The sequence below is a fragment of the Lemur catta genome, chromosome 1 (genome assembly GCF_020740605.2).
Source record: "Lemur catta isolate mLemCat1 chromosome 1, mLemCat1.pri, whole genome shotgun sequence".
NCBI lineage: Eukaryota > Metazoa > Chordata > Mammalia > Primates > Lemuridae > Lemur > Lemur catta.
Window position 1 is genome coordinate 285035872 of NC_059128.1, and position 281539 is coordinate 285317410.

At 56.2% G+C, this 281539-nt stretch overlaps 2 protein-coding genes and 1 long non-coding RNA gene across 6 annotated transcripts; 1 reads left to right on the forward strand and 2 right to left on the reverse strand.

The window, feature by feature from the left end:
• The first annotated feature begins 38245 nt into the window (after positions 1-38245).
• ADARB1 (adenosine deaminase RNA specific B1) lies at positions 38246-155624 on the forward strand. 3 transcript variants are annotated; one of them, XM_045540835.1, is made up of 10 exons: positions 38246-38381; positions 102863-102937; positions 106785-107716; positions 112258-112372; positions 114352-114520; positions 115166-115314; positions 116416-116584; positions 134240-134421; positions 150619-150797; positions 151722-155624. In XM_045540835.1, exons 2-10 carry the CDS (start codon positions 102910-102912, stop codon positions 151899-151901), a joined length of 2103 nt encoding a protein of 700 aa, XP_045396791.1. In that variant the 5' UTR covers positions 38246-38381; positions 102863-102909; the 3' UTR covers positions 151902-155624. The 3 variants fall into 3 exon arrangements, 2 of the variants coding, with proteins under 2 accessions (XP_045396791.1, XP_045396790.1); XR_006732766.1 differs by lacking the exons at positions 38246-38381; positions 151722-155624 and adding exons at positions 67630-67794; positions 134908-135000 and having other exon boundaries at positions 150619-150700; XM_045540834.1 differs by lacking the exon at positions 38246-38381 and adding an exon at positions 67630-67794.
• Positions 155625-173853: 18229 nt separating this feature from the next.
• Positions 173854-188552, reverse strand: POFUT2 (protein O-fucosyltransferase 2). Of its 2 annotated transcripts, XM_045540836.1 has the most exons (9): positions 188377-188551; positions 186632-186882; positions 184235-184379; positions 183035-183142; positions 178665-178731; positions 177430-177555; positions 176241-176421; positions 175897-176020; positions 173854-175279 (listed from the first exon to the last, which is right to left on the reverse strand). In XM_045540836.1, the coding sequence occupies exons 1-9, from the start codon at positions 188505-188507 to the stop codon at positions 175126-175128; spliced, it is 1287 nt and encodes a 428-aa protein (XP_045396792.1). In that variant the 5' UTR covers positions 188508-188551; the 3' UTR covers positions 173854-175125. The 2 variants fall into 2 exon arrangements, with proteins under 2 accessions (XP_045396792.1, XP_045396793.1); XM_045540837.1 differs by lacking the exon at positions 173854-175279 and having other exon boundaries at positions 175933-176020; positions 176224-176421; positions 188377-188552.
• Positions 188553-220238: 31686 nt separating this feature from the next.
• On the reverse strand, positions 220239-221494 carry LOC123642894. The gene is made up of 3 exons (XR_006736549.1): positions 221198-221494; positions 220541-220708; positions 220239-220388 (listed from the first exon to the last, which is right to left on the reverse strand). It is a non-coding gene; the product is annotated as an uncharacterized LOC123642894 (long non-coding RNA).
• Between the last annotated feature and the right edge of the window lie 60045 nt (positions 221495-281539).

The window sequence follows — 281539 nt, forward strand, 5'->3', positions numbered from 1 at the left end:
GTGTGTGTGTGTGAGAGACGGGAGAGGGAAGCACAATACGCAGAACCGTTTGAAACGGGGGAAGCCGGTACCAGGTGCGGCTGTTCATCGTACCATCTGGTCCACTTTTCTGTGAGTTTGAAATTTTTCAAGGTAAAAAAATAGAGTTTAAAAATCCATAAATTAAACCATATTTTTACTTATGGGATTCTAATGTCTCCTAATTAAAAAAAGGAAAGAAAGTTTCCATTCCTGACCTAAAGATACCCGTGGGGACTAGGAGGAAACATTTAAATGAAGACGCCGCGGAGGGGACGCGGCAGCAGGAGGCGGCGGCCGTGCTTTCCTCCCGCGGGGCACCGTGGCGACCCTGTCGCTGAGCCCGTCGCTGAGCAGCGCGGCCGGGACGGCGGGGAACGTGCGGAGACCCCGCGGGCCCAGCCCGGCCCGACCTTCCGGAACGAGGCGGCCGAAGCCATCTCTGGCGAGAGCGGGCGGAGAGGGAACCTCGCGCCGGAAGGACGCGCAGGAAGGCCCGGCGGGGGCACTGCCGGGGGGGGGGGGGGGGGGGGCACGGCCGGGGGGGGCACTGCCGGGGAGGCACTGCCGAGGGGGGCACGGCGGGGGGGGCAGGGCCGGGGGGGGGCACTGCTGCGGGGGGGTGCGCAGCGCCAACGCCAGGGCTGACTGAGAGGTGGCTTTCTTCCTCCTGACTTCTCCAGACTTCTCAAGCCTTTTAAAAAGTGGACATTACGGCCCCGCGTCCTGGGCGTTGACGGCTGTGGCTGCAGCGCCGGGCGCCGTGGGGGGGCGGCCCTCGGGCCTGCGGAGGCCCCGCCCTTCCCGCCGGGCGGCGGCGACTCGGACGACTGTGCGGCGACAGCGCGGAGGCCACCGGGGAGGCCACCGAACGCCGGCTCGCGCGGGGGAGGGACTCAGCTCGCGGAGGCCGAGCGAGCAGCAGACAGCGGGCGACGTGACTCCATTACACGAGGTTTCGAACAGGAAACGCTGATCTGAGGTGACATATCCAGAGCAGCGGTTCCTTCCGGGCACGGAGAGGGACTGAAGGGACGCGAGGAACATTTCTGGGAGGTGAAAATGTCCCGCATCATGACAGGTCTGTGAGTTGCAGGGGCACGTCCGTCCGTCAGAATCGAACAGCTGATGGCAGGAGGAGGACGTCGCAGGGCTGGCGTGACCCCGTTTCGGGACTGACCGCCGAGCTGCAGTGCCGAGGCCGCGTGGCGCCGCCGGCGTGCACACCGGTCAGCGGCCGGGGCGGGAGCCCGGGACAGACAAGCGCAGCCAGCCGATCCTGGCACAAAACGGGCAAAGACAGTCTGCCCAACAGGCCGGGCAGGGACAGCTGGACATACTCACGCAAAAACAAAGAACCCAGACACACACCATAAACCCTTCACAAAGATTAGCTCAAAATGGATCACAGACCCAAAAGTAAAATGCAAAATGATAAAACTCCTAGAAGATAACCCGGGAGAAAATCTAGGTGACCCAGGGTTTGGTGATGACATCTTAAAGTGCAACACCAGAGGCCAATCCGTGAGAGAAATAACTGATGAGCTGGGCTTCACTGAAACCAAACACCTGCTCTGCCAGGACACTGACGAGACCGAGAAGACCAGACTACGATAGAATAACTGCGGATGGGATCTCTGTTAAAGGACTGCCATCTAAAATACACAAATAACTCTTAAAAGCCAACAAAATGAAAGAACCCAATTACAAAAGTCCGCAAAAGACCTGAACAGACACTCAACAAAGAAGATACACAGATGAGCACGAGCACGTGGAAAGATGCTCACTTGTCATTAGGGAACTGCAGATTAAACAGCCAGTGAAACTACTCGGGATGATGCCGTAGTGGTGGGTACATGTTGTTATGCAGCTGTCAAAGCATATGGACTATGCAACACCACACATGAGCCCTACCGTGAACTGTAATGATGTGTCAGTGCAGATCCATCAATCATCGCAAATGCACCACTGTGGGGGAGGGGGGTTAGTGCAGGGGGAGGCTGTGCATGTGGAGGGGCAGAGGGCGTGTGGGAAATCTTTGCACTTTCTGCTCCATTTTTCTGTGAAACTGAAACTGCTCTAAAATGTAAACTCTATTTAAGAAATTGTAAAGCTAAGATTTGTGCATTTCAATATATATAAATTTCCATAAAAGACTAAAATAGTAATTGAGGGGGGGTGAGAAAGTGAAAGTGTGGATTATATAAGTTGGATGAATGTTGCAAGTGCTGCAGCGCATGTTTCCACGTGCTCTAGTACCTTTGATACTTTCCACTGCACGGTGTTCTTAACAAAAGCAATTGAAGAGAGGATCTTTCAAAGGGAAGACAGTCAAAAGAGACTCAACATGTACACAACTGACTATGACATTAATAATAAAGAGGAAAGTTGGTCTGGCCTCAGATTTCTTTACAGTGACAATTGATACCAGGGACGATGGAACCACCCACGAGCTGCTCAGGGAAAGATAGTCTAAGGCCCAATTTTATATCCAGTTGTATGGTCACAGACACAGAAGGCAACTGGCAAACGTTTTTGATGATGTAAAAGCTCAGGGGACGTGATTCCTCTGAGCCAAGGATAAACTACAGCCAACTAAGAAACAAACTTAAAAACGCTGTCCACAGCGTGAGCAGTACGCCTTGAATCTGTTTAACTATAGGACTAAGGCTAGAACAAACGTGGCTGGAAGACATTTATGAGAATGTAAAGTGATAAATTTCTGACCCTGTGGAAATCAATCGTAAAGCTAACAATGGTTTGGAGCTACGGGGAGAACTAGTCGGGAAGCAGGAAGAGTGGCTGACCTGCTCATCTTTGTGGCCAGGGGCTACAAGACATTTTCAGAATTGATAAAGCCAGTGCTGGAGGCTCATGTCCTGTCGCACTGAAGGGCGGGAGTCGGGAAAGGCCATGGGCAAGTGGGGAGGAGCCGTGCACCACCCCACGACCCCACGCACTGCTCATGGGTGCCCAGGAGCTGCTGCTCACAGATAGAGAATAAAATAGTGTAAGAGTCAAAATTAATTGCTTACATTTTAAAACCAAAATAAACATATTCAAAGTTCTTAAAATAGGAGGTGTTTATTTTACACGAAATGTGAGGCGAGGAAGAAATACTGCCACGTGGATGTCACCCCTTTCAGGCTGGCGGGTGCTATTGGTATCCAAGAGCTACAGTGGTTAAGACGGGGAGCCGGGAACTGTAGCAAAAAGCCACTTCTGTTTTGTGATGGCATGACTATGTTCTCGGAAGAGCTCCATAGCACAGAACCTTAGAGTTTCTTTTACGTCTTTGCCAGAGATTGTGTTTCTTGGGCCAACGTGAGGCTGGAGGGCTAACTTCTAAGATTTTTCTGCAGAATACATCTGAACATTTTTTTAAGTCCTAAGACTGAGGAATTGGCTGCCTGCTACACTAAAACCAAGGTACGGCTTTCTGAGATCTGGTTGTGGTCTCCAGGCATTCCACTATCTAAAGAAAGTAAATTCCTAAAATAGATTCCCATCATTATGCGATACATTCATTTGGTAAGAAGCAATTTGCAAGGAAAATTCCATATTCAATAGCCGCAGTTTTAAAACTTGTTTTTGGGTTCTCCATATTGAAAATATATTGGGTGGAAATTGTTTTCAACTAATAAGGTGATTATAATATTACGCTTATGAACTAAATTATCTCCTCCTGATCAGTGTTTCCCGCCAGATGTCCTTGCACTTGAATGCAGTTTAGATTAGAGGGATGGCTTCTTTTCCTTCCTTCGAGATTCTCTGCATTTCCAGACGTTGGGGACCCTGAGGCCGGTGGTCCACCCGCCTGGCCCCACTGTTGTTTGCAGGAAGTGTTGTGGCCGGCTGGGCAGGGTTCGGACACGTCTGCAGAGAATGCCGGACACTGGCCCATCTGGTGGACATTAGTCTAGGGACTTCTTGGTCAAGACAGCTTTCACATTGCTTTGGTACAACTGAAAATACAGTATTTGATTACAAAAGAATCTAGAAAAATAAGTGTGGTCAGAGCAAAGTTGTAAGGGAATGAAAAAACGTCAAAAACATAGAAAAAACGTTGGAAGGAAAAGAGAAAGTTTTGTTAAAAAAAATTAAAAGCCATTCGAAGATACACAATGTCTACCACAAAAGTTATTTTTGGAAAGTAAATCTTCTATTCAACATTTTTATGGTATTTTTATGTTAATTTTGGTTGAAATGAACTACATAGATAAATACTGCAGTGATTTGTGAGGCTAAAATCATTGTTTTTTGTATTCTTATAAAATAGTTATACAATCTACATTTGTTCATTGAAAGGAAAAAAAATAGTTGATCGATGCCAGATTCGTGGGTTCTGAAATTCCCTTGTTTCCTGATCTCTGAGGTGGTTCCAGTGACCCGCCATGTCCATGGGAGAGCACCTGTCATGAATCATGCCTTATGTCATTGCCAAACTCAAACTTTTCTTAATCGCTTTTACTCTAGAAAGCCCTGCGTCAAATCGCCAGCTGTCAACTGTTAACGCAGCTGATGCCACTGCTGCCACGGAGACCTGCCTCTCGCCTCCTCTGGTGTCGTTCCCAGCCTCCTCTGCAGCGGTGGGCCGAGGCCATGAGTAGGAGGGACGCCTGCTCTGGCTGGGCACACAGCCTCTTCCCCACTTGACCCCAGTAGCCCCCGTGACCTCAGGGTCACCTGTGAGGGGAGCTGGCGATGCCACCGTTAGCCTGTGTCCCTGAGCGTGCAGGGGACTCTCTCCCAACTTACACCTCCCTGTTGTCCCCACACACTGCCCCAGAGCCGGGACCTCCCTGTGCTGCTTGCGGGAACAACACACACAGTCTTATGTGCTCGCCACCGCGCGTGTGTCTAGTTGCCATTAGCCTCCCCAGCAGCCCCGCACATCATAAGATTTCCTTTCACTCCTTTATCCTGAAATATGGCTAAACACGTCTGCATTTTCCATACACCTCGTGATAGTAGCTTCTGTTCCGTAACTGGAACTGCCTGGAAGTGTCACCCCAGATGCCGACACGTGCATGGTTTCTGTCCTGAGCACCGTGTCATTACAGCGGTTTCCTGCAGCAGCGGGTTGATGCCGCTTTCCCAAAGCTCAGCTCAGACTTGCTGTTTTGTATCCATCTCAGGATGTGGACAGGGCATCTGTGCCAGAGTGCCCGTCTGACCTGCTGCTGCAGTTCCAGAACATTCTGTCCCCGGGGGTGTCCGAGCACACAGCAGGTGCTCAATGCGGGCTGAGTGACTGGCTCAGACTCCAGTAGGACATGCTCAGAGAAGAGCGTTTAATTAAATGCAGACTCTTCAAGTGCAGGCTGCTTGCAAGGCCCTTTCCTTTGGGAACGTTCTTTTCCATTCTTGAGCAGAGCTTCGGGCAGGTCAGCTGTTCCCAACCACGCTTCCCAGGGAAGTGAGATCTAAGGAGTGAAACGTAGGTTCTGCTCCCACTGTGGGGAACATTTTTATCACTTTTGCTATATGTTATACGTATTCACTGTAGAAAAATATAAAATGAATAGGCAAGAGAAGAAACAGTCACTCAGAACACCATCACCCAGACGTGGTGATTTACACATCTGTGTAGATAGGGACATGTGTGTGTGTGTGTGTGTGTGAGACTGCGCAACACATGATGTGTTGTATGCGATTTTTCACGTGACGTATCGTTAGCAGTTTTCCAGGGCAATAAATGAAGATCTCCTGGATCATTTTAATGTTACGTAGAATGCCATGGTTTGAGCAAGTTCAAGTTATTAATACTTCATTTTTATCCATTTAGGTTGTTCAGATTTCAGCTGTTGTAAAAATGCTGTGGAAACATTGTTGCAAGTGTATTTTGGGGTGTATCTCTTGTTACATCCTCAGGATTCATTCTGAGACGTTGCACATGCTCTTAAGGCTCTGGACAGGTGCCAGCAAAGTGTCCCACAGGAGAGAGTGACAAGCTCCATGTCCCGTGTCCTCTGCACCGGGAATGGCATTCTTGCTAGCACTTGCCACTCTGACAGTGACACATGGTGTGTTGCTGTTTCTCACGTGCAGTTTTGTTAGTGACGTGGATCTGTGTTCCTGGAGTAGCCACGACGCTGACCCTGTGTTTAGCGCGTGCTGCAGGTGTTTCTCCCAGTCCGTGCTGCGCCTGCCGCCTGCGCTTTGCTTCGCTTCGGTTCACGCCGTCGCCTTTTCTCCTGGTTATGAGCCATGCCTTTACCTTCGGTTATTATACAAGAGCAGGGTTACCGCGTCTGGGATTCTGCTTTCTGCATTCCTCTCTTTAAAACGCGGGGTGCTTATTCCGGTGCATTGTGTGAGGTGAGGCTTCCACAGTAGGACCAGAGGCAGCAGGTGAGCGGCCCTCGGAAGCGGGTGGGCTGCAGGGAGACCAGCCCCCTCCATGTGTGGAGCCTGCTGGAGCCGCAGGGCTGGGGCTGGGGCCCGGCTCCACCGTCCTCTGCCGGCGGCCCCGGGAAAGGCCCTGCCTCTCAGTGTGTGGAGCTGCTCCCCAGAGAATGCAGTTGAGACGGCCCCAGCTCTTAGGGTTGCTTTGAGGGGCGAATGAGAAACTATGTGAAGTACTTGTAACAGCATCTGGCACACAGTAAGCACAATTCTGGGGTGACATCTGTAGAATTTGATCTCAATTTTATGAAGCCATGTGGCTGTTTCATTACATGCAATCACAAATTAATAGTTTATAAGCTCTCCTTAAAATTTCCCCAAGTCATCCGATCCACACAGGCCACACCAGGCACTGCTGGAACCTAACAGCACAACTGCAGTTGACACTCTGATGAACCAGTCCTGCCAGGGTGGGACCTGGACCTGGAGCTGTGAGTCGAGCTGGAGACGGACATGCAAGAGGCCCAGGGGACGTGGCCGCCACTCGGCCACGGTAGGAAAACCGTTGGCAAGGGCAGCGTCCTGAGAAAGAGGAAACCTGGAAGGGAAATCGGACCCTCCAGAGACCGTCCATTAAGAGGAGAAATATCTGTTGGTGCCAGCTTGGCTCTGCAGGCCAGGACGGCCACAGAGCAGAGCGCTGGGCGGCTGCCGGGTAACCAGACAGCACGGTGTCCAGGAACTTCAGTGCAGCCGCAGCGCATCGGCCCAGGTGAGCTCAGACACCTGAGGTTGTAAGATCTTGCTCAATTTGTCACCTTACACGATGCCTCAACTCCCACACAGCTGGGGGCAGCGGGTTCCCAGGCACCCTCTGAGTCCCTCTATGCAGGGGACCCGCAACTGGGTTCGGGTCCTCAGCTGAGGGGAGGAGGCCCCAGCACAGCTGTCTGCCTTCATCACCTGCAGATTTAACTGTTAATATCCCAAAAACACCTTCACGGAAATACCCAGAATCGTGTTTGCCCCAATATCTGGACACCAAGTGGCCAGTCAAGTTGGCACATAAGTCAACCATCACAACACCCACCAGCTACCGGCCCCAGCTCCAAGCTGGCTAAGGGGCACCCACCACGGGCAAGTCCCACAAACCTCTGCCTTCCTTCCCACACCCATCCGAGGGTGGGACAAGCCCAGCAGCCACCACCCAGAGAGTCCTGGGACCTTCCCTGGGCCTTGCTCTCACGCCCCTCATGCCCAGCCATCAACACGTCCTGTTGGTTCCACCACGACTCATACCCAGTCTGGCCTCTGCTGCTCGTTGTCCCCACCCGCACCCTGGCCTCCTCTCGGCACAGTGGCCGTCACAGGCCCTGTGCTCCAGCCAGAGCACTCAGTGGGGCTGCAGTAGCACCCAGCTAGAGACCCCCTCCCCGGCCCCTGGTGGGGAACTGGGTCCCGGCTGATGGGGTGTGGGCGGCAGTGGGGTACCCACCCCAGGTGAGGCCGAGAGGTCTCCCTCCCCTCTCTGCTGGCAGAGGCGGTACCCACGGCAGGCTTGGTGTCCCGACTCCAGCAGCCTGGGACCCTGAGTGGAGTGGAAGCCCCACTCCTCCCTCTTGGAGGGCTGAGCCCTGCTGGGGCCTGTGGCTGCAGTGGGAGAGGGAGGCTACGGGTCCCTGAACTGGTGAGCAGAGTCAGATCAAGGCTCCTCTCACACCCACCTGGTTTCCCAGGTCACCCACCCACCCCTCCACCCCCCCAGCCCTGCTCCTGCCCCAGCCCTGCCCTGGGCTTTCCTCCTTCCCTTTCTGCAGGGCTTGTTCTCCCTTGAGGCCTGCAGGCTCACTCCTCCCCTCAAACGCCTCCTCCCTGAACCACTGCAGCTCCACCCAGCGGCCAGCTCCAACTCCCTGCCCACCCCGCCCCGGCATCCACGTGGACGTGGGGAAGGCCCGGGACAGCTCACACTCAGTTCTGGAAATGTCTGGGTTGGGTCTGAGGAGACTGCTCCCCAGGAGAGAATGACAGGGATACTTCGAGCACGAGACCTGCTTCCAGCTGAGACGGAGGGGCAGTGACCACCGCCACCCTCCTGCCTGAAACCACCAAAAACCCAGAAGAGACACAATACATGAAACAATGGCCACCAGACAACGGAGGATGGTGTCCCTTACTCTCACGGTCGTCACAGTTACTCCTGTGGTTTCCTGGGACCTCTGAACCTGCCTTCTGGTGTCACCACTATTCATGCTGTCACCTGGGCACAGGCAGTGCTCTCTGTCATGCTGTACCGCAGGTCCTGCCAGTGCAATAGGGCAGGAAAAGGAAAGCAAAGGCATGCAGACGGGAGAGGAGGAAGGAACTCTGTTTCTTTTCATAGACAATGTGATTACAGATGTAGATATAGAACATCCTAAAGAATCTACAAGAAAAGTACCAAAAAAAAAGTAAGTAAATATAGCAAGGCCAAAGGATACACAGTCAGTATTCCAAATCAGTTGCTTTTCTATATGCTAGCAGGAAACAACTAGAAAATTAAATTTAAAAATACCATTTATGGTAGCAACAGAAAACATAAAACACTTGAGGATAAATTTAACAAAAAGTTTTTGTGATGGTGAATTTTAGGTGTCAACTGGACCAGATTGAGGAACACCAAGAAAGCTGGCAATGCATGATCTCTGTGTGTGTCTCTGAAGGTGTTTCCAGAGGTTGCATGTGGGTCTCGGTGGGCTCGAGGGGTGGATCCGCCCTCGGTGTGTGCACCGTCCGACTGGCCAGGGCTCAGGCAGCAAAACCAGAGAACAGGCCGACACACTCGTCCTCTCCTGTCCCTGGGCAACAACTTCAAGCTCCAGGACGCACAGCAGTGGCCCCCCAGGTTCGCAGGCCTTTGGCCTTGGGCTGAGCCTTGTGGCCTGTCGCCGGACTTCTCAGACTTCTCAGCCTCCAAGTCGTGTAAGCCAATCCCCTGATAATCCCTTCATCTCTCCCTCTCTCTCCCTCCCTCCTGTTGGTTCTGTCTCTGTGGAGGACCCGACGAATACAGACAGCAGGGCCTTTACCCTGAAAACTGCAAAATGCAGCCAAGAGAAATTAAAGGCAACTGAAATAAATGGAGAGTGTTATGGTCTAAATGTTTCTGTCCCCCTAAAATTCATATGTTGAAATCCTAACTCCCAAGGCGATGGTATTTGGAAGGGAAACCTTTTGGGAGGCTATTTGGTCACGAGGGTGGCGCCCGCATGCCTGGATTACTGCCCTTGTAAAAGGGACTGCCGAGAGCTAGCCAGCACCTTCTGCCAAGCGAGGACGCTGCGAGACGGCACTGTCAGTGAACCAGGAAACGGGCTCTCACCAGACACCAGGCCTGTAGGCGCTGGATCTTGGACTTCCCATCCTGCAGAACCGTGAGAAATAAACTGTGGTTTAGGAGCCACCGGTCTGCTGTGTTTTGTCACAGGAGCCTGAGGGGGCTGAGAAAGGTACACCCTGACCATGGATTAGGAGACACAGCACTGTTAAGCTGTCCATTCTTCCTGAAAGGTCAGCGTCATCCTAAAAAAATTCCAGCAGGCTTTGTTGTAGAAATTGACAAGCTGATTCTAAAAGTTTACTGGAAATGAAAAGGAATTATTAATGGAAGAGGGCAAACAGTCCTGACAAAGACCCGGGAGGAATTGCATGCACCAGCTTTACAGCAAACGACAGTGTGGTATCTATGCTAAGAGAAACACATAGATTAACGGGACAGAATACAGCGTCCAGAAACAGACCCACGACAGAAATCGGAGGAGCGATGTCCTCTTGCTGGACAGCCTGGCTTGGAAGGGGCTTTCTGGGGTGATAGATGTTCTGGATTGTGATTGGGCTTTTGACTACAGAGTGTCCGTATCTGTCACAAATTATCCGACTGTGCACGTGAGGTCCCTGTGTCGTACCGAGCGCCAACTGCGTGTCAGTGCAATGAATCAGTGATTCACAGGGGGCTCTGGCGGGGCCAGGGCAGGGCGCCTGCTGGGCATTGCTGAGGAGCAGGTCAGAGGGCGAGGGCCGACCTTCCCGGGAAACTCCTGCAGGCGGAAATAGAGTAATTGCTGCGGCGAGCACGTTTCTGCTACTTTCTAGAAATGTTCTAGTAACTAAGCTCAAATACTCTGCCGACAAGAACCAGCTGCGATGGAGGCCCATGCGCTGGGGCGAGCGCTGAGCGGGCGAGGCCCTTCCACGCTAACCCGTCGGCGGGGCTGGGGTCAGCTCCTGTGTCGGCTGATGCCAGAACAGCCAGTGTCCACCGCACACGTCTTGAAGGCGGCGGAAGGACGGGCGGCATTGTCCCCGCGTCTGTTTCACAGCAATGTCGGGGAGGGGGCGGGGGCTGGGACCTGAGCCCTGGAGTCCTCATGGGGGGCTTCCCTGGAGTCCCCAGCTACAAAGGGTGGGCACATCTGAGCCCTCATTCACAGCCGCCTGCTGGGATGTGTGTTAACGCTGACGCATGAATAAACAGAACAAAACAAGGTAGGGCTGAGAAAGCGTCTGTGACGTGCACACAGCCAGCTCCGGCTCGGGCACTGGGAAGAGGATGCAGAGTGTCGGCAAAGGCTGGATGCACTTATTTAATGAGCAAGGACGATATTACCAGACAGTCAAGGAAAAAAATGTGTTTCTCCACTTTGGGAAACAGTCAAAGCTTTTACATTCCACCAAAAATAGAAGAGGAATTCTAGAAAGCAAAAATAGGTGGGCTTAGGCATGTCCGCGACTCGAACGAAGGCGCACAGACCGTGAATGCTGTCATCGCTCTGGAATGTGGCCTGTGTTTCCAAGAGGCCGTGGGAAGAGCTGGGATGGGGGGAAGCCTGGACCTGCCCCGGGCCCTGCATGAGCCGCGGTCCCCAGGGCCCCCAGCCCCTCTCCTGGTCCCGTGTCCTCCCCTCGCGTGGGGCTGTCTGGGGCTACCGGGCACTCGCTGCAGCCCCTCAGGTATGCACTCCCTCAGCTCCGTCCCCACGGTGATGGCGAACTGAGCCCCTTCGCCTCCGCAGAGTTCCTGCAGCGCTGTAGGGACAGTGACAGTTTCTCCTCAGACTGGCAGAGCACACGTCCCACCCCACTGTGGGCGGGGGTGGGGGGAAGGGGACGGTCTCTGGGCCTCAGCGCAGGCAGAAACAGTGACTACGTCTGAAGGCACGGTGTACGGAACATTTAATACGGTTAGCTTATATTTTATTTTTACACACTTTGACACATATCTTATATACTCTGCTGACCTGTGATTTTACAGAGATACTATCAGGCGAGGAAACTGAAGCCCAGGGGAGGGACCTGTGTCCAGTAAGTGACCTGTCCTCGCACCAGCCAGAGCTGCCCCCGCCCTCCATAGAGACCATAGAGGCCGTGGCGTCCCCAGGACACGGCAAGGGGCAGGTGGCCAGGCCCCAGCAGCCGCCTCCAGCTCTGGCTGGCGCCCAAGGCTTCTGCACCACTTGCTCCGGGGTGAGGCTGGAGCGGAGCAGAGGGGACTGACTGGAAGGATCCTGGGTGTCTGGGCTTATTCCAGAAACGCGAGGCTGGTTTAACATTTGAACTTCAATCAGCTCAGTTCACCATATGCACAGCAGAATAATCACCATCACCTCACAGACGCAGAAGAGAAACCTCATGGAACCCCACACGCACTCACAGCAGAAACTTTGCAAAGCAGAAACGGGAGGGAACCTGCTCAATCTCAGGGGATACCTATACATAAATCCCTACAGCAACCAGCACACCTCCTGGGGGACGGCTGCAGCTTGCCCTCTGCAACCAGGGGCCCGACAGGGAGCCCAGGGTCAGCACCTCCCCCGCACCAGCCTGCGAGGCTCACTCGCTGGGGAGAAAGCAGAGCAGGACAGAATGACCGGAAAGGAGGAAACAAAAAGCCACTATCCTCAGACAGAATGATGTATGTGTAGAAAATCCAATAGAATCTAAAGATAACTATTACAATTATTAGGTGAATCTGGAAAGATTGCTAGATACAAGGTCAATACACAAAGATCAACTGTGTTCTATATAAACCAGAAACCAGTGGTCACAAAATAAAAACAGAAGGCATTTTAAATTATCATCAAACACACCAAATACCTAGGACTAAATCTGTGTGAACATCTACGCAGCGGCTACACAGTAATGAGAGCAACTGAGGAATATTTAAATGAATGCAGGGACAGACAGGGACCCGATCCCTCATCGGCATTCAGTTCTCACCAAGTTGATCTATAGCTTCCACACAATTGTAATAAAAGTTCTAGCAGGACTTTTGGGGAAAGAGATAAGTCAATTGAAAAAGTTATACGGAAATGCAAAATGCCAAGTATAGCCAAGAAAATCTCGAAGAACAACAAAACCGGAAGATGAGTCTGCAGAGTCTACACAAGACTTAAGAGAAAGTTTCAGCAACCAGGACAGTAAGTGTGGGTGCAAGGACAGGGCAAGCGCCTAGCAGAACAGTCCGGAAGCCAGCAATGGGCCACGCCTACGTGGACCCCTGATTCCTGACAAAGGTGCCAGTGCAGAGCAGCAGGCGGAAGGTGACCATTTAAATAGATGCTGGTGGGTCAGCCGGACCCCACACACGAACACCAGCAGACGAGTCTGAACCCCACCTCGCACTGTGCAGAAATGCCATTCCGGGTGAACTCTTGCTCTAAGTTTGAAAATGGAAACAATAAAGTTTCTAGAAGATAAGAGAAGCATATCTTCATGACCACGGAGTAGTTAAGGTTTTCTAAACAGGACACAAAAAACCCTAACCATAAAAAAAAAGAGTGATAAATTGGATCACACTGAGATTAAGCACTGTGTATCAAAAGACACCGTCACAATCAAGGAGTGGAGCGCCACGGACGGGAGGTGCCTGCAACCAACAAGAGTTTGTGTCCAGAATGTACAAAGAACTTCTATAAATAAGTAAGAAAAAAACTCGCGGCTTCTTCACTGGAGAGGATGCTCGTGTGGAACATAAGCAAATATAAACACAACCCTCCAGTCATCAGGGGAATGTGGGCAAAACCACTGTGAGCTGCCACCACGACCCTCCAGTGGCCAAGGTGAGGAGGACCGTCCTCTCCAGCTGTGGACAGGACAGGAGCAGCTGCAACCCTCGCCCACAGCTGCTGGGAATAGGAAGTGTCCGACACTTTGGGAAATCAACATTCCCTACTGGAGTGGACCCCCTGTGCCCCCGTGACCCGGTATATGCCCGGCAGAAACATGCACACGTGCGTGCGGGAAGGCAGGTGTGGGAACGTTCACAGAAGCATTAGTCACAATAGCAAAGAACAGGCAGCGACTGAAACTTCCATCACCAGTGGAGTGAATAGATACATTTGGAAACGCCAGTCCTCCTGCTGCTTACACAAGGACGGTGGATCCCATAGACACAGCATCAAGCGAAAGGATGTAGGCTGCATGATTTCCTTTATATAAGGTAAAGATAGGCATAATCTACAGAGCTAGAAGTCAGGGCATCGGCTGCCTTTGGGGTGTGGAGGAGGGGACACGCAGGGGACACGGAGGGGTGGTCACGTTTCTTGCCCCGGGGTGAAGGTTTCACGGGCATGTTGACTTTGTCTGATTTGTTCAGAAGTATACTTATGATGTAGGTAGTTTTCTACGTGTACATTATACCTTAAATATCAAACAAAAAAGTCTAAAAATACACACATGTGGTCCCTTATGTAGCACCATTCACAGCTGCCGCATTTCCAAGTGACTTGTGTGTGGCAGCTGGCCTCAGCCCCTAAAATGCTAGTTTAAGACTGTAAACCACGGGATCTTGAATGCACGGTAGTTCAAAGTCCCCTCGAGAGAAGGCTTTAAATAACCTCACGTGCCATCTAGTGTGGCACTAACCAAACTTCCTTACGCACCTGCTCAGCTCCGGCCTCTAGAATAGCTCCTGGAGGAGGGAGAGGAGGAGGAGGAGGAGGAGGAGGAGGAGGAGGAAGGAGAGAGGAGGGAGGGGACAGGGGCACACACATCCCACCCATGGCCCCACCCGCCTCCGCCTCTGGCCTGGCTCCAGCTTTTAATTACCTTTTAGCTTCTCCAGAAAGACTGCTACCGTAATAATTAAGAGATAACTCAGCAAAATAGGGAAAAAAAAAAGCTCCCCTTACTAGTTCTAGCCTATTATTTTAGAGTAATGTGTTCCCAGGAGCTGTACTGTTTTTGCATCTGATTTGTAACAAAAATCTACGACCATGGTGTAAGTTTATTTACCCCCCTCCTAACCCACGAAGAATCTGAGGTGCTTGGTGTGTCTCCACTTTCACTGGCTCTTACAATTTTTTAAAATAATTTTTCTCCTTAAAGGTCATATACTTTTTAGAGTTATTTTTAATTCCTACATTTGCTGCTATCGTATACAGTATCATTTTTCTAAATTACACGTTGTTTGTTGCTGATACACAGAAATCCTTTCTGGGGAGTGAGTGTGTATCAGTTTTATACCAGTGCCTTGCTAGACTTTTATTAAATCTAGAGATTTAGCTGCAGGTTTTTAATTTTCTGCACATGGAACCATGTTTATTCCCTCCTTTCTGATCTTTATGAATTTTATTCTGTCTTTGTCTTGCTGGGTCCACCCGGCCCTACCACCGTGTTAAACAGGACCGGGAAGCGGGTGCATCCTCGCCCTGTTTCTGAGACAAAGAGAATCTTAACGTTTCGAGTCCGATTTTTGTTTTAGGTGTGTTTGTAGACACCTTCTGTCTGATTAAGGAAGTTCCCTTTGAGTCCCAGTTTCCTGAGTTTATTTTTCTAAACATGAATTACGCTGGATTTTGTTAAAAGCTTTTTCGCATCTATTGAGATGATGCTGTGGATGTTCTTGGATCTGTGGATGTGGGATTTACATTAAAGATTTTGCAATGTAATAGAAAGTTAAATTCGGTGAATCCAACTGGGCCATATGTTCCTGCTGCATTTTATGGATGCTAGATTTTGGTGTGCCGGGCACTCGGGATCCTGTAACGCTTTGTTTAGGGTTTGTTGAGCGCCACTCCTCTTGGGTCCCGGAGTCGAGGTCATGCTAGTGTGTGAAATGGGGAGTGTCTTCTCTTTCTAGGCAGTTCTGTCCCCAACACTCCGCAGAACTTTTCAAGGTCACTGTGACCTCTGTCTTCACTTTATTTGGACTCATTGTGTTGCCGACTTTTCTCCTGGAAACACCCTTTCCTGTTGGTTCTCCCGGGTTCTCCAGTGTCCTCTGCTCACTGCTCTTTCCGGGCGCAACTCCAGTGGCTGGAGTTCAGGTCCCTTCCTCTCCCCACCCCCTCCCTAGGTGACTGGGGATCTCCTCCACTGTCACAGGTCTTGAGCGGCTGTCTCCAGCACGGCTCTCTGGACCTTCCTAAGGCAGCCGCCCAGACATCGCAGGCTGCGAGAACTCGGCCCGGCCCAAAGGAAGCCTGGCTTCTGCCCTGTCCCCCACCACACAGCACCTCGCCCTCCAGCAGGGGCAAGCCAGAATCCTCTCCCAACCCCCGCCAAATCTGCCACCGAGTCTTATCCAGTCATTTCCAACAGGATCTGAGTCTTCCTGCTCCCGCTGTCACCACCTGACTCCAGTTCTCTGTGGCTTAGTGGGACACGCACGTCAGCTCCGGTGCAGGCCCCACCGGGAGCCAAGGCCCGTCCCCTCACTAATGGCGCTGCTCTTCGAGCTGAAAGCCAGGGAGCAGATGGCCGTGCCCACCACAGCCGCCGGCACCTCAGTGGAGACCCAGGGCCCCTTCCAGGCACCCAGGTGTTTGACATCGACCGACAGCCAACAGGGGACGGAGGGCTGAGATGTCCGCGGTATTTCTTTGGGCCCACCTCAGGAGACTGCAGGGTTCCTCCTCAAAGAACCTGACCTCCCAGGGACGTGAGTTTGGATCCTGGTGCTCCGAACTCCACGACACCTGGAACGTCCCACGTCTTGGCCCCGGGTGACTGGAAACTGCTTCCCCCCACAGCGGGGAAGAGGGGTCTGTTCTGTGTCCCATTCTCCCAAGTCAGGGAGAACACGATGGGAGAAACGGCCTCTGTGGAGGGGCGGCGTCTGAGGTAGCATAAGAGGAAGGGCCACCACGGGGCAGAGCAGGGGACACCCGGTCTCAGCCGCCACCTTCTCCACTGCTACGAGGGCGAGAGGATGAGATCTGCCCAGCCAGCCCCACCATGGATAGCCGTCTCCCCGCGACAAACCACACCTAAACAAACTTCCGACTGCTACAGCGGTGGCCTCCAGCGAGCCACGTGTCCCTCTGTCCCATCCCTCACATCTGCTCAGGCCTTGGCCATCTCTCTGGCTTCCCCCAATGAGGCACAAGGACATCTGACGCAAGCAGAGGCTGCAGAAGAACGGTGCACCGGCGTCTGCCTTCTCCTGCTGCCAGTGGAGCCCGGCCAGCCGGCTGGTGGCGGGTGACAGGGCCCTCGGCCCACATGAGCGAGCCCAGCAGACACCCCGGCAGGCACAGATGGGCGGTCCCAGCTGAAATGAGTTGGGGGCCCACAGGATCACCAGCAGTTAAACGACTATTTTAAGTTTTGGGGGGCTTGTTACACAGAAATAAACACAAAGTCTATGCACACATTTGTTTATTAAGGATGAATCCCTAGCAGGCATCCCAGGGGTCTTGCTCTGTCACCCAGGCTGATCACGGCTCACTGCAGTCTGCAACACCTGGGCTCACGCCATCCTCCTGCCTTAGACCCCGGTAGCAGGGCCTACAGGTGCGCATCGCCACGCCCTGCTTGTATTCTTTAATCCCCGTTTTACAAATGAGGAAACGGTTGGAGGGAGGGTAAGTGGGGTGCCTAAGTGGCGGAATCTGACGGTGACCCTGGAGTCTGGCCTGCATCCACTGCCCACGCACAGGTGCAGAAGAGCCAGGAACGTTCTCTCCTCCCCAGCACCAATGGGCCAATGGCTGCCCACCCCGCCGCGCCCAGGTACCCACCGCCCCGCCCCTCCGCGCCCAGGTACCCGCCGCGCTGTCCCTCCGCGCCCAGGTGCGCACCGCCCTGTCCCTCCGCGCCCAGGTGCGCACCGCGCTGTCCCTCCGCGCCCAGGTGCGCACCGCCCTGTCCCTCCGCGCCCAGGTACCCGCCGCGCTGTCCCTCCGCGCTCAGGTGCGCACCGCGCTGTCCCTCCGCGCCCAGGTACCCGCCGCGCTGTCCCTCCGCGCCCAGGTACCCGCCGCGCTGTCCCTCCGCGTCCAGGTACCCGCCGCGCTGTCCCTCCGCGCCCAGGTACCCGCCGCGCTGTCCCTCCGCGCCCAGGTGCGCACCGCGCTGTCCCTCCGCGTCCAGGTACCCACCGCGCTGTCCCTCCGCGTCCAGGTGCGCACCGCCCTGTCCCTCCGCGCCCAGGTACCCGCCGCCCTGTCCCTCCGCGCCCAGGTGCGCACCGCCCTGTCCCTCCGCGCCCAGGTACCCGCCGCCCTGTCCCTCCGCGCCCAGGTACCCACCACGCTGTCCCTCCACGCCCGGGTGCGCACCGCCCTGTCCCTCCGCGCCCAGGTACCCGCCGCCTTGTCCCTCCACGCCCAGGTACCCACCACGCTGTCCCTCCGCGCCCGGGTGCCCACCCTGAGCACCAGTGTCCCCAGCAAACCGCAGCTCTTTTCGGTTCCCTCGAGAACAGCCGCAGCCCTGATCCGGCTGTTCTGGCCTTTGAAATGCCGCGCGTCTACACATGCTCATCACCCGCGTAGACGTGTCCTGGTGTAACTGGGGCAGAGTCAGTAACCGGAGAGGACAGGAGCGGGTTTACTGCACACACTGCAAAAAGCTTCAGAGAGCCTTTGCTGCCGACCAGACCCCGCCCTCCCGGGTAACTCGGTCCTGCGGGTCCCGGAGGGTCCCAGCGGACAGGGCGGGGCCGCCCGGGCTGTGGACCGGGCCGGACCCTCCGAGGTCGCCGCGAGGACCCGGGCCGGCGAGGGACCGGCCGCCCGGCGGGCAGAGTCGGCGAGGCCGCGCGAGCCGCGGGTGGCAGCCAGGGCGGCGCTGCTGCTGCGCGCTCCCGTCCGCGCGCTCCCGACGCCGGCCGCCTTGGGGACCGGCCCCGCCGCCGCCCGGGCCCCCACCCCGCCACCGGCGGAGCTGCCTCAGCCGAGCGCCGGCGGGAGGCGGGGGCGCGCGCGTCGGCGTCACGGCGCCGGCCCCGCCCCCGGCGTGCGCGCGGCCGCGGCGGGGGCGGGGAGGGGGCGGAGCCGCCGGCGGCCGGGCTGAGGCGCTGAGGCGGCCGTGGCGGCGGCGGCGGCCGAGCGGCCGGGTGGGCGGCCGGGCTTCGGGCCGCGCGAACCCCCGTCGCCGCGCCGCTGCGCACACGGGCGAGGCGGGCGCCGCCGCGGGGCTGCGGCCGGTCCCGGCGCGAGCGAGGCCGCGCGCTGCGGCTGCGGCTGCGGCTGAGGTGAGGGCGGCGCGGGGGCCGCGGCTCGGCGGGCGCGGGCTCCGGACACGCGGCGGCTCCGCGGCGCGGCGTTTATGTAAGCGCGGGCGGCGGGCGGCTCGGCGCGGTCCCGGGTCCCCGCCCCGCCCGTGCGCGGCGGGGCTGCGGGTGCGGGTGCGGGCCGGGCCGGGGGCTGCGCCCGGGACCGCCCGCGTCTCCTCCCGGCTCCCGGCGCCGCGTCCGCCCGCGGTCTGCGCGCCGATGGTCCTGCGCCCTGGACGGTCCCGCGTCCTCCCGGGGCGCCGAGTCCGCGTGGGACGCCCTGCGCCGCGGGGGACAGCGCTCCCGGGAGGAGGCTGCGTCCCCGGGGAGGGGAGGCTGCGTTTGGGGGAGGGGACACCGTGTCCCGGAGAGGGGAGGCTGCGTTTGGGGAGGGGACGCTGTGCCCGGGATGAGGCTGCCTCTTGGGGAGAGGGGACACTGTGCCCGCGGTGAGGCTGCCTCCTGGGGAGGGGACACTGTGCCCGGGGTGAGGCTGCCTCTTGGGGAGAGGGGACACTGTGCCCGGGGTGAGGCTGCCTCTTGGGGAGAGGGGATACTGTGCCCGGGGTGAGGCTGCCTCTTGGGGAGAGGGGACACTGTGCCCGGGGTGAGGCTGCCTCTTGGGAAGGGGACACTGTGCCCGGGGTGAGGCTGCCTCTTGGGGAGGGGACACTGTGCCCGCAGAAGGGAGGCTGCACCCTGGGGACGGGAGGTTGGCTGTGTCCGAGAAAAGGCTGCCTCTCGGAGAGGGGACACTGCCCCCCCGGGGCGGGGACGCTGCCTTTTGGGGAGGGGACACACTGCCCGGAGAGGGGAGACTGCGCGGGGTGAGACTGCGCGCGCCCCGGGAAGGGGAGGCTGTGTCCCTGGGATGGGGCTGCGCCCTGGACGGTCCCGCGTCCCCTCCCGAGGGCGCAGTGTCCGCGGGATGCTCTGCGCCGCGGGCGGGCGGCCCGGCGGGGAGGTTCCCGCGGGTGCCGGGCGTCTGGGCGATCGGAGCAGTGTGGACCACTTAGGGGCCCGAGGTCACTCTTGACGTGTCCACACAGGGAGTAGGAATGTCACTGCGCGGCGGGTGGGTGTGAGGAAAGGTGTCACATTGGGCTGTGACGCTACAACGCATCGGGGTTCCTATTTACACGCCAGAAAACCCAGCCTACAATGTGTTCCCCTCCAGATTTACACGTCGGGGACCCGCACCGGGTGTTTGGTTCCCAGTTAGTATTTTTAGCCTGCAGGTTTTGGTTGTTGCTTCTGATGCTTCCTTCTTAGGCAAACCATTATTGCGATCCCTTCTCAAAGTATAACGAAAAGCGGCTTGATATCCGACTCTCAGTGCTGTAATTAAGATGATCAAACCGTAGTTTTTATTGGGAATAAAAATATGTATTTAGTCCTCTTTGTTCCCTCTTAAATTTACCCCTCTGTTTTATTCCTTTGAAAGGTGCCACCCAGAGCTGCATTTTCCAAAACACTGGGTTGTCTTAAGAGCAGTTCCTAGGAGATATAAAAGCTAATTGTCTTTTGATTACCAGCTTTTCTGTGGGGCTGAAGCTACTTTACCCTTTTTGCTCCCTGAGGGTTTCCCAGAGGGAAAAGGAAAGGGGGGGAAAAAAAGGCAAAAGGCTGGCTAATACAATTCCTTCTTAGGTAAGAGAGGATGAACTGGCCCTCAGTGCAGGGTTCCTCCGGAGCGCGGGTTCCTCCAGAGCGCAGGATCCTCTGTTCACAGACACCCGCCACAGGGGTTGATAAATATTTGATGACACACGCTGAGCTGGGTGCTGTGATCCTGCCCTGGTGGAGAGGATGTCCTCACACCGGCTTTGAAAGGAACGCACTGTCTGTGAGTAATGCCCTGTTAGACGTCGAGGGTTCCCGAGACTGGGTATATTCAGCCACAGCTACGTCAAATTTGAAGATGTAGTTGGAAGGGAAAAAAGAGGCCCTTCTGCAGGGGCAGGGGCAGAAAGAGGACTGTCCACCCCGAGAAATGGGTGCCGTGTGTCTCTGCTGCGATGTTCTCTTGCAGTTGTTCCTCGGCTGCCAGGGCAGGAGGATTAGCTGCAAAGTGATAACATCGTCCGCAAAGGACATCTTCCCTCGTAGGCTAACTACGTCTTTGTGGATTTATGTGTTGTAAAGCATTTGGACTGCTTTCAGATTTTTGGAATAAGAAAAATTTTAAACTTCTATTTGTCCAGTGAATGTATAAAGCAAACTTAATCCGTTTGACAGATGCTTGCATATGGCCCACGAGGTGCTGGCCGTCCCCATTTTAGGCCCTGGGAGATACGGTGCAAAGCAAGATAGAGTTAAAAACTGCTACTGGCAATTTATTTTATTAATCACTTTAATTTAAAAAATAAAATTTATAATTTTAGTTATGAAATTGTAACATTTTTATTTATAGATTTGAAAAGATAAGCATGCACACGGTACATTCAGAAAGTACCTTCCCCTCCACCCGGCCACCCGGCTCTCTGCCGTGGCTGCGGCGGTTGTGTGTTGTCCCAGCAGCAGTCAAGACATGTACACAGTTGTGTATGTGTTTTGATATGGTTTTAAATGTCACCTATAGTGCTTCAGTGGACGTTCTTATATGTACAAGCAAACCTACTAATTATTTTTTATTGACTATCAAAATTCATTGGCTGTTAGTTTTATTTAAGAACTGGGTTTTATTCCCTTGAATGCTGTGATTAGCTCTATAAGTACTTAGGACCAAAGAATGTAATTTAAATAGGTAGGAGGTAGTTACGCTTTGGAGAGTAATAGGCGAGGTTTTGCATTTACCAGCCAATAAAAAAACTTAAAAAAAATTATCAAGCTTAGTGTGCAATCAAAAAGCGCAGAGGGGTCCAGTTTTATTAGAAAACTTGATGGTTTTCTGTGTCAAATTTCTAAAATAGGAATTTTCAAGTCTATAATTTGGTGTGATGGAAATGGTGGTGTGTTTAAAAACCTGTTATTTAATGTGTTCCTAATATGTGAATAGGAAAAACAACTAGGAAATTTAAAATTGTGCATTGAAGTCATTCAGATTTCTTCCTTATTCCTCCAGTGACTTTTCTTCCCAGCGTCACAACTTTTTATTTGGAGTGTGGTCAGGAAAAGCTCAGTGGCTGGCAGAGGTCTTCATGCTGCCTTGCGTTTGCAGTTCTGCGTCCTAGCTTGACAGCGGCTGGGCTAGGACCGTTGATGCCAAATTACTACCACATGTTCTGCAGGCTGATCAGCACGGCCTGCTGCTCTTCTCCATGCTCTTACATGCTCGTAAGGTGTTCTAGGAGTATACGAAGAAAAATGACTTTGGTTTTAGTCATTAACGTCTTTATGGTGGATTTTAAATCGAGATGGAGCAGGAAGGGGGATGAAAGTAGCTCAGAGATGCCTGGTATTTTCATTGGAAGTACGGTGAGACAGAAGCTCTGCTTGCTTTTAGGGTGATGATTTCTGAACCTGGTTTTGTTTCATTCACGCTTTGGTCCTGCAGGTATTTACCATGTGAATCCTGGAGCCAGGTACTGTTCTGGGTGCCAGAGACATGGGCTGGTTCCTGCCCTGGTGGGGTTCATGTCACAGGGGGACGAGGAGAACAATAGACAAGCACCTGGTGTCCTACTTGCTGTGAAGGGCAGGTGAGGTTGGGTCTGTGGGAAGAGGTCGGATGTGGGGGGGGGGTGGGCGGGAACTCTGGAGTAAAAGCCGTGAGCCCCAGGCTTCCTTGTCACCTGCTAGTCATATCAGGAGGCCGTTGTGGCAGAGGGGGCATGAGAGTGTCAGGACTGTGAGACTGGAGAGGTGGAGGGCTGCATCTTGGCAGAGCACAGGCTGTGGCGAGTTCAGACGTCAAGTGTGATGATGGGAAGCCTTGCGAGGTTGGTCTGTCTGTCCTTTCCAACTTCCTCCCTCCCACTTTCCTTCCTTCCTTCCTTCCTTTATAAATCGATTTTAGAGAGTTTTGAGCAAGGGAATGACATAATGAGATTTGTCTTTTAAAATAATTACTCTGGCTCTTGGGTTCTTAGGAGTTTGTCATGTGCCAGGCTGTTCTAAGAGCTTTATGTATATTACTTCATTTAATTCTTATGATAGTCCAAAAGGTAGGCATTCTTATTATCATTCCCTTGGTACAGGTGGGGAAACTAGGCACAGAGTGGTTAAGTGATTTGCCCAAGGTCACACAGTAAGTGGCAGTGGCAGCATGTGCCCTCGGCTCCTCTCTGCAACGGTGTTCTTCCCATTGGACGGCCGCAGGCAGGAGCGCGTCAGCAGGGAGATCTAGGGGGAGGCTCTGGGGAAGCCAGGTGAACCTGCCCGTGCCTTGGACCAGGCTCCAGGTGGTGAGATCGGATTCGGCTGACTGTATTTCAGCAAGTAAAATGCTGTCCTTTGTAAGTTGCAATGTCATTTTGTGTACTACTAACAAAGCGAAAATGTTGCCAATTAGACTGTGACAACAGTGCTTCCTTATCCATTTGTACTCATTAAAAGAGCTTAGATTTTAAACGCAGACATTTAAAATCATATCATTCTTGTGCTTTCATAAAAAGGAAAATATAAGTGAAATAAAATAAAGTAATTCCAAAATTTAGAACCTGATTCTTCCAAATCAGCTTTTGACCTGGCGTGGAGGCCATGTTGGTGCCATTTATGAGACGGGGAAGTCTGGGAAGAGAAGTGTCTGGCGTGGAAATTAAGAGGTGGGATTTGGATGCGTGGAGCTTGAGACCGTGGAGGGCGGTGAGCTCAGCACTTACCCCCACGGGCGGGCCTGGAGGGCGGGGGTCGTGGTGCCAGCGCTCACTGGACGATCTTGAGCAAGCCGTCTGATCTTCCGGTGCTTCAGTTTTCTGCTCCGTAAATTAGGAAGAATAAAAGCAACTTGTCTCGCTGGGTTGTTGAGTTGATAAACTGGGCTAATGTAAAGTGCCTAAAATAGTACCCGACTAGCAGAATTTAAGAGGGTTTACTTTGCTTATTATTTTTATGATTAGTCATCTGAGTGGAGAGGTTTGGATATGGGTGGAAATTCAAGGTCATGTACAAGAAGAGGTTGGGGCCAGAAATGTAAATTTGGGGGTGATTTGCATATTGCTGATATTTGGGACCATAGGCTGGGCAGTGGGTGTGGACGCAAGAGCAGGTGAGGACTGAGCTGGGGGCTCTTGGCGAGGGGCACACGAGGAGAGAGGGAGGGTCTAGCATCGCCTTCGGAAAGGGGTCTGCTGGAGAAGGAGGGAACCGGGGGCTTCTCGGCCTGCAGTGAAGACACGGGAGTCTGTTCCTTCTTGTTCCCAGTGGGCTGGAGAGTCAGTCTCCCGTTGGCTTCGATAAAGTCGGTGACCTTGGTGGTTTCTGGAATGGCCGGAGAGAAGATGAGTGGAGAGAGGGAGCCGGGAGCCGACGTGTGGACGACTCTTTGGGGTGTTTTGTTAAAAGGGGAGCAGTTGTGGGCCAGTGCCTGGAGGGGACAGGAGCTTAGGGAGGTTTTTACTTATATTTTTAAGGGCAGTGATGATGGCATGTCTGTGAGCTAATAGGAATGACCTGGTAGAAGAGAAGGGTTTAGAAGCTGCCAGGAAAGGGGCTAGTCGTGGGAGCAGAGTCCTTGAGAAGGTGCGGGGGGAGCAGGGACGTCCAGGCCTGGGAGGGGCAGGACTTCTGCCGTGGAGCCTCGATTCACTCAAAGGTGTTTCTGAAGACTTGCCACTGTTTTGAAAGGAGGATAGAAAATAAAACATGGCTTTGTCTTCAGTCCAGAAATGTTGGGAATCGTGCCCTGAGACTGAGGATCCAGCTTCTCACCAGCTTGTGCTGAACATGCCGTGGGGCATCCTTGCAGAAAGATCTATGTGGAAATGGAATTTTTCTTTGTTAAAAAATTCACTTTTCTCTAAACGTATTATTAACTTGACTATAGCTTGGCACATTTATTCACCAAATTCGGTACTACTCAGAGGACTAGAAGACTTGGTCCTGATTTGTCCCTGATTTATCTTAAAGACCCAGAGGGAAATACCAGTTTTACATCGATGGCGAGCCCCCTCCTGCACCCCCAGAGGAGGGCAGATGCTGCTGCTTTGGGCCTCTGTGTTCGTGTGTTTATGCTCCTCGGGGGCAGCTGAACATAGTTGCCCATTAAATTGGTAAAATGTCTTAACCTATATGAGTTTTGATTTGTGTGTTGTGTGTGGTTATTTGACCTTTTTAGGTGTGGAATTTTGAAATACTCATCTCAGCAGTTCCGCCAAGGTGTGAAACGCAGAGAAGCCTTTCTTGACCTGCTTTCGATCTCTCCCTCGCCCGTGCGGTGCAGGGCTGGTTCCCACTGCTCTGGAGCACTTTCCCGTGGCGCTTTCTCCCTGGCAGGCTCTCCCGAGTGCCTGCCCCATGTGAGTCATCATGGAAGGACGCCATGGGGAAGGAGAAGGTCTCTGCCTCTTTGAGCTGACATTCCAGCGGGGGAGACTACACAGATCACAGAGACAGATCCCGTTCTCAGAATTGCAGTTGGTCTTGATTTAGGATGGCTCGACTGAAGACTTTTTTATTTTAGCATGGTACCATTCAATTATTCTGTTTTTCACTTTGAGTATTCAATAAATTGCATGAGATTCAATGCTTGATTATAAAGTAGGCTTTGTGTTAGATGATTTTGCCCAGTGGTAGGCTAATGTAAGCGTTCTGGGCACCTTTAAGGTAGACTGGGCTAAGCGTAGATGTAGGTAGGTTAGGTGCATTCAATGCATTTTTGGCTCATGATCACGTTTTCAACATGTGGGTTTATCGGGATGCAACCCCGTCAAAAGTCGAGGACCTCCGAATCTATCGGTGTGACTGAAGGAAACAGGGCTGAGGTACACAGCGTCGGAGAGTGGCTCCCACTTGAGGTGTGGTGTTCTGGGAAGGCCTCTCTGAATAGGGGTGTGGCACTGAGGCCCCAAGGGAGAGAATGAGCTCGTCACCTCAGGACAGGGGGCACGACCTTCTGTTTGGAAGGGACAGCCTGCCAGAGCGCCCGCTCAGTAGTGTGGCTGAGGACCAGTAGCTGTTGTCCAGTCAGGGGGTGGAAGCTGGGGCTGGGGAGACACAGGCCCGGGTGTGTAGACTGTCAGCGTTTCAGCCGGCGAGTGGAGGAGTGTGAGAGCGAGAATGGGAGGCCCGGGCTGGGGGTTTCTGCCGGGATCCAGGGGTGAAGGTGGGGTGCTGGGGAAAAGAGGAGGTGTGAGAACTCACTCGGTGGCAGGTGATGGGTTGGGACAGGAGATGAGGGCACTGGGGGGTCAGCAGGGCTCTTGGATTCTGATGATGATGATGGTGCTGAGCACCAGGAGGGTGTGCGGTGGGGTCTTCAGTTACGGGCATCATTTTGTCTGACTCTGCAAATCGGTGTGACGTGCAGAATATTTATACATACAGGCGCCCTCTGCTTACGGTGAGGTTTGCAACTCCAACATATCGTAAGTCAAAAATGCATTTAATGCACCCAGCCCTCAAAATTCGAAGTACAGTTTCTACTAAATGTGTATCACTTTCACTCCATCCTAAGTGCCACATTGTAAGTTGGGACTGTCTGTACTTACATGTGGTCTGTAAAACATAAACAGATACGTGCGCTTAGACTTCTGTGAGGTGGAACTGGCCCTTCTTAGGGCTCCTTACGCTTAGGTCAGTCTTTCGTAGCAGTTCTCACTACCCCTGTTTCTCAGAGCAGTTGGTACTGGGAGGCCCGGTGCCTTGCTGGGAGGGCTGGATGGTATTCAGCCAACATTTATTAAATAAACTTACCCTGCGTCAGCCGTGGAGCGACGAGTCTAGTCTAGTGTGGTTCTCGTGATCCTAGCAGATCGCTGTTGTGGGGAACTGTCGTCACCCTTCAGGTGAGATAACCTGGCCTGGCTCACCTGAGCAGCCTCTAACAGAGCTCCTTTCTTCTGCTCTTGGTTTCCGTCAGGCCTTGGCCGGCCGGAGCCAAGCCCTCGAGTGTGAGATGGATCACGTCAGTGCTCACGGCCTGCACGTGCCTCCCTCGCAGAGCCCTCACTGCATCCTCCTCTGCTGTGCCCTCCTGCACCTGGGCCCCGGCTCCAGCCGCGTCGGGGGCGTGTGGCAGCCCTCCCTTCACTCCTCGCCCGCTGTGTGCCCTGCTTGCCCTTCTCATTCCCGCCGACCTATCCTCCGCCCTCCCGCCCACACGGGCCGCAGCCGGGACGGAAGCCCCAGGAGGGCAGCGCTGTTGCTTGGCGTCTGTCCCGAGAGCTCAGAACGATGCCTGGCAGGTGGTGGGCGCTCATACATGTTTGCTGGACGAGCGAATGACTTTTTCTCACTTTTCCTGTAGGTAGTAAGTGGCAGAACCTGCACTGAGTAAGCGTGTCTGCCCCCGAAGATGCGTGCTTCCTCTGCCTCGCCTCGCTGCCCCCGTGTCCTGTCGTGCGTGCTGAATCAGTGTAGATTTACGCCCCATATGTCTGTGTTCTCTCCAGACTTGCACGCTTTTCTTTGTAGACTAGAAACATTTGCAAAACATTCAAAATTGTTATAAAACCGTAAAGTGCGACATAGTAAATTAATCCGTTGAAAACAAAGAATCTGCACCCTAAAAAAAATGGCTCTGTCCTGCTAATATCCTTTTAACCCCTTTTGGTTAAGGTGTAGTTGAAATGCATTCTCTAAAGTAATGACGGTATCTGTTATAGTTGGAGACGTAACGGTTACAACTACGTCTTGATAAAAAATGAATGCTTTGGATAATTCTGGGAGGTTTCAGGAAAAAGCCAAATAAAATGAAAATATATTGTATTTAACTGTGGAAGCTTAAAGGAATTAAAAATTCGGGGAAAGTGTGGCTTATAAGCTGTTTGGTAGAGGAGCAAACGAGAGAATGTACCAGAACCTGGGAAGTTGGGGATTTAGTCCCAGCCCTGCCTGTGAACCAGATGGTCTGTTCACTCCCCGTCTCTGCCGCAGGTTCCTTGAATGTGCAATGAGAGTGGTCGAGTTGGTGGTTTCCAAGCTTCATTCAGTTTCTGGAAGACTATTGTAAGTAGGAGTAAAATAATAAATTCTAAGTGTTTCAAAGGTTATTCACATGTCCAGCAAATATTCATCGTAGAACGTGCGTATAGTCTTGTCCAACAGCAGGTGATGCCATGCCCTGTCACCTCATGGCTGCTGAGATCCGTGCCAGGCGGGCACTTGGCACGGGATCCTGTCCCTTCTCTCTCCACACAGTCACTCTGTTGAACGAGGTGAGGTCTAGGAAGGGGGTGGGCCTTGGGGTCGAGCTGGGAGGGAGGGTCTGGGGAGGTAGAGTGATGGATCCCGATTCTGTGAGAAAATGTGAGACTCTCAGGGATTAGAGGGGACATTATCTCCTTCGTCTTAGTCTTGGGGACCAGATGGTGTTAGTTGTCTTGAATTAAATTGCGCAGGGATTGTTTTTCAGTTCTGTAAGTCTAGAGTGTATCATAAATAGCTAAAGATAATTCAGTAGTAGTCAATATTTAATTAACCCCCAGTTCTAAAATTATAAAGTTAGAAATAGAAGTTGTTAACGTATTTATCAGTCAGGCTGGAGAATAAGTTTGAAAGTTGCATTATATTCCTGTGCCTTTGCTTTACTTAATGGGCAGTGCACATAAACCCACTTCCTTTTTTTTTTTTTTCTTTTTTGTTTAGTAACAGGAAGGTACAAGTTCTCTAATCCACCAAGAGAAAGGAATTTATTCAAGGATATAAAGTAGCTTCTTGTAATCTTTGTGAGGCTCTGGGGTCAGGCACGACAGCTGGTTACCCTGTGGGACCACGTGCACAGAACATGGGTTCCTGGATGGGTGGGGCCACGTGCACAAAACATGGGTTCCTGGATGGGTGGGGCCACGTGCACAGAACATGGGTTCCTGGATGGGTGGGGCCACGTGCACAGAACATGGGTTCCTGGATGTGTGGGGCCACGTGCACGGAACATGGGTTCCTGGATGTGCTGGGGCCACGTGCACGGAACATGGGTTCCTGGATGTGTGGGGCCACGTGCACGGAACATGGGTTCCTGGATGTGTGGGGCCACGTGCACAGAACATGGGTTCCTGGATGTGTGGGGCCACGTGCACAGAACATGGGTTCCTGGATGTGCTGGGGCCACGTGCACAGAACATGGGTTCCTGGATGTGTGGGGCCACGTGCACAGAACATGGATTCCTGGATGGGTGGGGCCATGTGCACGGAACATGGGTTCTTGGATGTGCTGGGGCCACGTGCACAAAACATGGGTTCCTGGATGTACTGGGGCACCAGCTGCTGCCTCCTAACTCCCAGGGCTTGCTTGTCTCATTGTCTTCCCTTTTCAGGAATAGGTTCTACCAGGTACCTGCTTTCCCAAATTTCTCTTTCGCGGTGAGGTGTTGTGTGGGTGCATCAGATTGGCGGGGCCTGTCCCTTACGTGTACCCTGCCTGCCTGAGACCAAGAAATGGAATTCTGGCTTCTGACTTAGGGAGGGGGTCCTCATCCCAGGGGGATGTCCGCACATAGAGGAAAGGGGTTCAAAAGATGCTGGGTGACTACAGGTGTGACCCCTGAGCACTGCATGAAGAACGACGGAAAGCTCTTCGTGTTAATCCACACATTTTGCTTGGCCTGGGCGTAAGCGTGGTGGCCTGAGGCCCCTCCAGACGAGGGGTGGTTTCCAGAGCCTGATGTGCTTGGGCCACGGTTTGAATAGCAGTGATTCCACTGTTTGCATCTGCTCTGCTCTAGACGTGAATGAAACGAGTCACATCAAATGCATATTTATTACTCTTGATTGTTCTGAATTTGATTCCTTTACAGAATAGATAGCTACCCCAAACAATTGTGAGGCGGAATTATTCTTGAGTTGAATTTATCATCTTTGCATTAGGTTTTACAGTTCACTTTTGTGGCATGCTGGAGAGGATTACCCTTGCTTAATACCCTGAAACTGTATTGAACAGCTATCTAAACTTTTACAGATCCTCATGTAATAAATTTTTGTTTAACAGTTCCAAGAAAGTAGTGGCAAGAGCAGTAAACAATGAATAATTATTTTCTGCAGATAGAAGCTGCTTTGGGGAGTTGAGGCTGAAAAATCTTAATTCAAAAAACATGGAATTCAAAGGAATGAATCATAGGATTTCAGAGCTACAACAATTTGGGATAACAGAGTTCAGCCTAGATTTTGCCATCACTGAGACCCTGTGGAAGAAAAGGTCACTTGCGTGATGTTTCAGGTGGTTTTTAGAAGTGATCGGAGGAAAACCCTGTCTCGAGCCCACTGACGCGCCATCCTGCGCGTGTGCTCAGAGTTGCCCGTGAGCAGAGAGGGTTAAACTGACATCTTCCGACTTCTGCTCCAGGATTTCTTCCCTCTGTGTTTTTGGTGTCACGTAGTAGATGATTTTCACCCACATGCAGGCGAATGAGTGGCATATTTGATCATTTCATAGTGAAGCTTTCTGTTCTTGAATTTTATCCCTCTAATGAAACTGTGAGGGAATTGATTATATTTACACAGGAAAGGCTGGCGTGGCACAAACCTGTGCAGGGTGGTGCTGAGCCTGTGCCTCTCCCGTGGAACCCACTCAGGCTCCTGCCTGGCGCAGCTTGAGTCCCCTCACGCGTCAGCTGCGGGCTCCCCTCTGGTGGGCACAGGCTGGGGGAGAAGTGCCTGATGGACTTTAGTTCTGTTTATCCTGGGAAGCTCTTCCTGTAGGAAAAGGGAGTTGTGTTTTTTTCCTTTTCATGGACAGTGATTTTGAGCTGTGCTGTAGACTGGAAAAGGAGTGCCGGGATTCACCAGACACTGCTCGTGGTGGGTGACGCCGGGACAGGAGACCTGCCCCGTGTGCCTCTTCACGTTGCACCACAGGATGGATCCAGGCATGTTGGTTGTTGAAGGAAATGATGCACATTGCACGTACGATCAGATTATGGCTTGAGTGTTCATCTTTAGGGTGCTCTGGGGGACAGGGGCAGAAAGTAACAGGAAAGGTGTTCTAAGGAGGTTTTGTTTTCCTGTGCTTTAAACAGCTGCTGGGACATTCCCCCTCTGTAAGTGGACAATCCGTTGATTTTCTTGAATGTCTCAGTCATGCAGCCATCACCATAGTCTGGGTTTAGGACATTTCTGTCACCCCACGATGTCCCTTGCCTGTTGCCCGGTTGGTTCCCAGCCATGGCCCTAGGCAGCCACAGAGGCAGTCTACGTTCTGTAAACGGCCTTTCTAGACATTTCATGTGAGTGAGTCCGTGCTCTGTGTAGCCTTCTACATCCGTCGTCTTTCGTTTACCGTGTTTTTCAGGTTCACGCGTGCCGCAGATGGTACCAGGAATTTGCTCCTTTGAGCCCCCGCATCGCGATCTGTTGTGTGGATGTCACCGTCTCATTTATTCCTCACCAGGGACGGACTTTGCGTTGTTCTCGCTTCTTGACTATTACGAGTAATGCTTCTCCGAACATTAGCAAGCCCGTCTTTGTGTAGACATGTATTTTTATGCCTCTTAGGTAAATTCCCGGGGGTTCATAGGAGCTTGGAAATGGGGTTGAAGACAGAACATTTGTTTGGTACTGATGGTGTTAGTGGAGATTGGAGATCATTTGTTTGGGTCCAGCTGTCTTGCCCTTGAAGTCTGTCTCTGTGATGCGCTTGGAGCCTGCGTTGTGTGAACCTGCTCCAGCCAAGGTGGGGTGTCACAGTTATAGTGTCGAATAGACACTGCCGTGGCTTCTTAAGGTGACCGCCCTGTGTGCGGTGCACACTGTCACGTCCTCAGCCGATGAACTCTTTCCCAGCGTTTGATTCCCCCCGTCAGGAGAGGAAATCAGTGAAGTACTGCTGGGCATATTCAAAACCACACTCAGCCTACAGAACCACATACGCACTTACCTTTTACCCAGCAATTCCACTTCTAGGAATCTGCCCTGTAGGTACAACTGCAACAACTTGAAAACACATATGGAATAACCTAAATATCCATATGTGGGAGAGGGCTGAACAAACTTCCGTACGTCCACACAACAAAGTACTCCGCGGAGCTGAGGATGAGCTCTGTGAATTGGCTTCAGGTGGGTCCAGGACACACTGGGCGGGAACAGGGCGGGTGCCGGAGGGCATCTGGTGCACGAGAAGGAGATAAAGGAAGACGTGTGCTCTCTGCACACGTGTGCACAGGAGACGCAGGAGGGATGGTCCGGATGGGAAGGAGATTGCTTACCACATGGGCGGGCATGGGGGAGAGGTGTGGACCCTGGGCTGCAGGGACAGGGACGCAGGGCACAGGACTTCTCTGGGGACACCCTTTAGTGCAGCCCAACTCTTGGAACCACAGCAGAATTCCACGTACCTGCCCCCCATAAGTAGTTAACATCAGTGAGGATGCAGGGGACCCAACATGGAGTCCAAGCAGAAGCATGCACGTCGCACCATAGTGCAAACAGCAAAGCCACAGCAAGGGGGGAGGGAAGGAGAGTGTTGCCGTTATTTGGGGACATATACTGACTGGATTCTGTGAGGCTGAAGACAGAAGGACTCCACACCGTACTGTGCTCACAGGGTTACGGGTTAGCCGTGGGGATGGAGCAGGTGGGCAGGTTCACAGGGGACAGTGGAGCCAGGGCTCTGCCCCGGAGGAAGTGCAGGTAAGGGAAGGAGGACGGTCAGGGGAGCCCTGCTGTTGGGTTGGAATCTGGTGCCAAGGGGACCCGTGGTCTAACATGTGCATGTACAGATGGGCTCAGAAGTAAATACAGGGTTGTGTGCATGTGCCGGGGTTCCTGCGTGTCTCCTGGCTTTATCCACTGGGACAGCTAGAAGCAGTGCCCTCCAGCAACCGCGAGCACACGTAAATACTGACATCATTCGCCAGTAAAAATAGGCAGGCTCCTTGGCGAAGATGAGCCTGGGACCCTGGTGGTGCCAGAAAGTGAGGACGTGCTCAGAGAGCATGTGGCACACCGCCAGGGCACAGGAGCTGACCCCAGGGAGCTCCAGTGGCTGCAGCAGGGTCCGTCCGAGCAGGGAAATACGCAGTGACAGGGCGGGCATGTGGTGCATGGCGTGGAACGCACACCCGTTGCTGCTGCCGACACTCGAGAGTAGCTGAGTAAACACACGAGTGAGAGGGGGCAGCTCTTCCCGACGGAGAGTTCCTGTTAATAAGGGCAGCAGGAACGAAGAAATCAAAAATCACCTCAAGCAAACACCATAGAAACAGTTACTTGAGGTGAGCTCCGCGGACAGGTGCTAAGACTAGTGGGCACAAGTTTGAAGAGAAACAGTATATTTGCCTAGTCTCAAAGTATCTCTTCCCCAAGTTATTTATTTATTAAAAGGGGAAAAATAGTAACTTTAGAGTGGAGAAAACCGGCAGACACCGCCCCAGCCAGGAGACGAAGTTTGACGTTACCTGGGCTGAGACGAGCTGCCAGCGTCTGCTCCCGAGTGCGCCGTGGGCGCCGTGCACCAGGACAGGACACACTCGAGGACAGGGACGTGCTGAGAGGTGCTTGGCCAGCGCTCTTCAGAGGCGTCCAGGTCATGAGGGACGAGGGGAGAGACTGAGGGTCCGTGTCAGCCTGGAGAAGACTGAGGAGGCAGGACGACCGGATGCGACGTGGGTTCCGGGTGGGATCGGGGCCGAGGGAGGTCCTAGTGGGAAAACTGCTGAAATTCAGGTTACACCAGTGTTTATTCCTAATTTGGATAAATCCTCCCAGCTTCTCCTAATGCTCACATCTTATAAAATTGGTGATCTTAGGAGATGAGTGAAGGATATGTGGGCGCTCCCTGGACGGTTCTTCAGCATTCCCTTACGTCTAAAATTTCAAAATAAAAAGTTGAAAAAGAAAGCACAGCACAGAAGGTGACAAGAGACCTGTGGGGCAGGAGGAGCCCCTGCCTCGGCCCCCGCAGTGCCGTGTTCACCTAGTTTACCCTTGGTCTTTCCATTTGGTTGATTTTTTTTCCCCAAAACAGAAGTTTTAAATTTTTATAGAGTCAGATTTGTCAGTTTTTTGCTTTATGGCTGTTGGGCTTTGAGTCCCATCTAAAAACATTTTTCCTACCTCAGTGCTCATATTCTTCTGTAATTTCTTCTAGTAGTTTTATATTTTGTTTTTCACATTTAGCATATTGATCTACATGAACTTTATTTATTTATTTTATTTTATTTTATTTTATTTTATTTTATTTTATTTTATTTTATTTTATATTTTATTTTTTTTTATTTATTTTTTTTTTTTAGACAGAGTCTCACTCTGTTGCCCAGGCTAGAATGAGTGCCATGGCATCAGCCTAGCTCACAACAACCTCAAACTCCTGGGCTCAAGCGATCCTCCTGCCTCAGCCTCCCGAGTAGCTGGGACTACAGGGATGCGCCACCATGCCCGGCTAATTTTTTCTATATATATTTTTAGCTGTCCGTATAATTTCTTTCTATTTTTAGTAGAGACGGGGTCTCGCTCTTGCTCAGGCTGGTTTCGAACTCCTGAGCTCCAACGATCCGCCCGCCTCGGCCTCCCCGAGTGCTAGGATTACAGGCGTGAGCCACCTCGCCCGGCCGAAATTTATTTTTGTACCCTTTGACGTCGGGACAGCTGTGTAGCTGTTGCCTGGGTCGCTGAGTGGCCTCCCTTTGGCGGGATCAGAATGCCGCCGTCACCACACGCAAAGTGCTGTTTCAGTCACGTGTCTAGCTGCCCGTGATTGCTTGTGGGAAATCTGTTGGCTTTTTATGTTGATTATGTCACAGCCTGTCCGTGTGTCTCATGTTTTCCAGATAGAGGATCCTAATGTGAACATGCCTCTTCCTTTCTAATCTTGGTACTTTCCCCTTCATCAATGGGCTAGAACTCATGGCGCCATGCTGCGTGCAGCCTTTGGGTGGCAGCGATGCCCAGCAGGCTCTCCTGCTCTTAGCTTTGACCTGAATACACTAGTGTCCTGCCGGGTGTGACAGTGTGTCGTTCTTACATACCCTTTATCTGGCGTAGTATGTCACCTCCTCTTCCTTCTCTGACAGTTCTTCTTAAAATAATCTTTCTCATGAATAGCGGTAGAATTTTACTGTATGCTTTTTCTGCATCTACTGAGATGACCATATGGTTTCCCCCCAATCTATTAATATAGCAAATTTCTTTAATAGATTTCCTGATGTTAAACATTCTTGCATTCTGAAGAAAATCCTACTTTTAACATACTGCACAATAAATTTGCTATTTATTTTAATATCTTCTACCTTTTCAAGGTGAGTCCCTCCTCACCGCCCCCCCCCCAGCTTTTTTGGTTTTTTTTGAGATCTGGTTTACATACTGTAAGATATGCACAGGGGTATAAATGTTTAACACCTGGTTTTACACCTGGGAGGGGTGTAAAAAGCCGATTTTAGCATTTGCCAATTTCCATGATATAATATTCCTGCAGTGGCCTATTGCAAGACACCAGTGAGCTGTCTGCAGGTTCACAAAATTCCTGAAAATGAGACAGTCTTCTCCCACGAGTGGGCATGACTATACCACCTAGTGACTTTCACGTCTGTGCACCAGTGTGGCCGTCGCTGAGAGCAGCCCAAGGCTCCCTCGTGCCCGTCCAGCTCAGCACACCCACCCTCCCCAGGGTCGCCGTCCTGTTCTCACCTGGCATTTATTTTCCAGGCATCCTTGTTTTCTATTCTGTGTACTTACAGCTCCACATTTTGCCCTAAGAACTGCCTTGGCCACCTCATTTGTAAATAGAAAAATGCAGAGTCTGTGTTGATTTTTAATGCAGGGTTTGTGATGATTTTTATTGAAAAGGTGATCATCTGACCTGTGATTACTATTGTGGCACTGGCTTTGTTAGAAAAACAACATAGGTTCTGTGGTTACAGCTTTCCTTAAATATGAGGTCGTCTTACATTCATGCAGCTCTTCGTCTTCCTTGGTGTCGGCTGGACCTTTCTCCATTCATTCATTTGTGCAGTCATCGAACAAGTGTTTGTTGAGCACCTACTCTGTGTCGGGCACTTTGGATGCCAAAAGTATAGCAGCGAATGAAATAACTCAGTCCCTTTCTTCAAGGAGCATCTGCTCTGATACGTCTTTGAGCCCCGTGTTTTTCCTGTTCAACTGTCCTTACCCATTTTCCCCGTACTCAGACATCCACTTGTCTTTGCCCCTGGTGTGATCTTAAATCAACCCTAAATCAATCTGATTTCTTCCACTGCTTCAGTTTTGAAATCCCTGCTTTGATAATAGTTGACGTTTAGCTTTACTTACGTAATTATTTTTGCTTTCACTAACTTCGTATGATGACAAAAGACTTGACTGGAGCTTTTTACATTAGGAGAGGTCAGTGTTTGCAGGGCTGCGGCAGAACAGTGACGGGGGAGCCTGGTGCAGTGACGCTCGGTGGTGCTGGAGCTGCCACAGTGAGGGGCAGTGCGTGAGCTCAGTTTCCCACTGCGGTTCTGGATGCCGCGAGCCCTTGCTCCCCACAGCGAGGCCTGTGTATAGCCCGGAGGGAGGGCGCAGGCATGTGGGGTGCTGTCCACAGCTTCACGGGGTGACTGTCTTCTGGCAGCTTGGCGGCTCCCAGGGCAGAGCCTGGTCGCCAGCCCCGCAGCGTTGCTGGGCACTGTTCCGGGTGCTCTGCTCTCCTGTGGGGTGGAGCTCTCGGTTCTGCTGCGGGCCGCAGTCCAGGGAGCGGCGCGTTTTCCTGTGGGAGAAGGAGCTAGAAGACCCGGATGGAGCTTAACCGTCGCAGTGGGCTTGGCTGGGAACTTGGGTGCAGGCCAGTGGACCTCAGAAGTCCATCTGCTCATCTTCCTGCTCCACTGATTGGGATTTCTGCTTTTTTAATCCTTTGCAAAATTAATTTGTTTTGAATTTAAAAATCAGTATTTTATTATAATAAGAGAAAACAGTTTCATTTATTTGGAACAATGTAAAAGATCCTAGAAATCCACTTTTGACTTCTCTCGCTTCCCAGAGGAGGGTGCTGCTGGGTAGCAGAGTTGTGACAGGCAAAGCCTGGGGTGGTCTTTGCCTCTGGTCCTGCAGCGTCTGTCTGCAGAGCAGGGTCTTTGGGGCAGGGTGAGTCATTCAGCTCCTGGGCGGCAGCCTGGCCCTGAGCAGAGCTCTCCCGCCAGCAGCACCGTCCCCTGTTGTCACCCTGGTCCTGCAAGGCAGCCTTTTCACCAGCTGGGCCCTCTGCTGAGGATGGAGAAAAATCTGTGGTCCTTCTGTTTACCTGGCGGCCTCCTGGCCTCTCTCGTGATTCGTTCTACTACATTGCAGCTAGTTGATGACAGAGATTGTAAAAGTGAACATAAAAGAAAATTTTTTCATGGCAATTTATATTATCTATTTTTTATGTGGTTATACCTTGGAATTTAATCTTTGCAGGTGACAAATTATGGGCTCAGATCTTACTCAGAAAGTTGAATCCTCTTAGAATTCAGGAGCTGTCCCCAAAATACATTTTCCCCATTGTTGTGCTCCTGTTGGATTTTTAAAAATGGATACATTGTATTTGTTGTCATTTACATTTAGAAGTCAGCTGACTAGACTGATACTAATAGTATCACAACACAGGAGAAACAAAACATCTTTCTATGAATATTGAAGTCATGAACAAAATTAGGGATTGTTCCAAAACGCAGAGCACACAGACAAGATAGAGGGAATCAGTGATGCTCTTTATAGCTTAAATCTAACCTTTTACCTGAATAATTATTTAAAAATTGTTTTAATAAAGCCTCCCACTCCTATAAATAGGAGTAATTCATTATTGAACCTTTTTTTTTTTTTTTTTTGTGAGTGGCATCATCTTAGCTCTCTGCAGCCTCAAAACTCCTGGGCTCAAGCGATCCTCCTGCCTCAGCCTCCAGAGTAGCGGGGACTGCAGGCTCACAACACCACACTGGCCAATTTTTCTATTTTTTGTAGAGACAGGGTCTCACTCTTGCTAAGGCTGGTCTCAAACTCCTGGCCTCAAGCGGTCCTCCCACCTTGGCCTCCCAAAGTGCTGGAATTACAGGCATGAGCCACTGTGCCCGGCCTCATCATCCATTTTTTTATTTTTTACTTTTTCTTGAAGATGGAGCCTAGGCCTTAAAGATGTCAAAACTAGTATCACATCTCGCTTTCTGAAGTCAAGAACATCTAGTCCTGTTTCTACAGTCAACAGGGTGATTGATCTGCTACCAGGCCCCTGAAACCCTTCTGATGAGTCTCATATCATCCTCCCACCCCCGGCCCGCCCCCAAATAGTCACACAATAGGCACAGTGAAAACCAGGAAATCAAGGCTCTAAAATAAGCAGCCTGTCAAGGAAGGAAGCGGCAAGGCCACTGCCCGTGCTGCGCCTGGGCCTCGCCCACCTTCACTGGCCCTCGGGAGTCGGGAGTCGGGAGTCCAGTCGTGGCAGTGGCTGGGCTGCCTTTCCTCGCCTGGCCCCAGGGCGCTTTTGAGACTCGGTAGGATCCGTCCGGGACTACGGGGACTCCTCCCGCAACTCCAGGCTTGGCTCTTCCAGGTCTGGTTACGCTCCCGTTGGCAGGTTTCCAGAAGCCTCTGCCTTACGTCCCTGGCAGGAGGAGGAGAGGCACCAGACCCTGGGTGTGAGCCTCTGGGCCACACGGCTGCTGTTCTCTGGTTGGGGTTTTTCTGCCACTTCTTGCGTAGTGAAGGTTCAGGGTGTTGGAAGGTCGTGCATCTGCTGAGGCCGAGGAGCGGCTGTCTCTGAAGTCAGTGGTTGCGTTTACGCTGCGGTGCTCGCACGGTCGCCGGCCGGTCTCCCTTCCCCGCCGCGTTCCTGCGCTTGAGCACAGCACGTCTCCTCTGGGGCCTCACCAGGGGAGGGGTGGGGCAGCTGCCGCCCTGGGATCTCCGGGCAGAGGGGACCTGAAGGCCGGTGCTTCAGGGCAGGGGCCCCTCCTGGATTTTTCGGGGACATCCCAGAACTTCGTTACTTTGTGATCTGCCTTCGGGCACACGTCTCTCATCTGCGCTTTTAAGCACCTTAGGACTGGGCTTTGTGACCCTGTGTAGCACACAGTGGGTGCTCAGAAAGTGTTTGATAAAATTAAATTAAATAACCTGCCGTACGTCACTTTGTTTTTTCTGATGGTTTGTTAGTCATTGAGGGAGGTTATGCTCAAGTCGTGACTCATCTGATATTTGTGTGGCTATATCTGTTTGTACTTCTTTTATTCATAGAATTTTAAAAGATAATTTCTTGATTTTAATGTTATATAGAATGCTTTCTTTCAGAAGATGCTTTTCTGGTGATTTTGTGTTTAAAAAGTGAGGCTCTTTTGAGAAGTGAAATATATGAAAGTATTTGTCTAGAAACATCTAAAAGTGTTCTTTGCAACAGCAGCTGTCTGTTGAAGCATGGGCTTTAATGTGTATTTCGAGCTTTGTTAACGATCCATAGCGTGCGCAGCTCCTGCCAGGGTCGTCTTACTGAGCAGTGGAGTGGCTTCCCCAGTGCTGGGAGCTCATTTTGGACTCAGTACAAGTTTGTTGTCTAAAATTACCTTTACCCTGGAACATCTTGAATTAAAACTGTTGAGTGTTTTTAATTCCCTAGGATGCTTCTGAATTACAGATTTGGGGGGGGTGCATTTTAGATGTTCTGGCACCACCACCGTTAGCCACACCCACGTGCTGCCAGGGTTTCCCACCAGATCCGGACACCCTCTGTGTGGAAGCAGTCCCAGAGGCTGCCAGTCTCTGTCTCTGCCCCCAACCGTTTCTGCAGTCCTGTGTGCGGCCCTGCCGAAGCCCTGTGCATGTGTGAACTCACTTGGGCCTCAGGCAGTGGCCCAGCGGGCTGCGTGTCCACGTGGCTCACCCCTCCTGTCCTCCCTCCAGCCAGTCTCTCTCGAGTGCCGCGTGCGTCGTGTGGGGTGGGGCAAGAGCCGGTGCGAGGGGCCCTTGCTCTCAGGTCGGTGTGCAGTGATGCAGCTATCCGCATATCGCAGTCACACGAGCACATGCCCGAGGGCAGCTGTGATGCAGGAAGGCAGATGAAGACCCCAACTCCGGGCGGAGGGGCGGCTGCTGGGGCGTGGCCAGGTCTGTGTGGCGGCTCTGCTCCCTGCGTGCGTCCTGCGTGCAGCCTCTGCTGCCTGCGTGCCCGGCTCCTGCGCACTCTCACGACTTCCTGCCCGTTTCTCTTCAGCCTGTCTGCTCGGGTTTTGGCCCCACTGTCCCTCTGAAATTGCTCTCCCATCACTGGTGACCTGTCTGTTGTCAAGGTCAGTGGCCAGTATTTGTCCCTGTCCTACTTGGTGTCTCGGTGGGATGGACAGACAGGCCACCCTTTTTGATTATGTAGGCCGTGCTAGCCCAGTGTCCTGGCTCGGTCTCTGTGCACGCCCCACCCCGGGGTGTCACCAGGAGCCCTGGTGGGCCCAGCCGAGGGCCACACTCCCCTCCTGTTCCACGTCCTGGTGCCTCGGCCACTGCCCTGAGCCCCGGGCTTTGTGCAGCAGGGACCTGCTTGAGTTCTGGGTCCCTCCCCAGCCGCCTGCCCCTCCTGTTTCCCACGGTGGACGCTGGCTTGGGCCCCGCCTGGCAGTCTTTCTCTTCCTCTTTCTCTCACCCTGCACGCCCTGTCTCGGCGAGGCCTGTCAGCTCCTCCCCCGGTCTGTTCTGTCCCCGTTGGTGCCCCAGCCTATGCCACCGGAGCCTCCTTGCCAGTTTTCCCAGGTCCAGACTTGCCCTTGCAGTCTGTGCTCCTGTGGTGGCCACAGGGTCCTTCAGGGCGCGGATCCCGTCACGTAACCCCCAGCTGACTCCTCCAGGGACTCCCGCCACGAAGGGGGCGGGCCATTCCTTAGGGGAAAGTTCACGTCCTGACCCTGGCCTGTTTCCCTCCGGCCCCTGGCTTGGTCCGGTGCGTGTGCTGCCCCGTCTGTGCAGAGAGGTGTCCCGGGGTCCTGAGGCTGCCGCCTGCTCCCTGTGCAGTTGTCAGCTCAAATGTGGTCTCTTTGGAGAGGCCGTCTCCGCCCCAGTGCAGTTCCCTTCCGCATCACCCTGTTTCGTGGGCACTGAGATGGCCCTCTGTGTCTGCACCTGTGGAGTCCCTGCCCTGCCAGGTAGCTGAGCATTTTGGAGGCCCCGGTGGAGCTGCTGTGTGCGGCTCTGGTGCGTGCGGCAGGCCTGTCCCTACGTGTGCTCCTGGGCATCCCCCGTGGCCCGTGCGTGGGCAGGGTTGGTGTGGCAGAAAACCGGCTCACGTGGCTTCCATCCCCTTGGGCCTGCATCCTGAGACGTGAGCAGCCTGGGCGGGACAGTGGTCTCACGCTGTCATCGGTGTTTCTGGACTCTTCTGCCGTTCCGCTCCACAGTTTCACAGTAGGGCTTCCGTTCCTGGGCTTGCTCCTCGGGTCTGTCTGTGCCTGATGTTCCCACAGAGAGGCGGGGAGAGGAAAGGGCGGCGTCTCTACCAGGAAAGCAGTAGGAGGTTCAGGAAACCGCAAGCTTCCGTCTCATTGGCCGGAAGAGTGTTACACGGCCCCCCAGTTACCTGGATGTCTGGGGCAGGGTCTGTGCTATCTGAGGGTCTCCCAGGCCAGATCAGCAGGGAGCCCGAGGCTGTAAGTCCTGGTGCCTGATGCCTGCCCAGTGGGGGTGTTGGGGTTCTTCACTGCTTCAAGTTCTCGGCTGTTGAGAGAGTCATGCCCACTGTAGGCAGGCGTGTGGAGATCAGGTGCAGGCTCTGGTGCAGATGAAACTCACTAGAGAATGCAGCTGTCTGTGGCCAAGTGGGTTTGCTAATTCTTTACCCCAAATCAGACAGACTTCCCACCTAGGACAGGCCCCTTCCACGTGGGAAGAGACCCACGCATGTGGGCCTGGGTAGGCGAAGCCCAAGAATGGATGAGGGTGGGCAGATACCTCCTTCTGCAGGGAAGAGCGGGTGGGCTGGATTCTGTCTGGGGGAACGGCAGAGGCAAGGGACAGGGGCCCTCCTCTCCAAGGAAGGGCCTTGCTGTGTCTCCTAGCAGCGCATTCTGGAAGCAGGGTGGTCTCTGCCAGGCACGTCAGCAGTGCTGGGCCTGCCTGTCTTCCCGAGGTCAGGGCTGTGTCTGCCCTCGCTGTGTCCCTGCCGAGAGGCAGTGAGAGGACAGCCCCTGCGCCTCCCACCGTCCCCTTGCCTTTCCCTTCAGGGACAGTGTCTCTGTCCCTGAAACTGCCCCTGGCAGGCCATCCCTCTGGAAAGAGCTGCCAGCGACTCACCCAGTTCTTTGATCCCAGGGCTATCGCACTGGAGAGGGACCCCAGGCCACGTCACCCAGAAGAGCTCCCGGGAGCCGAGGGAGCCTCCGGGGAAGCCGGTTTGGGGTTTGGGGGAAACGGTCCTCTCTTTGCAAATGTTCCCACATAGTTTTCCCCTCAAGTTCAGTTTCTTTTTCCTGTGTTTTCTGCTGGGAATTAGATGTAGGCACGTGTTTCCCTGCTTCCTCAGTAGCATTTCACGTAAGAGCAAGGGGATTGGCCCTTTCAGTCCTTTAAAGAGCATTTTCCACTGTGGCACGGTCACACAGCATCTCTTTGGTAGTGGCGAGCTAAAGAGCAAATGCCAGAAAGCCAAACTTCTGAGCTTTGCTGATGCTGGTTGCACGCAAGGGGTCCAGGGTGCTCTGGGGCGGGGGAACGGGGCTCCCTCTCAGTCTGAGAACCACTCAGGAGGTACTCAGGGCCTGTGTGGCCTGGTACAAGCACAGGGCCTCAGCCCCGGCAGAGAATCGTGTCTTACTTCTGGAAGTGGGGCCACTGTGATTGGGGGGATGAATGCACAGTTGGGGTCGGAAGGGTCCCTGTGGTGCAGGCTGGTGAGCACGTGCCAAGGGGCTGCTGTCCAGGTCGGGGTGGTGGACGTGGGCTGGTGGGGACGTCAGGTGTGTGGGGGTCATGTGGGAAACCTGGGTCCCGGGCTGTGCGGCAGGGTGGAAGGGAGTGGCCTTGGCCGGGGCGGGCAGGTGGGCAGGGTGTTCAGCGTGCTGACCTGGAGGCACGGAGGGGAGAGCTCAGGGGCAGCTGGGTGGAGCCCTTGCTTTTGTCTCCCCCCCAGCCTGCCCGGTGGTCACACGCTTACCTCTCCGGGCTGATGTCTCCCAGGTGTTGCAAGCTGAGCATCTGAAACTGGCACTCTGTGTTTCCAGCCTTCCTCTTCACAGTGCACGTCACCAACACCCACCCGGCTGCTGCAAACCTGGCAGCTGTCCCAGCACTCTGTCACATCCAGTCCCCGAGCATACATTGTGCCTGGTGTCCCCGTGCTCACCCGCACCCTGGTGCCCGCCGCTCCACGTCTCCCTGCTGCCTAGCTGCTGGCAGGCCACGGCCATCACTCCCTGGGCCTCTGGAAGCCGCCACAGGCCCCTGTGCATGCCCCGTTCTTTCAGTGCCTTCCACGGTGGCCAGGGGTCGTTCTTCCTCCTGTGCCTGTGCACCTCAGGACCTGGCCTGGCGTCTGGAATAAACTGTAACGTCTGCGCCCGAGGCCGGGCTGGACCCAGCGCCCTCCCTCTCAGCCTCCCTCAGACCACTCTCTGCTCAGGCGCTGCCCACGGCTCCCCGGAAGCTTCTTGCATGTGCTTCACTCATTCCTGCCGCGTGGCTTCCTCTGCGTGGCTTCCTCTGCCGGGGCCCCTCCTGCCTCCGTTCTCCAGGTGACTGCCGCTGCCCCAGCACCACCCTGACACCTGTGTGCCCAGGTGTGCTCTGGGTTCTCAGTGGAGGGGCAGCCCAGGCAAGTGGTCGTGTGCCTGGTCCCTGGAACCAGGCTGCTGGGTTTGAATCCTTTGCCCCCCTGCCCCCTGCCTCTTCCTAGCTGTGTGATCTCAGCACATGGCTCAACTTGCTGGGCCTCCATTTCCCCATCTGCAAAATGGGAATGCTCATACCTACCTCATTCCATTGAATCCCGTGAGGATTAAATGATTCTATAAAGCGGTTATGGCAGCGTGGGGAATGATAGGTATCGGAGAGGCTGCTCTCGTTGGGCTATTTTGCCACACACCCTGTTAGCTTCTTTAGAGCACTTACTTGTGCCTTTAATCGTATGTGTGTTTGTTCATTGTTCTCCTCTAGGGCAGAGACTTCTCTGGCATAAACTGGGCAAAGGGCAGAGCTTTTCCTTGCCCTGAGCCCACTGCCTTTGCCTTGGAATTGGAGATGAGGTTGGGTTATTCTTAGTATTTTAGGTTTATACGCTAGACAGAGCCCTTCCCCAGAGACAGAAGTGGCCCTCACTATAGGGGCATGTTGTTTCCCCAGCAAAACCAGTGCCTCAGTGGTCTCCCCCGCAGGCAGGTGGAAGCCTGAGAGGTGAACTTGATAGATGCTTGGGACTGAAATCATGCCTCCCATCATACCCTGATGGGGATTCATCCGCGTCTTCCCTCTCGGGGCTTCTCCTAAGGGTGTCGGTTCTACGTGCCTCCTGGGAGAGGTGCTGGGGCCGGTGGCTCAGGAAGTGTGGTTTCCCGTGGGAGAGTAGCATTTTCATTATTCTTTTATGTCAAACAAAGCTATAATTGATCATCCTTTAATGCCAGTATAAACCTAACAGTTAAATTGGGATCTTTTTTATTTTAGATTGCTCTGTGAGCCTCCTTACAAATTAACTTACTGTTTGATGTGAAATAATACCGTATCATTTTAAGTCATGTAAATCAAAGCATAATTACTAAACACAGTGTGCAGTCTAGAACATGCAAGTACCCACCATGTGAAGTGTTGGTTCACAAGCGCTGTTCTGGAGATCGGCCCAATCTAGCGTTCCTGGGAACGCTCTCTGGACAGGGTCGGGGCAGTGAGGTCCTGCGGCCCTCCCGGATGCCGGGGCGCTGGTGTGGGGTGAGAACCAACGCTTCAGAGAGGGTGTCTGTGCCTTGGGGGGGGCGGGTTACCTTCCAGAAGCTACTTGAGGCCTAGTCCCAGGTTCTATCTAAAAAATATTTACTTATACAGGAAGTAGTCCAAATGTGGATTTGTAAAGAGAAAAACACATGTATACAAACTGTATAAAATTTGTGTGACCTTAATGTTGGCAGCTTCTAGTCTTCCCTTTCCAAATACTTTTCCTCCCTCTCATGTTAAAGATTTTAAGATGTATATTTTAAAAGGTCACCTTTAACACAGAAGTTTAAAAGCAGCAGCTGGAGGTTGAGGTTATATATGTTTACGCTTTGAAGTCGGGTTAGAAGTGAGAGCTACAAGGTTCTCCTGTTGAGTGGGGCTGTGTGGGGGAGAGGGGCCTCGGTTTGGGGGTGGCCCCTGGCAGTTACTGTCCCCAAGTCAAATGCAAAGACCCTGAGCAGTAGTGGGTTCCCCGGACAACTCTGCAGGAGCTGCAGGTGGGGACCTGGTGGGTGCCCGCCAGCCCCGCTGTCCCCACTCTCCTGGGAGACGCAGAGGCTTCACATACCACCCAGTCACTTTTGACTTTATAAATTTAATGAAACAAAGTAAAGGTAAAATATCTTCTTTTGATTCCCAAGGTAGTGGTGGGTACCTCAGTTCCTAGACCCCATCTTTAACTCAGTAGGATGTCGCATCTCCCTTGAGTCTCTTCATGGCATCCCAGGAGGTGTAACCTTGGTGTCCGGATGCTGCGACCCAGTCCCGGTGGGATCCTCTGCTTTCTGGACCCAGTGCTGTCAGTGAAGTGAAGGAGCGGAGGCAGCTGCCGGCAGGCGCTGTCGCCAGCTGGGGAGGCCAGGCCCGGCGCGGCCTGGATGCGGCTGGCGGGCGCCCCTACCCGAGGATGGGCCGCAGGGCCAGCGGGGCCAGCAGGACGAGGGGACCGGGCATGGGGCGTGGGCCGCCGGCGAGGAGGTGGTTGTTGGGCGGGGCATGGGTCACCGAGGAGTTGCCGCCCGGGGTGGGGGTCGGGGTGGGCGCGGTGGCCTCGGGCTCCGCGCGGGTCCGCAGGAGCAGGGCCAGCAGCAGCAGCGTTAGCGCGGGTGGGGCCGCCATGGCCGTGCGCTCGCTCGGCGTCCCCTCGCTGGGGCGGCGGTCGCCGCTGCAGCCTGGGGCGTCTCTTCCGCGGAGTTGGCTCTGTCTGCTCGGAGTCCTGTCCGGGAGGTCCGGGCAGCTGCACCTGGCGTAACCCCTGTCGGCGACTGTTAACGGCCGCCCGGGACGGGAGTGCGGGCCGCGCGCCCTCGCCTGCGCCCTGCGCGGACCCGGCAGGCTCGCGGCGCGGTCGCTGCGCTCCGGCCAGCCTTTCCTCCCAAGTGCACGCAGAGGTTTTGTTTTGCAAACCTTGGCATTATGATTACTTTTCCTTTGAGTGTACCTGTGATGTAACTGAAACGTTTTTTAATGCTTCTGAAAAGTTTTGCTGCCATGTAACGCTTAACTTCCTGTATTGCACTACAGTTTGAAGGACACGATGCTTCGCACTCACTCGGCCTTTTGCTTTTGGAGATTGTGATGGACTTCACCATCTTCAGAGCGTTAAAATTTTCCTCCCTAAGCAGAAAGTGTGTGAAATTTTCCAGGTAGTGTATACTGATATGCAAACATTTGGATTCTTTGGGTGCTGGGTATGTTGGCAAACCCGCGTTGCTGATGGTCACGTGGGAAAGGCCTGTCACTCAGAGCTGTGTAAGGGGACGGGCGGTAACATGTGTGCATGCTTTTGCTAGACACGGCTTATTCTAAAGGGAGCATGTTTTGTCCTTATTTTTATTCTAAATCAGAATTTTTAGTATTATCTTCCTTACTTTGATTTGGTATCTACTTGTTATCCACACAAGGGTTTAAAATAATTTTTAGTTACTTGGAAATAGTTGTATAGGCATCGCTAGCTTCCCCCTGCCCCACCCTCTGTAGCCAGCCCTGACAGCCCAGTCAGTGTCGGTGGGAGTGGCCACTTCCTCAGAGCAGGGCTGGGTGCTGCTACCAGAAGGACGGGAATGGATTCAAGGTAGCAAAGCCAGCTGCCTGCCGCAAGGCTGTGACTGCATGTTCCAGAAGACAGCAGATAAAAAGTGAAGAGCAGGGGCTTCTGGGAGAAAAGGCTGATTCCAGGACTGGGTGAGCAATCCTCAAGATGGGCCCCCACCTGCTGGTGGCAGGAGTGCTGAGAAACAGCACAACCACCCCCACCGGGGGGCGTCCGAGGGACCCAGGAGCCCACTCTGAGGCTCCCGGTGGCCGACGCTGGAACAATTTCAGCAACAAAATAAAGTAGCATTGGATCACAGCCCAGAGTATAACATACACATCCACGAGTCCACACGGACGTAAGTAAACGACATAAATAAACGGGAGAGAAGAGCAAAGCTCCTGCACAGGATTCCGAATAATTCACGCGGGTGCGGCGCCTGGAGGGTGGAGCGCAGCGCCCAGCCCTGACCCGTGGGCCGAGCACAGCGACCTCCTTCCAGGGGGACGGCGTGCAAAGGGGGTCCCTGTCCAGGAGAAGCTGACGGACGTCAGCCCGACCAGGGCAGCGTCGCAGGACGAGTTGCGTCAGCAGCGTGTGCCCTGAGACCAGGAGGTGACAAGGGCACGTCCCCTCGGGGGCTTCCTCCCCACAACCCTCCACCCTCCTCTCCATGAGGAGAACGTCAGATGTTCACTTTGGTTGGTGAGGACCACCGCCATCTGCTTCCACTTGGCCTTCCGTCCCCACCTGTCTCCTTGTGGCGGGTGGCCTCGGGTGGCCTCGGGCCTCTTTGCAACATGGCTGAGAAGTTGTGTTGGGGATGTGGTTAGCTTGGGTTCAGTGGGGTCCATTTATCTGTGCAGTGGTCACTTCCGTGCAGAGTTTGGTGGCGTGTGGGTGTCGTAAGCATGCACTCCGGCGTCCTGTGGAGTAGGGCCCATGAAGGAGCAGGTCAGCAGAGAGAGGCCATTGCCCACTGCACTCATGTCACTGGGGACCCCGGGGTGGAGTTAATTCTAAGAAGGAAGAGGGAAGAGTCGGGTCAGTGGAGACACAGTGGGGGTCAAGACAAGGACAGGCCTCACTGCAGCCTGGAGATGCTAGGGGTTGGGGGCGGGCCAGGCAGAACTGGAGGTATTTCTCAAAGAGGATTTCCAGGAAAGGTTTTAGATGAAACTCCTGTCATCCTTGCTAGCAATAATCTAGAGCAGAGTTGAGGTGGCCCCTTTTGGCTGCATCAGACACACACAGTGTTGCAGGGGGACACTGTGATGGGCTCGAAGCAGGGAAGCGTCGGGAGTGGCAAGCGGGAGTTCTGGGGAGCAGGGACAGGCCCTGGCAGCTGGGGGGTGGCCTGCGGGGCTGCAGATGCCACCTGCTGTCCTGGTGAGCTTCCCGACAGGCTGCTCAGGAGGCCTTGCACAGAGCGCCCGCCCTGCCTGCTCCCGGAGGTCTTTTTGGGGTGATTGCTGGCTGCCTTTTCCCTGGGGGGAAACACTCCTACAGGAAGTACCCAGATTCTGAGAGCAGAGTTGGGTGACTGGGTTAGTGTGGAGATGAGGTGGCACGTGAGGTGTGGCTGTACTGCCCAAGTGCTTTTCTGTTCCGTTTCACATGCGTCATCGACCCTTGGTATTTTAATATCTGACTGTATAATTTACGATTTGGAGCTGTGGTTTCGCTTGGCCGTGTAAGTATGATAAAAGAGACCGAAGGCCTGGCTTCTCTGTCTCCTTCAGCTGCCTCTCACTGGTCCCCATCTGTTCCCTTTCGGCTGTGGCAGTTCTCAGATCACAATTAATTTGAGTGTATTTTAGATGAGACAACCCATAAAGGTCAGCCCTAAGAAAGTACTGAATTATTTTGAACACTATAAAAATAAAAGCATTCTTGTGTTGTTTTTAGGTCCTGTATTAAATTTACATTATACAGATGTATATTAATGTAAGTGAGCATATTTCTGAGTACGTAGATCGTTTCAAGAACTGGCTTCCTTTATGTAAAGGTAGCGTGGGTTGTGGGAAGGCGGGGACTCGAAACGCCCACCTGTCTGCAGGAGTGCTGAGAACTCACCGCTGTCCAGTCCTATGACCTTGTTGGGGGAGTTTCCTTTCTATGGTGTGCCCATGTCTAGGAATTTTGGCTGAAATCAGCTTCTTTGCTTTTTCAGTCTGTTTTGTTAGTGAGACTGTTATCTTTGTCCGGTAAAACAGCTGTAGAGGAGTGTTAACAATCTAGTATAAAAACGCTTCTGTGAGAGTGAAAGCTGCCCTGATGTCGTTTCAAGTTTTAGGATTGTTTGCTGCTTAACATGTGGACAAAGTCATCCTTAGATTCTCAAGTGCTATCAGTCGGATTTCAAGCTTTCAAAGCTGTTTGCTTTTTTTGTTTTTCTTTTCCACAGCAGTTTTAATTCCTTTCTTTGCCTTCCTTGCGATTGCATCCTGCGGTGGGCTTATTCAGTCCCACGGAAGGTTTTTTTTATAGGTTTTTCCTCTACTGGGCTGTGTTGCCTGCTGAGTTTAAAGCCTTTTTATGATATTTAACAAAGCCCTCTGTGTTCAGTGTGGGGTGTGGTTGTATTTAATGTTGCAACCTAGAACTAGTGTATTAAGTACAGATATCATCTGTCAGTTATCTTGTTATCATGCGAAGTGTGTTTATCATCGTGTCTCTAGAGCCACCTGTGTTTGACCTGGAGACAGAAGGTACCTAGACGCGAGTGCTGGGCTGGGATCCTGCACGTGCGCTGTCCCAGACGGGAGTCTCCACCTGCAAACCCAGGACAGCTCTAGGGCAGCCGTGGGCCCTGGTGTTTTGCTGTCCCGCCTCATTCTCTTATTCTCCTAATAATGAGTGATTTGAGCATTAATCAAAACAGCAAACTAATTAAAAATGCATTTTCCCAGCAACTTAAAAAAATTTAGCCCACTTTACTTTTACAAACCATGTTTAGCACAGTCTGTGGTAGGTTAGGAACCTTCCAGTGGGAGGCACACAAGTGCTTAAATGTAATTAAATGAGAGCCAGAAAGGTAAGGGAAGTATTGTTGAGAATGAATATGCAGGACGAGCTTTTGGGGTGCTATCGCGTCTCCTCTGCATCTGTGGTGCTTGCCCGAAGTGGGGAGGAGGTGCTGGGCTCGAGTGCCTCGGGGCAAGGCTGGTGGGAAGGCGGGAAGTGGCACCAAGCACAGACGTGCAGTTTCGTTAGTAAATATAAGGAATCTTAATGTACCCCTGGCAAGGCTGATACAGGACAAGAAAAAACAAAAGCATAAAATGTGCAAAAGAAGTAGTGCTGCCTCTGCTGGCAGCGCACCTGGGAGACTCCGGAGCAGCCCCGTCCAGGGGAACGCTCTGCAGCAGTGGGAGGGTCCCACCTGCTGGTGGCCACCCCAGCGGTAGCACAGCCCCCGAGAGTCGGCCATGAGTAACTCGCATCATAAAAGAATTCACCTAGGTAGCAGAAATACAAAGCCAATATGCAAATGTCAATAATGATATTCATATATACAAAAAACAACCAGTTAGAAGATGTGCAAGAGATAACCCCACGGACGATAGCAACAATGGAGACAGAGTGCTGAGGAAGACATGTGATAAGAACTGTTCAAAACCCTGAGTGAAGAAAGCGATAATACACTTGGGAAAGACACGGAAGGAGCCTTGAGCAGGTGGAAAGATGCGGCTTGGTTGGAACACCTTGGCATCATTAAGATGTCAATTCTAAGTTAATTTATAAGTGTAATGTGATGCCAATAAAAATACAAAAGCAATAAAAGTTAATTTTTTTCTTGGGCTGGACATGTTGATTCTAAAATTGAAATAGCATGACCACCTAGAAAACTTAGGGCACGAAAGAGCTAAGAAAAGAAGAACAGCCCTGCTAGGCATTAAAACACGCCACGAAGCCTGTGTGTGGGAAACAGCGTGGTGTGGCGTGTGGACGGCCGACAGACCAGCGGGACCGGAGGCTCAGACATAAGCCTGAATGTAGATGGAAATCTCATGTATGACAAAGATAATATTGCAGATTGCTGGATCAAAGATGGAATTTTTAAAATAAATGTTAGAACAATTAGACACTGTTTTGTAGAAGACACCATTAGGTTAATACTTTATACCGCATATAAGACTGGGTGCCGAATGGAGCAGAGAGTTCCATGTAAAAAGTGAAACTATTCCAGTATTAGATGAAAACAAAGTGAACATAAACCTATGTGTTGGGAAAGGCTTTTTAAAAGTATTACTCGAAGTTTAAGGTCAACAAAAGAAAAAAATGGATAAATTTGACTACATACTGGAACAAAACAGTTTTGTCTGACTTTCAAAAACAAAACAAAAAACATTAAAAGGTCAAAAGACAAAGATATTAATTGTGAGGAAGTCTTTGCAGCTATCATAAATATTTTAAAAATTGAGGGGAAAAAAGACCAAAATCTTAGGAAAATGGGCAAAAGACAACATACACCCACACGTACATAAAAATGGCCTATAAACATCACTAAGATACCATTTCTTGTATATCAGATTGGCAGAAATTCAAAAGTCTCACTTTTGGTAGCTTTCACTAATAATTGCACTATCACTAATGTACATGCTTAGTTGGGAATGATGTGTTAAAGGTGAAGGGCAGTTGCCTTTTCAGCTGAAAAGAGAGCATTGAAGTTCATAATTGCTAATTTCTAAGTTTACTTGTGGCATGCTTTGAGATGGACTCCGTCACAAAGGCAGCAGTAGCTGCCCCTCGGTTTCTTAGGATATAGGTACTGATCGTGTGAGCCGGCGGGTACCTGGGAACCGATTTCTCATCAGGCTCCTGTGTGCACAGCTGCCAGGATGCCCCGGCTCTGCGTGGATTCCCGGGGGCTGTTTCTCCTTCCCTCCGGCCACCTTGCCTCATCCCCAAACCTAGGGGTGGTTAAATTTAGGATTTTCCACCCTGCTACCTTTTTCCTTAAGATGCTCTGTGTTCATCATGGATTTCATAATACATTTGGCTGGAGGGTCTAACGCAGATTAAACGCTGGATTGGGTTAGAAGGGTAGTTTTCCGTCTGTGAAGGCCCTGTGGTGGCAGCCCTGCCAAGCCAGCCACAAATTGGGTGACGTGAGCAGCTCCCTGCAAACACTGGAGGGCAGTGGGTACTGCTAAGGTTCCACTCTTGTAGGTAAATCAGCCGTGGCCAAAAACTTGGAGTGACTTGCCCACGATGGCTTAGCTCTCAGCTGCAGAGCTGGGACTGGACCAGGAGCTCGGGCGCCGGGGTTTGTGTGTGGATCACTCACCTGCGCTGCCACCTCCTCCCGTGTGCCCGCTCTGTGCACCCGAGGGTCCTGTGAGCGGAGTTCCCGCCATGAACTCCTTCTTTCAACGGGTCACGAGCAGTTTCCCGTTTTGTAAGCTGTTCTCCTATGGCCTGGATTTTGACGGCTCTGTGGTCCTCACCTTGCCTTCTCAGCCCCGAGGATGGTTTGCTTTTCTCGGTAGCGTGTGATCAGCATGACACTCTGGCCTCCTGGGCTGCAGGCTCCGCGTGGAAGGGGACTTTGTTCTGACCCATCCTGGCACGCAGAAGGCACTTGAGTACTTGCTGAAGAGTGAATGGACGCACTGCAGTATTTTTACCCTATCACCGCGCCTTTTGGCTGTTTCCAGGTTCACTATTAAAGCCAAAGTTTTGATATACCTCTTAGCATGCTTATGGTTGCAGTTGGTAGAGAAGCAAAAAACGGTTTATTTGCTCCTGATGTTTCCCTTTGGAAACCACAGTCGATAGCTCCACGCACGGAGTTGTTCATCAGTGTGAGGTTTTCAGCCGTGCTGTGCAGCGTTTTCTGTCTTTCCGCCCTTGCAGATATTGGCGGGCAGCTGGGAGTGGCTGTGTGGGCTGCCACTCGTCACGTTCCGGCTGGGAGTGGGGTGCGGACGTCCATTTTTACCCCATAGCTCTCGCTCTGAAAAGTTCTGACCTTTTTTATTTTTAACTTTCACGTTCTCTCTATTAGCTGGTACAGAGAGAAAAGAAGCTCAAATTAGTCAGATTGCTTCATATTTATTTTTACTTGACCTTTTCAGTTCTAAATTTTGAGAAGAAAATGTGAGATTCTTTCCTCTGCATAATTTCCTTCCCTGATGAGAAACCATTTTCAATAATAGACTCTGAAAGTGGCGGAATTAACCTCAGGGTAGCGTGTGTAGCATTTCCCATTCATGAAACAAACCTTAAAATGTTAATCTGTTTATTCCATGAAAAAATGATTACTTCCTTATTTCCGGCTGATTGGAGGGCAGTGCACACCTGGGCTCTGCGGTGGCTGTGTGCTGAGACCATCGTCGGGGCCCAGGGACCGGCCGCAGCGCCCAGGAACACGGAGGAGGCGGGTGCTGAGAATTTGTGCCATCTGTTTCTTGTGTGCTTTTTCCTTCAGGAATTGAACTGAACAATTGTTACTGACAAGAATCCGTTTTAATTCCCAGGAGATTAAACTCCTCACCCATAGCAATTTGAGGAGTAATCCTAATATATTTAAGCACGTATCAATCCCTTTGGAAATTCTAATATTCAAGGAGTTGCCAGCATTTATTGTACTCCTTATACTTCTAGTTGCTGTCAGGATTCATTTTATTTTGACTAGGTTATTTATTTTTTGCCATTATTTTAGAAAGTAATAAATATACGTATTAAATCAAATCTCACGGGCAGTGTCAGGAAAACAGACTCTTGCGCTGCTTCGTGAAAGCAGTTGGGGCATCTCGCGTGGTTCTCATTCTTCTGGAAGGTGCTTCAGGGAGCTGCGCGGCTCCGTGTTTCTGTGTATCGCCTTTGGGCCCTCGCCCTGCCCACGTGCCTGGGTGACGATGCTGTGGCGGGATCGTGAGGGTCGACTGCATGGCTCTCACTGTCTTTCGTCTCCGGCCTCAGCAGCAGTGACTGCCGATGGCTGGCATCTCACAGCTGTTGTCGAGTGGCCTCACACACAGGGCAGGGCACAGACCCCTGCCTGCACAGTGACACATCATGGAGCAACTCGCCTGCGGTGCTGCCCAGGCGGAGACCCAGGGCACTGGCCGCCCCGGAGCCTTCCCCGGGCCCTCCCAGCGTGGAGTTTGGCTGCTGACCTCTGCACATGATAGGTCTGTCACTGGAGCTGTCCTTGGCCTGGGCCATAGGTCTGTCACTGGAGCTGTCCGCGGCCTGGGCCATAGGTCTGTCACTGGAGCTGTCCGTGGCCTGGGCCATAGGTCTGTCACTGGAGCTGTCCCACGGCCTGGCCATAGGTCTGTCACTGGAGCTGTCCCGCGGCCTGGGCCATAGGTCTGTCACCTGAGCATCTGTCCGTTGGCCTGGGCTCTAGGTCTGCCTGTTTGTTTTTAACTTTTTAATAGACTTTATTTTTTAGAGCAGTTTTCAGTTCACAGCAAAACTGAGTGGAAAGTACAGAGATTTCCTACATACCCCCTGTCCCCACACATGCATGGCCCCCCACATTGTCAGCACCCCGTCCAGAACGGTGCGTCTGTTACAGCTGGGGACACCCCGGCCCGCAACTGTGGCCCGGAGCCCACAGTTTCCATCAGGGTTCACTCTGGTGCTGGGCATCCCATGGGTCCGTACACGGTTTTAAAGGCGCGGACCCGCCGTTACGGTACCCAGAGTAGTTCCCCTGCCCTAAACATCTGTGCTCTGCCTGTGTGGTTTTGACTTTATGTCAGTCAATCAGAGGCTGTTTCTCGTGTTTGTTTTCTTTGTTCAGTGTCACTGGTGAGACTCTCCGGTGCCGTGGCGTGTGCTGTGATCCATCTGTGTGGCTGCACACGGCAGTCCCCTGTCCCACCGGGGCACGTGTTGCTTCACTGCACTAAAGATGGGTGTCGCGGTGGTTTCCAGGTTGGGGTGTCTGGGTGAAACTGCCGACCACACCGATAGGCATATTTGGGTGAAGAAGCCCAGGCGTTGCTGGGGTGTGCGGGCTGCCCGCGAGGCACACGCATGTCGGCGGGGGGCGGGGGGGGACGATGCCTGCACAGTTCCCGGAGGGCGCCCCCTGCCCTGTCACACTGTGCCCCCACTTGGCGTCAGTTGTCTTGGGAGTTTCTGTCTTAAGTTTCTGCCATTCTGGTAGGCGCGGGTGGTTTTTCTCTGCAGTGTCGGTTTTCATTTCCTGTTTGTTGGTGAGATTGAGCACTTTATGTGTTTAGTGGTCACTCGGACTGCTCTCGTGGAGGGACTTCCCCATGCCCAGCTCAAGCTGCTGCCCGCAGGGAAGGAAGTGGCACGGGGCTGGTGTCCCTGCCTCGCCTCGTGTCATGCCTGCCTCTCTTCTTCCTCCTCCCTCGCTGCCTCAGCCTGCTGGCTGGGGCCAGGACGCGGAGCTGGGGCGAGCCCCTCTCTCGGGGTTCCTCTCTGTTCTAGACGCTGTCAGATGGGAATGAAGGGGGAGGGGTGGACGTGGGGCGCTCACATCCTCCTGGCCGGTGGGCCCTGGTGTGAGGAGCTGGCAGCCTCCGCAGACCTTGGCTCTCACCTCCAGTTTGGGGGACGCAGGCTTGTGTTACGGAGCAGGGACCGTGTGACTTACCGCCTGAGCAGGAGGCTTTGAGAGGGAGAGGCTGACGTGGGAGCCAGGAAGTCCTGGGCAGGTCGGTCCCGGTCCCCGGAGTGAAGATCTCATCACAGAGCGGGTCTCTGGCAGAATGAGGGAGGCACCGTGCGTTGTGCCGGCCACGGTGTCCTGGGTGCACAGCCCCTAGGGACGCTGAAGGGCCGCGTGGGGACCACGGGAGACTGTGTACTGGAGGTGGAGTATCAAAGCGCTTCACCTGCTGACTAAACTCTGTTTAGTTTTATTTGCCCCGGAAAGGTGAATCTACTTGCCTTGCTTGGATGCCTTCCCCAGGGTGATTTCGGGGAGTGAAATGTGACAACACATTTAAAAATTTCGTAAGGTGTTAATTTTTTCAGCTTTATCCTCAACTCTGTCCTTGTCTGATTTGAAAGGGAACTGAAAGGAAGTGTCTGTAGAGCTTCACCTCTTAATCACCCCTAGGAAGCTGCCCGGACAGCGGGTGTGAGGGGCTCTCTCAGGCCGAGCAGTGGGCAGCCACAGGGCTCTGTCCTGTTAGTCACCGTCTGAGAACTTCTACCGTGATTTAACACGGCTGCCGCCTGGGGACCCCTTCCTCCACGGGTGCAGAGATCAGTTTTAGCTTTGCTACTTTGTAAATTTTTCAGAGATTCCAAATTGGAAGTCACAATTGGCTTTTACTTTTGTAAGCAATCTGCTGAGTATCACATATAAGAAGATTTGTACCCAGTTAAAAATGTTTTTGAGCACCTGCTAAAGCACCAGAATTCTTTTATAAATTGAGGAAAACCCTGTGATTGATCTAACACGTTGCCGTCCTAAGTAAAAACGACTTAGTGGGCACATTCTGGTGTTAGGCAGCGGCTTGGGCCTGAGAATACCTGGAGTTTGTCTTGGTTCCTACTCTTAAAAGGCCGGACACCTTATAGGTGGGACTCGTAGACACGGCATGAATGATGCAGGAAGCCCGGCTACTGTGTCCAAGGGCAGGACTTGTGTCACCACTTGTGCTCCTGGACTCAGGGAAGATACCCCCGTGTCCTTGTGACATATGCGTGTGCAAAGACCACAGATGACCCCGCGGTCCCCTGGTGCCCCAGAACACCTCTGTCATTTTGTCCACAGAGGCTGAAGGGTCAAGCCCACCTGCCACCTCACGGGCACATGGTCTGGGCAGTGGGTACCAGTGCTCGGGGCAGCTTTGTATGTGTGAAATCTTGGGACGTGAGCCAAACATATTTTTTGAAGGTTTGATTATGCTGAAACAAACATTGAAACTGTTCCACATGACTTAATTTATATATTGATTAAGAGCATATCTGGGTTCTCCCATTAGCTCAGTAATTTCACTGTTATTAATAACATCCCTGAAGGTGTCATCGTCACTGTATCATTGTCCTCATTGCCCCAGCAATAGCTAATGTGTGCTGAGTGCTCAGTGTCGAGTGCTCACTCTGTGTCAAGTGCTCACTCTGTCGAGAGCTCAGTCTGTTGAGTGCTCTGTGTTAAGTGCTCACTCTGTTGAGTGCTCACTCTGTCGAGTGCTCACTCTGCTGAGTGTTCACTCTGTGTCGAGTGCTCACTCTGTGTCAAGTGCTCACACTGTCGAGTGCTCACTCTGCTGAGTGCTCACTCTGTGCTGAGTGCTCACTCTGTCGAGTGCTCACTGTCGAGTGCTCACTCTGCTGAGTGCTCACTCTGTGTCGAGTGCTCACTCTGTCGAGTGCTCACTCTGTGTCGAGTGCTCACTGTCGAGTGCTCACTCTGTCGAGTGCTCACTCTGTGTCGAGTGCTCACTGTCGAGTGCTCACTCTGCTGAGTGCTCACTCTGTGTCGAGTGCTCACTCTGCAGGAGCTGTGCCGAGCGCTTTGCTGGCATCATTTCCTTCTGTCTCTGCTGCGGCCTCCTGCAGCAGGCGCTGTCACTAACCCCCTTTTCTTGGAGGGAAGTGCGAGGCACTGCAGGTTGAATGTGGCCTCAGAGGCAGGGGCCGCGTAGCTGGATGTTCATGCAGGCGAACTTCCGACTCTGTGTTCGTGATCCCGGGCGTGGGTCGCACCGTGCTGTGCAGAGGCAGATGTGCTGGCTGGGAGAGCAGATCGGTGAGCTTCTGTTCAGAACAGCAAACCCAGTGGCAAAGCAGTGTGACCTCTTGGGAGGAGCACTTCTCCAAGCTTCTAAGTCACACACAAGCTTTGTGAGCCTCTTGCTCTGAAGGGCCCAGGAAAGATGTAAAGTGATGAAATTTCTGGTGACAAACAATATTTGGACTTCATCTGTTCCTTTACCCCAGAAATGCAAAAATACATGGTTTTGGACATTTGCTGTCATCTGTTGGAGGTCAGGAGGAGGAGGCCCACGTTGCTCCTCACGACTGCCCGTGGGTCACAGAAAGTGAAGGCCGGGCCTGCTGTGCCGTGCTAAGGCTCTGCTGAGTCGGATCAGCAGCCCCCCGGCTTCTCACTTCGCATTAGCTGGTTACAGTGACTGACAGCTGGGTGATGTCTCGGGATCCATCACTCAGCTCGTCTTGACAGAGTGGGGAATAAGAAACCCAGTCAGGGTTCCCAGATTGGCAGTGTCGTCCCATGCCGTGTACATCTTAGTCGAATTAGCAGTCATATCACCAACTTCCTGTAAGTGTATGTCTTTTGACTTCAACATCATCTCTCCCACTCTTTCTGCATCCTTGGCTTTCGAAGGATGTTTACCATGTAAATGTTTACATGTTTACTATTTAAACTTAGTAGTTAAGACATCTTTTTAAATTTGCATCAGTTAAGCCCAAGGATTCTTGCAGAAGTCATGTGCATTTTCTGCTTTCGTCTGCAATGTGTATAAGACGTTATTCACTTGCTCTAGAATGCGAATGTGTGATTCTGCAGTGCTGTTATGTAACGTGTGGTACTGTAGTGTAGTGGTGAACCCGGGAGCTCATGGACCTGTTCAGCGGATTCTAGTGTCTTACCTAAAATCTGGGGCCAGGATATTGCCAAATTAAGCATTAGGGATACCTATTTATCTTTTAAGGAGATTTTTTTTTTTCCTGCAAAGCCAAAATCTGAAGAGATGTATATTTATTAATTGACCGATTTTACCTGCATTGTTCTCTTTACACATTTTTGTTGGGTGGAGGCTAAGTCCTTTGCATGAGGTTGGGGGGCATACCAGGGTGAGAGATAGCTGTTTTCAGTGATGCCAATTAAGATGTCATCTACTGTATCTCTTAGTGTCCCCAGGGTGAAATTCAGGTTTCAGTGACAGGTACAGCTGCTTGTTTGTAGGTTTTTTTCTTTCTTTCTTTTTTTTTTTTTTGAGGCAGTCTTACTGTGTTGCCCAGGCTGGCGTGCAGTGGCATCATAAGAGCTTACTGCAGCCTTGCACTCCAGGCTCAGGTGATCCTCCCACCTCAGCCTCCCGAGTAGCTGGGACTACAGGTGTGCACCACCATGCCCGGCTAATTTTCCTGTTTTTTGTAGAGATGGGATCTTGCTATGTTGTTCAGGCTGGTATCGAACTCCCAGCCTCAAGTGATCCTCCTGCCTTGGCCTCCCAAAGTGTTAGGATTACAGGCGTGAGCCACCGTGCCTGGCCTGAGCTCAATTTTTGTCTTATAAACAGGTTTAGTCTTGGACTTGGCCCTGTGTCCGTCTTTGGTCCCAGGTGGAGCTGGCCTGGGCAAGGCCACCTGTGCTCCGGGCATCTGCCGTCCCCACGTGTCTGCCCTTTGCCTCAACCGCTAAGTCTTTGGAGAAAACTTCTTGCATTTCTGAGTTTCTTTTAGAAGATTTTATATTTTATTTAAAAACAAAATATGTTCATTGTGGGATCTATGTATTTTCCAGAGATGCAAAACCAGGAAGGGACACAATTAGTTCCATTGCCTAGAAGCAACTTTTGTTACCATTTTATATGTTTTCTTTGTGTCTTTTCTCTCATATATATATATATATATATATATATATATATATTTTTTTTTTTTTTTTTTTTTTTTTTTTTTTTTTTTTTTTCTTCTTTTCTACCTATAGTTGAGACGCTCTGCTTGCTCTGTATATTTCTGTAGGCCTCTCAGGTCATTGGAGCAAGATGTGGAACAATTAGCAAATGACAGCTGGCACCTGGAGAAATGGTTTATATATATGTACGTACCATTATAATAATAAACATTTTAAAAATATATATTGATTTTTCCATGATTCAGAACTTCCATAGTATCATGTGTTTCAGGAGAGAGAAGTGGTCTCTGTTTCAGCTTTCACTGTGTCGTGGCATTTTCGTAAAGGTTTTGCTGAAGATGATTTCTGCCCGTGTTGGGGTGAGACCATGTGCCGTAGACGGTGTCGTGGTGCCTCTGGGGTCTCTTCCCCCAAGGAGGAAGGAGGCGGCCCTGTCAGATGCTCTGTGCAGCCGCTGCCCTGCTGAGTCTCCCCGGGGCGTCTGCAGGCACTCCAGGCTCGTTCTTGCGAATCCGTTCACTGTGCCGGCTCTTTAGGCATATCAAGTGTTATGTGTGTGTGTACCATGTAGGAAAATATGGAAGGTCACATACTCAGTAGTTCACGTCAGCACTGAGTCCTGGCATTTGTATGAGGGTTTCCTGTCATGCATGTGGGGTTCATTCCATCCACATCACTCTGTCATGCAACTTGTTAGGACACACAGGACCTGCCTCTTCACAGAACTATTACATTTTATCTTTTCTATTCCACAATAAAAAATAACTCTTTAAAAATTCTGGTGTTATATAACTCATACAATGCCCGTACTACTCTACTTGTTACAAGAGCGTGTAATTCTGTCCTAGAGATGAACTGCAGTTATTCAGTGAACCTGTTGATAAAGATGCCCTTTTAACTGTTAAACAAACAACTGAGTGAAAACACATTCCAGCCTATAAATGGGTGTAAAATTAAGTTAAAGATTCCCTGTTTGTCTTCTAGTCCCAAAGATAAACAATTTACAGTTTGTGTTTCCTCCTCGTGGTTTAAGTTCTTCCTGTAGTCACTGTCATAACTTTGATTCTGTTAGTTTGTGTGGGGAATCAGCAAACCATGCCTCTTGCTCTTAGTTTGTGTGAGTTATGTTTTTAGGTTTATATTGACAAAGTTCAAAACATTTGTAGTCTTGTTTCTCATCTGTTATTAGGCACTCTGTGCTTTTTCTACAAGTTTAGTCTAAAAATTTTAATATAAGGAAAGCAACATTTATAGTATTATGATAGTACAAATATATTTCATTGTAGAACCAAGTGGTAGTATAAAATGTACTTCTGTATCACAAAACCCTCGCCAATCAAAGAAGAATGTTCAACTGGAAACTCTTTCTTTTTAGGTTTCTGTGCTGTTTCTAGCTGCTTCAGTTGCCATGGTTTTTCATATCCTGATGTTTGTTTCTTGCATTCTATTTTTGTTTTGCTGGAGCACCTCCTTAATCAACTTCCTGATGGAATGCATGGCTGACAGACTTCTTGGGTTCTTGCACGTAATGTTCAAACATGCAATTATTTTGTTCTCATACTTGATAATTTGGCTGGGTCTACAATTCTAGGTTCATGTAATTTTTCCTTCGAAATCAGAAATCATTCTCTATTGTTTCCTAGAGTCTAGTGTTGCTAATGAGAAGTCGGATATCAGTGTGATCCGTGTTTTTTGCAAGTAAACCTTTTCTATTCTCCTTCTCTCCCTCCCTGTACTTCAAGTGCTGATGATTTGATTCTCATCATCCTGCACCCTGACCTGCTTCTCGTCCTGGCCCGAGTGTCCACACTGGGATCCCCTCTTGGAGACTCTGTCTTTCTTTGGAGAGTAACTCTCAGGTTTCAGCCACCTCACTCCTTGAGGAGACAGCCCCCCCCAACCTCTGTTCCTTGCCTGCAGTTTCCTCTGCTCTCTGAAGCCCACCCGACCTCTGCCATGTGCCAGATGCCCCCGGTCACTCTCCGGTCCGCTGACCCCCTCTGTCACTTTTCAGCACCGTTGTATGGTAGTTCACTCACTGCCAAAAAGTACCTTTTCTGACATTTTGATGGAGTCTTGGGAAGGATGGAGAGAAGATGCTATGTACTTTATCACCATTTTCAATTAAAAGCCTTTGGGATCACTTTTGGAGGGTGGCAAGATTCTGTGACTCGAGCACCTCCACCTGTGTTGTCCTTGCTCTCCAGTGGAACTGCTGCTCCACGCATCATAGCACGGGGAAGAGGCTCGGGGAGCCGGCTCGTGACTTTGTCTCAGCACATATAAATCCCTCGTGAGACAGCTTGTACTTCTACACGTCATTTCATACAGTATAAGAACGCTCCATGAACTCGTAAATGGCTGGTGACTTTGTTATACTTGCCTGGATAGTGTGTTGCAAGTTAGTTAAATTTCATATACTCTTAGCACATCACCAGTAAATAAAATGTCACTACCTCATCAAAATTTGGGGCAGGTTCTGTATATCTGTTTTGCAGTAAAGGTGGAGATGCGGTATGGTACTTACAAGTTATTAAAAAATTAGGGTTCAAAAAATCTTGAATTTTGATCACTGTATGACCAAATAATCCATATAAAACTAATGTTCAAGTGGTAAAACAAAACGGACATTGTAATTATAAAAGCTAGCAATTGAAATCCATGACAAATTAAAGCCATCCTTGATAACGAAGTGTTCTTGCTGCCGATGAGGGTGTGTGGCCCCTGCGTGCAGGAAGGTTCCAGAGCTTTGTACCTCTGCCCGGAGCCACGCTTCTTGGAATGGAATTAGACCTCCGTAAACTCTAGTAACAGCCCAGGTTTGGGTCACGAGCTCCAAATTTTAGTGCCCCCTTAATAATTCACCTCCTAGGTTACCATTCACAAACCTTAGGTGTATTGGGAAAAGAAAAGCTACTACTGCCCTGTTACTGCCTCCTTGGGTCCCGTCCACTTCGGGTGCTCCGTTGGTGGCTCCCAGTTCTTAGGACCAGTTAGGCACCTCAAATGGAAGGTACTCTCAGAAATCAGGGAGAAGCCGCTTTGCGTAGCTTCCTCCTCTTGGCTCTTGTTAATTGCCGGGAGCGTGTCAGCCTTGCACTGGCCGAGACAGTTACTGTCTCCAAGCAGCGAATCTCATCAGTTGAACATACTTAACCGCACACTAATGTAATAGTACTGGGTTTGTGCTCCTACAAGGGAGAAAGTGAGAGTACTTAGTTTTTGACAGAGCAAGTCCCTCATTTCCACCGTCTAATTAAATTATAATGATAAATATCACCTTAAAAGGAAACACAATTGCATCCTTTAATCACTATGATGATTACTGGCTCAGCAGATCCATCAAGCGCCGCGAGTGATAAATGTGTTTTAGTACGACCTGCGGTGTACTTGCCATCGGCACGAGGCGTGTTAAATCTTAACTGATCCCTATTCTAACACCATCACGTGGCGTTTGAAGTTCCTTTTGTTGGGGGGTAGTTGGTTATACACCCGTTGTAGAAACCCCTCCAGCTCGACCAGCTTGGAGTCACGCTGTTTTCAGAAGAGGATTTCCTGAGGCGAGGAGCAGCCTCCAAGAGGAAGCTCTGGAAAGCCGGTGGTGCTGGGTTTGCAGCTGAGCTGCTGGGACACCAGGAGTTGGAGGCCAGAGAAGCCACAGAGCTGTCTGTGCCCGGGTACTTCTGTTTCCCCCTATCCACCTTTTTGGGCTGCCTCGCACCCTGCCAATTGCATATGGCGGCTCCGGCACAGCAAGAAGAGGGTGCAGGACTGTGACTGTGGATCCCGGCCCACTAACTTGCTTCTTAGTCCCCAAACCAGTTTCCTTGAGTTCGAGTCTCCTCCCTCCTCAGTTTCTCTCTTTTCTTTGGCAAGGAATATAAAACTTCTAGCTGCCTTTCCCAACTTTTCTCATAGTCCCGTAACTGTTCTGCACCTGTGCTACCCAGCGCGCTCGCCTGAGGGTTGCAGAGTTAGCTGGTTGTCACTGTCAGTGTTTCCTGTGGTTAATCGCAGCAACTACTTGGTTCCATCATTGATAACCGTAAGACCAGTTGTCATCGCTGTCATTTGTTTTGTTCCATTGCCTGTTTTCTAATACATTTTGTTGTGAGGTCTGTCTTTCCTACAGGAGGGCACGTACATCAGACAAGAACTCTAATTGCGTGTCTGCGTCACCGTCACCCAGGTTAAAACAGACACTGTACCTCAGAGTTCCCTTCGTGCTCCTGCTGATGGCAGTTCTCCCCCATCCACAGACGCAGCCGCGGCAGCCTGTGTTGTTCCACGGTACTGTCCTTGCCCTTCTTGTTTCTACCACGTGAGCATCTGTCAGGACTTCACGTAAGGGGAGTCACCAGCATATTCTTCTGTGTTTCTCTTGATTTACTAACATGGTGGACTACGATCATCGATTTTCATACACAAAATCACCTTTGCATTCTCATTGTAAGTCCAACTTGGTCACGCTTGATCACCTCTTAAAAGTGTCGTTCGATTGAGTTTGCTCACATTTTGTGTAGGGTAGTTATTGATTGATTGATCGGAGACAGGGTCTCGCTCTGTTGCCCAGGCTGGAGTGCAGCGGCGTCATCACAGCTCACTGTCAGCTGCAGCTCCTGGGCTTGAGCAATCCTGCCTCGGCCTCCTGAGTAGCTGGAACTACAGGTGCCACCAACACACCCAGATAATTTTTCTATTTTCCATAGAGACAGGGTCTTACTACATTGCTCAGGCTGGTTGTGAACTCCTGGCCTCAAGCGGTCCTCCTGCCTCGGCCTCCCAAAATGCTGGGACTACAGGCGTGAGCCACCACACCTAGCCTGTGCGGGATTTTTACATCTGTGTTTGTAAGATGGGCCTGTGCTTTTCCTTCATCATTTTTTTGACAGAAGTGTTCTTGTTGAATGTTAGGTGTGTCAACTTAACAATCATGAAGTCCATACATGTAGGAAGGGAGAGGAGAGCTCCATTTCTTCCCAGGGCGGCAGCCTGCCAGGCCGCCATTCCGGCAGGCGGGGAAGCCAGGAGAGGCCCTTCCCGGGAGGGAGGGCGAGACAGGAAGTGAAGCTGAGCAGGTGGGCCAAGTGCACGTATTCAACAGGCTATAGGAGGAGCTACGAGCATTCCCGAAGGTGGTCCTGACGTGTGTGTACTGCACGAACACGGATGTAACATACGACCATGTTCCATTCGGGGTGGAGACTCAGCATTTAACTGTATTACAGTTAGGCCCTCGACATCAAGGGGAAGCAGGGACACGAAGGCGCTCAGGGGTGCAGCCTCTGTGAATCCAGCCTGAGCCAGTCCACAGTCGGGGGTCTCTGATCAGGAGAAAATTACGAAACCATGTCTTGTCCCATCGAAGCTGCAGTTATGGCTGCTGGAACTGGGGGGGGGTGGCACCTGGGGACAGGTGAGCTGCACTTGGCCTAAGGTTGCTCATCTTGAGGCAGGTGCCTGTCTAGCTGCTAGAGAAACAGGAGCACCTCATGGCAGTAAGAACACAGTTTATTCTTTACTGTAGGGGTGCAAGGCTGACCCCATGCCTGGCATGGCCTTGGGTCCTGTTTATAATTTGGTATCTTATTGCCACAAAGACTCTGTTCTGTCAGTCTTACGACCTCTGTTTTAACACGATGCCTGTCAGTCGCTGTGTCGCAATCCCAAAAGGGAGGGGTTCACTGGGTGCAGGGGCTCAGGGTTTTATTTGCAGTTTACAGGTTGAACTTCCTGGAGACTCCATCTAGGCTTGGAGTAGTCTTTGTAGGATGATTCTTTTTTTCCTGACTCTAATTCCTTAATGTTGGTAGTTTTGTCAGATTTTCTATTTCTTCCTGAGTTGGTTTTGATAAGTTGTCTTTCTCTTGGAATTTGTTGATTTTACCTAAGTTTACAAACTTTTTGGAATAAAGTTCATAATACCCTCTAATTATACATTTAGTGTTGTCAGAATTTGAAGTGATAATTCCATTTTGGTTTTCTCTTTCACCTGATGACCTGTCCCGAAACTTAGTGACGTGGAACAACGGCCACTTCACGATGCCCGTGGCCGCCGGGCCGGGGTGTGGTGCGTGTGGTCATGGGCCTTGCTGGGCTGCTGTGTGTCTGGAGGCGCGTGTGTCTGCAGCTCTGCGTCTGCGCTGGCCGCGTCCCTTGCCTCTTGCCAACGTCCTGCCCAAGGAGGCTGCCTCGGTGACAGGCTGGCCCCTCTCTGCGCAGCCTGTCCGTGTGGCTAGCTCCCACCTCTTCACGGCGACCGAGCTGGCTTCCCCAGAGGGAGTGTTCCAAGACGCAGGCAGTGGGGCTGACATCCGGGCAGGGCCACGTCCACTGAGTTAGACGGACCGGCGTGGTCAGCTGGCCTGCCGGGACTCCGGGACAGGGCGGGTGCAGCGTTGTGGCATCCTTGGTCTGTGTGCATCCGGCCTGGCTGTGAGATGCCGTGTTATGTATCAGTGGATGTAAACTGGCTCAGTTGTGGTTATGATTTTTGTGTCTGTGTTCGTAAGAGTTGCCCACTAGTTTTTTTATTTCTGAAACATCCTTGACAGATTTTATACCAAGGTCTCATAAAAAGTTGAGGGTGTTCTTTCTCGTTTGCGGGAACAGTTTGTGTAAGGTTTGTGTTTTCACTTTATATGGCCAGTGCTTCCGCATGCCGCTCGCTGCCTTCCGTCTTCGTTCTTCCTTTTGCCGCATGTTCTTTCTCTCCAAATCACTCCAAGTCCTGCCCGCCTGCTCCTTCGCCCCCGAGGCGGATCGTGTTGGGCGTTTCTCTGTGTTCTCGCCGGCGCTTCCGCTGGTCTCACCAGAGATGGCTGGTTTACCGCGTGTCTTTGATCTTCGTGTGCCTGCGATTACGTGTAATTAATACAAGTTTACTTTTTTATCATTTTCTTTCTTCTGTTTTCTTTGGGCTTATTTTGTTTTTTTAGTGACTTACTGAGGTGGGTGCTCGTTAGTTTTTAATTCCTGTTCCAGGGTAAGCTCAAAACTATCCATTTCCCTTTGGGGACAGCCCTCTCTGCACGCCGCCAGTCTGACGTGTCATCTCTGCTGGTTTCAAGTTCTAAATCTTTTCCATTTTCTGCTGTGATGGTTTCTTTTGTGGATTATTTGGAAGTGTATTGCTTAAGTTTCAGACATACGGGGTTTCTAGGAATAGTGACACCTGGGTTGTGCATTTCTAGGCGCGTTGTGTGACTTGAAATGTGCCGAGCGTGGCTTTGTGGTGGGAGCGTGGTCTGTGTCTTGTAAATGGCTCACGTGTCTTTGAAACGCTGATGTGCGACGCTCTGTTAGGAACAGAGACCATGTGTGCCCCTGCGCTGCGTGCTAAGGGCGTGTTCAGCCCCCATCGCCTCACTCCTGTGTTTGTGAGCTGCCCTCCGTCCAGGCTTCCCTCCATCCCTCTGTGACGGAGGGTCCTGCGTCTTTGACCGCCGTTTACCGTGCCTTCCTGTGATGCCAGCCACGGGCCAAGCACTGTACAGCTGCTCCTCTCTTTAATCCTCAGGGCCCCGTCCGCGGCCGGCACTCCTGGCGTCCTCTGAGCAGGCCCGGGAGGGCTGAGTCGCTGCTCAGGTCACAGGGCCGCAGGGCTGCGGCGCCAGGGCAGGCTGGGAACTGCAGTGGCTCCAGCCGCGTCAGCGCAGATATGCTCAGACTGGAGCTACTGGCGATGTTCTCGTAAGCCCTGTTCAAACTCCCCCTTCTTCTGGATACCGGTTTGCTTTTTGAGAAGAAAAATCTTAGCACGACGACGTGTGGAGGTTTTAAAGCGCACTAGCATGTTGACGTAGTCTCTCGAGTGGCTTGCTAGTGAGGATGTTGTCACGCCCAGTGGGAAGGAGGTGGAGGGGCTGTTGCATAGCCTCTGTCTCCAGAAGCCGGATGTCCTGTCGCCTCTGAGCCCGGGCGGAGCAAGGCGGGGAAGGCGTGCGTTTCTGTCTCTGCACTCACATTTACACGCATGCACACGCGTGGCAGGGCGTGTGCATGCTTTATTTTAAAGAAGATGACTGCAGTCGAGATTCTGCCTGGGACTTCTTTCCTCAGGCTGTGGCCTGGTGTCCATTATGCGAGTGCCGGACTGGCCGAGGCCTGGCCGTGGACGTCCGTGCGCGCCTGCGGGCGGGCGGAGCAAGGCGTGACGGTCACCGCGTGCCCCCTTGAACATTCGTGAGAGCACATGTGCGATAACTTGAACCATGTTTAGGAAGAGGACGCTTAACGAAGAGTGTTTATTGTTAGAGAGTTCACTTCCGACGTGGTAGAAAGCTTTAATGTTGGATGACGTGAATGTAAGTCGTTGAATCTTGTTATCGCAGAGTGAAGTCCCTCCAGCCGGGCGCGGGGAGCCCAGGGTGGCCGCGGTCGTGCGCCGGCCAGATGCATGGTCCTGCTGCCGTCTCCGTGCCACTCACACCGCAGGAGGCTTTGCCCTGGGACCAGATGAAAAATAAGAACTAAAATTTCAAGGTAAGTAAAAATCTAATGAAATCCGACCGATAAAAAATGACTTTTGCTTGATGTAAGCTGCTTAGTTAGGCCTTTGGCTTACCTTTTAAATGTGCTTTATTGAATAATTTCCAGCTCAGATTGTTCCTCACCGGCAGTGCGGTCAGTGTGATCTTGCTGTGGCCTCAGGTCACCTGCGAGTCCCACAGCCGTTTCTGGGGTGATGCCGGCTGCCCCTTGGGGTCAGTTCACTGTTTATGGAGTCGGCGCTAGGCTGGACTTGGTGAGAGCTTTTACCGTCAATTATTGTTTTCTTTGAAGGACTAAAATAAATTTTCTTTAGTACTTACTTTTGGTGACTATTACATGATTCAGCATCTCTTCTGAGAGAAGGAGAGACAAATACCAAAATCCCAGTAACTTTAGCATGATGTCAGGTTCATTTGTTTATGGCCTGAGGGGTGACTAACTCAGAAAGTCAAGTCTAAATTTCCAAGCAAGTTTTCTCCCGGGTCAGACAAGTGAGGAGAAAGAGCCGTCAGGGGCTGCCATTTGCTCGAGGTGTGCGGGTGCATCCTCTGCTGGTTCATCCGCCCTCTGGGCCTGGGGACGAGGACGGAGCCTGCCGAGTCTCGGGCGCCCCCCACGCGCGGCAGAGACCAGAGCTGCTGGGGAGGCCTGGGGGAGAGGTGGCTGCGCTGCCAGCCCGGAGTCCTCAGACGCATTCAGCGCCTTGGGGTTTGGGGAGGTCACCCGGGGTGTGCGTGTGGACAGCCGGGAGCGGCTGGGGGCCCACGGGGGCTGCCGTCTTTGGGAAGTAGAGGTGTGCCCACATCTGACCACTGGGTTAGAGCTGGTGCCAGGAAGGGCCCTGCGTGTCATTTCTGTGTCTGTAGATGTCAGCAGTTGAAGGTTCCTGACGCCCCAGTGAGAACTTGGTTTTGTTTTATCTTCAACTGATGCTTTTTTTCTTTTTTTTTTTGGCACATGGGCAGTCGGAGCATAGGAAGGGCAACATCAAGGTTACCTTTACCACTGCGTGAGCCGGTGGGACGGATTCTATTTTCAGGCATCGCCCTTCTTTCAGCTTGATTAGCGATAGGAAGTCAGCTTCTCCGTAGCCAAAGGTTACTAAAAGACAGTGAGAGCCCAGAGCTGGAGCGAGGCTGGAAGAGGCGCTGTGGCTTCATATTGCTAAGTTAGGTGTAATTTATGAGCACCTATTTTTAACATGCAAGGAAAGCATTGCATTAATTATGCTGTCTATGTGAAATAGCAAGTATTTTTATATACTGTAAGCACGCATTGGAGGAATGAATTATTTATAATCCTTTGCACAAATAAACTGTTCTTAAAGGCGCAGAAAAGGTAATCAGGCCAGAAGGAGGGATCCGAGGCATGTGCTGAGAAAGCAGAACCAAGGGCTGGAAAAGATAAAATATTACAACATGATGAGTCACGTCTCCTCCTACGGCTTCTGTGTTCATAAATGTTAGCTGCAGAATAGAAATTTTGTATTTCTTTCCTTTCATAAAACGAGAGCTAATTTTGGCAGCAAATAGTTTAGTATATTCTCTTCTTTTTCAGGATGGTTTGAAATAAAAAATAAACATGAAAGGTTTGGCTAGAAGCTGTCTGTGCCGGTGGAGGCACACCGCGTCAGGGCCGGCCGCGCTGTCGGTTTCTCGGCGCCCTCGCGGGTCCCGCGTCAGTGCCCGCGGGAGCGAGACTGCAGCGGGCGCCGTAGGTGTGGGCTTTATTTTTAGCGTCAGGCAGGCTTGCTGTTTGCACCTTTCGTATTCCTTGGAAAGACTGAAGTTGTTCCTTGTGTCTTAACACAGGAGATTATGTTGTGAGGCTGGGACGTCGGGGTGGGCACTGCGATTCCTGCAGGGTTTGCCCGACTGCGAAAGTGCTGATGAGGACCCAGAGAAACCGTGACCCCTGTTTCAACGTAGAGCTTTTTCCCAGCCTTTCTCATGGCCGCCACGCACCGGGCATGCTCGCTAACAAATATTTATTAATAAATAACAAATGTTTATTAGCTCCCCTGTTTATTTTAAAACGAAGTTCATAGAAGGCACCACCTTATATGTAATCATAGCCGTATATAAAGTAGTGTCCTGCGGAAATAGCCATATGCAGAGCAACCAGGAACGCATCATACTCCTGCATCGCCGGGCAGACACTGCGGCACGGCCGTCCCCCAGGGTGGGCGCCACGTGCAGCTGCACACGCCGGCAGACCAGGGGGCCGAGCTGGTGACCCACCACGGGCTGTGGCGCCGAGTGTGTCTATACTTCGGGAGCTGACTGTGAAAGCGCAGTGTGCAGCCTGCCCTGTCTCTCCGTGGTCGCTGCATTTCTGGAAAACTGCGAGCATGTCAGAAGCGTGGAGAAAGGCGCTGTGCCCGTCTGTGAACACAGCTGGGGCCGGGCCTGCAGCGTTAGGAGCAGCTTTTCCGCCTGCACGGAAGTGCTTCCCCGAGGGCAGCGCTGGGTCCCAGACAGCCCTGCTTGCTCTGGGAAGTGCCTGCACCGCTGCGGTGACCGGCTGCTTCCCATGGTGCGCCCACCGCCCCCACCGGGCACCGCTCCCGCCTGCCGTGCGCACGGCATGGCCGGGCCACCAGACCAGTGTGCTGGGACTGGGGCTCTCCCGGAGCCTTGTCTGGGGGGGTGGCCGCAGCGCGGAGTCCAGCGCCGAGAAGCAGCTGTGTCTTGAGGGGCCGGTGCTCCCCAGTAGGCTGTCGTTGGGGGCTCACACAGCGGCGGGGTGCCCTCCTTGGGGGTTCTGCTGCCCGGCGGGGTGCTGCTGAGTGACCAGGCGAGCCTCGGCGGGCCCCCTTGCAGAGTGGGGGTCGTGGGGGTCGTGGGGGTGAGTGCTGGGCGGAGCCAGCCGAGGCTGTTAGGTCAGGTGTGTCGGTGCAGTTTCGCTGATTCCGAATCCTCAGAGTCACGGCAAAACCTGGCCTGTTTCCCCTGTAAGTAATTGACTGGTTACAATATCCTATTGCACGAAGGTGATGCTGTCACATGTGCGTGTTCCAGAAGATTACTAAAGTAAAATAACATTGTGGCCAAGAATGAGACGTTCCTCGCAGTGTGTTCTTCTGGGGTGAGTCACTGTCGCTGAGAAGGCGTCTTTGTGGTGTTTGGCCCAACTCACTTGCATCAGCTCAAGAGTGAGAGTGTCCACACGGCCGTTCTCCGTGGGCCGCAGGTGGAGAGCAGCCGCTGAGGTCGGGTCGGTGTGTCTGGGGCCGTGGGGACGGGGCGGCTGTCCCAGGGCTGTGTCGGCCCAGAGGGCTGCGGAATTGTTCTCTGCTCTTCTGTTCGGGAGCGAGGAAGCCAAACCCAAGAATGAATCCCCCCCAGGTGCTGCCCACGGCACCTAAGTGTGGATGAACGTCTCTGTGTGGGGCCCCAGGCTCTCCCGGCCCCCGCGAGGCACAGAGCAGGCCAGGCCCACGCCCGACACTTAGCAGGCGCCGGGTCCCCGGGGTGCACACCCGCGTTTGTGGTGGAGCTGAGCTGCATTCGCAAGCACGTGCTCCAGCGTGGCTGTGGCCGCACGGCCTTTCCGTGCAGTGATGTCCAGGTACGAGGGCAGATTCTCGTGGAGCCTGTGCAGGAAACCACGTTTTCAGGAAAGGCGAAGCGTCAGCACGCGTTTTCCTGACTTCTGGGAGGTCGGGAGAGGAGGGCGTCACCTAAACCGCGTTTCATTCCCACTTGGAAAGCGAGTCCTCCAGACGGAGGGCTGGAGGTAGATAAAGCAGAAAGCAGAGGGGCCTCCCTGTTCACACACCAGAAAGTAAAACATTTCACAGAGTGCCAGTGACGTCCCCAACAAAGGGCCACAGTTAGCGTTTCCAGTCAGTTCCTGAAGCCACACTTAACTCCTGTCTGTGGGCTGTGGGTCGTCAGTTCCACAGTCACGCGCTCCTGGGCCCAACGTCTTGGTAGAGTGGGACACTTGTCTCAGGGCTGTCAGCCTGTGTGCAGACGTGCGAGCCCCTGGTTCTGTTCCTTGAGGTGTCAACGGCTGAGGTACTGACACGAGCCACGTGCACAGGCCCCCTGCCCTGCCACGTGGCCTCGCTGTGTGCCCCCTGCCCTGCCACGTGGCCTCTCTGTGTGCCCCCCTGCCCTGCCACGTGGCCTCTCTGTGTGCCCCCCCTGCCCTGCCACGTGGCCTCTCTGTGTGCCCCCTGCCCTGCCACGTGGCCTCGCTGTGTGCCCCCTGCCCTGCCACGTGGCCTCTCTGTGTGCTCCCACCTTCTGCCACGTGGCCTCTCTGTGTGCCCCCCTGCCCTGCCACGTGGCCTCTCTGTGTGCCCCCCCTGCCCTGCCACGTGGCCTCGCTGTGTGCCCCCTGCCCTGCCACGTGGCCTCTCTGTGTGCTCCCACCTTCTGCCACGTGGCCTCTCTGTGTGCCCCCCTGCCCTGCCACGTGGCCTCTCTGTGTGCCCCCCCTGCCCTGCCACGTGGCCTCTCTGTGTGCCCCCTGCCCTGCCACGTGGCCTCGCTGTGTGCCCCCTGCCCTGCCACGTGGCCTCTCTGTGTGCCCCCTGCCTTCTGCCACGTGGCCTCTCTGTGTGCCCCCCGCCTTCTGCCACATGGCCCTCTCCACAATGTGGCGATCTGCCTCTCATGGCCTGTGGGCAGGAGTGTCCCCTGCTCCCTGCCTCTCTGACTTCTCCCGTCCTGATCGGGGCAGCCCCGCCAGGCCGGTGTCCCTCCTGATGAACTCAGAGTCACCCGATGAGGGGCCTGAACTACACCTGCAGAATCCCGTGCCCCCTTGCTGGTGCGGCAGCGCAGCCCATACATTCCCAGTCACCCACCCGCGTGGGAGGGGATCGTGCGAGGCATGTGCACCAGGGGGCAGGCTGCCAGCACTGCACAGACTAGGAAGAGAATCTGTCACACCTGTGCCTGACAGGTGTGTACCTGACCGAGGCCTGGCCTGGTTTCCAGAGTCCATAATGTGTGACGACTCCCACAGATGCGCAGGGACGAGGCAGTACAGCGGGACGTGGGCAAAGACTTGCTCGGGGCTCTCACAGAAGATGAGCTTCACGTGGCCAACAAGCATGTGTGTTCAGCAAGCCTGGAGGGCCTCCTGGAGGCCAGGGCTGGCGAGTGAGGAAGGCGCGGGGGCGAGTGGGTCTCACTGTCCAGGCAGGTGGGTGAGGCGCAGGGTGTAAGGAGCGCTGGGTGCCTGGCCCGTGCTGGAGCTGGGTGACCCCCCGGCTGGGCAGAGACCTCGGTGGGTGCCCGGGTGACGCTCTGAGGCAGGGCTGGCCAACGGCGGCCTGTGGGCATGTTCTGGGCCCTGAGAGCTCAGATTGGTTGCGATGTTTTTAAGCAGCTGTAAGACAAACGGAAGGAAAGAGCATGCAACAGAGACCGCGTGCAGCCCGCAGAGCCTGAACATCGCCCTGTGGCCTTTTACAGAAATGGTGCAGACCTGCCCTTCGGGGCGAGCTTATGCAGGGCCCGCGTGGGCTGCGCTTCTGCTGACCTGGAGTCGAAGGTCCCGAGGACCGCGTGGCAGGCAGAGCTTGCAGAGCCCGGAGTGCTGCGGCCACAGCTGCGCGCAGACCCCGGGGCAGGGAGACCCCTCCTTTCTGCGTCCGGGCCGAGGGCTCCGGGCTGCTGCCGACCGGCCTGCGGGGCCAAACCACCACCTGCTCCCTCTGCCCTTCTGAGACCCTGCAGTGCGACCGTGGGTCCCCGGGACAGGCAGCCATAAATAGGCAAAGGAAGTAACAGGTGGTCTGGGGGACTCAGTGATTGGGAAGGCCGAACTGAACGGCTCAGACAAAGTAGCTCCTGGTGAGGCAGAGAGACTCGGAGAGACAGAGGCTGGCTTAGAGCAGCGGCAAAGCGGAGGCTCGAGGAGGCGAGGCCAGAGCACACGGCAGACTCTCTGGAACTCGCGAGCCTGCTGTCCACGTTCCAGAATCTATTAGACAAACTGGAAAAACACATGAGTGTGCTGAGCAACACACTTGTGCTGGAAGGTCGGGAGGAGGGCGCGGCGTGGTCGGAGCCAGTGCCGTGGGGACCCCCGGGTGGGTGCCGTGGTCCTGGACTTCACGTGGCCAGAGGGAAGCTGAGTCGCCCCTGCCCTCTCACGCGGTCCTCAGAGACGGGTGGGGCGAAGCTGAGCGCTGTCCTGAGAACCTGGCCACACGCAGCCCCTCTCTGAAGACCCCTTTACTCTTAGGGCCCCTGGCAGCGTGGACCCGGGGCGGGGCTGGGGACAGCCCCAACACTCATCCTGTGGTGGCCCCAGTGCACAGCGGCCGGAGGCTGGCAGGGGAGAGAGGGCGGGAAACCAGCCCACCACCCCCCAAAGTCGGCGGGAGTGGGAGCTGGGCACCTCCTCTCCTGCTTGGCGGGAGGCCACCTCGCGGAGTAGGACAGTGACAGGCGCTTCCGAAATCTCCACCTGTCTCTGACGGCCTGGCTCTGGCCTCCCGCAGACACTCACACCTGAAGGGCTGCAGGCGCAGGGCAGGTGTCAGTCTTCCAGCACGTTCTGCATGAGCGAATGGGAGACCCCACTCTTTAAAATGGGGGCCCTTAACACTCTGTCTCCTCGGATCCGGGCCTGGGCCCAAGCTGAGGCACGGGGAAAGACGTGCACTAGGGTTAGGGAAGATGACGGAAAATGGTGCTACTGTTTGCCGGAACGGGCTCTGGAGTCTTGGCGTCTGGGGCGCAGGGCGCCACACCTCACAGAGCCTGCCGCGTGCGAGAGAGGGGTCTGGCATCGGGGCCCCTTCATTCCTTCATCTGACAACGTATGCTGAGCCTGTGGTAGGCACTGGGGACACAGGTGGGGACAGACAGCCCTGTGGTGACAGCGGGTGGGGGAGAGAGCCGGAGAGCTGCCCCTGCCAGGCAGCAGCTGCTGTGCAGGGCAGGAGTTTCCCCATTATCGAGGGGGGGTCGCCACACCCCAGAGGGGGCCCCCACACCCCAGAGAGGGTTCCCACACCCAGAGGGCTGCCCACACCCAGAGGGGTTCTCACACTCAGAAAGGGTCACCATACCCACACCCAGGGGGCTCCCCACACCCAAAAGGGGTCCCCGCTCCCAGAGGAGTCCCCCCCACCCAGAGGTGACATCTGGGGGCCTGCCCGTGCTCAGGGCCACGTGGAGTGTGCCCAGCAGGAGGAGCGCTACCCCCAGCTGTGTCCAGTGTCCGGGGGAAGCTGGTCGATATGGAACAAGGGAAATTTGGGGTTGCTTTCCATTTAAAAAACTGAAAATACTCTGAATAAAGCTTGATCTAAACAGCACCAAGTTTGAGAAATTTCTAAAAAGTGTTTGGATTCCCAGTTTGTATTTTTGTGGCTTTACGTTTCCAAAAAAGTACATAACCACAAAAGTATGATTTGAATAAAAATGTAACAAAATAGATGTCATCAGGTGTAAAGTCATAAATACCTGAAGTTCTTAGGAGTTGATTGGTAATTTTCTTTTAGCGGTTTTGTGCTCTGGGCGTGACTAAATGTAAAATAATGGATCAAGATACCTTTAAGACGGGTGTGTAAAAGGAGAGAAAGGAGAAGATTCACTTGTAGATTCAGAAAAATCTGAATTTACTTCTTCTCCGCATTCGCCAAAGGCTTTCTGCAGGCAGGACTTGCAGAGAGACAGCTCCCCCTCGTGGACGGAGCCACTCTGTGCAGGACACGAAACGCCGAGGTCACCAGCGCGGAGCCCCTTGTGGGCCCCCCGCCTCCCGCCCGCGGAAACCTCCTGTGCCCGACCCCCGGAGACCGATGACCCGACCTTCTCACCGCTGTGGCTGTGCCCAGTTGGCTGTCGCTGGCCACTGGGTGCCCTCCTTGCTCTGGTGGCCTGCGAGTGACATTGTGGGCGTGGACTGGGCCACACCGGCGTGGTCTTTCCGTGGCTCCTCTGTGTAGCTGTGCGGTCGGTCGTGCCGGGTCCAGGTGCATCGTCAGATTTAGAAGAGTTAATGCATGAAGTCACTTTGGAGGACAGGGTGGTGCCTCTTCACTCGGGTGCCCCCAGGCTGCCGCAGCGCCTGAGTGAGGCGCTAGAGAGGGCCGGGGGCGCTCCCTGCCCTCGACCTGCGGGCATGGCCGGGGGCGAGCCCAAGGTGACCGGCCCAAGGTGACGGGGCATTTGCTGGTGCGGGAGGAAAGCGGGGACAGAGAGGAGGGGCTGGCGCTCCCGGGGTGGGCAGGTGGGCTCGCAGGCCTGGGGGTTGAGCCGGGTCTGCGCAGCTGGGCGCGACGGTAGGAGGAGGGTGCGGGGGCAGGGCGGTGGCAGGAGACCCCTCCGCTGCCTGGTGGGCCCCAAGTGGGGGGACGGGGGTGGGTGCAGACCTCTGCTTGATTTCAGTTTCTGTCTAACGCTGCCGTCAGAGTGAGACATGTCACCCTCGCTCCCCTCAGGGGTGTCACTGGCTTTTTAATGAGTCTTAGATATTTGTACTTCTGCACTAACTGGTGTCGGGAGCGGCTCCAGGTGACCTGGACACAGCGTAGTGGGGGCTTAGCCGAGAGAGAGGGCTGCTTCCCCTCAGAGTCTGTGGACAGCCGGGCTGCAGGCTTGCTGCGGGGCTCCTCCTGCCGTGCGTGGACTCACCCGCGGGGGGCCTGTGCGTGCTGGCTCCTGAGGAGGGTGCCCAGAAGCTGCCCCGTGGCTCTTCTGTCTCTTCCCTGTGGACGTAGCCTGAGCCACGTAACCACAACCCGTTGCACGGAGGCTGGGACTTCACTGGCCACGGTGCCGTGTGCTCAGGGGAAGGGAGGAATGGGTGTTGGGCCTAGAGGTTCCCATTCTAAATACTGCACTTGCTGTTGATATTTTTGATTTATAAACTTTAGATATTGTCTATTGGCTCTTAGTTCACATAGAGGAGGATTTAGCTCACGTAAATGTCTCCTACCCTTCCCTTCTTTTCGTGTGACATTTAGAATGTGTTTGGCTGGAAGTAATGGAAAACCTGACTTACAGTGTCTTAAACAACTGCAGATTTAGTCACATTTTATCACATATAAATAATCTAAAGGTAGGTTTTTGCTGGAGCTGATTCCGAGCTCAGCCATGTCAGGACTCTGGGTCAGGCTCTCTGCCCTTCCTGTAACCTCCCTCGTGGTGCCAGTGTGGCTGCTGCAGCTCCAGGTGTCACATCTACGTTTGAGGCAGGAACAACTGAGAAGGGGCAGACAGTGCAGCTCGTATCCGTCCCTTTCATCAGAGGCATTCTAGAAGCCTCCAGAATGTTGTTACTTACGTCTTGTTGGCTTGAACTGTGTCTTGTGGCCACTGAAGTCACCAAGGAGACTGAGAACATGAGTCTGTCACTCTGCAGCATGCCTGGCACAGGGCAGGGACGGAGCTTGAGGACCAGTGCTGAGTCACCCGGCTGGTGGTCTTAGGAACTGTGAGCCGGCCACCCGCTTTATGTCCCGAGGGTGCTGGCCGGGCTCCGGGCCCCCACGGCGGGGAGGACAGAAGCGCCCACCGGCCCTCACCCTGTCGGCGTTTCAGCTCATCCTTTACGTTACCAACCAGAAAACTTCGCTTTCTGTTCTGTAACCGCGGTTCAGTCAAAGTTCCAAATCCATACATGGCATGTACGTTATTGTGATAATTGCTGAAAGTCGTGCCACATTTTCATTTACTTTATAATTGGATTGTGCCTTTTTGGGTTCTGTTTATCTTTTTCCTTCACTTTCACGTGGCAGGAAGCGCGTGGCAGAGCAGGGACTGGTGAGTTTGGGTCCCCTCTCCCTGCACAGCCCTGCGCCCCAGGGCAAGCTGCACAGCCTCTCGGCAAAGCAGGTGCCGGCCTCGTGGGCTGCCAGTGGGGTCCCGTGAGTCAGTCCCACAGAGCCGCCGTGGTGGGTGCCAGTGGCGTGGCCGCCTGCCTTTCTTCGTTTCCCGTTGCGAGAGCACCCACGCGCTCCCCTCGTTCCCTCTCCCGTCTCGTCCACCTGACTCGTTCAGGTTTTGGAACTCATTTAATGCATTCTTGAAATCAGCTCTTTCCCTCTTCTATCTCAAATTGAGACTGTCCCTTTCTTATAAAATTTGGTTTTTTCTGGGATTTTTGTTTGTTTTTTAAACTGGATTTACTGAAGTGTAACTTCTATTCAGCAAAAGTCGCCCTTTTCAAGTGTACAGTTTGCTATGTCCAGACAAAGGCGCATGGTTGCTGTGCACCACTGTGGTCAAGGTGGCGAATTCCCTTTGCCCCAGCGTGTTCCTCCTGCCCACCCCCCACCCCGTTTTAAGAGATGGGGTCTTGCTCTGTTGCCCAGGCTGGAGTGCAATGGCGCCATCATAGTTCCCCACAGCTGGGACTTATAGGCATGCGCCACCATGTCTGGCTAATTATTTTTTTTTTTAAGAGATGGGGTCTTGCTCTGTTGCCCAGGCTGGTCTCAGACTCCCGGACTCAAGCAGTCCTCTCGCCACAGATCTAGACTTGCTGGGACTGCGGGTGTGAGCCCTCCTGCCTCTTTGCAGTCAGTCCCCTTCCCCCGGCTGGTGTCCTGACCCATGAGGGTCATAGAGTGACCTTTGTGGTGTTGACGTTCTGTCACGTTGTTTACATTCTACAGAAGACCCAGCTGTGAGGGACAGGCCGGCCCCTGGGGACACCACTCCCAGCTCTCAGGGCTGCGCTGGTCTGTGGGTCCCCGAGTGGGCCCGTTCAGAACAGTAGGTGGAGCTGTGGGGCTGCTTCTCAGGCAGCCAGAGGCTTGGTGGCATTCGGTGCCGCAGCTCCCGACAAAAAGACTCTTGCTTTCCCCTCAGTCCACGTCTGCCTGGTTCCCAGCGGGAGCCCAGACGCCAGTCTCCTGCTGCGCGGTTTCTGCTCCCTGGCTCCATTGCCACTTTCTAAAGGAGCCTCGAGACAGCGGTGTGGGGTCCATGCGGCTGGTTAATGCAGTGATCTGATTTGTGAATTCAACTTTATCAAATATTCATAGTTTATAAACGTAACTATAATAGATTGAGTCTGTGGCAGGGGCTTACTCTGTTGTGGAATTGGAAGGTACAGTTTTGTTTATCTTTCCAACTGGAAAAACATTGTTACTTTGCTCGTATAGTTTGTGTGACACAGTTTTATGGTTCTGCTGCCTTAAGCTTAAGATTCCAAATAGGTAACAACTAAGATCAAGTGCAAAGAAATTGGCCTCTACTGCCAAGACCTGAATGCTACCGAGAATGGATTACTGGTTTATGTTTCAAAGGATTTGTATTCTATTTCGTTTTTAATCATCAGTGACGGTAAGCACTGTTCTTACAGGACGCCGGGGAAACCTTAGAAGACGCTGTTTCCACAGCAGCTACGGCGTGTGCTCAAGTTTACGCTCAGATTCATGCTCAGACCTGATGAGAATATTTCTTTGAAATGTTCCCTCGGTCTGTGACCGGCATTCAGAGCTCTCCCTGTGGAGCCCCGGGCCTCGCAGGCTTGAGTTTGTCCTCTGCTGCCGGTATAGTGCCACGGGAGCCACCATAGGCCACCTCAGCCACCATAGGCCACCTCAGCCACCCCTGGGCCACCTCAGCCACCATAGGCCACCTCAGCCACCCCTGGGCCACCTGAGCCACCATAGGCCACCTCAGCCACCACAGGCTACCTCAGCCACCACAGGCCACCTCAGCCACCATAGGCCACCTCAGCCACCATAGGCCACCTCAGCCACCCCTGGGCCACCTCAGCCACCATAGGCCACCTCAGCCACCCCTGGGCCACCTGAGCCACCATAGGCCACCTCAGCCACCATAGGCCACCTCAGCCACCCCTGGGCCACCTCAGCCACCATAGGCCACCTCAGCCACCCCTGGGCCACCTCAGCCACCATAGGCCACCTCAGCCACCACAGGCCACCTCAGCCACCATAGGCCACCTCAGCCACCCCTGGGCCACCTCAGCCACCATAGGCCACCTCAGCCACCATAGGCCACCTCAGCCACCCCTGGGCCACCTCAGCCACCATAGGCCACCTCAGCCACCCCTGGGCCACCTCAGCCACCCCTGGGCCACTGTGGTTGCTTCCTCACTTAGGTTGCTTTATGCTGTTTGAGCTAATTATAGGGTCCTCAGTTCAGGTTCTCTCACCCCGTTTTGGCCAGTGCCTTTGTTTTGCAAATCCTGTTGGCACACCTGCTATGCTCATTTAAAAAATGTAGGTTTTGATTTTTAACCCGAAATTCCTTGGTAAAGTCACCTTAAATGAATATGGAAAAGGCTTAACTGAATTTGTTATCTCGAACAAGTGGAGAAATGTTGCCAGTGGACTGAAAATCATTCTTATTCTGGTCTGTGTGAAACCATTTTAATATAGAAAATAGAAATGTGTTAATTTAAAGAAATATGTATATATTGTTTGACTTAATATTGTAAAGAGTCTTAAAATACTTGGAGTGTGAGTTGACTGGCCGTGTTTTCGCTCCCGTCGGCAGCTCTGCAGAGGGGCGCGGGGCTCGGCCCGAGGTCAGAGGGCCCTGGGTTGTGCCGGGCTCTGCGCTTGGCCGGCGTGTGACCCTGGGCAGGTGCTTTGCCCACCAGCTCCTCTTTATGAAGTGGTGGCACTGGTGGTGTGGGAACGGCTGAGGGCACCTGTTGTCCCACGCACTGTCCTCGCTTGATTCTCCCGTGAGCTCGGGTATGTGCTGTCGCCGTCATCCGTGTTGTGCAAATGAGGGCTCTGAAGAACCCAGAGGGAAGAGCTCGCCCAGGGCCCCCTGGTTAGTAGAAGGTGGAACCGGGCTTTGACCAGATCACCAGCTCTGGACTCTGTGCTGGTTATTGCTCTACTGAAACCATGGCCATCCTGTATAGCTGTGCAGGTTGTAGACTGCACAATATCACCCACAAAGACCAAGGCTTGAACAGCATCACTGATGGTTGTAAAACAAATGGTGGTTGTGTCCAGGCTGCCCTCGCATTGTCACTGTAGTCTCCTTTACCGAGATGTGGTGACGTCTAGATGAGCTAACGCGTGTGTTGTGATTGGCAGGTGCCAGTCACTGAGTAACGCGTACTGCGCGCTCTGCCTCAGTGGCTGCTCCCTCCTGGGCTCCCTGCTCCTTCCCCTCCTACCCGCCCAGCAGCGTGTGCTTCCAGCTCTGCCTGTCCCTGTCTGTGCTGGGGAATCTCGCCCAGCCCAGCCCTGCGGGCGAGTCCCACCCTGTGTCTCCAGTGCAGGCCTTCTGCCTTCCAGACTCGGACCCCGAGTCCAGCTGGCACCTTCCCGGGGGACCTACAGACACCTGCAGCTTCAGACGTCCCCTGAGCCCTGACTCCCTCGGCCCCTTGCCACGGTCTCCCCATCGCAGCAGCTCCTTCCTTCTGGGCTCTCAGCACGAAAGCCGGGGTCATCCTTTTTCCGAGATCCCACGTCACAGCTGTGGGGAGCCCGGGGTGGTGCCCGCAGGACGCGCCTGGGACTAGTGGCTTCTCAGCTCCTGCACCGCTGTCCCCGTGCTGCTCCGACTTGTCCCCTGCTGCGGCCAGGGCGTGCCTGTTAGGGCTGGGTCAGAACTAGACTAAAGCCCTGGTCAGGACTCTGCCCGGGCCCCCACCACTGAGTGACTCTGAGTGACCACTGGGTCATCACCCAACACGTGGACCTGCCAGGACCCCCGAACCTCCCTCTCTGCCTGCCCTCTCTCATCACTGCCCTGCTGTCTCCTCAGGGCGTTTGACCTTCTCTTCCAGAACCACTTTCCTGCCGCCTGCAAGTCTTTGCTCCCTTGCAGTCGAGCACAATGGCAAAGGCTTCGCAGCCTGCCCGCGCCTAGCCGTCCTCCTCGTGTAGCGGCCACAGCTGTCCAGGGACGCATGACATCACTTAATCGTTTGTAGCACTTGCCGGGCGTCCGTCTTTTCCTCGTTAGAACACAAGCTCTAGGAAGCGGGTGTTAGTGTCCTTCTGTCCACGCTGTGTCGCACACTCAGGGCGGTCCTGGCACAGAGTGGACGCTTGTGCGTGGCAGGGCGAGTGGATGTTGCCGTTCTTCTTATTAACAGACATTTCTGAGGCACTTTAATGTTAGCTACTGTTGCAGTTCCTCGAGTCTTGACTTTATGCAAATACAACTGATTCATTTAGAGGGTTTCGAATTTTAATAGAATAAACTTTTTTCTTCTTGTAAGTAGAAAAATGCTTGTAAGAGTTTTGTACTAAATAAATATTCTGGGAACATTAAACTTTGGAGTCTTTGCTCTGAGAACATAGATAAAAATAAAGCTAATTAGACACTGGGAATGTCAGGTGCTAAATGGTACATGACCATTTATGACATTCTCCTAGAATCAAATATTTATTAACTGGCACAGACTAGGCAGCTGAAGTCAGAAATTAATGTACTTTTCAAGTTGGGAAAAAAGAGCTTTAAAGTATTTTTAAAAATTGTGAGCTGTCTGTTTAATCATTACAGCAACCATATCCGACGTGGTAAGTTATTTCCGTTCTGCTGTGAGTTTCTTGGCCTTATGGATCAGGTGTTCCGTTTTTATGTTTCTCTTGATAATGGTAATGGTGGAAGGAAGAAATGGGAAGGAAAAAGGAGGAAGGAGATGGCAGATCCGGTGTCGGGACCTTACGTGGACTCCGGGCTGAGTCAGTCTGCAGTGGCAGAGCCAGCGTCCCCAGGGCCCCTCTCCGGTGACGGTGCCACAGTTGCCACGGTTAGGGCGCCGTTCGCTGTGCCACCCTGGGAGAGTCTAAGTTACTCTGACTTTCAAGAGAGCAAAAAATATGCGTTTTGATGTTAGGAAGATTTGCTGTGTGTTGGGTTGTGTCATTTGATGAAGGAAAAAACACTAATGATCCCTTTGTGAGCTGAAGGCAAATACATGTAACTGCCATGTTATCTAATTCTGTATGCGTTTCTGTATGGAAGTCGCGAGTATCCAACAGGATTGTGCCATGTCGCAGGCAGGAAACTAGCCTGCCTTTGTGTTCTGCAGACCACTCTGCGCCTCCTGGCTGAAAGGAGCCCGGCAGGCGTGGCCTTGTTGGACCCAGGAAGTCTTGAGAACTGTTCTGCTGCCCCCTGTGTGCCCACGGGACTGTCACATATGGAGGTGACCAAGTGATGACATAGAGGAATGCGCCCCTGAAAGGAGACTTTTGTTGCTTCTGTTGCCTGGAGGAGGGTGCTCCACGCCACCCAGGGCCACGCGGGGCCCAGTGTCGGTCAGGAGGCGGAAGCAGTGGGACAGCCACCCACGGCCAGAGCCTGCGGTGGCATCTCTGCAGGAAAGGCGGGGGCAGGGGCAGTGGTTTGGGGTGGGCTGGTGTGCCATTCCGGTGGGCTCTGGGCCATAGGGAGCCCTGGTTGCTGGACCCTGGCCCTGGGATGACTGAGGGCCGGGAACACTGGGCTGGCGTGCGAGGTTGGAGAAGGGAAGTGCTGGAGCTGCCTGGACGGGGGCTGCGCAGTGGGGGTCTCCTAACACATTTACCGCGTGTCTTTCACGTGTAACTGCAGTCTCCAGATTCCTTCCCAATGACACGTAGCTGTTGAAATTGTGATTTCCGTGTAGTTTCACTTAAAGTAGCAGTTTATTGGCTAGATTTGCTAGATTCCTGAGAAGTTACCTAGCTGACTGCGTGTCGTCTGCGTGCCACCGGGCAGAACACTCCCGCCGAGGCGCTGAGACCCTCCCTGGAGCCGGGCAGCCTGGGCACCGCCTCGCCGGGCTGTGGTGCGGCCGCCAGGGCCACACGCGTGAGGTCGTCAGACGTGGAGGTGTGTGCAACTTCGCACGTTTCTCTTTTTATGGATACGCCTTTTATGAATTGTGAGTGGCTGGATGTGAACATTTTTTTTAAATCTTTTTTTAGGGGCAGGGTTACAATGACGATGGGGAAATTGTACTTTTCTCATTTCGGGGAAAGGGACAGTTATGTTATCAGTTACACATCGGTGGGAAACTTGGGATGGGAAGTCACCAGGGCCGTTTGGCGTCAGCGGGTCCCGGCCTCGCCCCGGCTGCGTCCTGCAGGGGCCCCTTGGCCACCTCTGCCCAGAGACGGGGGGCAGGGGGCGAACTAGGGGGCCGAGGCCACCGTTGAGCTCAGCTTCCTGGAGAAACCAAAGCGAATCTTAGCGCAGAGAGGTCAGGCTCCCTGTTGAACACGTGAGGTGTCCGGCAGCCGGGAGCAGGCCCGCGCGTTTCTTTGCCTTCCTGAAGCACTTTGTTTCCCCGGAATGTTCCATCCTGAAGAATCCAGAGTTGAGACAGGCTTTTACCATCTATCTTATTTCTTCTTTTTCTCTTTTTAATTTACTATTGGTTTGCTCCGGACTGCCTACGACCATGACCGCGCTAAGCACAGCCTCCCGGGTGAGAGATCTGGAGGTTCTGGCTCCATTTCTCAAACTGCTATCTCGTTGCTGGTCTCAGCCAGGCCACGCTGCGGGCTCTGGGCTGTGTGTGCCTCTGGCCAGCCCTGGTGTGGCTGACGCAGCGTGGCCGTGGCTGACGCAGCGTGGCCTTGGCTGACGCAGCGTGGCAGTGGCTGACGCAGTGTGGCTGTGGCTCACAGCCACGCACCTCACCTTGTGGCACGGCGAGGGAATAATTAACACGACCACAGAAATCTCCACGCAGAGTTTTCAAATAAAGTGAATGACTTTTATTGTAAAATAAATCCTGAGAGATTTTCTCGTTTCGTATTTAAAATAGTTGAAGAACGTTTTTGTTTTCCTCTTTAGTCTTTGTGGTTTCTTGGTTCTGATTCCACGGCTGCTCTCGCACTGCTCTGCGGGGAAACGCCCGCCTGTGCCCGCGCGGAGTCTGCGCCCCAGCGGGGAGCCGGCGGGCACGGTCGGCGGTCAGGGCTGCGTCCAGGCTGGGAAGTGCCGCCTTAGACTGGAGAGCGGGCGATGGGACATTTTCCAAACACCTCTTTTCCCAAAATGGGTCATCTCGTCCGTCTCAGGCCAGGCCTTCTGGGTCCACAGTGAAAACGCAGCAGTGGGGGAGGAGGGGCTCCCGCAGCCCGGCCCCCACCCCGCACTGCGCCCACACGCTCACGCCGGAGCTGTGGACCCGCCTGGCCTCCCCACTGCCCCTCTGGGCGCCGCCTCTGTTCCTGCTCCCAGCGCCCCTCGGCCTCTCTCGGGAGCCCCACCCTCTGTCTCGCCCAGGGAGGGGCAGAGGGCCCGTCCCCCCCGCAGACCGGGTGGGGAGGGCCTCGCAGCACAGCCCCCCTGGACTCACACCGCAGGGCTGTGTGTCACTGTCAAGAACAGTCCCCCGCACCCTGAGCCCCAGGCACAGGCTAAGCTGTCTGCTCCCCAAGGGGTCTGCCCTGGGGATGGGGGTGGCCTATGGGCAGCTGCTCCTCAGGCCCACCTACTCCTGGTCTTCACCCCGTCCTGTCCCCAAGGCCCAAGCCCCCAAGGCCATGGCAGCCTCTGGAGTGTCTGAGCCCGACAAAAGCCATCAAGGCGGAACAGCAGCCGCCAGGGGCTGGTTGTGCTCGGCCTCAGGCCGGCTCTAGCTGCTCCCACTGCTAAGTTACAGCCCAGGGTTACAGGTAAGGGCTCGGCCTGGCAGCCGAGGTAGGAGCCCGGGGGCACTGGGGCCTGGGCTCCTCCCCCGTAACGTCCTGCAGTGTGTCAGGGGTTTGCACAGGACCTGAAGGAGCGAGAAGGGATGTGTCAAAGTGGCTCGAAAGCCCAGTGAGACGCTGCCACCCTGCACAGCTGTCCTGCCCCTGGCATCACAAAACCTCAGTGCTGCACACAGCAGACGCAGTTGCCAGAAACTGAGCTCATCCTTGCTGTACCTGCCCTCTGGGGAATGTCCTTTCTCTCCCCTTGGCTGCTGGTCTGGCTCTCCAGCCCAGAGATCTCCCTGGAGTGTAGGCCCTTCCCGCCAACTGGGCTGGTTTAGGGCCGTGGCAGCCACCTGGCCCTGTCCCCGTCCACCTTCCTTGCAAACTCAGAGGCCTCAGCTGGAAGGCTCAGACCTGGCCCCGCCCGCACCTGCCCCCCCCCCCCCCCCCCCCCCCCCCCCCCGCTGCCCCAGCTCCCCAGCTGTGCCCTGAGGCTCCGGTTCCTCTTCTCAGAAGCTTCCTGACACCTGCCCTGCCTGCCCCAGCTGGGAACAGGGGCCCCGCCTGCACCCTGCCCTCCCAGCCCGTGGGCTGCAGCGTCTGGCACAGGCCTGTCCCCACCGGCAGGGCGGGGCTGAGGCAAGACAGCCAAGGGCCACAGCTGGTGTCTGGCCGGGAGGTTTGGAGCAATCAGCGCACTGGTAGTACTGTCAGTGTTATCCTCCTCCTTTGACAGATACACCTTCAAAGTGGAAAGAGCATGCCTAGGTCTATGGTTTTTATATGAGTGAAAGTTGGCAAATATTAAAGACAACTGAACTTCATTGTTATTGTGCACATCTGGGTGTTCTGTTAAAAGGCCACTTGTGTTTGAACTAGTAACAGAACCAGGACGTAATTTATAAATTAGTGCATATTTACCCCTTAATGTCTATTACGTTTTATATTAAAAATTTTATATTAATCATTAGTTTTGTTTTATAGTAAACATTTTCGGGTAGTGCTTGTGCTATTGGCGGTGATGGGCTGGAGTGGGGTGGCCCATGGTGGCTGCAGCCTGTTTATGCCGTGTTCACATTTTTAAACAGTTGTTGAAAAATAAAGAAAACCAAAATAATGAATGCAGTAGAGCCATGTGGCCATGGAGTCTAAAATACTTGTCATCTGGCCCTTTACGGAAAAGTTTGCCATCCCCTGATCTAGAAAATTAAAACATAAAATATGTAATTGAATTTGAAATATATAAAATTTGAATGTCATTTTATCAAATTTGAACTTAAGTAAATAAAGCAAAAATTATAATTTATAAAATATAAAGTTAATATCCAATGTTTAAATCAAGATTATTTAAATAAAGCTGACATTTTAATTTACAGTTTGAAAATTTAGTTGTCATGGTAATAAGTTTATTAGAAAAGGAAAACTATTGGCAGTTCTGGGGTCCGATGTCCGTCTGGTGGCCAGCGTGGAGCAGGACTGTTCCGAGAGCCCAGGGGCACGGGGGTGGCGCTGCCAGGGTGGCCACAGCCCTGTCCCCAGGGGAGGGAGGGGAGTGGGACGTGGCATGTCCAGCGTGCCTTCCACGGGACGCCACTTCTACTCGGTGGATGGTCTGATTGTTCAACCCGCCGCCAGGGCTCCTCTCGTGGGAGGCTTGTTTGTAGTGGCAGCTCTGGCGTCGGGAGCCCCACCTGTGTCCTTGAGTGGCCCCTGCACCCCACCCCTCATCCTGAGAACCAGCCTGGGCAGTCCCTGGCTCTTGGGATGGAGACGCAGACGCAGTGCCCGCCATGACGGGGTGCACTCAGGGGCATTTTCACTCGCAGACCCTGCGCAGGGCGGGTGCCAGCAGTCAGGAGGGCAGCCCTCCCTCCCGCTCTCGCCACGCAGGAGGGCAGGCAGGGAACAGGAGGGCACGCATGGCAGCTAGCAGAGTACGTATGGGAAGAGGTCGTGGGCAGATCCCGACTGAGAGATGCCTCCAGGTCCCCATCCCCAGGCACTGGCTTGGGCCACCTGGGTGCGGTGTAGACCTGGGAGCTGTCACGGCGTCTTCCGTCTGAGAAAGATACACCTGTACTCAAAGTGCACGCAGAGGTAACGGGAAATTACATGAGTTCACGACATGGGGCTTATGCGGAGCATGTCCAGACACACACACAGATAAAGGTGGCGGGACTCTCAGCGTGGCAGAGTGCTGCTCAGGCCCGTGTGTGACAGCGCTGACTATCGTGCTGATTCACGGGCCCTTCGGAAGAATGAGTTAGAAGACGGATGCTGAACGCTGCCGGCGAAGGTGCTTCGTTGCACGAGATAGCGGTTGCATCGCGGCAAGGGGCCTTGACTAGTTCATTAATTTGTCCTTTTCCCTTTTCCCTACGAGTGCTGCTCCCACTCACACCCTCCTCCTGATCAGACTCCTCCTGGGACGGCCCCGTCTTCGGGGCATTTGGATGCAGTCGCCCCTGGTTCCAAGGACACGGGCGAGACTTGGGCGGCTGCTCCCAGGTCCAAGCTGTGGCTTCTGTGGAGCCAGCACCGAGTCTGCGTCCCGAGTGGCGAGGACCAAGTGCTGCGTGACGTGCGTGTGTGACGTGTGTGCTGCACACATGTACACGCCTGTGTGCAAATGCGTGTATATGCACTTTGTGTGGAGTGTGTGTGGTGTGTGAGCCTACTTGCCCGGGCTGGTATGTGCTGTGCTCGCTGGCTGCGCTTGTGGGTCCGCCGGGCACAGTGGGAAACGCAGAGGCCAGTGCCTGCCCTGCCCCAGGCGCTTGTCATTCCGCCGGGGAGCGCGTCACCCCTGCACCGCAAGGGCAAACACTGCACTGCAATGGCAAACAAACACTGCACCGCAACGGCAAACACTGCACCGCAATGGCAAACATACGCTCAGCATCGGCAAACACTGCACCGCAACGGCAAACACTGCACCGCAACGGCAAACACTGCACCGCAACGGCAAACAAACACTGCACCGCAACGGCAAACACTGCACCGCAACAGCAAACAAACACTGCACCGCAACGGCAAACAAACACTGCACCGCAACGGCAAACACTGCACCGCAACGGCAAACACTGCACTGCATCGGCAAACATACGCTCAGCAATGGCAAACATACGCTCAGCATCGGCAACCACTGCACCGCAACGGCAAACATACGCTCAGCATCCGCCTGAGATCGTTAGTTACAAGAGGAGGACGAGGGATCCCTGGGAGGAGGCCTGGGGGGGCGTCCTGTCCCGGGGCCTTCACTCCCGACACCCTCACCCTTCCCCTGCGCTTGGTACGCAGTTGTTTCGTCAGCAGTGTGTGTTGGTCATCTGTGTTGTGTTGTGTTGTAGCCCTTTACTTTTTGCCATTTTATTTTCTAAACTGTTCTCTCATATTGACGCTTTTCTTGCATTAGTTTAGGATTTCCATTTGAATGGACTTCGCTGTGTTTGCTGTGGGAGATTTCTGTTTCCCTGGAAAGATTCGCAGGCATCGCCCCTCTCTCCTCCCTGCTCGTGGGGCTTGGTCCGTGGCTGCACTGAAGGGTTAACTGTCACACGTCCCTTTCTGGGTGGTGTGCTAGGAAGTCATTGTGGTGTTCCGGCCCCTTCAACCCAGTTCTGCCCGAAGCTGCGCTTGATGAATGAGCCCGGCCGGGGGAGGAGCATCGCTCGCGTTGGCAGGGGCCGGCTCTGTGGCAGCCACCGTGCACGCTGGCAACGCTCGCCGTGTTGCTGTCCCTGTCCCGCGGCTCAGGGACACGGGTGAGTCTGGGGCTGGCTGGGGCTGCCCTCGGCTTGTGGGCACCGCGTCGCTTCCCGCTGGGACCTCGGAGGTGGGCACCTTCCTCAGCGTCATGGGGCATCGGTATAAAAGGAGGCGCAAGAAACGCTCTGAGAGGAAAGGTAATTCATTTAGTTTTTATCCTAAAGTGTGAAGTGTTAGTCTTTAAACGCAGCAGAGAGGTGTTTTCTGGGGTAACCTGCTCTATGAGTCAGTCTCCCTGACGCCCGCTCCTTCTGGTTTCCCTGAGAAAGTCCCTCTCCTTTTTCTGTTGGCATTTCATAGAATTTTAGACAGCAGCACTTAAGGAAAATCTAAAAACATGTCTGTAAATATGTATAGAAATCATTTAGCACCAGTCTGAAGTATATTTTTGGAAAGGTATTTATGAAACCTCAGAAGTTTGTAGCTTTGAGCATGAGAAGATTTTTTCTCCCGAGATAGATGCTTTATGAGCATTTATTCTTTGCTGCACTGTCTGTTAATGACTTTTCTACATTAAAACTATTCTTCCTGCTGCAGAAATCAAGACTGTAGCAACCACTGTGAAAATATTTTCCTTTTAAAAGAATGGAGAGTAAATTCCTGACATTCAACACTCCAGGTTACTATCAGTTTTTAATTCAACTTAATATTCAGACATTAAAATCTAGATTTTTTTTTTCTTCAAACCAGATTCAGAAATTGTCCATGAGTGTGAAAATTGCAAACTACTGTCTTTGGAGGTGAATTACTGCTTTAAAAGCTATTGATAGTTTGTTTTCTTCCTATAACATGAACTAGTTAGTAGGAAATGCATCTTGCTGAGAGAGCCGGCCAGCACGCAGTCGTGACTTCGCGCGGGTGCCCCCTCCCTCTGGCGTCACCTCAGCGCCCACACCTGGCCCAGCTGGGGTGCAGCCTTCGCCACCGCTGCACCCCTGGGGGATTGCACGGCCGGGGAGGGTGATCTCTTTAGGAAATACAGTCAGCCACGATTCTGTAGTGTGGCTTCCTAAAAGGTAAAAATAAATTAATTTCGAAGCCAGCAATCTTATGATAATATCATCTTGCTAAATGTGACAAAGACGATTGTGCCTGGTGGGATTCTGTGTCTGGGGGTCGGGGGCGCCGTGGCCCTGGACCCGCCGGCACCATGTCTGTCTGGGGGTGTGTCCAGGACAGGGATGTGGGTGGCCTCTGACACGTGGCTTTGGAACAGCCAGTCTGTGTGCTTCACTGGTCCCTCACCTCAGGAGGGGACAGTGTTGGCCTGTTTTTGTTTTCCCAGTTAAGTTTTTAAAAGCAGGATGTTGTTAAGCAATAGAAAGCAAAACAAAGGCAAAGGCAAAAACAGTGGGAAATTTTGATCAAATACCCTAAATGTAGAATTGCCATCATATTTTCCACGGACTCTCATCACTGAACATTTAAGTTGGGAAAAATATTGAGAAGTACAAGAATAATTTTGTTATTCTTTTGGATTTTTTTGTAATTCAGGCTTAAAATGTCTTCTTCATGTGTTCTATAATCTTACTCTGCAGTGGGAAACCCCCCCTCAAATATGTTGCATTTTCAGACCAGTGTTGTCAAAAATTATTATAAGATGTAACAATTAAGCCCAAGTATTAAATGATGAGTGTTCCCTGGTCATGCCTATGTGAGTAGGTTCATTGTGAACGTTATTAAGCGTTAGTACCTACTCTTGGCATTTTATAATATGCATTATCTTTGAAACTAATAAAAATGCCTTTATAAATTATGAGTGTTATTAAGACTGGCTATCCTATTTATACCAAAGTGGAAAAGTTTTATAAGATGTAAAAGTCTTTTATATTGTATAATTTTAAGGTGCTGCAAATCATGTGTATGGGATTGTGTTTTTTCTAAGACGGGTATAATGTATGCCTTTTGAAATTGGGTTCTTTGTTGAAAACAGTGTGGTAGCAAGTTACTTGTTTTAGTTGGCTTCAGTAGCAATACAGTTCCAATGATTTTTCATCGTTCCTGAATTATCCTTGCAGTTTCTCCCTTCCATAGGGCAAATAATTGACTGTTGACTGTGTGTGAGGCTCAGATGGATTAGCTTAGTCATCAGAAAAATATGGTTGAAAGAGAATCATGTGCAGTTTAAATATTGACCAGGGCCTCCGTCAAGCAGGCAGTGCTGCCCTGGCGGACGCTGGCAGCCTGAGCCCGAGGGCAGCCCGTGAGCTGCGGGTGAGGCTGCTGGGAAACGGTCAGTACCCTGCACGGGCGCTCCCTGCTCCCCACCGGTCCCCCGTGCCGCTGCTGTGGCCCCCACCTGCGTACAGCACTGCAGCTGCGTGGGCGACCGGCAGAGGGGGGAGCTGGAGGAGACGCAGATGGCCCCTTCGCTTGGACCCCCATGTTGCATGGAGGAGGTCCTGGGTTTCCAGATTAAGGGCTTTCTCAGTGGGTATTTTGTCCCGTGTGTGACAACACCCTTCTCTGTGCTGATCATGGCGCACACATGTGAAGATTACTGTCACTGGGGGACAACTCTGAACCACGCTTCCGTCTGAGGCCAGGCTCCCCACGTTTCCAGGATGGACAAGTGAACAGGTGTGGGGCCTTCGTAGAGACGGAGGTCCAGGCCTGCAGAGGTCTGCTCCCTCTGAGTGCTCCCGCAGGACAGCCCTGGGACTCTGTGCCGGCCACTCTCCACAGAGTGAGCAGACCCCGCTGGCCACGCTGTGATCCAGGCAGCACATGAAGGGCAGGTAGCTGTCACGCCAGCCTCCTTCCCTGATCTCAGCTGCAGTTCTCACCTTGCAAAGCCAGCAACTCTGTGAGATGTAGAGCACGATGGCAGCTGGGGGTGTAAGGCGGGGTGGCATTTATCCTGCCATCTACCCATCTGTCCATCTGTCGTCCATCCATCCACCTGTACGTCCACACATCCATTCCTCCACCCATCATCTGTTTATCCATTTGCATATCCATCCATCCACCTGTACATCCACACATCCCTTCATGTACCCGTCATCTGTTTATCCATCTGCATATCCATCCATCCGTCCATCCACCTACTTATCCACACATCCATTCATGTACCCATCATCTGTTTATTCGTCCATCCATCCGTCCGCCCATCCACCTGTACATCCACACATTCGTTTATCCATCCATCTACATATTCACCCACCTTCCATCCATCCACATGTCTATCTGTACGTCCATTCATACCTCCATCATCCTTCTATTCATCTACTTGCTTATCCATCCACACACTCCCCCACCTACCCATCATCCATCCATCCATCCATCTTATCCACACACCCACCCATCCATCCATTTATCCACCCATCATCCATCTATTCATCAGTCTATCCGTCATTCAGCCACCATTCATCTCTCCAACCATCATCCATCATCCACCCATCCATTTACCCACCATCATTCACTCATCCACCTGTCCACCTACTCACTCATCCCTTATCCACCCCTCATCCATCATCGACCCCCCACTCATAAATCCACCCACCCATCCATCCGTCATCCATCCATACACTCACACATCAGCCCACCCACCCATCCATCCATCAATCCATGCACCCAGCAGGTACCCACTGGACCCTTCTGTGTGCTGGCACCAAGGATCTGGGTGTGCCCAGGGCCGGTGTGAAAGGGGCAGCCCCAGCTTCAGGCTTGAGGTTTGCTCTGGGATGGGCTGGCTGGAGCCCTGCTGGGTGGACGAGGAAGGTGGATTTATGTGATTGGTTGCTGCCGTGCTGTGGGTGGGGAGGGCTGTCCCCCGTCTCTGATGAGAAGGGAAGACTCCATCCTCCAGGAAGTCTGCCGGGAGAGGGGCCCGAGTGAGGAAAGTCGCCGACCCCCAGTGAGCAGCAGCGGTTTTGGGTAGAAGGCCCAGATTTCCTTGAGCCCACGTGGTAGACATGTGGGTCCGTGTCACTGAATTCGTACTGACAGAGCTTCACAGCACAAGCGAGGACCCTCCCAGCTAGGAGTGGGTGCTCCAACGTAGGCACATGCACTCCAGGTTAACAGCTGAAATTCTAAAGTGAATGTATAGAAGCAGGTTTGTGAAATTGTACTTCAAATACTACGGAAATTGAGCCCAAAGCAAATCTTAACAGTGCCAATTCTCAGTGTAATTGTAAGAGTTAATATTGCAAATGCAGTTTACATGCTTGTCTGCTTTTTCCCCTTTGATCCCAGAAAATTAACTCCATTTTCAGTGAGTGGGAACTTAATTAGTCTGTGTCAAGTGGAGCCAGCTGGTCTTTCAAACGCACCGTGACTGTGTGTCCCCTTTGAAGGCAGAGTGCCGTCACAGAACAGCGCTTTGTGAAGGTTTTTGTTCTGCAGGTGACTCTGGGTTGGTGATGTTACTTTGTTGCTGTGGTGCCGTGTTTCAGCAAATCGTGTCGCTTTCTAGCGGCTGCAGTTGCTTAGGCGCGTGTGGGTCAGTGTGGGTCCATGCCCATGTGTGCATGCACACGCATGGGGTGGGCCAGGTGAGGGGCTGAGCGGGGCCGTGACCATGTAAGAAGCGAGCCCCAGTGCTCCGTGGCACAGCTGGCCCTCAAGGTCACCCAAGGACCCAGGCTTATTTCATTCTGTGGCTCCACCCTCTGATGGAAGGTTCTGGAGTCACCCTGGGAGTCACCTCCACTCCAGTGGTAGAAAGGCAGGAAAGAATACAGAGAACCATGCAGGAAGTTGTGTGGGCCAGGCCTAGAAGCAGCGGCACGCGCCATGTGGGACACAGCACCTTCCCCGAGCAATGAACTTGAGGCCTCATCTGGCCCGGAGTCTGGATCTCCTCCTCCTCCTCCTCCTCCTCCTGACTTGGCTCCTGAGGGCCGCAGCCTGGAGCTGCCCAGGGACAGGGTGACCAGATCAAATGCTCATTCGGGGGAGGGGCAGAAGGGCCCGGGTAACAGGGGCCCTGCCACGCTGCTCCGTGTGCTCTGCCCGGCCTGGAGCCTCTTCCTACCCACACCTCAATTCTTCTCTTGGCGGGGAGCTCCCTTGTCCGTCATTCTCTCGACACCAGCTTCGTCATTTGGGGTCTTCTGGCCACCATGCACCAGACCCCTCTTGCATAGGGTGCTGGGGCAGACGGAGCTGGGTGGGCACAGGAGCAAACGGGACCACCGCATGTTTGCTGTGGGCCTTACAAAGCAGAGACTTCAGTGTGGGCTGCTTAGGTGTAAAATACGCGTTTAGAACAGTATGTGTAATGGTGATGACACAGGATGGAGTAGAGTTCAGGGACCTGGGTCTCCTTGTACCAATGACATCGCTTTGCAGCAGCTCATGGGGATTTGGGAAGGGACCTGCCCAAGGTCAGCATGCAGCAGCCTCAAGGTCAGGACTCGCAGGCCCCATCCCCGCCTTCCCTCTTGCCCCCCACAGTACCTGGAGCTGTGGCACCTCCCAAGTCCCACACCCAGGGGCTGGGCCCTCTGCTGCAGTTTATTCTGCCTGTATTTGGGCCGGCTGACTGGTCCCTCTGAGACCGACATTATGATAAAATCCAGGGCACACGGAATTTGGTGTAATTTCCCTGAAAAGTGTGCAGTTCTTTTGGTTAATGGTGGTTGCAGGTGAGACTACAGAGACAGACAGCCTGTGGTGGTCGGAGTGTGGCCTGGTGTCCCGTGAGGGCTGCTGCCTTTCCAGGGTGCGTCTGTGTGCGCAGGAACAAGGCTTGGGATGAAACTTAATGTTTTCTTATGTTATTACTATGGGAAGCTGTGTATGCTCATTGTGAGAATTAGGAAGTATAGATAAAACAAAGGTAACAATCCTCATAGCTACCTTGGAATATCAGCAAAGCCGTAATAGTTTCCTTCCAGTTCCTAGTGCTGGAGTTGGAAGTTTAGTGTTTAATGCTTTGTGTTTGGTGTCGTCATGTCGGAGCCCAGCAGTACCTGACTTCTGTGTCATACGGAGACACACGTGCAGGAGAAGGGTGGCCGGGCCCCTCCAGTGCCATTCCTGGTGCCCAGCAGGGGTGGACAGGCCCCTCTGCGCCTCCTGCCACCCCGGTTCACGCCGGCCCCTCTGCCCTCCGGACAGCGAGGTGGGGGGGCTTCGCCAGACCGAGGGGGCCACACGCTGCGGGGCCCGCCATGCTCAGCACAGAGAGCAGCCTGGCTGTGACCCCTGTGCTGTCAGCTTGACAGCTGACGTCTTCCTTTGCTTTCTAGAGAGTGAAAAGAAACTTTGACAAGTACGCTTATTAAAGCCCATTTGTATTCTTTCATGAATTTTGCTCGAATTTGTCTCCCCGTTTTTGCACGGGGTGTCGGTCTCTTGGAGCTGGTTGCAGGCTGCCGAAACGCGGCTCTGACCTTCAGGCGGTCGCCAGCCTGCTCGTCCAGGCTCGTCTGGAAGGTGCTGCCGCTGTCGGGGGCGCCCTGACTGCCGTAGGTGGGGGGACGCACGTGTCGCTTGTCAGCGGACTCCGGAGAGGTCGCTGGAGAAACTCGCCCTCCCACCGGGGCTCTCGCCCCGCACAGCCTCCGCCGTGCGCGACTGGAAGGTCAGTAGTCAGAAAACAAGTTGAGACATGACTTTGAAAATGGATTTCTGTAAGAGTTGCTTTAATTCTCCCGAGAGAATAAATAGCCGAGATCTTAAAGATCTGCTTTGCAGGATTTGCGCTGCACATAACTTGGCAGGATTAATTGGCCCGCATTCGTTTGCTGTGGTCAGCACCGTCCTGCGTCCAGTCAATATGCGGTGTCTGTGGTGTCAGGAGAGGTGAGGGGCCTGATTCACCACCAACAGCCCCCCGACAGGGGCGTGGGGGGCGAGGACTCGTGGCCCTGCCCACGGCGGCCCACTCCTTGCTGTGCAGTGACGGTGGCCACGGCTCACGGGCACCGGGTTGTGCAGGTGCCGTGCCGGCGCTGGGTCACAAGGACTTGCTCAGCCTCCTGCTGGGGAGCCGTGGGCGACAACTCGCGTACACCAGGCTTGAGAGCCCTGCCAAGGCCACACCGCGAGGAACCGAGGCAGGCTCAGCCCGGACCCTCGCCCAGCGTGTCCCGGCCCACTCCGCCACCATCACCCTGCAGGCTGCAGGCAGGTCGCTGACTTCCCCTAGAGAGTGACCCCAGCAGGGCATTTCTGTCCCTTAGACGAGGAGGACAGTCAGCTGCCTGGGACAGCGTTCCCAGTCACAGCTGTACCGCGCGGCTCCCTGTCACGTCAGCGGCGAGCAGAGCAGAGCCGCTTTGCTCCCAGACGCTTCTGACTTGCGGACTTAAGAGGTAAATGAGTAGTTGTCAAGTTCAGACGTGTTTCAGAGAAAGCGGATACAGCTGTCGTGGCCACACTGCAGTTAGTGGGTCCAGGACACCCCAGGCTGTGCCCACCGTCCTCCATGCGGGAAGCACCTGCCGAGCGCTGCAGACGCTGGACGAGCCTCGTGTGGCCCATGGAGCCCCCGGGCTGGTGGGGCAGGCGGGACGCCAGGCCGGGGTAGGGGGGGCGCCAGCCGGGGAGAGCCCCTGGCACACATCGTTCCCGGGGCTGTGAGCGCTGGCGTGTGTTGGAGCCGGCTTCCGATTTACAGATCGTGAAGTGAATTCCCTAAACATGCATGATTAGCCTGCTGGATTTCAGACTGTTTTCCTGCAAGTGATGTTCTTACAGGTTTGTATTTCAGTCGCCTTTGTTGTGTAATCAAGTCATCGTTCAGTGTTTCTGCTGTAGCTGCACCACTAATCTAGCCTTCAGCACACTGCTTAATTTGCAGTAAAGAATCAGCACAATCTCTTCTTTAGTAACACTTCTCTTTTTCTAAATTTGCAGTTTATAGCTGTTAAAAATAGAACCCATAGCAGTCATAAAGAATGTATGAAACTTCTCTCAAAACTGTCCTTTTTTGAAGAGAAAATGGATTAAATCCATTTATTTGTTAGTAGTTTTAATCAAGTTCACCGCTTATCTTAAACAGTTTTTAATCTATAAATTTTTCGTGGACTCCTAAAGATAGCATTTTCACCAGCACAGTAGAGAATGTTCAAGCTATGATGCATCTTTGGTGTAACTGAGTCATGTTCTTTCTATTTTATTCCAGAATATGTTGTTTCATGACGGGCGGGAGAAGGGAAGGGGGGGAGGAGGGTCCGCATGCCCCCAGCTTTGCCCCCGCGGTGGGGAGACGGCGGTATTGTCGGAAGTTGATAGAACGTTGTATTTATATATATTGTTTCTATTTCTGTTTGGCAATGTAAGCATCTATAAAAAGGTATAAAGAATAATGTAGCAACAGTTTATGCACCACCTGGTTTAAAAAATAAAACATTGCCAATTCAATCACGGTATTTGAAATGAAAGATAACCCATGAGTGGTGATAAGGACACTGTGGCCGATGGCCTTGGGGTCCAGCCTGCTCCTCCTCCGGGCGGCCACCCAGCGTCTAGTCCTGTTTGTTAGAAAGCACATTTGTACGTCGGCTGTAAGACGCCAGTCTCACCAGATGCACTGCTTCGGGACAGGTTCTGATCTGCTCTGGACTCCGTCCCGTCTCCTTGCCCTGTGGCCCTGCGCCCTGGGCGGCCTGAGGAGCGTGGGTTTCTGATCGGCAGGGCTGGCCCGCCCGCTTGCTCCTGGGTCAGAGCTCTCCTGGTTGTTTGGACCTGTTTATTTTTCCACGTAAACATTAGAATCGGCTTGTCTAGTTCCACTAGAAAGGAAAGCTTGGGGTCGTGCCCGCACCCGAGTTTGACGTGGGTCCCAGGTCTTCCGAGGTCGGGTCTCCCACACCCACCACCGTCTCCTGCTGCTGCGTTCGGGGGTCTTGAGAAATGGAGGTGGTATTTTCAATATTGCTGCCAGTTAAGGCTTTTCTTTAACTGGCCGTTCTTGGGCTTCTGCTCCACAGGGGATTTTTAATGGAGTTTTAATTTTTATGTGTTTGCAGTTGAGGCCATGAGAGGCTCTTTTCAAAATGGAAGAAAACATAGCGATGTGCAGTCCACCAAGTGCTTGCATTTGCTGTTTTGCTTTGTTTTGTAACCTTTAGTATAAGAGCTGGCATTTGTAGAAGCCGAAAATGTTGGCTTCTGCTCCGCAGGAGGTTCCAGCTCCCATTCTTACTGCACGGGTCCCCACCGCCACCACACCCAGCGTGACCACTCTCCACTGTGAGACATTTCCCACGTCCTTTAGAAAGAACGTTCATATGTAAAAGCAGGAAAACGAGGCGAGCTGTGCAGATCAGCTAAACTGCGTCGGCGCCGGGCTCCCTCCCGTACCTCGGCACGCACTTTTACTGTCACTGCGGAGTCTGTTCTTCCTGGACACAGAAATCGGAGGGAAGTCAGTCTCCTCAAGCAAACCCATTGTTGACTGATTATGAGAATTAAATTAGCCTTTTGCATGCCTTCTGCCCATTTTTTTTTTTTTTTTGAGACAGAGTCTCATTGTGTTGCCTGGGCTAGAGTGAGTGCCGTGGTGTCAGCCTAGCTCACAGCAACCTCAAACTCCTGGGCTTAAGTGATCCTCCTGCCTCAGCCTCCCGAGTAGCTGGGACTATAGGCATGCGCCACCATGCCCAGCTAATGTTTTCTATATACATATTTTAGTTGGCCAGATAATTTCTTCCTATTTTTAGTACAGATGGGGTCTCACTCTTGCTCAGGCTGGTCTCGAACTCCTGAGCTCAAACAATCCACCCGCCTCGGCCTCCCAGAGTGCTGGGATTACAGGCTTGAGCCACCGCGCCCGGCCTTTTCTTCTGCCCATTTTTTAATTAAACTTTTCATTTTGAGAGAACATAGACTCACACATAGTTGTAAGAAACACGAACACACACCATCATTTCTCCGGGACACACGCCTGCTCGTACAATTGCCGCGTCAGACAGTGGTGGCAGGTTTTGTGTTTAAGGCACCGCCAGGTTGTTCTCCAGAGCGGCTGCCCGTTTTGCATTCCTGCCAGCGACGTCTGGGAGAGCCAGTTTCTCCACGTCCTTGCCAGCATTCGAGGTGGTCACTGTTTTACTTTGAGCTGTGCGTTCTCAGAGCTGCATGTTCTCAGAGGTGCCTTCCAGCTGCGCTTCCCTAGGGCTGGTGTCACTGACTGTCTTTCACATGCTGATTTCCATCTGTGTGTGTCCTCTTTGGTGCAATGGCTCCTCTGTTTTTAAATTGGATTGTTTGTTTATTTTACTATTGAGTTTTGAGAATTTCTCATATATTCTGTTCATTGGATGTGTGGTTTTCAGATATTCTCTCCTTGTCTGTAACTTGTTTTTTCATCTTTTTGACGGGATCTTTTGCAGAGCAAAAGTTTTTAACTCCCAGTGTGTCCATCTTTTCTTTCAGGGATCGAGTCTGAGCAACCCTTTGCCAGGCCCTAGATCCTGAGGATTTTCTCCTGTGGCTTTTCTAAAAGTTTCACAGTTTTATGTTTTTCATGGAAGCCTTGATCCATTTTGAGTGAGTCCTGGTCACGGTTCGCACTGCCACCCGTGTACCTGGTTGCTGTGGCCGCCATCCCTCCCGCGGGGCTGCGGCTGTGTTGCCGGGTTCTCTGTTCTGCCCTGTTGCCACCTGTGTGTCGGTCCCCAGCCAGCACCATCCTGTCTCACTGCCGGGAGCTGTACAGCAGGGGCGGAAGTCAGACGGGTTCCTCCCTGTTATTCTTTTTGCGAAGGCTGCTCTAAATCTCTCTCGGGTCATTCTCACGTCTCTGCATCTCCGAGTTGGCACCTGTTCTCTGTCCTTTTTCATGCAGTTTGAGATCTCCTGGCTCTTGGTATGACAAGAGATTTTTTTTTGATTGGAACCTGCTCACGTGACATCATGAGACTCTGACTCTGACGCAAACCCTCTGCGTGAGCCCCTTTCCCACACAGCTCTCACTCCTGCCGGGAGGGGGAGGGCCAGGCTCCGCCAGCCTTCCTGTGGGGGGGCCATGACCTCATTTTGCGGTGTGGGAAGGGCCTGCAGGATGAGCCGTGGCTCCCCACCGGCCTTGTCTGAACCCACACCAGCACGGGGACTCTGGGGGTCCTGCCAGCCGGCGTGGGTGGGGCCAAGGCCCTTGCGTGCTGCTTGGCTGGAGCGGAACAGCTCTCGGCTAGAGGGTCCCGTCTTGCTGGGCGCCTTCCCTGGTCCCTTGGCCAGAGAGAGCAGCCACTGTTGGGGCTCTTTGGTCTGTGCCTATTGGTGTTCTGGGTTCTAGCTTCTTCCGCTCCAAGTCAGACATAGGAGGCAAAAGAGAGGGAGGGTCATTCCTCGGGTCCCAGGGTCCCTGGCTGCTCTCCTGCTCTGCCCCTGTTCAGGCTTCTCAGGGTGGTTTTATATGTGAGATCCAGGGTTCTCGCTGTTCTTACTGGGAGGAAAAGGGAAAAGTACATCGTCTCCACCTTCCCACTGGGAAGTCCCTTCTGCCTGTTTCAGCCAGTCTTCTGTTGAGCCCTTCAGGCAGGTTTCTGTCATTTCCTGAGTCTGTGGTCAGGGTTTCTCAGAAGTGCCTGTGATCGCCTTGTCTGCACACTCCCGTGCTTCCGACTCTCTGCTTTCCCATCTTCATGGTACGCCCAGGTCTGACCTCCGTCCGAGGCTCCGTTTAGCAATCATGTCCCCATTTCTCTGACCTGACCCCACCAGCCAAGAGGCCCCTGAGAGACCCACACCCCCTGCTGAGGGCATCTGCCCTGCACACGTGGGCCTTGCGCTTTGGCTCACATCCCACCTCCCATTCTAGATCGCACTTCAGTCGCTTTTGTTCAAAACTTGCCATGATGCACCAGGCTTAGTGGCTCACGCCTGTGGTCCCAGCACCTTGGGAGGCTGAGGCAGGAGGATCGCTTGAGCCCAGGAGTTGGAGGCTGCAGTGAGCTGTGATCACACCACTGCACTCCAGCCTGGGCAATAAAGTGAGACTCCATCTCTTAAAATAAACAAAATAAAACTTTCCATAATGGAAATATTAAAACTTATACGAATAGGGAATTATACAATGAACCCACACAGCCCTCAGCCAGGTTCAATAATTACCAGCCACCTGGATTCCCTCTTCTTTGTTCCTACCACGCTGAGTATTCTGAAGTAAATTTCAGATATTATCCTTTCATCTGTAAATACTTCAGTACCCAGCACTAAAAGTTAACTACCATTTCTATACCTAAAGTAATTAACAATAATTCCTTAATATAACCAACTATCCAGGCAATATTTACATTTAAATTTCACAATTGTAGAATCTTCCTGATTTGTTTTAGGTTCTTGTATTATCCAGCACTATGTTTTTCACATAATTCTCTGAAAATATGTCTTAAAGTAATTAATGAATATAAAATAATAACACTTTTAAACTACCTGGAAAACATTTTTTAATCTCTGTTCTAAATAGAAACTCATTTAACTTTTAGCAACAAATTTGCCAGAAAGGTAGTGATATTAAAAGTTATTAACAAATGATTATCATGTAAACTATATATATTTTAGGTACATGATATATGAGATATATATAAGATATACATGTTTTAGTACTATTTTCTAAAAGCAATGAATTTGGCTTTTAATGATTTATAATGTACATTTTTTGTATACAAAGCAATATGTGGTTACAAAATTTGCAAATCTCTTTTTCCTCAATTGCAGTTTGATGGGATTCTTTATTATAGATCACATATTAGTGCAATCTTGGAAAGTATATCTATAATATTTAGGAAGAGGAAACTCAAATTTGTTAATAATTAGAAACTGGAATAATTATTCTTTGAGGATTTCCTGTGGTTTCTCCTGCCAACAAATAATATGTTATACATGGCTGAGAAATTAAATTAAATGTAACAACTATATGCATTTTAGTCTCATCTGTACGCGATGCTATTCAAGACGACAGTGAAGTAGTCAAGGGAAATGCTGAGGGTGCTGGTTCCCGGTGTGTGGCTTTATTTTACAACCCAAACCGAGAGTCTGCCTGGAACCAAGATGAGAAGGCAGGCAGACGAGAGCCCCGTTTGAGTTCTGTCCTTGTCTGTCGGGTGTGTTGCGTCTCCAAACCATCCTGTAGGAGAGATCTTCCTAAGATGTAAACGTCACCACCTTTGTTCCCAGTCAGAGCTCTTTGTGGCCCTCCGTTCCCCAGAATCAAGCCCACCCTCCTCAGAGCAGCCTGGGGCTCTGGCACAGCCCAAGACCTCCCTTGCTGTGACCCTGTCCACCTCGTCACCGCTCACACGGGAGAGTCCCCATCAGGAGTTCTTTGCTGCTCTGTAACCTGCCAGCAAGGAGTGTTCTGTCCCAAGTGGCAGACCTAACTTCTCTAACAAGACCTAAATTCCTTTTTTTTTTCAGACAGAGTCTCGCTGTCACCCAGGCTAGACTGCAATGGTGTCATCACAGCTCACTGCAACCTCCAACTCCTGGGCTCAAGCGATCCTCCCGTCTCAGCCTCCCGAGGAGCTGGGACTACAGGCGAGCGCCGCTTTGCCTGGCTAATTTTTTTTTTTCTATTTTTAGTAGAAACAGGGTCTCGCTCTTGCTCAGGCTGGCCTCAAACTCCTGAGCTCGAGCGATCCTCCCGCCTCGGCCTCCCAGAGTGCCGGGATCACAGGCCTGAGCCACCGCGCCCGGCCAAGACCTAAGTTCTTGTTTCGTGATTTTTTCCTTTAGTCTGTAATAGCGCTGTGATCGTTTCCCCAGAGCAGACTGACCGCATGCTGCCCACGTCCCGGGAGCACTAAATGCTATTTTCTTGCTGTCTTTCAGACACAAACAGTCTCCGCCGGTCAAGAAACCCTCCAGCGTCTTTTGCCATGGAGTTGGAAGATGAAGAAAACATGAGTAAGATCTAGGCCTATCATGTAGTATCAAATGGCTAATCTTCTGTTAAAATTTTGGTGTTTTTGCAAGTTGATTAATGAGGCCGATTCAGGCAAATCGGCGCTTTTTCTCGTGGTGTGCGCTCACCGACATGTCGCGATGCTGGTTCTCTGCAGTGGGGGTTGGCGTCCGCCGTGGGCGTTTCCCGACAGCCGCATGGCCAGGTTTTCCATTCCTCCCGATCCGCGCAGGCCGTCGCTTGTTCTCTCTGGAGCATGCCTCTGGGCGTGTGTCTCATGCAGCTGTGTGGCTTCCTGTGAAGTCATGTCATTCATGGCTGGTTCTCAGAGTAATGCTCTGAATTGTCACCCGTGCAAACCGAAGATAACCTTCGAGACTGGTTCAAATACGCAGTCATCTGGAATAATCGTATAGAAATATTTCCCTTCAAATACAGTAGAGTCTCTGCATTTTGAGGGAAGGGGGTTCACACGTGTCTGTTAAGTTTCCAAAGATACTAAGGAGACTCGGGGCTGGCGTAAGCAGAGCTCACGAGGGGCCTTTGTCCTCTCCATGCCGTCCTCGGTGGGGCTGAGGGGTTGGAGAGCCCCGGGGCTCAGCAGCCTTTTCCTCTCAGCATTGTTCTCTATTGAAAGTTCAGCGAACACACCTGTCTCTTCTATTTTATCTTCAATCCCAGAGAGCAGTACGTTCAAATAAAGTTTCAGTGCCTCCACAGCAGCTGGGAGAGCTTAGTGGGGAAGTTACAAGGAAGACATCACATTTCTAACTAATACGTGTATGTATTTATATTCTTACTTGTCTCGAGGAAGAACATGCAGCTCTCGGTGACACTGGGAGTGATTGTTGATCGTTACAACTTAGCTCAGCGCATTTCCCTGTGGCTTCACCCAGAACGAAGCACCTGAGGTCTCGGAATGGCGCTTGTGCACCACACAAATCAAACCGTGGCCCAGGGAAGCGTCGCTGTGTTGTGTTGCTGCTCCTTGTTTGCTGTGGGTGCTGTGGACGGGGCTGGGCCTCTGTTCTGTGCACTGAGCAGTAAATGTCCCTGCAGCTGAAGTCGGTGGTCGTGGGGCGTGAGGGTTGACAGCTCAGCAAGGGCTGTCTGGAGCCGTGTGACCGAGGCTCACCTTACTCTGCCCATGTGTGTGCTTCCCGTGGCTGCTGCTGGCGGTTTTCTCAACAGTCCTGCTCTTGAGATCATTGTAAAATCCAGCCTCATGTTTCGCTGGGCAGTTGCTCTCACCATTTCCATTTTTGCCACAGTTTTTAAGAGAGAGATTATGCCCACACTCCTCATTTTAGAAATTGTGACCTTCGCTTGGCCCATTTAATTTCCACCCACCCCCCCACCCCCGAACAGCATGTGCAGGCGTCCCCGGGTGTCCCCCCCCCCCCGAACAACCTGTGCAGGCGTCCCCGGGTGTCCCCCCCGAACAGCCTGTGCTGGTATCCCCAGGTGTCCCCCCGAACAGCATGTGCAGGTGTTCCCGAGTGTCCCACCTGAACAGCGTGGCAGGCATCCCAGGGCCTCCTCTGTGTCGGGAGTGGACTGTAGTGCGTGGCCACAGTCCTCCCGTGTCGGCAGAAACATTATGTCATGTAGCTTTATATAATGAGCCCTAAACTGATCCTGTGACAACGGCGTGATAAGGAACCCTCCTGAATAATTTTCCTGGAAAGATAAGCTGCTGGTTCTAGTGCCAAAACTTTGACATGCCAGTCCTGTATGTTCTGTCGTGATTGATACTCACATTTATGAAATATAGCAGCATGATCTGTGAACAGAACGCATATGTTTAAGAGGCTTTGAGATTGTGGGGTGTCTTTCTCTAATTTTAATGTTTCATTTTCCTTTATATAGTAGCACTGTTAATAGACGGTGTGAGCAGAACTCAGTGTCTCTCAAGTGAACAAGAATTTAGAATGTATATGATCTGTGTTGTGGAAAGTATATTTTTCTTATAATGTCAAGATTACTTGTCAGTCCGATACTGGTTATTTTATTTCTGAAAGCATGTGGTTGTTTCAGAGGTTATAAATATTTGATTAAATGCATGTCAGAATACATTTATAATGATCTGATTTTCTGTCTTGATAATTGTTTAATAACAAATGTAAGCAATGATGTGGTGTGTAATGCTCTTGCACAGTTTATTAACCTCTCAATTCCATCTTGGCTCTGCTCTTTTTAACCTTTTGTTCCCTTTGAGCACCGAAAGGAGTAACCTACCGAGCTTTTGCTGGAGGATGTTGTAAATGAAAATTTAGTGTCCATTCCGTCAGCTTTGCCAACTGGGGGAAGTGGTGTGTGAGGGGCGTTTGGAGACAGAACCTGCAGAGGAAGTTTGTAGACCCCTAATCTCTGCCACAGCTCGGCACTGGTTTTCTCAGGGGCCGTGTCCAAACCAGGCTCAGTCTCAGCTGAGCCATAGCCCTGGAGTTAGAGGTCGTTATCCGGGCAGATTGGCAGCCCGTGGCCGGGGCTTTGCTACACAAACCTTCCCAAGGTGGAGCTAATGGATATTCTCACGGTTTTTTCAGTTTGCGTAGCATAGTGAGAATCTACTTTTACATTATGTAGTCGAAACAGACCCCAAAGCCCCCATACTGGGGCATTGTGAATTGGTTTACAGTCTTAAAAATATTTTGGTTACTTAAAAAATTTATGGTGGATTTTCGGAAGCCAGCGGTAGAGATCTTTAAATGCATCCACACCATCAACCTGGCACCACCCTGCAATTGCTACTCCTGGGCACCACGCACCAGGTGGCCTGAGAAACTAACCACGATAAAAAAGAACGATTTCCTCTTACCTTTTTTAAAAAGCTTGATGCACTTAGTGGGAGGAGTGAACCCTTTTTTATTCCCCTTTTTAAAATCAAAATCGTGTTTATTTTGCCATGCACTTTTAGAATCCTAAACTTATCTTTCTTTATTAATTTTAAGTCTAAAACTACCTTTAAAAAGTAGGATAAACAAATTATTCCGAAAACTCATCAAATAATTATTTTTTAAAAAGACAAAATTGCCAGATAGTATATTTATGAAGTTAAGATGTGGTAGCTAGTCTGCAGCTTCAATGTTATATCTTGTTCTTATATACTTTTCTTATCGTGGAATGTATTAAGGATTCAGATTTAATTAATCCCCAAATGAAAATGAGTACTAGAAATAAAGCCATATCCCCCAAAAATAATTTCTAAAAAGCCATAATACTTTTTACAATTATATAAGCAGTTTTTCATAAACTTAATAATTAAGAATAATCACACATTTTTATTGAATATTTTAAACCTGAAAAGCAAATTAACTTACGAATGCATGTTTTTAAATTGTTTCCTCTTCTGAGAGGTGCTGCAGTTTAAAACTTATAAATAGTATGATGATAAATGACAATGAAAAGGAGGAAAGTGCTAAAATAAAATGTATATTTGTCCATATTCTAATATTAAGTTATCATTTTGTTACATTTATTAATGTAAGGTCTTTCTGGATTCACTTATCCCACATCTTGACAAGCTTGAAAGAGTATTTCTAGGTGCTTAAGAATATTCTCAGTAGAAAAAAATTATTTAAAGATGTCACCGTTTAATGCAAAAGCCGTTGGTGGCACCAACAGAAATGGTATTAGCCATTAATAAGTACAATGTCAAAGTACCTGTTTCGGCTGAGGTGATAGTTGTTTGGCTAAATTATAGCTCTTCTCGTTTACACCAGGAATAAAACTTAAAAGCACACATCACTTGACCAGTTACAAAGAGAGATAAAGGAATCTATAAATTTTGCATTTACAAGGTCCTGCAACGAAGGCATTGTAAGTTACTCTTTCTGGGCACCGCAGGTTCCAGCAGCACCGACGTTAAGGAAAACCGTAATCTGGACAACGTGCCCCCCAAGGATGGCAGCACCCCGGGGCCTGGCGAGGGCACCCAGCTCTCCAACGGGGGTGGCGGCACCAGCAGGAAGCGGCCCCTGGAGGAGGGCAACAACGGCCACTCCAAGTACCGCCTGAAGAAACGGAGGAAAACCCCGGGGCCCGTCCTCCCCAAGAACGCCCTGATGCAGCTCAACGAGATCAAGCCGGGTCTGCAGTACACGCTGCTGTCCCAGACGGGGCCCGTGCACGCGCCCCTGTTCGTCATGTCTGTGGAAGTGAACGGGCAGGTCTTTGAGGGCTCTGGCCCCACAAAGAAAAAGGCAAAACTCCACGCCGCCGAGAAGGCCCTGCGGTCGTTCGTGCAGTTTCCCAACGCGTCCGAGGCCCACCTGGCCATGGGGCGGACCCTGTCTGTCAACACGGACTTCACGTCCGACCAGGCCGACTTCCCGGACACGCTCTTCAACGGCTTCGAGACTCCGGACAAGTCGGAGCCGCCCTTTTACGTGGGCTCCAACGGGGACGACTCCTTCAGCTCCAGCGGGGACCTCAGCCTGTCGGCGTCCCCGGTGCCCGCCAACCTCGCCCAGCCTCCCCTCCCCGTCCTGCCGCCGTTCCCGCCCCCCAGCGGGAAGAACCCGGTGATGATCTTGAACGAGCTGCGCCCGGGACTGAAGTACGACTTCCTCTCGGAGAGCGGCGAGAGCCACGCCAAGAGCTTCGTCATGTCTGTGGTCGTGGACGGGCAGTTCTTTGAGGGCTCGGGGAGGAACAAGAAGCTTGCCAAGGCCCGGGCCGCACAGTCTGCCCTGGCCACCGTGTTTAATTTGCACTTGGACCAAACGCCGTCTCGCCAGCCCATCCCCAGCGAGGGCCTGCAGCTGCACTTGCCACAGGTGAGGAGAACGCGGCCGCCACAGCACGTGGTGTCGCTCTTGGTGGCGCTTTGTACGCGTTTGATTGTCACTGTCACTGTTGGCTTTCCACCTTAACGTCACTCTGTCCTCACCAGGAGCAGTTGCTGGTAAGTCTGGCTGCCAGGACCACGTGGTCGGCAAGGCGCCCGAGCAGCCTCCAGTGCATGCCGGGGCCCTCGCGGGGCCGGGGCGGGTGGGGGACAGCCGGGGCCCCATGCACCGGGCAGTGCTGACCCCACAGTCGCAGTTCCCTCCCCAGGCAGCCCTGCCGTGGCGACCCCATCCCATAGCAAGCCTCTGTCAGGAGACGGGGTGAGCCCCAGTCAGAGGCCTCACCCGGGAATCTCACGTAGGGCACCAGTGAGCCGTCCCGTCTGGGTCCGGGTGGTGGGTGGCCTCTTGGCTCCAGCCTGCCTGGCTGATAGCTGTTGTTCCTCAGGCCAGCTGTTGTTCCTCAGGCCAGAGCCCGGCCAAGCAGAGGACGCGCCAACCAGTAGTGGGCAGGTGTCAGAGGGCAGGCGGGTGGGAGGGCCCCTCAGTACGTGCTCCAGCACCTGCCAGGCGCCTGGGAGTCTCTGCACTTTGGATTTCCTGTGTGGGGTCCCGGTGGGTTCCCCTAGCCGGGCTGCAGGTGGGCAGCCAGGTGGGCTCCCCCAGCCGGACTGCAGTGGGCAGCCAGGTGGGTTCCCCCAGCCGGACTGCAGTGGGCAGCCAGGTGGGCTCCCCCAGCCGGGCTGCAGGTGGGCAGCCAGGTGGGCTCCCCCAGCCGGGCTGCAGGTGGGCAGCCAGGTGGGCTCCCCCAGCCGGGCTGCAGGTGGGCAGCCAGGTGAGCTCCCCCAGCCGGACTGCAGTGGGCAGCCAGGTCGGCTCCCCCAGCCGGACTGCAGTGGGCAGCCAGGTGGGCTCCCCCAGCCGGGCTGTGATGGGCAGCCAGGTGGGTTCCCCTAGCCGGGCTGCAGGTGGGCAGCCAGGTGAGCTCCCCCAGCCGGACTGCAGTGGGCAGCCAGGTGGGCTCCCCCAGCCGGACTGCAGGTGGGCAGCCAGGTGGGCTCCCCCAGCTGGGCTGCAGATGGGCAGCCAGGTGGGTTCCCCTAGCCGGGCTGCAGGTGGGCAGCCAGGTGGGTTCCCCTAGCCGGGCTGCAGGTGGGCAGCCAGGTGGGCTCCCCCAGCCGGGCTGCGATGGGCAGCGAGGTGGGCTCCCCCAGCCGGGCTGCAGTGGGCAGTCAGGTGGGCTCCCCCAGCCGGGCTGCAGTGGGCAGTCAGGTGGGCTCCCCCAGCCGGTCTGCGATGGGCAGCCAGGTGAGCTCCCCCAGCCAGGCTGCAGGTGGGCAGCCAGGTGGGCTCTCCCAGCTGGGCTGCGATGGGCAGCGAGGTGGGCTCCCCCAGCCGGGCTGCAGGTGGGCAGTGAGGTGGGCTCCCCCAGCCGGGCTGCAGTGGGCAGTCAGGTGGGCTCCCCCAGCCGGTCTGCGATGGGCAGCCAGGTGGGCTCCCCCAGCCAGGCTGCAGTGGGCAGCCGCTGTTCAGTCTGGTCTTGCCCCCGCCCCGTGAGATAAGGGGAAAGAAAGGGAAAGAGTCAGGTGGGCTCAGAGTGGCTTCTCTGGACGAGGAAGAGTAAAGAAAATAGCATTTAGTTCTCGTCTCTGAGTCCTAGAGCTCTCTGATTAGTATTGCTTCTTTTCTTGGAAATCCAAACTTCTGCTGGTCTATTGTAAAAATTATTCTTTGACCCTCTTCTTTATTTATTCCTTCATGTCAAAATGTCATTCACTTTGAAGATAACACATATACTGCCTTTGACCAGAATGAATGAGGGACTCCACACGGATTGACAGGGTGGCTGTGTTCTCTCGGGAGCACCCAGTGGGGGCCGTGAGGGTTCCTCTCTGGCCTTTGGGCACGATGAGAGCAACCTCTGTGCAGCTGTAGTCTGGGACGACCAGTAGTGCTCAGTTTTAGAAGAAATTTATTTTATTTTGCCTAAAGCAACCGAATGCAACATCAGTATAAAGCAATACAGTCAAAGTATTTTGCTGACTTTTTTGATGAACCAAATACTTGCTTCCCTTAAAACCTCTTGTTAACATTGTTCATGAGAATTTAGTCCATATATCATGTCACAAACCAGTGGCACTACATCTCATGTGATTTCTCATTTTCAGGGTTACTATTTGCTAAAATATTTCAGCCTAAGTTCAAATTATTGTCTGATGTGACTTGTCTTCTCTTAGTGTTGACAGAGTGGCAAACGGGACCCCGAAGTCACATCAGATGCAGGGGCTCCGCAGTGCAGCCTGTGGGCAGTGTCAGCCCTGCTGTGCGGGCTCGGCCTCCCGAGATGCGGGGGGAGCCCTGGGGGGCCCTGCTGGGCTCCATCCTGTGGGGGTGTGGGATGGGCAGGGGCCGTCCCAGCCCCACCTGGCACCATCTTCGTCTGGGTTAGTCTAGAACCACTGGGGCTCCCGGGGAGTGGAGCTGAGATTCCCCCAGTCCCTGCCGCAGTGGCCCCCATGGCCCCTGTGTCCTTGGAGCCCCCAGGTAGCTCACGTGTCCCTTGGAAGACCTGGGGTGGCCTTCCCAGAATCGGTCCTTATGGCCTTACTGCTGGCTCCATTGTCTTTCCACTGGAAATTTCAAGATGTATGTCCCAGGGAAGGTGAAAAAACCTACCTGTCTTCCCAGAGCAACCCTCGAAGGACTTAGACATCCCTGGCCTGGAGATTTTTTGCCTTCATGTTCGTAGTGGCATGAGGGGACCTATAAAAACAGGCACTCTGGCCACATGACAACGGCCGTGTGCTCTGTCCCAGCGAGCCCAGCGCTGGGAAGGGCTTTTCCCGTCCCTGTGTGTCCTTGCGGGGAAGCGGTGCTGCCCAGGACTGCGTGTGCACCGGTTTGACTTTAAGAACAAGTTGTTTTTGTTGTTTTATCCCCCCTGAAACTGAGAGGGAGTCGCTTCATGCGCCACACGGAATTAGAGGGGCTTTGAGAGCTGCCCCTGTGCGGTGGATGCCCGCCCCTGGCCGGCGTTGGCACGAGCGCCGCACCCTGATCCGGGTCTCCCTGAACTCTTTGGTGAAACTTTTTCACCTTTCTCTGAAACTTGGAGACGTGCCTAACTTTACACGTAACCGCAACTTTGTTTCCTCCGGCCCGTCCCTCACCTCTCACCACGTTTCTGTGTGAATTCGAACCATCGTCCTTTACCTCCAGGCCCGGCCACGTGGCGTTCGCCCGTCCGCGGTTCTGCGCACAGGCACCTGCTCCCTGCACAGCCAGTGCCCCTGCCCGGGTGTCCCCATCTGCTCCCAGGTGTTCTGTCTTGCGCTGTCCTCGGGACTCACTGGTGTTTGCTGGCTCAGTGACAGGAGGACAACGTCCTGACAGCTGTGTTTTCTCCATAAGCCATCACTTAGGATGAATGACCTTTCTGTTCATTTTGGGAAGCATTTTGTTAAGGGCCACCCTGGGGACAGTAGTTTTGCCTGGTGGCCGTTGGTTGTCCAGACAGGTGTAAGATTGGTGGGACGCAGGTTGAAACTGGCTCTTAACACACACCTCTCAGCAGACATGGTTTCCCGCTACATCCAGTGAGCCGTAGAGATAAGACCACGTCCACAGTCTAACAGATGTGCTCCTGAGAGGCTCTCCCCTGGGTCATGTGATCTGCTGACACAGCTGTTCAGGTGCTGCAAACATGGCGTTTAACACCTTCCCTCAAAGCATCAGCCTCTGGTGCATTCGAGCATCCCGCAGTCTGAGCGGGAAGTGCCCCTCCGAGCTCTGAGCCGCGGCTGGTCCTGAGCCAGCGAGCGGAGCCAGGAGACTCCATGCGTGGAGGCTGAGATAACCGGGAAACGTCTCTACCTGGCACCTTTGCGAGGGAGGTGCTGGGCCCAGCCTAGGCTCTTCCACCTGCTCGCACCTTCTCATTGCCCCCTTTGCCCGCCATCTTGCGTGTCACCCGGTGTGCCCGGCCTTGTGCGGCCCCCGAGCCACACCACGTGTGGGTGTGGGAGAGGGTGAAAGAGGGGCCTTCCCTGGCTCCACAGTCCTGCCCTAAGCAGGTGTCACTGAGAGAGGCGCCCGCCAGAGAGCAGCAGCGGGTGGGCACGGTGCGGGCACTCTCACCCTGTGCCTCGGTTTCCTCCTGGGGACAGGGCTGGTGTTGTGAGAATCAGAGGGACGACGTGTGTGTGGGCCTCACGCTCCGTGGGTGTCGGCTCCCACGAGGGCATGTCGAAAGGTGCGCAGCCATGGTCTGGTGCGACCCTCGGGCATCGGTTTCCAAGGAATGTTTTGGAGGATGTGAGTGTACACGCACACACACATGCGCACACACATGCAAGCACACACACACACACACACACACACGTTTGACAGATTCACCTGTGTGGTTTCCCAGATTAGAAGCAGTTGGTAAATGTCACTGTGTGGAGCAGTGTGTGGTGACATTCGGAGGGGTCAGCCCTGCTCCAGGCGCCGGTGGGTCCCTAACCCTCGTGTCTCTGCTCCCCTCCCAGGTGCTGGCCGACGCTGTCTCTCGCCTGGTCCTGGGTAAGTTTGGTGACCTGACTGACAACTTCTCCTCCCCTCACGCTCGCAGAAAAGTGCTCGCAGGAGTCGTCATGACGACAGGTGAGCATGTTGGTGTCGTGTGTCACCCGTGTGCGTCCGTGTTTACCAACTGTGAAATGCCATCTGTGAGAACCGCTCAGACACATCAACCGGAGGTGGTTTTTCTTCTTTTTCTTCAAAATGTCGGCCATATGCAAATGTGGGAACTTCACTTACAAACCTTTTTGTCCCCTAAGTGTTCATCTTTTTACCCTAGGTTTGTTTCATTTGGAGACAGCATACCATATTCATATTTGATGTCCCTCATCTCTGTCATGCGCAAGGCCTCGATCTGCTCCAGCAAACGGCAGGAGACCCACTAATCCTGCTTTATTGAAACTAGCATGTGTCTGATCTACCACCTCACTCTTGAGGCTGCCAGATGAGTTTCTGAGTGACTGTTGGGGGGGAGAGAGGAAGGTCATACAAGAGAGAAAATCCCTGGGAAAAAGCACAGTTTAGGCAGAAGAAACCCCATGAAATTTGTCTAGAAGTCCCAGTAGCAAAAGGAATCCCGGAGCCCTCTTCCCACAGCCCGGGGGTGAGAGCGCTCACTGCGTCTCAGCGGGCAGCTCCCAGGACAGGGAAACCACAGCCCTGCCGCACCTGGCTCCCTGCGGTGGGGGACGCCTGTCACATGGTTCCTCTCTGCTCCTGGGAAGCTGGGAACGGTTTGTCTGTCCACACCTGCCAGCCAGGGAGGAATCTCCAGGTCCCCATGTGAGTGACCCTGTTGTCCTTCCTGAGCCAGCACACCTGCCAGCTTGTGGAAAGGGTGTGAGTCCGTGACCCTTGGCCTGGACGGGCCACGCGGTGTCCTAGGAAGCACGGCTGCTGCTTCAGTGGCCCTGGCTGCCGTGCCGGGCCATGCTCGCTCTGACGCAGCTGGGAGCGTGTGGGGCAGAGGAAGTACCCTCTCTTCTGATACCTGTATTCTCCTCCCTCTTGAGCTCCCTCCACGGCCATCCTTTACAACTCGGGACACCTCACCCCCTGAGTTGAGTTCTCTAAGTCAGGTTCTTGCGTCCTTGGGCCACGTGAGTGAGCGAGCTGGTCAAATTCTTTTACCCAGTTGTTTAACCACCTTCTGGGAGCAGTTTGCATTTCAGTGTGTATTCCACTCTAGACTGTTTGCCCAAAGCCGGCATTCCCACGTGAAGCCAGGCCTGTGTAGCAAGCTCCCGGAGTCAGGTGCCAGCCCCAGATGCGGGTTCCGGTGCTCGCGCCCGCTGAGTGGCCTGGGCAGGTTGTGAGCCCTGGGCCCCAGTTCACGCATCTGTCATGTGAGACGGCAGTAGCATGCGCCTCAGAGGATGTCGTGGGAAGGCAACAAGGACAATTTTCCTAACGTCCCTGCGTCCCTGGTGGGTGCTGTCACTCGCGTGCTCAGCATCCACTCAGCTGTGGGGAGCGCGAGCCAGCTCTCAGGTGCCCTTCAGGGCCCGCGGCGTGTCTCTGCCCGTGGTCTGCTCGCCAGTCCGTCCGGGTGGCCCCGCGTGGACGTTCCCCACTGCTATGTCTCACTCCTGGTGCGGGAAGCAGACGGATCACTAAGGAAGACGTGGCCACTTCGTCCCGTTTTCCCTCCCGTTTCTCTGGTGCCACTGGGCCGACCCTTCCCGGCCCTTCAGCGCTTTGGTGTTTGACGTCAAGGCCGGTTACAGACCAGGGAGTCGGCCTTGACATAGCGTTTCCTGCCCGTGCCGGTGGGGAATGTTCAAGAAAAGACCTTGTTGCATTCCAGAGGAAATAACTTCTCAAGTTTAGAACCTGTACACTCAATAGTGGGGAAGGTCAGCTTCCCAGAAATGTCCCCCGTGTCCCTAGCAAAAGGTTATTTGTGGTGCGCAGCTGTGCCCAGTGAGAACACGCGTGAAGACGGGCTTGCGAGGTCCGGGGAGCCCTGGGAGGGTGAGTCGCTGAGCGAACGTGCCAGCCCCGGGAGCACGGTCGGCAGGCATCACCGCGAGTCACAGAAAATAATCTCTGTTGCTTTCCAGGCACCGACGTCAAAGACGCCAAGGTGATAAGTGTCTCCACGGGAACGAAGTGCATTAACGGAGAATACATGAGCGATCGCGGCCTTGCTCTGAACGACTGCCATGCAGAAATAATCTCCCGGAGGTCCCTGCTTAGGTTTCTGTACACGCAACTTGAGCTTTACCTAAAGTAAGTTTCGTAAGAAAGTAAAGGAAGCTATTATTAAAAATATTCTTTTCTTATTATAATATGAAACATTGCAAAACCTTCCATTGTTTGCATAATCACCGAAAAATTCTAAAAATAATAACTTTATCAGTAACAATAAGATTGAATCCCATTTTTCCCATAATGCTCAAGCTATGAAATAGACTTGACTAAATTATGACACACACGCACACACACGCACACACACATATGGACATACGTGGACATGAATTTTAAGTCTTTGTTGCAGACCACGTGATTTTGTTTTATGCAGTGTAAATATAAACAGAAATTCCAAACTAGACCAAAAGATGGTCATTTTTACGCTAGTCACTGTTTCTGGAAAGAGCTAATCATGTGCCTGATTTTCTCTACAAAGCTGTTTCTTACATGTGGCCTTTCTGTTCTGAGGTCGTAAATGAGAAGAAGAGGCTACTCACATTTCGATGGCATGGCCATTACTGGGTGGACAAGAACTACATTAATTACTACAAATATATAAAATAGAAATTCCAGTTACCTTTCCCTTGTTGAAAATATTGGCCTCTGAAAATCGTTTGTGACTGTGATAGACTGATTGACTGTGTATAGCTTTAAATGTTACTTTTGCAACTTTTTTCCTTTCAGTAACAAAGATGATCAAAAAAGATCCATCTTTCAGAAATCTGAGCGAGGCGGGTTTAAACTGAAGGAGAACGTTCAGTTCCATCTGTACATCAGCACCTCTCCCTGCGGGGATGCCAGAATCTTCTCACCACATGAGCCAGTCCTGGAAGGTATGAGACTACATTTTTCAACAATGGAGAGTTTCTCAAGTAGATTGATCACTATGTAGCAACAGGTAAAATAACAAACCTACATTAGTACCCTCTTCTCTTTCTTTTTTTTTTTTTTTTAAGTTTAGCCTTGGTTGTGGATCTAATAGGAGTCTCTATAAATCATGGAGTTTTTTCTTTACAATTAATAATTTAATTAGAAAACTTTAATGAATGAAAAATGCTAATTCTAATTAACCAAGTAATTAAAATAGAGTGAGGGTATTAGATCAATATTGTATCTCTATTTAAATTTGGATGATAAATGTCTCTGTGTCGGAGGTGTATTGCTCCTCCGTGTTCCCGATGAATTGTCGTTTACTAACGTGTGATTACGCTGTTTGGCTGATGCTCCAGAGGCAGGTAGACGCTGATGAAAAGCAAGGTGCCACTGCGGTCGCATTCTGTCCTGTCCCTCCTTGCACACAAGTTAGCGCTTCTGTGTTTCAGTGGTGTGTGCACACCCCGTGCCCAAGCTTAAGCAGCATTTATCTCAAACAGAAGGAACGTCTGCTTATGCTGTTTCCCGTGGTTATAAAAGCAACACATACTCACTGTGGAAAATTGCTAAATATTTATAAAACATGAGAACATTAAAATCACCCATATTCATATCATCTAGGCGTAATCACTACAGATGTTTTAGTATCCTTCTCATGGGTTTACTTCTGCATCTGTCTAGGTTTATTTTTGAAATTCTAAAAATACAAGGGAAAAAAATATAACTAACACCCAAATAGCCATCACTCAGAATTAGCAAGTGTTAGCATCTGGTCCTGTTGCTTCAGCCCCTTTTTAATGATAGAAATAAATCATTTCAGTTAAAATGGAAACCCCTGTTCCCCCAACCCCCAAGGAGACCACTTTTGTGAATTTGGTTTGTTTTGTAGCCTTCCCACCCAGTGTCATATACTTACATCGTATGTGTATTTTGTATGCACAGGATACACGTAGGCATGTACATGCATAAACTGTGTTGTAAATGCACAGGGCATTGTTAGGTGTGCTTTTCAGTGAATTGAGTAGATGTTTGCTGTCTGTGGGTTGCCCTCCTTCCTCTAGAACCAGCAGACAGACATCCAAACCGCAAAGCAAGAGGACAGCTTCGGACCAAAATAGAATCCGGGGAGGGGACGATCCCGGTGCGATCCAACGCCAGCATCCAGACGTGGGACGGGGTGCTGCAGGGGGAGAGGCTGCTCACCATGTCCTGCAGCGACAAGATAGCACGGTAAGGCGGGTGGGGCGCAACCCAGGGCACCTCCCTGCACGCGGGACTCACTCATTCCGTTTCTCAACTTCCCTTTTGGCTTTTGTCCCCATTCCCTACTCAGGTGTTGCACGTGTTCTTTGAAGGACTGAGGTTCTAAACATGTGGGCCCCCCAGGAGCGAATAGAGGTGGGGCCTTCATGCGGGGGCGTCAGACTTCTTTCCCTGCCAATCCTTTAAAACAAGTGTCCAGCTTCTGTCACGTGTGTTTGTACGGGGCTTCTAGGTTAAACTGGCGCATCTAACGTGCTACAGGCTCTGACATGTTAGAACTATTTGCTTCCCCTCAATACCAGTAGATGCGACTTGCATGGTCATAGTCACCATTCCGTTAACATTTGGGGGAATTGATATTGACATTTTAAAAATCACGTAAAACCCGTCACAGACGCTGAGTCCCAAGCACAGAGAGCAGCCCGGCCGTCCCATGCCCGGCGGTGGGTCAGGCTTAAATCAGGGGCTCTGCAAACACTTCTCTGGCTAGCGTGTGCCGAAACATTCCTCTCTCAGAAGCCTGTATCCAGATCAGATTTTAGAAAACCTTTCATTTTTTCAGATGCTGGTATTAGTTCCAGTAGCTCTTCTTTGTTGTTTTTAAACCTAATGTTTATTTGAAGAAAAAAAAAAGTAACGTGAGCCAATGGGACAAAGCATTAGTGGTACAGAAGCACACGGAATAAAGATCCCTCCTCAGAACCGCGGCGGTGGCCATGGCGACAGGTCTGGACCGCCCGTCCAGAAGTTATGGACACCGACACATGCGTGTGTGCGCACACATGTTCCACGCGTGTGAGAGCCTTCTGTGCTGTGTTATTTAACAGGTCCTGGACGGGAACCCCAGGCACAGGGAGCTGGATCGATCACACGTTGGGGCCCCTGGGATGTGTTAGCTTACTGTGTTTTTGTGTGTGTGTATTCCTGAAAAATACACAGTAGTGTTACTTTGAGGTGTTTCTGTACATGTTGTTAATTTACAGAAATGGCATAGTGCTGTAAATGCCATTCTGTTTCTTACGTTTTCATTCAACCCTGCGTTTCTGAAACTGTCCCCAGTGCTCTGGCAGACAGCCAGGTCACTGCTGCTGCCTTCCGCACACCCCTCGTGGTCCCGGGCCGTTCCTCCATCCGGAGCCCTGGGGTCTCCTGTGCCACTCTTCCCACGTGGCCCTGCATGTCCTCACGCACCGCACAGGGGACCTTTGCTGGAGTTTCTTGGGCGTATGTTCAGGAGCTGCACGCATGACAACGTCACAAAGTGATACTGGGTCGCACCCCAGACTGGTACCACCAGTGTGCCGGATTAGTTTCTCCCGTAGTTTGTAAACGGGTATCTTGTGGTCTCAGTTTGCATCTCTCTTACCACCGGGATGGTGAGCATCTCTTCAGTTACGTATTAGCTACTCGTCTTGTCTTTCCCCTTCCCTGAATACCCAAGTTGTGTCCTTTGCCCGCTGGTCTTTTAGATCTCGTAGCGTTTTCTTTTCACTGGCAGAGCTCCTTTTATGGTTTATAGTGAGAAGGTTCCGTGTCTTCGCCAAGTCCTTCCCCTGAGTGGTCTTGTCACCCTGTCAAGATCACTTGACCACGCACACCAGGGTTTATTTCTGGGCTGTCTGCTCGATTCCATTGCTCTACGTGTCTCTATGCCAGTGTCACGCTGTTCTGATGACTGCAGCTTTGTAATATGTTTTGAAATCAGGAAGTATGAAATCTCCTACTTTCTTCTTCTTTTTCAAAATTGTTTTGGCTATCCAGGGTACCCTGAAATTTCATGTAAATTTTGGGGTAGATTTTTCTGCATAAAGTGCCACTGTTCATTTCATAGGGATGGTGTTGAATCTATAGATTGCTTTGGTTAGTGTGGGCATCGTAACAATATTAAGTCTTCCGACTCATGAACATGGGATATATTTCCGTTTATTTTTACCTCTTTCATTTCTTTTAGCAATATTTTGTAGTTTTTATTGTACAAGCCTTTCACTTCCTTGCTTAGATTTACTTAGATTTATGCATTTTATTCTTTTTGATGGTATGATAAACAGAATTGTTTTCTTAATTTCCTGTTCAGATTGTTTGTTGTTAGTGTGTAGAAATGTAATTGATTTTTATGTCTTGATTTTATAATCTATCCTGTAACTTTGCTGAATTTGTTGATTAGTTCTAACAGGTTTGGGGGGGGACATCTTTAGGGTTTTCTGTATAAAATCATGTCATGTGCAAACAGATAAAATTTTATGTCTTCCTTTCCATTTTGAATGCCTTTTATATGTTTTCCATGCCTAAATACTCTGGCTGGAACTTCTAATACTATGTTGAATGCAAGTGTCGGGAGTGGACCTCCTTGACTTGTTCCTGATCTTTTTTTTTTTTGGAGACAGAGTCTGGCTCTGTTGCCCAGGCTGGAGTGCTGTGGTATCTCACGGCTCGCTGCAGCCTCAAGGTCCTGGGCTCAAGTGACCCTCCTGCCTCAGCCTCCCACAGTGCTGGGACTACATGTGTGAGCCTCCACACCTGGCCTCTTCCTGATCTTAAAGCAACAGTTTTCAGTCTTTCACCCTTGAGTACAATGTTAGCTGTTGGCCTTTCATAAACTGCCTTTATTATGCTGAAGTAGTTCCTTTCTGTTTCTAGTCTGTCAAATGTATTTGTCATGAAAGAGTGTTGAATCTTGTCAAATGCTTTTTCTGCCTCAGCTGAGATGACCTTGTGGTTTTGTCCTTCATTCTGTGAATATGTTGTATTATATTGACTGGTTTTCGTATGTTGAACCATCGTTGGGTTCCAGGAATAAATCCCACCTGGTCATGGTGTATGATCTTTTTAATGTGCTATTGCATTCGGCTTGCTAGTATTTTGTTGAGTATTTCTGCATTAATATTCATCAGCAATAACGGTCTATGGTTTTCTTGCGGTGTCTTTGTCTGGCTTTGATATTAGGGTAATGCTGGCATCATAGAAAGAGCTTGGAAATCTTATCTCCTCTTCCATTTTTTGAGTTTTGGGAGGATTGGTTTTAATTATTCTTATGTCTGGTAGGATTCTCTAGTGCTGCAGTCCACAACTCCCAGGCTGCAGACCGGTGCCGGTCGCTGGCATGTTAGGAACCGGGCAGCGCAGCAGGGGGTGAGCGGAGGGTGAGCAAGGGAAGCTTCATCTGTAGTTGCAGGCGCTCATCACCACACAAGCCCCGCCTCCTGTCAGATCAGTGGCAGCACTGGATTCTCACAGGACCTTGAACCCTACCGTGAACTGCACATGCGAGGGATCTAGGTTGTGCCCTCCTTGTGAGAATCTAATGTCTGATGGTCTGAGGTGGAGCTGAGGTGATGCTAGCCCCGGGGAGCGGCTGCAAATACAGATTATCATCGGCAGAGAGGTCTGACTGCACAGTAAATGTGACGCACTGGAATCATCCCGAAACCGTCCCCCCTCCTCCCCCGACCCAGTCCATGGAAAAATTGTCTTCAACGAAGGGACCACTGCTCAAGTGAAGCCATCTGGTCCTGGGCTTTTTTTTTGTTGGGAGGTTCTTCATTACTGACTCAGTGTCCTTACTCACTCATGGTCTGTTTCAGTTTTCTATTTCTTCATGACTCCATCTTGGTAAGTTTTGTGTTTCCAGGAATTTATCCGTTTCGTCTAGGTTTTCCAGCTTGGTGCTGTGCAGTTATTCACAGTGTTCTGATGCTTCCTGTTTCTGTGGCATCGGCTGCAATAGTCCTTCTCTCATGTCTGATGTTAGTTATTTGAGTCGTCTCTGTATTTTCTTAGTTAATCTAGTAGAGGTTTGCAATGTTGATATTTTTGAAAAACAAACTGTTAGTTTCATTGTTTTTTTTTCTAATTTTCTATTTTCTATTTATGTCTACTCTCATTTCTTTATGCTGTATTTGGATTTAGTTTGTTCTTTTTCTAGTTTCTTAAGTTATAAAGTTAGGTTGTTGATTTAAGATCTTTCTTGTTGTTTAATGTCTGCATGTATAGCCATAACTCCCCTCTCAGCACTGCTTTGCCGCACCCCTAAGTTCCGGCATTTCCCTCATTGGTTGTGTGAGGGGTGTTGCTTAACTCCCATGTATTTGCACATGGTCCAGTTTTACTCTACTGTGATTGGAAGAAACACTTTGTATAGTTTCAATTTTCTTGAATTCATTAAGGCTTGTTTTGTGGCCTGATGTGTGACCTGCCCTGGAGAATGGTCTGCGTGACTTGGGAAGAATGTGTGTTCTGTGCTGTTGCATGGACGTTCTGCGTGTCGTGAGGTCCAGTCGGTCTAAGACGTTGCTCGAGTCCTCTGTTTCCTTTTCAGTCTTCTCTCTCGTTGTTCTATCCATTATTCAAAGTGGGACATTGAAGTTTTCTACTGTTAGGGTGTTGCTGTATATTTCTTCCTTCAATTCTGTCAAAATTTGCTTCACATAGTTGGGAGCTATAACATTTGGTGCGTAAATACTTACAATTCTTATATTTTCTTGGTGAATTAACCCTTTTATCATATAATGTCTTTACTTGTCTCTTATAAAAGTTTTCATTTAAACTCCCTTTTGTCTGACATCAGTGTGGTTACTCCTGCTATCATTTGGTTGCCGTTTTCATGGGACATCTTCTGCTGTCCTTTCACTTCAGCCTGTGTGTGTCCTTACATCCAAAACGAGTCTCTTATGGATGGTTTATGGTTAGATCCTGTTTTTTTTTTAATCCATTCAGCCAATCTATGTCTTTTGATTGGGGAGTTTAATCCATTGACATTTGAAGTGATTACTAATAGGGAAGACTTACTCTTGCCATTTTGTTGTTTCCTGTGTCTGGCACCTTTTGTTTGTCCCTCCTTTACCCTCTTACTGCCTTGCTTTGTGTCTTTTTGATTTTTTTTTTGTAATGATAGGATTCTCATTTCTTTTGATGTATATTCTACAGATATTTTCTTTGTAGTTACCGTTGCAATTACATAAACCATCTTAAAATTATAGAATTCTATTTTAAACTGGTAACAACTTAACTTCAATTATCTATTAAAACTCCTTCATAGCCCCACCCCTTCACGCGTTGTTATTGTGGTCACAGGTGCATCTTTATCTATTGTATACCCACGAATACAGATCTATAGTTTTCTGTGTTTTTATCATTTAAATTCTGTGCATCAAAACTACAGCAGTGCAGGGTACGGCATTTGTCCATGTCCTTGCCTTTGCAGGAGAACTTTGTATTTTCGTACAGCTTAGTGTTGCTCTCCACTGTCCTTTCGTTTTTCAACTTGAAGGACTCCCTTTAGCATTTCTTGTAAAGTGGGTCTAGTGGTAATGAACTCTCCACTTTTGTTATCTGGGAAAGTCTCACTTTTTTCTTCATTTTTGAAGGACATCATCACCAGATGAAGTATTCTCGGCTAACAGGGCTTTTTCCCTTCAGCACCTGCAATATGTCACCCACTCCTTCCTGGCTTATGAAGTTCCCGCTGAGAAGGCTGCTTGTGATCTTACAATGCTCCCATGTATGTGACCGATGGCTCCTCACTTGCTGCTTTTAAAATTCTGTCTTCTTTTGGCTTTAGACTGTTCAATTGAAATGTGACTTGCTGCTATTCTCCTTGGATTTATCCTAATTGCAGTTCATTGAGCTTGAATCTGTATAGTTCATTTCTTTCCTGGATTTGGGGAGCTTTTTAGCCATTATTTCCTCCAAGAAGCTCTTAGCCCTTTTCTGTCCCTCTTTTCCTCCGGGTATTCCTGTCTGCCTGCTCGATGGTGCTCCACAAGCTCCTCAAGCTCTCGCCGCTTCTCATTCTTCCCTCTGTTTACTCCTCTGACTCTGACGCCAAGTGACCTGTCATCAAGTTCACTGATTCTTTCTTCTACGTGATTAAGTCTTGTACCCCTCTAGTGAATTTTTCAGTTCAGTTATTGTATTTTTCAGGTCCAGAATTTCTGTTTGGTTCTTTTTTATAGTTCTGTCTCTTTGTTGGTATTCTCATCTTGTTCATGCAGAATTTTCCTGATTTTGTTTAGTTGTCTGTGTTCCCTTTTAGCTCATTAAGTATCTTTATGACAGTTATTTTAAGTTCTTTGTCAGACAGTTCATAGATCTGCATTTCCTTAGGCTCAATTTCTAGAAGTTTATATTTGTTCGTTTGAAGGGCTATGTTTCGCTGCCCTTTGTAGCCTTGTGAACTGTTTCGCTGGGATTTTGGCATCTGAAAGCAGCAGCTCCCTGTCTTTGTGTGCTGCTCGGTGCAGAGGTGGCCCTTCGCCGCTCGCTGGCTGGGGCTCCCAGGGCCTCTCAAGCTTTGTCCAGTTTCTTGTTCCCCCGATATCTGCCCGGAGAACTGTAGCTCTTTCGTGCTGTTTGCCTGTTTTCAAAGGCTCCCAGGCCGTGGCAGCAGTCCCGTCACCGCTCTGAGTCAGGCGACAGGAGCCAGTCCCCTGGGCAGCCGTCAGAGAGGCCGGAACCCTGGACTCATGATCTACTCTTCTGTTCCCACCCGAGGGCAGAGGCCCAGCGGGGAGGTTTCCTCCCGCCTGCTCTGCACTTCGCCGTGTCGGGGAGGGGCACAAATAGGCACGTCAAGTGCTGCGGAATGTCCTGCCCCTTTTGCTGGAATCCCTTCTTGGCCTGGCAGTGGTGTGGGCGCTATGGCTTCACGTTCATCTCTGGAGCTCCCACAGAGGCGCTGTTAGCGCAGTGTCTCTGACGGGGACGAAGGCCTGTGTTTTCCAGTCTGCCGTGTGGAAGTCATAGTCCAGACACCACTGATTTTTAGATGTTAATCTTGTGACCAGCAACTTAACTCGCTTTTTATTCTGTTTGTAGTTTCCTGGCTCTTCCTGAATGTTCCAAGTCACAATCTATAGATATTTGACAGTTTTGTATCTTCTTTTGCTACACCACTTATTCTTTTTCTTTATTCTTGCTGTCCAGGACTTTGGGTAACATCTTAGACAAAGCAGAGACAGCAGCATCCCCGTTTGTTCCTGAATCTTGTAGAGACACGGACCGAAGTTCTGCGTCATGTGCAGTTTTTGCCGTGGGGTTTGGTGGGTGGCCCTAATCTCGCTAGCGAAGTTCTCTGCTGTTCCAGTTATCTCAGAGCCTTTGTGATACCACATGTAGTGTGAGAATTTATCAAATGTTTTATGTATGTCCATTATGGTAAATAATCAATAGATTTTCCAAAGTTGACTATCGTTCTTCCATTTTTGACATACACCGTATTTTATTAAAGTATCTTGTTTCCTTTCCCCCCACACACAGTCATTCCGAGCATCTTGTTGTTTTAGCGCAGTGTTTGATTTGTGTGGCTAATACTTTATTTAGCAGTTTTACACTAATGTTTGTAAGTGAATAGGCTAATAATTTTCCTAAAAGTTTCAGCTATTCTTACCCGATTTTGGAGCCAAGGTTACACAGCCTCATAGAGCGAGGTCTCCTCCGAGTTCCACTTGGTGAGCCTCTCATGGAAGATGGAGTAGAACCCGGCAGGGAAACCATCTGGGCCTCACGGTCCTGTCGTCGTCCCCGTGGTTGTCCTGGTCCTTTTGGCAGGAGAGGAATCCAGGCGTTTCTATTATAATTTCAGGTCCTTTTCTGGTTAATGGTTTCTAAAATTTTTGTTTCTTCTGGTGCTGATTTTGAGTCTTCATGTTATTCTAGATGTTTACTTACAGTTGGAGGGTCTGAGGCTGCTTTGCAGTGAGCCAGCTGACGGTGGGGTGCAGGCAGAGAACGGGGCTCTATCCGGGGAGCGGGGCAGCGGGTCAGAGGCCGAGAGCCAGGACAGGGTCGGCGTGCGGGCAGGGAGAACGCTGGGATTCACTGCTGCACGGCTGCAACGTTCCGTGGTCACGGTTCCAAAGACAGTCTATGGAGGAAAGTGACCACAATGAAGTAGACATTTGAAAATTGTGGTAGATTGTATTTTACGAAGATGGCCCCACAATAACGCCTCTCACCTCAAATCCTCTCCAGCAGTGTGACCTTGCCACTCTCCCATCAAGAGGGAATGTCTCTGTCCCCTCCCCCGAATCTGAGCAGGCCGTGTGACTGCTGTGACCACATGGATGTGGTGGCAGTAGCGCTGGCCCAGCTCTGGGCGCGGCCTCAGTTGGGCGGCGGCTCCTGTTTCCTGCCTCCCTGTGGCTGACACCGGCTCGTCGTGACCACCCTGAGCCCCCGGGGCAGGGAGCAGCGCGGCACAGGGTGAGGCCCTGCACCGTGAGCTGTCATGTGGAGTCGGACTGCGGAGCCGCGAAGCACCCGGCCTGTGAGAAGGGCTCGCCTGGGAAGTGGGAGAGAGAAGACAAACTCACCAGCGTCAGGATCAGGGGCGGTGAGCTCGCGACGTGTGCTGCGGACAGCAAACGGGCAGCAAAGGGAAGCCGTGAGCACGCCTGTGCCTGTGTATTCGACAGCGTGGATGATGAAGGGGACGTAGTTCCTGAAAGACACACGCTGCCAGAACTCACTGAGGAAGAAATAGATAACCTGAGTTATCGATACGCAGTAAAGAAATTGAATTTGTAATTTAAAATCTTTCCACCAAAAAATGACAACAAAAGAAAAAGCCCGAGCTCAGTTGGCTTCACTGTTGAATTCCAAACATTTAAGGAAGAAATACCCATTTCGCACAAAATGTTCTAAAATTGAAGTAGAATAAATGCTTTCCAGCTTACTCTATGAAGCCAACATTTCCCTGCTTCCAAAACCAGAAAAAGACACTGTAAGAAAATAAAGCTACAAAGCAGAATGTGTCATGAATTTAGAATTTTGTTAGAGTCTATAAACTCTAAGAAAACTTTAGCAAACCAAATATAGCATTATGTTCTAATAGGAGTTATCCCAGGAATTCCAAGGTTAGTTGATACTTGAAAATCAATCAATGTAATTCACCATATTAACAAATTTAAAGAAACACAGAAAAGGCATTTTACAAAATTCATATATTCACAATAAAAACTTGCAGCAAAGGAGAAGTGGAAGCAACCTGCTCAAGCTGATGAAGGACGTGGATGAAAGCTCTGCAGACGGCGTCGGTCCGAGCTGCCCAAGACGGCAGGCTCCCCCCAGACAGGCACAGAGCAAGGCCGTCCACTCTCCCGCTCTGGTCGACGTCATATTGGAGTTCCTGGCCAGCACAGCAAGGCTCTGAGAAACCAAAGGTGTCTGTATGGAAAAGGAAAAAGTAAAACCCTCTTTATTTGCAGACACACTTGCCTGTGCAGAAAATGCTGTTGATATGAATGAGTGAGTGTAACAGTGTTGTGGAATACAAGATCCAAGATACAAAGTATAAAAGTCAGTTGTATTTTATACACCTGCCCCAAACAGTTGAATTTGCAGGTGCGAAGCGACACGCTGACAACTGCGTATGGAAGACCACAAAGCCCTGCCTGGAGGGATCAAAGACCTGAATAAATGGAGAGGTGCATCGTGCCACTGGCAGAGAGCTCAGTGTTGGCAAGGTGTCGGTTTTCCCAGGTTCACCTGTAGAGTCAGTGTCGTCCTGATCAAAGTCCCGGCTGGCTTTTGGGGGGGAATTGACGAGCCGATTCTAAAATCCATATGAAAACGCAAAGGACCTAGAATAGCCAGCAGGAACTTCCGACATAAAGAACGAAGTCAAAAGGTTGATACTACCTGCTACCAGGACAGTCACTAAGAAAGTGTGATTTGGGCATGGAGATAGATAAATATACAAATAGAGGAGTCCAGAAGGAGACTCACACAATATGTATAACTGATTTTTTAAAGCTTTATTTTTTAGAGCAGTTTTAGAGTCACCGCAAAATCGAATGGAAGGTCCAGAGGTCCCCACGTGTCCTCTGCCCCGGCATGTGCTCAGCTTACCCCATTGTCAAAGTCCACACCACAGTGGGGTGTTTGTCACAGTCCACGAACCCACATTCCTAGTCACTGTCACTCAGAGACCACAGGGTGCATCAGGGTCACCCTTGGTGTTGTACATTCTGTGGCTTTGGACAAGCGCCATGAGAGTGTCACGCAGGGCAGGTTCACTGCCCTAAAACTGCGCTTTGCCTGCTCGTCCCTCTCGCCCGCTGCCCCGGCAACCCCGGGTCCTTTCATTCTTTGCGTGGCTCTGCCTGTCCCAGAGCGTCACACGCTGGAATTGTGCGCACGCAGCCTCTGCCGGCTGGCGCTGCCACTCAGCGTTCGGACCTTCGGTTCCTCTGGGCCTTTTGTGGCTGCACAGCTTGTTTCTTTCTAGTGCCGAGTGACGGCCCACGGTCTGGGCGTACCGCAGTTCATTTGTGTGTCCCCTGCTGAAGGTTGGTTGCTTCCAAGCTTTGCCAGTTACGAGTAAAGCCGCTCGCTGTCAATGTGCGTGTGCAGGACTTTGTGTGGACGTGAGTCTTCAGCTCCTCTGGGCAAATGCCAGGGAGCACGACTGCCAGATCCTGCGGTGAGAGTACCTTTAGTTTTGTGAGAAACTGCCAGACTGTTGCAAAGTGGCTGCACCGTGCTGCGCTCTCACCAGCAATGAATGTTGGTCCACATCTTGCCAGCATTTGCAGCTATCGTCACAGTCCTGAGTTTTGGCCAATCTAACGGGTGTGTGGCAGCATCTCACTGTTCAAATGTGCAGGTCCCTGACTGCGTGTGGTGTGGAGCATCCTCTCGTGTGTGATTTGCCATCCGTATGTCTTCTCACGAGGTGTCTAGTGCATTCTTCTGCCCCACTTTTTAATCAGGTTGTGCTTTTCTTTACTGTCGAGTATAAAGAGTTCTTTGTGTGTTTATCAGATTTGTCTTTTGTATGTTTTTTCTCCCAGTCTGCGGCTTGTCTTTTTATCCTCTTGACAGTGTCTTTTACAGAGCAGAAAGTTTTAATTTTAGTGAAGTCAAGCATTTCAATTTTTTCTTTCATGGATTTGCCGTTGGTGTTATGTCTGAAAAGTCGTCACCAAACCCAGGGTCATCTGGATTTTCTCCTGTGTTATCTTCGTGGAGTTTTATAGGTTTGGATTTTACATTTAGGTCTGTGATCCGTTTTGATTCAATGTTTGGGAAGTGTTTACGCTCGGTGTCTAGATTCAATTCTTTTTGCCTGTGTATGTCCAGTTGTTCTAGAACAATACCTCATTGTCCTGATTGCTCTAGCTTTGTAGTAAGTCTTGAACTCAGGCAGTGTCGGTCCTCCAGCATTATTCTTTTCCTTCAGTACTGTGTCTGCTACCCTGGATCTTTAGCCTCTCCATATAAACTTCGGGATCAGTTTGTCAATATTAATAAAATAACTTCCTGGAATATTGATTGGGATTATGTCGAATCTACATCAAGGTGAGCAGAACTGACATCTTGACAATATCGAGTCTTCCTACTCATGAATGTGGAATCTCTCTCCACTTATTTAGCTCTTTTACTTTCTTTCATCAGAGTTTTGTAGTTTTCCTTGTACAGATCTTATAGGTATTTTGTTAGATTCATACCTAAGTATTTCAGTTTCCTGGATTTTAATATAAATGGAATTATGGTTTCAATTTCAAATTCCACTGTTCATTGCTGGTCACAACTGATTTTTGACCAAGGTACAGAAGCAATTCAGTGGAGAAAGAATAGTCTTTTCAAGAAATGGCAAGGGAAGAAGTGGATATCCCTGTGCAGAAACAAAACAACCAAACAAGTGGACTTCACTCCGCCTGTTGCATCGTGTGCAAACTTAACTCCTAAAGGGTCACAGCTGTAAATGTCCTAGGAGCAAGCAGGAGGACGTCTGTGCCGTTCAGTTACACAAGCTCTTAGGTACAACACCAAAAGACACTCTTCTGTAAAAGGAAAAATTAATAAATTAGACTTCATCAAGTTAAAAATTACTTCCTTTTAAAAGATATTCTTAAAAGAATGAGAAATAAAGTCACAAATGGGGAGAAAATATTTGCAGATTTATATTTTATAAAGGGCTTGTATCCATAATATATAAAGACTCTCAAAAGTCAACAAGGGGAAAAAAGAGTTTTAAAAATGTGCAAAATATTTGAGTGGCTTCTTTCACCAAAAAGCGATACACAAATGTCAAATAAGCACATGAAAAGGTGCTCAGCACCGTTGGTCACTAGAGAAACACAAATGGGATCCGCCAGCACACCGCGTAGAGGGCCTGAATCGCAGGCACGGGCCATACCCGCGTTGACAGGGACATGGAGGAACCGGGCGGGACGTTCGTCCTCTAGAAAACGCAGTTGTTTTTAAAGACAGTGACGGTTTCTTAAAAAGTCAAAGATAGGCCCAACCATCCCACTCCTAGGTGTCTACCCAAGAGAAATGAAAGTATATGTCCACACACTCATACGTGTTTGCAGAACTTTATTTGTAACAGTCAAAATAATCAAAAACTGGAAGCCACACAAGTAGCTACCGGCAGTTGAATGGACAAGCAGAGGAGGGTGCACGCGTGCAGTGGCGTGCCACTGGGCACACAGAAAGAGCAGCGACACACACTGCAACACGGATAAATCTCAAATGATCATGCTGAGTAAAAGAAGCCACGCAAAAAAGAGTACTTCCTGTGCGAGTCCATTTACTCACATTTCTGGAAAATGCCAAGTAATCTACAGTGACAGAAAGCAAGTCGGGGGGCCCAGAGGTGGGGGCTGGAGCAGAAGGGCAGGAGGGAAGGGCTGGAGCCAGGCGTGAGGGTCTCGGGGAGCGTGGTCTCACGGGACATGCGCGTGTCCAGACGGACCAGAGCGTGCACTTGGTGTCAGTCCGCTGCGAGTCAGCTTCACCTCTGCACTCGGAGGAAGAAGCCGGAGTCGGGTTAGAAAATGCTCGGAGATAAATGACAGAAAGTGTCGCAACTCGGCAATAGAGAGAGGAGGGTAGGACACGTCCACGTGTAGACGGAAGGAAACAAGTGCAGAAATGAATTTTAAAAGCAACAAAAATATAACAGTGAGTAGTGACAAAGCCCAGTGCTAGTTCCTCAAAAAGGCCAGAAGGATGGACGCAGCTCTGGCAAGTCTGATGCAGGGAAGTGACGAGAGAAGGCGCCACGAGATGTGCCGGGGTGTCCTCGGGGCCCGGCAGGGATTGGAAATGCCACTGGTAGGTGGGTACCGGGGAGAATTACAGACAGCTTCATTGCTGACACGTTTTAAATCTGAGTGAAATAGAACGTTTTCTAGGAAAGTGTACATTCCCGAAAGTGACTCAAGCGTATGCAGACAATTTGAATAGAACTGTCTATACCCATTAAGGAAGTTAAGCCAGTCTCTCTCTCACACACGCCCCCAGGGAAGAAACTCATTTAAGAAGATAAAAGGAAGGAGGCCCGTGGAGACAGGGCAAGCACAATAATCCCTATTTTATATGTTTTCCAGAGATTGGAAAAATAGGGAAAGAGTCTGTAGCTCATTTTGTGGGATTGCTACAACCTTCACCCCCCAGTCGGGGGCACACAATGATGGCCATCCTCAGTGACAAAAACACACGTACACGCACTGGTGTTACCTTCGAAAGTTTAGCAAACCAAATCTGATTGTATATTTTTAAAAGCTTGATCAGTTCCTTCCACATCTATAACTGCAATGTAATTTTCATCAAAAGCTCATCGTTTTTTCACAGTCCTTGAAACTCTGGTGCCCGCACTCGTAGGGAGCAGTGACAACGTGAAGCTGGGGCAGGACTGAGCGGTGCCGGCAGGCAGCGGCACAGGAGTGAGGCCCGGCAGGGACCCGTGGGGACATGGCACGGTGCTCGCGATTCGGTCGGCCTGTGTTTGGGAGGAAATGCGAACTAGGTGGAAGTTTATTTCTCTCTCGCAGAAAATTAAGTCCAAAGCGAGGCAGTGCAGAGAGGCTCTGGGGCCGCATGGTCCCTGGGGCCCGGTTCCTCAGGTGGGGAGGGAGGCGCGCTGCTGTGCTGGAGCTGACCTGGCGTCCGCTGTCTGTCCGGCCAGCGGGCAGACTGGCAGCAGAGGCAGCCCCAGGGGGTGTCTGCAGGGCAGTGAGGAGCGTGGGAGGCCCGTGGGCGTGGCCGCCTCACGGGGGTCGTGTTGGTGCTGGAGCCGGGGGAAGGCAGGAGTGTCGGCGCTGGTGACGGTGGCCTCGGTGTCCTTGGGAATGAGCCAGACCCCCCAGTGAGGACCAGCCGCTCGGTTACTCAGAGCTGGCCGTAGCAAGGGGGTCAGACCACCCTGCGGGGCGGAGACTCAGGCAGGTGGGGACAGGGGCTCCAGGTGTGCCCTGATGGAGGCGGGGGCTCCACAGAAGGGCCTCCTGTGGCTGGTTCCAAGTGGCCCCTGCGGGGTCTGTGGCTGGCCCTAAGTGGGAAGCAGGGGGGGCGGGGCAGGGCGACTCCCAGGGGGTCCGTGCCGAGGCCTGTCCTGGGGCCACGCGGCTGTGCTCTGGGTCGGAGGAGCTCTCTTGTATCTGCCAGGGCAGGTCAGACGGTGGCACTCAAGCCTGTTCTTGAAGAAGCAGCATAAGGGGAATGAGGGAGAAGGCGGGCACGGTGCCCAGACCCGACGTGGCAGGCCTGAGCCGCGCCGCCAGAGCACGGGCGCCTGTGGGCTCCCCAGTGCGAGCCAAGCACACTTCACGGGGCGCCCCGCACTGAGTCCCGCCCGGCCTGAGGGGGCCTGCGCACACCGGCACCTCCGGGAGACGCTGTGCCTGCGACTTTGCGGAGCTTTGCTCGAGTGAGGTGTTGCTGCGGGACGTGGCCGTGTCTGGGACCCCCTGTGTTGGCACTGGTCCAGTCCACGGGGAAGACTCCATGCTGGGGGGTCCGGAGGGGGCTGTGCTTTGTAAGGCCGTGAGCACCGTGGCTGCTGCCACGCCGTTTCCCACCGGGGCCTCTGCAGAGCTGTGCTCTCCGGAATCCTCTTACCGAGCCTGTGTTCAGAACTGACGACTCCCACGGATGCAGCCTCGGCAGGACCACTGCTGTCACGTTCACCCGGGGAGACTGAATTCAGTCTAAGGGTAGTTTAAACCCACACAGACTTAACCTGCAGCAGGAAGGGGGCCCTGTGTGTTTTATAAGCGTGGAACCATCTCGTGCTTTCTCTGTAAGTGACGGAAACCTGTGTTTTCCTTCCCCTTTTGGACGGTGGAAGGACTGTGCTGTAGGAGCCGGAGGATTTGTCCATTCAACACGTGTGTATCCATCTCTCCCCCGCGGGGCTTACACACTGGCCGCAGGGGGTGGGCAGAAAGCACAAAGCAGCCCCTAAGTTATGCGGGAAGTCGGGGCGGGGAGGGCTCGGGTGGGGACGAGGGGAGGCTCACTGGGGACGTCTGCGCAGAGGCCTGAAGCGGTGGGGCCGGATGTCTGGCTGCAGAGCCGAGGGCAGCGGCCCTGGGGTGCAGCAGGGAGGCCGGATGGCCCGAACATGGAGGGTGAGAGATGGGTGGCCCAGGGGAGGCCAGACACAGGGCCGGGGGCCCCTGGGACACCTGGTGCCTTTTCTGGCACTTGGGGTGTCTGGTGCAAAGGGGTGGCCCAGGGCACCAGGGGGGGGCCCGGAGCTGGGCCCAGCGCCGGGGAGGGTGCCAGGCACAGGCAGGGTCTGTTCTGAAAGGTGATGCCGTGGTCGGCCAACCACTGGGATGGGGAGAAGGGCAGGGACCTCAGGGGGCACCAGGGTGTCCAGCGAGGCCACCTTTTGCCCTAGGCCTGGTTCCAAATATGGTCGCGGGCAAGTTCCCCGGCTCCCCTCCTCCCCGACCCGACCTCTGCACTTGCCCGGCCCACACAGGCCCCGGCCAGGCCCCTGCTGAGCCCTGACCTCTGTCCTGCCCCCCCCCGCCCCCACCACAGCCCCACAGCCCCACAGCCCCCCTTCCTCCTCCACCCCCTCCCCTGCCCCTCTGCCCTGCCCTGTCCCCTCTGCTCTCTCTGCCAGCCCCCCCAGCTCCCCTGCTCCCATCCTTCCCCAACCCCCCACCCCACACGGTGTCCCCCCAGTGCCCTCCTCCCTCAGCCTCACAGCCTCCCCCTTAAGGCTGAGCTCGGGGTCACCCCGAGGACCATACTCTAAAGTTGGCAGTCCCTATTCTTCTTCTTAGCAGAACCCCATGCTTTCTCTCAAACTGAGTTTACCTCGGTTTATGGCTGTTTGTTTGTTTGCCCTTTCATTGCTTTATTGTTTAGCTCCCGGGCTGCCTGCCCTCCCCCACCGTGTAGCCCCAGCAAAGTGAGACCCCTGGGAGCTTGGGACATGGCAGCCCTGGGGGGCGGGGTCTCTGGCCTGAGGGCAGGAGAGGTCAGGTGCACGCGGTGTGTGTGGTGGGGTCAGTGCCCTCGTCACCCTTCGCCCCCAGCTGGCAGTGGAGCAGGAACTCGCACCCCAGGGGCAGGCTGGCTCCCGGGCTCCCACGTGCTGAGCTGAGCCTGGATTCGGGGCTCAGTGAATGTCTGAACGGCTCCTGCTGTCAGTACCCGCCCCCCCCCAGGATTGTTCCAGGACCCCTCGTGAACGCCTGAAACCTATGTAAAGAGCCCTCCTCACACACGATGCACCAGCCCCTGCATAAGCGTCATGTTTCCTGTGCATAAACCCATGGTAGAGCTTGATGTATGAACCAGGCGCAGTAGGGGATCCACAGCGACAACTAACCAGGAGCAGAGCAGTCGGAACGCTGGCCAGCATCGCCACTCTGGGGTCTGGGCTGTCACTGAGAGAAACCAGGGTGCCCGGCACACAAGCCCCGTGACACGGGGACAGGCGAGCTGATTGCCCAGACGGCTCCTACGTGACTGTCCAGTGGACGGCACCTGCCGCGGGACAAGGCAGAGACACACGTCCAGGTGGGACAGCGAGAGCTGTCGTCACTGCTCAGAGAGACGGTGTAAGATGTTAAGCCTATAAGTGTTTATTTCTGGAATTTTCCATGCAATATTTTCAGGCTGTCGTTTTGTTTTTTTTTTTTTTTTTTTTTTTTTTTTTTTTGAGACAGAGTCTCGCTTTGTTGCCCAGGCTAGAGTGAGTGCCATGGCGTCAGCCTAGCGTACAGCAACCTCAAACTCCTGGGCTTAAGCGATCCTCCTGCCTCAGCCTCCTAGGTAGCTGGGACTACAGGCATGCGCCACCATGCCCGGCTAATTTTTTCTATATATATTTTAGTTGGCCAGATAATTTCTTTCTATTTTTTTAGTAGAGATGGGGTCTTGCTCTTGCTCAGGCTGGTCTCGAACTCCTGAGCTCAAACAATCCACCCGCCTCGGCCTCCCAGAGTGCTGGGATTACAGGCGTGAGCCACTGCGCCCGGCCTTTCAGGCTGTCATTGACCGTGGGTGACTGAAACCTTGGAAGACACTCCTCGCGTGGGGCGGGGACCACTGTGGTAAACTGGGACACGCTTTCCCCACAGGAAACAGTCATGGCTCAGTACCTTCTAGAACTCTCCAGTAACGGGTCATCGTGGGGAAGCGGTGGCAAAGAGTCATTTCACAGTTTAAAATAACTTTTAAATAGATTCTTCCCTTTAAGATTTTAAGTTTCTGAATCAGTTTGTTATTTTCCATTACAGTATTTTTTTAGTTCGCTGAAATTTCTGCAGGGTTCTCGGTGCACCTGAGCGTCCGGGCGGCTCTGAGCTGCGCCGCGTGGACGCGGGCCGAGCCGACGCCCGCTGAGCTCCTGCTGTCTTCTCCCCGCAGCTGGAACGTGGTGGGCGTCCAGGGCTCCCTGCTCAGCATCTTCGTGGAGCCCATCTACTTCTCCAGCATCATCCTGGGCAGCCTGTACCACGGCGACCACCTCTCGCGGGCCATGTACCAGCGCATCTCCAACATAGAGGACCTGCCGCCCCTCTACACGCTCAACAAGCCCCTGCTCAGCGGCAAGTATCTCCAGAGCGCGGCTCTTTGCCCTCGCAGACCCCGCGGTTCTGCCGTGTCCGGTCTCAGGCGTAAGGACACACTGCCGGAGCCGCGGTGGCCGGCGGACCCATGCGTTGTCTCTGGGCCTCTCGGGCCTTGTCCCTGGGGCCTTTCAGGGGTTTCCTGTGCAGGGGACATCTGTCCTACTGGCTGCAAACCTGGCCATTCACGGGGACTCTGCAGCAGGGCGTGGCCCCCGGGCTGTCCTCTGGCCCCGTGCCACCGCAGCCTGTCTCGGTGGGAATCCCGTTGGCTTTCCCGACCGACCTGGGGCCGCGGCTCGGACGCTTCGCTGTCCGTGGAGCCGCCCGGGGTGTCCCCCCAGCCGTGAGCCACCTGCTGCCTGGGCTATAACCGAGGTGCCGGTGACAGGCGGGTGACGGCTCCGTGGTGTCTGCACCGACCCTTGATGCTCTTTATTACTGGGTTTTTTTTTCTTTTTTTAGAATTTCAGTGGCTAACAGTAAAGTGAACAGGAGCTTTTGAACTCAAGGGTCCTAACTTCTAAGCTCAGCCTTATTTAAAAGGACACAGTTAAGGTATTTTTTATCCTTTTAAATATACCGTTTTACTTACTTTTTTTAAGTTTGAAACTAAAACCATAATCCCAACTAAACACGTTTCTCTGGTGTGCGTGTGTGTGCTGGCCTGGTCTCTAGTGCTTGGCTACTAGCGCGTCTTTAATTCGAGAAAACCAGCGTGAGCTTGTCCGTGGGAGCGGAACAGGGAGGCGGGTGGGTTTTCAGCTCCCAGCCCTGAGCCGCTGTCGTCCAAGAGAAGCGGACAGGCCGTAAACCTGCCGTGGGTAAGTTGAATCACAGACCAATGCCTTTTGAGTTATTTTGTTGTGTGTCGGTACACGGATTTGTCAGGAGTCAGAAGATGGTTACGCTTCTCTGTTCTCTGTGTTCTTCCTTTGAGGGGAGGGGGCTTCGCTCTCTGCTGCCACTTGTCCTCCCCTGCGTGGACACCACATGGCACGGGGGACGTGGGCGCAGCCGAGATGCAGGCTGCTGTTGTCGGTCGGGGCCTTGTCGAGGCACCGCCTGAGCCGTGTCTCCCCCGTTACTAAGATCTGGGAAGACAGGATCATTTTTTGCTGAAGAAATTTTCTAAGATATTGAAAGTCCAGCTCACTTATAAAAGTCAAATGCATTTTATCACGTCCTGTTTATGTGAAGTACATGTATATCTATAATAAGACGTTGAAAATGGTGTCTGTGAAGATAGGGACTTCGAAGTTAACAATGCATCGTACATATGTATATTTTTAAATACGAAATATAGAACAAAATAGAGTCTCCTCTTCCTCTCCTCCCCAATGTCACTTCTAATCCTAAAGCCCACAGCGTGCAGCCAAGTGTGTGCCCTCGGTCTGCCACCGTGGGCCCTCGGTCTGCCACCGTGGGCCGTGCTGAGCTGACCCGCAGGCGCAGAGCCGGGTCAGAGCCACGAGGCTGCACCTGCCTTAGCTCCCCCCACTGGCAGCGCGTGCCTCAGTTTCCTCATGTGCCCAGTGGCAGGGGTGGGCCAGGTGCCCGTGTGGTCCTTCTGGACTAGTGTTTACAGTCCTTGGAAAAGAAAGGCACATGCTCAAGCTTTAGGGAGCAGAGTGACTCGAATGCTGAGCCAAGAAACAGTGTCACTATAGCACCAAAGACAGCTTCAAAAGACAAACTGTTTGAGATACTTTATTTTGGAAAAATGCTTCATTTTGGAAACAATGGTGTTTTATTGTTGTTTTCCTTGAAGAGAGTTCAAATCAGCAAAGCAGTAGCTTCAAGGAAGACACCTCTAGGCAAGGTCCTTCCCCGTGAGTCAGCAGGGACAGCGCGGCAGGAGGGGGGACAGTCTGCGGGGGGGGGGGTATGCCTTGCTCTGTGGAACGAAGCCAGGTCCGTGCCGGAGTCGAGGTCAAAGCGGACAGTGCGGTGGCCGTGACCGAAGACGGAGGGGACCAAACGGGAGAAACCTGAAGGGGGAACTGTCGATGTCTGGGTCACGCTCTTTTAAAACGCAAAGCAAAGCCTTCAAAACTGTCTTAGAACTTAGTGTTACATTGAACAGGCGGCCAGGACGTTGGGTGTCTGGTCCTCCTGCGGGTGTGCGGGTCTGTGTATCCGCCCCGGTCCCCTCGGTGACTGCTGTGCTGTCACCCCCGGTTCCGTCGTGGGGATCATTCTCGCGCTGCACAGGGGTGGCTGCAGCCACCTGCATTGTCGTGTCCTTAGGGAGGAATAACACGGACACAAACCAGCACAGGCGTGACCGGCTGCAAAGCAGTTACCCGGAAACTAGAGCAAACCAGGCAGAAACCCAGGGGTGGGCTAGAAATAAAACTCTAATGTTGGGCTCTTTCTTTCTTTTTTTTTTTTTTAATGATGTCAAGGTTAAAAGAAAAGAATTTAGTCTTTGTTTCAGCCTAAACATTGTTGCCACCATACCTGAGAACACCGTGGCGAGCCGGGGAAGTCTGTGCCTTCACGTGGGTGCTCACGCGTGGCTCTTCCTGGCACAGGGGGTGGGGCCTCCCGAGCTTCCCCGGACCCACACGAGCTTCCCGTCCGCTCTTGGGACGGCTCCACTCCTGGTCTCGCCCGCCGGCCCTGAGTCTCAGCCCCTCACTGACCAGCCGCTTTCCAGGGCTCACCAAGAAACTCAAGGAGAGAGAGCAGTGGGGCTTGGCCGTCCCCCTGGGGTGGCTCCGGGGGACTTGGGGACAGACAGGCTGCTCTGCGGCCACGGGGTGAGCCTCCTGTGCTGCTGGGGGCAACGCCGGCCCGGTCACGAAGCAGTGCCAGGTCGTGCTGGGGCCGGCATCCTCACAGTCCAGCTTGAGGGTGGGCTCTCCGGGAGGGCAGCGTGGGGTCCACGGGGAGCAGCCACAGGCAGGGGCTCAGGGCACAAAGGGGGGCCCTGCCGGAGCAGCGTGGCATCCGTGATGGCAGCGGGAAGGGCTGACTTCATGGCGAGCACAGCGAAGCCCGGTGGCTTGATGAGGTCGAAGCCTTGAAAGAGAAGGACCAGTCTGCATGGGAGAGTGAGAGTGAGTGTGAGTGTGTGTGAGTGCGAGCCTGTGTGTGAGCTTGTGGGGATGTGTGTGAGCGTGTGGGAGTGTGTGTGAGCGTGTGGGCATGTGTGTGAGCATGTGAAAGTATATGTGTGTCTGTATGTGACTGTGTGAGCATGTGAGTGTGTGAGACTGAGTGTGAGTGCATGTGTGTGGGGGGAAATGTGTGAGTATATGTGTGTGTGAGTGGGAGTGTGCGAGTGTGTGTGAGAATGTGAGCATGTGTGAGTGTATGTGCGTGTGTGAGTATATGTGCGTGTGTGAGCATGTGTGAGTGTATGTGCGTGTGTGAGTGTATGTGCGTGTGTGAGCATGTGTGAGCATGTGTGAGTGTATGTGTGTGTGTGAGCATGTGTGAGTGTATGTGCGTGTGTGAGTGTGTGTGCGTGTGTGAGTGTATGTGCGTGTGTGAGCATGTGTGAGTGTATGTGCATCTGTGAGTGTATGTGCGTGTGTAAGCGTGTGTGAGTGGCCAGGTGAGGACGCATGTGGGGGCTGGGGACGAGGGGTGGCGGTGGTCACTTTCCTCCTGCCCTGGCGTCGGGGACGGGAGTGCTGTGGACCGTCTACACTAGAGCAGAAGGGCCACGCGTGGGGGCCGGGACTGTGTTCTGCCTCAGTGTGCAAAGTGACTCTTCTCATCTGATAAATTTTCCATCCGTTAGGCTTCCATACTATTTTTTTCTTCCCTTGCTTTTGCTGGATCGATTAAATAGTCTTTTTCCCTTTTCCCTTTGGTGGTTTGGGAGTCCTAAATTTTATTTCCATTATACACCCACTGGTTGCTCTTAGTTTTAAAAACAAATGTGTTTAAACCACTTAAACAGTTTTTTTTTGCATCAAGAATTAATTCGTATTCATGAAGATCCAAACATGAGACAAACTGAAAATTGGGCTCATCTCTGTTCCCCGCGCCTCCCACCCTCGTCCTGCCGGAAGCCGGGACATGCGTGGCGCTTTCTCTGGGACATGGCGCTTCACGGTCACGCAGCCGCACAGCAGCGGCTGCCTGGGCGAAATGCGAGGCCCCTGGCGTCTCCAGGTGCCGCCCCCGTCCCCGATGCCCCTTTAGTCCCACATCCAGACTTCCTTTCACGTTGCTGGGAGTCGTCCTGAACATGGGGGACAGAGCAATTGGTTCTTTGTTTTTGTTTTATTTTTGGAAGACACGCCTGCGTGGCGGGTCTGACTCTGGGTCTGACTTGACCCTCATGCGTGTGCGGGAGGTTGGCCGCAGCCGCGTGCACCTGGGCCCGCCCCTCCCGACACCTCCGTGGCCGCCTTGTGCTGCCGCCATCCTCACAGAGCCAGTCTGAGTTTCTTTCCTTCCCTTTTTGTTTTTTCTCTGGTATTATTCAATTAATCTCTTTCCCCTAAAATTCAGAAATTTCAACATTAAGCCTTGCTGTGTGGCTGGGTTTTCATCTGTTCCTACTCTCTACTCTGAACCCTTTGCTCTGGATTGTTGAATCTTTGGTTCAGAGAAATTTTCTTTGGTTTTATCTCTCATTGCTGCATTTTCCCATCCTCTGTTGTCTCTGAAAGTCCCTCCTCTTGTGCGATGTGCTCGCCGCCCGCCCTGCCCTCCCAGAGGATACTGCTGGCTCGGGCCCGGCCGTGCCTGGTGTCCTGCCGTCGTCACCATGGGACAGGCACGGAGCGCCCATGGCCGGGCCCACCCTCCCTGCGTCACCGCTGCCCCCACACTCTCTGCTCCTGTTCTGGGCCCCGTCTGGGGGTGACCCCATCAGGCCTCCCGTCTCTGTTAGGGGCTCAGTCTCCTGTGTCCAGGGAGAACACGTTTCTAGTGCCTGGAACTGTCTAGAAAAGAGAGTCCTGGAAGGAATCCAGCTCCCCCCGGCTGGACATTGTCACCGTGGACATGGTGATGGAGCATGTGTGAGGGGCTGACCCGACTGACTTTGAGCGTCTTCTAAACTCAAGAAGGGGACGCGGTTTGCGGTCGGCTTGTTGTTTAAACTCTGTGCGTGGAGAATTATCTATTTTATTGATGACACCTTTGAAGAGTTTTCAAAATAGCGGTTGTTGTACTTCACTGAATGGGTCTTCAGGTGACGTCCTGGGGCACATATGTGCTCGTCAGGTCACAAGCCAGGCCCTTCACGCCGTCCTCGAGTCCACGCTTGGCCCTGTGAGCGGGGCCCGTCCTCACCCTTCGCTGATGGGCACAGCCCGGCGTGCGGGTCGCTGCCTTGCCCCTCTGTCCAGAGCACAGAGCTGAGCCAGGCCTGCCCGGACGGCAAGGGTGTGAGGGCGGGTGCCCCTCTCCTGGGAGCTGCCCGCCAGGAGCGGGAGGAGCAGCGGGGTCGCTGCCCCGCACCCGTCTCAGCCCCATGCCACCCGCCCTTCCCCCCATCCTGCGTCCAGAGTCCGGGCTTCCTGCTCTCGTGGCTCCCTGGGCAGCTGTGGGGAGGGGGCTGTACTGTGCTCTGGCCTGCAGAGCCTGGGGGGCGTCCCACCGAGCCCCTGCCCCTGCAGGCCGGGTCCCAGGGCACCCGCGTCACTCTGGAGCACCCTCTCAGCTCCCTCCCACGGCTGGTGTTTTAAAGCCCTGGGGTCTCCTCTAAGAAAGAAAGAGCATAAGGCCAGAGGGTCTCTGCAAACCTCAGCACCTACGTGGGATTAGCTGACAGCCAGGGCGAGGCGTGTCCGACTGGGGGGGGAGCGAGGCCAGCCCTGGGGACCAGGGGGACCAGCAGGACGTGCCCGACCGTCTTGCTCTGCAGACCCTCGTGCGGCTTGATCGCTTGCGTTTACTTCTCTGTCAGCTCAAGGGTTGCCTTTTATAAAGAAAATCCAAACCAAAGTCAAAGCTGCTCTGCCCCCGGCTTCAGTGGCAGGTTGGTTGTGACCTGGGGACAGAGGCCCCTCCTGCGTGGGGTGGCCTCGTGCCGTCCGCACTGTGACATGCCGCGTGGTTTTCCTCACGCTTTGTCTCCTGTTCTTCACTGCTGCTTATTCGCAGGATAGAAGCCACTTTCGGTCAAGCTTGATCCTCTAATTAATGACTAATAATTTCTACAACATGCACCCGTAAGAACCCTAAAATACCTGGTATTAATCATTATGTGCAGAATTCATTTCTGATCAGCTGCTTCATGAGGAACCTACTGGAAAATTCCTCTCAGGCAGAAATAAGCCCAAGTGTCGATGCCGGCTCCTCCAAGTTTTCAGCTGTGTCAGTTACTAGGACAAAGCCCAGTCCTGTTCTTTGCTTTCAGAGCTCTGACGCGGCCGCGTGAGCTGCAGCACCGAGGGACTTGTCATGTCTCGGTTCCTGCACTGCAGCCTGCGGGCGACTCGTTACCTAGTTCTCGCTCCGCAGCCCCGGAACATGGAGCTGCTCCTCAGCGTCCGTCCCTGCCATGCGGGGCCCCGAGGACTCGTAGGAAGACGCGTGACCATTTAGGGGCATTCTGCCCCAGAAAACGCGTATGGCTAGTGTTGGAACCTCGGCCAGCTATTTGCTTTTTGCTGTATTTACTCCATTTGTGCTAAAGATAGTCTTTATTCAGCTTAAAATAATAAAAAGAATTGTACTGTTAGGGTCTTATATTTTTAGTTATTTCACTGACCTTTTAGTGCAAACTGTTGTAATTTTAAGGTTTAAGCGTCGTTCAGCAGTCATCCTTTATTCTGATTCTGTCACACAGAGGTGGTGGGACTACAAATGAAGGTGACGTGACATGAGCCTCATCCCTTTGTTCATGACGAGTCAGTTCCACCGTGGCAGAGGTTCCCACCCACTGAGCCTAGGAGGGCCCCCCACCCCCCGCTGATCCCCGACTCTAAGTGACAGGCGTGGCCTCCTGCCCTCCTGGGGCCCCGGGGAGCCCGGCACGTGCAGGGGCACCGGGGGGAGACGTGCCGTGCAGCCACCGAAGACCCCAGGACCGTCACAGAACCATGTCCAGGGAGAGCCCTGGGTGTGTGGCAGGAAGTGTCCTGGCAGCAGTCAGGAAGGTGGGGGGATGGCAAGCGCAGGGACACCTTGGACCCCCAGCAACGTGTCCCGTGGCCTTGCAACAGGGAGAGGCCACCACGTCCTCTGTGAGCGCTGGCCTGGCCCCGCGTGGTCAGAGCCGCCTGGCGGTGCCACCCCAGGGAGGGCTGTGCGGCACCTCCCGCTCCTGGGAGGACGTGGCCCTGGCTGGGTGTCGGGAGCACGTCACAGGGGCAGAAGGAGCGTGAGTGACGGCGTCATCAGACTCTGGAGGGGCATGAGCAGCACAGGGGAGAGAGTTCCGCGTGGAGACGGGACAGCTGAGCGAACAGAGCATTAGTGACGGAAACCTCGGCAGGGTGGGGAGGATTTGGTCAGGGCTGAAGTCACATGTGGATCTGGAGGTCTGGAAAGTGTTTACTCAGAACACTGTTCCGTGGCGGTGAGCGTGGTTCCACGTGTGCAGGCTTTGCGGTGACAGGACCCACACCGCCCTTCCCGGTGGCGTCTGCTCTGCCCAGGGCAGGGGGCGGCAAAGTCGCCAAAGGCTCACGGAGCTGGAACAGAGGGGCGTAAACACGAGGAAAGAGTTGGGAGATGTGTAAAGTCCGTTCCAAAGGCCGTCTCTGTCCTGTGACGAGGAGGAGAAGAAGGTTTCTCAGCACTGAGGAAGACGTGAGTGTTGAGACTGAACGGTCTCGCGGGCCGAGCGCTGAGAAGTGACAAAGCAAAGCCCTGCCCAGCGCGTCCTTCCGTGACCTCAGACGCCACAGGTGGAGAGAAGACGCCCGGGCTTCTGGGCTGACCACGCTGAGTGTCAGATGTCCACACCCCTCGGCAGGACGCTGGAAGCCAGGACTGAGTGGTGAAATCACTTCCCAGTTTGGAAGAGAAAATATTTTTATTGCAGGATTTTCTGCCCAACCAAGTACTAGTCACGCCTTGAGCCAAAGTGATAAGTTTTCACGTATTCAGTGGATGTATACTTTTAGCAGGGAAAAAACCTTGAGGAGACTCTAGCAAAATGAAAAAGACACCTAAGAAGAGAAAAATACGGGATCCTCGCACGTGCAGGGGTGGGATGAACAGGACTCAGCCGCCAACCCTCGACGCAGCGGCTCCGAGTCACAGTCGAGTCGGGGATGCCACAAAGAGTGTCCTCACGAGAAAGTGATTTGCTCTGACACGTCGCCTGACCGAGCAGCTGAGTGGTCTGAATGGCAGGGGGGAAGCAAACGCTTGTTTTGTGGACGACGACAAAAAAGTAAAGGAAAGTAGAAACTCCTGGAAACCCAAAAAGCTATTCAGGAAGGGACTGGTTCAGGGAATGCGGCAGACGGAGCTAAGGCCTGATTCTGGCAGCTCGTGGGAAACAGGACCGAGAGGCAGCCGGGGAGTTCATGCGGACAGTGTGTCCTGCGCGCGCCTCGGGCTCGATGGCAGCGCTGACGCTTTCTTCTCCGTGAGTCGGTCACGGCGTGTGACCTTGGGGTGCTTCACACGGTCACCGTGGTGCGTAATTAAGTCCAAACTCATTAGCTGTACAGGTTACTTTCCTTGACCACAAGGCAGTAAAACTAAAAGTTAGCTATAAAGGGTTAAAATTAAAAAGCAAAAATTCAGCCGCTGGAAGTTAGACTGTCTTAGATAATTCTCAGATGAGAGAAGAAACTGGAGTTAAACTTCTGACCGTTCGAACACACTTACCAGAAATGGCGAACTGAGCCCCCGTCCCACTGAGGAAATCACGGCCTTGACTGGACGAAGGACAGGGAATGAACTGAGCCTTTAGTTTGGAAACCGGGAGTGAGAGCAGCCACAGGGCTGAACAGGAAATGCAGGAAGAAGGAAGAAAACAACTGAAAAAGGAGAGAGGAAGGAAATGGATAATATGGGAAACAGGGAAAAAGGTTAAAGTTAATCAGTAAAATCAAAAGGTGCTGATTTGAAAGGTCAGTCAAGCCCTGCCAGGACTAATTGACGCCACGTTGTATAAAACAGAATCAGCAAGGTAGGGACGAGGCGTAGCTGCAGGTGCGGAGGGTCAGTAGTCCCCCGTCATCCAAGGTTTCCCTGTCCACATGGTCAGGATCACAGTATTTTGAGAGAGAGAACACACATAACTTCATCATAGTATAATGTTATAATTGGTCTATTAACATTATTACTGTTAGTCCCTTCCTGTGCCTAATTTGTAAATTACACTTTATCCCAGCATGTATGCATAGGGGAAACATAGCATGTGTGGGGGCTGGTACTGTCCTCAGCTTCGGCATCCCCTGGGGGTCTCGGAACATGTCCCTGTGGATAAGGGGGGAGGGGGGCTGTATCTAAATTTCAAGAGAATTCTTTGTTCAACTCTAATGCTTATAAATTTGAAAGTCTCAACAACAACAAGGGATGATTAAGAAGATGTAAATTATCAAAATTAACCCCAAAAGAAATACAAAATCTGGCAAAGGAAATTTCCAGGGGAGACATTGAAAAGATTGTCAACAAGTTGCCTTCCAACAAATTCACAGTTTAATCAGTCTATATAAAAACGTGTAATTCCACCTGTATTTCAACGTAGGCCATAGAACAGGGCAATTGATCTAATCCTAATACCAAAACTGGACAAAACACAAATAAAAAGAAAACCACAGAATAGTATTACCTATGATTATAAATGCAAAACTCCCAAGTGAAATACCAGAAAGTGAAATTTAGCACTACACCCAGGAACCTAAGTATTGTTTGAGTGTGTCCCTATTGCCATGGTTCACCCAAGAGTGGGTCATAAGAGAGGATCCGTGTCGTCTTCATTCATTACATAGAAGCACGTAGTCATGCCTGTGGTCATGCATGTGCATGCCCATGCATGCATACATCTACACATGACAGAAGGATGTGCCTTACAATGGCAGTTCTCATCCGGGGAGAAAGAATTATTTTGGGAGGGTTTAAGAATCTTTATTCTTCAAGAATTACTTGTGAAGAGCTTTTTTTTTTTTTTCTTTCAAAGACAGTGGCCAGGGACCCACTCAAAACCATCCCAGTCAGAATCTCAAGCTTCATAGCTAATTCTACTGAATGTATCCGCTCAAGAGCCACAAAATTATAATGACTGTCTCCAGGTTTTGTAGCTTTAAATTTCTTTTCTGAGGTTTATGTGAATTTTTAGAATTTTCCACGATGAGCATATATCACTTTTTAATGAGAACAATATTTTTAAAAATTATAGTGTTTTTTCACAGCTTTATTGAGGTGTAATTAATATAATAAACTGTGCATATCTAAAGTATATAGTTTGGTAAGTTTTGAGGTATATATCTGTCTGCACAGCTGTTACTGAGATAAAGATGCTGAGTCCACCCACCGCTTCAAGTGTCTCGGTGCCTCTGTGCAGTCCCTGCTCCACCCCACCCCCCAGGCAGCCACTGATGTGCTTTCTGCCAATATAGGTTAGTTTGCATGTTCTAGGAGTTTGCATAAATGGGATCACAAGATACGTACTTTTTTGGTCTAGCTTATTTCACGCAGCTTAAGTATTTTGAGATTCATCCATGTGTGTTTATCAGCAGTTCGTTCCTTTTCATTGCCAGGTAGTATCGCATGACGCACACAAACCACAATTTGTGTATCCATTGAACTGCAGAGGGACATTTAGGTTGTTTCTAGTCTCTTACTATGGTAAATAAAGCTGCCAAGAACATTCCCATACAAGTCTCTGTATGGGCATTTACTTCCGTTTCTCTTGGGTGTCTACCTAGGAGTGGAATGGCTGGGTCATAAGATACATGTGTGCTGAACTTTTTAGAAAACTGTTGAACTATTTTCCAAAAAGATTGTACCATTTTGCATTACCACCAGCAGCATATGAGAGTTGTAGTTCTTTCTCATACTCGCCGATGCTTAGTACGGGCCGTCGTTTTAGACATTTTAATAGGAATGTAGTGGTATTACATTGTAGTTTTAATTTGCATTTCCCTAATGATTAATGAAGTTGAATAACTTTTGCATATTTTTTATTGAGTTGTTTAACTTGTTATAACTGAGTCTTGAGAGTTATTTATAGTTTCTGGATACAAGTTCTTTTTTTTTTGCTAGAATGCCGTGGCATCAGCCTACCTCACAGCAATCTCAAACTCCTGGGCTCAAGCAATCCTTCTGCTTCAGCCTCCCAAGTAACTGGGACTACAGGCTTGTGCCACTATGCCCGGCTAATTTTTTCTACATATATTTTTAGTTGTCCAGCTAATTTCTTTCTATTTTTAGTAGAGACGGGGTCTCTTGCTCTTGCTTAGGCTGGTCTCGAATTCCTGGGCTCAAACAATCCTCCCGCCTCGGCCTCCCAGAGTGCTGGGATTACAGGCGTGAGCCACTGTGCCCGGTCCCAGTCCTTTATTAGACATATGATTTGAGAATGTTTTTTCCCAGTCTGTGGCTTGTCCTCCAATTCTTTTAACAGTATCCCTCTTAGACCAAATAGTTTTAATTTTGATAAAATCTAATTTATCAATTTTTTTCTTTGATGGATCATGCTTTCAAAAGTACATCTAAGAAATGTTTGCCTAAGTTAGTGTCCCAAAGATGTTTTCTTATGTTGTCTTCTTAGAAATTTTATAGTTGCAGTTTTCACATTTAAGACTTAAAACATATTCTGTGTGAGTTGATGCTTGTGTAGGGTGTGAGATAGGAATTCAAGTTGATTTCTTAACGTATCAGATATTCAGGTGATCCAGCACCGTTTGGTGCAAAGCTCCTCCTTTCCCCACCCAGTTGCCTTGGCACCTTCGTCACAGCTCGGTTGGCCTATGTTTCCATGCAGGTCTATTTCTGGGCTCTCCTGTTGTCTGTTAATCTGTTTGTCTGTCTTCAGACCAGTATTACACCGTCACAATTACTATAATTTTATCATAAGTTTTGAAATCAGGTAGAGTTAGTCCTCCAACTTTGTACTTTTTCAAAGTGGTTTCAGCTACTTTAAGGTCCTTCTTGTAATTCTGTGACAATTTTATAATACACTTATTAATTCCTACATAAAAGCCTGTTTGGATTTTGATTGCAATTGCATTGAATATGTAGATCCGTTTGGGGAGAACCAACATCTTCACAATTCTGAGTTTTCCAGTCGATGAACAACCGTGTGTTTCTGCATCTATTTATGTTGCCTTTCACTTCTCAGCAGAGCTGCGTCGTTTACAGTGCACAAATCTTGCACATCTTTTGTCAGGTTCGTCTCTGAATGCTTCGTATTTTGATACTATTTTAAATGTTATATTTGTATTTGAATTTCCAATTGTTTGTTACTAATATAGAGAAATACTAGTTCCAGCGTCACTGCATATATCCCGCTGGATTTTCTTTGTAGGTAGTCGTGTTCTTTGTGTCGCCTCTTCCTTTACCGTCTGGCTGCCTCTGGTCCTTCCCCTCCCTGCTGGACGGGACTCCCGTACGAGGCTGCGTAGCAGTGGGACAGTGAAGGTCCTTGTCTCGTGCGCTCTTGGGGGAAAGCGCTCAGTCTCTTCAGCACCAGGCATGATGTTAGCGGTAGGGTTTTCTGTAGATGGCTCAGCTTAAGGAATTTCTTTCTATCTCTAGCTTTTAGTCAAGAATTCATGTTGGGTTTTGTCAGATGCTTTTTTCTGCTCTGAAATGATCGTGTGGTTCATTTTTCAGTTTGTTAATGTGGTGGCATTGATTTTTTAAAATATTCAATCAACCTTGCATCCTGAAATAAACATTATATACTTATTATTTATTATTTTTATATATCATCGAATTCAGTTGGCTAAAATTTTCTGGAGAATTTTTGCATCTATGGAGATACTGATCTGTAGTTTCTTTTAATGTCTTATCAGGCATAAAATGAGTTGAGATTCATTTCTTCCCCAGCTTTCTGGAAGAGTTTGTTTAGATTTGGTATTAATGTTTCCTTAAATGATCTCTGCTCTGATCTTAATTATTTCCTTTTTCTGCTTACTTGATATTTCAGTTCCTGTCCTTTTTCTAGTTTTTTTAAAGTGCTAATTAACTGAAGTCATTGTTTTGAGACATTTTTTACTGATTTTACAGAATTTTAAAATTTTGATATGTTCTGTTTTCATTTTTACTCATTACAGAATGCTTTGTCCATGGGTTATTTAGAAGTCTGCTATTTAGTTTCAAAATACAAGGGGATTTTACAGATATCTTTCTGTTATCAATTTCTAATTGAGTTTCATTTTATAACATCAGTCCTTTGAGACTTGTTGAGACTTGTCTTATGGATCAGAGTATGATCTGTCTTTGTCAGTGTTCCCTGAAAACTTGAAAAGAGTGTGTATCTGCTATTTTGGGCTAGAGTGATCTATAAATGTCAGGCCAAGTTGATTTTGTTGTTTATTTTATGTTCTCATTGACCTTCCACTTGGTCTATCAGTTATTGTGAAAGGGGTATTGAAAATCTCTTAGCTATAATTGTACATTATCCTTTTCAATTTTTTTTTGGTTTTTACTTAATGTATTTTGCAGCTCTGTGATTAGATGCATAAAATTTAGGACTGTTGGTTCCTCTTAATAAATTGATCTCCTTTATTATTATAAAATGACCTTCTTTATCTCTGGTTATGTTCTTTGCCCTGAGATCTGCTTCGGTATTAGTATAGCCTCTTCAACTTTATTTTGATTAGTGATAGCACCGTGTATCTTTTTTCTATCCTTTTATTTTAAACTTTTATATTAAAAGTATGTTTCTTATAGGTAGCATATATTTGAATCTTGCTTCCCTTTTTCACTGAGGCACTGAGACCATTTACATTTGTTGTGATTATTGATGTCATTAGGTTTAAATCTCATCTTGCTACATATGCATCTTCTACTTGTTTCATATGTTCTTTGTTCCCTTTTTCCTCATTTTCTTCTTTTGCATTAATCGAGTGTGTCTTATGATTCCATTTTAAGTCCTTCTTGACTTTTACCTATAACTTTTGTTAATTTAGCGATTGTTTTAGTGTTTATAGTGTACATCCTCATCACAGTCTGCCTTCCATCACATACAGCATAAGAAACTTACGGTAGGATGCTTCCATTTCTCCTCCCCAGCCTTTGTGGCATTGTTGTCATACATTTAACTTTTGCATGTGTTAAAAATCCCATTACATTATTATTTTTGCTTCCATAGTTAATCAACTATTAAATAATAGTTTAAATAATAATAAAACAAGTCTCGTATATTTACCCACGTGGCTGCCGTGCCAGGGTTCTTCACTCCCTTGTGTGGCTCTGGGTTTCCGTTTGGTCTCAGGTCTCCTTCTGCCTGAAGATCTTCCTTTCACATTCCTAGTGGTGCAGTTCTGATGATGAATTCTGTCAGCATTGGTGTGTCTATGGAAAAGCTTTATTTTGCTTTCATTTTTGAAATGTATTTTGATGGGCAAATATATTTGTGCTGAAATGGCATTTTTTTCTCCATTAAGCACTTTAGAGATGTTGCTCTCCTGTCTTTTTGTTTGCGTTGTGTCCAGCGAGAGCTCTGCTGTCATCTCGTCTTTGTTCCTCCATGTGTCTTTTTTCTGTGTTTAAGATGTTCTCTTTATACTGCTGTTGAGCAGTTTGCTATGAGCTTTGGTATAGCTTTCGTCATATTTCTTGCACTTGGGCTTCATTGAAATTCTTAGATCCATGGGTTTGTTGATTTCATCAAAGTTGGAAAAATGTTACTCAACTTTTCTTCAAATATATTTCTGTCCCCCCCTTCTCTTTCTTCTCCTTCATGAGCTCTAATTACATGTATTTTAGGCTGCTTAGATTTTTCCCACACCCAGGAATTTTCTGTTCTGCTACTTTTCCCCAGTCTCTTTTTCTGTTTGTGTTTCATTTTGGATAGTTTCTGTTACTGTGTTTTTAAGTTCTCTAATGTTTTCCTTTGCAGTTTCTAGTCTGTGTTTAAGCCCTTCAAGTGTATTTTTCCTCTCAAGCATTGTAGTTTTCACCTCCAGAAGTTTGGCTGAGTCTTTTCATATTTCACGTCTGTGTCCTCTCGGGAGGCTCCGTCCCGGCCGTGAGTGGCGTGTGCTGAGTGGCCCCCCTGGACGTGCAGAGGGGCCCCTGCAGGCCCCGGCTTCTCTCTCTGCCTTTCTCTCCCTCTGGTGCTCTGCCCTGTGGACTCCGGCCACCTTGGCTTCCCCGATTCCCCGTTCGGGAGGTCTGCTACGCCACGCCAGGTTCTGTCCTGTGAACACAGGCCTGGCAGTGCCTTGGTGTCAACCGTCTGTTCAAGGGGGGAACACGGGGTCACTGGGAGGAGCCTGGTGCCAGGGGCGCAAGCGGCCTCCATGGGACGTGCAGTGACAGAGCTGAGCGCGTGTGTGCGCCATGTCCTGCCTGTGGCCAGCGGGCTTGACAACTCAGTGTCTGGGTCCAGAATGTGGGTCCCTGCATGTTCTAAACATGTTCCAAAGACCCACAGCCTAAATCAGTTTTGATCGTGGTGGCCCGCGGCACTGCGTGACGTGAATAGTCAAGCTCAGTTTGTGAGTGGACGTAGGTGCTTTCGGCTCCCAGTTATCCAAGCTTCTTTTTAAAAACTCTCCGCTCTGCAAACGAGCTTGTGATTAGTTAGGACGAGATAGTTTAAATAAAGTGAGAAGACATGTAAATGTACTTGCTAAGACTTAGGGCTTCCTGCTGCCGCTGGGTGTCGCGCATGCAAAGCCACGTGGCCTGACCGTGCCCGGCCTCTCAGTGGCAGGGGACCGCATGCAGGGCGCCAGCGCCAGGGCAGCGTGACACGAGGGGCAGCCCCCACCCGCACGACCTCCTGGAACCCTGACTTGCTCCCAGAAGTGTGCGCCATCTGCCGAGCCCCCGGGCCCCCGCAGCCCCAGGTGGCTGACACCTGCTTGTCCCGAGTCTCTGCAGGGTCTGGGGTCCCTGTTACCCCCTGCCCTGGCACAGCCTGTTCTTGGCGCTGCTCCTTTTCTGGGCCGCGGGCAGCAGCTGGCAGTAGCGGCAGGGGGGTGAGGCCGCCACACGGCAGACGCAGCTTGGGTCCCCGTGTGTCCCTCAGCAGACAGAGCCCTCCTACACCGCTCGCTTCTGCCCCCCTCCCCCAGTACGACCATGGGCTCCGCGTCACCTTCCCCGTCTGCTCCCTTCCAGGCATCAGCAACGCGGAGGCGCGGCAGCCGGGCAAGGCGCCCAACTTCAGCGTCAACTGGACGGTGGGCGACTCAGCCATCGAGGTCGTCAACGCCACCACGGGGAAGGACGAGCTGGGCCGCGCGTCCCGCCTGTGCAAGCACGCACTGTACTGTCGCTGGATGCGCGTACACAGCAAGGTACTGAGGCCCGCGGCTCCGCTCCCACAGGCCCTCCTGTCCCCCAGGCTCTCCTCCTCCTCCCTCCGCCAGCTCCCTGCGGGAAACAGCCACTTGAAAGCCCTTTGCTCCACCCAGGGTGGCCCTGGCTGCTCACACGTTAACGTCACCCCAGTGGCAGCCCTGCCCCTTCCCTGCCCAGGGACCTCTGGACTTGCTGGAAACTTCTCTCCCTCCTCAGATGCCGAAAATGACGATGAACAGGCAGGGCCAGTCTCCCCTGCCCTGTCCTTCTCAGCAGCACACACGTCACTCTGTCTTCTCTTCACCCTCCTTGGAGGTTTCTAAACCTTTTGTTTTAGCTGCAGGGCCCCGTGTCCCCCAAAGTAAAACCTTTTAGAATAAGTCAGGATGTTGCTGTTTTCATTTATTTTTAAGTCAAGCGTTTACTTATTATGGGGCTGGCCCTGAACATGGGCGTGGGGGTCCTGGCGGACCTTGCAGGCTCGGAGGGTTCTGTCCCCAGAGGCACGGTCGCCCATGCTGGCCACCGGATTGGTCAAAAATCCACCCAAAATCGAGCCGCGTGGGGGGTGCCTCAGAGCTGCTCAGGGAGAGAAAATGCACAGATCACCAGGGGTGCTTTTTTAATAGTTAAAAATGTTGAAAATGAAATGTGAACCAACCGTGTGGTTTGGCAGAAGCAGGTCCCGGAGCTCGGGCTGCAGCTGCCTCGCCAGTTAAGCAGGGACAGGGCAGAGATGGCGGCCGGCCCGGGACGTGCCTGGTTGTGTTCCGTGCGGAGCCAGCCCGGCCACCCGGCGCTTCCGTCCGGTGGTTCCCCGAGAAGCCAGCGCAGCGCTGACCGCCGTTTCTGGGTATCTTACTGGGCTTTGTTTTCACCTGCCACCACTCAGCCGTTGTCCTTGCTTTGTCCTTCTGCAGGTCCCCTCGCACCTGCTGCGCTCCAAGATCACTAAGCCCAACATGTACCACGAGTCCAAGCTGGCAGCCAAGGAGTACCAGGCCGCCAAGGCGCGCCTGTTCACGGCCTTCATCAAGGCGGGGCTGGGCGCCTGGGTGGAGAAGCCCACGGAACAGGACCAGTTCTCGCTCACGCCGTGACCGGGCGGGTGCCCCGGGGTGCTGGGGGCTGCGGGGTGCCTGGCGTCGGCCCCAGGACCTCGCGTCGGAACTGGGGGCAGCGGCGCACCCTGGGGAGGGCTCGGGGGTTGTCCGGGGTCGTCCCCGGCATCTCACGTCGGAGCCGGCACAGGGTGGGACGGGCGTGGGGGACATGGGGCCGCGTCGCCGCGCGGGTCTCTCTGCCGCCGCACCTGCCCGGAACTGTCCAGCGACGGCGTTCGCCTCCGTTTACGTTTAGGAATTGAGTTCTACTGAGTAGGGCTTCCTTAAGTTTAGGAAACTAGAAATTACTTTGTGTGAAATTCTTGAATAAATAATTTATTCAGAGCTAGGAATGTGGTTTATAAAATAAGAAGTAATTATGTCAGGTCACTTTTATGCCACATTATTCCAACTGCAGAGAAGCGTTTGCCCCTGGAGGGGACGAGGATGCGGAGGCAGACGCAGTGACCAGAGGAAGTCGCCACGTGTGTCCGAGCGTAGGGCTCCTTTCTCGTGGGCACTTCCGTGGTCAGTGCCACGCCAGGCTTCACCGTGTCCCGGGAGCCACTCCCAGCATGACGTCGGCGACCCCACCACGCACACGGGGTCCCGCAGTCCAGACCCAGCCCCTGTAGCCGCAGCCTCCTCTAGAAGCTTCCATACTCTGCGTAGGGTCAGATCATGGAAACGTTCTTGGTTTACTTCTAAATAATTATGGAGAAAACGTAATTATGGAGAAAGCGCCCTGTGCTGGCCACTGACGCGGGTGTCTGAACAGTCCCCAGCCTTTGCGGGCTGGAAGGAGCCAGGGCGGCCGCGGGGCATGTGGCTGCGGCTCCCTCCGCGGCTCCGCGGGGTCTGGCACGAGCCACCGCCCAGAGCGGGTCGCAGGGCGCCAGCAGGAGCATCTAGGTAGATATTCAGTCTTGGAAAATGCCACGTAAGGGTGTTTTTAAACTATTCTTTCCAGCTTTATCAAAGACCTGTTTGAAACATAAAGAGCTTCCGGGCTGAGAGCATGAGACCACGTGCCCCAGGCGGGCAGAGGCTGGAGGTCGGTGGTGCCCCAGGACGGCGGCACAGGGGCCACGGGAGGTCAGGGGCGTGGTGGGTGCCCTGCTGTGGGCGCCTCGGCCAGGCCCAGAGATTGCACCAGTTGCCTTGTCACCTCCCCTCAGGGTGGGGAGGGCTGAGGGGGCCCCCCCTGGGGGTGCCGAGGGGGTGTCCTGGGGCCATGGGCAGAGATGGGCGCAGAGCCCACCCGCAGCACGCGCCTGTCCTACTGGCACCGAGCTGTGCACCGGGACATTTTGTGTCCTTTGTGGGTTGAGGAAACCAGGAGCAGAAGGGCCACCTTCGTTCCCACCCGACCCGGGGCCCAGGCCTGGAGAACTGAGCGTGCGTGTACCTCCTGCTGTCGTGTCACCGTACCGCGGGGCTGGTCCCGGTGTGGCAGGAGGGGGCACTGCTCAGGGCTTGCTGGGGACGCAACCAGGTTCAGAGGAGGGAACGTCAGCCTCGCGCCAGCCCTCCCCTCCCGGCCGTGGGAGCAGGGTCTTGTTTGGGCAGAACGTGCGGGTTCCTTCGCCCCCACAGGAGAGGCGTCTGGCGGTGCCCCACCCTTCCCCAGAGCAGGCTTTTGCACACTCTAGAAAAACATCCTATGAGTTTGTGCATTTTTATTCTTGTCTCTATAAATTGTATTTTTGCTAATGGGGATTGGGAGATAGACTTAGTTTTTAAAAAAATATATATGGGTTTTGGTTACACAGTGTAGTGGAAATCTGTTCCACGTATGTGCAAGGCTGTCCCGTGTGTCCGGCGGAACTGAGCGTGGCTGCCCCCCCAACAGGTGAGCTGTCCCAGCGGGTCCAGCCCTGGCGGAGGAGCCCAGAAGGTTCGGTGCAGGGAGCCCCGGGCAGGGCGGGTGGGGAGGTGCCAGCTGGCCGGGAAGTAGCAGCTCCGTGAGCCGTCCCTGACCAGGGGCCGGGTGCCCCGTGGACGCCAGTCTGCGCCCAGGGAGGAGCCACGGGGAGCTCACCCCCGTGAGGCAGGTCAGGACCTCGGCGTCTAGATCCCGAGCCGGCACGTGCGTCCCTCACGCTGCAACTGTGTCATGGGGTGTCACTTTGCGTCCAGGTCTTTGATCTGGATCTTACAGAACAGAAAGGTTGACACAGCCAGGAACTTTTTGAGAAAAATCCTGAAGTTTGAGGACATTTTGACAAGTAGGGGACAGGAGGGTTTCTGTTTTGTCAGCTAAACCTGAAGTGTTAATTCTGCGGTCCCTGGGGACCACTCAGGTACGGCTTTGCTGGGGCCGCCGTCCGGCTGGGGGAGGTAGCGCTGTGGGGGGGTCTCAGGCGGCGCATGTTCAGGGACTCGAGCCGGGGCTCTCCCGGGAGGGCTGAGGTTGCGGACGGCTGCCGGCCGGGTGGACACTGCCACCCCTTCCGCGGCCCGGTCACCTGCTCACAGCGTCAGGGCCCACCTCTCCCGGCAAGGGGTGCCAAAGACTGCAGTTTGCATTCGGAGTCTCAACTGTTCATCATCTTTTCCTATTTTGGAGGGGTTTTTTGGTATTTAAAAAGAATTATTTTTAAATGTACAAGCCGACATCTCACAAGGCATCGATTTCTCTGGAATTCATTCTTACTCAACTGATTTCATTTATGCCCAGGCTTTAGAATCGCTGCTTTCCCTGTGAAGACGGCGTTTCTCCCCATCATTTCCAAGAGCTACACGGCAGCGGTGGCAGCTGTCCGTCCTCACGGGGCGCAGATCCGAGGGTGGGACCGGCACGTCCGTGGAGGGCCGCACACTCCCCGCTTTCCCCAAATAAGTGAGTAGATAAACGCAACACAGGTTCCCAAATAGCCTCCACTGGAAAGGCGAGGTCTGCCCCAGTCTTCACCCTGATCCAGCAGGATGAGGACAATTGGCTAATTTTCCCATCTCAGAATTCTGTGAAATTATGGCATCTCTCAAAAGATTCCTTTTTATCAACCCCAAACTATGTAAAGGGAAAGGGCAGAGTATTTGTGTTCAGGGTGTGTCCAGTTACGTGTGTCCTTGTCCCCTGATCTGTCGTGTGACAATCTCCTTGAGTGTGGTGGCTGGTGGGTGGCTCAGCACTGGCCGTGCGAGTGCTGGGGCTCACGTGATGCCGTGGCCGGGGGCGGGGGGCAGACCTAGGGAAGCGTCTGACCCGCCAGGTGCCAGACGGGTTAGGGTTAGGGTTAGGGTTAAGGGACGGCAGGTCTGACTGGGTCGTGGCTTCCAGCTGAGATGGCGTGTCAGCCCCTCCGTCCGTGACATGCTCCTGCCGCCCCGCAGGGCCGGTGCCCTTCCTCGTTCGCTGTTAGAGTCCCAGCCGAGGACAGTGACCTCGGCCAGGCGACGCCGATGGTACACAGGGAACTGGTGGCCGCACTAAACGCGAACACCAGCGACTAAAGCACAGTCTACGGAATGTAGTGAGTGAGTCCCTAAAGCTGTCTGCTCTTCCAGGCTTTGGGTTATATGCTTTTAATTTGATTTTAGAATCTGGACACTTTATATGAATGTAATTCAGCCAAGAAACGTGTTGCTCAGATACAATCTCCAGTGTCTATGTGTACCTGTGTATATACCACACGCCACAGCCCGCATCCGAGCATGAGACGCTGTCCTGTACAGACAAAGGATTTGAGATGTTCTCAATAAAACAATGTTTCACTACGCTAGCGTTGCTGAGATTTCCTTTTCCTTCACACCGTTTCTGCCCTTGGCCGCCCTGACAGGTCTGGGAGCGCGACTGGAAGACGTGGACAGATGCCACTCGCGCCGCAGCCTGGCCCCAGCTGGTCTCGTCACCTGCTGGATGCAGCTCCGACTGCTTGTGGCGTCTGTGCACCTGGGGACAGCCCCTTAACTCCACCCGCCACATCTCCGTCTGCGCCTCTTCCTGGGGGCAGGGGGCTCCTCTCCCCCGGGTGGGGCCGTGTTCAGGGAAATCACGCTGCGGCCCCACCTGTGAGCCAGCGGAGCGGTGACACGGCCATGTGACGTGGGGTTTCGTGGGGGTGCCGGGGATAGGGGACACGGGGAGAGCCTGGAGGCTCCACCGCGGCAGCCGGGTAGAGGCAGTGGAGAAACACCGCACTGGGCCGCACTGGGGACCCCACGGCTCCCAGTCATAGCAGCTCAGAGGGACACTCGCCGTAAACTGCGTGGGGTGTTGGCTGCAAAGCAGCGTTTGTCTTACGGTTGTGAAGAAGCGCGTGGGCTTTATGTGCGAGCCCGGCACGCGCGCGCGCGGAACAGTCTGGCGGGGAGGGAGTCGGTCGTGCTCCGTGCGTGACAAGATTTGGGTGAGTCCAGTGTTGTTTTCCTTTTTAATTAAACATACCCATTTGTCTACGGTTTCCACAATTAAATGGCGAACTTTGGGAAATGTTTTGAAAAGTCGAAAGCACCTGATAAATAAAAAGCACCATTACAGACGAACAACTTGGCTATTCTTTTGCGTCTATTTTGAACGTGTTTCTTTTTTCCCGATAAAAGCAACATTACAATGAAAATACGTTGCATCAAAAAAATTCAGCCTCAGAGAAAAGCATGGAGGGAACCGCTTCTCCGCGGTGAGTCCAGTCCCGAGACCGGCGTTCCCGGGCACTCCCGTAGGGCCCCGTGGGTGGAAAACCCAGGCTCCCTGCTCTCCGATGGAATTGGGGAAATGGCTGCACTTTACCAAATAAGATCAAAGTTTTGCTTTTTAAAAATTATTTTATAGTGACTCTCACAGAGCCTGACTTTGGCTTTTGAGGTTCTTGAACTTTGCTTCCGCAGAGGTGTTGAACGCCGCCCACAGCAGGCGCCCTTCGGGTGTGGGAACAGACTGTGGAGCCGGCAGACCCCCGCCGTCCACGCGGCTGTCCTCGCGGGGGAGGGACAGTGGACATGCGCACACTGGGCTTGTGTGTCGCGGACGTGCCTGGTAGGAAGGAAGGGCCGACGAGGGTGACGGGATGTGTGGGCACAGGCGGCCTCAGCGGGACGGCGTGCGGGGACTTTGCCAGCCAGGGGTTGAACACGGGCCGTTATTTAACGTTACGTTGTATAAAATTAAATTATATTGAAAACAAAGGTCACAGATACTCAAGTCCCATCGCTTCCTAGCCACCCTGCTGCCCTGGGCCGCAGTCCGTGTTCGCTGTGCGGGTGCGTGTGCGATGCCAGCCCCCCCCCAGCGTGGCTCCTGGCAGGAGTGTCCCGTAAACACACGTACACACGGCCTCACTTAGTATATAACCTGAGCCCGCACCTACAGGTCTCGTTAAAACGTCATAGTTCAGAGAAGCAGTATGTAGACTCATTTTCTTTTAATGTCATATTATAAAATAGATCAATTAATTATATTAGATACATGTTTTAAATCATGACTTTATTGCCTTCAGAAATTTATGTGTTCTACAATTTATTTTTCAGGGGTTTTCTTTTTTAATATGTCTGGGAAAGTTTGCCAACGTTTATTTCAATTGAGAAAGCAGGTCAGACTTTGTCTGACAGAAAATATTTCTAATTTGGTTCATTGGTTTGACAAGGAGGATTAGGTTACATGGAGGACGTTTGCCATAAATAGAATGAACTAAATCTGCAACTCCAAGGTTTCAACAAAAATATATTTACAAAAATGGTATACTATTTAGGTTGGTAAGTATGAAATGTCCGATTTCCTTAAGTGCTAAGTTTGACAGTTGATACATCTGACATTTCACTTTGACACTTCTTGTTTTATGTTTACTGTGAAGGTACATCCTCAGTCTTGCAAACACATGTTTTGGCTTGTGATTCTCTTTCAAATTTTTTTAGAGCAATTTTTGTGAAACCATGGGTAAGTGAAAAATTCGTGTTATTTTCAAATATGAGTTCCATTGTGGAACCCGTGCAGCGCAGACAGCGCAAAATATCAACCAAGTATTAGGAAAGGATGTGGCTAATGAACACACAGTACGTCGATGGTTTGAGAAGTTCTGTTTTGGTGATTTTAACCTTGAAAATGAGCCATGTGGGCTACCTGAGACCAAGGTGGATAATGATGAGCTGAAAGCTGTAGTGGAAGCGAATCCATCTCAACCTACTTGTGAATTAGCAGCAAGGTTTGACGTTACTATTCCAACAATATTGGACCATTTGGAACAAATGGGCAAGGTAAGAAGCTGGGTAGATGGTTCCACATGAATTAAATGAGCATCAGAAGAGAAATCGTCTCGAAGCTTGCCTTTCTTTGCTGTCACAACATAAAGGTGAACCATTTCTACACTGCATTGTTACATGTGATAAAAAATGGATTCTTTTTGACAATTGCAAGTGTTTGGCACAATGGTTCTATAACTATGAAGTGCCAAAACACAGTCCAAAACTGAATATTCATCAAAAAAAGCTAGTGGTGTCTGTTTGGTGGTCCAGTGCTAGTATCATCCACTACAGCTTCATGAAGCCTGGTCAATCGACTACAGCACATGTCTGCTGCAACCAATTGGATGAAATGATGAGGATGTTTTCGATTAAGCAGCCGAGATTGGCCAATAGCACAGGCCAATCCTTGTGCAAGACAACGCTGGACCACATGTCGCACAAACAATGCTGCTCAAACTACAGAGACTGGCCTTGGAAACTCTGTCATCCACCATATTCACCAGACCTTGCACCAACTGACTACCACTTCTTCCAGGCTTTGGACCACTTCTTGCAAGGAAAAAATGTTCAGTTCTCAACAAGCTGTGGAAAATGCCTTTCTCAATGTCATCACCACTCGCTCTCCAGGCTTCTTTGCTGCTGGCATAAACAAGCTACTGTTAAGATGGCAAAACTATGGCAGTAGTTGAGGCACAAGATTTGATTAATTGTACTGCTTCTCCTTTGAGATATAATAAACTATACTTTTGATTTGAAATCAGACGTTTCATATTTAATGACCTAAAAGCACGTTACCAAAATTGTTAAGTTGGCCAAAAGAAAAGCCATGAAATTAACATTTCAGTGTTCCCAACTCCCTCAGAATATATTAGATTAAACAAGGGGCCAGAGAGTCATGGAGGAATGACAGTCCCGTGACAAACCGAGACGAGGACAGCCTCTCAGCTGTCCCAGAAATTGGGAGGGACCAGACAGCAAGTCCTCTGGCAAGCCAAGTGTTGCTAATCCTTTTCTTTTCAAAAAAAAAAACCTAATTGAGTTGACAGCTGGTAAAGCATTCTAATAATTTTTATAATTTGTATTTTCAGATTACCTTCTGACTTGGGGAACATTACTTAAAAGGAGTTCAAAAAACAACTGAGGGCTTTGCTGTCAGGTACCTAGCTATCTCCGGCGCGTGTCCGTGCCGTTCCCAGCGCTGACTGCGAACCGAGCCGTCTCCCGAGCAGAGCCGCCCGATCCTCGATGCAGGACGCTGTCAAATGGTGGCACTTGTGGGAATAGCGTAGTCCAGGAGACGTAATTAACAACACCCTTTGGTCACAAGATACAGTTTTAAATTTGATCCTTACAAAGATTTTTGTTGTCGTGCAGTAGGACGGAGTGAGCATGAGAGCCTTCGGGGTAAGAGGGACCACGTGGCCACAGACCCTGGGACGAGGCGAATCACGTTGGGAAGGACGAACTGTGGGGAAAGGGCTCGTCCCTGCGGGCTGTGGGCGGCAGCGGATCCGGAAGCGGAATGCCGGAGTGTCCGCTTCGACAATGTTCCAGTCCCGTGGGGTCCAGGAGCTTCCACGCCGTGTACGGGGCCACGGGTCGTGGGTTCCCTTCGAGAAGGGCGTCTGGTTCCTGGAGCTTTTCCTGGACAGGAGACGGATCCACCCGGGGGGCTGGGTCACTGCAGGGACAGGCATCGGAGGGCCAGGTGGCAGGTGGCCCTAGGGGACCTCAGCGGAGTCCCCAGAGACCCAGGGCAGGAGGTTGGGAAGTGCAGGGCTGCGGGTGTGGGGGTGCCAGGAATACGGGGCCATGAGGGGGTGCCGGGGGTGCGGGTTGGGGGTGCCAGGGCCATGCGGGTGTGGAGGGGGGTGTGGGGGGCAAGGCTGGGGTGTAGGAGGTGGCTGGGCCAGTGTAGAAGGAGCCACAAACGCAGTCATGTAAATGGGGAACAGAAAGGTTTTCTTGGAAAACATCAATATTTACATTAGGCCAAAAATCACAACCTTTGTATAAAACAAAAAAAAGTCTAATTATAGGGCTTAGTTGTAAACTGAAAGTATATAAGGGGATGAAAGTTTTCAAAGTTCTTTCAGAGATTAGGAGCAAAAAGCACAAACTTGCAGCCGGCTGCCCTGTGAGCCCTCAGCGCAGCCCAGCACGGGACGGGGCGCCCGGGGGCAGGGTGTGCTCCCAGGGGCTAAGTCACCCCAAAGCCGAGCGCCCCGCGTGGACCTTCAGCCCAGCCCAAGGCTCTCACGACCCCAGTGCCCCCAGCGCCAGCCAGGGTGGCGAAGCCCAGGCAGGTCCCCGACGTGGGTGAAGCCGCAGGACCCTTCCCCGGGCTGCTGGGTCAGGCCAGGGCCCCTGCGCTGAGAGTCCCGACTGTCCCCTTCCCAAGCCTGTTCTGTGTGGACAACACGTTTCTTCTCGGAAAAGCAAACCCCGACAGCTGAACAGGAGAACGAGGACGGGCGTATGTGGAGCTGAGATATTTTTAAGCAAAGTCAGATGACAGCGACCTTCAAACTTGTGTTTGTTTTTCTGCTTTTGCCGGGAACTAATCAGCTTAGCGTGGCTGCCTGGTGGCCCAGTGAGACAGGGGACCGTCTCCCTCGGTGTTTACCTTTCGTAAAGAAAAAATCCCTACTTCCTGCTAGTGCATCGTTATTTATTCTAGAACTTCGCTCATAAACAATTCATGCTAAGTAAGCCTGTGAGGTAATTTTTCAAAAAAATCTTTGGAAGGATGCAGTGGAAGATGGTCTCTTCCTGGCGTGTGTCAGGCGCTTTCTATGTGGTTATCCTAGAGCAGAAGTGCTGTCACCTGAACACTGTCACTGCCAGCAGAGAGTGGCCGTCCCCTGTCCCTTACCCCCCTGTCCCCTACCCGTCTTGTCCGTCTGCGGGTCGATCCGCAGCGTCTCCGAGATGTGACACGGCTTCCTGTCGCGCTGTCACCTGTCTGCGGCAGCAAGGGGAGAAATCCGGGGTCACCTCTCTGGGCTTAAACTGGCAGGTGACATCGCTGTGCACACACTGATTTGGCGATTGCGGGACGAGGCTCCGTCCTAGAACTCGCTGTTGTCACTGTCCCGCTGTGGCTGGCTCCGTGGCGCCTCCTCTCCCTGCTGCAATGACAAGGGGGACATTCCGATGAAGGCATTTTCCGTGGGCCAGACTCACCTTTGTCTGAATAACAGAGGTGACATTTGTGCCCTGAAAAGCAAGCTGCCCTGGACAATTTGCCCACGGCAGGCACAGCCACGGGGACACCCTGTTCCCCCTGCCTCGTGGTGGCCCTCCCGCCCCACCCTTGACGGTCAGGTGACCCGCACCCCTCTTGCCAAGCCTCTGCCCAGACACGCAGCGGCGGGGCCCGAGCCCTGGGAATCAGACGGGTCACACGGTGCCCGGCGAGATCAGTACCGCCGTGACAGAGGCCCGGCCACTCAGACCACCTCGCCCCAGGCCTGGTGAAAGGGGACGGAGCTTCAGGGCACTGGGACAAGGTGGCAATGCAGGGTCGTATACAGGACCCTCCACCGTGTGTTCCTCTCGGGGGAAACAGGGACGGTGGAAGGAAGGCTCCTGTCTGGGGATCAAGGGACTTGAGTTCAAGCTTTGCGCCTGTGTGTCCCCCACCGCTGTGCACCTGTGCCATGCGCCCCCCCACCCTGTGCGCCTCCCCCCCCCACCGTGCACCTGCACCAGGCGCCCCGCCCCCGTGCGCCTCCCCGCCCCGTGTGCCTCCCCGTGTCCCCCACCACCACCCCCCTGCTCCGTCAGCCCCTCCTCTGCAAAGACCCCGCCTCTTGCTGCGTCCTCAGAGGTCAAGGTGGAACCGCACTTTGCGGCTCGGCGGGGAGTTGAGGCTGGGAGGAGACCCCGCGGACAGACAGATGTGCCGCCGGTGCATGCCGGGCAGCGGGCAGCAGTGCCAAGTGACAGCGCCCAGAGCAGCAGGGCTCACGGGGCTTCGCTCTCAGGCACACGGGTCCCCACCTCCCCACCCCGGATGCGAACTGCTGAGGATGGAGGGGTGGACCCCGGGAAAGGCCACATCCGAGGAGGGGTCTGGGGGGACCAGCCCAGGCAAGCGGAGAGCTGCCCCGCGTCCGTGCTGGTGGAAGAATAGACAAGGAGCTCGGCGGGACAGAAGAGACACGGACCCACGTGGAGACAGTCACCTGGTCTGTGACTGAGGAGCAAAGATGGTCTTCGGAACAACTGGACATCCATGTGCAAAAAAAAAAGAATCTAGACACAAATCATAAATCCTTTACAAAAATTAACTGAAATAGGTCATAGACGTAAATGTAAATTATAACTAAAACGCCTAGAAAATGGCACGGGAGAAATCCTCGGCGACTTGGGTTTGGCGATGACCTTTTAGGCACAAGGCCGCAGGCACCGCCCACGAGGGCACCGCGGATAAGACGGACGCCAGGGGCTTTGGAAACGTCTCTCTGGAAAGGGTAGTGTCAAGAGACTGAAAAGATAGGTCCCAGACTGGGAAATATATTTGCAAAAAACACATCTGATAAAGGACTGATTTGTATATCAGAGACATACAAAAAAAAACTCTTAAAGCTCAACAATAATAAAACAACCTGATTTTTAAAAAATGAGTGAAAGAATTTAACGGGCACCTCACCAAGTAAGACATACAGGTGGCAAAAAAGCCCGTGAACAGAGACTCACCTCGATGTCTCTAGGGAAATGCAAATTAAGCACGAGATGGCGCGACGGACCTGCCAGCACAGCCCAGACCCAGAGCGCTGGTGACGCCAGGGCTGGGGAGGGTGTGGAGAAGGGACTCGGTGCTGCTGTGAACCAGCGTGGTGCGGACACTGGGGAGCTTTGTAGGAAACACCTCGGCAGTTTCCTGCAAAACAAACCTCATCGTATGATCCCGCAGCCACACCCCCGAGGGGCTGGAGACCACGTCCACACATAACCTGCTCGCGGATGTTCGCAGCTTTATTCGTAAATGCCAGAACATGACGGTGACCAAGGTGCCCTTCGGCAAGTGACCGGATGAACGCACTGTGGTTATGCAGGCAATGGGATACTCAGCATCGCTCGGAGGAAACGAGCCATCAAGCCACGAAAAACCAGGGAGGAAACTTAAGTTTATAAGACTGAGTGGAAGAAGTTAGTCTGGAAAGGCCACATACGGTGTGATTCCAGTGACGTGACATCGTGGAGAGGGCGGAGCTACGGGAACAGTGGAAAGACCGGTGGAGCTGGCGTTGCAGAGTGGGAGGGAGGACTGTGAGGGAGGGAGGACTGCGTGGGAGGGAGGACTGCGAGGGAGGGAGGGAGGACTGCCCAGAGGGAGGGAGGACTGAGCGGGAGGGAGGAGGACTGTGAGGGAGGGAGGGAGGACTGTGAGGGAGGGAGGACTGCGAGGGAGGGAGGGCTGTGAGGGAGGGAGGACTGTGAGGGAGGGAGGACTGAGCGGGAGGGAGGAGGACTGAGGGAGGGAGGGAGGACTGCGAGGGAGGGAGGGAGGGCTGTGAGGGAGGGACGACTGCGAGGGAGGGAGGGAGGACTGCGAGGGAGGGAGGACTGTGAGGGAGGGAGGGAGGACTGCGAGGGAGGGAGGATTGTGAGGGAGGGAGGACTGCGAGGGAGGGAGGACTGCGTGGGAGGGAGGACTGCGAGGGAGGGAGGACTGCGAGGGAGGGAGGACTGTGAGGGAGGGAGGGAGGACTGCGAGGGAGGGAGGACTGCGAGGGAGGGAGGACTGCGAGGGAGGGAGGACTGCGAGGGAGGGAGGGAGGACTGCGAGGGAGGGAGGACTGCGAGGGAGGGAGGACTGTGAGGGAGGGAGGGAGGACTGCGAGGGAGGGAGGACTGTGAGGGAGGGAGGACTGCGAGGGAGGGAGGACTGCGAGGGAGGGAAGACTGTGAGGGAGGGAGGGAGGACTCTGAGGGAGGGAGGACTGTGTGGGAGGGAGGACTGCGAGGGGAGGGAGGACTGCCCAGAGGGAGGGAGGACTGCCCAGGAGGGAGGGAGGGAGGGCTGCAAGGGAGGGCTGACTGCGCACGCACAGAGAATGTTTACGGCCCTAAAATATTCTGGACAAACTCTAAGCGTGGACATACGTCCGTGCGTATTTGTTTAAAGTCACAGCATGTAAAATGGTGAGCGTGAGCCCTGCTGTAAACCGTGGGCTTCATGTGATCATGACGTGTGGATGTGGGTTCCTCGGTTGTCACCAGCGACCACTCTGGTGGGGGTTATTGGCCGTGTGGGGACAGGGGTGTATGGAAAATCTCTGTCTCTTCCTCTGAATTTTGCTGTGAACCTAAGGTTGCTCTAAGAAGAGAAAGTCTAAAAAATGGTGAGCAAAGGAAAGACGCCAGGTACAATTACAGTGACATCCAAACAACCGCCGGTGTCTTGTGTGACTGGAAATCTGGCGTCACCGCCGGCAGTCGGTGGGATGCACGTTCCGACCACTCAGGGTGAGTGTGAACAACACAGTCCAGATGCTGCTACGGAACGACGGTTAACCGTGTACCTTAACAGTTTTGAGGCAATCACCAGTGAAATGGAAGTAGAGTCTGTGACTTTGAAACCAAGGAGAGACTCCCCCCATGCACTTCTGACTGCAGGGAACGAGGGTGACCTGCTGTGACGTCCTAGGTGCTGGATAGAATAGACCGGGCACTTTTCAGAAGTTTGCTGACAGCTTTCCTCGGGGCTGCAGACAGCTGGGAAGAATGTCACTGCTGCTTCTGCAACAACACCAAAAATCTGGCCAAATTGCAAATCTGTGACTCTTCCTGAACCCCTGAGAGCGCTGAGGCCGTAGGCAGCCACTAGTCCCGATGTGAGGAGAGCAATGCCTGCAGGTGACAGGGACGCTGAGGAAACAGTCGACAGAGCAAACGGACAACCCACCGAACGGGAGGAAATATTCGCAGGCTACACATCCAATAAAGGGCTCATAACCAGAATCTATAAGGAACTCGAGCAAATCAGCAAGAAAAAATCAAACAATCCCATTAGAAATTGGGCAGAAGCCATGAACAGAAACTTTTCAAAAGAAGACAGACAAATGGCCAACAAATACGAAAAATGCTCAACATCTCTAATCGTCAGGGAAATGCAAATCAAAACCACAATGCGATATCACTTATCTCCAGTGAGAGTGGCCTTTATCAGTAAGTCCCCAAACAATAAATGCCGGCGAGGATGCGGAGAGACAGGAACACTCCCACACTGCTGGTGGGGCTGCAGACTGGCGCAGCCCCTGTGGAAAGCAACATGGAGACCTCAAGGAGCAGAAAGCAGAACCACTGTGTGGCCCAGCAATCCCGCCGCCGAGCCTCTACGCGAAGGAAGCCTCCCCAGGACGCGCGGGGACCGTGCGCAGACGTGTGGCCGCAGGGTGCCCCCTGCCCGCCTCCAGCAGCCCCCATGAAGCAAGGACGGGGGGAAGGGAGGCTGGCGGTGTCGCCTTGAACCAGGAAGGCAAAGGTCGCGGCCAGGCGCTGCGGCGCCGCACGGTTAGCCCCAGAGGCGGCCACTCGGCCACCCGGCCACCTGTCACCCTCGCCACTGGGAGAGGGTTAGGACTCAACGGCACATCCAAATTTCTGTAAATAACAAACTTCTGTCCAGGTAGACTCCCCGGCCGCTCACTCAGAGCAGGTTCACGCCGCGTGCTGTGATTACCCCGCGGTGCTGCTCAACTTCCCAGAGTGCCCGCGGCCCGTCTGCCCACCCACCCGGCCGTCCCCAGAAGCCTGCTCCACGTGGGAGCTGGCAGGGCCAGCAGGGGATGGGGTGCTGGGGACGGGCCAGCTCTGCCCGTCTTGCTCTCCGTGGCGCCACCCAGAACCCAGGCTGCTGTACCTGGGCCACAGCCTCCTAGGGCCGGGAAAGGGCACGTGTCTGGCCACAGCTGCCTGAGCTCACGCCCTGGGGACTGACTCCACGGTCAAGCGTGACGCTGGGCCAGGCCACCTCTCTGTCTCAGGACTTCAAGAGCCCAGGGGCACTGTGGACATGACGTGCAGAAATCCACGTCCACTTAGCCGCTGACCACAGTGGAAAGGATGTCATGTGACCCTTCCTCGGTCGGAGGAAGGAGCAACACCAGGACATGAGCAGGGGCCGTCCAGGGGGCATCTGTCACCCAGAACAGTCCTGCGGAGATTTGGGGCCAGCCCTGGAAGGACTTGGGGTGCTGACGCGGGTGTCCGAGCAGAGCACGATGCTCCCGGCCTGGGAAGGGGACGGACACGCTGCCAAACCAGCTTCGGCAGCCTCCTCCGCGGGACTCGCCCGCCGGGCTGGCAGCCGGGACCCAGGGGCCTCCCGCCCACAGCAGCAGAGCCCAAGGCCCCGTCCCCTCCCTGTGACCTGCACCCGTAGCCTCAGGTGGCTTTCTCCTGGGCTGCCAGGGCCTGGGCTGGGCTGGGGGCTGGAAACACAGTCACCCTGTGCTGTGTCACCACCGCCCGGAAACCAGTGGCTCCCAGTGACACTGAGACTCAGTTCAGCCAGGGGGTCCACAGGTGCACAGGGTCCAGGGCACAAGTGGGTCGCCTTGGGGTCAGCACAAATCTCACGGGCCTCCTGGTCCCCGGCTGTGCTGTGGGGAGGCCGACAACCGTCACCCTGGGAGCTCCAGGCCCTCTTCCCGCACCCTGTCCCCTCGGGCTTCCCACTCCTTCCTCTGTGCCCCGTGCCACTCCTGCCTCCTCTCCCTCCCTCTCTTTCTTGCTTTCTCAGGAAAGTAAATAAATTTTTTTCTCTCTACCCTAAACCCTGCAGGAGAATTCTTTCTCCAGCCCTTGAGCGCCCACGAGTTCCGCCCTAACAGGTGTGAAGTCATGTCTCGCAGGCGGAGTCTGGAGGCCTCTGAGGCTTTGGGGGCGGGTTTTGCCAGAGGCTTTGTGTTTGCTCTGCCAGGACCTGGAGTGACCCGCGTGGGGGTACCTTGTGGGGGGCGGGGGGTGCTTCACACTTCCGACCCGCTTGCGGACAGCCTGTGGTTAGAAATCCTCGGAGGAGACCCCTCACCCCGCCCGGAGCTCAGGCTTGTGCACGGCCCGTCACCTCCGTGCCCAGCGGTTCCCGGGTCTCTGTCGAGGGCCCCGGGGGGCTCCCGGCTTCTGTTCCGACCTCCCGCTGGCACAGGCGCCCTTGGCCCGGGATCCTGCCCGCAGGGATGGCGCTCGGCCCTACCGCGCCGGGGACTCAGCTCCTCCGCGGTCCGGCCCGTGGGGACCTTCCCTTCCTCCTCCTCGGATCAGCCCGCGAGGCCTCAACACGGCTTCACTGGGCGGTTGCCGGTGTCGGGAGTTGCCGGTCGGGAGGCCAGTCCCGCGTTGCTCCTGGCCGGACGCTTCTGTCCCCAAACTCCATCGCAGCTGTTCCAAGTTCCCCGTCCGCCCAGCGCCCCGGGCACCCGGCCAGTGGCCCTGCCGTCCTCCCAGCCCCTGGGCGGCCGTGCGCGCCGCTGGCGTCTCCTGGCTGCTTCTGGCGCCGGGTGCTCCTGCGACCCGCAGTTCTCCAGGGCCCAGGGCCTGGAAGGGCCACGGCACGTCCCCCCACGCCCAGCCCGGCCCGGCGTGAGCGGGCGCACGGCCTGCCCACCCCGTCCTGTGGGAAGCAGCCGTTTCCGGGCCCTTCTCTGAGCCCGGCCTGCCTTGGCGCTTCGGCCTCTCGCGGGCGGGCCCGGGGGTGGGCGCGAGAGCGGGGCTGTGGCGGCCATCTGGGCGGGGCGGGTGCTGGTGGCGGTGCCCGCGGGTCGAGCCCGTGTGTCCCCTCCACCGAGCCCTCAGGCCCTGCAGCCCTGGTGTGTCCTGAAAAGGCCTCTGACTGGAGCGGGAGGCCCCACCTGTCACAGCTGTGTCTGCAGCAGCCGCCGCCACTAGCCGGCTAAGGGGGCAGAGCCGGGTAACGGGCCGGCGGCCTGGGAACAGATGGCGCCGGCAGAAACATGTGACTCTGCCCGTCCCCAAAATGTGCTTCCTAACCATGCGTCCCCGTCCCCTGTGACGTCCAAACCAGGTCACTGAATCCTCGAGCTGCGTCGGCCGACTTTGGAAGGAGCAGGGCCTGGGTCCGGCTGGCCCCTCCCCATGGCCCAACATGGGGACCCTGGAGCCACCTCCCTCTGTCCCCTGTGGGGTGGTGGCCTCCTCTGCACCCCGCGTTCTCCGGCACACGCCCCACATCCCGCCCAGATGCTGCCCCGCCTGAGTGACCTGCTCGTGGCACCCCGGCCGGGGCCAGGTGAGCTGGGGTCTGCCCTCAGCTGTGACGAGCAGGGACAGGATCCGCCCCAGCTGGCCTGGCCCAGCCGCGGAGCCTCGTCTGCGCGAGGGGGGAGTGGTGCCTGTACGCCAGGGGGCGTCAGGGCTGAGCTGTGCCCCCGCAAATTCGTATGTTGAAGTCCTCACCCCTAGAGCCTCAGAATGTGACTGTATTTGGAGATGGGGAAACGCAGGTAAAATGAGGTGGTTAGGGTGGTCCCTGATGCAACGAGACCGGTGTCCTTGTAAGAACAGGACAGGGACATACACAGAGGGACGATCATGTGTGGGCACAGAGGACACACTGTCTACACGCCAAGGAGAGAGGCCCCAGAGGAACCAGCCCTGCCGCTCCCTGACCTTGGACCTCCTGCCTCCCGGACACGAGAGAGTCAGCGTCCGCGGTTGATGCCGCCCGGCCGCGGTACTTTGTTCCGGCTGCCGGGCTGACTCCCTCGGTCTTTGTCCTTCTGAGTCTGGTCACTCTGTGCACTCGTGGGGACCTGTCTTGGTTCTGTGACTGAGCACACCCGGCCCGGGCCCTGCCAGACTCCTGTGGGGACGGCCGGGCTCCCGGACAGGGCGGGAGACATGTGGGGGCCGTGGACGTGCCCACCAGGAGCTCATGGTGCCCCTGAGAGTGCAGAGGGGCCCGCTCTGCAGGGAGGGGTTCTGGGGACAGGGGGGCTCGGGGCTTGAATCCTCGGGGAGGTGTGGAACCAAAGTCCCAGCTGGGCTGCTCGTTTTGCAGCCCGAGCTGTCCCAGTTAGCTACTGCTTCGGAACAAATCACCCTCAAACCTAATGGCTTCAGCAGCAGCCACCATTTAATTACCTTGCGTGGTTTCTAAGGTCAAGATTGCGGGAGGGCTGGGCTGAGGGTTCCACTTGGAAAATACAATCTGCGTCCTGAGGCCCCTGCCTGGGCACAGGAGCACCTCCCACCCGGCCGGGAACTGGAAGGTGAGTGCAGGGCTGGTACAGGCAGGGCTGGGGGGCGGGAGCAGGGTGGCCAAGAATGGGGCCACTTGGGCTCCATCCTCAAGTCCTGCCCACAGGGCCTCCCACCCCGAGTGCCCGGTCACCAGCTGCGTCCCTTCCTGTTGTCACCAGTGTCACCATCCTGCAGTGCTTCTAGACATGTCTGCTGCACCTGTGGGCCCCTCTGCCCTGCACGAGAGGTCTCGGTGGTCCAGTGACCCGGCCGGGGGCCGAGGCCTTCGATGCCCAGCCCAGCACTCTGGTCCCCCTCTCTGGCCCCTAGAAATCCCCCTGAGCCACAGATGCAGCAGGGACGTTGCTTTCTGCTCTTCTGCAGGGGCTTGAAGCACTGGAATTCACACCACTGAAAGTAAAATTAGCCTTATGTGTGACATTCACGCAAGGAGTGACAAGAACACACAGATGTAGCCACACCAGCCTTGCAGGAGTGGAGGGCCGGCTCTTGGGGTCTCGTCTCTCTGCAGGAATGCTGTGTACAGTTATTCAGGTTGTACACTGTGCGAGGGAACCCCGCTGAAGGTCCAGGGGGCAGAGGCGGGACAGGAGGAGGGCACCTTGCTCCCAGGCGAGAGGGCTCCCACCCCAGCCCCACCATCAAGTCACAGTGATCTGCAGAGGTACATGCAGTCAGTGCTCCACCAACCACAGTCTCTTTTCTTCCTTTGTGTTATTTATTGCACTACGCACATTATAATCACATTAACAGATGCGAAAATGAAAGGAAAACAGTGTGACCTATGATCTTACTGTCCTAATAGATTAGATTCTCCTTTCCATTATTGCTCGGAGAGTCTGCACTTTCGCTCTCATACACTCGGTCTGGAGACATTATATCCCCATTATAACTTAGTAAGACTCACTCGCCCTGTTGCTCCCATCTCGCTGCACAACCTTATAATCACAAATTGATTGCCTGGAACAGCCACTAAGCGGAGGGTCATAACTCACGCACGTGTTCTGACCTCAGCCTCTCTTCTAGGCTCTAGAACCGAAGCCAGTGTGGTTCATGCTGGAGCGACTGATCTTATTTCTCAGTTTCCTCAAGTGCAAAAGCAAAGGAAGGGATCCCCGGCCCACTCGGCAGCCTGAGGGGAAGGTGGGGGCGGCTCAGCGAGGCCGGAGGGTCCTGGGCGAAGGTCAGTGCGCAGAGTCTGCCTGCGGGAGGTTTCCCAGAGTTGGGTTTCCAGGGAAACGGCGTCACTGTTTTACACGCTGAGTCCTGCACTGTGGACTACTGGTTCTTTAAAAAATTTAAGAAGCACCTTTTTTGGTGGTGATTTGTATTCCATAGTTTCAAAGTTTTCCCACAAGGTTAAGAAGGAGAGTTGGCTGCTGCGAAGGGCTGGGGGTGGGGAAACGTCCAAATGCTCTCGGGGTTGTGCCCACATTGCGTGTCAAATCCTAGGTGTTTCCCACCCTAACGCCCAGGAATGCCGGGCCGGGCTGAGGAAGACCCGGAAGTCCCGTCCGACCAGGCTTTGCTGTGGAGAGGGCACGGCCAGGGCGGCCAGGTGGGCCCGCGGCCAGGCGGACAGGGGGCTGCGACCCCGACCCCAGCTCTGGGCAGCGCGGGGCAGCACAGGAGGGCGCAGCGGACGGGGACTCTCCACCATGCGCCCCGGGCAGAGGAGGATGTTTGCGTACCTGCAGCTCAGACCACTCGCGGGCGCCCCCGCCCCGCGCAGGAACCCTCTGGAATCTACTCCCGGGAGCTGCCTGCCGGAGACCAGGGAGGCTCAGACCAAGCTTCTGGAGAATCACAGACCTCTCAAGGTGCAGTTCAGGATCCTTAGAACGTTCCGGAGGGTGGCAATGATTTCAGCTGGGCACCTTCCCGGATGCTTTCCTGTGACAGAGCTGGAGGGGGTGGGTCCCCTGGGGCAGGGAGGTCAGGGGTGACAGCATTGACCTCCCCTGACCGCCTCTCTCCCTTATCTGCCACTATCACCTGGGGTGTCACACTGGGGTCTGTCGGTGCTCCTTGCCCCGGAATGTGAACATGGACACATTGTCAGATGGAGCCAGGCCATCCCTGGGGACGAGGACAGGGACAGACACAAGGGGCATTCACTCAGGACCTTGGGGACATGCACAGCTGAGGGGCCAGGCCAGCGCCCTGGGCACAGTGACACTGGGGGAGGGCTGGAGGCCAGAAGTGGTGCGGCCACTGGTCCTGTGGTTTGGAGCCCGAGGCCTCTGGGCTATGTCCCCGTCCAGGGTCCCTCTGCCACACACTGGGGAGCTGGGGCCTCTGGGGCCTCCTCAGAAACCGCTGAGACCCGTGGTTCTGCTGCAGGCTCTGTAAGGCCGACTGTTTGCGGGTGAGCAGCTGCCACCACGCACAGTCTGCACGCACCGGCCCGTGGTCTGTCCCCGCCAGGTCAAGATACATCACACGGACACTTGCTCTACCCAGTGCCGAGGATGCCCTTGCTCACTTGCTCGTGACTAACGTGCCAGGGTCGGCCCATTTGTCACGCACGGCCCTCCACGGGTGAGCAGCCAGGCCAGGCCACGGCTGTCTCCGGTGGAGCCGCGGCTGCGGGAGGGTGGCACTCACACCTGCTACAGGCCAAGCCACAGAATGTTCCAACAGACTCGGACACACAGCTGAGGTCAGTAACCCCAGCCTTGGGCACCTCTCAGCTCGGAGGACCCACTGACCAATCAGAACGGGTTTGTGATTTAGAATTTCTGCCCAGCCGATGAGCTGCCTCTGAAAACAATGGTTTTGTGTAAACCCCCCAAAAAACCCTCCCGCACGGGCCTCGCAGGACACTGGGCAGGGCTGTCCTGGGTCAGTGCCCAGGCTGAATTCTGTGCTTCCCCCGTGAACGCTGCTCCCTCTGACCCCGCGCACACCTTTTTCCTTAGTTAACAGCATTAAAAGTGAACAGTGAAAAGGCAGATTGGAGATTCAGATGGGCCCTACCTCAGTGCTTAGCACACACGGCGCAGCTGGCTTGCTGAAGACGCACGCACTTCAGACTGGCTCTGCCCCAGGAGGACGTGCAGGACTGGGGGAGGGATGAGCCCGGGACAGCCCACGGGCGCCCGGCCTGCGGGGACAAGGCCTGGTCTCACCCCGCGAGTGGGCTGAGTGTCTCCCGCATCCTCCCGGAGCGAAACGGGCCAGCAGGCCGCGGTCACACGGAGTCTCGCACAGAGACCTTGACCGAGGGCACAGCCTCGGGCCGCCGTGTCCAACCCTGGAACCCTGCGCTGTGGACTCCACACGACCACCGGCACCGGCGTTCAAGACACTACGATTTTTGTCCATTCCACGTCGCAAACGCTCTGTCTTCCCAGTTAAAAGACCATTAACTTTAAAAGGGGGGCTGCACCCCCCCAAGCAACCGAGATGACCCCTCAGGACCCTCCTGGACGCCCGGCTCCCTTCCCCGCGTTCAGACCCGGCAGCGCCTCCCAGGGACGCAGCGGGCGCCCTGGTCCTCTTGTTAGATGTGGCCTGACGCTGCCTCCACACTTCGGGTCCCTAACTAGAGAACCGCGACCTAACTCAGCGCGGAAACAAACTGCAACCTTGTAACAAGTAGGGGAGCCTCAGCCAATCACAGGCTGCCAACTGTCAGACCACGCCCACACGACGCAGCTGTGGCCAATCACCTGCCCCCCACGGCGCTGGGCGGGGCTCGCTGTGCTCAAGTAAACTCCGTGATAGTTACTTTGTCTCAAGTTTTCCTTGCAACACTCGTGACCATCACGGCGCACCTGGGCCGTGGCGGGAGCCTCCTCGCTGGCCTCCGGCTTCCAGGCTGTTCCCCACGCGGCGGCCACGGCACGTCCTGGTCTGCTCCACCCCGTGACCCCGGGCACGTGGCTCCCGCGTCCCGTCCTCCCATCCCTCTGCCGCAAGGCTCCGCTCCGCGGCGGGCACAGGGGGGCACCCGCAGGGCCTGCAGCCGCGGTTCCCGGTGCCACGTGCCGCGGCCCGACCCGGCCTCCCCTCCCGCAGCGTTTGCCGCCACACAACTCGCCGCGTCCCTCCCCGGCCGGTCTGTCCCCGCGACGGAGACCCGCACAGGCCAGGACGCCGTCTCATCAGTGCTTCCAAGACCGGCGGTTTCCAAGTTTCTTCCACAGGATTCTTCCCCCAACAGCCCCGGCAGGCAGTGTGGCGAGCAGAGCAGAGGGGGGCTGCTGCGGGCGGTGACAGGGCCTGGCTGGTCCCCTTGGGAGCAGGCCCAAGCGACATTAGGGCCCAGGGGCTCTGGGAGAAGGTGGTGTCCCGACACAGACGGTCACACACAGCACTCAGGACAGCAGGGCTGCTGTCCCTCACATCTGTCACCATCTGCCTTGCAGGAAGCCTCCCGTGTCCCAGGTCCCCCGTGTGGCGGGAACGAGACCAGGCTCACAGCTACCAGCCACCACAAGGCAGTGTATTTCCCTGGAAAGGGGCACGGGGCTACAGCTCCCAGCCTGAAGAACACTCAGTGGTATGAAAAAGGCAGTTTCTAGAATTCCAGCTTTGTAGAAAATTTTATTAATAACAACCTTTGAGTGTACAAATGGGAAAAGAATAAATATGTCATCATTTACCCTGTGCAGCTTTGGGTGACACCCCAGGACCCTGCTGCACCTTCAGGGCCGACTGTAAAAGCCCGGGAAGGAGAAGACGTGGGAACCGTGTCCGAGACTCGCCAGGCCCCAAGAGGAAGAGCTGTGTCCCTCCTCGCTGACCATCCTCTGCCACACGAGTGTCACTGTGCCCCCGGCAGATGCAGGACGTGGGTGCCCAGTGTCACATGACACCGTGGTGGGAAGTCACGCAGGGCGAGGGGCCAGGGGTGGGAGGGGACCCGACCATGTGGCCTGCCGGACTGCTCCCTGCTCTGATTCCGCCCCAGTGTCCCCTCCTCGCAGGGCCCTCGGTGGCAGCACAAGCACCTGGAAAAGGGTTTCTGTGAAGTGGCACAGAGTCCCCGACGGAGCAGCTCGCCGTAGATCAGCCTTCTGAGTCGGTGTGACCCTCACTCCTCACTTCTGTTTCTCCACGGGGAGCGACGGGTCTGGTGGCCCCGCGAGTCCACCCACCGGGTACGTGCGGAGCAGCCTGCCAGGCCCGGCGTGAGCACAGAGCACAGTTTCCCAGACAGCCGCTGTTTCCCTGGAGACCCCGGCGAGGAACCTTCTGGCACTGTGGCGTGGGAGGCCGGCACCAGGCGGGGCAGTTGTTCACCTTCCATCCACCCCGAGAGGAGACACGCTCACGCCTGGCCTCCCACCGGGCGGAAGGGCAGGAGGAAAGACCTTCCCCAGTGGCCCCCGGAGATGTTAGCGACGATTAGTCGACGGGTGCAGAACGGCACCAGCTCCAGGGACACGTCAGCCCCGAGTCTGCCTGGATGGGGCAGCTCATCCCCCAGCCGCCCTCAACCCGCTTAGAACACGCAGGGGACGCAGGTGGGTGGAAAGGCCCCAAGACGGGCTCTGACAAACACCCCGTATTTCTGGATCAGCACACGGGCCTTGTTTGCAACTGGGATGCGGCTGCGCAGAGCCTGGCTGAACACAACCACCGCCCCGCCCCCGCCCTGGAAGGCGGCAGAGCCCTCCACATGCAGGCGAGGCCGACGGCAATGCCGTGAGCGCGGCTCTGACCATGGGACCCTGTGCAAGGACAGTCCCGTCTGCTGAGCCCCTGACCAGGGCGCACAGAGCAGCCCCCGCAGAGGACCCGTGTCCGTCCACGTGTCACATGGCGCAGGGCAGCCGCTGTCCGCGGCGCCACGTCAGTATACGATCTTCCAGTGCGTGGGCTGCTCACACGCCTTCTCCTGGTCGCCACAAAACCTGTTGTACGTGGTCTTGGGGTCCAAGCCCAGGATTTCTCTTTCCTCGTGAATCCGAAAAGAAAACGTTGAGACTGAGGTGCCGATGAAAACCCTGCAAAGGATCACAGGAGGTCCGGAGTCACACAGAACCCACTGATCCACCCATCGAGCCACCACATGCATCACACACGCGGTGCTACGGGGGGTCTGAAAGCTCTGAAACCAAAGGGAAGATCATCCACTCTACTTCCACTTCCCATTTTGCTCAAAATGTCTGGACCTAGTCCCAACCGCGGCCTCCTGTGCAGACGAGTCTCTGGAGGAGCCTCCAGAGGGACAGCCCCATGACAGCCAGGGCACACGAGCCCATTTACACGGATGTTTAGGATGCTCCGTGGATAGTGTCCAATACCACACACATGCCCACGGCCGTGGGTCAAACCCAGGGTACCGCTAACCCCCAGGGCAGGGTGGGCGGCAGGAACTGAGCATGACGGGAGAGGCGAGCTAGAGGGAACCCTCGGGGCGAAGCCACGGTGGCGTGCCACGGAGGAGGCCCGGGGACGAGGACCCGCCTAAGGAAACACCGAGCTATTTAGCTGAAACAGGGAAGAACACTCAGGCGTGGTCCACGTGCACACACAGGCCGCCACCTGCTCTGACCGCGTCCTGAGACGCAGGACCCCCCGGAGAACCCCCGCTCCCGGCGGACACGGTGAAGCCGCACACCTGGCGTGGGCGCAGATCCACTGGTCGATGATCGCCACGCCTCCGTCCTTGTAGAGCTCCAGCTCTTCCCAGGTGGGTTCGAACCTCACCATTTCGGGCAACAGTTTTTTGAGCTCTTCGTGTTCTGCAAAGTAGGAGGAGAGGCCGTCTGAGGCGGGACCCTCGGGCACAGGAGGGGACACCACGCACACTCCCGCTCGCCAGTGCTGCGGAACCCGCTGGAAAGGGGAGACGCAGCTCAGCCCCGCCCTCCTGGGAACCCCGGCTGACGACACGCCTGGGTCGGCAGAATGGCCAGGGTTCAGAAAAGCCACGAAAGAAAGTCACCTGTCAAGGCTCCATACCCTTCCTGACGGCGTCGGTGGCCACAAACACCGTGTGGAGCCGGTGAGCCGCCATCAGCCTGCGGATGGTCCTCACGGCCCCCTCCAGGCTGGGCACGTCCTCCCTGTGCCCCCAGATGAAGTCCTTCCTTCTCAGGTGCACGCCCAGGTACGGGCCGCCGCGCGCAGAGCCCAGCTCGACCTGCGAGAACCGCAAGGACACGCTGGCACCGCCAGGCCTGCCGGGAGCCGAGCAGGCGGCGCTTGCCCCGGGCCTGGGGGACTCGGGACACAGAGAGGACACGCATTTGCACACAGCATCCTCTGGGGGTCACCTCGGGGTCGGACTGGGGGACCTCAGGCAGAATCTCGGTGGGGGGGACTAGATGTCTTTTTAAGAAGATCACGAAGTGATTAATTTTCACAGACCCTTTTATCTGAGTAAAATAAAAATAGTAAAATTAAAATATTTTTTAAAAAAATTAAGCCTGAAAAAATACAAATGGAATAAAAGTGAAAAATCTACTTAATATTTTTTCCAGTAAGCACCATAGAAGCTACCGGATCACTGCCTGGACGGTGCCCTCGCACTCGGCCCATGCAGGGAACCGCGTCCTTGCTGCGAAATGCTTCGCTGTTAAAAACAAGGCCAAAAGGAGTAAATGAAAATGCTTAAAAATAATGAAAATGCTTAAAAATAATGCAAATTTGAAAAAGCAACATACTATTTGTTGAAATTGTATTACATAAAAAACCTAAACTTTCAGAAAAAATTTAAAATACACACGTAAAATAACAAAGCAGTATCAATGGTGCTTTTGGGTGAGTCTGGGGACTGTTGCTCACGTGTTATACGGAAGAAACATGCACTGTGACTGTGGCCACCACCTTTTCCTTCCTATTTTCACATTTTCTACCTCACTGTACGAACCGCCTTTAAGGCTGGACCTGTAGTGACCTCCCCGTCTTAGCAGAGAGAAAACCGCGCTGCGCAACTGCCTGATTCGCACCAAGACGAGGGACCCACGGGGTCCTCAGCGCCTGGCCGACCCGACATCAGGTCGTTACGGTAATTCACGTCCCAGAAAGCCTCCCTGAGGGACAGACACGCCAACCCTCGTTCTGACTTTTTAAATTTAACGGGTAAGTTCCGGGGCATCTAAAGAGAGCATTGACGTTTTCTCTGATTAACGAAAGCGAGAGAATGTACCTTCATCTTCGTCCAGTCCTCCTGGAAGGGGATCTTGTCCGCGAGGTCCGTGGAGTTCAGATACCGGCTGCGGAACTCGTCACCCACCACCCGCAGGTGCCTGGCGAACACCATGCTCCGGCGCGTCTGGGGACAGATGGCAGCGCTGAGCGCCGCGCCCGCCCGCCTGCCCGCCAGAGCCCCTCCAGCCTCCCCGAGCCGGGTTCTTCTTTAACTCTGGCTGTCCACCCCCGACCCCAGCCGCAACTGTCCCCGAGACACCTGTCTAGCTGGCGTCCCCTAAGCGGCAGAGGCTCCGCATGAAGCCCAGCCGGGCTGAGCCCGGGGACTGGACGCTGCCGGCCGCCTGCTGGGCTCCTGGGCAGCTCGTTCTCCCTGGCTTGTCCCTGACTCGGAACTTCAGGCCTTGCTCAGTGAAGGCCTTTTGTTTCTGCCGAATTGCCATGGACTGCACTGCACGCACCCCGCTTGAGCAAGGCCTGTCTCTCTCCAGACCGCACGCCCGCTGTGTAAGCCGTCCCCAGCATGGGAACATCACCAGGACACGCGGCTGTGACGGGGCAGAGCTGCTTTTCCTGACCTCTCCTGCCACTGCTCACAGTGACCCTGCCACCATCAGGGCACCCAGGGCTGGGCCTTCTCACCAAAGCAGAAATCGCTTCCAATGTTAACACACCGACGGCCACGGGGTTTTATTACCAAAATAGAATAAAAACTTCAAAAACAAAGTGATCCTTTCTAATTTAATGAAAAACAAAATTCATTGACTTCTATTTATTTAATCCCCTTTTAACAATTAATTTATCACATCAACGAGATTTTCATGAACCACCTGCAGGGTTTTGCCCAGGTTTTGCTTCACAAGGCCCCGGGCTCAAAACTAGCGTGAGTTAAATACAACTCACATGGCAGTTAACGTGTTGAAGACTCTGCAGAAAACGTTCCCACCCTTCAAAACCAAAGAGAAGCAAGAGGGCTCCAAGTTCTGGCTACGGAGCCAGCCGATGCCTCAGGGGCTGCCCTGCACCGGAGCCAAGGCCATGGCCTCGGAGTCCTCGGAGGCAGAGTGCCATGGCCAGGGGGCCCCGAGGCCCAGGCCGAGGTGGTGGGGAAGGAAGTTCACTGTTGGTGCCCTAAATCCACGGCTTCCAAGAGCCTCATGATTTTAATCAGCAAGGTCAAGAAAGAGCTGTAGCTGTGTGGCATCTAGGAAACTCTCCACAGGAAATACTCACGTCCCAGTACTCCTTCCCTCCGTAGTGGTCGTGGAGTAGGTTTTCAGCTCTGTCTAACATCACAGACCTATGTTTACAGAAAAGGGGAATGAGGAGTTAACGGCCGTCAGAGTTAAGAGTGGTTCCACTCACTCTGCCCGGCCAGGGAGGCGCTTGGAGACCGAGGCTCTGACGGACCCTCAGCAGGTGCATCTGGGCAGGTTGTGGCCGAGACTCCGGGCAGTGGCCGCCCGGCCTCCAGCCACCGTCCTGTGGTGTCAATCCCTGCGACCAACCTAAAATAGGACACCAGAGAAAGAGATCTCCAAACACAACGGATTTATGTGGGAGCAAGAGAGCAGGACTGTAACCCGGGAGGCACAGCACGGCAAGCCGCGGGGCCACGCGAGGGCGCCTCTCGTGTGGCAGAGAAGGCCACGAGCTGCCTGGAAACAGCAGTTGGTTCCGGGGGCTCAAAGCCGGGGCTGCCGTCGGTTCTCAGGAGGAGACGCCATGCTGGACGCAAGTTCTTTCCAGAGCGTCTTATCTGAACTGTTCCAGTCCTCAGCAATGTCTGGGGACACACCTGGTGACACACCAGGGCACAGAAATATGTGCACATGTGAAATGTAGGTAGGGAGGGCGCGGAGGAACCTCTTGTCGGGTTATTTTGGAAACCCTCGCGATTCTCAGACACGCACGCGGGAGCCTCGTCCGCAGTGCCCTCCCCACTCCAGCCGAGGGTCTGATGGGGGCGTCGCATCCTGGTGCCTGCGGCTCTCTCACTACGTGATTCGAACATGTATGAAGTGTCTCTCCTATTCTAGCCACGGAATCAGCTGTCACCAAACTCACCTGTGACTGGCTATGCCAAAAAAAAAACAGAAAGAAAGAAAGGAAAAGAAAAGAAAATGGACAATAGACAAAACAAACAAAATTAGCAAACAGAACCAGGCAGTGTATTGAGGGAGTAACACACACAACAAAGGGAATTCTCTCCGGGAGGGCAGAGGTGGCTCAAGAGCAGGGACCCCTTCCTGAACACACCACAGTAAAGGGCAAAGCCACAGAGTGACGCACGCCAGCCAAACGCACAACGTCAGAACAACCGCCCTAGTAAGACAGGGACCAGAAGCTCCCTGACAGGACAGCCCGTCCCTCGCGAAGGTGGCACACACACTGGCCCCTGCCCGTCGGGACTGCGTGACCCGAGAAGGGCGGCTCAGGGCACACAGCACCTCTGCTCTTAACACAAATGTTAGTGGCTCAAAGAGTTAAATGTGAAAACTGAAAAACTATAAAGTAGAACGTGGCTGGGCGAGGTGGCTCACACCTGTGATCCCAGCATAGTGAGAGGCCCAGGCAGGAGGATTGCTTGGGGCCAGAAGTTCAAGACCAGCCTGGGCAACATAGCAAGACCCCATCTCTACAAAAAATAGAAAAATCAGCAGGCTGTGGTGGCACCTGTAGTCCCAGCTACTCGGGAGGCTGAGGCAGGAGGATCACTTGAGCCCAGGAGTTTGAGGTTGCTGTGAGCTATGATGATGCCACTGCACTCCAGCCTGGGCAACAGAGCAAGACCCTGTCTCAAAAAGTAAATTAAAAAAGTAAAGTAGAACACAAAAAGAATTTTTAAGAATATTGGGACGGTGAAGGTTGGGATAAAACCCACAAGCCTCTAAGGAACAGAGTGATAAATCTGATTATATAAAAACTTTAAATTTCTACAGAGAAAAAAATGGGTAAAAGATTTAAACTTGTGCTTTATAAAATAACATTTTTTCAAAAGGCTATTAAAATGTAATCTTACTCTGAAATCAAAGAAACACAATCTAACAGCCCAGGGACTGTACTCTCATCAGATCTGGGGACTGAAGCTGTCTGCCCTGGTGGCTGGCTGGGGATCAGCCTTGCATGGTCGCCGTGGGTGACCCCCCGCCCCCTCCCTCCCGTGACTACCACTGAGAGTTCACCTGCCACCCAGTGGTTTGTTCTGGCTGTAATCCTACATTCTTACTGCCCCGTGGTTTGAGCAAAGACTTCTCTACAAAAGACTTCCCATTCGGAACAGCAAAAACCTGGCACCAACAGCGGGCCACCGACCCAGGCCGGCCATGAAATCCTCCTGGATTTGGAGAGACGGTGCCAAAGAGCAAGGTGACACCCACGTGTCCTCAACAACAGCCCAGATGTGTGGCTAAGTGGGAAAAAGCGCAAACAAAAAACCTCACGGAGAACACATGTATCACGCATGTGACACAATTCCACCTGCATTTAAAAAAGGAAGAGAGACACGTACAGGCACTGACGTGAAGAAATTTCTGGAAAGAGGCGGAGTAGTTGGATACGGTCGCTCCCTCTGGCTCTGCTTCAAAACTGTTTGAGTTTTATTATAAAATGCAGCGACGTTCTCAGAGGGGTGCACTCCACCCAGGCGCAGGTCAGCAAACTGCCCCAAACCAACGCTCTGCAGCCCCCCGCCCCCTCCCACGCACGAGCCCGTCCTTGACTTGGTGCAAATGGGACCGGACGGTGTTTACGTTCTCATTTCCTTGCTGGGCGTCGTACGCGGCTGCTGTCCGGAAACGCAGAGCCGCTTGTTCACGCCCAGTCTCGAGCCCTCACTCCATCTGCCCACCGCCGCGGGGCACGCGTGTTCCCGGCTGGGGCCGCGGCCGTGCCTGAGCAGGTGCCGGGTGAACGCAGCGCGTGCCGGCAGGGCGTGGGCATCCACCGAGCCACACATCTGCAATCCTCCACTTCGGCCAAGCCACGCTCCCCGGTGGTTTTGCCAAGTTCTCCTGCCGGGAGCACCCTGCGGGTCACTGCCCCCCACCCCCGCCATGGTGCGCCTGCCGCGGTCACCGCAGCGTCCTCTCCTGGAAAGTGCGGCTGCGTCTCCGCCCACCTTCCTCTGGCTGCCGCCCGTGGCTCCACGGTGTCCAGGAACGGCACCTACATCGTGGACACGCTTCCTCATCGTCACATACGCCGCCAGGACCCCCCCCCCTCTGTGGCCTGCCCTCAGAAATTAGTGCGCAGAAATTCTTTAAAGTAACAATTCACTAATCTTTTCTTTTCGGGTGACTCTTCACAGCAAGGTCGGAAGGCGTCTCCCAACAGCCCTCACGCTGCGTCCTCACGGCAGGTCTCTCACTGCCGAGCCGAGCCGAGCCGCCCCGAGCCGGGGTCTTGCCCGCCGCCCGGCCCCACTGCTCCAAGTCCCCCTCCGGGCTCAGCTCCGTCCTAACCCGGAAACGTGAGTCTGGAAACTGACCTGCGAGATTCTATTGCACAGGCCCCAAACTAGGCAGATCTGCTTTTGAAACCAGATGTTTTAACGAAAGCAACCCAGTCCTGGGGCAGCATCGAAGCCAAATCTCAACAAATTCAGTCCAGCTTCCTCAGCGTTGCAGCTCGACTTTTCTGGAGGTGACAGTGGGGCTTCCCGAGCGGCAGCAGACGCTGCTCTGGGGGGGACCCACCTGGCCTCTCACAACGGGCCCACTGCAGCTGAAGGTGGCTCCGGGGGTCCCGGCCCACCGGAGCTGGCAGCAGCACCGAGGTCGAGGGTGACACTGCGCAAGGAGTGACCTGCGGAGAGAACCGCGGCCAGCGAGGTGCCTGCACGGGCTCTGGAGGTCCTGGCACGTGGGCACGACAGCAGGAAAGTGGCCTCGGGGCGCAGCTGTTGCACAATCGGGCGCCGACCTGTCCAGAGTCCCCGGTGTCCCTGGGTGGACCCTTGCGGCGTCTCAGTGGGGCCGCTGCCACCCAGTGGTGACAGCGAGCGGCTGCCCAGGCCCCGCGCAGGCCCAGAGCCGGCCCAGTCGGCTCCCCCCATGAGGTGAGAAACGAGCAAAACCAGGGCGGGTCGGGTCTGTGTTTACGAGCTCCCGAGGGCCCCAAGGAGAACGTGGTAGACCTGCGGCTCCCAGTGGCCACCCCCCAGCCCAGCCCCTGCTTGGGCTCCGGACTGTGTCCCTGCCGCTCCACTGTGCTCCGCCACCGCCCACCTCCCCCACCACGTGGGACGCTGCAGGACTGCTGGGACTCCCGTGTCCACCACCCACCACCCACCACGGCAGCTTCCCCGACCGAGAGGCCCCCTGTGAGGACAGGCAGTTCTGCCGGGACACGCCAGCCCCTCCCCGCCCCGGTGCACCTGGTCCGAACCAGAGTCTCTCCTGGGCTTTTTCTGGGGTCACACGCAGCCTCCTCCGCCCCAACCCCCAGCTTCCCCAGGGGCTGCTGGCTGTGGAGGGGCCCAAGCCAGGGTGTGCGGGTGAGGGGCAGGCGGCCTCGGCAAGGACAGCACGACGCCCACACTGCGCACGGAGAACAGGAACCTGCCACCTGGAGGGCTGGCCCGGTGACCAGGCAGCACTCACCGAGCAGAGGAGTTTTTCAGCACAGGCGCCATGATGGAGGCCGAGCCTTGGACGGACAGACAGGAGACGTTTAACCCCCTGGTTTCTTCATAACCCCAAAACCATCCTCTGCAAAACAAAACTCAGGTACTTGTATCAGTCTGTTCTGTTTCTACACAGGTAACAAAATCTAGATGGACACACAGAATGGCTCAATCTTGATAAAACGGCTGCTTCGTTTAAGAAAAACTTACTGATTATGTTAACAGATTCAGATATTCTCCTGAAAATTTTAAAAGAAAACCACGAATCTTGATTTGACGTGACTGAGGGGCCACCGACGCCTTCCTCGCGACAGTCCCACCCGCGGGTGACGGCAGGGTGGTGGGGAGGGGCCCGGACGGAAACCAGGTGTCCCCTGCGGTGCCGGAGCCTGGTGGCAGCTGTGGTGTGGCACAACTGTGTCACGCCGTCCACTGCTCGTGTTTCAGGAACCAGCGATCCTAGCACTGCACGAGCAGGTGGGGACCGTGACAGCTCTTCCACGGAGGCCCACCGACACCAGAGCCTCCGGTGGCAATCTGTGTCCGGGGCCAAGACTGCCGACCCCCGCCACGGCCCACCGACACCAGAGCCTCCGGTGGCAATTTGTGTCCAGGCCAAGACTGCCGACCCCCGCCACAGCCCACCGACACCAGAGCCTCCGGTGGCAATTTGTGTCCGGGGCCAAGACTGCCGTCCCCCGCCACAGCCCACCGACACCAGAGCCTCCGGTGGCAATTTGTGTCTGGGGCCAAGACTGCCGACCCCCGCCACGGCCCACCGACACCAGAGCCTCCGGTGGCAATTTGTGTCCGGGGCCAAGACTGCCGTCCCCCGCCACAGCCCACCGACACCAGAGCCTCCGGTGGCAATTTGTGTCTGGGGCCAAGACTGCCGTCCCCCGCCACGGCCCACCGACACCAGAGCCTCTGGTGGCAATCTGTGTCCGGGGCCAAGACTGCCAACCCCCGCACAGGCGAGCGCACTGACGGCAGCAGGGAAGCCACAGCGGCTCTCACGCAGGTGTTTTCAAAACGCCCCGTGGCCCCTCGTCCACCGGGGCTGAGGCACCGACTCGCACGTGCTGAGGCCGCAGCACAGAGACCCACCCGCCCGCCAGGGCATCCTCAGCACCCCGCGTGGTGACAGCAACACGAGACGCGGCCCCGCGGGCGCTACCTGTAGTACTCGTGCTTGTCCTGGGAGTAGAGCAGCTGGTCGATGCACGGCCGCGCGTCCACCTTCTCCTCCCAGCTGCCTTCCTGCCAGCCCTCTGCGTAGCTCTGCAGGACGAACACCTGGTCGATGAAGGGCCCTCCAGACTCTGAAAATGACACGGAGCCGGCAGTGCAACGGGAACCAGAGCGTGCTCACGGCATGACCACACAGCCGCTGGTACAGGCGACTTACCTCCATTCACTCAGTGCCACCTGACTCTTGAAAAGGACCGGAGGAAGTTCTCGAAAGCAGAGGAAGGGCAGAGGCCTCGCACGGCTCCTCCACCCTCCTGTGTCCCTCCAGCACCCGGCGCCTCCTCCTCAGGCCCTGCACAGGCTGCCCCTGCCTGGCCCGTCCCCTCCAGGTGGCTCTGCCACCCCCTTCATTTCTGAACTCAAGCTCTTCGCCTTCCTGACCCCCAACTTTTCACCTGTTACTTTTGCTATTTCTGCCCCACCCTGGGACGGGGCTCCGGGAGAGCAGGCGTCTGCGCCTGCACCCACTGCTCCCCCAGCTGCCACATCCCAGGGATCAGTGAAGATCCGCCCAGAGATGGCATGACGCGGCCAGTCACGAGCGGCTACAGCAAGTGAAACTCTGGTCTTTTTCACACTCGCTCACGACTGGGGACTCACGGCCATGGGGCTGGTGGCTGAGGCCAGAGCCCCGGGGGCGAGGGGAGTGGAGACCCCGTATGCCAGGGCCCCGCAAGCCACGTCGCAGGCGGCTTTGCTCGCTCTCTCCTGGCAGCTGCCCGAGGACGGGCACCCACTCCTTTCCCCCTCGTAGGGGAGGAAACGGCTCAGCAAGTCCCAGGCCAGTCGACGGCTGGGAGGTGTCAAACTGCTGCACCCTCGAGAGGCTGGTGACACAGGGCACTATCCGCCCTGTGCTGCTCCTGGCCCTGCTCCAGCTTGAGGGACAGAGGCTTGGACGACAGCAGGGAGGAGCCCCTGCCAGTCCCAGGCACCAAGCACCCGCAGCGGCCGACAGCCAGGCTGGCTTCTGGGCTCCTGTGACCTTAACATGAAGTTCAGACCAGAGGCCGGCTGTCAGTCAGACTCAACAGAGAACTGCAGCTCTCATCCCCAGGACTCACAAGTCAATCTGCGAGTCAGGTCAGGGAAGGATGTGCTCCGAGATGCTCTCATGCATCGCAGCTCTGCGTCTTCAGTGTGAATGAGGATGGCGGATGGTCCATCCCCGGTTCTGTGCCCTCGGCACTCACAAGAGTGACTCAGACACAGAAAACATTTCCAAGTGACAAGACCTAAGGTATAACAAGAACCCCGAGAAACCACCACGTGGAGCCACAGCCCTCAGCAGGCAGCGAGGGTCTCTGGCCCTGAGAGTGCCGCGAGTAAGGACTCATGAAATGCTACAAAGCAGCATCCGCAGTCCAGACTCACTCGTTCTCCCCCAGGGCCTCTCCAGTGCAGTGGGAAAGCATCACTTGTGAATTTGTATCTTCCAAATAAAGCAACGGAAAGCTCTGAATACCTTTATTCTAAGAAAAGCTTTAATCCCTCTTTAAAAAATTAAAACAGAAACATCAAGCACCATGAAGTCAAACAAGAGGTGTCTTCGCGGAAGTCTTCGCTCCACACAGAGTGTCTTCCCTCACGTAAGGTGGCCTTTCGGCACGGGGAGCCGAGTCCTGCTAGGACAAGGGCCAGGCCTGGCCAGGTGTTTAGGGCGGCTCTAGCTGCACCCTGTCTACCTACCAGGCTGCCACGGTTTTCAGAGGCAAGAGGCACAAAGCGCACCACTGCGGATCTGTTTCCCCAGGAACACTGTGGCAACATCCCTGGTAGTCTGGGACGGGCGCTACGGCAGGCCTGAGGGGGGGATGCCAGGTGGGTCCAGGATGCTGGCCAGGCTCAGATGGGCTGGGTGCAGGCTCAAGCCCTGCCTGATGTCTACACTAGAAATGAGACCTGGTGCAGAGGCTCACACCTGTAATCTCAGTGCTCTGGGAGGCCAAGGCAGGAGGATCACTTGAGGCCAGGAGTTTGAGACCAGCCTGGGCAACATAGTAAGACCTCATCTCTACAAAACATAGAAAAATTAGCCGGGTGTGGTGGTGCACACCTGTTAGTCCCAGCTACTTGGGAGGCTGAGGTGGGAGGGTCGTTTGAACCCAGGAGTTTGATGCTGTAGTGAGCTATGATGACACCATTGCACTCTAGGTTGGGCAACAGAACAAGACCCTGTCTCTTAAAAAAAAGAAAGAAAGAAAGAAAAACAAAGAAAGAAAGAAAGAAACAAAGAAAGAAAGAAAGAGAGAACGAAACGACTGCCTGCCCCAGTTAAACCACCACCGCCGCCCCACAGCCTGGCACCAGCGTTTTGCCTCACCTGCGATGAACTGCTCATACTCAATGACGGGGATGTTTTTATTGAGACTCGGAAGATCAAAAAACTCGGACCAAGGAATCCGGACTTGATGGATGTCGGGACTCTGCCAGTGGTAGAGACGCCCCCAGGGGGGCAGGACCAGCACCCAGTCCTCCGTCTTCAGAAGGGTCTTCAGGAGAGAGGCCACACGAATGTAGACGTCCCTGCGCAGGTTGAAGCCTTCCGGGGGGTTGACGTCGTACAGAAGGTACCTGAGCAGGGAGGAGCAGGACACTGTGCTTGAGTGCCGGGGCCTCTGCACAGAAAACCTGACCCCCTCACACGTCTCAGAGCACCGTCCCCTCCAGACACTTACTGTCGTCCCCGTTTGTACAGCACAGACAGTGCCCACCTGTTGTAAGTGACCCATCACCCAGTGCCCTTGAGCAGCGGATGTCTTAGCATCTCTTAACAACGAGCAATAATTCAAACTAGGACCAGAGGAATCTCAGCAACTAGAACCTGATTATCAGTTGTCTCATGGTTCTCAAAGTGGTTTGCTCTAAAGACCCCTTACACTAAATGATTACTGAGGACCCCAAAGGGCTGTTTTTTATGTGAGTTAGATCTGTTGATAATTTCTGTAAGTAAAAACTAGAAGTATTCGTTAATTCACTTAAAAATAAGGTGTTTACATGTTAACAAAATAACATTTTCAAATAACTATTTTTTCAAAATAAAAGTAATTAATAAGAAGAATGGCAATGCTTTTAATTTCTGCAAATCTCTTTTTGATCTAGCGGTAGGTGGATTCTCAACTGTTTCTGCATTCAACCTGCTGTGCTATCACAGATCGGCAGCCTCTGGAAAAACTCCACGGTGCACTGAGGACAGAATTGAAAAAGGCAAATGATGTCCTGGTGTTACTGTCAGAATGGTTCTGAAACCTCAGGGATGCCTGGCCACGTTTCAAGAACTGCTGCCCTATCCAAATCAAGACTCCTGTCTGTAAAATACCCAGGCAATGTCCCCCAGCTCCTATGAGAACCTGTTCCTGCTGTTCTCCCCTTCCCTGTATCAGCTTTTTCCACGGACTTCCACCACTACAGGTGAAACTGTGCAGTCCTGCTTTGCACCTTCAAACCCTCCAAAGACTGAGAACACCCACAGGATGGGGCCCAAAAACCATCTTTACGTCCCCGGCACCAGCACAGGGCCTGTTTTGTACCAAGCCCCCATAACTGCTGAACATCAGCAAAACCTGTTTTACCCCAGAGACTTATCTAAAGCAGTGGTCCCCAACCTTTTTGGCACCAGGGACCATTTTCATGGAAGACAATTTTTCCGCGGACGCGGTAGGGGTGGTTGGGGGTTGGGGGGGTAGGGACGGTTTCGGGATGATTCAAGCGCATTACATTTGTTGTGCACTTTATTTTTATTATTGTCACATTGTAACATATAATGAAATAACTACGCAACTCACCATAGGTTGGGGACCCCTGATCTAAGGAACATCCAACATCTGGATGGAGACTGAACGGTTCTGTGCAGATACACGAGAACCACCCCAAACATTTGACTCCAGAGCTCCTCAAACCCAGGCCCGGACCTGCATCGTCGACAGGGGGTCTCCGGGGTCCCTCAGGCTGTGCCCTCCGCAGGTCCCCGTTCACTGACCCCGGCCCCGGCCCCGCCGCGGTCCCCACCCACTGAGCCCCGCCTCGTCCCCCGGAGTCCCACCGTGGGCGCCACGGACGCCTGTTTACCGTCTGCGGGACGCCGCCCCCGACAGGATGTCGGCTGCCGACTGGCCAGGCCAGAACTCCTCGCCCGAGGCTGAGGCCGGCGACCAGGACGCTGCCCCGAGCAGCAAGTAGACGACGCGAAGCGCCGCCATGGCCCCGGCGGCCACGCACTTCCGGGGACTGCGCCCCGCCCCGGAAGCGCAACCCGCCCCGCCCTCGCGGAGCGCGTCACCTATAGCCATGGCAACACCGAGACGCCAGCTCCGCGCATGCATCCTGTGTCCTCTAAGGATGCGGGACCTACGCATGCGCAGAGCCCTCCTCCCACGCCGCGGCGCCGCTGCGCGGGAAGCCCCGTGAGCCGGTCCACGCCCGGATTTGCCCCGCGCGGTGGCGGCCGGTCACGCATGCGCTGGTCCCGCGTCCTCATCCTGCACAGGGTGGTGGGCGCGCGCGTGCGGCCTGTGGGCGCCGGGAGGTCCGCCAGGCCCGGCGAGCAGGACGGGCGCGGGGCCCGCGGGGGCGGGGCCGGGACCTGGGAGGGCGGGGCCGGGCGTGGGGAGGGCGGGGCCGGGACCTGGGAAGGCGGAGCCGGGCGTGGGGGGGGCCGGGCGGGGACCTGGGGGCGGGGCCGGGCGTGAGGAGGGCGGGGGCGGGACCGGGACCTGGGGGGCGGGGCCGGGCGTGGGGAGGGGCGGGGACCCAGAGCAAGACGACCCCGCGCACCTGCCCCGCGGGGAGTCCGGGCTCGGCGTGCAGTGACTGGCAGGTCCCCGCAGCGGACCGCGGCTCCGGTCCGGAAAGGCCTCGTCTCTGAGTATTAAGCGTCTGTTGTTTGCACGCCCTACTTGGGGGCGTCCAGAGCGGGGTGCCCCGCAAACGGAGCCGACCCCGGGGGGCTCTCATGGCCTCTGCTCGAGTCCCCGGGATTGCCGGCAAAGCCTGGGTCTGGCAGGGGACCCGGGGCCGCGGTGTCGCTGCTGCGGTGCAGCCTCCCGACCGCGAAACCGGGCGAGCTCCTTGGAGGGTGCAGATGGCCACACCCACTGGCACCAAAATAGAGGAATATGAGCTGCTCTTCCTCTGTTAAATAAGTGAATTGCAATCAAGTTTGTAATCGAGCATCCCCGGGCCCGGGAGGCCGAGGGCGAATTCTACAAAGACGGAATGAAATGATACCCAGCCTGCCACCCAGAGCCTGGGGCAGGGGACGGTACCCTGACGGCAGAGACGTCACAAGAAAGGAAAGCTACAAGCCAGTATCTTCCTGAACCTAGACACGGATCCATTTAAAAATGAGCAAATGGGACCTATGTCGATCTGCGCATCTGTGTGAAGCAGAAGCTGAAATATATGGCCCTAATTTACAGACTGTTGTACAGCTGCGGTCGTCCAGGCACAGTGGCGTTGGGGACAGGACAGACTCACAGCTCCGCGGGACAGAGCAGAGATCCCAGAGAGCCCAGGAACACACGCACCAAATGGCGCTGGAGCAATTTGACACCCATTTGGAAAGCACGAATCTCAGGGGGACGAAAATCATGAGGCTTAAAAGAGAAAAAAGGATAAGTTGAATTTCATCAAAAAGTAGAACTTTCTGGTCTTTGAAGGCTACTGTTAAGAAAATAACACTGCAATCCGTGGCCTGGAGGAAAACATTCAGAATAGTGTGTCTGACAAAGGACTTGAATCCAGAATACGTAAGGATCTTTTAGGATTCTCACGTTGGTGGGAGCGGTAGACAGCCCCGTGCAGAAAGGAAGATGCGCACGGCCAGTCAGCACAGGGCAGGGTGCTCGGCGTCTTTAGAAATTAGAGAAATGGACATTACAATCACAGCGGGATGCCATCATCCCCCCAGAAGGGTGAAATTAAAAACTTTGGTGGTAGCAAGCGTTGGTGAGGAGTGGAACAGCCGGGCTGTCACACTGGTGACAGGAACGCAGATGGGGCATCCCTTTGGAAGTCACTTTGACAGTTTCTGTTCTGTCTTGGCTGAACCCCTGGCTGGAATCATCCCGAAGGTGGCAGCGGGGAGTTGCCACCAGGAAGTGCCCCCGAGTGTCCAGAGATGGGCTTGTTGGGATTCCAAAGAAAGAAGCCATTTGTTAGGGGAACTTGGGGACACAGGAGGCTGCAGCGAGTTGTCCTGACACAGCCGGCAAAGGATGCGCCACCCTGTCCATCCATGGCGAGGGTCGGGTGTGGAGTTTATGTGAGGGTTTAAGGAATCTGGGCCAGATCTAGTTTCTTTCAGTATTTTGGGCAACAACCTAAACACCTTATCAATGCCCGGGCATGTTCATGCTCTCAGGGAACACGTGCAGCCCCCTGCAGTGTCCTCGTCAGTACCCAGAAAGTGGGGGTGGGGTGCATGCAGCCTCAGGGACCTCGGCGTCCCAAGGACAGGGCAAGACGTTTGCCTCGGCCCTGCGTGGGCATGCCCGCCGGGAACCACAGCACTGCACCCACGCCTGAGCCACCGCTCCAGGGACAGCCAGTCCCTGCCGGCAGGACTGTGCCCTCACGGTGCGAGTACTTTCGTGCCAGGTGACTTTGGAAGAGCCGCCGTTATTTCTGTGTGCAAACACTGCTCTTTAAAGATTCGAGTGTAGGGGATGTCGGGTGCACTTTTTCTTTTGCCCTGGAACTGGTGATGGCCCGAACAGAACGCACCTCACTGTGTAAAGAGCCTCCAAAACCCAAAACCCAAAACCAGAAATGGGTTTTCGGAACACTCCAAAACCCAAAACCAGAAATCGGGCAACAAACTGAACCGGAGTGGCCACACCCCTGCCTGGCCTGGCCCGCCCCGAGGAGATCATGCGGACCCAGGGCCACCTCCCAGCGGGGCACTGTGGGCCTGTCGGCCTTCATGACTGGGTGGGCCCACGAGACCCGGACACACGGGAGGCCCCTGCTCCATCTCTGAGGGGCCAAGTCCATTCTCGAGACCACCTTGCTCCAGCCCTGGGGCTCTCCTGCCCATCCTGGGTGTCCTGTTTCTTCCAGGGTGAAAGAGGCCCCCCAGCGGGAAGCCATAGCAGCCCCGCTTACTCTCCCCTCCCTCCCTTCTCCTCCTCCTCCTCCTCCCTCCTGCCCACACCGGCCTCCTTCAGGCTTTGGGGAGTTCTTTACTGGCCCCTGGATTACGTTCTTACCAGGAATGACCTGGGAGAGGTTTTATGAATCTTTCCCTGGAGAGAAAAGAGTCTTTACAGGAATATCTGGAAACAGCCCCATTTTCCCCCTGCGGGGGCCAGCAATTAAATTAATTTCCTGGTGCAGAAGAGGGACCCCCAGCCTGGCCTGACGCCCTGAGGCAGCTCACCGCGCCCGGCCCACCTCGGCGGGGCCACTAGAGGGCAGGCGAGCCCTTCGTGGGCGCCTGGGGTTGGGGGGGCAGGAGACTGGGTCAGGGGCAGGACAGAGTTTGACCAGCACAGGGTGAGGGACGGGCCCCGCCCTGCACGTGAGCAGAGCTGGGTTGGTGGCAGGGAGACCCTAGGGCAGGCCTTGGGCCTCTGAGACCCCTGTCCAGCCCCAAAGCTGGGCCCCAAGGCCTCCACCGAGCGGGGAAGAAGCTCCATTTGGCCTCCGGCCCAGGTGGTTTGTGGGTCCTGGGCCACACCTAGTGAAGGCCACACTCTGACCCCATTTGGCCCTGGGACATCAACTGCCCCCATCAGAGGGTCAGTGTGGGAAGCTCAGGTCCCCAACCCCTTAGCCCTGGGGTGGGACACGAAGTGGCCGCCAGGCTTCAGGGGCAGATCTTGCTGGAGCCTGGCTGTCATAGCAGTGACGTCCCGGGAGTCTCCACGAGAGAGGCACATCCTTCTGGGGGCCGGGGCAGACCCCGCCTGGGTGGGGACCCGCAGGGGCCAGGTGAGGGGCGCGGCCTGGAGGCCCAGGCGTCTGAGGAGCTGTTCACGGACCCCTGGGGCTGGTGGGGGAGGGGGCTCAGGAGCTGGTCCTGCCCTCTCGGGTCAGCGGTGACAGCTGGGGGCAGGGAAAGGTGGTTGGGGACATCACCACTGCCCTGAGACCACCCCACCAAGGAGACCGGGAGGCCGGCGGTGGTGAGGGACGGGCTGGGGACGAGAGTGGGTCTGCTGGGGGTGGCACAAGGGAGCAGACAGCAGCCGGCCCGGCCTGTCCCTGTGGCAGGATCTGGGCTCTGTGCACAAGTCCCCCGTCCCCCCCTCCCCCCACTTGCTCATCGCTGTCGCTGTCCCCTGTCTCAAAATCCTGGCTTTTGTCCCTGGAAATGCACAGGGAGGGGCCTGCTCTGAGTCACCGGCAGGGCAGGGAGTTCCGGTTTGTGGCTCGGGAGTCCTTAGCGGGAGCCTGTGGCTGCTGCCAGGACTGCCCCACGGACGGCCCAGCCAGCACTGCAGCTGAGGAGGTGCCACGGGCCCCAGGCCACCAGGTGACAGAGACAGGATGGTGCCCGTGGTCTCCCGGGGCGTGCCGATTCTCAGGGAACCAACTGTGGTCAGCACAGGGGACCAGCACCCCAGGTGGCCGGCGGCAGAGCTGGGCCCGCCCTCCGGGGCAAGCACTGCCCAGCGCCCGCGGGGACTGGTCCCGGGGCGCAAGGTCTGCAGTGAGAGCTCGACCCTCCCGAAGGCCCGGCCAGACCACCTGCCCCAGATGCAGGACCCCAGCCTTCCGCCTGGGGTGCCCGTGGACACCTGCCCTGGACACGTCCCAGTGGTCCCCGTGGGGGAAGAACAGCCTGGACTGTGGGTCACACAGGGCAGGGAGGGCCCAGGGCGGGGCTGGTTCAGGGTGAGACCTGCCTCGGAACTGCCCCGACCCTGGGCTTCCCCGCCTGGCCTTTGCTTGGGACGCGAGTGCCTGTCCATCCTGCCACAGTGGGAAGGGGCTGCTGTCACCTCCAGCTGTCCCCCGAAACGGAGGCTCCAGGAGAGAAACTGCCACATGTCAGTTATAAAAACAAGATGGGGCCACCCAGATGCGCTGGGAAGCTCAGAATATCATTTAAAAATGTCCTGGGTCATGAATTTGGGCTTTAAGTCAGACGTGACCGGCCCATGACCACTGCCCTGTCTGAGCCCCCAGAGGGGTCTTCGTGGAGGGGAGGGGAGGGCGGCTCTCCCTGCAGGAGGGGCTCGCAGACCTCGGTGTGGGGCCCCCTGTGACCGGCTGCTGCAGGAGGCGGGTTTTGCAGCACAGGGTCCGCAGCGGCGGGGGCGGTGGGGACGGTGGAGCAGCGGGGGCGGGGGAGGGGTCACTCAGGACGTGACCCTCTGTTCCACAGGCCTTTCTGGGATCCAAACACGGCAAACGTCAGCAAGTGCGTAGTTTGTTTTACTTAAACAGCTGCTTATTTATGTGCAGGCCTGGTTTCAAGGACTGGTCTTGTCCCGGGATGACGCGTCAGCGGAAACGCCGCGGGTGGGGGGAGGGTAGGGGGGCCGCCTGGGGTTCCTCGCTGGACCCAGCACAGCCCCGAGTTCTGCTGACTCACAGGGGGCGTGACCCAGGTGCGGGTACATGCGCGTGAACCCCACCAGCGTATGAATTCTGGGGTCACTGCCCGGTTCCCCTTCCCAGCTGACTCTCACCTCAGATGTGCAGAGACCGCGGGGGACGCTGGGGCATGTGCTCAGACCAGCCCACGGGAGCTGGGCAAGGTGCGTCCCGCTGGCCCCAAGTCCCCGAGCTCAGGACTGCACAGCCGAGGCGCAGATGCACCCAGGCCCGTGGGGTGTCCCTGGCAGGAGGCAGGCCTGGCGGGGGTCTCCTCGGGCCGGCTCCAGGTCTGTCCCTCTGTCTGTGGCCCCAGGATCGTCACCTGCGGGAGGGGAACAAGGTACCCGTGTCGCAGGACGTGGAGGGAAGCGAGGCTCTGCGGGAGGGAGGGGCATGGGCGCTGCAGGACGTTGGCAGACTGCCCAGTGTGTCCCTTCCACCGGGCAGGAGGTGAACGTGACCTGGGCACCAGACGCCCCACTCACTGCTGGCTCTGACGCCTGAGCCCGAACCTGGGCTGACGTCCTCCCGCAGGGCGGGCGAGGACCGGGCACCGGCGCCCTGTGACACGACCCCGACCGCGCCTGCCGGCACCCGCTGACACCAGCCTGAGCGTGTCAGAGCGCAGCGTGGGGGCCCAGAGAGGCTGCAGAGAGGGAGCCTGCACCCGTGACCCCTCGCAGGGCGCAGGGAGGGTGGGGACGTTACACGGAAATGTTGTCACCAGCCCTTCGGGGAGTTCGGCTGGTCTTTCTCTTTCCCTTGAGTGATTCTTTAGTTCTAGAACCTATCCCGAGCTGAGTGGGGGTGCTTGTTCCTCACATGCTCATTCCCCCCATGTTCCGGGGGCCCCTGGCCCACCCCTTCCTTGCTGGGGGTCGTTGTGGCTTTGGCACAGCTGTAGACCCCGACTGGTGCAGAGAGCCGCCCCGACCCGGGATGCGCCCAGCAGAGCTCGCCTGGGAGGGTGCCCTGGGAGGGGAGAGGAAGGCTGGGGGCTGCGGGGCTTCGGCAGTGGGGGCAGCCTGCAGCTGGAGCAGAGGGGGTAGGTTCCGACCCTCCCGCCCCTCCCGCAGGCTCGGCCCAGCGCCCCTGGGACGATGTGGCCGCCCTGAGCTCAGAGTCAGCGAGATCCTCCCGGCCTGGCTGTTCCATCCCGACCAGACTCAAGACATCAAGCCCACGTGTGAGGTTCAGAGGTTCTAAAAGAAGTATCACAAGTCCTGAAAATGCGAGAAATCGCGTGGGGCTCTCAGCCCCTTCTCGGCAGGAACCTCCCGGACAAGACAGGCACGTCGGCGCAAATATTTCCTAAAGGGTTTGGCGCAAATATTTCCTAAAGGGTTTAGAATCAAAACCCCAAAACAAGGGCATGGACTGCCGGGCGGTTTCCAAATTGAAATGGAATTTATGTGAAATTGAATATTACAATGCAGTAATTAAAGCCATCCTGGTCTGAACACGCAGCAGCGTCGGGGGGTGGTCGCCCTCCCTCCCGCGTGGTCCCGGGGCCTCGTGCTGCACGGTGGGAGCCGGGCGCCAGGGCTGGGCCTGGGGGCTGCTCTGGGCTTCACAGAACACGGCCAGGGAGGGGGAACGAGGGAGATCCGGGGTCCCCAATGTGCACGGCCCTTGGCATCCCTGTCTTCGTCTGCCACCCATCTGCCCGTGGGCGCTCACTGCTCGGGGAGGCGGCCACGCGGGAAGCTGGCGGAACGTTCTTCCAGGAAGGCGGCTGGGCCGCCCTGACTGCAGGGCAGAGCTCGGGACTTAGCCAGCTGCGGGACTCCCAGCGCCCTGCCCCACGCGGGTCCCACGGTTCCTGCACATGAGACACTTCGGAAGTGACGTCTGCGCCCAGCCCCCTCAGAGGTGCCAGTGCCACTCCCCGATGTCCCCAGGATCCCGGCCCCTCTGGGCGATGCCAGTCGGTCTGGGAGAGCTTCCCACAGCTGGCCAGTCCCGAGGGCCACCCGAGGCTCCCAGGGATGGAATGTTCATCGTCCACCTCGACAGTTTTCCAAAAAGCACAGCTTTCTATCTTAGTCTCCTGAAACTGGGAGAGCTCAGGGCACGGGCAGGGCAGAGAGGGCTTCGAACCCCAGAAGGGTGGGCACCGCCTGGGAACGGCCCCTGCACCGGCCCTGCCCCCGAGGCCCAGCTCTGAGCCCTGACCCCCATGAGCGAATGACTTCCCCAGAGTCCTGGGAACAGCCGCAGGGACCCGACGCCAGCAGGTGAGAGGATCCCCGCACGCCTGCCTGTCCCAGAAGCCCCCGGGACCGCAGCCGGCCTGTCCCGCCCCCCTCCGGCGGCTCCTCCCAGGCCTGTGTTCCTGGCGCCATGCCCCCATCAACTCTTCTCCGCGGGCCACTCCCACAAGCTCAAGGTCGTCCTCCAACACGTCTCATCCTGGCGACCCGCTAACTTAAATGACCCATCTCTAGTTGTAGCAGCTCCGAGTAGCCGTTAGGAATGACCCTATTTGTGCATATCTTGGCCTGAAAATGTTCCACTGGGGGCAGTGCCCCCCCGCAGCCTCACTGGGCTCCCCCGCAGGTCCAGGACGGGGGCTGGGCCCACGGCGCCCATGGGTTGAGGGGGAGGGCCCTGTCTCGGGCAGTCAGGAGGCCAGACGGCCGGGCCCTGCGGCCACAGCTGCCCAGGGCGCACAAAGGGCCCTTGTTCCCACCCGGCGGGCTCCCAGTGCCCACTGCCCGACCCCTCCCGACATGATTGGGGGTGGGAGCTATTTGCCCTGGGCCTGCATTTGACATTTGCGGTTCATTGGGGAGGAGGCGTCTGGATAGAGGGAGGCCTCCCAGCCTCCCCTCCCAGCCTCCCCTCCCAGCCCGGCTCCCTACAGAGAGGGTTGAGGAGCAGGCGGCCCTGACCCACCGGTGACCCCAGATAGGCCGTGGGTCAGTCACAGCCGCCACTGTGTTACGCTCAGAACAGGCCAGGCTGGTCTCGGGGGCGGCGGGCAGGGGACGAGGGGCAGTGGAGCTGGGGGTGCAAGGGCACACATGCTTGAACATGCACAGACACGCTCCGGGAACACACATGCGGGAATACACGGAAAGATGGAGCCACTCCATGCAGAGCCGTGAGGGGTGCACAATGCGTGCCCTAAGGATGTTTGCACACGTGCGTGCATACACACGTGTGCACACGCACAGTCATGCGTGTGGCCTCACTGTGGACTGCCTGGCTGCCCTGCGCTGTCCAGCCCGCTCCCGGTGTCTGTGGCGCTGGGCTGAGCTGTGGGCACTTACCTCCAAAACCGCCCTTGCGCAGCGAGCGCTGGCTGTGTGTTTACCGTGTGCGGGGGGCGGGGGAAGGGGCCCCGGGAAACGCTGGAGGAGGGTTTCGAAACCGCGTGGACGCAGGGGGTGCTGGGCTGCGGCTGGGGCCTCTGCCGGGAGAGAGCCCTGGCCCCAGGCTCGCCACGGTTTTGCCGTTTGCTGACCACACCTGCCGGCCCCGCGCCCCGTGCGGCAGGGGGGTAAAGGCGGGAGGGGTGTGCCGTGGGTGGGGGCGCCTGACCCTCTCTTCCGGTGGGGGGGGCATTTCCCTGACGCCCACGAGCAGCCCTGGCCCTGCCCCCACATCCACGTCCAGTCCCTGGACGCTGCCAAAGGCCCTGTGTGGAAAGGGGTCTTGTGGCTGGGAGGAAGGGAGGGTCCGAGGGGACTGTCACAGAGGGGGAGGAGGTGGCAGTGGCTTAGCGAGGCGACTGGGGCCACCTCCAGGGTCGACTGCACCCTTCCTGAACTGGCCCCTCGTCCCCGCGGCTGTGCTGGGAAGCAGCTGTCGAGGAGCAGAGGAGGCAGGAGAACCGGTCCCCTCTCCCCCGTGACTGGGGGCTCAGCTGAGCCGGGGGAGGGTGGGGAGGGCAGGACGAGATGGACGGCAGGACGGTGGCTGCAGGCAAAGGAGGGGAGCCTGGGAGTGGCCGGAAGCCACACTGGGCTTGAGAGCAGCATGCGAGAGGGGCTGGTGGGGGCAAGAGGGCACTGCGCCAGGAAAAGCCGGGACGTCAGTGCCGGGAAGAGCCGGTGTCCAGCCGGGAATGGGCCACAGATGTCCTCAGCGAGGGCCTGGACGTGCACAAGCCGTGGTGTGTGGCCACGGACCACGAGAAGTCTTTCTGTGCCGGGGGGCAGGGAGTCTCGGCAGCGCTCAGGCAGGCGTGGAGGCGGAGGGCAGACGCCACCAGCAGTGCCCGGTGATGGCGTGTAGCATGACGTGTCCGTGACCGGAGCCCATACTCTGATCCCGTGAGAGACGGATGGGACCCACTGCTCCATAGTCATTGCTGCAAATCTGCGATTTCTACCAAAATGTTTGATCACAGGTCTCCAAGGATCCTGCTTTAACTTTCAACACTTGGAAAATGTGTCACATTCAGACTTGTCTTGGTGTCAACCGCCGACATTTAATGCATGATGCTCGAAAACACACGTAGAGAAGAGCGGACGGGGCTGCAGTTTGGCACCTGCACTCCGCATTCCGTCATTGGATGATTCACGCTCTTTCCCTGCGGTCCGTGTGACCGTGGGTGCGAGGTTCAGGTGACGGCTCCTTCCCGTCTGGCCTCCCTGCAAAGGGAAACGGACGAGCTGATGGCCGACTGCATGTTCTCAGTGTTTGCGGGTTGATCTTACATCTTCGTATTTACTGGAGCAACGTTTATTTTCTGCGTGAACCGTCATTTCTCCCGGGAGACATTCCAGCATAAGCTGTGAATGTGTTTTAACAGATATATACATTTCTATTTTTGTAATCTGTAACGATATGCCTCTTTTAAATAACATACAAGTTAACAAAATCTATCACAAAAACCTTCAAGACAGGCTCTATTTAAAACCTGTGTTGCTGTCTTCTCAAACGAGATTTGTAAAAGTTTGCCGGGGCCAAACCTATACTTGGAGAGCAATTTGTCGCGTTTTATTTCTAAGTGGGAAGCAGCCTTCCAGGCATTTCGGCAGCACACGCCAGTTCTGCAACCTGGCGTGTGCATCGGCGTGTGTGTACTCGAGTGACTCGGAGAATTTTCCTGAAGAAAACAGGATGAACCTGTGCGCTGAGACTGACTTTCTGCCTCGAGATCTGAAATAAAACAAGGGAGAAATTGCCGGCAGATCTAACGGCTGCGGCCACGACCAGAGCACTTGGTTCCGTCCCGAGCGTGCGGCAGGTGCCTGGCTGTGGCCCGCCGCGGGGCGAAGCGCTGGAGCCCGCGTGGTGCCGTGACCGCGGCTCGCGGCCTGCCCGGGGTGGGGACGGCAGAGCACTCTCTCCAGCTCCTGTCGCAGCCGCGGTCACTGTCTCCCGACCCCGACTGGGGCGACGGCTGAGGACTCGGGGCCATAACACGAGAAAGGATGCTAGACCCAGGAAGCTCCTGATCTCTCCAGTGAGACACCCTCTCTCTCTCCTCTCTGCCGTGGTTGACACAGGAGTTGTGTTCTCTCTTGCCGCTGAATTATAACTGCTCTTCACTCTGGCGAAGCAAATAGTTGGCTCCAAACAAAACACCTTCTGTTCTGAGCTGGCAGCTGAAGAGGAGGCACCGCAACCTGGACCGACTTTGCGCGGAGCGTGGGGTGGACCCCGCAGCTGAGGGTCACGGGTGCCGTCCCGTCTCTCTGGCTGCGCGTTGGGCCCCCCTGCGTGGGCGCAAACCCGGGTCCTGGGCCGCTGCGGCCTGGGTGTGTGGCTACGGTAAGCCGCTGGCACGGCTCGCCGGGCCTCTCTGTGCTGTGGAGGGTCGGGGGTTTGAGAGTATTTAATGTCTTTTTAGGGTTATAAATATAAATAGATTCAGGAGTGCTGATATTCGGGCCCTGGGAATTTTAGTGTTTTACGTAGCGCATCCAGATTGTCATGGGTATGTTTTGCCATCTGGTCTCTTCCACTGTGTATTTTTACTTTTCAAAACAACCAGAGACTTACTCTGCTGTTGGCTTTGTTCGGTGCCTTTTGAATTCCCTGGAAGAGTTGTTTGCAGAGTAAACATTCCAAAATGAAAAGACAGTTAGGGTCTTGGGCGGGGAGACCCTCCTGGGTATCAGGCAGGCCCCGGGGGCATCTCACGTCCTCGTGGGAGAGGAGAGGAGAGGACAGGAGCCCAGAGGGGAAGCCGTGTGGCCTCAGGGGCAGAGGTCGGAGGACACGGCTACCAGCCAAGGAACACCCGGCCCTGCCAGGAGCTGGAAGGGGCAGGGAGGACTGTCCCCTGGAGCCCCAGGAGCCCTGGAGCGAGCGCCCCACCGGCCCAGCCATGCCTGACTCTGGGCTCCTGGCCTCCAACCTGCAAGCGTGATTCCCACTGCTCTAAGCCGCCCGGTTTGTGGCACTTTGTCATCGAGGCCCCAGGACGCGAGTGCAGCCTCCTACCTTGGCACCAGGACGGCACCTTTTATTCAGCTTCTCTGACACTAAGGGCAGAGGGACCAGGGGACATTCAGGCAGCCCAGAGAAGAGCTTCTCTGGCTCATTTGCACGAAGACTCATTGTTGGCAATGAGTCATGGCTTTTGAAATTTCCAAAATACCCATTTTTCATGCACTTCTAGTCCTGTCCACACGGATCAGAAAATTAGAAACAAAACAAGAGGCCGGGCGCGGTGGCTCACGCCTGTAATCCTAGCACTCTGGGAGGCCGAGGCGGGAGGATCGCTCGAGGTCAGGAGTTCAAGACCAGCCTTAGCAAGAGCGAGACCCCGTCTCTACTAAAAAAAAAAATAGATAGAAAGAAATTATCTGGCCAACTAAAAATATATATAGAAAAAATTAGCCGGGCATGGTGGTACATGCCTGTAGTCCCAGCTACTCGGGAGGCTGAGGCAGGAGGATCGCTTGAGCCCACGAGTTTGAGATTGCTGTGAACTAGGATGACACCACGGCACTCACTCTAGCCCGGGCAACAGAGCGAGACTCTGTCTCAAAAAAATAAAAATAAAAAAAAAAAAGAAACAAAACAAGAGCCACAAAGCGTGAGCCGCCAGGCGGGCCCCGAGGACAGCCCTCGGTCAGGACTTCTGCAGAAGGTGCTTCCTCCGGACTGGCGGGGGCTGGGGACCCAGCCGGGCAAAGCCGGCATCAGCGTCTGAGTCCCAGCCTGGACTGGGCCCCACGTCTTACAGTCCCAGTCGACACGCCCTTCAATGGCAGAGGAGACAGGATCCCAAAAGAGGGCAGCGACCCAGCTACGGTCAGACAGCTGTCCCGGGAGACCCATGGCTTCCCCTCCCCAAGGTCCCCAGGGATTGGGATCCCAGACACCTCCAGGGGACGCGCAGGGCCCAGGGTGATGCCGGCCTGGGGTGCTGACTGGGGGGTCTGCCCTGCTGGACACAGGACTGGGCTCCCTGCCAGGCCCCATCCTGGGTGGTGGAGATGCTCCAGGGACACACATGTGCACATGCACACACCTGCTCGCACGCATGTGCACACACTTATGTACACATGGACCCACACAGGCACATGCACTGCACACATGTACACACGCACTCAGCATGTCCCCGGGGGGAGAGAGGGGGTGGATGTTCCAGGCCAAGTGACAACACGGACACAGGTGCTCTGAGGGGCAGCTGGCAGGTGGGGTCAGCCCGACGGCGCCTTCCTGAGTCCAGGTGAGGATCCCACGCCCTGGGCCCCGTCTCAGCCGCCCCCCAGCCGCCGTCTGTGCTTCGCTCTCTCCGAGCCTGCAGAAAGATGGAGACTAAACAACTTCATCCACTTCTCGTTTCCTGGAAACTCCTTTCTGCCAGAATAACCAGGTGCCTGTCAGCTGCTTGGTGGCCACAGGAACCTAGGTCAGCCCCGGGGGGCCGAGAGGCTCCGTCTCTAGAGGCGAACAACCCCTGGCAGAGACCCTGGGGTGGCTTCTCAGTGCAGGCCCGGAGCCTGCTTCTGCCTGGAGAGCAGGTGGGGACCTGCCCCCGGCCCCCGGGTCACCTGAGAAGTGCCCTTCCCGGCCGCACGAGCACCCCAGGCCGCTCAGAAAACTTGGGCGAGGGCCTTTGCCCCCCGCCTACCACAGTCCCATTCGATGCCGGGTGTCCAGGTCCCCACCGTTACCCGAACGTGTCAGCCCTGGGCTCCCACATCTGGCCGAGGTCCCAAGTGCGTGCTGACCCTGACCATCCGGGCTCCGCCAGCCCAGACCCCCTGCACCTGGGGGGCGTCTGTCCAGACAGGGCCGCCCCACCCAGCTCAAACCACAGGCCCGCCCTTCCCCCCCCACGCCCCGAAGTGACGGCCCCATGTCGCCCCAGGCGGGCTGCTCCCCGCAGCCGTGGCGGGGAGGTTGGGGGCAACACAGGGCTTAGCTGCAAACCTGAGACAGCCCACGCCGTGGGCGGGAAGAGGCGACGTGACAGTGACTCGCTCCGGGCTGACACCTGTGGGAAGCCCCTTAGTCAGACGCCCGGCGGTTTCGGACGGACCTGGACCACGGACGAGAGCGAGGGAGCCGGGGAGCCACGGCCGTTCTGAAGATAACTAGAGGCCAACGCGGTATTGAAGGAGGGAAAGTCGGAAGCCGACGCTCTCCGCTCCAGGACTCCCTGCGGAGCTGCAGTCACCAAGACCGCGGTGGAGGAAGAACAGAGCCACAGAGCAGCGGAGCGGAAAAGCCAGCCCAGAGGCGGAAGCCGAGGGGGTGAATCCCGTGTGTCAGCCGGGCTGGGCCGGGTCGCCAGGCGTCCGGTGGGTCTGGGTGTCTGTGAGGTGCCCCGGACCAGGCTGGCATCGCAGGGGTGGGCGGTTCTCGCCAGCGCGGGTGGGCGCCCCACAGCCTGCCGGGGGTCCGAGGAGAATGAAGGCGGGAGGGGAGAGCTCCGTCTCTGTGAGGCAGAGCCTCGGTCTTCTCCCCACGGGGCCGTGAGCCGCCGGATTCCCGAGTCCTCTGGCCTCCGGGCTTAGATGGAGGTCGTGGGTCCCCTCAGCTTCCGTGATCACGTGAGCCGATTCCTCATCACAACCGCAGTCCTTCTCCGTGTGCGTGTGTGTGTGCGTGCATGTGTGTGCGTGTGATCTCTCTACCTGTCTCTGTGTGCGTGTGATCTCTCTAGCTGTCTGTCTGTCCATCCTACCAGCTCTGTGTCTCTGGCACAGACACGCCCACTTGGTCTTCACAACAAGCCAGGGACGCAGGACAGCAAGGACGGTCTTTCCACAGACGGTGCCGGAGCAGCCGGCATCCAAACGCAAACGCGCAAACACACACAATGAATCCAGTCGTTCCCACAAACGTTAACTCACAGTGGATCACAGACCTACACGTAAAATGCAAAACTGCAAAACTCCTAGGAGACGAAGTCCCTTTCTCCACTGGTGGGGAGGCCAGTCTGGCAGTTTCTTACAAAATGACACCCGCAGGAAGAATCTAGATGACGAGGATTTGGTGATGCCTTTTTAATAGCGCACCAGCGGCGCGGTCCGCAGAGGAAATCACCGGTGAGCTGGACCTCGTTAAAATTAAAACCGTCTGCTCTGCGAAGTACATCGTCAAGGGAACAAGGAGACAAGCACAGAAGGGGAGAAAATATTTGCAAAAGACACATCTGACAAAGGACTGTTGTCAAAACTATACAAAGAACTCTTAAAATTTAATAAGAAAACAAACAGCCAGATTGAGAAATGGGCGGCAGCTCCACACAGACGCTTCCCCGGAGAGGACACGCGGGTGGCAGAGAAGCACGTGGAGTGACGCGTGCGGGGACGTGGTTGACACAGCAATGGGACACGAGGACACGTCCGTTACCACGGCCCAAACCCCAAACACTGGTGGCGTCAGATGCCGACGGGCATGCCACGGGGGGGCTTCCCCTTCAGCCCCGGCGCAGACGCGGTGCGGCCGCCCCCTGGGAGCTGGCGTGGCCAGTTCTCGCAGACGAACCTGCTCCTACCGCACGGTCCAGCCGCCGCGCTCCTTGGCGTTTGCTCGAGGAGTGACACTCGCTTGCCTGTTTCCATACGACTCACGGGAAACCTATTTGGACACAAGCCGCCCGCACGCAGGTGTTCATGGAGCTTCACTCAGTTGCCGACACCGGGACACACCGAAGGTGTCCTGCAGATGGTGACCGGGTGACACGCTGGTCCATCCAGACAGCGGGACATTACGCAGAGGTAACGAAAGATGGGCGGTCAAGCCATGAAAAGACACGCAGGAAAGCGAGATGCAGGTCACCAAGTGAAAGACGCCAGTCGGACAGGCTACGCCGTGAGATTCCCACAATGGAGATTCCTGCGTCTGGAAGAGGCAGCTGTGGGGACGGTGAAAAGGTCACTGGGTGCCCAGGCTGGGGGGGAGCGTTAGGTGGAGCACGGATCCTCAGGGCAGTGGAACTGCTCTGTGTGACGCTACAACGGTGGCTTCGTGTCATGATACGTTTGTCCAAACCCTGAGCACGCACAGCACCCAGAGTGAGCCCAGCATGAACTGTGGCTTTGGGTGACAGTGACGTGTCACTGCGGGTCCACTCATCATAAGGAACGTGCCATTCTGGTGCTGGTGTTGATGGTGGGAGGTTGCGTGTGTGGCGGGGCAGAGGGTGCACGGGAACCTGGTGCTTTCTGCTTAACTCTGCTGTGAACATGAACCTCCCCTAGAAATTAGTCTATTTAAAAGAATAAGTACGAAGCACAAGGTGCCTTAACAGACATGTACATGGGTAAGAAAGTTAGAGCAAACACAGCAGGGTTTGGTCGCAGGAACAGAGAAAGACGTGACCGGCGGATGGGCCTGAGACGGCAGGACAAGCTCCAGCCGTCTGTGGGGTCTCGCATGGCCCGGGCGGCGTCACAGGCAGGCGTGTGGACGGACTTCCGCGTGAGTGTGAAGTTGGACCCATCCCCTCTTCATTCATAAAAACAGCTTTCAAAGACATTAAAACCTAAATATGAAACAAAACCATCAGAATATGAGAAGAGAACACGGAAGACCACAGTTCTGACCTTAGACCAGGGACAGCTTTTCTAGACCAAGACACACCCGTGAAGCCGTAGAGGAGCATGAGACAAATCCGACCATGCCGGACATGAACTGTACCTTACGGCGAAAGACCCGTAAGCAAGGACAAAAGGTCAGGGACAGGTGGCAGAGCTGTAGACACTGAAGATTTCCCAACCCGAGGTAGCCAGAGAAAATACCGGCTGCAAACGCGGCCAAGCATGATCATGTGGGTTGTCAGGGTGCGGTGGGGCTGGGCTCTCCTGGCGGGCCATGTGGGGCCAGGCAGCCGTCACCAGACAGACCCGCCTCCCGTCGGCCTCTCGCTTTCTCGGCTGCTCGAAGCCAGGCGCCAACTCTGTCGCTGGCTGGGAACAGCTGTGGGCTTTGCGGCCACTCAGCTCCAGCCCGCTCTTGCTTTGTTGTTTCCAACCGTGAAACACCTGGAAGCCACTCGTAGCCCGACGCAGCTGGCTGGGCCCCGCCGTGGCGCAGTTTGCTGTCCTGCCCCCAAGAGCTGCTCATTGTTGGTCCCGACCAGCCTGGGCACCGGGCACTGTTGGCAATGCAGACTCCCAGGCCTGGTGCGGGGGGGGGGGGGGGGCGGGGCGGGCCCGGGACGCCAGGCGCCCTCGGGGACCCTGCCCGGCCTTTGAGAGGATGCCTTGGAGCAGTGGTCACACCTGTGTGTGAGGACCAACGGCCCCGTCCGTACGTAGTCAGGCCGATCGGTGGTTGGCAGGAAGGAAGCTGGTCTGCGTGTCTGCGTGTGGGTGTGACCAGCCCCTGGCTCGGCGGCCCTGCCACTCTCCTCGGGACCCTGGCACCAGCCTGTCCACAGGCGAGCCCGGGAGGCTATTCCTGGAGCCTGTGCCGGGTCCCGGGGGCACTTGGAAGGCTCTGTGCCCTCTGGGCGCCAAGCTCTGTCAGCCGCTGCCCGGCCAGATGGGGCCACAGAGGCCCCGGGCTGCTTCGACCTGGTTCCCTGTTCCCTCCTGCTTCCGAGGAATCCGTCCTCAGGGCTGGAGGAATTCGACCCACACCTTGGCCGGGGCTGGGGAGAGAGGAGGGCACAGAGCTCAGAGCACAGCGCTGGCCTTCAGCATCCTCATGTGACCAGGCGCCGGCCCGCTGAGTCACGCCGTGGGAGCCAGCGGTCGGGCTTATTTTTAGATGCTCCGGCCCCAGCACCTGGGTTGTGCCCAAATAATACATGTATTTTAGTGGTTCAGAAACATAACTTTGCAGTGAGTCATTCCATGGAGAGAAAATGCCTCGTCAGTGAGCCCGGAGAGAGGACCCGCGACCACGTCCCTGCTCACCGCCTGAGGCCGTGGGCCCGACCCTGCCCAGCCACGCGGCCACCACTGATTTTACTCTTCCTTCCAGAGGGCCTGGGGTCGTGAGCCCACGCTGGAATCGGGAGCCCAGGGCCAGGTTTCAACCATCTCTCCCCAGGAGGGCAGGTCGGCGTGGGGCACCACGGGCACTCTGACTCGTGGTATGTTGGACAAGAAATCGAAGGAAGAACAAACCTTCCAGCAAGTGCACGGAGCACACTGTCCCCCCTCCCTGCAAGGTGCTGGGGAGGGCCCGGTGCCCGGTGCCGCCATGCTGTGCCGTGGGGAGGTGCTCACTGCCTGGCATGCACCACGCCAGGGGGCCCCTCTCCAGGGCTGGGCCCTCCACGGACGGCAGACACTCACCTCGCCCTGCAGAGGAGCAGGACCCACCCTGGCTGCTTGGGTCCGGCCCCCGGGGGTCTGGCAAGCCCCACATTCCCACCGAGGGTGCAGCGACCCACCCTCAGCCTTTTCACAATTCAGACGGCCCCGGAAGCTGGGGCCTCCTCATCCCCGGCCCTGTCCCCTCCTTAGCCGGACGAGCAGTGGACAGGAGGAAGGACACTGGCACCCCCGCCTGCCCTGTCACCGTCGCCCCTGCTCTCTAGATGTTCTCAGGGCCCCGCACGGCAGGCGCCCGTCTGCAGGCCGGGGTGCAGTGGGCGCTCAGTGGGGGCTGGGCCAGGCCCCCCGAGAGGATGGTCAACCCGGAAACCCCGTCTGCCTGTTCGTCTTCCTGGGACAGCCACCTTCAGGGAGGTCACCTGCAGACGCCACCCTGGAGGGCTTTCCCCAAGCCCCCAGGTGGTCCTGGCAGGGCCGCAGGGGGCCGGTGGGGGCTGCGCACTGACCGGCTGACGTCTCCTCTGTCCAGAGCTGCCTGGGCCGTGACCTGGAGCCAGCCGTCCTCGGGTCACCGGGGTCTCCAGCCCTCCCTCACCTGCCCCCGGCTGGAATGTCCCCCACACTCTCCCAGACTGCGGCAGCTGCAGGGCTGGGCTCCCCACCTCCCCCCGTGTCCCGGCTGCATCTCGCACCACACGGCCGCCCTAGCAACCTCCCCCACCCCTCCCTCCCAAACCTCAGGGGCCCCCCCACCCCACTCACCAAGCAGCACGCAGCCCCCGGGGCCACTGAGGCCCACCCGCCACTGGGCAGGCAGGGGACAGACGGAACCCGGGTGAGGGACCCAGACAGTTGCGTAGCCACAGTGGTGACGGGTGGGGCATGACTAGATCAGTGGGCCAGCGCGAGGATGCGTAGGTGAGACCTGGCCGGGCGAGGAAGGCGCGTGCCAATGTCCTGCGGCAGGAGGGGGCTGTGGGAAGCGGGTGGGGAGGCAGAAACACAGAGGCCACCACCAGGCCAGCAATGTGTCCTCTGCAGGGCGGGGCCCACGGCAGGATCTGAGCGGGAGGGTGGGGGGACCAGAGGGACAGGGGTGTGAGGGGCAGGGGGCGCTGCTGCCAGCGCCCTGGTTATCAGGCCTGGACCGGGTGGCCGGGGGGCGGCTCGTGGTCAGCGTGTGCAGCTGAGCTGGTAGGACGGGCACTGGGCATGGCGGGCTCTGGCCTGCAGGACGGGGCACGCGGCAGGCAGGACGCCCGGGGGGCCCAGAGACAATGGGCATTTCTTCTGTGCAGCCAGGCGTGGCCGCCCTGCCAAGCTGCCCCTGGGCCTGGAGCGCCAACCGGTCTGGGCTGGGGGACGGGGGAACCCTGGGCCCACAGGGTGGGGGGTCCCAGGGAGGCCGGCACGGCACAGCCTCGAGCGGCTCCCACCCCAGCCGGGCGGAAGCCCCGTGCCGAGCTGAGTCTCTCCGTGTGCCCAGGGAGACGCCGACGCTCCCTGACCCGACGCTGCGGGCACCGTGGCTCATCGCAGGGGCTTGGCCGTGTCAGTGTCGTCCCCAACCCCCGCGGGCCCTGCCTGAGCGCTCCACGCCCTGTGCCCCCAGGGGTGCACCGGCCCCAGCGCCCCTCGCACGGGGCAGGCTGCCTGCGGGGGGCCGCGTGGGGACGTGAAGTCGGGACGACCGCCCGGCCGAACACAGAGACCCCTTGGCGCGGGGATTGTGGTGACGGCAGCATCCGGTGGGGGCGTGTTCCCCTGGGGGGACATTCCTGACGTGAGAGGGACAAGTTGCTGCGGGACCTGGGCCTTTTCCGCAGTGCAGGAATAATCACCTCCTTGTTAGGAGACGTCGCAGGGCGCAGGGGTTCTCGGGAGCAACTGGGCAAACTGCGGTCGCGGCTCTTTGAGTGAGGAAACCTCCTGCCTTGGTTTCCAGTCGCGTCTGTGCTCAGGGAGCTGCCGGTTTTCACGTGAATGTCGCTGTTTTTGAGCAAAATAAGCTAATTCCCGAGGAAAAGAGACTGTTTCCCTAAATTCATGTCATCAGGATTAGCTTTAGAAACGCTTGTTTGGGGACGACTGCAGACTTCCGGAAGAGCTGTGCCGGCGGCAGCCGCACCCGACTCTGCTGACGGTGACGTCCCGCACAAGCGCAGCACAGTCGGCCAAGCCGGGGACCGTCCTCGTCACGCTGCTCTTAAGTAAACCAGGGACTGTCCCGCGGTGGCCCGGCCTGTCGCACGCCCCCACTGCCCTCGCGGCCACGCGCCCCTGGGGTCCTCGGGTCGGGTCGGAGGCCTGTCTCCTTGCCGTGTAGACGGCGTCTCCTCCCTGTGTCCCGGCGGGGTCGTCCCTCTGTGTCCCTGTGTCCTCAGCTCCTTTTCTTACAAGGACACCAGTCAGGCTGGATCAGGCCCACCCTGGCGACCTCAGTTTACCTCAGTCACCTCTGTAGAGACCCTGTCTCCAGATACAGTCACGTTCTGGGGACGTGGGGGTCAGGGCTTCAGCACACGGATATGGGGGACACGGCCCGGCCCACAGCAGCCCCTCCCTCCGAGTGAAGCCAGGGCAGGTCCGGGCGGAGCCCTCGGCATGCGGCCGGGAGGGGCATCAGTGCCACAGCGGGAACTGCGCACGCACAGCTCTGAGCTACTGAAGAACCAGAGAGCGGCAGGTTCCCCGGGCGGCCCCGGGGCAGCCGCTAATGCCGCGCTGTCCTGCAGACCTCGCACGATCACCGGACCCCAGCGGACGCCTGACTCCGGATTTAAAAGGTGCATCTGCCCCAGACTGAGGCCCAAAGAGGAGACACCTTTGTCCTTTTGTTTTCTGACGGGACGGTGTCCTGGAAACTGCCCCCAGCGTGGCCGGGGCTATCCCACCTGTGCCACCGTCAGTCACACCAGCTCCTGGGCATCGAAGCGCAGGCAGTGACCTCGGGTCTGAGCCACGCCGGGGTCGTGTTCTGCTGAGGGATCATAGAACAGGGAGATGCGAGGCCTTCGAACCCCACAGGCCCAGGCTCTGTGGGAGGCAGCTTGTCTCTGGCCTGGGACGTGGCCAAGTGCTTGTGTCCATGGGGGACACTCGCCGGCCTGAGCCCCTGGCACCACGCACTGCCCTGCGCACACCTGCCCGGCCTGCCTGGCAGAGCAGACCCTGCGCGTGGGCGCCAGGCTTCCGTCGGCAGAGACGGCTGCGCCCCCAGGGGCACCGGGGCTGGGGAAGGGCCAACTGCAAGACGTTGCCGCAGACTTCCGGTAGTTGTGTTGGAAAGAAATAAGTCTCCTGAAAAGAATGTCTTTCCTGTTTTTTTTTTTTTTTTTTTTTTGGAGACAGAGACTTGCCCTGTCACCTAGGCTGGAGCGCAGTGGCATCATCGTAGCTCACTGCAGCCTCCAACCCCCGGGCTCAAGTGATCCTCCTGCCTCAGCCTCCCGAGTGGCTGGGACACAGGCACCCGCCACGCCCAGCTAATTTTTCTATTTTTGGTAGAGACAGGGTCTCGCTCTTGCTCAGGCTGGTCAAGAACCGCTGAGCTCAAGCGATCTTCCCACCTCAGCCTCCCAGAGTGCTGGGATTACAGGTGTGAGCCACCGTGCCTGGCCAGAATGTCTGTCTTTATTCTGATTTTTTATTATACATATATTTTGCATTAGTCTTGATTTTGAAAAATATGACATGAAAATATCACTTATGTGATGAGTGAGCTTTCGGCACGCCCCCACCCCGTGCTTAAGTTTTGTCCCCGAGATACTGTAGAGACTGACAACCACCCTGGGGGCCTGGAGGAGCAGAAGCCAGTTCCCCACCAGCCTGAGCTTGAGAAGTGTCCTCGCAAGTGCTGGCTTCTGTCCCCGTCACACTGGGCCTTTCGTGGCAGTTGCCCCCCAGCTTCCATGCCCTGACACTGGTGGGAGCTCCCTGGGCGGAGGCCGCCCACCCCCCTGCCTGTGCGGGTTCCAGGCGTCCCGGGCTGCGGGGGGGACCCAGGTGGTGGGGACAGGGGAGGCAGCTCTGAGCAGACTGTCGGGGGCCGACGCACCCAGGTGCCCCCTGTCATCTCCCGGTGCATTTGCTCACGTGTGACTCTGCCGACTGGGGGCAGCACCAGGCCACGGGCCCGACTCTCGAGACCCCAAGGCCACCAGGCCACCTCCCGCCCGCCCTGGGGACTGCCCTGGCCCCTCGTGGCCACCGAAGCTTCACACCCCGCTGTAGCCCAGTCTGCTCCCTGGCCAACAGCTGACTGTCACCGGGAGTTGGGGGACCCCGAGGTCGTCCCCTCTCCACACTGCCAGGCAAATAGATTAGCTCCATCCCTGAACACGCAGGCTCGAGCCCGTCTCACCTTTGCCTCCGCTGTTCCCCTGCGGCCGGGGATGCTGTTCCAGGCACCAGGCCCTCCCCGCCCCGCCCCGCCCGGGCTTTGCTCCCAGGGAGGCCCCCCGGCCACCTGTCCCAAGATCCCGCCCAGCTCCCTGCTGTATGTTCCCTCTGACTAGAGCCTGTGTCTCCACGGCAGCCGGTGCAGCCTGCCGGGCGGTGCCATGGAGGGGCTGGGAGGGTCACGACAAGGAGGGATGGGGGAGGAGGTGCCGGGGGGTGGGCGAGGGCTGTGTTTTCACGTGACGGTGTGAAGCGCGCGGTCTTCTCCCCCAGGACGGCCCGTGTCTAGGTCCCCGGGGAGACGGTGAGCAGGTGGGGAGGACCCCGCGGTGTCGGGTGCTCAGCACGGTCTGTGCGGGGCTGCCGGCCCCCGCAGTGTCAGCCGTGCCCCTCCGCGGTCCCTCCCGGCGCAGAGCGGGTGTCCCGGCGCCCTGGCGTAGCCGGTCCTGCTCTCAGGTTTCCAGGCTTCTTGACGCACAATAAGGAATTTGCAGTTTCCAAGAAAGTCATGCCCGGGCCCCGTTCCTCCCGCGGGGTCCGCAGGTGCTGCTGCGCGGAGTCCCTGGCAGACGTCGCCCTCGCGTCTTAGGGAAGTTTAAGAAACTCTTACATTTGAATTGGAGATTCAGTGTCAGTTCTCAAGCTCGTGCTGCATTTTCTTTTCTGTGAAATGAGTCTGGCCTGCTCCACCACTGGAGGTTGCCCAGAAGCAAAGACGGCTCAGACCTGAGGCCTCTGGCTCCTCCCCCCGCAGGAACCGGCGCCCTGGAGGGGCCGCTGCACCCAGGGCTGCACCAGAGGACGGGGGGCCCTGGAGCCCCGTCTGCACCGGAGGCAGAGACGCCGGGACCCGCCTGGCGCCCTGGCCCAGGACAAGCCGGAAAGGCCCCCCGGGCCAGAGTCGGGGCCCCGCAGGCCTCAGACACACTGACAGCAGCCGGGGTTGGAGGACTTCAGACGTGTTAAAACTCGGAGGACTCACAGAAGCAGGTTAAAACCACCCATCCCTCCCGGAAGCCGTTAGGGCAGCGGGTTGCGGTTCTGAAATTGGCCCTGCCTTTCTGACAGTGTCCTCGCCGTGACGGAGCAGCTCACGGGAAAGTTCCAGAGAGGCGACACGGGAGGAATGGAGGGGTCAGACACTCGCGTATCGCAGCCTTCAGGAGACACTGGGGTGGGCGGTGGGGGCACGTGCTGAGCCAGGTCGGGGGCGGGGAACCGTGTGGACCGGGCTCCCCGTGCCTCCCTCTGAGATGCAGTGGGTGGGAGCCAGCCCCCCGGGGCCCCGACTGGTCAGGCCCAGCCCCGAGCCCTGATCTTCAGGAAATGCAGAGACGGAGGAACTCGCCAGATAGGTCAGGCAGAGCAGCCACCAGACCCAGAACGGGGCCTTCTGAGGGACAAATTGCCCCGGTCCCCTGCCACATACGTGCTGGGACATGAAAGGAGGGGGGTGGCCGGTCGGTTCGGGGAGACGCGTCAATGCCAGGCAGGAGGGACATTTGCTCAGACCCAGAGTCAAGGAAACAACTGCAAAGGCCGTTTTGAAACAGTCTGAGAAGCACACGCAGCGTGACCCTTTGGGAGTCCGTGTGATACCTGCGGTGACTGGGCTCTCTGGACAGGACAGCTTTGCCTGTGGGGGTGAGTGCTGCCGCGTGGGCACAGGGACAGCCTGCCCCGGTTCAGGGCACCCTCGGGAGCGTGAGTGAGACCGGGGGGTGCTGGGTGATGCATACATGGGTTCATTTTCTTAATAAAAGGCTCAAAAATTAGGACTAGATAACGACATTAAGCAAAGGAGCAAAGGGAACGTCGTCACTGACCCCACCGCAGGGCGGACTGTCTGCTCTCAGCCACGCTCATAACCCAGCTTTGCTGAACGTGCTCAGGCTGCGAAGCTGGAGGAGGGGGCTGGGGAGGGTCTCACCCCCCCAGGGCTGATGGCAGGGGCTCCGGGATGTCTGCAAAGCCCTCAGGGGCCACCAGGGCAGGGTGGCACGGGCTGGACAGGTGCAGCATCCTGTCCTCCCGAATCCCCGACCGGGGGCAGGGCCCAGCCCTCCTCCGCGCTCTCCCGGGCAGAGAGGTTAGTCCCAGGGTGTCCAGGACACGGCCACCAGGTCGCCAGCCTCCCGTGCCAGCTGGCGAAGGGCCTGCTCGCTGCACATCGGAGTGCTCGTCTGAAAAATGGGCACCATGGTGACCCCAAGACACGCCCCAGAGCAGGGGACTTGAGGAGTCCCTGGAGCATGGATCTGCGTCCCCAGCTCAGCACCTGGATCCGTGGTCACTCGAACCAGGTGCTGTGGGCTTTTCCGCACTGACCAGGGCTCTGGCAGCCGGGACCGTGGGCCTCTGCCAGACACGCTGTCCGGGTCACCGGCTGGCCACAGAGTCAGGCTCTGCCAGGGCCCCGCACGACACCCACCACGGGTGGGGAGACTGGTTCCCAGCCCCTCCCCGGGTGGAACCCTTGGTGTGTCTGCCCCGACCAGGCCTGGGGGCGGGGACCTGGGGTCCTTATCCCCCAGGTGGGTGTCGCCGCATTTCAGCAACCACCGTTCAGCGTCAGTGTCAGCGACCACCGTCAGCGTCAGTGTCAAAGCCCCGGGCACAGCAGCACGCTACGTGACACCCTCGGGAATTCCCTCGGGGCCGGAAAACCACTTCCAGCCTTGGGAGCAGACGGGCTAGAGCTGTGCGGCTGGGCCCGGCGCCCGCTCTGAAAGCGAGACTCCTTCCCGCAGCTTCACACCGGCGGACTAATGAGCGGGCCGTTCCCAGGAGGCGTGTTTTATGTAACTGCTGGTAACGAGACTGGGGCCGTTTGTGTGCGTGTGTGCGTGTGTGCGCACGCGTGACTCCGGAAGAATTCGGGCTGCGAGGACACATCATCTTCTCTAATGAGCCTCATGGGAACCTTGCCCTGCAGGGCAGAGAACGGGGACAGCCACGCTGTCTCTGCTCGTTTCTGCAGCCCTCAAGTGAGCAGCTGCTGAATTGAAAATGCACATGCACACGTGCCACACATGCATGTACAGACACACATTCTTGTGCTACACATGTATATCCGTGCATGCACTCACACATGCACACACCACATACATGTGCCTATGAAACACACCACAGGCACACCACACACATGCAAACATGCACCACACAACTGCGCACACATGCACATGTGTATCAATAACTCCCACCACATACAAGCACATGTGCACATGCTCCACAGTACATGCAACATACTACATATATGTACATGCACCACACCACACATGTGTACATGTATATCATGCCATGTGTATGTGTGTGCATCACATATCACATGCATATGTGCACATGTATTCATACACACACCATACACATGTATATACAAACATGCATCATACACACACCCCACATGTGCATACAAATGTGCATCTCATATGCACATACCACCTACCCGTCCATAGACACATGCACTCACATATATCACACACAATTTACATGCACACCACACACATGTACCTGCACTTACAGATATACATGCCACAGAGCCACGTGGGAGAATGGATGAGAGGCACCATTGCCGTGAGGAGCTCGGTGGTCAGGACACGCACTGAGGTGGGAGCGAGGGAGACCTCATGTTCCAAGCCCCGCCCAGCAGGCTCTGGAGCCCAGGACCGGCAGGTGGCCTCCGGGAAGGGGACAGGCTACGGGCTGGTGCTGCAGCTGGGAAGCTGGGTGACAGCAGCCACCCTCTGTCCCAGCCCCAACCCTGGAGTCTTCTCAGCTGCCTCACTTTCTGGTATTAGAACCAGCAAGAACTTGCCAGGCAGGGTGGCAGGACCTCGGGCCGGGAGCCTCGGAGTTTCCCCTGCAAGGACAAGACCCAGGGGAGGTGACAGGGCCTCTGGACACCTGGGCCCAGTGGGGACCAGGACACGGCAGCAGCTGGAAGGGATCCCAGGAAACAGGGCTGGGACAAAATGGGCCTAGAGAGTGCAAGTCAGAGAAGTTCTGCCCCGGCCCTGCATACAGTGAGGAAAGATTTAGCTGCTAAAAAATATGAATAAAAGAAACAGGAAACTTCTCTGAGCCACAGTTAAAGCTCCCCCAACCTGGGTACACGCGGTACTGAAACCTCACGCTCCACCGGTGGTCAGCTTGGGCTCAGGGCTCCCAAGCCCAGCCTCACCTGCCCACCTGCCCACCCCCCGCCTGCTGCCCACCTGCCCACACCCCCGCCTGCTGCCCACCTGCCCACCTGCCCACACCCCTGCCTGCTGCCCACCTGCCCACCCCCTGCCTGCTGCTCAACTGCCCACCTGCCCACCCCCCGCCTGCTGCCCACCTGCCCACCCCCCACCTGCTGCTCAACTGCCCACCTGCCCACCCCCCGCCTGCTGCCCACCTGCCCACCCCCCCACCTGCTGCTCAACTGCCCACCTGCCCACCCCCCGCCTGCTGCTCAACTGCCCACCTGCCCACCCCCCTGCCACCTGCCCACCTGCCCACCTGCCCACCCCCCTGCCTGCTGCCCACCTGCCCACCCCCCACCTGCTGCTCACCTGCCCCCCCCGCCTGCTTCCCACCTGCCCACCTGCCCACTCCCCCTGCCTGCTGCCCACCTGCCCACCCCCCACCTGCTACTCACCTGCCCACCCCCCCTGCCTGCTGCTCACCTGCCCACCTGCCCACCCCCCTCCCTGCTGTCCACCTGCCCACCCCCCCACCTGCTGCCCACCTGCCCACCTGCCCACCCCCCTCCCTGCTGCCCACCTGCCCACCCCCTGCCTACTGCTCACCTGCCCACCTGCAGCATGGCGCAGACACTGCTGGGGGCATGGGAGGGGCATCCTTCTTTCCCTCCCTGGCGCAGGGGCATGGTGGGGAGCCCCTGCTCTTGGCGCTGTTATCCGTGTGCAGCCTGACGGGCGGCCTCAGCCCTGCCCCTCCCCCGCAGGCCCTGGGGTTGACCCGGCCCACCCTGCTGAGGAGAGAGGGGTCCGGGCAGAGCGTGCACGGCCCACCCTTCCTGCAGGGGCTGGAGGGCTCATCTGCCCCTCCCAGGGCCACTTCCTTCCTCCCACACTGATGACCCCGGCCCATCCCTGGAACATCTGACCGGCGTGGCTGTGGCTGGGCCCCTCTTTCCGTGTTACGGGCTGCGCGCCCTGGTGGTCTGCTCCCCCCACCCGGGACCCACTTCCTGCCAGTGCGGGGCTCGGCTGGGCCGGGGCCAGCTGGCCGGTCTGGGGCTGCCCCGGCCACCAGTCAGCTGCACGGCCAGCAGCCTGCACAGAAACTGTGCCAGGGCCAGGAGCCGTCAGCCTCCAGCTTGTCACCAGTGTGCTGGGGACTGTGTGGGCCTTGAGGGGCCCAGGACGCTTGGGGGACTAAGCAGGCGGGGTTCGTGGGGGACATCCACAGGGAAACCTGGAAATCCAGGGCACACACATGAGGGGCCTCGTGGGGGGTGAAGGTGCTGCCCTGCCTGGCCCCCGGGGACTGGACAGCTGTCTGACCCAGCACCCACGACCCTCTCAGAGCCCTGGGCGCTGAGCCCCGAGGGCACCACCAGCAGCTCTGTGCGCTCCCCGCCAGCCCCTCCCCAGCCGCCTCCTGGTCTCTCCTGGGTGCCCGAGCACACGGGTCACCTCTGCCCCAGCACACGGGTCACCTCTGCCCCAGCACACAGCCCTCGGTCCCGTGGACGGCTGCAGGACCTTCAAGGGTGACCCTTGGCTCAGGCACCCCCACCTGTCCAGGTGCCCACAGCCAGGGCAGCCTGACCCCACAGCCGACACGTGAGCGCCCCCCGGGGTGGGCAGGGGCAGTGGCTGCGGGGGCTGAGGGATGGTGATTGTCTGGCCCCATAAGATCCTGGCAGGTCCTGTCCCTGCACTGGGCCCAGTTCCTTCACCCGTCCACACGGGCAGGACTCACGGGAGCCCCACATGCAGAGTCATGAGGGTCCCAGACACACACACGTGCATGTACACACACGTGCATGTACACACAGATGTACAAAAGCAAACACACACATACACATGCTCTTATGGGCCCAGTCGTGTCCCCCTCAAGCCCATATGTCGCAGTCCGTCCCCGCAGCCTGCGGGGTGTGTGTCTACAGAGCCTTTGCAGACGTGCCGGTTAAGAGGGGGCATGGGGGGGGGCCCTGAGCCGATGAGATTGCATCTTCACAAGGGGGCTGGACACAGGCTCTCGCGCACGACAGCGCCGTGTGGACGTAGTTGGGGCAATGTGTCCACACGCCGAGCACCATGGCAGCCGCAGACCACCAGGAGCTGGGCGAGGCCTGGGACAGACTCCCCCTCGCGGCCTCAGAGGGGACCAGCCCTGTGTCCCTGAGCTCAGCCTTCTGGTCTCCAGGACCGCGGGACCGTGAACGTCATCAAGCTGCCCAGTCTGTGGTGCTTTGTTGTGGCAGCCTCATGTCTGCCCACATGTGCACGCTGGGCACACGCAAGCTCACGCAGTCGGCAGCAGTGGCTGTGAAGCCAGCAGGGTGGGGCTTGGGCCCAGCTGCGCCACATTCGGCATGACTGACCTTGAGCAGGTCACTGAGTCGAGCCGTGTCCCATGGAAAAGCAGGGATGGGAACAGTCTCTTCCTCAGGGCTGCTGTCCCGGGCCCCGCCTCAACTACTTGGAAACCAAACAACACACTTGTAAATAACGTTTAGATCAAAGAAGTGACAAAGAAACTTAGAAAATATTTTGAACGGAAGCAAATGAAAATACAAAATGTGAAAATTTGTGGGATGCAGGCAAAGGGGTGCTTAGAGGGAAATTTGTAGCCTTAAATGCTTATGTTGGAAACACAAAGGTTTAATATCGCTAACAAAGTTTCCAATATGAGGAGCTAGAAGGAGATAAGCAAACTAAACCCAAACAGAAATTTCTGAAATACACAACAGATAATTTTAAAAATTAACAAACTCAAAACTGATTTTTTAAATTATAAAAATTGACAACTCTCCAGCAAGATTGATAAGGAAAAAAGAGAGAAGACACCAGTGCCAACGCCAGGTCTGAAAGGGCGTCATCGACATCCCGGCAGAGCATCGGGACAATAAAGGGCAATAATACAATGTCACGAACAGCTTCGTGTCAGTAAATTCAACAATGCAGGCGACACAGATTCCTGACAAACACAACTCATCAAACCAGCGTGAGATGAAATGGGAAATGTGAATGGCCCCGTCTGTTTTTCGGATTGAATTCATCACCAAAACTCTTTCCACAAAGAAAACTCCACACCCCATGGTTTGACTGGAGTTTTATCAAGTATGGAAGGAAGCAATGAAACCGATCTCGCACAGTCTCGGTCAGAAAACAGAAGAGGAGGGACAGCGCCTGTCCCTCCCCCACCCCCAGCATCTCAGATGTGACTATTTGAAGATGGGTCTTTAAAGAGATAATTAAGTTAAAATGAGTCACTAGGGTGGCCCTGATCCAGCCTGACCGGCGTCCTCGTAAGACTAGCTGAGGACACAGACATGCATGGAGGGACGACCCGTGAGCATACGGGGAAGCCGCCGTCTACACGGCAAGGAGATGCTGTGTACACGCCTCGGGAGATACCGGCCCTGCCCGGACCTTGATCTCGACTTCCCGGCTCCGGACGGGTGAGACGGTAAATGCTGTGTTTGCCACAGTCTGCGGGGCGTGGCTGTGGCAGCCCCAGCAAACAACACACATTCCCAAGACTTGTCTTATCGGCGAGGGCTCTGCGACCACACCCGACAACGGCATCACAAGCAAACAAAGTTAGAGAGTAACAACCTGCACAAACACAGACACAAAATACCCAATGAAACGTAGCAAATCACGGCCAGCAACGTACAAACGGGAAAAATCACACACGCAGAGGAGCATGGCTTGGCCCGGGAACGCAAGATTCGTTCAACATCTGAAAGTCGACCGGTGTGATCGCCCACGGCAGCAGACCAGACAGTAAAACACACGATCATTTTCACAAACGCAGAAAGATCACTCAACAAACATTCAGCACCATTATCACAGGTAAAAATTCGAAACGGGCTAAGAATAAGACGGAACTTTCTGGATATGATGTGGCCCACTTGTGGAGAACCTACGGCCAAGATCAGATTGGAAGGTGACACGCTGAGTGTTCTGCCCTCGGTGGGAGGCCGGCCGCCCGTCTGACCACCTGTGCCGAGGTCACGCGGCAGAGACAGGGGCGTGGGGTTCGTGGAGCGCCCAGCACCGAGGCTCAGCCGTCACCCCAGCCGCCCTCTGTGCCTGGCCGGCCTGCGGGGTGGGGGCTCCCCGACCGCGTTCCCGCTCTGCCCCCGGCTCCCTCTCGGGCTGCCAAGGTCCGGGGCACAAGGACATTCAGGCAGGTGTCCTGGGTTCAAGGACATTGTGGGTCATGTGACGATTAAATCCCAAGTGCAGTCCTGGGTTGTGCCCTTGGGTGGGAAGGAAAATTACTGGGACAAGTGACGCTTGAAAACGGACGTCCGTCAGGTGGTGTCACATCGTTAGGTCACTGCACGGAGGGTGTGTAGGAGACGGTCCAGCTCCGAGAAAGTGAGCCCAGGCGCAGACGGACATGGTCACTCGTCTGTGGGGGCTCAAAGACTGACACCCCAAAATGTGGCACTTTCCACGTGGACAGGTCTCTCTGACCTCCCCCCAGCCCTGGTGGGGGCGGGGGCTGTCCCTGAAGCTCCCTTATCTGCCTGGAGTCCTGACCGCCAAAGAAGAAAACAATGACCCCGGGTCCCCTCCCTGAGCTTTCGTTAACTAAACTCTTATCTCGTAAGAAAGACTGGTGTCTGTCACCATGCCTAGACACGTTTGTCACAAACCATTGTCCGCCCTTTGGCCCAGCAGACTTTATCCCAGGCCATTGTATGTCCTTAAGCCCACTGAACTCCCCCAAAAATCATTCACTACCCCAAGTCACCCGCAGTCCCCTTCCCTGCCCTAGAAGGAGGCGCCAGAACCCCCTGTGCCCAGGGGGTCACTGGGCAGCCACCCGCCCACAGTCCCCCGCGCTACCCACGCTGCGACAGATGTGACCGTCCTTTCTCCAGTCCATCTGCCTTTCCTGAGCTGATTTTCATGACCCCTGGGGGGGAGGGGAGGTTTCCCGTCCTGGAGAAGCTACTCTCCTTTGTTCTAGAAAGGCTTAGAGAGAAGGGGAGGGGGTGGGATAAAGGAAGAGGGACGGGTCCCGAATCCAGAAACCTCCCTCTCTGCTCTTGCAACGTTTCTTTAATTCCCTTCTAGGTTGTAAATTATTTCAAAGTAGAGCACTGAAAGAAGTAAGAACAGCTAAGATGGGAAAAAATTGTTATTTCTCGCAAAGGGAAGCGGCCACATGTTCGCAATCACGGCGAGTGTGTGACGCTGCTCTGCTGCCAGGCACGCTGAGGCTGCACATTTCCCAGGCTGACGTTGGCTCCCTGGAGCGGGGCTGCGTTCTTCCCAATCCTGTGTGCTTTTGCAGAAAAAGAATGTTCGGTTTGTTGCTTTGGGTCTCACTGTCAGTGGTGCTCTCTGGGTGCACGTGGGCGCACACGCAGACCCCCCACGCAGACCCCCCACTCTCTCCAGGCTGAGACGGCTCGTTTGTGGACGGCACATCCTCACCTCCCGTGACACGCGTGGGCACGGGGCTGCCAGCCGGGAGGCCGCCAGCTCTCCGCCCTGGTGGCGTCCGCGGTCTGGTCAGTGGAGAGTCCTCGTTTGAGCTCCAGCCAGACTCGGGGGGAATATTCAAGACCCCCTGGTCCTGCGGTTTCCAAAATCTTCAATCCACTACATAAGTAAAAGTACTAGCACAAATGAAGCGTAAAAATGCATGGGCCTCCTCATGGTTCCAGGGCCTTCTCCTGAGCCCCTGGGACTCCCATGGGGACCCCTGGAACCCCAAGGCCCCCTGTCAGCAGGGTGCACATGGCAGCCCTGGAACCGGCCCTGTGGCTGATGCCAGGGAGCACCCAGGGGCACGAGTGCTGCCCCGCGGCTGAGGCCCAAAGACCCAGAGGCTGCCTGTCCCCAGCAGCCGCAGGTGCCTGGCTAGGCCCCCCGCCCGCCGCCCGGCTCCGTGTTGCTGTGTGTGGCAGACGCCAGTGAGTCGCCCCCGCCGCAGTGACTTTCCCCGGCTGTTCTGCGCTGGGGCAACTCCCACGTCACCCGCCGCGTAACGCAAACGACCCGGGTTCACAACCAAGCCTGGGACTGACACCTACACTCAGGTCACAGCCAGATCCCCAGGTCAGCCTGAAGGAAATCAAAATATTTCACCCCAAAATGTATTTCACAGACATCTGAGACGGCTGTTCAGGGGCCAGCATGCAGCCACCGCCCTGCACGGCTGTCCCCTGCGGAGGACTCGCGGGATGCCACCGGCTGCCTCTGCTGCCGCCTGGTCTGGGTCCGGGAAAGACGCACTCAGGGTCTGAGGGACAGTTCGCCGCCTCCTCCAAGGCTGTCTGCAGAGGTGCTCGGGCCCTTGGCTCTGAATCGCTCTATTATCATCCCCATACGGCAGAGGGGGAGACTGAGGCACCGGAGGCCGCACGGCGGAGGACTGAGCCTGGCTCTGCAGCTGGGGATGTGACTGCAGAGCTCAGCCCACCCAGTGTCCAGCCGTCCAGAAGGACTGTGACAAATGCCACGTCTGGGACAGGGCACGTGGGGCCCTGGCCATGGGGGCCGGGCACGGCCCGGAGTGAGGAGCTGGTGAGGACGGGGAGACGGTGCGTCCTGGCGCAGAGCGGCACGTGCCAAGGACCCGGGCCAGGGCCGGCCCTGCACACGGGGGAGGGGTGGGCGGGAGCAGCGAGCAGCAGATCGCGGGGGGCCCTCGCAGGGGGGCCGTGCGCAGAGGCAGCCCCGGGCACCACCTTCCCCCACCCAGGGGGCACCTCCCACGCCCCCACCGCCCAGCCAGAGACGTGGCGGGCAGCGCAGACCCCGCACACAGGGGCAGTTGCACGTGACACGGGGCCACTCTCCACGTGTGTGGCCACTCTCCATATGTGTGGCCACTCTCCACGTGTGTGGCCAGATAAAAGCGAACTTTCGAGCGGCATCATGAGTGTCGGCATGTGGAGAGTGGGGAGCCCATGCCCACGAGTCCTCGCTCAGCCGGTCCCGGTGGGCACCCCTGGGCAAGCCCCAAGGGACAGGGACCCCAGATGCCTGTGCAGGGACGAGGAGGCAGAGCCTGGTGACGGCTGGTGCGGGCCTGGGAAGGAGGGAACCGGGCTGGTCTCCGTGGGCCTGGAGACCCACGTGTCCCTGGCGCGGGCAGCGTGGCCAGTGGAGGCCTGGCTCCCTCGGCCACAGAGCTGTCCCCGAGAAGTCCTCTCCACGCGCGAGCTGTGGGAGGAGCGGATGGAGGAGAGCGAGTCCCTCCCTGTCCTCCGAGAGTCTCTCACTCCGACCTCCGACCTCCGCAGACCTTTCAAAGGCTGAACAAGCCCCAGCCCTCGTGCTCCTCGAGGGCGGGGAGGGCCTGGCCCCAGGGTGTGGACCTCGCGTGTCCAGGCCCGAGGGTGGGGGCTGCGTTGACGGCGAGGGGGGTTTCCCTGGGCACAGGGGCTGGGAACCGCGTGCCCTGCGCTGTGCCTCCCTCGTCGCTCCAGAAACTTGTGAGCAGCCCTGCGTGAAACTCTCCTCTCCTCCCAGTGAGTGTCCCTTGGCCAGGAAGGGACGTCGGCCTCCTTGGAGCGGGCCACTGGCCCTGGGGTCGAGGCCAGGCCGAGCGTGGGCTCCCGGGTCCCGCGGCAGCCGCCCCTCCCTCCCCCTGCAGTGTGAGCCTCGCAAGACTGCGTCTCAGGGTCCCCCCTCCGGCCTGCCCCGCTCCCACGCCATGCCCAGGGGACCCCAGGGACAAGGACAAGGCCCGTACCTTTTCCTTACTAGGGTCACGAACTTTTCTCCTCTGTCCAAATGCGCTTTGCACAGCACACGGGGGGCAGCGGTGTGTCCACCCCGGGAGGGACCAGGCACGCTGGTCTCGCTGCCAGAGCAGCATGTGATGCCGGCTGCCTCTCAGCCGTCTCTGTGGCTCCCCGCACAGCCCGGCCACCTGGCTGGGCCCAGACACGCCCTCCCCGGGGTCCCCCGACTTCCTCGGCCTTTTCCCAGATGCCAGAGGCTGTGCGTGGTGGCCACGGCATGTCGTGTGGGGCAGGGGACGGAGGGGGGACCGTCAGAGGCAGAAGGGCCCCCCCACAGCCTGGCCTTGGGAGCCAGCAGGGGGGTGATGGGCTTCACACGCACGCACACTGCATGCAAACACACACACACGTACATGCACACCGGAAATACATACGCTCATGCCCATGCATGCACACTCACACACAGGCACACGTCCACACACACCCTCACGCACACGCACGCACACGCACACACATATGTGCATCTGGAATGACTGGGGCACGGTGCCCTTGGGGTCAGGCGCCCAGGGAACTGCTGCAGAGCGGGGGAGAGACCTCCGCTCCGCTCCTTGGGAGTGACCCTGGCGACCTTGCAGCTGTCTCGGTGGGCCAGGGCTTCCCACGGAGCTGGGCTGTGGGCGTGAGCCAGGCTGGTCTCGGTCTCCAGGGCTGGGGGGGCCACCCCGCGCAAGCCACAGCCCCACCCTGCAGTCGCAGAAAGGCCTGGGCTGCGTCCCTCCCCCGCGGCTGGGCCTGAGTCACCTCTGAGGGCTGCTGTGTTCCCAGGCCCCGCTGACCTGCCCTGAGCCTGGAGGGCTGCCAGCCGCACGGCTCCCTCCCCCACGCCGGCCCCTCTCCCAGCGCCACCCGCCCTCCCCCCGCCCGGCCCCACGCTGGCCCCGGGACCTGGAGGTAGCTGGGAGGAGCGGGCAGCTAGGGGTCTGGCTGTCACTCCCTGTGCTCCGTGTGAACCTTTCCCACACGGGAGGGCGCACATCTGAGGCCACCTTGACCTCTGGTCGGCCCTCGGACTGAGGGGGTCACCTGGGCCAGTGGGAGGGGGTCGTGCCAGGGGGGTCTGCTCCCCCCACCCCTCGGGAGCCCCTCCCACCCCTCGGGAGACCCCACCGAGCAGGGAGCCCGGAGGACCATATCACTGCCACACGCCAGCACTGCAGCCTCCAGTCTCCGGGCCTGCACCCTGTCACCTCTCCCAGGGCTGACCCTGTGGCCTGCACCCTGTCACCTGTCCCAGGGCTGACCCTGTGGCCTGTGCCCTGTCACCTCTCCCAGGGCTGACCCTGTGACCTGTGCCCTATCACCTGTCCCAGGGCTGACCCTGCAACCTACACCCTGTCACCTGTCCCAGGGCTGACCCTGAGGCCGCGGGTGTGACCCAGCAGGAGGGCACGGAGCCGGGTAACTGACTCCCGGGGTCTTTCCCACTGAGCCAGTCGCAGGTGGGGGAGCGGCCAGAGCTCTGACTTCCGATGTGCAGGACGAAGCCCCAAACACCCAGCAGGACGGAGCTGATGGGATGCAGACGGCAGCTGGAATCCAGCAGGAACGCCCTGTTCCCTCGTCCCCTCAGGCTCTGAGCTCTACCAGCCCCACAAAAACCACCCGAAGGCCACTCGAGATCAAAGGACTCGAGAAAGTGGCCCCTCCCTGTCCCCGTTTCTCAACCGCAGAGCTCAGGGGGCCGAGACTCAGGACAGCAGATGGGAGCTGGTCTCTCCCCACTCCGTAGGCCGTGCGCTCTCATCCGAGGGGGGTTCGCGGGACCCAGGCGGCTCCAACCACCACACCTGGCTCAGGTGCGCCACCACAGAGCTCGGCTCCCCACTCCTGCCTCCAGCCCCTCCCAGCCCTGGGTGAACTGCTGGTCTCTTGGGTTCACGCACTCTCGGGGGCGAGTTCCGGGTCTTTCCTCGGGAGTCTCTGCTGGGACAGGCTCTGGTCAGGGCTCAGCCGGCCCGTGCCCTCGTCCTCCCCAGGCTCCTCCTGCAGCCCCGGCAGGGCCGTGTCCTGGGGCTTTTCCCCTCCGGTGGGGGGGGCCGCGTGCAACATGCGTGCTCCTCCAGGGGGGGACACAGAAACCCTTCCTCCCTTCCACACGTGCCAGCTCTGGAGGACCAAAGCCTGAGCCGCCCACCATGGCCCTGCGACGAGATGCCCACCGTGGCCCTGCCATGGGCCACCCACCGCGATGCTCTGCTGCAGCTGGACCCGCCGCGCCAGGAGGACGCTCGGCCTCCACGGGAAGGGCTCTGAGGCACACGGGAGCCCCGCACGATAGGGCTCACCCTGTAGTTTGTGACTTCCGAGTGTGAGCGGAGGGGACGCCGCCAAGTGTGGCCGTGTCAAGTGGACATTGGGGTCCCCGTTAGCTCCTCCTGCCCGGAGCACTGTTACTTATGACTGACGATGGCTGCTGCACTGGCTGCCCCATGTCTTACGGGGGCAGAAGCCAGCCCGACCCTTCGCAGAGCAGGATGCCTCCCCTGCGGGGTCCTGTGTCCCCTCTGGAGCATCACAGACGACCTGGGCTCCACGTGGCCCGGTGTCTGAGCGGCACCCTGGGGCCACAGCGTCACTGCCAAAGCCAGTCCCTCCAGGGATGCCTCTCCAAGAGCACTGCAGGGTCCCCGTCCTCGGCTCCCTTCCCAACCCTGTGCTGTCTCAGGCAGCTCCGGCCCAAACCCGGACTGTCCCAACCAGGCCTCGGCGTCCCCTCCCGCCCCCCGCGGGTCTCTCTGCACAAGGGCTGGGCGGGCTCGTCCTCCCTGGGAACGCCGGCCCGTGACACACGCAGCCGGCTGCTGCGCACAGAAGCCTGGGCTGGGCCATCCGCCGCCCCCGCCCCAGGAGGGCCCGCGGGGGCAAAGCTCAGCGCCGGGCCGCCTCCGCCCATTGTTCAGGCCTCAGCTCCGCTTCCTCCGGCTGCAAAGGAGCAGAAGTTGTTGGGGTCTGTTTACCCCATCAGGGTCCACACGGCCTGGGTGAGTCACATCCCCCCCCCCCCCCCCCCCCCGCTTCCTTCTGGATCCGTTTACCAAATACCCACAGTTTCACTCCCAGCGGCCAAGAAATTCCCATCTGCTCAGCACACGCAGTTGGAAACACACCCCCGCCGCAAGGAGCCCGTGACTCAGCAGCCCCCGCGTTACTCACCGCGGGGGGAGCGTCTGGCCCCAGAGCTGCGGCTCCGCATTCCTCTCCCGCCTTGCTTGGCAAGCGCCCGCCAAGCCCCCCGTGCCAGGGGCAGGCCGGACTGGCTCTGCCATGTCCCCTCGGGAGCTCCCCAACCCACGGGAGGAGAGGGGACGGCAACAGCCAATATGGTCAGGCCGGGGCTGGGGACGGTGGTGGGTGGCCGTGGGTGCAAAGTTAAGGACGCCCCCCGCCCCCAGCACCTGCACGACCCCGAGGGAGGGAGCACCTCCTCACACGTGTCCTGCGTCTGGTATGCGTGTGAGACGCGGCTACACGGCTGCATTTGGCAGCAGTTGGTCATTTCGTTGCCGCATCCTGCTCCAGCCATGGACGTGCCACAGTCCCTGCAGTCGGGGACATTCGAGCTGTTCCCAGTTTAGGGGTATTAACGCTGGGTGAATAATCTTTGCGAGAACATGAACAGCTACGTCCTGCCCAGGACACAGGCCGAGCTGTGGAACCACCGGTCGCAGGGACGAGAAGGCTGAACTTCAGGGCGGCCCAGCGCTCTCTCCGCCGTGTGGGAGGCGCCTGTCACGTCCCGCCCGGCACCCGGACCCTCCGTCTCGCTGGTCCGGGCCCTGCTGGGGGTGGATCCCGAGGCTCCGTCCGCCTTTCCCCGTTGATGCCCGGGGCTGCTCTTCGCGGCAGGTGCCTGCTGGGGGTCGTGACGCGACATCTCAGTGCACGTCCTTGCGTCTGTGGGGCCGTCTGCTTCATTCCCACCGACCTGTGACAGCCTCACACGTTCTCTGTACGGACCCTCAGTGAGTCCTAGGGATCGATAGACACTGACAGCTTCCCGCGCTCTGCGGCTTCGTTCCTCACTCTTGGTGGCATCTTTTGGTAACAGAAGCCCTTAATTTTCATGCAGTTTTACGGTACACACTTCTGGCCTGTTTAAGACGTCATGATTACATAATGCCTCACGTCATACTCTAAAATGCCGCTTTGCATTTTGCCTCTGGAGCAATGATCCATCTTGAACTGATGCTGCGGAATTTCGTGAGCTGGACTGGGGTTGGTCACGCTGCTGGGCGGACCCCCGTCAGCTCCCACCAGTCGCTGGAGGCCCCCCACCACCGAGCCGTGGGGTCCCCTGTGGTCTCCCGGCTCCTGCGACATCGTGTGACCACGCTGGCTTTCTTCTCATTCGAGTTTAGATGTATATCTCTGCCTCCCCTTACTTTCAGATTTTCTGGGTATTTTTAGATGTGACCCCTATAAGCGATGTTATTGGATTTTGTTTTCTTTTTCAATCAAGTCCGACAATCTTTAACTTTGAGTATTTTGGTCATTTGCCAATAATGCAATTTCTGATATATTCAGGCTTACAGCCACCGTCTTTCAGTTGGGTTTCTGTTTCCCACCTGTTTTATGTTCCTTTTCCTCTCCTGTAATGTCCTCTTTCTATTTTATCAACCATCTTATTCTTATTTTAAATTCCCGCCTTTCAGCTTCTCAACTTTCGTTTGTTGTTGTCATTAGTGGTTACGTTAGAAATTACAACAGGCATCTTTAACTTTGAAGAGTTTAATGGAAGTTAGAATTTTATCTCTCCCCGGACGATGCTAGAACCTCTGAGCTCTTTCATCTCCTTTATTCCCTGCAGTAAACAGAATGGCCCCGACACAAAGATGTCCTTGTTCTGATCCCCAGAACTGTGACCATGCTGTGCCGTGTGGGACCCTGCAGCAGAGAAAGGACAGCAGCGGAGACTGGTGAGATTCCAGCAGAGTCTGCTGGTCACTTATCAGAACTGCACCGACCATGAGCTCTGATGACAGCACCGTGGCCGTGTGACAGGTTAACATGAGGGAAACCTCGGTGAAGGACACATGGGAACCCCCGGGCTGCTTTTGTAACTCTTCCTATGTAGAAAGTCTAAAATTATCTCAGAATAAAAAGTTAAATAAACTAATTAAAACCTCCCAAAACCCTTGGTTGGAAATTGCAGTCAGCCCTGCTATGTGGGTTCTGCAGCTGTGGATTCAGTCAACCACAGACCAGAAGTGTTTGAACGCTTGCACCTGCACTCACCACGCAGAGCCCTCGCTCCTTGTCGTTGTTCCCTCAACGATGCAGCCTAACAGCTCCGAACCCAGCACGTGCACCGCGTTAGGGCTTGTGAGCAATTTAGAGATAACTTGATGCACATGGGAGGATGTGGGTGGGTTTTATGCAAACACAACACGATTTCACATGAGGGACTTGGGCATCCTCAGTTTGGTATCCACGGGGCCTGGAACAGCCCACCATCCCAGGCGACAGCTGTGTGTTCCTTCCGGACTTTCCATTGTCCTCCGACTGTCATCGTCTCCTCGGGAAAGTTCACTGTAAGTCTTGTTTTCCCTTGAAAGAAGTTGCCTTTTTCCTGCTTTTAGGATTTTCTGTTTGTCCTCAGTTTCTGGCAGTCTGACTGGGCTACCTGGAGCGTATTTTTCTTGGTATTTGCCTTGGTCTTGTCTGGGCTCGTGCACAGCCAGGCCGGCTGTCTGGTGACTCAGCGCTGCCGCACACACCCCCGGCCTCCTGGACTAGCCCGGGCTTGGCCCCGCGGCAGAGCAGAGGAACCGGAGGGAACAGGTCCAGCCGCACCGTCTCTGTCCTCAAGCCGGGGCCTGTGCCACGCCTGCCGGCTCCCCTGTGGACGAGCCAGCACCAGGGTGTGGGGAGCCTCGGGCACAGCAGAGGTGGGATCCAGGGAGGGCACCGGGAGCCGCCACGTGCCGCCACGCTCCAGGCTCACAGCCAGGGACAGGTGTGTCCGCACTGCCCGCTGTGGGCTGAGGGGCATCAGAGGACACAGGAATGATTAACGCTCATTTGGACTGAGTGGGACAGAGGCTGCTCACCACGTCCCTTCACGCCCCACGAGGCTTGTTGAACCCCCACTCCACACAGAAGTGAGGCCACCTGCCCCTGCCACATGCCAGCTGGGGCCGAGGCAGGAGCTGGACTGACACTGGCCCACATCCTGCCAGGCGTGTGGCAGACAGGCTCTCCCATCCGGGGACACTCTGAGGCCTCGTGCCCCAGTTGGCCAAGTGCAAAGTGCCACCGTGCCTCCTCCAAGTCCGAGAGCGACCCCCACCCCCACTCCCACCACCCTTTTCAACTCAGACACGGACAGTACTGCAGGGACTCTGGGGGCCACCGAGCGCAGAGCCAGGCCTGGCTGTGGACCCTCCCTGTGGAGCCCCCACTGGTGGGGAGTCAGGAGGGGTCAGACTGGTGGGCAGCTGGTGGGCAAGGGGCCCCACTTGGGGCTGACGCCAGGGAAGCCTGCTGGGGCAGGTTGACCCACGGCAGTGACCCCCTGGGCTGGGGGCATCTGTCAGCCCAGACCAGGCCCCTGCTCTTCCTGCAGAGGGTCCAGGGAGGGGCCCAACTCCTGGTGCCTCAGGTGCAGCCGGGCAGGGAGGATGGGGACCGGCCCCAGCAGCTCTGGGGAGTTTGAGGAACCAGGAGGGAGGGAGGCACCCCCGGCTCAAGGGCCGGGCCCTCCCCTGCTAGCTCCCAGCACCGCTCAGAGCAGAGGGACCCTCACAGCCCACGCTGGGGGCTCCGTCCGAGGGGCAGAAATAGGAGCCCTCGCCCCACTGGGCATGTGCCCCCGCCTCCCCTGCCCACCCCTCCCCCCACCCCGCCACCTGGGCTCAGCCTCCATCAGCTTTGGCGTCCGTCCATGGGGACCACCTCCCTGCAGAGTGTTTCCTCTGGCTCCCGCCCCCTCCCACGTAAGCCACAGTTTCTAAGGGGACTCCGGGTGTCCCGGAGGGTTTGAGTCGTTGACACCGGGAAGCCTGGGGAAGCCGGGCGCTCTCCCGGGTCAGTCTGGCAGGGCGGAAGCCACGCAGGGACGCGAGGCCACGGCACCCCTCGGCTCACGGGGTCAGACGCAGACTTTCCTGCGCTTCCTCCGGGGAAGGGAGAATTGGCTGCAGCTGGTGTGTGCCTGGGCGGTGCCGGTGCCCGCAGGCTGCGTCCTCGCAGCTTTTCCTCTGCGGCCGCCGGCAGCTGTGGCAGATTTACGTTTCCATCCCTATTGTGTAGCTGGCACCGGGGGAAGGAGGCACATCCTGGAATTGTAACTGCGCCCGTTGCCGCCCACCGTGGAGTCCCGGCGTGGCTGTGGTCCCTCCCGCCGCAGGCGCTGTAGGCTGGTCCCCGGGTCTGAACAGGGGCACGTGGGGGCTCTGTTTTGAATGTCCAGCTTGACTTGGGCACTTGACTTGGGTGAGGGGTGCTTTGGGCGGGCGTCCCTGGGGGCCTGCCTGAATTGGAAGAGAGCAGGCTTTTCGCCCCCAGCCCTCCAGTGGGGGCCTTAATGCCCAGGAGGCCCGGGCTGCGCAGAGAGTGCTGTGGCGGGACCCCCAGCCCCTCCGTACCGCGGGCGGGCGGCAGCCTCCCTGGGAGCCGCGTAGGTGCCAGTCCCACTGCCGGGTTCCGCAGCAGCAGGGCTGATGCACACGCGAGCACACGCCGGCCACGCTGACTCATACAGGCAGCGTCACTTCCTGCGTGACATTCCCCCCTGCGTCGGGCCCTGAGGTGGGAGTTTCCGATGCAGGAACTGTGCTCCCAGGAGCCCCCACCCCACGGCCCGAGCATGTGAGGAATCCGGCAGGGCCAGCGGCAGCGGCAGCCCACCCTCGCGGTGACTGTCACGGGAAAGCACCGCGGGTCAGGCGCATCCCTTCCCGCAGGAATCCCGCCAGCGAGCCCCCACCCGCTGCGCCGCCCTGGCAGGGTGGGGTCACCCCTGAGCCGCCCTCGGGCGCTTTCACAGGACGCTGAACCTTTGCGTTTCTACCTGGTCTCTCGGCTGCAGCTCCTGCTCTGCAGAGGGAGGGGGGAGGACACAGGGCAGGAACAAACTCGACAGGACGTCGGCCCACGCAGAGGGCTGGAGGCGTCATGGCTCCGCACTGATGTTGCCAGGGTCACTGTGACATTGAAAAAGTCCCGGCTGCTTTAAAATGAGCTGACTGGGGGGTGGGTAGGGGGAGCCCCAAATGGCTCATCCCGTGACAAATCTTGGCTCTATGTTTCCTACTCGCCCGTCACTCTGGTGCCAGCCTGCGGGCTTGGTGGTGCTGAGCTCGGCCCTGGGCTTGGGTTTTGCCGGAGGGAAAACTGACTTTGCAACTGCGCAAAACATGGTCCTGGAAGGTGCCGGACCCGCCTGCTGGCAGAGTCCCCACCCAACCTGCCCCACGGCAGCCCTCGCCTCGGAGCCGGTCCTGGGGGTGGGAGTGGTCCCCAGGCCGGCAGAAGCCAAGTCCTGGGAGCTCGGTAGGAAGGCGGCGCCCGGCTCACCAGCCCTGGGGTGCGGCCGCCGTTCCGACACGTGTCCCCAGGGGACGTCTGTCTCTTTGTGTTTCCCTCCAAGTAAAGCACAGTCGCGCCTCCGTGTCCGTAGGTTGCGTATGTGCAGATTCACCTACTTGTCAACGGGTATTTGTAACGCCAAAGTCAATATCGTGGCACTTTCGTGGTCCTTTGTGGACATCCATGAGCAATGAAAAATGAGTCACATGTGTGTCCCGGCTGGGACTGAACAGCCACGCTCTGCCTTCTTGTTTGTGGGTGAACGTGTGGCCGTGTGGGAGTGTGCACGTGTGCGTGTTCTCACGGTAACGCACACGCCAGTGCCAGTGTACCTTGGCAGCGCGTGGGACTCCAGCCCTCAAGGCGCCTCCCGGCACACGTGGGCTCCGTGTCTGTGCCGGAAAAGCCCAGCGTGAAGGGAAATGAAAGACGAGAACTGTAATGGCCCTTATGGGCCCAGAGAGAGAGTTTGCACGTCAAATCCCGGCTCCCTGAATCCAGGAGGTTTTCTGGCGACTGTGGGCCTCTGGGCCCAGGTGAACCCACCGATGGGAGAACAGCCCGGCCGGTGCTCACTGAGGCAGCCCCACCCCCTCCTGCCCTCTCCGGGTCTCTGGACGGTCCCTGGTCCCAGGAGGAGAGTGAAGGCCACCCCATCTCCCCCGGGGGCCCAGCCTCAGCTGCATTGAGCACCCCCGCTCTGAGAACTGCTCCGCCCACCCGGGGGGACGCTGCCCTTAAAAGGAGAACCCCCTGGTGACTCTTGTCTTGGGAATCCCAAGGCAGAGGTCAGGTTGGGGGCGGGAATCCAGGCTCGGGGACATCCGCCCCATCCCCAAAGGCCTTTGTTGCAGCTCTGAAGCTATTTTGGACACTGCAGCCCTTCCCAGGGCAGGATGGCTCTGGGTGGGAGGAACCGCGGTTCCCACTAGAGCACAGACACTGTCCCTTGTCAACCTCCCTGCTGGCATCGTGGGGGCGGCTGTACCCAGGAGCCCCCAGGAAGGAGCCCCACGGACCAGGCAGGTGGAAGTGAGTGCCACTCCTCCCTGCCCTGGCCCACGAGCCAGACTCACGGCAGTGTGTGAGCTTCCAAGGCCACCAGGAGGTGCACTGGACCACGGCTCCCTGCCCTTCGGCTTTGGGGGTTCACCCATAGAGAGGGCAGAGGCTGGGTGCAGGTGGGGTCGGGCATGGGCTCACTGGTCTCTGCCTGTGGTTGCTGTGCCCGGCAAGTGCCCCCTCCAGAGGCCACAGCTGTTTTGGGGCTTCCTCCGTGGCGCTCTCTCCTGGGCTCCCGTAAACATGTTGGTGGCCCCGGGGTGCTGTGCATCCTGCATTGGGCTCCTCAGACCCTGCCCTTGTGAACAATCTCCCTTTAAAATCCCCCACAAAATGTCCATTCCGACTGAGCCCTCTGTTTTCCGTCAGGACCCTGGTCCAAACTGTGCGTGCCATGTTTATGAAATCTTTTCCAGTCCCGGCGTCTAAATGAGAGCCACTTACGTTTTCTACTTAGAACGTACAGTTTCGTTTTTGACATTGAAATCCTTAACCAGCTGGGAGTTATTTTCCTCTTTTTCAATATGAAGAATGATTTTTTCCTAGTTCCATTGATGGAGCAGTGTCTCCATCCCCACTGACCTGCTGCCCCCAGGTCCACCCACACGTAAGTCCGTGTCTGGGCCCTCCGCCCGGCCTGGGACCCGTTCCTCTGTCCGCCCGGCCCGGGCCTGTTCTTCTGCCCGCCCAGCCCGGGGCCCGTTCCTCTGCCTGCCCGGCCCGGGGCCCGTTCCTCTGTCCGCCCGGCCCGGGGCCCGTTCCTCTGCCCGCCCGGCCCGGGGCCCGTTCCTCTGTCCACGCAGCAGGCTCGCGCCATTTAAATTGCGATACTTCCATGATAGTCCCAACCTGTGAGAGGGAATCTTCCCTCCCTCTGTGGAAGGTCCCGGCTGTTCTGGTCCTTTGCGATTCCTCCAAGTCTCCTGAAACACACCGCTGGGGTTGGGACTGGAAAGCCACTGCATGTGTGCATAGATCTGGGGAGAACTGCAACCTTTATAACGTGCCCCTATCCATGAATATGGTATGACTCCATTTATAGGTCTTCTAAAAATGTAGTTTCATAAAGTTTTATAATTTTCATTGCGGAGGTCTTACTTCTGGTTAAATTTATTCTTAAATATTTGCTATTCTGTGATACTACTACAAATGTGTTTTCTCTTTACTTCTCTTTTTGGGGGGATGTTTGATGCTAGTGTACAGAAATCCAGTCTGCTTTTGTGTCTCAGTCCTCTGTTGGTGACGTCAGGAACGTGGTGGCAATCGCACGCCTCTGGGTTTCAACGTGCTGATCATGGCACTTGGATAACGACACCGTTACTTCCTCCTTTCGATCCACGCTGGTGTCACCCCAAGCATTAGACAGGGGTGTAGGTTCTGGGCCAAAAGTTACAGGGTGACAGTTCAAATTCATGCAAGAAAGACCCTTCCAGCAACGAAAGCAGCAGAGAACAGAGAAGACTGCGCCCACCAGTTGTGCTGGGGGGACAAGAAGGGGACTGCTGCCCGGGATCAGGGGGCTCCAGGTGACACTGCGGCACCTTCCAACTCTGATGTTCTGGGACTGCAGTTTACTTCCTTCCCTGGAGGTCCCGTGTGCAGACACTGGAGGAGGTGGGGTCCGGTCTGCCCGAAGCAGGCGGGTCAGGGCTCTCACGCGTCCTCCAGCTCCAGTGTCCGGAGTCTGGTGGCCCGGCTCTCAAGGGCCTGCGGTACTGACGCCTCCCTCCTGCCCTGCCCTCAGCCGGGGCTGGGCTCCTGAAGTGTCCATGCCAACCTGCCCAGCGGCAGTGCCCCACGCAAGCCTCACAGCTGGGCCCCGGCTCTGCGGTTCTGGGCCCACAGGATCCAGGGAGGGTCCCTGGGGTGCACTCCAAAAGCAGCTCTTGCAGGTGGTCTGACTGTGGGGACGCAGCCCCATGGGGCCTCCTGTGGGCTCACTGCACTGGCAAGTTGCCGGCAGAGAGGACCCCCGCCCCGCAGGCTGCACAGTGAGAATTCGCCACATTGCACCAACGGCTAAGGGGGCTCACCCGTGCCCATGTGTCGGGGACCCCCGTCTGGCAGGCTTGAGGGGGACTTTGTAGAGGAGAGGCTCAGCTTGTGGGTGGCACAGCTGACCCCCCGTGCTTTCTGGGGACAGTTCATGCATAGTTTTCTGGTATAACTTTTAAAGTGTCCCCTTTGCTCTTAAAAGTGTCCCGGTTTAGACAACACACCACGTGGTCCTCCCACCTGGCCAGGCTTTGTCACAGTGCACGGCACGTTCTCTCCTGGGATCCTGTGCGAATCCCTCCGGCGAGACTTCAAGTTCCCGGAGCCGGGGACGAGTTTCTGTGGCTTTGCTCCCTAACACGGTGGCACAGACACCACGGGAATCAGGAAACACTTGGTGAAGCGCAGCTGAGATTCCGGAAGGAATTCTGTGAACTCTGTCCCCATTCCTCCTCCTAAGAGGAGAGACGGCAGTGCTGAGGGACGAGAGCACGACAGTGAGGGAACCAGTTGCATATTCGCGTTGCTATGGTATTAGACATCCTGCGTCACTCTGTGTCCCTTTTTATTTACTGTATAAAACATTTCCCCAGGTCCCCTCCCCACACCCCACATCCCCTCCCCGCACCCCAGGTCCCCTCCCCGCACCCCAGGTCCCCTCTCTGCACCCCAGGTCCCCTCCCCACACCCCAGGTCCCCTCCCCACACCCCAGATTCCCTCTCATACCCCAGATTCCCTCTCATACCCCAGGTCCCCTCCCATACCCAAGTCCCCTCCCCACACCCCATGTCCCCTCTCTGTACCCCATGTACCCTCCCTTGAGTTGAGGGGCCAGAGCGCTCCTGGGACCCCTCACAGGCGGAGCCGGGGATCGAGGTCTGGGCGGCCCCTCCTGCACTAAGGACTGTCCCCGAGAGTCCAGTGTAGTAAGAATTCACTCGCTTTTGCAGCCTGGTCTTAAGATGCTTTATGTGCTGTTCTTGTGAGATACACCACGCGTCCTGAGTGTTCATAATGCATATGCGGCGCTTAAAAACAATAATGTCGGGCCGGGCGCGGTGGCTCACGCCTGTAATCCTAGCACTGTGGGAGGCCGAGGCAGGAGGATCGCTCGAGGTCAGGAGTTTAAGACCAGCCTGAGCCAAGAGCGAGACCCCGTCTCTACTAACAAAATAGAAAGAAATTATCTGGACAGCTAAAAATACATAGAAAAAATTAGCTGGGCGTGGTGGCACCTGTAGTCCCAGCTACCCGGGAGGCTGAGGCAGGAGGATTGCTTGAGCCCGGGAGTTTGAGGTTGCTGTGAGCTAGGCTGACGCCACGGCACTCACCCAGGCAAGAGAGTGAGACTTTGTCTCAAAAAAAAAAATAATAATAATGTCAAAACTACCCCAAACACATCACTGTCCAGAAGCCAGCTCTGAAACAGGCTCTGGGCTGGGAGGAGATGCCTGAGACACAGGCCAGGTGGGGGGAGGACGGGGACCCCTGGGCGTGTGGTCACACCGGCTGCCCCTCCCCCGACATCCCGTGCACCGCGCGGCTCAGAGCGGTGGGTGTCTGGGCAGAGGGCTCGAGCTCGCTGTGTGCACCTGAGGGCTTGGCACACCGCCCGCGGGAGGGTTTTCTCCACCACGACGCTCTGGAACCCAGGTGCCACCACAGGCGTGGCACCTGGTGCCCACGTGTTGGGAGCTGCTGGCTTCGCTCCCAGGGCTGTCTCGGATGCCAGTGGCTCAGCGGGGTTACTCTTGGGCCTGCTCTTCCAGGGCTCCTGGGGCTCCTCGTGCCCTGCCCAGGTGGTGCCACGTGGGCCTGATACTCACTGACATCACCTGCCTGCAAGGCCCCCCCTCAGGCTGGCACCTCGGGTCTTCTTGCTCTCCCCACGTCACCCTTTCTCTCCCCTGCACTAAGGACTGTCCCCGAGAGTCCAGTGTCGTAAGAATTCACTCGCTTTTGCAGCCTGGTCTTAAGATGCTTTATGTGCTGTTCTTGTGAGATACACCACGCGTCCTGAGTGTTCATAATGCATATGCGGCGCTTAAAAATAATAATGTCAGGCCGGGCGCGGTGGCTCACACCTGTAATCCCAGCACTCTGGGAGGTGCTGTTCTCCAGACATCCTGTTCTCCAGACATTCCCAGTGCAGCCCCACAGCTCCCAGCTACTCCCCACTGTCCCCAGTCCTCGCTCCATCCCAGCTCCTCCTGCATCCCCAGCTACTCCCTCCACCCCCAGCTACTCCCTCCATCCCCAGTTTCTCCCTCCATCAACAGCTACTCCCCACCACCCTAGCTTCTCCCTCCATCACCAACTACTCCCCTCTGTCACCAGCTCCTCCCTCCATCCCCTCTTCTCCCCTCCATCCCAGCTCCTCCTCTCTATCCCAGCTCCTCGCTTTATCCCCAGCTCCTCCCTACCATCCCAGCTCCTCCCTCCATCCCAGCTCCTCCCTCCATCCCCTGCTTCTCCCTCCATCCCCAGCTCTCCTCTCCATCCCTTGCTCCTCCCTCTGTCCCCTGCTCCCCACCATCCCAGCTCCTCCCTCTATCCCAGCCCCTCCCTCCATCCCAGCTCCTCCCTCCATCCCCAGCTCCTCCCTCCATCCCCAGCTCCTCCCTCGCTCACCAGCCCCTCCCTGACTAATCCCAACTAGGCCCAGCCCAGCCCCAACTACAGTCCAGCCCACCGAGCTGCTCCGTCCCCCTCAAGCCCAGGATGCCCACTGCAGTCTCCTCCCCACCCTACAGTGCTCCAGCGGCGGCCTTCCTTCGCCAGCGTGCACACCGCCCCTCCAGCTCACTGGCGCCCACCCCAACCTCCCCTAGTGCTGCCGCAGCCCCTCCACAGCCTCCCAGCCGCCATCAGCCTGGATGACAGTGGCTGCGAGACTCGGGGCAAACTTGTTAAGGGCGGCCTCAGTGGGGCTCTGTGGTCCTCCCACCCACCCGCTTGCAGGGTGGAAACCTCCCCCGCCCCCGTGTTCCAGATCCCGATCTGGTGGGGTCTCTGCCTCGCTCTCCCTTGCACCACCTCAGAGCACGCGGCCTGGCTGTAGCCCCTGCCGCACGGCCCCACATGGAGGCAGCATCCTGGTCTGGGGCCGGACCGGGCGCAAGGCGTTCTGACCCCGGCGGGGTAGTTCCCCCTCTGGTCCTCAGAAAGAACAAAGCGAAAGCCGCCTTTTGCCTGTTATTTAACTTTTTGAAGTTCAAACGAAGTGCTCTCACTTTGACACCAGCCCGGTGGCAATGCCACATGGTGACACCCAGGTCCTGTTGCTGTGCCGTGTGCGCAGCCAGGGAGACCCACCAGCCGCGGTGCAGATGAAATACCTGCACTTGCACCGTGTCTCGTGTGCTTGGAGCTTCGCTGGCTCGTGAGGCGCACGCGCACCGCACACCAGTGGGCAGCCGGGACTGACGCCGGGACGCACCGGGGCTGAGCAGACCCACCGCCACACAGGCTCCTGCCCTGAGAAGCCGGTCCTTCCCGGGCAGCCCCGGAACCGCCGATCCGCCTTGGCATGTGGGTCGGTTTGCCTTCTCTAGAATTTCACGTAGATGGAGCCCTGTAGCATGGACTCTTTTTCATCTGGCTTCTCTCCCTCACCCAGTTCTGTCCGTGTTTACCCACGTTGTGCCACACATGGACGGCATCTCACTCCTGAGCAGTGTTCCTCTGCGGAAGGTTCCAGAGTTTGTGCTTTCTCCCAGGGGATGTTTGTTCCGTCTCCAGGTTGGAGCTGTTACAAATCGGGCTCTGGGAACACGTGGGTTCCGGGCCTCGCATGAGCACGGCTTTCATTTCTCCTGGGCTGGCACCTCGGGCTTGGACAGCGGCTCACGGAGAGGCGTCGGTCTAACCTCGGAGGGCGCGGCCCAGCTGTGCTCCAAACTGGTTGTGCCATTTTGCAAATTAGTGGAATTTCCTAAATCCCACCACTGGGATGGGGTTCCCGTTGCCGCACACCTTTGCCAACTCCCGGAGCAGCCGCCCGTTAATCGCCGAGCTCTGCCAGACGTGTGGGTGTCGCTGGGGCTGGGATTTGCGTCTCCCTCACGACGATGGCACTGAGCTCCCCGGCGTCTCTCCGCGTCGGCGCCGTGCTGCACTCTGCACACGCACGATCTCCTCGTCCTCTGGGAGCCACGATGAGGAAACTGAGGCACAGGGAAGTTAGGGCATGTCCTCAAAGTCACAGACTTAGCGGGTCCTGGAGTCGGGACTCACGCTCTGAGCCGGGCGGAGACTCTGCAGGGTCCCCGGGGAGGGAACCGTCGGCTGCGAACACGCAACGTCCCGGCAGCCGCCCCACAGAGGGCTTTCCCAGGGGCTGCTGCCCCGACAGTCCCTGCGGGACGGAGGCCGGAAGTCAGATGTGACGTCGGAGCTGTCTCTGAGCAAGCGGAGGTCAGACATGTGGCGCGGGTGACGGCACGTGGCCACCTGCGGGTCCTCCCTCGCGCTCACGCCAGGTCTGGGCTTTGGCTGCCCTGCATGACGGGGACGGAGCTGCGCTCGGTTCTGGTTAAATTCTTGAGGAGAAAAGCCGTGACATATGGAGGACCTGGCACAGACCCAGGACTCTCGTGGAAACGGAAGCGCGTGGCCAGGCGCCGGCTCCCTCCTCGCACTCCCGGCGATCACTCGTGTATCCAGCCGCCGCCAGATGCAGGCCGCGGTTTCTCCTGCCCCTGCGGGGTCTTCCTTCCTCCAAGAGCCGGTGTGGCCGCCCGGCAGGAGGAAGCCCGGGAGGGCGGCGGCGCGGCCCGTCTGGGGGCGTTTCCTGAGCAGTGATGTGATGCACGCAGGAGCCAGGGCGCCATCTCGGCAACGGAACCCCCAGCAAGAGGCCATGCTTCCAGAACTCTCTGGAAGCCTCTGGAGCCTCGCATGTTGAAACGCACATGGGAGGAAAGCACGCGGCGAAGCCGGGTTGTAGCACGTGCTGCGTTCAGAACACGACCCTCACCCGCTGGGCGTCTCCCAGACGTGTGTCGTCGAGCGCCAGATAACCGTGAGAAAACCAGTACCGCCAGCCCTTCTAGGACGTACCCAGGGGCAAGACCCAGGCGGGCAGACGTGCGCAGAAGAGCAACGGGGAGGGGATGGCGGAAGGGCTGCACATGCCAGGCGCTGGGGACACGGTGAGGTCCACGTCCAGGACAGGAGGACTCCGTGGCGCCATGAGGGCTCTGAGACTGAGACCCGAGGAGCCAGCCCGGGAACCTCGTGAGGTGCGGAGGGACGGGGGCAGCGTGAGCAAAGGCTCAGGTAGGAGGAAGCCCAGATGCAGCTGGAGGGACAGGCAGGGGCCTGCAGCGGTGGCCGCAGCCAGGCACCGAGCCCCAAGAGTGACAGAGCCACCATCAGCTCTTTGGAACACTGACGCTGTCCCTCTAGCTCCAGCGTGGAGCACGGATGGGACAAGGGAAGAGGGCATCCCAGTGGCTCTGCGACCACTCATTTAGACTAGAGTGGTGGCGGCAGAGGTTGAGACATGGACAGACCCAGGAAAAGTCCTGGAGACCCAGTCGGCAGGGCAGGTGGGTGCAGGGGCGAGAAAAAGCCAACCCAGACGCTCTCACGGAGCTGACCTGGGTGGCGGGGCTGGCGGGGCCCTAGGCGGGAGGCCGAGAGGACCACACTGGAACCGGCTGGGTTAGACTGGACGTGCCGAGCTCCGCTGCCAGCCGTGGGATCGGGGGATGGGCACAGGTTCCCAGGCCGTCTACTCACAATCCCAGCTCTTCCCTCGCTGGCCTCGAGAGCTGGGGGGGAAACTGCCTCCCCTCTGTGAGCCCCTCCCTGAAATGGGACTGGACGTCCCTGCGTCCCATCCGCCCAGCTTCTGCACGCCAGTGTTGCAGCTGAGCGGACCATCCGTGGGCCCTCCGCTGGGCTCAGGGCAACTCCGTTACTGGTGCCACTGCACAGGTGGGGACTTCGAGGGACAAAGAGGGGAGGTATTTGCCAAGGTCCATGCCAGGAAGAGGCCGGGGCCAGGCAGGCTGGCTGCAGAGGGCCACTCCGCTGCCCGCCGTGTGCCTTCTGTGGCCGCGAGGTCAGTGGCCGTCCTGGCTGGGTTCCCCTGAAGCCAGAGCCTGGGACAAAGGGTCAGAGGCAAGCCCTTCCCAGGGACTGAGACGCAGGGAGCTGCGGGGAGCTGGGCAGGGGGCCGAGCACCGTGAGCGTGTTCTGCGCTGGCTGCCCGGGAGCCCCTCAGCCCCACTCACCCTCCGGACGTCAGACGCGGCTCTCACCGGTGAGGCCCCCGGTTCTGCAGATGGGGAGAAGCCTCTCATCCCCTGCGACGTTCTTTCCAATCCCTGGACACAGGTTTATCCTTCTAACCAAGTGGCACGCATGTCTTACTAAGTTCACTGCAGGCATTTTATGTGTTTCGTTAATGTTGTGAAGATATTTCCCATCAAATTATAATTTATTATTGCTGACTTGTAAGAAAACTATTGGTTTGTTTTGATATTTATCTTGTCCCCGGCCACCCTTCTCAACTTTTATCTGTTCTAATGTCTTTGCAGTGTCCTGACAGATTTCTCTGGGAATCCTTAGATGACCAATGCTGTCATCTGCAATTATTCAATTAAAATGTTTATTATTATTATTATTTTGAGACAGGGCCTTGGTCTGTCACCCAGGCTGCAGTACAGTGGCATCGTCACAGCTCACTGTGACCTCAAGCTCCTGGGCTCAAGTGATCCTCCTCCCTCAGCCTCTCAAATACCTGGGATTACAAGTGCCACCACCATGCCTGGCTAATTTTCCTATTTTTTGTAGAGACAGGGTCTCACAGGATAAAATATTTACTCTTAATTTCTTTCCTTGTCCTATCACATTGCCTAGGATCTTAAGAATTGCAAAATATTTACTCTTATAAAATGTTTGTCATTTTCTTTTTGATAATTTTTTAAAGAAATACACAATATTTCACAATTAATTGTAGCTATCTGGGAGATGACTTTTAACAGGTTAAGAAAGCATGCTTTGCCTAGCACATAAGAGTGATTATCATCAAGCATTGAACTTTATTAAACGTTGTAGAATTTGTTGATGCAGTCACATAGCTTTTGTCTTTTGACCCGGTACAGTGGTAACTTGTGGTGGCAGATGTCCCAGTACTGACCCATTTCTGTGTTCTTGAAATGCATGGGCACGGACGGGCTCCCTGCCGGGATTCCGTGCCCTGCTCACGAGGGAGCGGGCGTCAGCGTGTGTGCAGGAGCTCTCTGCCTGCCTGCTGTGCGCTGGAGGCTGTGCCTGTCTTATACAACGGACTGGAAAGTGCCCCAACTTTCCTATCATCCATAATAATGACTTTCCATCTTTTCGACCATTAAACAGTAAGAACTTGTTTACGTGGCATCGGAGAATACGTCCTCTTTTGTGTTTGGCGTCTTTCACGCAGCAGTGACACTTGTGAGATTCGTCCGCACTGCTGCCCACGGCGTGTTCTGGCGTGTTCTTCATCATCGCTGACCATCACCACGCCGCGTTAACAGCGGGCTTCTCCGTTCTCCTGCCGGCGGGTGCGGTGTTGTTCCCAGCCCGGCTGTGGTGGACGGTGCCGCTGTGAACATTCCTGGGGAACAGCTCTGCTCGCGTGTTCCCAAGGAAGGCGTGTCCGCGTCAGGACCTGGGCGTGCCTCGCTTTGCGGGACAGGCGAGCTTCCCGCGGTGTCCCGTTGACACTCCCCCCGGCAGGACGTGGACCTTCCAACCCATCCGCGTCTCTCAGACTTGGTATTGTCTGTCTTGTTCCTTTTAGCCAATTCTGGTGGGTAGGGAAAAGATTAACATAACCCGGCCCATCTCTGTGGACACGTTTGATACTGGCGTGACTTTCCAACTCTGCTGCCTGTGAATCTAACACAGGTGGGATGTTGTGCAGGAACGACGCCCACGGCAAAATGCCCACGGCAAAAACGGCTGGATTGCTGTATTGCACTCGGGCTTGCTGGTCTGTGCAGGCACAGGAAGTATCTGGTGGGGATGCCCTTGAGCGTGGCTAAGTTGTGCCGATCCCACAAGAGCTGCCCTGGGAAGTGGAGCTCCTAAGCCAGGGTGGTCTCTTGTACCTGCGCAGGACTGGCCCTCTCACACCCGAACCGTCACCTGGCAGAACGGCGGCACAGAGAAGTAGATCAGGCACATTTATGGAGAACCAACTGACCGTGCATACATGCGGATCTATTTCTGGACTTTTCTGTTCTGTTGGTCTATACGTTTATCCTTTTGCAAATACTGCACTGTTTTGATGACTGCAGCTTTATAATAAAATATTGAAATTGGGTGGGCTGCATCCTCCAACTTGTTCTTGATTTTCAACGTTGTTTTGTCTATTCTTGTTCCTTTGCATTTTTACGTAAAGTTGTAATCAGTTTGCTAATAGTTACCAAAAACCTGCCAAAATTTAGCTTGGGATTGTGTTGTGGCTACGGATAAATTTGGGGAGAATGGACATCCTCACAATATTGAATCTTCTGATTCAAACACACGATATAACTTTCTATTTAGAACTTCTTTAATATCTCTCAGTGACATTTTATGGTTTTGAGCATATACATCTTGCACGTATTTTATTAAGTTCATCTCTGTATGACAGCTCATGTTTTATACTATTGTATAAATATTGTTTTTAATTTTAATTTCTAACTGTTCATTGCTGACATGTAGAAATGCAAGGAATTTTTGTATTGCCCCTGTGTCCTGCAACCTTGCTGAACTCACTTATGAACTCTAGCAGTTCATACACAGATTCCTCAGGGTGTTCTCTGTGTAATCACGCCCCCTGTGACGGCACTTTCCTTTCTTCCTTTCCAACCTGTACACCCTTTATTTCTTTTTCTTGCCTAATGACACTCTCAGACCTCCCACCAGGGCTGTATGGAGATGATGAGCCTGGCATCTGGTTCAGTTTTTTATCTCAGGGAGAAAGCATTTAGTTTTTCCACGTGAAGTGTGGTGTTGTCTGCAGACTTTCCATGCCCTCTAGCAGGCTGAGGAAACCCCCTGCTGTTAGTAGTTTGCTGAAATTTTTAGAATAAACCCATATTTAGTCTTGTCATATTATTTTTCTATAGTTGGGGAGATAATGATTTTTCTCAATTATTCTACTAACACAGTGGATTTTGGTTTTTAATGTTAAACCAACCTTGCATTCCTGAGATAAAACCTACTTGGTTGTCATGTATTTACGTATTTATATACGACTGGGTTTTATTTGCTGACTTTTTGTTAAGCACTTTTGCAGGTATGTTTGTGACGGTTGTCGGTCTGCGGTTTGCATTTCTCGAGTGTCTCCGTCTGGTATCGGGGCCGCACGAGCCTCATGAGGTGAAGTGGGCAATGTGCTTCCCCTCCAGGTTCTGAAAGAGCTTCTTGAAATTTGCAATTATTCCTCCAATAAATATTTTATAATATTCACCAATAAGGATATCTGGACTAGGGGTTTTCTTTCTGGGAAGACTTTTAATTTTGAGTTCAATGTCTTCAGTATACAGAGCTGGTCTGTTTTTAAAATTGCTTCTTGCGTCAGTGTGAACGACGTGAGTCTTTCAAGGAATCTGCACGTTTCATCTGGCTGTGGGCTGTATTTGCATACAATACAATAGTTCATAATACCCCTGATTGTCCTTTTACCATCTGCGGGACCTCTTGCTCTTCACTCATTCCCAGTGTTGGCAATTTATGTCGGCAGCGTTGTTTTTGTCAGTTTGAAACAGCATCTCTGAAAAACAAAGCAAAGCAAAACAGAAACACCAGCTTTCGGTTTCAATAATTCTCTCTGTGGTTTGTCTATTTCATGAATTTTTGTTCTGATTTTTATTATTTCCTTTCTTCTACTTCCTTTGAAAACAATTTGCCTTTTTTCCTAGTTTCTTAGGGGGAAGCTGAGGTCACTTCTTTGTTGTGATCTTTCTTTCTTTTTTTTTTTTTTTGAGATAGAGTCTCGCTCTGTTGCCCTGGCTAGAGTGAGTGCCGTGGCGTCAGCCTAGCTCACAGCAACCTCAAACTCCTGGGCTCAAGCGATCCTACTGCCTCAGCCTCCTGAATAGCTGGGACTACAGGCATACGCCACCATGCCCGGCTAATTTTTTCTATATATATATTTTAGTTGGCCAGATAATTTCTTTCTATTTTTAGTAGAGACGGGGTCTCGCTCTTGCTCAGGCTGCTCTCGAACTCCTGACCTCGAGTGATCCTCCCGCCTCAGCCTCCCAGAGTGCTGGGATGACAGGCGTGAGCCACCGCGCCCGGCCCAGATCTTTCTTTTCTTGTGCATTTAGTGCTGTAAATTTCCCATTAAGCATTTTCGCTTTTCCCCAGAAATTTGGACATGTTTTGCTTTCATTTTTAATTAATTAAAAAAATATTTATTTTCCGCTGAGTCCTCTTTGACTTATGGCTTATTGAGGACTGTGTAAAATTTTGAAATATTTTGGGACTTTCCAAATAACTATTTTTGATTTCTTGCGTAATTCTGTGATGCCCTGACAGCACGCTTTGTGTGGTTTGCACTCTTGTGAATTTGTTAAAATATATTTTATGGCCTGACCATGGGCTCTGTTGGCAAACACCCCCGAGCACCTGAGAAGCACGTGTGTGTGCTACTCTCGGTAGGGTGTCCTACAAACACCTGCACCCGTAGGTCGAGGTGTCATGGGCGCTGTTCCTGTCTGCTGTATCCGTATTGATTTTTCTGTGCGTCTGGTCTGACGCTTGCTGAGGGAAGAGAGTCCAGGGCTTTGCCTATTTCTCATCCCATTCGAGGAGTTTTTGCTCCGTGTGTCTTGAAGCCTCGTGGTTTAGGTATGTGCTCACCACAACCGCCGTGTCTGCCTGGAGAACCCCCCTCCTGGTTACGAGATGCCCTGTCCCTCCCTGGCCCGGCCCCTGTGGGAGCCCACCTGTCTGACGGAGACGTCTGCTCGCTCCCTTTTGCCGGCGCCTGAATCGTGTGTCTTTTTCTCATCCTGAGCCTGAGTCCATACACGTCTTTAGGTTTAAAGCGGATTTCTTGTGAACATGATAGGGTTGGATCTTGCTTTTTAAAAAAAAAAAAAAACAGTCTGACAATCTATCTTTGGATTGGTATGGCCAGACCATTCACATTTAATGTGATTATGGATAAAGTTGGATTAAAATCTACTGTTGTGCTAAGTGTTTTCTATTTTTACATCTGTCTTTTTGTTTCCCGTTTACTCTTCTTCATGCCTGCTCTTGGTTACTAAGCATTATTGTATCATTCCATTTAGTGACCTCTTGTCCTATTCCTCATGCCTACGTTTAGAGAGTGTCGCTGCTGCCCCAGGGCTTGCCACGGCCCACTTGCGTCGTGGCAGCCGTGGCACCAGGGTGTGGGCACCTCGCAGGGGGGGATCCCCGGTTCCTCCCTTCCGCCCCGTGATCTCATCAGCACACATTCTGCTTTGGAGCTTGCTGTCAACACAAGACAATGCTACTATTTTTCTCTCAGTTGTTGTCATTTGCAGGAATTAAATACAACAAACAATGACGTCACTGTATCTCCGCGCCCTCCCTCGCTAGTGCGGTTCCTTTCTTCCTGAGGACACCAAGTTGGCGTATTCTTTCTGCCTTGTGAACCTCACGGAGCATTCCTCGTGGAGTAGGCGCGTCAGCACAAATCCCAGTTCCTGTTTGTCTGAGGAACTTGATTTCTGAAAGGTAGTTTCCCGGGCAGAGAATTCTGGACGAGCACCTTTGTCTTTCGGTACCATCAAGACGTCGCTGCACGGCCGTCCACCCCGCGGGGTTTCTGAGGGTGATTCTGCTGCGATCCTTCGTTTCTGCATGCAAAGTCCCCCCCTCGCCTCCGAGATTTCTCTGTGGGTTTCCCCTACTAGTGTGAACACAACATGCATTGCTTGCTTTTGTTTTGTTTTATTTATTTTACTTTTTTGGCATCTATCCTGATAGATGTTCTCTGAGCGTCTTTGATCCGTGCTTTGGTGTCTGTCATTAATCTGGGAAAATTCTCAACCACTGTTTATTCAAATAGTCTCTTTCTGCACATTCCGTGACTCCAGTTACATGTATGTTAGACTATTTGATGTTGTCTTACAATGTCTTAGAAGCACAACTTTATTTTTTCCATTCTTTTTTCTCTTTGTGTTTCAATTTTGGTAGTTTCTTTAGAGCTGTTTTCAAGTTCACTGACTCTCTCCTAGGCCAGGTCAAGTTCACTGCTGAGCGCCCTGAGGCCTGTCTTCGGTTCCTTCTGTCACCGTGGTCAGCCAGCGTTCTCATTTCATTCATTCCTCTCCAAGGCAGGATGTTATTTTAAGCAAAGAACTGAAAACAACCCAAGTCTCATCAGCGGTGTGATCACTAAGTGCAGTATGCTATTTCCGTATCAATGATTTAAATAAATTTATATATACTGCCATGGAAAGAACTAGAACATGTGCTAAGTTTGAAAAGCAAGTTTTCAAACCATGAGTATTATCTCAGGTATGTTTTGTTTTTAAATTTTCACACAACACTGCATTTCTAGAGAAGCAAATGTCTGGGAGACACATTTTGCAAAACCTCGTGGAAGGCCACCAGGCAGGGGCTACTGCGGATGGGACTTGGCAGGTGACAGAGCTGGCTGGGTCGGTGGGACTTGAGCTTCGTGGCAACACGCGGAGCTTTTACGTGCGGTTCTAGAGCATCGGCCGTGTGTCTGCACGCACCTCGCGTGGTGGAGCGTGCGGCAGGAGCGGGACTCGCACAGCTCAGGCGGGGAGCTGGGGAGGAGCGGGGTGGGGGTGGCGACACACCGTGCTGCCCTGAGGCTACACGGGCAGCGTGGCCACTGAGGGGACACTTTGGATGGCCTGCCTCGGCCCCGACACGCCCACATTCATCCCTGCATTCATTTATTCCTTCTCGAGACGTGTACTAGGCATGTGCCCTGTGCCAAGCGTGGTTCGGGACGCTGCAAGACAGCCGTGGCCACGTGGAGACGCCCTCACTCAGGGGCCTGCGTCCCTCGGAGGGCGGTTGGGGAGGTCGCAGCTGGAGTCCGAGGGGGAGGGACACAAACGGCTTGGCGCGGGGGGGGTGGGGTGGGGGAGCCTGGGCTCCGGCCTGGACTCCACAGTCGGCAGTCGGTGGCTCTGCGGCCAGGCAGGCAGGTTGCAGTGCCAGTGGAGGGGACACTGCCAGCGAGGGGGGCAGGGCACAAAGGCCTCGCTGGCCAGGTGAGGGGGTTCAGGCTGAGCGTGGCCAGAACGTTCCTAGCCTGAGCTCGCATGTGAGCAAACCCAGACTTTGTGTGTGGCGGGAGGACGGTGTGTATGTGGTATGTAGTGTGTGTGTGTGTGTGTGTAGTTGGTAGTGTATATGGTATGTGGTGTGTGGTGTGTAGAGTGTATGTGTAGCGGGTGGGTGGTGTGTGTGGGCTGTGTGCACAGTGGTTGGGGTGTGTGTGTGTGCAGTGTGTAGTGTGTGTGTGTGCAGTGTGTGGTGTGTGTATGTGCAGTGTGTGGGGTGTTTGTGTGGTGTGTGTGGTATGTGTGTGGTCTGTGGTGTGTATGTGCAGTGTGTGTATGGTATGTGTGCAGTGTGTGGTGTGTGTGGTGTGTGTGTGTGCAGTGTGTGGGGTGTTTGTGCAATGTGTGTAGTGTGTGTGTGGTGTGTGTGCAGTGTGTGGTGTGTGTGTGGTGTGTATGTGCAGTGTGTGTATGGTATGTGTGCAGTGTGTAGTGTGTGTGTGCAGTGTGTGTACAGTATATAGTGTGTGTGTGTGCAGTGTGTATGGTGTGTGTGTGCAGTGTGTGGTGTGTGTGTGTGGTGTGTGTGTGTGGTGTGTGTGCAGTGTGTGTACAGTATGTAGTGTGTGTGTGTGCAGTGTGTGTATGGTGTGTGTGTACAGTGTGTGGTGTGTGTGTGTGGTGTGTGTGCAGTGTGTGTGGTGTGTGCAGTGTGTGGTGTGTGTGCAGTGTGTGGTGTGTGTGGTGTGTGTGTACAGTGTGTAGTGTGTGTGGTGTGTGTGCAGTGTGTGTGGTGTGTGTGCAGTGTGTGGTGTGTGTGTACAGTGTGTAGTGTGTGTGGTGTGTGTGCAGTGTGTGTGGTGTGTGTGCAGTGTGTGTATAGTGTGTGTGTGCAGTGTGTGTATAGTGTGTGTGTGCAGTGTGTGTAGTGTGTGTGTGTGCAGTGTGTGGTGTGTGTGTACAGTGTGTAGTGTGTGTGTGCAGTGTGTGGTGTGTGTGTGGTGTGTGTGCAGTGTGTGATGTGTGTGTGCAGTGTGTGTGTGTGTGTGTGTGTGTGTGTGCAGTGTGTGGGGCGTGTGTGGTGTGTGCGCAGTGTGTGTACAGTATGTAGTGTGTGTGTGCAGTGTGTGTATGGTGTGTGTGTACAGTGTGTAGTGTGTGTGTGGTGTGTGTGCAGTGTGTGCAGTGTGTGTATGGTGTGTGTGTGTGGTATGTGTGCAGTGTGTATGGGGTATGTGTGTGTGCAGTGTGTGTGTGTGCGCAGTGTGTGGGGCGTGTGTGGTGTGTGTGCAGTGTGTGTACAGTATGTAGTGTGTGTGTGCAGTGTGTGGTGTGTGTACAGTGTGCAGTATGTGTATGGTGTGTGTGTGATGTGTGTGTGCAGTGTGTGTACAGTGTGTAGTGTGTGTGTGTGCAGTGTGTAGGGCGTGTGTGTGGGGCGCAGGTCCCTGTGGCCACAGCGATGGTGCACACCACACGGGCAAGGTCCCAGCCTGGCAGGGCTGCGTGGCCCATGTGAGGTCAGAGGGTGCCAGGATGTGTCTGGACCAGGGGAGCCAGCGGGGAGGGAAATGCAGCGGCTCCCCTGTGTCCCCAAGACAGGGTCTGCTGAGCCTGCGCCACGCCAGGCTCCCTGGCCTGGGAGACAGACCTCCCGGGCTCAAGGCCACAGTGTGACATGAACCCACAGGTGACGTCCCGGTGCCACGGGTGCTGCGGAGGAACAAGGTGGGGCCTTGGAGCCCAGTGACGGCAGAAGGGCAGGTGGGGACCAAGAGACCAGACTGCAGGGGCCGTGGGTTGGCGCCTCTCGGGTGGGTGCTGGGGGCCAGGTGTGGTGGCCCCGTGGCACTGAGATGCGGGGTGGGCTGTGTGGTTTGGGCGTGAGAACCCAAGTGTGTGACGTGGCAGAAAACTAGATTTGGGACACAGAGCCGCGCTTTCCCAGCCTGCTCCGCCATGCGCTGCTTCCTTGCTCGCCTGGTGCAAGCTCCGCGGGGAGAGGGTTCCCTTTGGGCAGGGCTGGGGCACACCCCTCCATCTCGGTCCAAAGGGTCCCCAAGGTGGGGGTGAGGCCACCAGAGTGATCTCTGTGTTTAAGCCCCTCAGGGCAGTCGCGGGGGCTGTGGCTGGGTCAGCTCAGTGGGGGAGGCGTCCAGACCCCCAGGCGATGGAATCATTCCCGGGCCCCCTAGTGTGTCCCCAGGGTGGGCTGTGGCCGTGGCCTGGGCTCCTGCCTTCTCCCAGCCCTGGGCCCGGCTCTGCTCCCTGAGCCCAGATGGGGCCCCTTCCCCGTCCGCCCACCTCTCTCCTGGCACAGACCACCATCCCCGCTGTGACCCACCTGCCCACAAAGCAAGACAGACAGATGCCCGCAGTGCAGGCCCTGGACGGGAGGGTCCACCGCCACGCTGGAAACCGGGCACAGCCCCAGCCTTTCCACCCCAGGGCCTTTGCTCGAGCTGTGCTCGGTCCTGGACGCTCTCCCTTCCCCGGGCCTCTCCCCTGCTGCTCCGCCACAGCCCACTGACCTGAGGCTCCAAGGCCCCTTCCCCGCCGCAGCACGGGCGCGGCTGGCTCTTCTGTCTCTGGAGAGAGTTGGTTTGTGCCCCTCCCAGAGGGCGCCCCCTGGGCTGGACACAGCTGCACTCTGAGTCCCAGCTCTGCTACCCAGCTCCTGCGGGGTCCGTGGGGAAGGAGGCAGGAGGACGCACGGCACATTACCCCAGAGAGATTTGGGTCTTGGTTTTCCATGTGCTCATCTGTATTTTCCGGGTTTTTTACTGGAGTGATCACATATTACTTGCGTATATAAAGGAAACCAGAAAACTCTAATAGGAAAAAGATGCGAATGCCGGGGCACTATGGGGACACAGCAGTGACACTACGGCAAGACACCAAGTGAAAAAAATAAGTGCAAAAAGTCATTTCTACAGCTATCCATCGAGCATTCCCAAGTGTTTCATAGCACAGAGCTTTATCTTTTATTCTTGCTGTTAATAGCATCCCCCTCCACCCCCAGTCTGCAAAGGTGGGCTCACCCAGCCCTGGGGACCCCAGCAGGGGAAAGGAGGGAGGTGGCACCCCAGGCCCTGTCCCCACCTGTCCCAGCCATGCCCTCCTGGAAGCCCAGAAGGCCGGGCCTGCCTCAGCCGCACCCGCCCAGTCCTGCGGGACTGCAGAGCGGGGCAGGGCCTGGAGGGAGACAGAAGAGATGAGAGAGCCCCCCGCTTCTGAGCCCTCGCCCGACGGGCTGCCCTGCAGACAGTCAGACCACGAGCCACAGGAAGGGTCGCCGCTGGGACCCAGAACATGCCACCACACACGTGTGAACACAGCCCCGCACTCACACATGCATGCACACACTGACAGGCACACAGGCACACACTGTGTGTAGTCACAGAAACACACACGACACACAGACACCTACCCCACGGCACAAATCCCCGCCACACACTGACATGTACGAAACAAGCTCTGCAAGAGGCTGCTGTGATCATAGCTGCTCTCTGCTGTTCTCTTGTGTCCCTTTTATTTTTTAAAAATGTGGGTCACAGTCCTCTAAATTGACATCCTTCCTCACCATGGACCCCGAGTGCCCATTGCCGGGAGGACTCCAGGCTTGACGGCAGACGGTGGTGGGCTGTGGGCCGGACGGGGCTGGGGTCCAGGCAGCACCCGGCCTCTGAGGTCAGGGTTGTTGCGGGCAGATTAGAATCCCAAGCGGGCCCAGGGCCACGAGGTACGGAGGGCAGGGGTCAGGTTGGGCCCAGAGCAGCAGATTCGAGAGATACGTGGGCTGGGTGCGTGGGCTGATGCCACGGGGTCAGTGTGGAGGCCCCGGGCTTGCGTCAGGCCAGGGGCAAGGTCTCTGGGCTGGGAGAAGCGTGAAGTCTCGGGTGCCTCAGGGAGGGTCTCTGGATTGCAGCAAGGGTCCCGGGAGATGTGGGGGGAGGCCAGGTAGCCGGAGTCCATCTGCTCTGGGGTCCAGGTAGGAGATGAGCCCTGGCCAGGAAGGGACCCAGAGGTTTAGGAGAAGGTCACCAAGCCAAGGTGATGGCTCTCAGGCTCCTGCTTTCTGCAAACTGGGGGGACCAGGTCCGGGAGGCGTAGACGTGAGGCTCTCTGGGTGCACAAAAAGGACAGGCAAGACGGGCAGAGCAGGGAGACCCGGTGCACTGCTGCCTGGAGGACAGAACCCAGGGCTCAGGGGTGCTTGTCCCCAGGGAATGGAACCCAGTCTTCTGGAAGGGAGGGGTAGACAGGGAGGGAGGAAGAGAAGGGACGCTGTAGTGAGAGGCAGTGGGGCCTGTTGGGGGGCTCTCCTGTGCCAGGTCCTGGGGGGGCAGGCAGGAGGTCCTGGGGGCCAGGAGGTCCTGTGGGGGCAGGAGGTCAGGGGGCGAGCAGGAGGTCCAGGGGGGGAGCAGGAGGTCCTGCAGGGGCAGGAGGTCCTGGGAGGCAGAAGGTCCTGGGGGGCAGAGCCATCCTCCTCATTGCCCCTCCCGGAACCCCAGGGCAGGGCCCCCCCCCATGAAGCTGGCAGGACCCTGCAGGGGCGCCGCGGGCGCAGGGCCCACAGCGGAGCGGCCTGGGGGGCTACTGCCTGCCCCCCTAGCGTGGAGGCAGCGAGGCGGTCCGGGAAGAGCCGGCTTCCTCCAGGGTCCCCTGTCCCCGTCCCCGTCCCCGTCCCCTGGCGGTGAGTCTTTGTTCCAGCGCACGCCTTCCCGCTGCCCCTCCGGACTCAGGGCCTGAGGACGCGTCCCCTAGTGGGACCTACAAGCTGAGTGGCCCGGACCTTGCCCGGGCCTGAGTCCCGGACCCCACGTGCCGCCTCGGCAGCCGCGGGAGGCAGCGCCCTCTGGGCGGAGCGCGGTGGGCCACGCGCGCTGGCACCCCCGGGGAGCAGCCGGGTCCTGTCCGCCTCGCCCGTCCCAGCCGGCGCGGGTTCCCGGGCCGCCCCCTCCCTCGCGCCGCAGGTGGGTCGCCGCGTCCCACCCCGTGCCCCGGCCTGGCCGGCCAGTGTCCGTCGCCCCGCCCTCGGTCGGCCCGGCCCATCTCCCCGCCCCTGCCCGCCCCCGGCCCGGCCCCGGCCCGCCCCTGCCCGGCCCCGGCGGCCTGAGCGCAGCGAGCCGAGCGGGCGCACCGCGGGGAGGGCGCAGCATCCGCGGCGCAGACGGCCCGGCCCGCAGAGCATGGCGCCGAGGTGGGCCCCCCGGGCGGGCGGCAGGGGCGCACGGGCGGGCGGGGGGCACGCACCGCGTCCTAACTTGCGGCTTGTCGCACGCAGGTGGCCCTGGCTGCGGCCGCAGCGGCGGCGCCTCCTGGACGTGCTCGCGTCCCTCATCCTGCTGCTCGGCGTCCCGGCCTGCGCGGAGCCAGGTAGGACCCGGCGGGGACGCGGAGGATCGTCTGTGCGGGGCTGGCGGGTCCCGGGCGGCGGCTCCCTCGGCCTGCGGCTCTCGGCTTCGGCTCTGGAGGCGGCGGTGGCACGGGGACCGTGCGCAGGTGGCCGGCGGGCGGCAGCCGGAGCCGGGCCGGCCATTCATTCTCCGGCCTCGGGGGTTCGCGCCACCTCCACGCCGCGGGATCGGGGTGCGGGCTGGGCCCGGAGGGGGTGCGAACTGTCGCGTCTGGAGTCCCTCGCGAGGTGACCAAACTTCAGTGGCCCCGGGGGACGTTAGTGCGCGCTGCGGGCCAGCGGTCAGCCAGGGGTTGGGGCTGCGGCCGTGGTCGTGGCTTCTCCGGAGACGCCAGGACATTCGCCGTCGGCCCGCCGGGCCTGTGTCCTCATCACTGGCCTTGCCCCTGCCAGCGCCGGAGCGGCTTCAGCGGGTGGCGCCCCCGGTCCCCGGGAGTGACCGTGGGCGGAGCCCGACAGGTCCGGGGAGGACCGTGAGGTGCGTGGCGTCATCGTTGGGTTTCCAACCTGTTGAGGCAAAAGCGCGCAGGTTCCCCCGGGGCCGGGCGCCTGGCCGCGTCCCGCCTTTGTGCGCCGCCGCCCGGGCCTCCGTCCCGCCGCCGGTGTCGGGTTGCGCGGTCCCCTTTCCTGCCGGGCGCGGCTGCCGGAACAATGCTGGGACCCGAGTCGATGCTTCCCCGCCCGCTGCTCCCGCGTGGACCGCGGGCCGCTCGCAGGAGCTGCCCGGCCCGGCTGCGAAACTGCCTTTGCCACCAACTTCGGACCGGCTCCCAGCCACGCGGCCGGCCCAGTCCTCCCAACAAAGGCCCCGGGAGGGGTCGGAGGGGTGCCGGGCCCCAGGGGAGCCCCCGCCCCCGAAGCTCTGGGTGTTTTGTCCCGGGCGGGGATACAGCCCGTGTCCCAGGACCAGCCCAGCCGGGTGGGGGAAGCCTCCGGCCACGGGAGGAAGCAGGGAAGACGTGGGAGGAGGTCACAGCGGCAGAGAGAATCCCGCGCTGTAGCAACTTGCTTCATTGTTTTCCATCAGCTTAGTCACCAGGTTAAGCCACAGAACAGACCTTTTTGGAAAGTAGCGACCTTGTAAATGGATCTGCTGAAAAACACCTGTTTGTTGGGCAGAGAGAATTCCCGTTTGTAACTGTAGGGGTGCAGCATTCCAGCCTGTGGGAGAGCGGGCTGTGGTCACGTGGGCGCTGGCCACCCGGGGTCCCTCCCGCCGTTAATCATGGCTGCAGGGAGCTGTCCCCCTGCTGCCGGGACCACCGTGCCCACGGCCGTGCGGGGTTTGCCGGCCTGGAGCCTCTGATCACACAGTGACAGAGGAGAGACACCCCAGGGCCCAGCGCGGCCGCAGAACGTTGTCCAGGAGGTGATATAAAGGTGACGTTTTAGCCTCTGCCTGGGAAAGAGTCGTGTCCTGTCAGTGAGCTCTGGGGAGGCGGAATCTTGAGTTAACACAGACTTGCGGGGAGTCGTGGCATCTTCCATCCCCCCCTCCCCTCAGCCGCTCCTCTGGGACCGAGGCCCCTTCCCAGGCGTCTGTTGGAAAGCGGCTCCTGCAGGGTGAGGCGGAAGCAGACTCAGCGGGGTCTCCAGCGCCGCCCGCCCCTCCCCCAGGCTCCGGGTTCCCACCCCCAGCAGTGGGAAAACAGCCGCCCTCTAGGTGTGACTGGAGGAGAGCAGCCTGCTTGAAACCCTGACTGAGCAAGGGCTTGACCTGTTCTAGAAACCCCTAAAAATCACCCTCGGGAAGCAAAGGCTTGAGGCCCAGTTTTCTGATTTGCACATCGTTTTCTGAGCAAAAATGATGCATTTTTCCACATCTCCGTGCTGCGCTTGACCCCTGGGAAGAGTCTTGTGCTTTTCTGTGTGACCATTGGTCACGTGACCTGATGCTCTGGGAGGGGGTTTTGTGCATTTCCCTGTAATCAGAACTGGGGTGGCCGTGCGGACACCTCGCCGCGTGGGGTGCTGCGGCCGTGCCTGCCGTTTCTCCTCCTGGGGGTCACGTGTGCTCCCGTGGCCGTGGACCCGGCAGGTGTTTTCAAGTCAGCACTGGGGAGAGAGGGCTGAGGAGGAGGACCCGGTCTGGTGGGCGTCTGCCGCAAGCCCACAGCCGTGCCAGGAGCCGCCGCTGTCCTGGCCTGGGAGCCTCTCCCCCACCTCAGCATCCACATGCTGCCTTCCCCGCCAGGACTCCCCGCTGTCTGGGGTGGGCAGAGCCAGGTGGTGCCAGCACGAGGCTGGGGTCCCTGTCCCTCCTCCCATCGCCCCAGGAGGCCTGCAGGGACTGGGCCTCGCTGGCCTGGTGTCCGTGGGGCGCACAGGCACCTGGGCAATGTCGGAGGGACCCTCTCGTCTGACCCTCCCCTAGAAGCTGGTCCTGTTCCTGGCACACCCCCTCCCGGCAGAGTCTTCGGGATTCAGAAGGACCTTCCGAAGATAGTTTTGAATTTCAGCAAAACTCGTTTTTCAGGGTACTCCTGTTTTCCTTTAAATGAAGGAGGAGGGGGCGAGGGCTCTGAGGGGGACCTGGACAGGTAACTGAGCCATCAGGCAGGCAGCGCTGGGGCCGCCAGGGGAGAGCCCTCCCCAGCTGCTGCTGCTCTGCTTTGTAAGTGCGCGGCACACACATGTGCACACACGTGTGTGCACACGCAGGTACACATGCCCACACAGTGCACAGGCTCATGTACATGTGCACACACGTGCACACACAAATGTATGGTATGCACACAGACACGCATGCACACATACTTTCTCCACCAAAAGTGCTGAATTCTGCCTTCATCCGAATTGTTGAAAAGATTTGGTTCTCTGGGCCACAGTGAGAGCCATGGGAGTGCTGTGTGGGGGTTCCAGCCTCTTCCTCCCATGCTGCCTGGTGGTCCTGCCCCATAACCGTTCCCGGGCTGAGGCTGTAGGGGCTGGGCCGGGAGGGACGCTGCAGCCCGTGTGCAGCCTGGAGATGGGGCCTCACTGTGTCCAGTGTGGGGCTGCGTAGCCGCCACCCCCCAGGAAGGTACTGTGCACCCCCACAGGGTACCCCTCGTGCTGCCCTGGTCAGGGGCACTCCGAGCCCCTGCGGGGCCTGGTGGTAGAGCGTATGATGGAGACCCTGGTCCACTCTGGAATGTTCCAGGTGAAGCCCAGGGACTCCCTAGAACCTCACAGCTGGTGGTGACGGTGGGGCCCAGCCTTCTGTGTGGACGTCCAGGGAGCCACCTCCTCCTGAGGCCTGCTGGGGAGGGCATGTCGGTTGAGGGGCCTCCGTCCTCTGGCGCTGACTCCCCGAGTGCTCAGCAGTCAAGTGTGGGGGCTGGAGGGGGCAGCGCTGCCCAGCGGCCTCCAGGCTGGGCTCCGTCCACAGCAGCCAGCGATGGCATCGCCCGGCACCCGCCGTGTGGAGGTGTGGCCACCCCGGCTGCTTCCAGGGCCTGGCCTCAGGGAGGCTTCTGTTAGCTGCTACTGTCAGAGAACAAGTGCGGATGGGTGACATTTCAGGCAGCAGCTGGGCAGAGGTGAAGGACACAGGGCCTGACATGTAAATTTCTCCAAACGTAGTGCTGCTGGCGGCGAGGGGTCAGATACTGGGAAAATTACAATGCCTGCTTGGTAGCTTATGAGGTTACCAACGAGGCGCCTCCAGCCAGCTCCACGGCCTCTGCAGCCTCGTGGCCCGGCCAGCTCCCGTTGCCTCTCTAGATCCAGGGTCCCCGGTCCTGATGGTCGGTCGGGGGCCTGGGCCAGCCCTGTGCCAGGCTCAGGCTCCGCCCTGCTGCTCAGGCCTCTGAGCGCCGCCGCCCCCCCCCCCCCCCCCCCCCCCCGTCCTGGCAGCCTTGGCAGGGGCCGCACTGGTGCGGGCTCAAGGCCTGGACCCTCCCGTCCAGCAGGGGCTCTGTGCGTCCGGCTGTCTGGCTGCAGGCTGCAGGCCCTGTTCCACCACTGTGGCTGTCACCTGGCCTCACTGCTGTCACTTCCTGTCCGTAACCTGGGGCAGGAACAGCTCCTCCTTCCAGGGGTGCTGTGAGTTGGTGAGTTTTTAAAGCCTTTCTCACCATACAGTGTATCTTTATGTCGTACACAGTTTCTTCAAAGCACACATTGTATCATCTTCGGGCCACACACTGTATCTTACGACATGCTGTTATCTGCGGGCCGCCGCTGCGCTTCTTCAGGGCACACAGTGTGTCTTCATGGCACGCACCGTATCTCTGCAGGAGCTGGGTCCACGTGGGTGGGGGCTCGCTCTGTCCGTCCCCGGCACTCCCGGTGCTGCCAGGGGACAGGCAGCCGCGCTGGCCCAGGCAGGGTGGTGTTTTAGACTGGCGGATCTGGGCGGCTGCGGAGAGGCTGTCAGGAGGGTCACAGCTGCGCTGAGTCAGATTGAATTTGGAGGCTGCGGGGCAAAGTGTTCGTGCCCTCCCTCCCAGCTCCCGGTGCCGGCAAGCCCGAGCATGGCTGTTCTGGCTTCTTCAGCAAGAGGCACAGGAAGGAGGATCTGTTCGCAAGCCCACGCGTCTCTCTGGAATTTAGTGCCGGCAGACGGGGTCACATTGGGCCCACGGGGGCCTTGATGAGGCAGGACAGGGCAGGGCCAGCACCAGCCACGGTGACTGTCGAGGCTCGCGGCCACCCCGGTTTCCAGAAGACCAGGGGGCTCTGCAGGTGGGCCAGGGCCGACCGCTAGACCAGAGCCCAGGTGCTCGGGACGGGCTGTGGGCAGGGAGAGCATGGGAGGGTTCCGGTGGCGGAGCCTGGATTTGAGCTCCGCGGATACCTTGAGTGTTTATTCATTCGTTCATTTATTTTGGTGTGAAGCGCTAGTTTTTATATTTCCCCACCGTTCCAGTCCACTGAATAGATTCAAAACTAGCCGCAGTTAGGCTGCCTCTGTTTGGAATCCCGGCTTAGACATCTTTGCGGTGGTGTCGGGTTTCGGCAGCTGGGTCTCCTGTCTGCAGGGAACCTGCCAGCCGAGGCTGCTGGTGCGGGACAGGGACAGGGGAGGGGCCTGCTGTTCTGCGCTGACCTGGACGCGGATGAAAGCCAGGCCGAAGGCTCCTGGGCCGGGGCTGGGTCTCAGGTGCCTGACGTGTCCTGGCCTCTCCCGTTCTGAGTCCAGGGACGGAGGGAGACCTCGTTTACGGCTTCCGTTTGGGCAGGCGGGAGCCTCATCTTGGCAGGAATCACTTTGATTCGCTAGGTCGGTGCTTCTGCTCTGCAGGGCGGGAAGTTTGGCCTCCTGCTGTCAGGGTGGAAGGGCGAGGCCGGAGGGGTAACATCCCAGGACCCCCCCGCGCCAGGCGCAGCCCCAGCCACCAGCCAGGCCCGTGCAGGGTGGGACCGGGGGAGGAAGGGGATGGTCTGAGGTGGCCCTGCCTTTCACTGGGCCCCGTGTCCTGGGGGAGCCAGGTGACCCCACGGAACTAGTGTCTCTGACCTCATCCCAGCAGGCTGAAGAGGCCAGCAGGGTCGGGCCGGCATTAGCGGGGACCTCCGAGTCCCCCTTCACCCCTGCTGTCCAAGGCTGGGTGGTGGCGGGTGGCGAGGCCCGGTGGGCACCTGGCAGGTGCTTTGGGGTGAGCCCGGCCACCGTCCTCTTGTCCACTCAGCCATTAGCTTCCTTTTCCCACGTGCAGCACTGAGGTCCTCCTGGGCCCTGGGGACTGAGCTGAGAGACCGGAAGGCAAGCGCCAGAGTGTGTCTGCAGACGCCGTCTGGTGGGGCCCATGTGGGAGTGAGCGATGACACAGAGCAGGACACCCTTATCTCCCAGGCAGGCGCGGCGTCCACCGGGGCCTGGCTCCGCTTGGGCTCCGTGTTCTCACGGCTCTTATCGGGGTGCCGTCCAGCCAGAGCTGGGTGCGTGGCGGGGGTAGTGTCTCCAGATGGGCAGCGTTTTGCATGCACGTCCCCAGCCTGAAACGCCAGCACTGGGCACTGTCATTTTAAAATCTTGCTAATTTGATCAATGGAAAAATACCTTGTCAGAGAGTCCTGTGTTGTAGGTTTCAGTCGCTCCTGGGCTGAGTCCTTCAGTGCAGCCGTTGGCCTGCGGGAGTCCAGTAGCGCCCGGCGTCCGTCTCCGTCTGGTGCAATATCTCTGCTCGCGGCTCTGCGCTTGTTCGTGCCGTCAGCTCCCAACGCCGAGGTCTGCATATTTTTCTGGCTTGTGGTCAGCCTTTGATGGGGGCTGTGGCATTCCGCAAAGCACGGAGCTGGTTTCCCTCACTTTTATGAGCAGCCTGCTCAGGGTCCCACGGACCGTGGGGTCAGCCCTCCCGCCAGAGCCTCCGCACGGGGTCTCGGGCACTGGACCGGCCGAGGGCAGGGAGGTTTCCGAAGGCGAAGCTGGGTGGGGCCGTCCCCTGCCCTGCGGGAGGTCAGCCGTTGTCTCCCTGCCTCTGCCCGGTGGGTACGGAGTTAGCGCTGGTCCTCACAGAAGCCAAGGACTTGTGGGGTAGTACGGCTGTGGGGAGCCTGGCCAGCATCTAGTGGCCCACTTGCCTTCCTGGCCACGTGGCTGTCCCGCGGGACGGTTGGGAGCCCAGGCTCCAGTTCTAATTCTGGCTCTGCCCCTGAGTGCTGTGTGACCTCGGGCAGGGTACTCCCTCTCTCTGTGTCTCGGTCTCTAATCTGAATGGGGACGATAATGGTTCCCCTGGGCACCGCGGGATTAATAGGATGTTCCACAGGGAACACACGTCGGCTTCTGAGGCTCTGGGGGACCATCGGGGGGACAGCTGCACCCCAGCCACAGGAGCAGAGCCTGGAAGGAGGGGTCTGGTGTGCCCCAGGCGTAGGAACCAGAGGGGACAGCGGAGGGAGGCCGCGGTGGGCGTGGTGGACGTGGTGCCCCTCCGTGGGAGGCCTGGCTGGACAAGCAGTTAAGTGTCAAGGGCAGGTGTGTCCGAGGACTCCCGGGCACGTGCTGACTGCGGTTATCAGACACCTGGGGTCCCTGCAGCCAGGCGGCTTCATGTGTCATGGGTTCTCGTGAGGTGCAGGGGCCAGACGTGTGCCAGGCAGACCGGCGGCATTGGTGGGCTGTGGAGTGGACCGGAAGAGTGAGCCCCTCGTTACTCGGCGCCCCCGTGGGCCTCGGCTCTCTGAACGCCTCGCCGAGCCTCCAGTCACCCAGACGGTGAGAGACGCCGCCGCCAATGTCAGTCTGTGAACTAGACTCAGCTGACACATGAAAGTGGCCCACGTGGCCACACCTGTGAAACGCCGCGAACCTTTTACACCACAGCTTCCGTTTGTAACTGGGCCACACCACCGTTTCTGCCATTTCTCACGTTCCTGGGTGTGGGGACCTTCTCTGAGTCCCATCGCGGTTGGGGCCGGCAGGGCTGGCCGAACGTGTCGGCTCAGACTGGGGGCAGCACCCCTGGGCTCACACCTCCCACAGGCTGCGTGTGGCCGGAGAGCGGGGGCGGCATGCACGTCTCAGCACGCCGTGGCGTCGTGTGTGGAACACGGATGTCAGGCCTGAGGGGACTTCGGGGGGTGGGCCTGAAGGGCCACACTGTGGTCTGGGGGCGCCGGGGCAGGTGGATCTCCCAGTGCAAATTCAGAAATCCAGGCCCGTAGGTCAAGGCCTGGTGCTTCCTGCTCCTCCAGAGCTGGGTCACCTCTGTCACCTGGCCACCCTGGTGCCCCTTAGGTTCCGGCTTAGGCTCAGCAGCTGCTAAGTTCGTTTTTTGAGTCCTAACTAGTTGCAAACAGTCAAGTTACTGGCTGAACAGTGCAGCTGCGGCCGCCACCTTCCCGCTTGGCTGGGAAGTGACTTTGGCACCTTGATCCCTTCCCCAGTCCCTGCCCTGCAAATGTGCTCTTGCCTCAGTTTCCTCATTTTGCATTCTGTTGTCTTAACCGACAAAGTAGTATTCTTCCTGGGACAAGTGACATTAGAAGTGATTTAATGTCTTGTGACTTACAAAGCACTTTTATGTGCGTTTTCGCACTTCTTGAGTTTTTACATATTTGGAAGCACCTAATTTGATCGTTTCTCTCGTTTTTAGCAGAAATAATTCTAATTCCTCAATGTACTTTTAGTAAAGGGCCTTTCTGAGTGACAAGGATTTTGTTTTTCTGGATGTTCAGATGACGTGTATTTTGGGGTCACTTTTTACAAGGCACCGTCGACCCTCGGTGTGCGCCTGCCAGAGCCCTCAGACGTCCCGGGGTCCCTGCACTCCTGTGTCCCGCAGGGCGGCTGCTCCGTTTCCATTCAACACGCCACACGGCCTTTGCTTATCAGTTCATGTGACGTCACTGCTTGTCTGAGCCCCAGGCGGTTTGTTCTCTTCTCTTGTTGCATTTTGGTCTCTGCATTGGCCCCGGCCATGCCGGCTGCTGGGCAGGGAGCCTTGGGGTCACCCGGGGCACTCCGGGCCCTTTCAGCTGTGGGTTCACTGCTGCGTGTGCTGCGTGTGCGTCTGACCTACCTGGGCACCTCAGGGTCCTCGCCCGCCTCGGGGTCTCTCGGGTGCACCAGCCAGCAGCCCGGCTGCCCCCTCTGTGGTCCTGCCGTTTGTAAGGACACTCTGCCACCGTGGTCTGTGGCTTTGCCCGGCCCGTCTTGCTCTGGCGTTGCCTGTGCCGACTTCTGCTGCCTCCGGCTCCTTGTGGACTTTTTGGCGTCCTCAGGGCTGGGTGCGGCCCGTCACGGTGACGACACGTGGGCGGTGGCTCAGTCCGCGCTTGGCCCCGTTCCTTGGCATCGTGTGTCATGATCACCCCAGCCCTGGCAGACCCGGGCCACCTCCATCCTGCCCCGGCAGGTGTCGCACCGGCGAGCAGGAAGGAAGGTGTCGCTCTGTGAGCAAGGCTGTCGGGGCGAGGAGGACGCTGCTGTGGGACAGGGAAGGGCAGACGCCACCTCCTGCCCCCTCCCTGACCCCCACTCGTGCGAGGCCCCCAGAGGTCTCCCGCCCTGCCCACGATGGCCCCTTCCTGCCGCACCCCCACCTCCCCAGACCCGTTTTTCCCCAAGCCACAAGGCGGCCACCAGCAGGCCCACGTGGCGCCGGCGCTGAGAAGGGTGGGCGTGTGTGCTGATGTGTGTGTCCCTGTGATGTACACAGCATGGACACGCATGTTTGCAAGTCCTTGTCCCGTCCCCTGCTGGGCTGGGGTCTCCCACAGAGCAGGCAGCTCCTGCGAAATCGATTTGTACAATTAAAGGGTTTTTGTTGTCTCCTGTTTCTTTTGCAAAGTGGTTTTCCTGTGGCCAAATGCACGTGCCGTGAGATCCACCGTCTCGCCACCAGGGAGTGTGGGCTGCGCAGCGGCCACTGCGTCTGCAGTCACGATGCCGCCCACCTGCAGAGCACATGTGGCCGGAGCTTTCCCGTGGCGGGGGGCGGATTCCGGGTGCAGCGCCGTCCTCTACGGGAACGTCTTTTCTGGGAGATTCCGATGGCTGTCGGGTGGACAGCGCAGGGGGCGTGGGCTTTAGCAGGAGGTTTCTGGAAGGTGAGAGGACGCGGACCCCGGTGTCTCTGGGTGGGGCTGTGCCCCCAGGTGCGGCTGGGCGGGGCAGTCCCTCCTCAGGCTGCCCCGGGAGCCCAGACTCCCAGGGGTGTGGGCTGGGGCCGGACCTCGGGGCTGCTGCCCTCCGGGAGGCCGGTTCTTACCCCCAGCCCTTCCTGGCCCAAGTGTGCGGTGTCGAGGGCACCAGGGCCCCTGGCTCCATCCCTGGCAGGGGGGTGGGAGGATCTGTGTCCCTCTGGGTCCCCTCCCACCTGGGAGACCCCAGTGCCTGTGGCCCTGCCACCCACGGTGCTCCACAGCGGCCAACGTGACCCTTGGGGAGCTTCCGTCACGTTGCCCTGGCCAGGGCCACCTGGGCAGCTCGCAGGGCAAGAGGCAGAGTAGTGACCCCTCCACCGGGACGGCCTCAGCCTGGAGCACTGGGTGCTGGGGACAGTGGTGGCAGGTCCTCTCTATTCTGTCATCAGTGAAAGGTGGATGAGAAGACGGGTCTTCCGGGACATCCCTTCCCTTCTCCATCCACGTCAGCGGGCAGCTCAGCGGAGCTGCAGGACTGGGCTGCCCCACCCTGGGGTTCCGGGCCAGACCCCGAAGGGCTGCAATGCCGTGTCTAGTGACACATGTGCCAGAATCGCTGAGCGTGGAGCCCCAGGGATGGCTGCGCCCCTGGGCCACGCGAGCTCCCCTGGGTGGCCTGTGCCCGCCGGAGGGTTTGGGTCCAGCGTTCTCTCCCCCTGGGGTGCGGGTGCCCACCGAGGCATCCTTGTCCGTGCCCTGGGGCCTGGGGTGGGCGCTGGGCTGCAAATGGGCCTGGATGTCACCTTCCACCGAGCGCAGTGGAAATCGGTGGATTTATCCGGCACATCCCTGAGTGCCGGCAGGGCTGGGAGGTGTGAAGGAGCCTCACGTGGGCTCTGTGCTCAGGGAGGGATGGGGCTGCCCAATTGTGTTGCGACATTTTCATGGTTTTTAAACTACTTTATTTTTAAAAATGCAAGTCAAATAGGAACGCACACTTGGTATTCGAAGCCCCAAGCAATGCGGGATTCCTGGGGCGGAAGCAAAATCCCCTCTCCTCGTGCCCAGACTCTCCCTGCCCAGACCCCCCCACCAACGCTCTCACGATCTGTTTCCAACACGGCCGTGTCGTTCAGTCCACGCCCAAGGCCACGACCTCCCGGACAGCCTGGTGGCTGGACCGAGGTGGTTCTCACTCAAAACAGGAAGTTGTCCAGATCCTTTTAGGGGTGCAAGAAATGAAACAGCAGCTTCTGAACAGTGAAGCTGGACGGGAATGGCACAATCCCTGCCCAGGCCAGGTGCCCGGGGCGCCCGGGTCCCACCTGAGCACACGGGGCGTCCGGGCAGCAGGTGCGTCAGGGCTGTCGCTGCTGCCCCAGGAGGGCACTGTTTGCAGGGCCAGGTGGGGCTCCTGTCCTGAGGCCCGGCCCGAGGGTCTGTGGCCCCGCCAGGCTGTGGGCAGCACAGAGTTAACGGGAAACCGTTACCAGCGGGCTGTGATCTCAGCGTCCTTTCATCGCTAATTGAAGACGTGACGTCCTCTCGACAGAAAGCCCCTTTGTGTGCGGCCGAGCGGCCAGGCTGGCGGCCCCAGAGCAGGTAGGGGACGGCCCTGTCCCTGCGGGAGCGTCCCCACGAGGCACCGAGAACAGCCTCTCCCTTCATTCCTGCCACCAGCTCCCGACGCCGGGTGACTCGGGTCCAGTTGTATCTGGAGAATGGGGGGAAAGGTCGCGCTGTCTAGACACTAATCCAGCACGATTGCGTTTCTTCCTCGGCAGTATCCTGGCAACGGGATTACAGCTGGGGGGCTGGGGGGCATTCCCCGAGCCGCGCGGGCCCGCAAGACCTGGGGCTGGCAGTGGGCCGCGCAGGGAGGGCGCTGAGGGGAAGGCAGCTGCCCTCGGCCTGGCCAGCGAGAGGCGGCCGCGAGGACTCGGAGAGGAGAAACCGTGGCCCCCTGGCCCCGGGGGCTGTGGACGGGGCCAGCAGTGACAGGCCCCTGCAGGGCCACGTGTAGGCACCGCCTGCCCCTCCCAGGCTGGTCAGATTCCTGCCCTTTACCCAGAAGGGCGGGAGGGTGATCCGGGCCACCCCGCTGGAGGACTCTGCCCCTCTAGGAACTATGCCTGGCTCTCGGCCTGCGTGGGGGTCAGCGGGAGCCTGCCTGTCCCTGCAGCCTTTGGGCTTCCTGAGGACAGACGGACGCCCAGATGACTGCCTGTGACCTTGCAGGAGATGTTTGTCCCCCTCTGTGTGCTGCTCCCTCCGTCCCCACCACTGCAGGTTTTAAGATCTTAAACTCTATCTGTGCCCCTTGCAGAGGGACCCGCCGTGACGTTCAGGGCAGGCGCCCAGGGGCCTCCTGAGCCTGGCGATGCCTGATATGGGACCGGGGAAGGCACAGTGGGACAGGGAACAGCGCAGCCACACTCGTGGGGCCGGGGTCCCTGTGAGGAGAGGGGGGTGCGCCAGCCTGGGAGGTGGGGAGGCTGTGTGTGGTGGCGAAGCTGTGTTGCCGTTGCAGCCGCGTCTCACGGCTCCAGCGCAGCCAGCGCTTGCTGCCCCTGCCAGGGCAGTTCCCGTTTGGACACTGTGTCCTTGGGGGGCGTTTGAAGGTTTGAAGCTGCGCCTGAGGTTTCCGCGTCACCCGGGTCCTTGCTGTGTCGGGGCCCCAGACATTTCCTCCACAGCCGAGAGTGTCCTCTGTGTCTCGGCTGCTCTGGCAGAGCGCCCCAGGGAGGGGAGGGGTCCCGGGGCACAGCCCCTGCGCCCAGCGAGTGTGGGTGCTGCCCGGACCCTCGGGGTCCCTGTGGTTGGAAAGTTGGGCGCCGCCCCGGCCACTGCACCTCAAACTCGCGCCCCTCCTGGCGGCTCTCAGACCCCACAGGACTCTCCCTGGGTCTCGGCCACCTGTGCCGCCCCCGCCGAGACCACGGCCACTGCCCCTTTCCTGCCGTGTGGCCGTCGGTGTGGCTGCAGGCCAGGTGGTGTCCCCTGAAGGGCCCCGGGCCACAGCCTCGCCCACAGATCGCCTCTCCCGACGGCGCTGTGCCCTGACGGTTCCCAGGCTGTTTCTTCCTCCTCTCGACACGTGTTTCCACAAGGCTCCAAACTGGCCCAGGCGTGGGTTCCAGAACTTCCCGCAGATCTTCAGCACCTGAGGATTCCCCCGTCGCGGTTCCGAGCAGACTGCTCAGACCTGGGTGCAGCTAGGGGCCGAGCTGGCCTCGGGGTCGGGGTGTGGTCGCACTCCCAGCCGCGGCCTCGGTGGGTCCCAGAGCGACGGGTGGGCAGCGCCTCCTGCACCTCCTCCCTCCAGCCGGCCCCGGCTCCACCCGCCCTGGGGCTGCCGCTCTGTCCCTGCTCTCCATGTTGGGAGGCCCTGCGGCGGGCTGCAGACCTGGGAAGGAGACCCTGGGTGGCCCCGTGTCCCTGAGCGAGTGGTGCAGGCTGAGCAGGGGGAGGCATGGGGCCCCTCCCTGCGCGGGGCTCTCGGCGTGGGGCTCTGGGGCCCTGCGGCCTGGCTGCGCCCCAGCGGGTGTGTCCCGGGAGCAGGGACACCCCTGACTCGCGCTCAGGCTCTTCCCAGAGACTGCTCTCACCCCTGCAGCGGGGGCTGGGAGAGCAGGGGTGGGGCAGGGCTTGGGGAGAAATGGAGGCTCCCGCGTGCGATCACACCAACGCGGAGGTCCCTCGAGGGTTGACAGACCGGCTTCCGCCCTCTTGACGCGGATCCCCTCTCACGAGCACAAGCCCCTCCGCTGGGCGGGGGTCCTGGGGCGGCTCCCCAACCCCACTGTGGGGCTCTGTCCCCGCTCCCGTTTGGGCTCAGCTGGGTCTGCAGGGCTGGGAGCGCCGGGCAGGGGCTCTGGCGTCTCCGCTGTGAGCTCAGCGTGGCCTGTGTGGGGTGGGTGGTGCCCTGCACGTCTGTTCTGGGGAGACACCGCCCCTGGCCGCAGAGCCGGAGGACACGCGGTCCCTGGGTCAGATGGAGGCAGCAGACGTGTTCACACCGCCAGGGCCCGTCGGCTCCCCTCCTCCGCGAGGCCTTCCTGACCCCCCTCCCGCCCACCGCGTGTGCTGAGTGTGTCCTGCTGCGCTGTGTGCCGTGGACCGTGGGCCGTGTGCCGTGGACCGTGCGCCGTGTGCCGTGGACCGTGCGCCGTGCGCCGTGGGCCGTGGGCCGTGGGCCGTGCGCCGTGGGCCGTGCGCCGTGGGCCGTGGGCCGTGCGCTGTGGGCCGTGGGCTGTGGGCCGGCGCTCCCGTGGCAGGGGGTCTCCGTGTGAGGTGTGTGTGGTGAGGGCGGCTGTGGCCCTCAGTCGTGCAGCCTGTGGGAGTGGACGCTGGGCCCACGGGACTCTGGAGGGCAGGACGCCCGTGGCTGACCCCAGCTCGGGGAGCCCGGCCGGGTGGGGGCTGGGGGTCAGGACGCAGGCGGCGGTTTCTGTGCTCGTGTGTCCGTCTGCCCAGGCCTGGGCACGGCCGGGTTCCTTAGCATTTTTCAGATGGAGGGAAAATTCACATAGCATGAAATTAACCACTTTACAGTGAACAATCCAGTGACATTCAGGACCATCCCGATGTCAAGCAGCCATCATACTAGCTGATTCTAGAACATTCTTGTCACCCAAAAGGAACCCCTGTACCCTGAGCAGTCGCCTGGCGTGGAAACCGCGGATCCATTTCTGCCTCTGGATCTGTCTGTTCTGGGCGTCCGTGCGGACGGAATCCCACAACACGCGGCCTTTGCGCCTGGCGCCTTTCACTGGCGTCAGGGTTCCGTGTTTGCCCGTGTGGTTGCGTGTGTCACCACTTCCTTCCTTCCACGGCTGCCCAGCGTGGAACTGTAAGGTTTGCCACGCGTGCTGACGCGTCCCTGTGCCGGAGACGGCACTTTCTGCACGAGGGACCCGTGTGCGTCCAGCAAGGGGCGGCGTTGGGCGCGGGGGCCGCAGGTGCATGTCGGGAGGGGAGGGCCGTGCTCTTGGGCTCCGTGACGAGCCGTGGACGTGTCCTGGCCACTGGCAGGTCCTGCTGGGGTCACTGTGAGGAAGGGGCCGGCGCCGCAGAGGGAGGAGAGTGTGTCAGTGCAGACCGTCGGGGGAGGCTGGCACTGGGCACAGTCACCGTTTCCTGTCCCCTGGCACGACGCCCGCCCCCTGCCCCCCGGAGGGTCCCGGCTTCTCCACTGCTGCAGAGCCAGGAGTGGGGTGTCGTGAGGTGGGGGTGGGCTCGTGTCATTGTTCCGGGCGTCCCGTCCCCCCGACGCCCCCTCGCCTCCCCTGCCTGTGCTGGACTCTCCGTGGGTGTCAGAGCCAAAGCTCCGGCAGGTCGATGACCCTGCACAGCTCCTGCCGCCTGAAGTGCCCTGGGGGACACGGCCCTTCCACAGCCGCCCGCCTGTCTGCTGGGAGGGGCCCGAGGTGGGCGCCCTGGGAGCCTTAGAGAAGGGTGTGGAGCCCACCCTGGCCAGGCGCGGGGTCCGGCCTGCGGCCTGGGTCCAGTTACAAGGGCAGATGCAGGACGTGGGCAGCCGCCTGCGTCGCTGGAAGCCCAGGAATGTGGGGAGGGCGCGTCTGGGCCCGGGTCTGGCGGCTGGCCTGGGTGGGCTCACGCGTATTTCTGGGCAGGACCACACCGCCAGCGCTGTCACGGCCCTGCTGACTCTCTGCAGCGTCCCCAGCCCGGCCCCCGGCAGGCACACTCTGTGGAGCGGCTGTCCGTGGCCCCCACGGCAGGTCTGCTCAGAGCCGGCACAACCCGCGGGAACCAAAACTCGGGGAACCGCCACCCCTGTGGCTGGGCCATTAACAACCGTGTCCGTTGAAGGAGCAGGAAAGAAATGAAGCATGTTGGCCGGGCCGCATGACTGCTCCGCAGGCGCCGGGTCATTTGTCATTTGTGTCCAGGTGGCTTGTTTGCCGGCTGGGGGCCGGAACGCCGGGGAAGGTCACATTCCGTTCATAGCTGCTTATCTGGGCTCTCGGCGGGGAGGGGCTGCACAGCGCAGAGCTGGTTCCTGCAGGCGGACGGGGCCACCTCGCTGGGCCGCGGGACCGAGGGGCAGTGTTTGCAGAGACCCGGGGGACAGGGCCCCCACTGAGCACCTGCTGTGTGCAGGGACCGTGCTGGGCTGGGGGGCAGCGGAGCGAGCGGAACGGACCCGACCCGCCAGCCTGGGGGAGGCGGGCGGGCCGCACCCCGCACGGTGGCTGTGGGGAGGGGGAGGCAGGCCTAGGTGCCAGGGGAGGGAGGGAGCCCCCAGGAGAGCTTCTCGAGGCCCCAGCAGACCCTACAGACTCTCGCCGGGGCCGGGACAATCCGGGCCGGCTCCTGTGGCTGTGAGCGTCTGCCATTTGAGATGGTCTTGGACACAGGCCCGGACACACTGCCAGGGACCATCCGAGCCCCGTGCGCTGTTGGGGACAGCAGAGCCCTTGGCTCCTCGGGGTACGGCGGGGCCACGGTGGGCGGGTGCGCACAGCCTCGAGCCCACTCTGGCACGACGCAGCCACTGGCATCCAGCCTGGGGCCACAGCGGCGGCCACCCGTCACTGCCCAGTTTCTGACAAGGGTGTGGGTGCAGCGTCCCTGCCCACGGTCCCATCAGCCAGCCTAGGACCCATCTGTCAGCAAAGCCTTGCTCATGCTCAGCCTGTCGTCGAGACCCTCCCCACCGAGCCCACCGAGGGCAGTGCCCACCAGCATCCGCTTCCCAGCTCTTTAGAGCAGACACAGGTTGGAGGGACGAAAGATTCTGGAGCAGGGACCCAAACAAGCCCCAGGCCTCCTCCACGCCCTGGTAGGCCTAGGGCCACAGGAGGAGCCAGGACAGGGCCAGGGGGCCTGCGACCTTCCGGGGGCCCGGAGATGGGCACTGTCATGGGGGTCACAGAGGCCCGGAGTGGGCTGGGGCTGAGCGGCCTGGGCCTGTCGGAGGCTGGGGGCAGGGCTGGGATGGGGCCGGGGCTGGGGCTGGCAGAGGTGGGTCTCGGCGGAAGCGAGGCTGGGGCGCTCTCTGTGTGCGTCCGTGGCAGGAAGTACCTACAGACGTGTCTGCGGGGCCCCCCCTCGAGTCCTGGGTGTGTTCTGACCACATTGCTGCCGACTGAGATGGGGCCACTGTGACCCAGGCCAAGCTGCTTCCTCTGCCAGGGGTGGTGGGACCCCCTTGGCCGCCGCGGGACCTGTGGAATTCCGCCAAACGTCCCGTTAAATCCACGTGGAGAAACGCTGCTCGAGGGAGAAGGGCCCCCTCTGGCCCCTGCACTGAAATGGCCACACGAGAGAACTCTGGGTCGGTTCTAGAAAACCGGCCGCTCACACAGATTTTAATCCTCTTTGAAAACGGACTAAATAGTTTGGCCAAGGAAAATAATCATGACGGTTCCATGTTGAAAGGGGTCACAGACGCCCTTTAATGTTTAATTTCTTCTGACCTTGTAAGTTTTATGGAAGGACCGGGAGAGAGGCATGTTGAGTTTGTTCAGATGTCGATGTGAAGTTTGGATGTTGGGACGGAACACTTAGTTCAATATTTTAAAATAAAAAAGTTTAAAAGCCCTTCATTTTTGTAGGTAACATTCCCCAAACATTTGAAGTGCTGGGTCGTGAGCACCCGCCATGTGCGCTGGGGCGTCCCCCCACCCCTGGCCGCGGAGCCTGGACAACACCGGGGCCGTTGCGGGTCTCGGGCTGGATTCAGGCTGGTCCCACAGACCTCGTCCCCGCCTGAGAGGAGCCCGACCTGGGTTTGTCCTTCCGGAAGGCGCTGCTGCAGGAACGGTTGGGGGTGACCATTTTGGGGAGGCCAGTTGGGCGGCGTTGGGAGCCCACGGTGGTGTTCACCCCCGAGCGTGGGCTCCCACGGCTGTTCTCTACGCCGGCAGCCGGCACCTCTCTGCCGGCTGTGATTTTGTCGGGTCGTGTGTCTTCTCCACGCCTCGGTTTTTCCCTCCCACAAATGGGCTCACAAAAGCACTGGCAGGGCAGAGGCTGAGGACCTGTGATGGTGCCGAGATGCACTTAGCAGGGGACAGGTGCCGGGTGACGTCAGGTGAGCCCTCCAGGGGCCCCCAGTCCGTGAGGGTGGTGGGGAGGAAGCTGTCACCCAGGAGGGAAGAATGAGCACCCACCCTTGGGGGCTCTGGGCTGTAGGTGCAGCAGGTGTGTGAGCAGGTGTGTGAGCAGGTGTGTGAGCAGACGCTTCCTGTGCAATCACGTGCTCCTGTGGTCCGCAGACGAGCATTCTGGAAACCCACGGGCTTTGCTGGGCTGGGGGTGACACTCAAGCCCGCACACGTGGGGTCGTGACAGCAGGACAGCAGCATTGCCCACAGGATGCCTGGCCCTGGGGACCGGTGCTCGGGTGGGGACAGGTGCAGGCTCCCGAAACCCCTGCCCTCAACTGGGAAACCAGGTACTTTCTGTCTGACCCAGCGGCCGTTAGCACGTCCCAGTGGAGGGTTTGTCCGGGGGACCCTCCTCTGACACCGCAGCTCTCCTTGCACCTCCTGGGACGCCCTCCCGGGTGAGTTCTGGTGTCAGGGTCAGGGCGAGGGCTTCCCTCGTCTCTGGGGACTTGAGATGTTCGACATCTACGAGGAGGGCTGTTAGGACAACATGTGAAAATCGAGAGGAGCGGAAGGAGCAAGAGACTGAGTTTATTGTCACTGGGGCCTTCTGCCCCACTCGCTTCCTTCCCCGGTGATGGAGGATGCAGGGTAGCATGTGTGCCTGGGACGAGGGGCCCGGCCGGCAGCTGGGGAAGAGAGGGGGCTCCTGCCACGTCTGGCCGGGCATCTCCCTGGCCGCAGCTGCTGCCGCCTGCTTTCTGCACAGGCGTCCTCGTGTCCTGGGGTCGCTGCGGGTGTGGGGCGGCCTCAGGCCTTTGAGCGGCCGGTTCTCGGGGAGGCCGCTGTGCGAGCCCTGCAGACAGGCCGCAGCTGAGGAGCCTGGTGCAGGGGCACCCCTGCGGGGGTGAAGGAGCGGTGACTGCAGGACCTGCTGCAGCTGTTCCAGAGAACCCGTCCCCTCGGGCCGTGGGGAAGCCTCCCCCCTGCTCCCCGTTGCTGCAGCGCTGGGCTCTGTTCTGGTCTCTGTTCCTTGGTGGGCAGGTGTGCGGGGGGCGGGTGTGTGGGGCAGGTGTGGGGGGGACAGTGTGGGGGGACAGGTGTGTGGGGCGGGTGCTCAGAGCAGGTGAGCGGGACAGGTGTGGGGGGCAGGTGTGTGGGGCAGGTGTGCGGGGCAGGTGAGGGGGCAGGTGAGTGGGGTAGGTGCGCGGGGCAGTTGCAGGGGGTAGGTATGCAGGGCAGGTATGCGGGGCAGGTGTGGGGGGCAGGTGTGCGGGGCAGGTATGGGGGGCAGGTGTGCGGGGCAGGTGAGCGGGGTAGGTGCGCGGGGCAGTTACAGGGGGCAGGTATGCAGGGCAGGTGTGGGGCGCAGGTGTGGGGGGCAGGTGTGCGGGACAGGTGCTTGCACACGCCGGGCAGGAGCTGGCGGTGGGCTGGGGTGAGCCCCTGCTCCCGGGGAAGGGATGCGGGGTCCCTGCAGATGTGAGTCCTGCAAGCCCCGGTGAGACAGGGGGCGGGGGGAGGGCAGGCAGTGGACATGTGTCCCCATCGCCCTGCGGTGGGGGCCCCAGCACAGCCACCGGGGAGAGAGATGTTTTCGTCTTCCTGGCCCCTGCCCAGCTTCCCGGGCGCAGTGTGGCCGTGCTGGGCTGGTCGGGGCTGGGTCTGATGGCTCCTCGGTGTCCGGCCTCCCCCAGCACAGACCCCTCAGGAACGGGCACACTGGTGGGCGTGGGGGCTGGGAGTGCCGTGTCCTGGTGGGGGGAGCCCGGATGTGGCCCCCATGCGTCAGGCAGGTATGGGGTGTGGGGTCGGCACAGCAGGGCCAGCCTGTCCGGAGTCCGGGAGGGACGTTGCATTCGCGGTGGGGGGGGGGGTCAGGGGGAGGAACTGAGCTGTGCTCGCTGGGGCGACACCTGTGGGTGGGCCAGGAGGTCACATGGGGCAAAGGGGTCAGTCCTGGGCTGGGCCCCGTCAGGCCTCACCTGGGGGGATGTAGAGGGGTGTCGGCCCCCTGACACCTGGGGCCGTGGGGGTATCAGTCGGGACATCCCTGAATGCCCTCCTGCCAGGGACCCTCCCCAAGCCTGTGACACGTGGCTTGGGTGGCCAGGCCCCTGCCGTCTGTCACAGCAGAGCAGCAAGTCCGTGGTCCTGGCGAGGCCACTGGGCCTCTGGCTCTTCGGGGCCCCGTGAAGCCGGATGCCGCGGGGCCTGTGCACACGTCCTCTGTGAGGGGGGCGTCTGAAAGGGGATGGTCTGGACCCTCCCTGCAAAACCCCTGCTCCGCCCGACATTCCTGTGGTGAAGTGTCCTCGTGGGCGTGATGATTCTAGCAGTTGGTCCCTCGAGCCCTGAGCGACCCGGCAGCCTGGCCTCCTGGCAACCGGCCGCCCGGCCTGTCCGGGGCATGTGAGTGGGTGCAGGGCCCGAGCAGGCCGGTGTTGGGGGTGGGGGCTGTGCCACGCCCCCGTAAGACAAGCCGTTTTATTAGGCAAATGGACGTGTGTTCCCACAACTTCCTGTAGACGCATTTCTTGCGATTTTAAAGCTCAAGGGGAAATCTGTTTCCAGCTCTCAGCTGGTCGTCCTGCTGCGGTTGGGCCAAGGCCGTGGATGGAGCTCGTTGCGGGGGCTGCGGACAGGAAGGGGCCGAGGACCAGATGGCCGGGCAGGGCTCCAGGCCGCACAGCTCAGCGCCGCTCCCGGGGTCCCCGCCTGGCCGCCCCCTCTGCGCGCGGCTGGGCTGGTTCCGTTGCTGGGTTCTGGAGGCAGGGTGTGTGCTGTCAACACCCCCAGCCTCGCACACGCACTTATGTGCACACACTTGCACACCCACACATGCACGTGCACACACTCATGTGAGCCCACACTCACACAACACACCAGCGTGCACATGCTTGCACTCACATGCACACACTTGCACACCCACACACATGCACACACTCATGTGAGCCTACACTCACACAACACACCAGCGTGCACACACTTGCACACCCACTCACACACACCCACACACGCACGTGCACACACTCATGTGAGCCCCCACTCACACTCACAACACACCAGCGTGCACATGCTTGCACTCACATGCACACGCTTGCACACCCACCCTTGTGCACACCCACACCCCTGTGCAGGCGGGAGCCCTGGCCGGGCCCCTGGAGCTTGTCCCCTGGTGCTGGTGGCAGTGGGGGAGGGAAGCACACGTCTGCCTCGTCCGCTCCCCCCTGCTCTCCTCCCCCACGCGGGTTCGGGTGGGGCTGGTGCCGGGGCAGCCCCTCCCCAGGAAGGGAGGGTGGGCTCTAAGGATCCAGCCCTGACCGAGGCCCTCCGATGGCCACTCGCCCCTAGTGGGCATCTGCTGACTGGTCAGGGTGCCCCACGGCACCAGCCTGCGTCACCCACGCAGCATGTGGGATAAAGGGCGTTGTGGTTCTTGTGGGAGGCGCGGTGGCGTGGTAAATGTCCTCAGTGGGGTTGTCTGTGCAGCTGGAAGAAAATGAACTCAGACATCCCAACTGTGACGTGACTTTCAGAGACAAACTCGGGACGGTGACCAGTGGGTGCTGCAAGTGTGGCCGGGGGCCAGGGGTGCCTGTTCCAGGTCCCTGTGGAGTAAGTACTGAAAGGGACAGTACGTGTCTGGAAACTTCTACAGCAATTTGGCACGGCTGTGATACTTCAACTGTATTTTACAACAGCAACAACGGGGGGAGCGCGACTATCCTGCCATGGTCCGACTGTCGCCCAGGAGAAGGTTCAGGGTCGGCCACAAGACGGGTGCTCGGCAGGCAGGGGACAGCGGAGGGACTGGCTCCCCGGGTGTGAAGGCGGATGGATCGATACATGCAACGGAACGAGGGTGCCCTGGAAGAGTCCTGCAGACGCCTGACGGGGGGAGGGATGCCGGGCAGAGCCGCCCGAGCAGCCCTGGGCCGGGGCGCATGCAGGCGGCCCTCAGACCCGGGGATGCAGGACAGACGCTCGGGTGACGCTCCTGTGCCTGCCTGAACCAGATGACCACGAGCTCAATGGCTGGAAGTGACACAGTGACCCTCACTGATCTGCCGTGGGGAGGTCAGGAGTGAGTCTCACCGGCTCCTCCCGGGGGCTCCACAAGCACCGTTTCCTGCCGTTTCCAGCTTCCCGAGGCGCCCACGGAGCCAGCGGCGGCCTGCCCGGTCTTCTCCGGCCGTGCCCCGGCCTGTCTGTCCCTCCTCCACCGCCGGGAACCTCCGTGGGCAGCTGGTGCCCTCTCGGGTGGCCTGGGCACCGCGGTGCCAGTTACCGCGTGTCTCACTCTCCCTACTTAGGGCCAACAGACTGGCAACCGGTCAGCCCGTCTGCCACCTGCATTCCCGCGTGCCACGTGGCAAGTCGCGGACTCCGGGGATCAGGACGTGGACTCTTTGTGGCTGTTGTTCTGCCATGACACAGAGGAAACAGCAGAACAGGCCGCTTCCCACCCGTCGGCCTCGTGGGGCTGCCTCTGCACAGCCGGGCCTGTGGCCGCACGTCCTTCTTGGGGGACCCGGCCTTTCTGTCATGTGGGGTCTTCGTCTCTTCGACCCGGTGGCCCCGGCTGTGGGAGTCTGTGCCACAGACCAAAGCCCCCGCCTGTCAGGGTGCGTCAGCCTCACGTCTGGCAGCAAAACCCGAGAGACGCGGCTGAAACAGCCCCCTCGGACGGAGCCGGAAGTGGCAGCGGGAAGCGTGGGCTACTGAGAGCCCCCAACACGGAGAAGGGACAGATGTCTGGGACGATGGACGCACGTCACCCTGATCTGATCGTGCGACCTCATCTGGGGACGTCACTGAGTGCCCTGTAGACACCTACAATTACTGTGTCAATTTAAAAATGAAAACTAAGATTTTTAAGGGTTCTTAAAAATTGAAGAAAATGTATCTGGTGCTATCACATGCGACGCTGTCATGAATAGACGTGTCGCTTGGTCACTCTGAGCGGCAAAGAGCGGGCGAGGTGGCGTCCCCCGAGCCGGCCTGGACGGCCGCAGTGAGAGGCATGTCGGGGCAGAGGGTGCAGCTCCGTGAGGGCTGTGCTGTGTGGCCGCGTGTGCAGGGCAGGTGTGGACAGGCAGAGCCGCGGGCCGTGGGCTGGGGGGCAGGGTGGGCATCACCTGCACTCCCCGGGCCTGTATGTCACGACTGGTCTCTGTCATAATAAAACAAACCCTGGGCTCCGGCTCCCCCGGGGACGCCTGTGCTCAGCCGAGATGCCTGGCCTGCGGCTCCCCCTGGCGGCTGTCCCTGCTCCGGCAGACGCGTCCCGACGGCGGGGACCAGGGCCGCCTGGGACAGCGTGGGACAGCGTGGGACAGCGTGGGACAGCGTGGGGCAGGCGTCCGTTGTGTTCGGGGCACAGCAGCCGTCCAGGGCCTCTGCCTGTCCCGGCGGTTTCTGACGCAGGAAGCGAGCCCAGTGCGGCGTTGGCGGGCGACTGTCCTCGCGCCTGGCCGGGAGCCGGCGTTCAGACGCTCGGGAGACGCCAGCGAGCACGCACACAAACTGTGAAGCCCATTAGTCTCCGGCCGTGCACGTGGCGAGGACTGGAAACCGGAGCCGAGGAGACTGACGTGTCCAAGTGACTTCCTGCGTGAAAACGCCCTGGCGAATCTCAGGCTAAGAGCCAGCGCCCGCCCCCGCCCCTTCCCTGTCACCCGCAGCCCTGGGGTGCGTGGGCCTGTCCCGTCGCAGGGCGGGCAGGGGGTGTGCGGCCCAGACCCGCTGCTGTCCCACTGTCCCGGCACAAACCCCTGCCTCCCACATTCCGTGGCTCCAGCCAGGATTTACTCCAAGCACAAGCCACGCAGCGGGCTGGGTGGTTGGGACCATCCAGAAGTAGCGTCCCCGTGCCGTGGCGTCTCGGCCGTGTGAAGAATCCCGAGCTGCCCCTTGCCGTCTGCGAGGAAGGTGCTGGTTCCAGCCGCCCGCGTGGCCGCTGGGAGCTGGCGGGGGGCCCGGGCTCAGTTCCGTGTTCCCGGAAGCAGTGGGGGCTGCCCAGACTGCATTTCACACCAGGGTGCACATGGAACTGCCCGGAAGCTTTTCAAACAAACTGGTGCCAGCTGGACCCCAGCCCCGGGAAGCCGGAACCGGCCGCCGGCTGAGGACGCAGGCGTGGCGGGTCCCTGCGCACGTGGGAGGACCCGTGGGGCGGGTCCGTGCTGCTGGGATGCAGCCCGCTGGGATGGGCGCGGTGCTCGCCGGTGCCATTCCGAGCCGCGGGGCAGCTCTCCCTGCTCCTGGCTGTGCCGGGGCTGCAGCCGGAGACCTCACTGTGCGTCCCGGGTTGTCACCCACTGGGCCCCCCAGGCCTGGGCCCTGGGTCTTCCCCGGACACAGGGCTCTTCCTTCTCCAGCAGGGGAGGCAGGGGGCAGGGGGGCCGTTGGAGGTCCCGGCTGCTCTGTTCCTTGGGCACGTCCCCCCCTTTGCTGCCCCGCAGGGTTCTGCCCGAGACTTTGTGTGTTGGGGGGTCAGAGAGGGTTTCTGTCCCCTGCAGGCCCCGGGCCAAGCTTCCCCCGAGGGCTGAATGGGTCTGGCCGTGAGAGGGGTGGGCAGAGCCCACCACACAGGGCACAGAGTCCTCTTCTGGGGGTGCCGAGGGGTCGTCGGGTTCAGGCAGCCCCAGGCTCTCTGGGAGGGGGACTCCCTGGCTGTGCTGAGAAAGGCCCCGGGGCCGGGGCTGTTCTTCCTTGTGCAGAGAACCTGTCCTTTAAGGAGAGGGGGCTCCTGGAATAGTACCCAGAGGCAGGAGTTTGAGGAGGGGCAGGTGAGAAGGCCGACCTCCGGCCACACGCGCCACACCTGGCCCTGCTCACAGAAAACCTGCTGGCCGCGAAGAGGCAGGGGTGGACTTAGGGGAACACACTGCCCCGGCTTCCCAAACGCCAGCTGCGCACGGAAGGCACCAGCCTGTGGGAGCAGAGATAGTGAATGAATGGAGACGAGGCCTGGACTGCGGCGGGGGAGGCAGCCCCAGGTGGGCCGGGCGTCCCCGAAGCCTGGGAACGGGCATTTGGGGGCTTGTGGTTTAAAACCGGAAACATCATCTTCCGGGGGTGACGAGGGCGGCGTCCGGCCGCTTTGCTTCCCTCCCTCCCAGGACGGGGGGCCAGCGGAGGTTCCAGGACAGTTACTTTCCGGCTGACTTGTCACCGTTTCTGCGGCACTTTTGCAGTAAAGTTTCACAACGAGGGGAAGAGGGAACTTGTTGGAGCCTGTGTCTGCAGAGCCCTTGGGGCTGGCCCGGCCTCCGCCCAGTGAGGGCCGGCAGGGCACACGCTCCCCGGCTTGTCTGACGCTGGGGGAGGGTCCGGGGGAGGGTCCGGGACCAGCTGGCCGAGGCTGGAGCAGGGGACGTCCGCTGACCCTTGGGGGCGGCCAGGGCCTGAAATGCCGGCCCCGCCCTCAGCCTTGGCCCCTGTAGGATGGGGTCACGTTCCTGTGACATGAATCAGCCGCGACCCGGGGCTGCCAGGCCACTCCCAGCAGAGGCCACTGTGATCTGCGAGCTTTGAGCTTCCCAGGAAGCCGTTGGCTCCCGCCAGGCCTGGGGCCCGCGTCCCCCTGGTCACCCCCGCCCCGCTCTGCCCCACCTGGCCCCGGGGCTGCCAGAGCAAACCTCACAGACCCGCGGCTAAAAGCACAAATGCCCCGGCCCCGGGAGCAGCAGTCGCTCCGCAGGCTCCAGCGCGGCTCCTTCCTGCCCCTTCCAGCCCCGGCCCGGGCGGGCCCTGGCTTGTGGCCACGTGGCTCCGGCCCCTGCGCTGTCCGCGGCTGTCTCCTCTGTGTGTCTCCTCCTCCGTCTCTTGTAAAGACACTCGTCCTGGGCTGTGGGCCCAGGGTGATCTCATCTCGAGAGCTAATGACACCTGCAAAGACCCTTTTTCTAGCAGGGTCCCACCCACGGGCTCTGTGCCGAGTCGGGACGTGGACGTGGAACCTGCTGTGGCATCTCTGAGGCTTTTCTCTCTTCTGCCACCCTGAGCGCCCAGCCCCGAGTGACCGGTTCCGTGCCTGGCCCCTTCGTGCCCGGTCCCCAGACCTGCAGTGCATGTCTGCAATCGGTGCGGCCGGCCCCCAGCACCCTGGGACCCCCGCAGCTCCTGGTGGATCCGCCCACACTAGCCTGCCCGGCCTGGTGGGCTTGGGTGTGGGGGCCGCAGAGGAGGGGCTCTGGTGGGTGCAGCCGGCCGGGCCTGGGTGACGGTGTGTCCTGACACGGACGTGTGCTCCCTCGGACGGCCTGAGGGCCACACTGCCGCACGGGCCCTGCAGGAACAGCCCCCAGCGCACCTCCCTCTGCTTCCCTGCAGAGCCATGCGGGGCTGGCACCTGCCACGGCTGGAAGCTGCCCGCGTCCCCGGCCTGGGCCTCGCTGGGTGGGGAGGGGATGTGGGGGCCCAGGTGGGAGAGGGCTGGGCCAGGGTGACCCCGAGGAGCTGCCAGGTCCTGGAAGGGCCCCGCCCGCAGCTGCCTGCTGGATGCCTGGCACAGGAGCGTCCCCAGGGAGGCAAGCTCACCCCTGTCCGCGCCATCCCGTGGGCTCAGCTGCAGCCTCGAATGGGCAGGTTCTACCACGTTAGCTGCGTGGCTCGGGGCAGGCATGCGGGCCGTGGTCCCAGTGTGGGCCTGTGAGGGTGTCGGTGGGCTTTTGAAGAACGTGTGGGTAGTCCTGGTGCCGGGAGGTGCCTGGCCCCGGCCCCACCGGACACAAGCACAGCGAGGGTCTGGCGGCCCCGACGTGGGAGCCGTGCAGCGTGCGCCTGCCCGGAGCTTTCCCTGAGGTTCCTGTTAATAAGTTAACTCGGAAACCTTAAAACCCAAACGGCTTCACTGGCTCAGGAGGCTGCCCGCTCCCGTCCCCTTCTGTCCCGGCAGACCCGCACCTCAGCAGCCACGCAGCATCAGCAGGGTCCCGGGGTGGCCTGCCCTCGCTGCCCCCCGTGGCCTGGCTCTGAGCTCCCAGCCGGCTGGAGAGTGGGGCTGGCACCACATTGCTCAGGGCGGCCACCTCCCGGAACCCGGGCCGCCTCAGTGACACTAGTCAAACATTAATTTCCCGGGTCAAGAGCCTTTATTTGAGAGAAATGCCCCGGGCGCCCCGTGAGGTGGCCCTGTCACTGAGCCGAGCAGCTTAGCTGCAGGCGCTGGGGTTGGCGCACGCTGGGCGCCCACTAGACACAGCGCACAGACGCCAGGCGTCGGCCCCCTGATGGCCGGCCAGGGCTGCTTGTCCTCTCCCGGGTGGCCAAGCGGGTGTCTGGCCCTCCCAGCAGCCAGGCCATGTCAGCACTCCGTGTCTTGCTGTGGGGACGTGGCTGCCCAGGGCCGTGTCACCCGGGAGGTGCCTCCCGGGTCCTATGCCATCGGGGACGGTGGCCCTGCTTGTCCTTTACTCCCTCCCGCCTGCCTGTCTCTGCTGTCCCCCCTCCCGTTTCACGTTGTGTTTGGCGCCATGGCATGGGTCAGAGCAGGCTGGGCTCGGGGCGGGAGCGCAGGGCACGTCTGCGCAGTGACCGGGGAGAATTAGCAGGGACGTGGCCAAGCGTGGGGCCGGGCTGGCTTGTCCCTCTCAGGCGTGACTTTCTGGGCTGGGAAATGCCCGGGATGAGGGCATGGCCATGCGGGTCACGGGAGCGTCTCTGAGGACGCGTGTGCTGGCCGAGGGGCGGAAACGTCCCTCGGAAGGAAGGTGACATGCTGGGTGACGCCCACGGCCATGACCTGGTGGGAAAGTGACAGACGCCTCCTTGCAAATGAGCTTTCAAGGGCCAGGACTTTAGGAAAGGAAACACTCTCTTCACAGGCGTGAGAAAGGTCGATCTCACAGAAAGTCCGATGAGTGACGCGAAGCAGCCGGAAGGGTCGTGTGGCCGGAGAACGAGGCCGGGGGCTCCCTGGCTTTCCCTGAGCAGCCATGTTGCGACGTGATTCGCATTTGGGGCAGGTCACAGGGCACCATTCAGTAGTTTCAGGCACAACCGTCATCACGGTCGACATCAACACACGTCGTCACTCCGCAGAGAGACTGTCCCCTGTGTCTCCCTAACCCCAGCTCCTCCCGCAGCCCCTGGCGACCTCCCTGCGTGTCCCCGTCCTGGGCTCGCGTGTGGACGAAATCACAGGGTACGTGGTCCTTTTGTGACTGGCTCCTTCCCTTGGTGTCACGCGGGTCTCAGTGTCAAGGCACCGTCCCTTTTATGGCCAGACAGCACGACTGTGTGGGTAACACCACGTTGTGCTTGTGCGTCGGCGGGTGAGGGGCTCTCAGCTGCCCGCCCGCAGCGGTGAGCGCTGCTCGGGCATGTGCGTGCCAGGGTCTGTGACACACACGCTGTCCCTTCTCCTGGAGGTGCAGCTCAGCGGCATTTCTGGGACAACGGTAACTGTTTCAGGCATTCGAGGAGCTGCCGGCCTGTCTTCCAGAGTGGCTGCCCCGTTTTCGTTCCCTCCAGCAGCGTGAGCTCTGACCGCTCCACGTCCTGCCGTCGCCCGGCGTCCTGATGCCAGAAACCCCGGCGGGGGCAGGGGCGCCGCGTAGCATTTTCACGCTGACGGGTCATGCTGAGCAGCTCTTCCCATGCGTGGGCGTCTGTGTGTCTTCCGTGCAGGGGCGTCTGTCCCGACTCTGCCCGCTTTCAGCTGGGCTGTTTTGTCTTTTTTTGTCGAGTTACGGGCTCTTTCTGCGGATGCGAGTCTTTGTCGGGTGATTTGCAGATGTTTTCTCCCCTTCTGTGTTGTCATTTCACTTTCCGGACGGTGTCCTTTGAAGCATAAAAGTTTTAAATTTTTATGAAGTCCAAT

Excerpts from the sequence above, each read along its gene's own strand:
- ADARB1 (XM_045540835.1), top strand. The coding sequence starts at position 102,910 with ATGGAGTTGGAAGATGAAGAAAACATGA. Across the intron at positions 114,521-115,165 it reads CAACTTGAGCTTTACCTAAA|TAACAAAGATGATCAAAAAA; the intron begins GTAAGTTTCGTA and ends TTTTCCTTTCAG. Across the intron at positions 116,585-134,239 it reads TGCAGCGACAAGATAGCACG|CTGGAACGTGGTGGGCGTCC; the intron begins GTAAGGCGGGTG and ends TTCTCCCCGCAG.
- POFUT2 (XM_045540836.1), bottom strand. The coding sequence starts at position 188,507 with ATGGCGGCGCTTCGCGTCGTCTACTTGCTGCTCGGGGCAGCGTCCTGG. Across the intron at positions 186,883-188,376 it reads GGGGCGGCGTCCCGCAGACG|GTACCTTCTGTACGACGTCA; the intron begins GTAAACAGGCGT and ends CTCCCTGCTCAG. Across the intron at positions 183,143-184,234 it reads GACAAGCACGAGTACTACAG|AGGATGGTTTTGGGGTTATG; the intron begins GTAGCGCCCGCG and ends TTTGTTTTGCAG.